Genomic DNA, 284780 nt, shown 5'->3' with positions numbered 1-284780 from the left:
GGAGAAAGGAAGAGAGGCAGGAAGGGAGGGAGAGAGGCAGAGAGGGAAGGGGGAGAAAGGAGGAAGGGAGGGTGGGATGGGGTGGGGGCAGGGAACAAGGGGCGCAGTGAGGAGCAGGCGAGCTGATAGCTGGGCCTGACAGGTGACAAGCAGGATTTCCATGTGTTCCAGGGGGGCTGGTCCTCACCTGGGGGCACACTGAGACTGTGGAGGCCCCCCAGCTGCTCCCTGAGCCCCACCCCTGGCTGGCGAGAGAAGAACATGTAGCCCCCCAACACCCGCATCCTGCACACTCCCGCGATACTGGCTCTTCATTTTTCTGTCTGCCTAACCACTTGTCCTATTAAATGAGTAATTTAATTATCTCCACGAACTGTAATTAATTTTAATTGTTCATGATAATTCATTGTTTAATACTCTATTAATAAGTATAAAAATTCCTAGTGCCCAGTTACTGTCCTGTAATAGGTTAATTAAACACTCGTCCAGCGACACCTCATGCCCAAGTGCTTTCACGGCACTCCAGTCCTCAGAGCACAGCTCCTGCCGCTCACCCCGCGAGGTGCTCGCGCGCGGCTCCACGGGCCCTCGCTTCTGTGATTCTGTCCTGTACTTGGCTTTGGAGAAGGATGCGGTGACCTCTAATCTGGCAGAGTTCATCGCCTGCTCACTGCGAGGTGCGCATAGACCGGGCCCTGCGAACCCACCTGGGCAAGGACGGGCCTCACCTGACCGGCCACACAGCGCCTGTGTGACTGTGGACAGGCAGGTGCATTAGGCAATCGGTAACACACAGGACCGAGTGTTTGCATGATGCCCACGTGCAGCTTAAATTCTAAAAGAGAGTGTTAGATGACGGGCGGATGAATTGGTGAATAGCTGGGTGCACTGATGATAGATCGACAGAGAGATGCATGGTTGGGGGGAGGATGAATGAATGAATGACGGATGGACGGACATACAGACGGATGGCTGGCTGGATGCACGGTTAGAAGGATGCACGACTGATGGGTGGACAAACACGTGACTGCTATGAACTCAAAAGTCAGCCTCTACCAAATTCAGTAAGCTGCGTCTCAGCCACATTCCACTAGGTGGCGCTGCACCTAGCCAGTGGAAGGGAGAACAGAGCTGGGGTGGGGGGCCTGAACCAAGAGGCTTCTGGGGTTGGGGGTTGGGCTGGAGCTGGGCCTCAGAGGACAGAGGAGGCAGAGGAAGAAGGGGAGGGCACCCTGGACACTAGAAGAGGGCCCACAGATTTAACCCCGGGCTTCAGGACTGACTCTCAGAGGAAAGGAGGCAGAAGGTTCTAGAAATCCACCTGGCTCTCTCAAGCCCGACGACATCCCCAGGGATCAAGCATTCCAGAAATGCCTACGGAGACCCTACTGTGCAGACAGGCGAGGTGAAAAAACAGGCAAAAATCCACACTCTTATGCAACTTCAGAGTTCACAATAATGTACTGAGCGCCAACTGTGTCCGGGAGCTGGGTACAGGAGCGTCACGTGGAGCGTCCTTGGTCATGGTCAGCTGCTGAGGCCCTGAGACAGGACCCAGCAAGCGCGAGGGTCTGTGTTCCCAAAAACCACACTGTGTCACATTGGCAGGCTATGGAGTCCGGTCATGTGGTCAGGCACCGGTCTGAATGTTGCTATTGAAGGTCATTTTTTTTCAGCAATGACATCTGGGATCTGTTGAGTTTAGGTAAAGGTGATGATTCCCCAACAATGTGCATGAGCCTCACCCAATCAGCCATGCTGGAGGCTTCTGAGAGAACAATGCAGCGAAACAGCAAGTTAAGGTGCTGCTAGCATCCCGCATGAGCAGCAGTTCAAGTCCTGGCTGCTCCCTGCTCGTGCACCTGGGAAAGCACCCATGGACCCACGGGGGAGACCCAAATGGAGCTTCTGGCTCTGTTTTCAGCCTGGCTCAGCCCTGGCTGGCTGCTGTGGCCTGTCCGGGAAACGAACCAGCAAATGGAGGATCCCCCTGCCCCTCTCTCTGCCACTCTCCAACTCTCTCTACACACAAAACTAACACAATCCCACCGGCTGCCTTCACCAGAGATGAAAACTCTGAGTATACATTTGGTCCATCCGTCCCCTCTCAAGTGTGCAGGTCAAGCCCGGGAGCCCCAGATGCAGCAAAGCAATGCACCAGGGTCCCTCTCAAGTGTGCAGGTCAAGCCCGGGAGCCCCAGATGCAGCAAAGCAATGCACCAGGGTCCCTTTCAAGTGTGCAGGTCAAGCCCGGGAGCCCCAGATGCAGCAAAGCAATGCACCAGGGTCCCAAGCAGAGCCACATACTGAATGCAGATCCGTTGTTGCCATAGATGCCCTCATGCGTCCTTCAGTCAAGGGCACCTACCATTTCCTCCAGGAATCCAGTGGGGGAGATCTGTGAACTCAGAACAATCCATGAGGAAGGCAGCACTGCAGTCTCCACCCCCACCTCCACCCAAAGCCTGCCCAGGCCACGCGAACCTGGGCTCAGCCCCCAAAACAGCCCATCACTTCTCCATAAGCCTTGATTACCCGTGCATCCCTGGCTGGGGAGGAGAGAGCTAGGTGTTCTCCCAGGTCTTTGGGGAAAATCTTTTAAGCACTGGAGAGCACCAAGGTGGAGGAGCCCCTGGAAAAGCTGGTGTTCGGGCCCCGTGATGCCCCCACTTCTCAGATCTGGAACCCAGGGTCAGAAGAGGACAGAGAGACACCTGGGGAAGAAACTGGATGACCTGAATCCTCTCAGTCCAGTCCTGGAGCAAGTGCCACAGGGCCTGCTCAGGCAGGAGCTCAGCAGGAGGAAGGCAGACAGGGAGAGTTGCTAATACAGGTCGCATGGCCCTACTGTGCGCATATGCAGTGCAGTGCGGAACAGCGCTTACAAAGCAGAGGGAGACCAAGCAAGTCCTTAGGCCTAGAGAGCCAAGGAGACCAAAGACAACCCACCTCCCCCCCCCCACACAGGTACATACATACACATGTATGCACAGGCACACACGGGCACCCATTGATGCTGCTGGCTTTCAGGGACCCCTTCTCTGCCCTGCCTAGCCTCCCAGGTTCTGGAAAGGAATGACCTTGCCAGAGGACCCAGAGGAGGTCTGCAGAGTTCATTGCCAACCCCTTTGCTCCTTCCCCTGCTGTGGGCCCCACCTCCTCCACCCTCCACCTACATGTGCAGGTTGACCTGGGGTGGGGTTGGTTGGGAGTGTGGGTGTCATGGATGGAGACTAGCTCAGAACGACTCAACCTCATGGTCCCCAAAGCCCAGGATATGGCCTCCCCAGGCCGATGGCAGGGGTGGTGTGGAGGGAGCAGGGCGTCAGGTTCCCTCCGAAGCCCCGAGCACCTGCTCTGTGCCGCGGGCAGGGCCAGCCAATTCTGGGAGTCCTCTGACAGACCCCAAGGGCAAGCATCGTTCCTTCCCTGTGAAGGAGCTGGGGATCCGAATGCTTCAAAAGGCGGAGGAGCTCCCATTGTATTAAGTTAGCTCACGCTTTGAGCACCTGCTGCATACCTCCTGAGCATGCCACATGCAGCCTCTGTCCTCTTGAAGGTCCATGAATGCTTAAAGACCCAGCTATTCCCTGCCAGACATGGGGGCCAAGAAGAGTGGCCCCAGCTACGAGGGGCACAGTAGGGTGAGGGAATGGAAGACAAGCCTTGGAGCCCTCCATCCTAGCAGTCATGGATGGACCTTTAGCCATCTCTGCTCAGGCAGACCCTGTCATGCCTCCCCCAGACAACAGGGGGCGCACCACCTGCATGCAGCCATGCTCTCCTCCCCTGCCTTTCCCCAGCAGGCACCACAGCTGCAAGGGCACAGCACCACCCTAATTCCCACATGGAGTCAAGCATGGCGGCTGCATCCCCATAGGACACGCTTAAATAGACTCTGTATTGGGAGGAATTATACACGGCCTCCATAGCACGGCTTCCTTTCCTCCCTCGCCCCATGGGGAACACGTTCAAGCCTCCTCCAGCAAGGGCTGTGAGGGGAAGAACCGGATGGGGTGGGAGGAGCTCGCTTTGACTCCCATGGCCCCACCTGCAGGAGCCACCTGCTGATGGGATCCCCTGGACCCTCTGCGCTCAGGATGATTTAACCCCTAAGCAACCTGTGCTGAACTCAAGTCGCGTTCGTCTTTTCTAAGTTCCTCCCTTGAAAAATCTTCTAGAAGCCATGAGGCCCTGAGACCGTCTGCCCTTGAGGGTGCGGACTCGCCCTCTTGGCACTGGCCTATAAATGAGGCCCCGGGAGACTCGGACTCCCCAAATCCAGCTTCTCTTTCCCGTTCTGCACAGCATCAGCACCTGCTTTCATGCCAAAGGCCCAGCAAGCCCAGGTTCTGAGCAGCTTCCTCCCTTCCTGGCTCGGTGACTTGGGAAAAGGCACTTCACCTCCCAGAACTTGTGCTCATCCGTGAGAATGCAACTCCCCCACTTTCTTCGATGTTGTCCTTGGTTTGAGATCCCAGTGCCCTCAGACCACAGCTCCCCCATCCCCAACCCTCCCGGGCACAGCTGAGGGCAGAGCCTCAGGCAGAACACAGAGACAACCCACAGAGGTGCCCACACACCCTGCCCCGTCCCCCTGCAAGGTGGTGGTGAGTGCAGCCCCTGGCACACAGCACACGCTCAGCTGCCCACCCAGGTAAACAACCACCAATAAAATCATGACATCGCTGACACAGGGTCCCAGGGCACAGGCACCAGCTTTAGCTTGCACCAGGCTGTAAGACTCCAGTCCCAGCTTCATCATAATGAGTTCTCCACGGCAGCCACAGGGCTGGACTGGTTTTCCTGGTCAGACCCCTCCATCCCTCCGTCCGCAGCCAGCCAGCCCCACTCACACCTGGGCTTCAGCGAATGAGAGCAGGAAGGCAGCAGCGAACTACCAAACCACCCTGCAAGACATCACCTGCCCCTTCCTGCTATGACAAACACACCCACCTCCCCTGGCCCTCACAGGTCTGCATGGGATGAGTGAGTGAGTGAGTGAGTGAATGAGGGAGGGAGGGACTTGGAATTTTTCACTGATCATGGGGAAAATGGGAATTTTCAGATAACATGGGTAGCAGAAAACGGGCACTGGCCCCCAGCCTCCAGCACCTACAGCTGCCCAGCAAAAACCAGTCAATCCAAGGCGGGAGTGCTCAGGGCAGAGAGGAGTGAGTACAGCAGGTACATCTGAACTGTTGCCAGCCTCGGCCCTGGCTATCCTAGAGCTTAAAGAAAAAAAAATAATCATTTTCTTCTGATGCCCAAAGTTTTAAAATCCACATATAGCTTTTTAAAAAAAGATGTATTTATTCATTTGAAAGATACAGTTACAGATGAGGAAGACAGAGAGGGAGGGAGGGTGGGGAGAGAGAGAGAGAGAGAGAGAGAGAGAGAGAGAGAGAGAGTTATCTATCATCCTTTGGTTCACTCCCCAAGTGGCTGCAACAGCCAGAGCTGAGTCTGAGTGAAGGCAGGAGCTGGGAGCTTCATCCGGGTCTCCCACGTAGCAGCAGGAGCCAAGGCACCTGGGCCATCTTCTGCTACTTTCCCAGGCACATTAGCAGGGAGCTGGACTTGAAGCAGAGTAGCAGGGCTCGAACTGGGATGCCAGCATCACAGGTGGTGGCTTAACCCACTGCACCCCAATCCTGGCCCAACAGTTTTTTCGTAATAGACATTTCCCAGAAACTATTGAACATGTCTCATGAATCATGGGCTCAGCCCAGAATGATGAGAGCTCCAGCACCTTTGAAACGAATCCACACCCTCCACTGGGACTGCCAAGCACCCAGACCCTCCCATTGTCCAGTGACCTCCAGGGACCGGTCTGCTCTTAACAGAACCAGCAGCTCTCCTCTGTGTCTTTGCACAAGTTGTTCCCTCTGTCTGGAATGACTTGTTCAACTTGCACTCATTCTCCAAGGCTGGACCCCAGGGTTCTTCCTCCAGGAAGGCCCCTGAGCCCTGGGCTCCTCTGATGCTGTGGTCCGTTAGCTGTGGTTCCCTCCCTACATTCGCTATTGAGGCTGTGTAGTGCTGAGGCGGCCAGCCTGAGCACCTGGAACTTGGATGAACAGACAACTCATCCCTAACACATGTTCAGTGGGGTGAGCACCTCTGACCGTCAGAGCTGTGGCCGTGAGGGCTTTGGAGAGCACCTGTGTCCTCCATCTCCTGTGCTACCTGTGGAGTAGCCAAAGCCCATGGTCACAGGGGTGACAGGCAGCGCCGTGAGTCCAAGGCCTCCTGTCTTCCAAGCCTGTTACCTTGCATCTGCTGTGGTTCCAGCCAGTCCCAGCAGCCCCTTGACACATGGAAAGTGGTTATTTATGATAATGCTGCCTCAGAGCGGCGTGAGCCCGACAGAGTGTATGCTGTGCAGTGTGAGCCCTCCCGACAGTTTCTGTCGCCCAGTCTCGGCCACACTGCATAAGCACCTTCTTCCCCCATCCCTCTCCTGGGGACTCCCAGGTTTGTGACACCTGGCAGATACAGCACATTTGTTTCTGAGTTGGAGAAATTCATAGGCCTCAAGGGATCACAGCCTAGGTCTCAGGGGAGCAGATTAGAATGGCCTGTTAGCCATAGTCCCCCAGACCCTTCCACAACACCCCTGCTGTCCTCCCACCCTAGGACAGGGCACAGGATTATGGCACTGGCAGGGCAGGACTGTCCCCCCGGCCTCCTGCTCCAGCGAGCACACCCATGAGCTTCCCTGTAGTTCTATGGAGCCAGGCGACAGAACAGGCCCCTAGGTGCTGTTCTGCTGACCCAACAGTCACAATGTGGGTTTTCTCCTCTCCTTCTGTACATGAGAAAGTTGAGGCTCTCAGACTCAGAACTTCATCCTGGGTCTCCCCTCCAACCACACAACTGACATTGGCCCGCTCAGCACTGTACTGCCCCCGGCACACCACACTCCCTGCATTCCAGTAGCTGTGGGTGAGAGGAGAGATACAAAGCTCGGCGGCCTCAAATATCTGAGAAAATACAGATGATGCCTCCAATGCATTGCATGCAAGGGCCAAGGGCATGCTTGAGCCAGGGCATGCCAGGGTTGGGGGCACAGCCTGAGCTAGGCAGTCAATGGCATTTTGAACCAAACTGGAGAGAGAGATGGACCAGTAGACGGTATCAAAGGAGCAAGGTGGTGGGGGAAGCAGGTGGAAGGCGTGCCCATAGCGTTCTGGCGGGAGGCAGCAGCTGACTGACAGGTCCTGCTTATGGACCGGCAGTGGGAAGCTCACCTGGGGAGAGCAGGGCTCTAGAGAGAGTCCCTGGGGGACAGGAGCCACTCATCAGCCACAGCAGTTGTTGTCAAGCAAGATGGCCTGACTGGGACACAGGTTCTGCTACTGGCACAAAGGCCACGTGGCATCACCACTGATGTCCCTGGACTTACTTCCTTATCTCTGTGATCAAATCCACCTGCTCATGCCAGAAAGTTCTATCAGGCAGCTGTCCAAGTAGCCATTCTTGCTGGGATGCAGGGATGCGGAAGACAGCTTCCAAATTCCTAGGACATCAGTCAATGGAAAGCCACACCCAGCTCCAACTCAACACCAAGCCAGTCTACAAGAATCACCTGGGTATGTCCTGCCGCAAACTGGAGTCACATGTTTGCTGGGCCCTCGGGGGGAAGTCAGTCACCCTCTCTGCGAAGGCAGAGCCCATGGTTTGCTCACTCTGCAAGCATTTGTGGAGCAGGCTCTTGTGCTCCAGGCACAGGGAAGAGAGCAGAAACCCCACCCGGAGGCCCCAGTTCATGGAGCTCATGTCCTGCTGAGGGACAAACAAGTCCAAAAAGAAACAAAATACACTGTGGCAGGGAAAGGGGAGGGGATGCGGGGCTGCTCCTTCCTCGTGGGGGTTAGGGGTGTGGTTTCATAGGGTGGATGCAAGCGGTGACCCAACAGGTGTTCCAACAGGTGTTCCAGGCACAGGGAGCAGCTGGGACGGAGGCTTAAGTACCAGGCCACACAGCAGGGTCAGCAGCCATTGGAGACCAGAGAGGAGCTGAGGGGTAGTGAGGGAAGAGAAAGGCGGAGGCATAGCAGGGGGCCAACCTTGCAGGTCCATAGAGAACTCTGGGTTGGGGGGCTTCTGCCCTCGAGGGAGATGTGAATGTCAGGGGCTTTGGGGTAGAGCAGTCACTCCACTGTGGCCTGTGCTTTGAGAATGGGCTGCCTGGAGCAGGGGAGGGTCCCCTGCAGGAAGCCTGCAACAGCAGCTGGGGAGCAGGGAAGGAGCGGGCATTGCTCAAGTTTGAGGCAGCAGGAACATGATTTATTGCCACTCCAGCTCATCCAAGGTGAATTGACTTTCAAGGTCTTGGCCACCAGGTCAACTGTTTTTTGTTTAAAAGAGCCCTGGGCTGACTCTGACCTTCTCTCTTTTGACTCTAATTGCCCAGAAGCGAGACACAGAAGAGCGCCTTTCACACTCAACCTGTTAACCACCTCAGGGCAGCTGCCAGTCGGAGAGGCCAGCTCTGCCAATCCTGGTCCCGGGAGTGCCGCATGGCTAGCTCGGCCGTGAGTCCAGGCTTCCCTCAGGATTACTTTGGCAGCTCAGACATGCCACCCTACTCTGCAGACCCCCATCCACAGCCTCTGAACCACAGGCTGTCCTCATTGCGGAGGATGCCCTGGGGAAAAGCGCAGAGCCAGCCCCCAAGGAAGAGCACCATGCTGAGCACCTGGCTTACGGTAGTTCACTAGATTCATGACACACTGTGGCGCAGACACCACCACTGTCCCCTTCTCAGACGCGTTTGTAACTCAGGGACTTAAATGAACCAGCCCAAGGTCACACAGCCAGAGGCTGGCATGGGACTGGGTCACCACAGCTGCCCCTTCACCCTGGACCTTTCCTGGCTGGGCAACTCTTTGTTTGAACGGTACCCTGGGGCTCACCAGGCATTGAACAAGGTTGTCCTGCCCAATCCCTCTCTTCTGAAACAGGGCTAGCTCTCTACCCACATCCCTCCCTCTACTGCATACTCCACCCCCTGGCCTCCTGGAGTGGTACCACAGGCAGTTTTCAGAGAGCCCAAAGCCAAGAGGGTTGCAAACTGAGTGAGCAGGCCCCCAGGGGGCATCTTAGAGACCACAGAGAGATGACAGACATGGTAACATGTCCATGGGAGATTTCCCTCCAGGGCACGGACTGTCTCCTGATGGGTCGGGCCCTGTATGGAGTGCACACCCTCATCCAGCCCTGTTGGGCATACAGGGAAACACCATTCTATAGAGTTGGAAGCCAAGGCTCAGCACTACTTGGTAACCTGCCCAGGGTGGCGCAGCTACTGTGAGTGAAGTGACAGTATGGCTGGCATCGCCACCTGCACAGCTACCAGCCAGGGAATGCATCCAGAATCATGTTCCTGTCTTGAGGTTCAACATCACACCTGCAATTCTGCTCTGCCGATTTCCAACCAACCCATTCTTTCCTCTATAAACCACGCAGCATCCTAGCCTTGTCAGAATCGGCAAAGGTCCAATTAACCCTGGACACGGTGGCCTTTTCTCTGCAAACTGCCCTGGGACCCACAGTTTTGCAGGCCAAGATATTACAAAGCTGCTAGAAACCAGCCCAGCAGGTGCACCTTTTATCATAGGGAGACCCTGTCGGGGAGGGGAGCTCACGTGACTAAGAAAACCACCTACAGGGGCTGAACTCCCATTGCTGAGCCTTTATTAGCTATGATAAAGAGGCAGTGTAAACAGTGCAGGCCTTTCTCCTCCCTGGTGGGGGCTGCAGTCCCACAAATTAGTCATGTTTTGACGGGTGGAGTTATGGAATTTATAATGGAGGCCCTGGAGAAATTAAACACAGATTACAGTCAGCCCCCTTCCCCAGCCAAATGTCCCCAGTGGGAACCATTCCGCCCAGCTCCCTCTGGTCCCTCCAGGAACCTGCCTGGTTGGCTGAACGCAGCATCACAGAGGCAGAGGCTCCAGGCCACTCCCCACCTCCTGGGAGTCAGGTCTGTCCTCCATGTCCCCAGCAGCACTCCCTGGTGCTGAGAGAGATGGTGCTCAGAGGGCTGCACCATCCTGGGCTCTGCTCACAGTGACGAGAGCACCCCAAAACTGAGGTCATGAGTGAACTGGGCCAATGCAATAACATTGTATGAATTACAGAATGAGACCCAGCTCTCGTGCGCTTATCTCGGGGCCTGAGTGGCCATATCTCAAGATCCTGAGGTTTTTTTGTGGAGACGTTTGTCAAATGAGGAGGATGAAGAGGTGCTCTGGAGAGGCATGAATGGGGGGGCATCAATGGCGCCCAGGGCCCACCCTTCCTGAGGCCTCCTGGCTTTGTGCTACAAGCAAGGACTCAGGGAGGAAAACATGAACGCCTACTATGCACCAGGCTCTTGCTAGGCTGCTATGTAAACTTCTTCCATGTAGAATTTCATGTTCACTTATCCAAGAGGCAGGAAGCAGAGATTCCTGCAGGGGTCTGTCTGCCTCCCACACCTGAGCTCTCTCAAACCTTGAACTCTCAGCCATGGTCAGCTTCCTGGCACAGAAGAGCAATGTGCTGGAGAAGCAGGTGCTCAGCCCGGGGAGCTGTCCAAGCCTTCAGTGCTGAAAAGAGCAAAAGGAACCCTGTAGACAACATAACCCAGGCAGATCCACACAACCGACATGAGTTCACCTCCCTCTGCCACCTTGCAGCTGGCTCTCCAGGAGTCTGGCACTTCAGGGTGTCTCTTCAGCCATCATTCAGACTCCTTAATTACTGGCAGGTAACACTGCAGGTGACAGGAAAAAGGAGCTGCTGGCCCAGACTCAATCACTGTCAAGACCACCTTCCCAACCCGGGGCATCAGAGAGGAGTGATGGCCCAAACACTGCAGGACACTCTGCTCAGGGTCTGTGGGAGGTGTGTCTGCAGGGCTCTTAGTTCACGTGATGGGTCTGCCGCCATCCCACCCTGGGTTCCTCTCCAGGTCTCTAACTATTTAGCAACATCATGGTGGTGCGCCCAGTTCCAACCTACTCCCCAACCACCCTCATGATCAAGTCCTCACTCCCCGAGTGGGACACTTAGTGTCCTTGGAGAGCTGGCCTTGAGACTCTCCACTTGTTCCCACTCCCATTTAGTCTCATTCTCCAGCCATTCTGATTGTTGCTTGTGTTGAACCCGACTAGGATGTCAGTGGTGGCAGGGACAAATGTTGCCCACAAAAGGCACATGACGATGGCCTCTGTCTGCAAGGGTCATCTCAGGAGTCACTTCCTACCCAAGATCCCACCGGCTGACCCCTGACCCCTGTCCCCTGTCCCTGTGGCCATCCTGTGATGCCTCTGTGTACAGAAGATCATTGCACTCATTCCTCAAGCAATGAAATAACTCCTCCCCCTTGAAAATTCATCCTATGCATTTTCAGCCATTCTGTACCACTTGCACCCCCTACCTGTGAGCAACACACAAAAGAGCCAGTTTTCTGCCTGAGAACTTGGTCAGTAAAGAACGGTGGGTTCAGGGAACAGCGTTGTGGTATAGTGCATTAAGATTCTGCCTACAGCACCAGTATCCCATATGGGTGTTGGTTCAAGTCCAATCCACTCCATTTCCAATCCAGCTCCCTGTCAATAACCCGTGAAAGCAGTGGATGATGTGCAAGTGCTTGGGCCCCTGCACCCACATGGGAGACCAGGAAGGCTCTCCTGGCTTCTGACCTCAGACCAGTCCAGCTCTGGCCATTGCAGACATTTGGGGAGTGAGCCAGTGGAAAGATGACTCAAGATTCATTCTCTCTCTCTCTGTAAATTCTGCCTTTCAAACAAAGAAATCATACCAAAAAAATTTTTTTTGTTTGAGTTTACACTCCTGTATGGCTTTGGTGCCAAATCCTACTTAAATCACAGCATGGTGAGAGGCACTAAAACTCTTCTAGAAGCAGGAAGGAAGATATTCAGTGCTGATGTGGTTCCCACCAGGGTGATCTCGGGCAGCAGCGAAACCCCACCCCAGCCCAAATGCAAGGGTGCCAGCTCTCCTTGGCACCGGAAACTGGCAGCCGTATGCAACCCCCCATTAGGGAGGGACCACTTAGGGGACCTTTCCCTTTGTCCTTGCTTCTACCCCTCACCCAGCTGCCAAGACCCTGCCCCCACCCCCTGCACCTGGCTGCCCCTGGCTCACAGCCCCAGGCCCCCGGAGGAGGACAAGCCTCCCCCAGTTCTGAGCAGCTGCCAGGCTATGCCAGAGCCAGCAGGCAGTGTCTGGGCACCGTGTGCCACCCCGCCAGGCCTGGCGTGCCTGCGTTAGCTTGATGGCCCTGCACAGCCCCGTGCCGCTGCTATTTTTAGCTTAATTGGAGAGACGGGAGGAGAGAGATGGTACCCAGTGAGGGGATTTTAAAAGCTTTCTGGATGGGGGAAGGGGAAGAGGAAGCCAAGAAAAGTTCGTAATTATACACCAGGCAGGCAGATTTGATGCTTGAACAGAAAGGTTAAATGTTACATTCAGAATAAAATGAGGAAAAGAATGCTGATGACAGTTGCCCGGGGCTAAACGAGCAGAGAAAACACCCCATTGCCTGTCTCCCCTCCCAGCCCTCCTCCCTCCAATGCCTTCCTGAGTCTCCCCTTCTGCCTTGGAAAGCCCAGGTGTACACAGCACACAAGTTTCTAGTACCAAGATTACAGCTTGGATGTCCGGGCCTGTATGCCACCCATGGGCCACTTCCACTTCCACTCAAACCTGGAAGACAGGCAGCCGCATCTTATGTGCCGAGAGCCGGGAAGGCTGCTGGCCCTGTCAGTGCACGAACCTGACAGACAGGCTCTCTGCTGAGCACAGGACACTGGGCAGCCCCACCAATGCTGAGCTGCCTCGGCAAGATGCAGATGGCTTACTCCCTTCCCTCCTCGTTTCCCTGCAGAGGGGGAACGCGATGTCAGAACAGTGGCAGCCATTCTATGATTGTGACCCAAGACTCCTTAGAGTTGCAAGAATGGAAAGAGTCGCTGATGGTAAACAGCCACTGGCCCCTTGCACCACTTCCCTGTTACCTAAGACCCAATGAGGCACTGTACTCGCAGTCACCTGTAGTCTAATCTGCTAGGAGTGTGGAATTTGTTCCTAATTAATAATTCATAATTAGCTTGAGGTTGGGTATGAACTTGAGTACTGAACACCTCTCACCTTTGGTTTTCTTCTTTGTAGGTGAGGACAAATGCCGCTCATTTCTCAGAGTGCGTGTGAGGATTAAAAAGGACTTTGCTTTCCAGCGCTCATTACAACGCCTGTAAGATGACAGTGGCTGCTGCTAATAATGTTCCTAATGAGTAAGACAGTGACATCAAATTATGAAATTTAAAGTCACCTGTCCCTTTTCTACAGCACTTCGCGCTTCCAGAGGGAGCTCCTATCCCTCATCAGCTACCAGAGACAGGAAGTGCTTATCTTTTTCAAGTTTTATTCATTATTATTGGAAAGTCAGATATACAGAGAACAGAAGAGAGAGAGGAAGATCTTCCATCTGATGATTCATTACCCAAGCGTCCGCAACAAACAGCCAGAGCTGCATCAATCTGAAGCCAGGAGCCAAGAGCCTCTTCTAGGTTTCCCACGTGGGTGCAGAGTCCCAAGGCTTTGGGCCATCCTCCACTGCTTTCCCAGGCCACAAGCAGAGAGCTGGATGGGAAGTGGAGCCACCAGGACACGAGCCAGCACCCATATGGGATCCTGGCACATTCAAGGCAAGAACTTTAGCCACTAGGCTACTGTGCCTAGCCTGAGGAAGTGCTTATTTTTGACACCTGGTAGACCCAGAGAGGTTAAGCAACTAACCCCAAAGCAGCTGGGTCTAAGGCAGGGCCAGCCTGCTGCTCACACTGGCAGAGCCCTGGGTACTCACACCCCGGGTCTCGGCCCTTTTACCTGAGGACTCGTCATGGCTCCAGACTGAGGCACAGCTGTGGCTGCAAAAACACAGCTCATGCATGTGCCTCAATATGTAGTCAGTTGGCCTCGGGACCGCCTTATTACCCCAAGCCCAAGAAGATCAGAGTTCCTGGGCGTCACTCTTTTGTCTGGCATGTCCTCATTTCTCAGCTGTTAACACTAGGGAGCCACAAGCCCCATCAAAAGCTGCAGGATACACCCTGGCTGACAGCCCAGACCAAATTCTAACCCCAGTTTAGCTAGCTGCTTAGTTGAGGGGGGAAAAAAGTGTTTAATAAACAACAAAGACACTGAGGACAACTCTGCCCCGGTCTCCATGGCTGGACACAGCAGGTGGGTCCCAGGCCCAGGGTGGCACAGGTTGCAGGGCTAGGCCAGGGAGCAAGGTTGGCGGGAGAGGGTGTCTGCCTCCAGCACCCAGCCAGGCTCCTCCAGCTGCAGTCTGGCTGCTCTGTGGGCTTCCCAGGCTCTGCCTCCCGTGAGCCAGTTGGAGGGAGGGTGAAGGCCACAGGTGCAAGACTGAGGCAAACACTTGCCATTGGGCAGAAGAGTAAGACAGTGACATCACCTAGAAGCCAGGAACTCAGAAGAGAGCCTCACGGGGTACCAGCAGTGGAGAGGACCCAGGGACCGGCAGCCCCAGGAGATTCTAGCTCTGCCCACCCTAAGAGAAGCTATGTCCCCACCCCCAGGGCACCGACCTGAGCTGTCAGCTCAGTTCCTTCTTAGTGGATGTGGTCCTCTATGCTTCCGTGCTGTGCCTCCCCCAATCTACCAGGGCACCCAGAGTTTAACAAGAAAAGATGAAGAATCCACCTGCATGGGACACGCAGGCTTTCCTTGTCCTTATTCCTGGTCAGTCCAGGGCAGCACTTTCACTGCCCTGTGTCGTGTCTGTCACTACCAGATGCCCCAGAGCCCAGGGGAAGGGGTGGGGAGGCTCTGTGTGGATTTCAGGTCATGGTACAGAGGGGACTGGGTGTCCACAGAGCCTGAGGTCTGTTGGAGACCCTGGAAGCAATGCCCAGTGAATGCCAGGAACACCTGTGTTTGTCCACTCACCATCTGTATCCCCATGACAGCTGGTCTTCCTGAAAACAGAAACCTCTAAGTCCCCAGTGGCCAGCACCTGACCCAGAGCACACCTGACCAGGATGCCTGGGACTGAATGGGAGAATGCAGATGGCAGGGGTGGAGCTGGAGGTTGCTGGCCTTGACCCACCCAGAGCCTCTGCCTGGCTCCACACCCCTACACTCCTCCTGTGACTCCCCAACAGAATGCCCACCCTTCCCTCATCCATCACGGGCACAGGCACTGCTTCCAAACAACAGGTTTATTTGCTTCTATAAAATAAGGCTGCAGGTGGGGAAGGCCCACAGGGACGGCCTCCAGCCACACAGGGGCCTAGAAAACTAGAAAATTCAACTCTACCCATCACCCACCCTCCTCCAGTCCAAACCAATCAGGAATCCTGTTCCTATTCTCTGCTCGCCCCCCTCCCCCCACCCAACTTAAAACCTAGTCAAACCCACGGGAGTGTAACAGCCCCAGGAAGGGATCGGCAAACATTCAGCTGCTACTGAAGTAGCCATCAGTCGCCCCCGCCTAGGACTGACTCTCCGTCCGCCCCAGCTGGGATCCCACCCTGCAACACAGATAAAAGCTCAGAATCTAAAAACAATCAAAACCAACTCATCCCACCCCATCCACTCTAACCATCTCCCTGAAACTAAGAACGAATCATCTCATTGTACTCCTCCCTGGTTATCCACTCGGATTTATAGGAGGACAGATGAGCCACGACGGAGGCCCCAAGCCAGACACTGAAGTTGCGATTGACGTTCTCCCACATGGTGGTCTTAGGAAATAAGAAGTGCTCGAGCAGTTCCTGGTAGAGGCGCTGGATAAAGCCAGGGTACAGCGTGTTGCCACCACAGGTCACCACATGGGAGAGGACCGGCTGCTGCAGTGGGTCCTCGCACGTCTTGACTGACTCTATCACAGCCTTGGAGAAGCTGGGACCTGGTTGGTCGAACAGCTGCGGACTGAAGAACATCTCAGGTGCCATGAGCTGCATGGGGGTCAGCTCCACAGGGCGGCCATTGGGCATGAGACACACGTTGCTCTCACGGATGCCACTGGGCATGCTCTGGCTTAAGTTCAGCTCCTCGGCCAGGTTCTGCGGCACATAGCATTTGCTCATCTGTGTGTTGGTCACCGTCTCCAGCTGGAACATGTTGCAGCTGCTGTAGTCCTCTGTGAAGAGGCCGTTAAAGAGATAGGCAATGAGGTCTTGGCCAGCGAGCTTCAGCGTCTTCCCGCTGGCAGCAAAGGGGCGGCCCTGATGGAAGGACTGCACACGGGTCAGGCCATAGCCCGAATCCAGCACCACACCCGTCATGAGGCCCGAAGAGTACAGGGACATCTCCATCTGGTTGGCCAAGAGCAGCGACGGGACATCCAGTAGCTCAAACATCACCTGCAGCAGAGTGGGAAGACAGGGGTGCTCAGGGGTGTCCTTGGGAGGGCAGTGAGGGCGACACCAAGCTGAGCCAGAACAGATCCATGTCCTGGAGGGGTGGGGGACACTCGGGTCACCCCTCAGGATACTGGTACCAGGGGCTCTGGAGTTCCTGCTGGAGGCAGGAAGACTGGAAGAAGGCCCACATGCCCTCAGGCCCTCGTCTAATTGTGATCTTCCCAGAAACCATTTTCCTTTTTTTTTTTAAAGAGCTGCTTATTTATTTGAAAGGCAGAGTTACAGAGAAAGAAGAGAAGGACAGCAAGAGAGAGACAGAGAAAGATCTTCCATCCACTAGTTCACTCCCCAATTAGCCACAACAGCCAGGTCTGTGCCAAGACAATGCCAGGAGTTTCTTCCAGGCTTCCCCCTCTGCTACTTTCCCAGGCACACTAGCAGGACGCTGGAATGGAAGCAGAGCAACTGACCCCTCTCCAGTTCACAGGCTCCAGCCTCACCAGCCGACATCACCTCCTAAGGGGAAGCCCTCCCTGGTCATCCCCTTCACAGACTCCTCCCCCAATTCCACTACTTCTAGAAGATTCTGTCTCTGGAATTCTTAGTGGTCAGGTTGTCCTCTGGCATGGAAGCTCTTGGAGGGTCCCAATGCGGTCTAGGAATGATGGCAGAACCCATGGATGAATACTCAGAGGCCTCACCTGGGGCATTCCTGCCTCTTAGCACCCCAACTGCTGTGTCTCTGCAGGAGCCTGGCATCATGCACTGGGCACCCAGGATATACCCATGCAGAAACACATCAAGGGAGCAGAGCTCCCCAGGGCCCATGAGAGCCATGCACGAACTGACAGGTGCAGCCCCCCTACACATATACACATGCTGCAAGAGGGCATCCCAGTGGCCTCACCTCCAGGGTGTGGTGTCGGTCTGCTGGCTCCCACAAGGGGCTCTGTGTGACAATCACGGGGGCATCCTCGCGCTTTTCCCGGTACTTCTCCAGGACGAACGACCACAACTGCTCCACGCCCTCCCAGTTGACAATGCGGCCACGCTCGATGGGATAGCTGAAAGATCTGGGATGGTTAAAGTCGAAGCCCAAGCTCACCTTCCGGCGGGCGGAGCTAGGACCAGGGTTCTCCTGGCATGGAATGTAGTTGACCACGCTTGGAAAGACCATCTGGGGCTCATTCCAGCCAGACAGGCCGCTCTTCAGGAAGCCGGAGCCATGGTCAATGATAATGGCTTGCTCGGCCATGTTACAGCAGAGGTGGAACTCAAGGAAGCTTGGCGAATGGGGCTACCTGTAGAGGCAGATGAGGGGATCTCCATCAGCCTGGACAGTCACCCCTGAGTCACTTCCCCTTCCACATCTCTGCAAGGAGTACTGGGCCTGACGCACTCTCTCATCACAAACTCCTCCTCCAACGAATCCTGCCCCAACCTCTTCCGCCTCCACCCCTACCCCTGCTCCTCCCACTGCCAGTGGCCCACAGGCCAGCCCCAGAGCCCAGGCTGGCTGGGAGGACTCCCTAACAGCTTTTCGAGAAGCTGGACCACAAGGGGTGGCCGGGAGTCGCTGGCTGCCTGCTGACAGGGCCCTGACACAGGGACCATTAACAGCAGGGCCACCTACTAGGCCACAGCAGCAGCAGTAGCACTAGCAAGGAGGATGACAGTGACGGCAGGGGTGGCTGGCTTTGCCGGAACACAAAAGCAACATGCTGCATCTGCGGTTGGACTCTGGGAAGCAGCCGTTTGTGCTAAAATACAGCCAGACATCAGCAGGTTCACGTGATTCATCAGACACACAAATGAAGCTCATCTTCCCCACAACCTATAGGGCAGAGCCCAATGTTACACCCATTCTGCAGATGGGAAAATTGAAACACACAGAATCCCAGCCTTGGTAACCAACAAAAGCAGGGCTGGGAGTTAAACTCTAAGCAGAACGTACAGGTGACACACTGCGCAGATGTGGGTTGAGGGTGAGGTTACATTTTTATTTATCTAAAAGTCAAGAAGACAGAGAAAGAGCTTCTATTTGCTGGTTCCCTCCCCAAATGCCTGCAACAGCCAGGGCCAGGTCAGGCCAAAGCCAGGTGCTGGGAAGTCTGTCTTAATCTCTCCCATGTGTGGCCTCCTGGGGCTTGCATTAGCAGGAAGCTGGAACCAGGAAAGGAGCAGGGACTGCTCCAAGCATCCCCAGCAGCAAATACCTGCCCCAAGATGTGGGCTGTGAGTGTGAACCGAGCAGCTAACATAAGGTACAAAAGAGATGACATCAAGACATCTCCTTGGGGTGGCCATCAGCTTCCCCATCAGAACTCAGGGGTGACAGCATCCCCTGCTCAGACAGCAGGCATCTCCACTACCTGACTCTGTGAACTGAAGTCATGATGGGGAGATTCCAGGAAAAGATCCACAGGACCACCACACACAGTCAGGGATCCAGGCAGCTTGGGCCAACCAGAAACAGACCCACAGCAAAAAGGCCAACCGGTCCTTGACACGCTGTGACAACAACTAAATGGAGAAAAGGTGAGCTCAGACAGATGGCACGGCCGCTGGAGCCTGTGAACAGGAGAGGAAGCCAGAACAAGTACGTGGTTCACACTGCACAGAATTCAACTCAACGTGGATCTCACACCTAAATGGGAAGCCCAAAGCTGGAAGGCCTCTCCAGAACACGGGAGGAAGCCACTGTGACTTCAGGCCAGGTAAAATTTCATTCGCTTAGAACTTCAAATGCTTTGGCTGGCACTGAGGCACTGCATGCCACACTGGCATGGCGAATCCAGCACAGCTGGTCCAGGCCTGGCCACTCTGCTTCTGATGCAGCTCACTGCCAGTGCAGACTCTGAGAGGCACCAGGTGACAGCCCACATCCTTGAGAGCCTGCACAAAGCTCCCAGCTCCTGGCTCTGGCCTTGCCCCACCCTGGCTGCTACAGGCATTTGGGGGAGAGAATGGTGTTTTTCAATTTCTCTCTCAATAACCCTGCCTTCCAAAGAAATTGATAAATCTTAAGGCAAATAATAAGCATCTGAAAAGACACTCCACATCACTGGTCATTAGCAAAATGGAATTAGAGTCCCAAAGAGCTGGCTGTGCATGCTGTCCAAGGGGCTGGTCACAGCAAGTACCAGCCAGGAGGAGGAGAGATGGGAGGTCTCCCCCCTGCCGGTGGGAAAGAATAACACTGTGACCACTTGGCATACAGCACAGCACCCTCTATAAACAGGAAACAGCCACACCTTCCTACTCCTGGGAGAGGCTTCCCAGGAAGGGGAAATCATATGTACACGTGTTTATATAGATTTACCCAGAATCCCCCCAACTAGAAACAGCCCACACAGGGACTGAGGAAACAGACCTTGTCCAAACTGCTAGAAGCTGACTCGGCAGCTCAGAGGAATCAACAGCAGAGACATGTCGGATGGGACTAGACCAGCTACCCATGACACAATTCCACTCACCAATAGCAGGGCAGAAAGCAGGCAAGGGGCTGCCAGCAGACAGAGGTGCTAAGAGGGACCTCCACCGTGGTCATGCGAACTTGAGGATATAATAGGAATGCATCTTCTTAAAAAAAAATAACTTATTTAAAAGGCAGAGTGACAGAGAGGCAGGTGGAGAGGAAGGGAGAGAAAGGAGAGAAAGAGGAAGGCAGGGAGCGAGGGAGAGACAGAGGAGAAAGATGGTCCATCTGCTAGTTCACTTCCCAAATACTTCAATGCTGTGGCTGGGCCAGGCTGGATCCAGGAGCTTCTTCTAACCCTCCTAGGTGAGTGCAGGTGCCCAAGCACTTGGTCATTTTCTGCTTCCTTGCCTGGTGCATCAGCACTTCAATTACCGATGCTGTCACTGCAAGTGCTGGCTTACCACACTGTGCCACAGAGTAAGTCCCCATGCTGTTCTAGATTGTGGAGGTGGGACACACAGCACAGCTGTGTGTCAGAACTCACATGACCTCCTTGCTAGAGTGAATTTCCCTCTCAGTAAAAACCACTTCAGGGACAACGCAGTGGGTGTGAGCCATCCAAGGACAGGTGCAGGAGATCCCACTGCAGAAGACAATTCATTAGACAGCAGACTGCACACCCACACTGACTGTGGGCGCTTCCCAGACAAGAGCCTTCCAGGAAGGCTACTCAGCTGAAGCCATGTCCCAGGGCTGCCCCTCCATCAGCCATCTGGCCTGCTTCAAGGCCTGGACAGTGCTGTGTGTGCCTGTAATGACGGAGTGTGACAGCCGCTGCCTAGTCCAGGCCAGAGGTTTCTGGCTGGAACCAGCCCTGTAGCAGAAAGCAGGCTTCCCTACCGTGAACGAGCTCTGACATCAGACTCGCCTGCTGGAAGGCTGAGTGAGGGATCTCTCAGCCTGAATCACCAGGAGTGATGGAGACCTGAGTGCCGGGAAGACATTCCAGGAAGCAGGCCCTGCCTCAGCCTCCCTCCCCCTACACCAGGACAGCAGGGTGATTGATGGATGCTTCCCTGGCCCCAGCACCTGCAGTTGCAGGAGATGCTGGCAGCATAATGGCCACTGTGACTATCAATCAAGATGCTCATGGGAAGGGGTGGGGGCGGGGAGAGGCTGCAGCTGGGGGCTCCACGGACCTGGCCACAGAAGAATGAGGGTGGCAGGTGGGCCCTTTCCTGAATGGCTGAAGATCATCCTACGCATCCCCAAACATCCTTAGCACACACCCCTTCAAGCACCTACTGTGGCCCAAAACGACACAGTTACCACTGTCCCCTCCCGGAGTTTACACTCAGCCCAGAAAGAAGGTCGGGAGGCACGGAATTTAACTGGACACTGCAGCGGAGACTGACGCTGTATGCAGAAGCCCGCCTGGGGAAGGGGCAGGGAACTTAAATAGGGTGGGCTTTCTCCAGAAAGCAGAAGAGCAGGCAACACATCTCAACTCATCTTTAGGCCAACAGGACTTTTTCAAAAGCATAGAGATTAGACAAAAGAAAGCCACAACCAAAAATTCCTCAAGAAGATAAATAACAGAAATTCCTCAATAAAACTCTAACAAATCCAGCAATAAATAAAAAAAATAGTACATATGGACTGGGGAGTTAATCTCAGGAGCGCAAGGCTCAGTCAGCATCTGTAAATCCATGCAGCACAACCTACTAATGGATTAAAGAAGTCATGTGACCATCACAATAGATGCCGGATTAAATGGATAAAATTCAGCATGCATTGGTAGCAAAAACTTGCAACAATCGGGAACAGAGGGAATTTCATTAACCTAATAAAGAGCAACAAGCCTGCAGTTAGGGGTGTAGTCGGCTAAGCTCTGCCTGCAGCACTGGCATCCCATACGGGCACTGGTTCATATCTCAGCTGCTCCACTTCTGACCAGCTCCCTGCTTATGTCCTGGGCACAAGTGGTTGGGCCCCTGAATCCACATGGGAGACCTGGGTTAAACTCACGTCTCTTGGCTTCAGGTCAGCTCAGCTGTGGCCTTTGTGAGCATCTGGAAAGTGAACCAGTGGATGGAAGATATCTCTCTCTCTCTCTCTCTCTCTCTCTCTAATTCTGACTTTTAGGTAAAATAAATTTAAAAAAGAAAGAAAGAAAGAAAACAGAGCTTTCTGCCTAAGACCAGGAATGAGATAAGGAGGTCTGTTTTCCTACTCAACACTGAAGCAGAAGTCCTATTCAGCCCAACGAGGTGGGAACAGGGAAAGAAAGTCAAGGCACAGAAATTAGGAAGAAAGGAAACTGTTTCACTTGCTAAAGACATAATTACCCAGGCAGAAAATTCCTCAGAACTTACAAGAAACCCTAGAATCAGTAAATGATTCTGGCCAAGACACAAGTCACAGACTGATATTTTAAAAACAGTTACAGCCCAGCACAGTGGCCTGGTGGCTAAAGTCCTCGCCTTGAAAGCGCTGGCTGGGATCCCATATGGGCGCCGGTTCTAATCCCGACAGCCTTGCTTCCCATCCAGCTCCCAGGTTGTGGCCTGGGAAAGCAGTCAAGGACAGCCCAAAGCCTTGGGACCCTGAACCCACGTGGGAGTCTTGGAAGAGGCTCCGGCTTCAGACTGGCTCAGTGCCAGCTGTTGAGGCCACTTGGGGAGTGAATCATTGGACAAAGGATCTTCCTCTCTGTCTCTCCTCCTCTCTGTATATCTGACTTTCCAATAAAAATATTTTAAAAATTATCTTTTCTAAATTAACAGTAAGCAGTTAGGAATTAAAACTATTTAAAAGCATCATTTATGGAACCACCCAAAAAAGTAACACTTTGGTTTAAACCTAACAAGATAAAATATGCTAAAAATATGACACTGGTAGAAGAAATGAAAACCCACGGGAGAGGCAATGCCACTGAATTCCTCTCAAAACCAATTTATGTATTCAGTCCCAATCAGAATCCCAACTGGATTGTATTCAGATTTCAACAAACTGATTTAAAAACTTTCAAAGGGGTCCACACCATGGCACAGCTGTGCTGGAATTACATATGGGCGCTGGTTCGAGTTCTGGCTGCTCCACTTCTGATCAAGTTCCCTGCTAATGGCCTAGGAAAGTAGCAGCAAATGGGCCAAGTCCCTGGGTCCCTGAGCCCATGTGGGAGACCAGAAAGAAGGTCCTTGTCCAGCCCTGGCTATCGCACCCATTTGGGAGGTGATAAGCAGATGGGAGATTTTTTTTTCTCTCTATCAACTCTTTCAAATAAATTATTTTTGTTTTGTTTTAAAAATATAACTTGTATAGAAAGGCAAAGGACTTAAAGTAGTAAAAATTATCTCACAGAGGGACAATCTTAGAAGAGTCAGACTACATGGTGTCAAGGCTCACCAATTGTCAATCAAGACCAAACGCATGTCACAGAACAGAGAGCCCAAGAAAGGTGCACACACATCTCAGCGATGGATTGTAAAACCTCGGTGGTTGAAAAGATCATCTTTCAACAAAGATTGGAACAATAATAACCCTGAACACTCCTCACTTTTTCTTTTTCTTTTTTTTTTTTTTTTTTTGTTGCAAACAGATAAGTTTATTTGTGAAGGGACCAGGTGAGCAGGGAAGGAAGAAGGGGAAAGCACCTCCGAAGAGCCGGGAGGTGGGGTGCCTCTCTAAAGAGGAGGGAGAGAGAGACACCCACTCCTCACTTTTTCTGCCAAGAACCCACCCAAAATGAAACATGTTAAGTATAAAAACAAAGTGGAAAACTGTAAAATTTCTGGGCTACAACACCAAGATCCAAGCCATACAGAAAAAAAAAAAAAAACTGATATGCTAGACTTCGTCAAAAACTTTTATCACTTAAAAAATTTGATTAGAGGCATGGTGGTTAAGCCACCCACATGCCATATTAGAGCACCTAGGTTCAAGCCCTGCCTGTGCCTCTCATGGTAGTTTTTGCTAAGGCACACCTAGGAAGACAGCAGACCACAGCTTAAGTAACTGGGTCCCGCACCCATGGGGGACAGGTCTCAGACCTGGCTCTCCCCCAGCCATGCCCTGACTGCTGCAGGCATTTGGGGAGAAAACCAGCACATGGGAGAGGGTTGTCTATCTCTGCTTTTCAAATGAAATGAAAATAAATGAGAAACTGCTAAAGATAATGAGAACAAAAAGTAATATAAACTGGGATCAAATATTTGCACAACATACATCTGATAAAGGACTTGTATCTAGACTGTATTTTTAAAAACTGAAAAATCAAAAACAAGAAAAAAATCAACATTTAATAATAGGCTAACAGGGAGCATGTGTTTAGCTTAGCAGTGACCATGCTTCATCCCACATCAGAGGACCTGAGCTCAGTCCCAGAATCGGCCCCTGGCCAGCTTCCTACCAAGGCGGACCTGGTGGGCAACAGTGACGGCTCACGTACCTGGCTCCCTGCCACGCACGTGGGAGACCTGGACGGAGGTCACAGACCTGGCTGCCACCAGGCCCAGCCCCAGCTGTCACAAGCATTTGAGCAGCGAGCCAGCAGATGAGTCTTCTCCTCTCACTGTCTCCCCCGCCCAACCCCCCGAGTATGTGCTTCTGTATCTATTGAAAACAAACACACTTTTTTAAATGATTAAACCACATTTGGACAGTGTCTCAAAGGAGCTATATAGATGGTAAGTCAGCACATGGAAAGGTGTTAAACATCCTTAGTCATTAGGGAAATGCAAATCAAACCATTATGAGCTCCTACCACAGCCCTATCAGAATAGATTACAAAAAAACTGCTAAAAAAATGAACAAGCAATGACTAACTACACATAGTAGTACACTAATGGGATGAGGGGGCTGGAAAATTTAAAGTTGGAATGGATTTTGGTGCAAAATTTTTGAAATCCATGCACAGCTTTTTCATAATATCCATTTCTCAGTTTATGAAAAAAAATATATCAAAATCAACCCATATCTAATTCCTGTTTCCATGAACTTTCTGAAATGGTCTCACACGACCCAGCAGGACAACACATACAATAACAGCTGTTTTCAGAAACAGGTGTGCCCAGTGGCTGTGAGACCTGTGGTCATGCGACCTTACTCACATGACTTCCCGAGAGAGGCAGGCTGGGGCAGCAGGTGTCAGGGCAGGGCAGGGACGAGGCAAAAGTTGACTGCATAGGGTCAGGGAGAATTTGGGGGTGAAGGAATTATCTATGCAGCATCTTGATTCTTAAAAAGATCTATTTACTTGAAAATCAGAGTTAAACAGAGAGTGGGAGGGAGGGAGGGAGAAGAAAATCTTCCATCAGCTGGTTCACCCCCAGGATGGCCACAACAGCCAGGGCTGGGGCACATGAAAGCCAAAGCCAGGAGCTTCATCTAGGTCTCCCACAAGGGTAGAGAGGCTCAGGTTCTTGGGCCATCTGCTGCTGCTTTCCCAGACACATTAACAGTGAGCTGGAACAGAAATGAAGTAGACAACATTTAAACCAGCGCCCCCCACATGGGATGCCAGCGTCCAGCACAGCGGCTTTGTCCACCACACCACAACTCCTTCTTCATTCTAACACTGGTTAAATGGCTTTGTCAAACTTGGAACTTTCTATTTAAAGAGGGAGTCTTCACAAATGCACGTAATTTTTTAAAGTAAATTTGTTTAAGGAAAGTTTGGGGGACAGTTGGTAAAATTTGAATATGTGTTATATTTTTAAGTACAATTTCCAATACTGGATCACTATACTGAGGTTTCAAAAGGGAATATCCTTGATTTCAAGCAGATACATGAACTATTTGTAAAACAGCATGTGATTAACTTTCAAACAGACCAAAATAAAAGCTCAGCACATACCCACAAGAAAAGAGTCAAAGAAAATTCAGCTACAGACAGACTAGGGGACATGGTGGGTACTGGAGGGGGCATGGAACTTTAATGCACCTTCTCTGACACTAACAGAAAGCTTCTAGAACAAGGACAGGAGGAGAGGAACTGAAGGCCACTGGAAAGCTCCCGTGTGGGCACCTGCATCCCACATGACAGTGCCTGCTTCGAGTCGCGGCCACTGGGGCTTCCGATCTGGCTCCTGGCTAATGCACCTAGAGAGGCAGTGGAAGATGGACACAGTGCTTGGGCTTCTGGCACTCACGTGGGTGATCCACATGGTTCCCGGCTCCTGGCTTCTACCGGACCAACAAAGGCCATCTTCTGTAGCCAATTAGGGAGAGAACCAGTGGATCTCTGTCTCTCTCCTCCCTTCCCCAACCCCTTTCTCTGCCACTCTGCCTTTCAAATAAGTAAATTAATTAACTAACAAAAAAAAAAACCCACAAGAGGGCAAGTGGAACAATACAGGCACCCAGGAAGTTTTGGGCTTCTTCTTATGATGAGAAACAGAAAGAAGTTTGTGGAAATTTGAATCACAAGTTCATTTAGGTGGGAAAAAAAACTTGCATGTGAAATCTACACTTTTTTTTTCATAACATGCATTTTCTATTAACTTTCCTAAAATCCCTCATACACAGGATTTCAAAAATGTTACACCCAAGTATAAATTTATATTTTAATTCAATTTCTCTAAGTTCTCTCCTAACATGGTAAGGTTTTATGCTGACAGGACTAACCTAGTAGAGTTCTGACTTGAATCAGAATCAACTACAGCCAAGTCGAGACTCTCGGGCAGGAGTGTGGCTCAGCGGGTAAGGCAGCTTGGCACACACACTGCCCAAACCCACACATCCAGCTCGAAGTCCCAGGTCAACTTCCTGCTAATTCAGACCCTGGGAGGCAGCGGTGACGGCTCAAGCACTTGGGTCCCTGCCACACCCACATGGGAGATTTATGCTGAACTCCCCCGGTTTCAGCTGCTGTGGACACTGGGAACGAGTGGACAAACACTCTTAGCTCACACTCAACCTGCTAGCTCATACCCACCCTCAATCTTTCAAAATATTCATCAGTTACTTTTTTTAAAGAAAATTAAGGAGTGTCTACTGTGAAGCTTCTGCCTCCCCTCCATGCCCGCCTCTGCCCTCTTCCCCACCCAGGACTGTGCCCATCTCTTGGACCCTGAACACAGCCTACTCCACCTGAACACCTGTCTCCGCTCTGCCTTAAGAACCAGCTGGTGCTCCTTAGTCTCTAGAAAAGCCTTCCTCCCCCGCGTGAACCTCCAAGCCACCACCGAGGCCACGAAGCCGATGGCTTTCACGGCATGTACAATACTGCGTGGTGACGCCACGAGCCTGCCGGCTGCTGCCCGCCTCGCCCACGGGCACCCCCAGAGCGCAGGCTGCAGACGGACACGCTCGCATTTGTATTTTATTTCCATATTTCCAGCACATAACTGGCATATTTTTGTTCAATCAGTTGGTGTTGAATGAATAAATTTTTAAAAATACCTTCATGCGCTGGCAGCACACGAGCACCATATGGAGCTCCCACCCCTGAAACAGTCACTTCTGTCGGCTTTGCTGGTGACTTCCCTGCCCAAGATCCTTCCCTGGTGCTCACCACCGCCGAGAGGAAGCTACCCCCAGCTGCACATGCAGAGCCCCCCAACAGGTGCTCTGGCCACAGGCTCTGCACCTCTCTGCCTGTCCTATCCCAGCGCCTGAGACACAGCAGGTCCATTCCCAAAAACAAACCTGGCCCAAGACTCCCATCCCAGTACCAAACCCCATATGGCGGGGGCATCAGAAAGTTCAGAAAAAAAGCATTCGGGGGGAGAAACGATGTGAATTTTAAAAAAGAAATCTTTGCATCAAAATAAACAAATCTTACCTTAATTTTTACAAGCTTGCAAGATTTACTTATTTATTTAAAGGGCAGAAGACAGAGACTGAGGGACACGTCATGAGGTGGGGTTCCCATCTCCCTGTTCAATCCCCAGTGACCCACAGTGTCCCCTGGCTTGGGCCCAGGAAGGAGGCCCATAGTTCCATGCAGGTCTCCATGTGGGTGATGGGCAAACACATCACGTGAGCCACAGCTGAGTGGCACCGAGAAGCAGATGGAACCTGGGCACCCGGACAAGGCACACCAGCACCTTAATGACAAAGCCACACATTCCCTCCACACACATCGAAGTGTCCTCATAGGCCGTGATTTTTCCTACTGGTACACAGCTCTGACGATGCTTCACTTACAAACTGGGTACAGTAAGAGGCTCACAGTTAATGGTAAAATAGAGCAAATATAACAATGCACTATGGTAAAAAAGTATGTGAATGTGGTCTTCCCATCTGTGATGAGTCAAGACAAATAAGATTTGGGGCTGTGGTTGACCACAAGTAACAAACTGCAAACAGCAAACCTGCAGCCTGGGACATCACTGGGAACACTGGCCTCCCCCCATCTCTTCTCTGCTTCCTGCCACCCCTGGCAGGTCTTCAAGGCCCACGTCACACATTCACTCCACAAACCCAAGCCTCTTCCCAGGGGAGCCCCTTCCTCCATGAGCCACCATAAGCACGGAGCATTTGCTGGGGACCAGCTGCGTGTCTGGCACCAGAGTCCTTTCCACCTCTTTGTTCACGTACCCTGCATGACTGGTGAGGGCATTCGGTGTAAGGCTGCTGCCTGGGATGCCCACACCCCATACCAAAGCCTGGTTCGAGCTCCTCCATTTCAATCCAGTGTCCTGCGATGTGCATCCTAGAAAACAGCTCCAGCACCTGGGTCCCTGCTGCCCACATGGGATAGCCAGACTGAGTTCTAGTCTCTTGGTTTCAGCCTGGCCCAGCTGTGACTATCATGGGCATTTGGGAAGTGAACCAGTGGGCAGAAGAGATCTCTTTGGTCATCTCTCTGTTTTTTAAATGAAATGCAAGTAAAGATATAAAATCTGAGGGCCCAGCGTGGTAGTCTAGTGTTCACGCTGGGATCCCATATGGGTGCCGGCTCTAATCCCAGCAGCTTTACTTCCCATCCAGCTCCCTACTTGTGGCCTGGGAAAGCAGTCGAGGATGGCCCAAAGTCTTGGGACCCTGCACCCGTGTGGGAGATCCGGAAGAGTATCCAGATTCCTGGCTTCAGATCGACTCAGCTCTAGACATTGTGGCCACTTGGGGAGTGAATCATAGGACGGAAGATCTTCCTTTCTGTCTCTCCTCCTCTCTGTATATCTGACTTACCAATAAAATATTTTAAAAATAAATCTTTAAAAGTAAAAAATCTGAACAACCCAATGACTGTGGTATCCTATCCAGTTTAAAACCTAAGGCTTGGAGAAGCGAAGGACTCAGCCCCAGCTCACCCAAAGGAACAGTCAGAATTCACAATGGCCACGGGCCCCAAGTACATCCCCTTAACAACGGCCACAATTCTCTCTGGGCTGGATGCCAGGGGAGAGCACTTCCTCCCGTGCATGCGCCCAGGGAGCACTTCCTCCCACACATGCGCCCAGGGAGCACTTCCTCCCGTGCATGGGCCCAAGGAGCACTTCCTCCCGTGCATGCGCCCAGGGAGCACTTCCTCCCACGCATGCGCCCAGGGAGCACTTCCTCCCACGCATGCGCCCAGGGAGCACTTCCTCCCGTGCATGCGCCCAGGGAGCACTTCCTCCCGTGCATGCGCCCAGGGAGCACTTCCTCCCGTGCATGCGCCCAGGGAGCACTTCCTCCCGTGCATGCGTCCAGGGAGCACTTCCTCCCATGAAGAGGCCCAGCTTCAATGTTGCCTGCCTCCTGCTCCTGCTGTCCTCAGTTCTCCAGCATTTGAGAACTGGACGGGCTTCCCGAAGTCACTGTGGCACACACACATTCCCAAGGGCTGCTGTTTGCCCACACAGGCTCTCTGCTTGCACACGTGAACTCCATGGGTGTTTGCACACACACACACACACACACAACTACCCAGGGTGAGCATTTGAACACCAAAGTGCACCAGGTTTTATCTATCTGTGCTCCAAGACCTCCCTCTAAGACCTCTTGTTGACAAATCAAGAAAACTGGACACAAAAAACCCTCTTCCCCAAACCCCACAGGTACTGAGGGGCTGAGCCCACACGTGAACCCAGAACACGTGGTCACAACAGCACGGACATGCTCATCTACATCCGCATCCGTGCAAGCCCAGACTGTGCCCGACTAGCCAGCCAAAGGGAATGAAGACTCCTAGGGCACAAAAGGGGCCCTGGCAACCCAGGGGGGCAGGTGGCATCACAGGGCCAAAGGGGGAGAAGTGAGGGGCAAGGCTGGGGCTGGCTCTGGGGATGCAGCAATTGCCACCAGCCATGGACTGCAGGTGCCCTCTGGGAGCTGGAGAAGGCCAGGAAACAGACTCTCCCTGGAGTACCCAGATGCCACCCAGCCCCACTGGCACCAGCAAGAATCATTTCAGGCTCTTGCCTCCAGAACTGTGCGACAGGAAATCTGGGCCACTTCAAGCCACCTGTAAGCATAGTCACCTGTCATAGCAGTGAGAAGATACACACAGGGAAGCCAGACCTGCCCGCATTTCTCTCCTGCTCAAGCTCAGCAGGCCCCACCCACTGGCTCTAGGGTAAGGTCATGGGCACAGCACCATCCCCAAGGCTTTGTCTAGCTGCAGGTATAACTAGACACCTCATTCCCAAAGCCAGGCGTGGCCCAGATGCTCTTCAAACAGGAATCAACCTGGAAGGACAGAAGTCAGAGGCTGAGCACCAGGCCTCCAGAGTCCTTTCCCTGCACAGACCCCACCTCCCAACAGGAAATGAACTCCACCTCACTCCAAGGAGCTGGGGGCCTCTAAGGGGACTTGAACCTCCACGGAACAGTTGGGTTCAGGAAGCAGAGAGATCACATTTGCATGGGGAAGACACAGCTTTAATTACTCCTTTCCTTAACCTCATTGTACCTTGAGGTATTTTAACATTACTCTCTCTGGCAGGAAGGACTGATTGATTGTCTCTTGGCATTCAGAAACCCTGATTAATGTAAAACTAACCAGTCGTCCTGAACTCTGGGGAATTAATCACTTAAATGTGGGAATTACTCAATAAACCGTTCAAACATGCAATAAACCAAGCCATCAAAAATTAATCGCTCGACATCCCAGCCGTGTAAACAGGGCTAATAAGATCCTGGAATCCTTGAGGGAGGTGGTGAAGGGAGAGGGTGAAGCTATGCCTTGAACCAGCTGCCCCTAAGGGCCGGGGAGGACACACTAGCAGCCAGGGCACACATCACCATCACCAGGTCGGAGGATGTCTGGTCCCACAGCACCTGCCATCTGGACCCCAGGCAGCCGAGTCAGAGTGAGAACTCCAGCTGAGGGCAGCAATCAAGATGGCAGAATAGGGTAAGGACACGTTTATGTGGATGGAAAAACATTTAATCAGGATGAAGCAGAGAGGACATATTTCAGGAAATAGGAAAGGACAGAACAACAGCAGAGGGGTACCTGGAGACTGACCGACACAGGAAAGCAGCGGACACAGCAGTGTGGTGTTGCAGAGACTGATACTCCAGCACGGCGATCTAAACTCCAACAGCATCCAGAATGCCACCAGCAACCAGGTGGGAAGGGACTTTCACTGGGAGCTTGGGTGGTGAACCCAGACAAAGAACTGTCCGTTTTGCTGGTCCGTTTGATTTGACCAGGAGCAGACACAGAGCAGCAGATCTCAGCCGGGCAGTGCGAGAACAAAGTGGATTTCACAGCCCAGTCAGCTCCTTAGAGCTGAATTGGGCGCCATTTTGCGAAAGGAGGAAAGGGCAAGGGAAATGACTGAGCATGCGCTGAGCTGGGAGTGAGCTCATTTCTGGCTCAGTGAACTGCAGTGAGGTGGCATTCTACGGGTTCCACCCAGGACAGGTCTGGGTAGCCCTTGGATCTGACGGCCAGCAGATCAAGAACTGTAGTGGTTGTATATCAGGCGCCATTTTGGGCACTGTGGCAATAGCTCTGGGACTGCAGGGACAATAGTGAACTGCGCATGTGCTGATCTCGCGAAAACTTGCTGAGGTCCATGATTGCACTGGTCGCACAGGAAAATAATACTGACTCTGGCAGCATACGGGTCAAAATAGGTCCGTGTGGCACCCAGACCTAAAGTCCAACAGGTTCCGGCAAGATCAGCGCCACCAACAACCTAATTATATAGGACACCTGGTGTCTCTCTAATCCTGGGACCCGCTCCAACTGGAAGTGGGAGAAAGGTTGCAGAGACAACAGTGCAGCCTCAGCATGGTATCACAGGTGGAGAGTGGTAAGCCAAGAGCTGGGGCTGTGGAGACCATGGTGGAAATCTGACGTAAGAACCCAGACCTGGAACTCGCTGGAGGTTGTGGTACAAGTGGCTGCAAGAAAAAAGTGTGTACAAACCGCAATAAGTAAAATCGCATTGTAGACCTGTGGGTGACAAAGCTTAGAAACCTGCCCCAAGGAATTCAAGACTCTGCTAACCAGAAGTGCAATGACCAAGAGCAAAAGAAGAGACAAAAGCACAATGAATATTACCGAAGACTCCCCTGCAAAGGAGCAAAACCCTATGCCAACCTCAGAGTTGACTGAGGAAGACATCGAGAAAATGGGGCACACAGAATCCATAAGACTCATTTTAAAGATTCTGATCAACAGGGCCTGGCGGCGTGGCCTAGTGGCTAAAGTCCTCGCCTTGAACGTGCCAGGATCCCATATGGTCGCCGGTTCTAATCCCGGCAGCTCTACTTCCTCTCTGTCTCTCCTCCTCTCTGTATATCTGACTTTGTAATAAAAATAAAATAAATCTAAAAATATATATATATATATATAAAAAGAAAAGACTTATTTTAAAAAAAAGATTCTGATCAACAATGAGAAGCTCATGCAAGAGTTCAAAGAATTTAAGGAAGCAATAAAGCAAATCAAGGCTGATATATCAGAAATTAAGAACACAGTAGAGCAAATTAAGAGTACAGTGGAGAGTCTCCAAAATAGAATGAAGAAAGCAGAAGAAAGAATCTCAGAATTGGAAGGTATTTCCTGTCATCAGGGGGAAGCAAACAAAAAGCTGGAAGCAGAGCTGGATCAGGCCAAAAAAAGTATTCAAGAATTGAAAGACACTATTAAGAGGCCAAATATAAGAGTTATGGGAGTCCCAGAAGGTGCAGAAAGAGAAGCTGAGTTTGCAAATGTATTTAATGAAATAATAAAGGAAAATTTCCCTAATCTGGAGAAAGAATTGGGAAACAACATCCAGGAGGGGCACAGAACTCCCAACAGGCTTAATCAAAAGCGATCTTCACCACGACATATGATAATCAAGGTCTCTTCAATCGAACATAAAAATCCTAAAATGTGCACGTGAAAAAAATCAATTGACATATAAAGGAATGCCAATTAAGCTCACAGGAGATCTCTCACAGGAAACTCTACAGGCAAGAAGAGAATGGAGTGACATATTCCAGATTCTAAAAGAAAAAAATTGTCGGCCTAGGATAACATATCCAGCAAAGCTTTCTTTTGTCTTTGAAAATGAAATAAAATTCTTCCACAGTGAAGAAAAGCTAAAAGAATTTGCCTCTTCCAAACCTGCCCTACAAATGATACTTCAAGAAATTCTCTTGACAGAAAAGAAGAATAGCACCTACCAAAACCAGAGAACTTCAGCTGAGCTGCTCACTTGGAGGTTAGAGCTACAGCCTTCAGTGAGTGACCTACTATGGGCCAGGCACTGTGCTGGACTCTGCAGACATAGCTAGGAACAAATGGAAGACAGCAGCTGCCCTCTGGGTGCTGATCATGGGTGGGTGACAGGGAGGTAGAAAATGTGTCACAAAGCATCAGATAAACAGAAAAATACATTAAAGCACCAAGGTTGAGAACTCTGGGGGAGCAAAGAGCTCTAGTTTTACACAGGTTCAGCTGTTTAAACAGGGCCAGCTGTTTCCACCGAGATCCAAGAGGAGGAAGGCACCAAGCATGCTGGTACCTGAGGTCTCAGCAGGTGCAAAGGCCCTGAGGCCAGCATGCAGCCAGTGTGGCTGGGAGGGAGAGGGCCTGAGGGCCTGTGTGCTTTGTGGGGGTGGGGGCAGCTCTGGGAGCACAGGGGCTTTGTTAGGAAAGTGTGAAATCCCAGCTTCCAGGTGTGGTGGCACAGCAGTCAAGCCACCTGCATCCCAGGTCAGGGTCCCTGGGTTCAAGTTCCTACTCTTCCAGTCCAGCTTCCTGCTAAGGCCTACCCCGGGAGGCGGCAGATGAAGGCTCCAGTACTAGGGCCTCCAGAGACCCAGACAGAGCCCGGCTCCTGCCCTCAGCCTAGCCCAGCCCTCGATGCTACTGGCATTTGAGGAATGACCAGGCAAATGGGAGATTTCTCTCTCTGTCTTTCTAGAGCAGAGTCTGGCTGGGCCCCTAGAGCACAGAGAGGAGGCAGTCATGGCCCTCCTCGCATCAGGAGACCTGCACAGCTGCCAGGCTGAAGGCAAGGATGGAGCCAAGGAAAAGCCCGAGGAGTAGGCAGAGAGTGGCTGCACCAACAGGGTGGCAACCAGCTTCCTCCCCAGGCAACAGTGCAGCTGCGGCCTGCCCTTCCTGCCTGTGACTAGGCCAGAGTGGCAGGGCATCTTGAAGGAAGGGCAGTGATTGGTAAGGGAAGAAACATGTGATCCCATTCAAGCCAATGAGAACAGAGCTAAGCAAGGACTTCCAGAAAGGAGCCTTTCTTTCCCTCATCATGGAAGGGTGCTAAGAAAACACATCCTCTCATTTGCCGATTAAAGTCACCTCAGATCTGCCGCGGCACAGGGAAACAGGGCCAGGACTGCACACCGTGAATGCCCAGGTCCAGCTTCTTGAAGCCAGAACCAGCTCTGAGCTCATAAGGTTTAGTCAGTTATTGTCTTTCCTCCCTCCCTCCCTCCCTCCCTCCCTCCCTTCCTGATTAATTTTTACTTGAGTTACAGAGAGGGGAAGAGACAGATCTTCCGTTCACCGGTTCCTTCCTCAGATGTGCACAGCAGCCAGTGCCTAGGGCCAGCACCTTCATTCAGGTCCCCACATGGCTGACAGGGACCCAAACACTGGAGCAGCCACCTGCTACCTCCCAGCAGATACCCCCAGAGAGCTGGAGTCAAGAGTAGGGCCAGGACTCCAACATGGCGTGCAGGTGTGCGACGCAATGCTTTAATTTCTACAGCCTGGCCTGGACACAGTTCTTCTGCTTCTGTATGATTTCATCTAGGCCTCACGAGCACCCTAGGAAGTAAGGTGTTTCATCTAGCTTTCCAATTTACCGATAAGAAAACTGAAGATCAGAAAAATAAATTGCCCAAAGCCACACAGAGGGTTCTGGTAAAGTTGAAATGTGGAGCCACATCGTGCTGGCTGGGAACCTGCTTTGATCTTTTGGCTGCTCTCTCTCTCCCTCCTCCACTGTCTGATGGTTATCCTGCGAAGTCAGCACCGACCCACCAGCCGAGCCATGCAAGGCCAGAGCAACAGGTGCAGCGCACTCTCCCTGCCCCTGCCTCACACCCTCGGCTGACCCCCTGCCTCAAGGCTCCTGTCTCCAGGTGCCACACAGGTCTCCCTCTCCACATGGACGATCACAGCCAGACACAGCTGCCCTCCTGACCTAGTCCTGCCAGTGCTGAGGGAGGAAAATCCGAGAAGCTACCCCTGGATACCCAGGGAGGGGCCAGGGTCATGGCCAGGGCTCCAACTGCAGCCTGCAACGCTACCAGCTCACACGAGCACAGGTTCTGGATGCACTGTTGGTGAGCCAGCTCGCTTCCTATGCACCTGAGAAAGCAGCGGGTGACGGCCCAAGGGCACAGGCCCCTCAACCCATGTGGGAGATTCAAACCGAGGTCCTGGCTCCTGGCTTCAGCCTGGCCCCAACTGCTGCAGGCTTTTGGGGAGCAGAGCCGCACACGGAAGACTCTCTGTCATGCTACCTTTCAAATACATACATTTATAACAAAAGAAAACTGGGAGAAGCCACAAGAGAGGTGGATGGTGGTGGACCCCACCGCAGGGAGGCAGCTGCCCAAAGACGGCCAGGGCCACTAACAGGAAAGGCAAGCAGTGTCCCTTCTCCCACCCTTGCTGCCCCAGATGGGTCACTCATTCAGATGCCCAGAGACGGAAAAAGGCGTCATTCACAGAAAGCAGACACGTGAGCTGCAGACACTGCAGAGACACGGAACAGCAGGAACCACACACAGCTCCAGGCACAAGTCTGACACACATGTGCTCCTCCAAAGACTTGGGACTTGATGGAGAGATGGCCCAGGTCAGGGAGAGGACAAGGACCAAGGCAGGCAGCTGCAGGGAAAGCCCGAAGCCCAGCAGCTGTGGTCACTGCTCTAGGCCAGCAAGATGGGACCCTGCCACAGGCCTGAGCCCCAGCCACTGTGAAGCCTGAACATACATACTCAGTCATACTTACCCCACTCACAAACACACATGCACACATGCACGTACTCAGATGCACACACACTTGTACACACCCACCCCCACTCACATGCACACAGACACACACACACAACACACGCTCACATGCACACACATTCACAAATACACTCACACTCAGCGACTGGGGATGAGGTGTCAGGGACAGCACACTGCAACCCCTAAACAGACCCCACTTCCCTGGGGCCCCATTCAGGCCCCCATGGAACACTGCACATCCTCAGAACACACAGGCTGGAGCTAAGGGGGAGGTTTTGAGCTGCAAAACTCCTTTGGTGACAGAAAGGACAAGGTGACCAGCCTGTCATAGCCTGTTCCTGCGCGGCAAGCAGCAGAGTGTGCAGAATGAAGTGTCCTGTGCTAGGAGCGGGGATGAGTCCATCCTTGTCTCCTCGCGCTCCACTTGGGGATGAGAAGGTACTTCCAGGTACTTCCCAACAGCTCTCCCTGGCAGCCCGGGGCACGGAAACAGAACCATTCGTGCTTCTGCTGCTCCTTCCTGCCCAGATTCTAATACAGCAAAGACAAAAACAGGACACCTATTACTGACCATGGCATTGGGTGGATGTGAAACTCAAGGATTACATCTTCAAAGGGTGCACGGGCCTCCATTTTCATTACCAGGATATTCCAAAATGCCCATGGAACATGCAATTAGAAGATGGTCTCACTTCAGGGCAAAACATGCCTGGAATCCACACATAGTTCATTTTCCATTAATTCTTAGAAGACTCCCCTATGCATGGATGGCAATATTTTTGTAATAAAATGAACACATTTGTCATTTGAAAAACAAAGATAGAAAAATAAAAACAGCTCTTTCATCCACTGGTTTACCCTCCAAGTGGCCACAACAGCCAGGGCTGAGCCAGACCAAAGCCAGGAGCCTGGAACTCCAGCCATACGAATGGTAAGAACCCCAGGTATTTGGGCCATCTTCTGCTTTCTCAAGGGCATCTGCTGGAAGCTGGATCAAAAACATAGCAACAGGAACTAGAACTGGAGGCAGGGAGAAGAGAAACAGATCTTCTATCCAGTTATTTACACCCCAAATGGATGCAACGCCTGGGCCTGGACCAGGCTGAAGGTAGGAGCCTGCCACTCCATTTGAACCTCTCACAGGGGAGTATGTGGGCCATCTTCCACTGGCTTCTCAGGCAACCAACAGGAAGCTGGATCAGAAGCAGAGCAGCCAGGCCTCAAACCGACATAGCATGCTGACATCACAAACAGCGGCTTAACCCACTTCCCCACAGCACTAGCCACAATCCTGTTACTTGGATGATCATCATATTCAATATTTCATTGCAGTGGAACCAGAAGAAATCCAATGTAAAACAATTGCAAGGAAAAAGCGGGAAAAGCCCACCATTGTTCACATCGAGGAAAATAATGTCATCATTAATAGAAAAAATCCAACAAACCCTAGACATGTTCAGAAAGATCCACTTAAAATTAATGGTATTATTCTACCCTGGCAGCAAGCAACTCGGAAAGACAATAGACAATGAGCCACCATTCAGGTTATCAATTAAAATCATGTCAATGACCCAAATGCCCAAGAGTTGTAAGGAGAAAAGTTTTAAATTAGTTAAATGAGAGAGAGAGAGAGAGAGAGAGAGAGAGAGAGAGAGAGAGAGAGAGAAGTTAAATAGCACATTAGAACCATCCAGCTGTGAAATCCCTCAAGTAATGGAGTCACTTTGATGCAATCACAGAACGATAATGGAGTCATCTCTAGAGTCCGCGGCCAACTTGCTCTCAAACTTCTCGGAAAAAGATCACCAAGTGCTCCACACAGAGAAGGAAAAGCCTCAGGTCTCTGGATGAGGAGCTAGCCAGAGGTGCAGCAAGAAAAATCACCATGGCACCCAGAGAATAGATGGAACGAGGAACTGGAGTGAGGGCCCAAAGCAGATCCGGGGACGGGAGGCCTGGAAGCCCAGGAGAAGCCAGGACTGCAGGTGCCCAGTGCCCAGGGAGAGCAGGAAAACAAGACGCACGCTTCCCACACAGAGAACACAGAACAGAATTGGGCAGATTGAAGTCCTCGATTTACAAAAGCAAAACTACAAAGTAAGAGACAGGTGGCGGGTGAATCTTTTTGGCCTTGGACAGGGAAAGACTTCTGAAAACATGTACACAGAACTGCTAGGGCACAAACAAGCAAGCGAGGGAGAGGCAATGACGTAACAGTGATAGATTTCAGCTGAGTGAAAGCATAGATGTTAGACAGCGATGGAGAAGATACTGGCAATGTTGAAAGTGATGCAAACTTAGAAACCAAGTAGAAAAAGGACAGAAACGGGAGGAAATGGAGCAAGGGTAGGACTCGTCCATGGGGACAAGCGGTCCAAACACCAGCAAGCAGATAAAGGACGGGTGCTCCGCCAAGCCCGGATGAGCAGTATACACTTCACCAAGTTCATGGGGAGGCCACCACCAGGCCAGCAGCTGAGACGTTGGTGAGGGTGTCTGCAGCCACAGAGCATCTGGGTTGACTCCAGGCCTGACTCCAGCCTCCTGCTAACGGCAGGCCCTGGGAAGCAGTGCTGATGGACTCAGGTCACTGAGTCCCCACCACCTATGTGGGAGATTCTAACCAAGTTTCCAGCTTCCAGATCCAGCCAGATCCAGCCAGATCCAGCCAGATCCAGCCCATGGGGGGTGTGGGGGGGATGAAGGAGCACAGGACCCAGGGAGGCTAACAGAACTCCTGGGAAAGTTCCAACCATAAGGAATGGCTCTCTCTCTCTCTCTCTCTCTCTCTCTGGCTGTGGCGCTTCCTTCTAAAGCCAGTACCTCTGAGGTCATCACTTCATGGTGCTGGTTCCCTGCTAATCGGGAAGCTCCTTGGGACACCCCAGGTCTGATTTCAGGCACCTCCTGGATGGTAAATATCTGTGGGTAAAGCGACCGTGTGTGCCCGTCCCCCAGCCCCTCCACTGAGCAGTTCACAGAATCCCGAACCCAGCGTTCATTACGGGATCCACACGCCCATGTAGTGAGGATGTATTTGATCGACATCACCCAAGGTCACAGGCCCCTCCATTCAGGGTCAATGGCACTTCAGTCACTAACTACCTCAGAACCTGCCCCATCTCTCCACAGCTGCATCAGACTTCTTGCCACGGGGCCCTTCCCCCAACCCCACACTTCTGCCAACAGTGACCATTGTCTGTCCACACATACCCCGTCCACTAGCTCACTGGACATCACATAGGCCACCCCTCTGCCACCCTCAGAGCTGGGGACTCCACTCCCCTTCCACTGAGGCCTAAAGAGGCAACACACAGCCAGGAAGCAGATGACGCTGGAAGAGCCAGGCCCACAGCTGCAGCTTTCCAGAACATTCTCTGGGACACACACTGCCTTGCGTCCTGAAGGGAGAAAAAGAAGGAAGTCCCATTGCGGGGCGAGTGTGAACCATACTACATGTGTTGCCATGATGCTCACTACCACCTTGCTTCCCAGCAGGGCCCCTCAACACTGGGTTACAGAGCCGTCATTCCAGGAGTCACCACTGTGTGCGTCGAGCTAGCTCCAGGCACTGCACACTTAGCTCCACAACAATCAGGCTCCTGGGAGAGGCAGAGGGCCCTGAAAGTCACAACCGACATCTGCGCCCTCCGCAGTGCCATCCCAGCACCATCTCAAATCATCATAGCAGTTCTGGCAGGCGGCAGCTGCTCCACTGCCCACAGACGTGCAAACGCTGAGACCCCAAGTAGCCGGAGACCCTCCCCAGGGCCAGCAGACACACAGCAGAGCTCTGCTTCCTGTGGCTGGAAGCCTGTTCCTTCTGCTGCACCATGCCCCTCTCAGCAACAGGTGGACCTGATCTCAAGTATGGGCATGGGACCTAGTACAGATGCCAGGCCACACTGGAGCAGCACAGTTCTGGGGGGGAGGCAGGTCAGGGTCCAGAACTGCCCCGTGAGCCCTCGGGGTTGACCAGCAGCTGCCCGAGTGCCAGCTACCCACAGACTCCAGTGTGAGAGGGATGGGGTTAACACCTTAGAACAAGTCCATGTTCCAGCAGGCTGCCTCCAGACGCTCTCTGTTCCTCATTCTGATCTGTAGCAGCTGCTGGGGAAGAGGAGCCGCCAGAGCACCAGGCTACCTTGCAAGCCAGCAGGCCCTGCCCTGACAGGCAAGAACCCCTGTGGGGGATACTCCCACTCACCCCAGTGAGGTTGAGGGCAAAGGTGAGGGAGCGACAAAGTTGGATCTGAATCTCTCCACCTATGCTCCTGGCTGCACTGACCCTAGGCAAGTGATCCACCAACCCTTGGCCTCAGTCTTTCCTTCTGTTCAGTGGGGAAGCAAGGCTGGCCTCTCAGGAGATGATGGGGGTTAAATGAGACAGTGCATATGGCGATGGGGCTCAAGTGGAAGGTCACCCTCAGCTGCCTACCTGGAAGCTGGAGGGCCCCAGGACTTCAGCACTTCACCCCAGGAGAGCATCACCTCCCCACAGCCACCTGCTGAGCTCCCTCATTGGCCAGCTTGGCTTCTAAAGGCCCCGGAGGGAGTCCTGGGGGCCGGATTGTGGCAGGCAAGGGGACTTGCTGCTCCATGCTGCATTCCCTGGGAGTCAGCCCTGGAACTGCCCAAGCTTGCCGTGGGCAAAAGCAGGTGCAAGTCCATGCCCCACCTGCCTTGCTGGGCATCACCCTGGAAGTGATATCCAGTCTCCACGGGCAGGGAAGGTCCTGCTGTGGCTGCAGGCCCCTAGTCTGTGCACACATCCTTCCCTTGCTGACTTGGGACATGGAGGTCATGGCAGAACTGTGCTCCCCAAGCTTCCGGTGTGGGATACAACCTCGCCACTCCAACAGGTTCCCTTCTCCACTGCTCGCTAACGTTCTCCGGGTGCAGCTAAAGCATCCCTGCAACTCCCAGGAAATGGAGGGAATCGCAGCAAAGTTTACATCTGCCAAAGACCTGTTGTAGTTTACAACATTCCTAACTTAATCCCTTCTCACCATACCTGGCTAGGTAGTTAGAGTGTTGACAGCACAGGAGCTCGACTCTCCCCCACCCCCGGCTTCCCCGGCGGCTGGGCAGAACCCCAGGGAAGAGGGAAGACTGTCGCATCTACAGCTTCCCAGCATCCTCCTCCCTTCTGGCTAGAATGGCTAGAATGCCGACATGATGTTCCAGCAGTGACAGAGCAGAGCACTGGGAGCGCGCCAGGCCGGCCCAGGCTGCGGCAGCCCCTGCTACAACCAGAGCTTCTCACAGGAATTTAGGATGCTACGCAGCTTCACACATCAGGAAACAGGCATGAGCAAGTGGAAAAGTTATGGCAATGAGAAAAGTAGACAAACACGAGATGAAGAGCCCTATGTACTGAGAGCAAGCAGGCCAAGTTTCCTAGCAGCCAAAGCAAAGAGGAAAACACAATCAACTCACAGTGACTTTGGGTCACTCAATATTTTCCATCAAGATCTGAAAGTCATTTCCCCTTTGGGGCCTAAAGAGGACAGGGCAGTTGATGGACCATTCTAGTAACAGTCCTGGTGGCAAATGTCGCATTGACTTTGGCTGTGTAATGTACATATTCTTCAATAGCCCTCATTCCTGGGGCCGGCACAGTGGCATAGCAAGTAAAGCCACTGCCTGTGATGCTGGCACCCCATGTGAGTGCCTGCCTGTGTCCTGGATGCTCCAGCTCCCATGCAGCTTCCTGCCAATGACCTGAGAAAAGCAGAAGATGGCCCCAGTGTCCAGGCTCCTGGTACCCTGTAAGAGACCTGGATGAAGCTTCTAGCTCCTAGTTTCAGCCTGGCCCAGTGTTGGCCACTGTGGCTAACTGGGGAGGGAACCAGTGGATGGAAGATCTCTCTCTCTCTCTCTCCCTCCTTCCTTTCCTTGCACTCTAACGCTTTCTAATAAATAAATCTCTTAAAAAGTCATCATTCCCATTCTACCGATGAGATAACCAAGGCAAAGAAGGTAATTCTGCCAGAGATCACACCACTGGGTGGCTGCCCACAGAATCCAGGCTCCCTCACCTGTCATCAGCAAGCGAAAGGAGCAGGTGATAGGATGGGGGGAGGCTTTTCCTAGCGCTCTGGAATTACAGCTGATGCCAACAGGAAGAACCGCCAAACTACACGAACTACAGACATGAAGCTGCCCCTACCCGGGGTAGAGCCCTGACACCTTCCTGTCTGCTGCCAGGACGGGCCATCCCCCAGCGGAACCAGCCCCTCAACACCTGCTCTCCCCAACATGCCTCCTGCCAGAGGTGGCCAATCTCACCGGGAGAGGGCCCTGGCTGTGACAGGTACTGCAGACAGTCCCAGAGGCTGTGGGAGAACAGGAGGAGCAAGCCACAGCCATCTCAGCACCAGCAGAAACTTTCAGCAGTCTGACCATAACCAGGACAGGTAGGCCCCACCCTCTGCACCTGCCCCACCACCCACAGGAGCCTGGTGAAGCCCAAGGGTCTCAGACTGATGTAGTTATGCTCTGATAACTGGAAATGTGCAGCTGATCGTACAATCTGCCTGAGGACTCTGAGGCCGACAAAGGAGGACTGGAAAGAATCACAAGCAACAGGTAGAAGAGTCTAAGCCATTCGCCAGCCTCGTCCTTTACAAAGCCTGAAGACACCTTGGTTTACCAGCTACACAGACCAAGCCCTCTGCACTGGGCCCACGCACACACAGTAGGTACTCCCAATGCATCAGCTCCACATGCAAGAAGGTGAAAGGGCCCCTCCACCAATGGAGAACCCCGAAGAGTCAGCCTCCTCTGGGGGAGCAGCAGAATTGACTATTACAGGCACCGCCCCCCAGGACCTCACCTGGAGACACAGTTAGAGGATTTGGGTCCCTCTGAGGAATGACCCTTCCTACCCCCACGACAGTCTAACAGCTCTGCCTCGGCCAGAGTCAGAAGGCACACCCAGGTCACAGGGCAGGGAGGACAGAGCATAGGGGGCAAGTTACACACTGCAGTCCCATCTCCTAGGACCAAACGCCACTCTGCCCAGAGAAGGCAGAAGCAGTCCCAATGGGGTTCCTCCCCCAAGTCCCACAGCCCAGTGAGGACCGTCTCAGGGAGCGAAGAGGAGCCTGTCCCAGGAAGCGGGAAGGCAGGTGCCATGCGGGGAGGCGTGTCCTTCCCCAGCCTCTGCCTCTGGGTCCATTTTCTGCCCCTACGCCACCATCCTCCACTGCAGGCTCCTGGATCTTCAGGCTGTGACCTGCCCTGAGACCAGTGATGGCAGGACACACCCTCCCACCTCATCTTCTCTTTGCTGCCCATCTTTGCCTGCAGGGTCTTAGCAGGGTCCCAGGGTTGGCCCAGGAAAGGCCATGGCTACAAGCAGGGTACACATCACTTAGGCAAGAGCCCCCCTGCAAGACTCACAGAGAAAACAAGGAGCCACTGTCCCCCAAGCATCCATGTCAAGAAGGGGACAGGACAAAGCAGGTTCCTGGGGGAGGGGAAAAGGGTATGACAGGAGGAAGTGTAGAGGGGCAGACTGACACCCAGTGCCCATCACCGTGGGAGCAGAGCATGAATGTCAGGACAATTCCCAGAGTCCGTGTGAGCCTCTGCTTCACTGGGAGCAAGACGGAGTGTTGACCTGGGCCAGAGGCAGCTGGAAGCACCTTCTGGATGCTTGCAGGCACTACCATGGCTCACAGGAGGTCCCGCTATCTTAGGTCTATGTGCATTATGTCCAATCAACCACAGGGCTGGGAAAGCTCCCTGAGTCTCAGCTTTCCCATTAGTCAAGAAGGGTTAAAAATTCACAACCAGTGTTGTGGCTTAGTGAGCAAAACCACTAACTGCCAACATCCTACATCAGAGCTGTGGTTCAAGTCAAGTCCCAGCTACTCCACTTTCATCCCGCTCCCTGCTAATGTGCATCCTGGGAAGGCTGTGGATGATAGTCTAAGTAGGTGGACCCCTGCCACTCTCATGGAAGACCCGGATAGAGTTCCTGGCTCCTGGCTTCAGCCTGGCCCAGCCCTAGCTAGTGCAGCCACTTGGGGAATGAACCAGTAGATGGAAGATCTCTCACTTTCTCCCCTCTCTCTCCTGCTCTCTCTCTCAAATAATTAAATATTTCCAAAATGCATAAATGAGAATAACCAGAGAAGCACATGCTCCAGGAAGGTGAGTGCTGAATGGAATTAGACAAGCAAGGCTCTCGCTTGCAGGAATGCCTGCCACCAGGAGAGCCTGGCAAGGATGGGTCCCCGAGCCTGGGGCTTGGCGGAGGCAGCTGTCCTCGCCTGGCCAAGCCACACAGGGCTTTGATTGGGGAGCACAGAGGCGCTGAGCGGGGCCAGCTGGGGTGACAGGCCCTGGCTCCTGCCCAGCTGAGGGGTGCAGGCGAGGCTGACAAGGGCCAGGAGCCCCAAGCCAAAGAAAGCACGAATCACTAGTTTTGCAGATGGCAAAGGCGGGTGCCGGAAAGGCAGGTCCCAGCCCCCCGGGAGCCATCAAGCTGGGGGCGCACTCGTACTTCCCCTCTCTTCCTCCTGTGATAAGTTTCTGACACTAATCAGGGCTATGTCCCCTGAGAGACAACAATAATGATTAATGGTGTTAAATATAGCCAGAGACTGCCGGGGCAGAATTAGGCGCCATGCATAAAACATCATCCTCCTCGCTGGGCAGGCAAGGCAGCCTGGCTCAGGGCCCAGCACCACGGGCCAGCACCCCCATCAGGGGGCCCCATTTCTGCACGCCTCGTCACCTCACTGCCTGACCCCAGGAGGTGCCCCTAACAGACCTCAAAGCACCACTGTGTCCTTATGCTGAATAAAGGAGTAAATAAAGGAGGCACAGCTGAGCTGATGACTGGGAAGATCTGGGTTCAAGGAGATGGCACAATAGCTCGATTGGTTAACATTCCACCTGCAAGTACTGGCATCCCATTTGGGTGCTAGCTTGTATCCTGGCTGTTCTACTTCTGATCCAGCTCCCTGCTTGTGGCCTGGGAAGGCAGGAGAAGATGACTCAAAGCCTTGGGATTCTGCACCCACATGGAAGTCCCAGAAGAAGCTCCAGGCTCCTGACTCTGGACCAGTTCAGCTCCAGCTATTATGGCTATTTGGGGAGTGAACCAGTGGATGAAAGATCTTTGTCTCTATGTTCTCTCTGTAAATCTCTGTTTCCAATAAAAATAAATAAATCTCTTTTAAAAAAAGATGTGGATTCAAATCCCACTCTTCCACCTCCCATCAGCATGGCCATGAGCAAGCCACTTCCATCTCTGAACCTCAGCTTGCTCTTCTGGTCTTTGTAGCCAAGGAAATGGGCCGGACACCCAGCAGGTACCCAGAAAATGTTAACTCTCTCCTATTTTCATTCCCAACAAGCTATGTGACAAAAAAAAAAAAAAAAAAAAAACCACTCACCCTCTCTGAACACAAGTTTCTTGCCTGTGCAATGGATGGTGATGTCTAATTGCTTGGGGCATGGAAAAGACCTACTACAAGCTCAACACTGCCATTCATTATAGGAACCAAGGACCATGCCTGTGACATGTCCCCGATGCCAGGAGCTCCCAGGCTAGAAGGAAAACAGGACAAAGGCAAACAGCTAACCCATGACAACCATAAGGTGTTTCCTGAACGGCCAAAGGCGCTAACATAAAACAGATACAGAGCCGGAGGCAGGCTGTCGGGAGGGGAGGAAGAGCCAGTCCTCTGGGGCCTGGCAGAAGAGACTGCCCACCCCAGACCAACCTCCCAGGCCACCTCTGTCCACAGCATGCCCTCCCTATTATGGCTGTGGGATCCCCTCCTCTCAGGGCACAGGGGGAGGCACTGAGTGCCAGCAGCTCATGTCCCAGGAACCAAGGTCTCCACACCTCAGATTACCCCCATGGCCTGTGTCTATCACTGGCAGCATGCACTGCCTTCCCAATATTATGTACTTCACTCAGCATACACAAAAATACACCTTCCGCGCAGGAGATGAGCCCAGAAATAGAAACGCAGCTCTAATTCCGTCTGCGCATCTTCTCCCACACTCCCGGGACATATGGAGCCTGGCTGGGCCACCATGGACTTGGGGCCAGCAGCCAGGCGAGATGACCCCAGGGAGGCCAAGAGGAAAGGTCATGGGCACGCACAGCCCTCACTCTCTCCTGCACCCCAGTTGCACCAGTGAGGAGGCCAATCTCCCAAGCCTGCTCTCCCCTCTCCTCTGTCCCCTCTCTCAGCAGATGGACTCCACCTGTCCTGCTTTGGCACAGGGGACAGCAGCCCTCAGCCCTTCCGAGGCCCACGCAGAGACCCTCAGGAAGGACAAGCCCTCCTGCCTCTCCTGCTGTGCCTTTCCCCAGGCGCTTCCTCTCTAACCCACTCATTCCACTCTGCCTTTGTCCTGAAGCCTCAGCTCAGAGGGCCATAGACACTGGGAACAGGAGATGACACTCACGTGGCACACTGCCCGTGGCCAGCGCTCATCTTCCTGGTGACCCTGGCCCCTGCGGGGACCACCCAGCTGCCCCAGAGGCTGTGGGGGTCTGAGCTGTGCATCCCCATAGCCAGCCTGGCCAGCTCTGAGTGCATGGAGCAGCACCCCCTGAACTCCGAGCCCTGCCCACCAGCAGTCTGTGCTCCCATTACCCTGGCTGTAGCTGTGTAGGTGACACTGAGCTCCGCAGGGACTGCACAGCAGCCTGCTGACTCTGTATCTGCAGTGTGTTTAGCTTGGGGTCTGGCACAGATGGTACATTTGCAAAAGCTTGTTAGGCTGAACTGTGGATGGAAACTTGAGGCCAAGGAGTCCTTCCTGACCAGCACTGGAGACCCAGAAGTCACAGTCAACCACTGAACCACAGAACGGCGCAGGACATGGGCACAGCAACGGGTACCAGTGACCAAGTCAATGGCCAGCTCAACCTCTCTGGCCCAGCGGCTGCTTTGAGAAGGCAGACAGAGCTGGACACGAAGGCAAGCAGACAAGAGGCCGGTGAGCAGCGCTCCAGAGCGACAGCTAAGGAGCCACCAGCAGCTCACAGCAAGCGCATAGCCCAAAGGGGCAAACAGAGGAGGCACCACTGGCCACGCACTGGCCAGGCAGAGGCTCGGGTCACACCTCTCAGCCCAGCCAGTACACACCAGAACACCGACATGTCCTGCTGGTGGGACCCTGGCGAGACAGAGACCAGCCTCCAGTCCCAAGAGCAGATGGAAAGGTCCCAGGCTCCAGGGAAATCATGCTGGCAACAGCCACCCCAACTACACAAACCCAGGGCTTTGGACCCAGCAGGTCAAGGCCTGGGACTGCACCACAGAGGAGAAGGACAGGGCTGCAGGGCTGTGCATGAGGAGTTGGTGAATCTTGGAGCTGGAGACAAAGGCCCATTGCAAGCTCTGGAACATTCCACTGTCAGCAAGATATACTGGTATGACAGCCATGCATGTGGATGGATGAGGAGGACTCCAGCTGGGGAACATCAGGAAATGTGCAAATACGGAGTTGTGTTTGTGATGATTTTCGTGTGTGGAAAGGGGCCTGCACTGTGGCACAGTGGGTTAAGCTGCTATCTAGAATGCTGGCATTCCAATATGGGCAGCAGGTTCAAGTCCTAGCTTGAAGTCCCAATCCAGCTTCCTGCTAATGTGCGTGGCAAAGTAGCAGAGGATGGTACAAGTGCTTGGGTTCCTGCAACCATCTGGGAGACCCGGAAGAAGCTCCTGGCTCCTGGCTTCAGTCTGATCTAGCTCTGGCTTCTGTAGCCATCTGGGGAATGAACCAGTAAATGGAAGACCTCTCTCTCTCTCCCCCTCCCTCCCTCTCTCCCTCTCTTTCACTCTCCCTCCTTTCCTCCCCCAACCCTTTCAAAATAAATAATATTTTTTGAAAGTGCATGGATGGGCCTGGTGCAATGGCCCAATAGTTAATCCTCATGTTGAAAGCACCAGGATCCCATAGGGGCATGGTTCAATCCCGGCTGCTCCACTTTCCATCCAGCTCCCTGTTTATGGCCTGGGAAAGCAGTAGAGGACAGCCCAAAGCCTTGGGACCCTGCACCCACGTGGGAGATCTGGAAGAAGCTCCTGGCTCCTGGCTTTGGCTTGGCTCAGCTCTGGCCCTGGCTGTTGTGGCCATCTGGGGAGTGAACCAGTGGACAGAACATCCCCCTCTGTCTCTCCTTCTTGCTATAACTGTCTTTCCAATAAAAACAAATCTCTAAAACAAAATGCATGGGCAATTGAAGAAAACCCATATTAGAAAATGTACACAGGGTGGCGTGTCACTGAAGGAAGGAGGAGATAAGCAGATCTTGGGGAACTGGGGAACAAGGACAATGTGCCACTCAGGCACTTCCGTAACCTGTGTGTTGAGACACGGGTGTGCTCACAGGAGGGAGTGCCAGCCCACCCCATTCTCTGCCTCTCCCTGAAGACCCCCCTGGCATTTGGAATACAGAGAGCTCCACAAGGGCCTACATGGCTGATTCTGCCCCCCGCCACCGCTCACTCTTGGCACACATCTGGAACCCCGGGGCTCACGCACACCTGGTAGCCTGAACCTTACAAGGTGCAAAATGCCTGCAGCTCAGAACTCCCTTTTCAAATCACCCAAATAGGCCATCGTTGAATTACACTCCCTGCGGCAGATGAGTCTGAGCGACCCTGGCCACGCAAATCTAATGCCCTTGCCTTGTGTGGGGGTGAGACCGAGTGTCCCTGCCAGCAGTCAGAGAGGGTGAGCAGGTGGAATGTCACCCCCATGTGACTGAGGTGCCTCCCCTGGCCTTGACGAAGGCTCCGCACCAGCACCTGCTCATGGAGATGGCCACGTGACAGGTTCTGCAGGCAGTCCCTGGCAGCAGGCCTGGCCAACAGCCAGACAAGTTGAAGCCCTGAGTCCATGCAGTCACAAGAAGAAATCCTGCCGGCACCTGGGCGCCTTGGGAGGCCAGTCTTCCCTCACGCAGCCTGCCACTGAACACGCAGCCCGGAGAGCACCTTGCTGGGCCTGGGCGCCCTACCCACGGACACAGGGAGATGGCAAACACAGGGCACGAGCAGCCTCTGCACGTGTAGTACAGGTCATGGACACACTCACCAACCAGAAATACCACCACCAATCACGGCATGAGACAGAAGCCACAGGATGAAGAAGAGCAGTTACAAAGCAGCTAAAACTGCTGGGCACCAGTGTGAGCGAGGACAAAGGAGGGCGTGGCCACCCCTGGCAGGGGCTGGGGGCCAGGAAGCAGGCAAGGAGCAGCTGTGGGAGCAGGGACATTTGCACTCTCCAGTCCCCTCCTCTGGCGCCTTTGATCACCACGAGGGTCCAGCCGGGGGAGGGACTCTCATCCTCCAAGCAGAGGCACACAGCCCACGACCACTACTACCAGGCATGCCACAGAACAGAATTTCACAGGGCCCGGAGAGCTTGCCAGCTGTCACATCACAGATACAAGATGGGCACAGTAGGAAAATGGGGCAGCTGCTGCGGCAGGCTAGGCAGCAGTTCAGGGTGCTGCCAGACTGTGTGACAACTGGGATCTACTCCCCATCCTTTGGCGGACTCTCAGTTGTGTCCTGGCTGAACCGCACCAGTGACAGGGAGACACCCCAGCTCCGCCCAGGCTCGCACTGCTCGGACCCTCCACCAGTGCTAAGGTCAAGCTTGGTGACTTTCTGGATCACGAATGCTGGCAGCTTCCCTCCACAAATCCAGGTGAGCATCCCATGCCCAGCCCATGCCAGTCAGACTTGCAGCTCTGGGCTGTGTGTCAATGTGAACTGAAGTCATCACTTGTGGGTTAGGGTTAGGAGTTACGGGCACGGGAAAGGGTGTGGGCCACCTCCGTGTGCTGTCACCCATGAGGGGCCCACACTGCAGGAGTGATGCTGGACTGGGTATGATCGGAAGGTCCCCTGAGGGATCAAGAGTCCTGTGGAACTATGAAGGGGATCTGATGTTTTAAGGCAGGCCTTGGGAGGGATGAGGCCTTGGGACAGGATGAGGCCATTTGGGGGGAACCCCTATGACCGAATCTCAGGAGCTTTATGAGGTGAGGAACAGAGTGCAGGGGACACAGACACAGGTGCACATCTGGTCGTGCACTGCCCGTACGGCCTCGGGATGCTGCGAGCAAGGCAACCACTGGCTGAGGCAGCCCCCCAACCAGATGCCAACATAATACTCTCCCAGCCTCAGGGGTTTCAATGTAGTAACCTGGAGGAAACTAACAGTATGGGGCACAGATCTCAGCAGTCCTGGGTCTCCACACCACCATCTGAAGATGGCTGTAGACATGCAATCCTGACCTCTGGAGAGTTCCAACATTCACTGGAATTCCAAGTAGAGCAGACACTCCTTCCCCATGCAGTCCTGGGGATCCTGTCTTAGCTCTAAGCATTCCCATCTTTCTTTCCCCAAGATTTATTTATTGTTTAAAGAGTTACAGGGAGAAGGACAGAGATCTTCCATGTGCCATTTCACTTCCCCAAGTGTCTGCAACAGTCAGGCAGAGCCAAGAGCATCATCCGGGTTTCCTACAAGAGTGACAGAGACCTAAGCCCTTGGTCCATATCCTGTTTATCCAGCAGGGAGCTGGATAAGTGGAGCAACCTGGACACAAACTGGATCTCAAATGGGATCCAGCATTGCAAGTAGTGATTTTGTCTACTATCCCAAAGTGTTGGCCTCCTAAATACCCCATCTTACACTTCGCTAGCACTGAGCTGTGTACCCCAACAGGTACAAGGTGCTTGGGGCATGTGAATGCCAGGAGGAAGAGGAGAGATGCCTCAAGCAGGTACACAGAGGTGAGAGAGGCAACAGGAGTAGAGGCTTGGAAAAGGTCTCTAAGCCCTGAATGTATTCTCAAGGGGTCCCAGGTAACTTGGACCGGCATCTCTAGGCCCTTGATGTGTGGCCCTGGGCCAGGCCTGCAAGGACTTCCTTTCAGATGTCACCTGTGGCTCAGCTGAGTCCTTTGTGCTGGTAGCACAGCCCTGGATACCTGAACCATTATCATCTTAGGGGTCTCTACCCAGCAGGTCTTCCCCAGCCCCTGAAAAATTAGAATTACAAGTTATCTGCCCAGTATCCACCCATGGCTCCTGCCTCTGCTCTCATTTCTCTGATATTCTTGTGACCATCTGGCACACCAAATTCTATATGAACAGGAATGTCTGACCATTTACTGAGCACCTTCTAGGTGCCAGGCTGGGATGTGGCCTGTGGGACATTGCCCCTGGGACTCTGCCTGCTGCCTAGTAGGCGTGGCTCACAGCTTGCCTGCCCAAGACCTGAGGCACAGCTTCCAGCCATGCATGAGGAACACGACTTGTGACATGACTGGAGGGTCTAGGGGAACAGATGTGCCTTCTAGCCAATTACAATGTCACTGTTGGGTTGGGGGGGACTCCTGCCTCTTCTCTTCCCTAGGCTTTATAAGCTTGTAATTTTTCACAATAAATGGACATCCCTCACCACTTTGTCACCAGTGGTTCTTATGGCCAAAGAACACCATTGCTTCATCCCTCAGTGCCTCGGGGCCTGCTGGTGGGAATAAACCCCAGGACTGGCCCTGGAGATACAAGAACAGGACAAGATGACGCCAACCCTGGGAGTGACCCTGAAGTCAGCGATGCCTGAGAACAGGGGCACCACTGCTGCTCAGGAGCCACAGACTCCTCATTGGCAGAAAGTAGGCAGTGCAGGGCTCGGATGAGAGGCAGGCAGCAACTCAACATCATCTGCCCTCTCAGAACCAAACAAGCCTCAGAGAAACATGGGCTTCAGCTTCAGACCTGCCATCCGCAGTGACACCCCACACTGTCCCTGTCAGAGGGTGCCAGGAGACTGCTTCCACTGCCCACTGTCCCCACCCAGCCCCTGTCCGCAGCAACACCCCACACTGTCCCTGTCAGAGGGTACCAGGAGACTGCTCCCACTGCTCAGTGTCCCCACGCAGCCCCTGTCCACAGCGACACCCCACACTGTCCCTGTCAGAGGATGCGAGGAGATGTGCTCCCACTGCTCACTGTTCCCACCCAGCCCCTGTCCACAGCAACACCCCACACTGTCCCTGTCAGAGGGTGCGAGGAGACTGCTCCCACTGCTCACTGTCCCCACCCAGCCCCTGTCTACAGCGACACCCCACACTGTCCTGTCTTGTCAGAGGGTGCCAGGAGACTGCTCCCACTGCTCACTGTCCCCACCCAATCCCCAGGTGCCGGGCGTGGCAGAAATGTGACCCACTGAACCCTGGTGTACAGAACAAGACATATCACACAGCTAATACGAGAAATAGGACTTGAGCTGTGGGAAGACCCCAGCCACCCAGTGTAACCAAAACAAAGCCTGGTGCTCTAGAAAAACCTCACTCCAGAAGCAAGACAGCCTGATAGCATATGTGTGTGTGTGTGTGTGAGAGAGAGAGAGAGAGAGCGAGCGAGCGAGAGAGAGAGAGCTAGAGAGAGAGAGAGAGAGAGAGAGAGAGAGAAGGGGGGAGGAAGTGTGGCTCAGCTGGCACCTAGACCTTAGTTTGCTTATCTGTGAAGTAGCTAACACTTATTAACACCTATTATAAGCTAAGAAAGAGCTCCCCCTGCCTTCTCATTTGCAATTTTTATTTATTTATTTGAGACAGATTTCCCATCCACCGATTCATTTCCCCAAATGCCCCCCAACAGCCATGCTGAGCCAAACTAAAAACTGGGAGCCAGGAACCCAACCTGTCTCCTACACAGGTAATGGCAGGTGCGCACGCCCTCACCTGCTGCCTCCCAGGACACATGCTGGCAGGAAGCTGGAACCGGAAGCAGAGCAGGACCCAATCCCAGGCACCCTGAACATCCCAAGTGACACCTTAACTGCACCTTAAACATCCACTCCACGTTCTCATCTAGTTGTCATCACTTACATTCTCTCACATCAGACAGCTTGCCTCACACAGCAAGACATGGTGACCAGTGAGCTGGAGCTGGGAGCCCACGACCCTGTTTCCAAGGCCAGGATTCTCTGCTGATTGCCAGAGGGGCAGGGGCGAATACGCAGCTTGCAACCAGGAGCTGCCAGAACAAAGCAAGCCTCCACTCCCCTAAACACATAAAACATATCTTTAATCCTCGTTATTAATGTAAATAATATTCCGGCAAGGAAAGCAAGCTCTGTGCCTCCCCAGCAGCTTCTGGGGATTACGTCCACGGTGTCCAACGCAGCGAGGACAATAACCAATTGACTCTTATTAAAACTCCAATAATGCTGGCGTGATCGCGGCTTTGATAAGCTCGCTGCTGTGCACAGGGGTCAAGGAGCTAGGAAAATGTAATTAGACTAATAAATTCTGGGCAATCCTTCTTTCCCCCTCTTTGCTCCCAAGATCTCATTTCCCACGCGGAGGTCCCACTGCAGGATCTGACGCCAAACAAAGCAGATTCTCAGACTGCCAGGGATTTGTCCAACCAAACCCTGGGCCCCCACCACTCCAGACCACGTGGGACATAGCCACAAATGGCCACTCCAGACCACGTGGGACACAGCCACAAATGGCAGAGGATCTGGGAACTGGGAGGGTGGGGCCACCAGACCAGCCCAGCAAGTGTTCCTGCTCCCCTCTGCTCAGCAGGGATTTCCCCTCCCCCAACCATCATCTCCACCTTCTCCCCCTCCCATCTCAATTCAACCCCTTCTCTGCTCAGGGACCCAAGTGAATGCAAAACTTTGTCAAGCTGTAGGACTACCCTAGCCCTTCCACAGAGATGTCCCCAAATCACGGGGATCCACATTTATTAGAGGGCCATTGTGGTGAGTTTTCCCCAAGATCAGGAGCTAAACTGGACCTTGGGAGAAGGCAGCCTTGAACCTGAGACCACAGGACCTTCCCAGGTGAGGTCAGCCTTAGGGGAAATCTGAGGGAACTTCCAAGAGTTTGTGGGAGGATGGAATCAAAAACTTCAGTTAATTTTGGTGCAAGAAGAAAAAAATTGAGATCCAGGCATGGTTTTTTCATCGTATGCATTTTCCATGAGCTCTTGGAAGCCCCGCATACAACCCCTTCTGCCATCATGCTAATTTTGAAAATGCAAATCTGTTCCAATGCCATCGGCAGATTAGGACCTAATTGCAGCATTATGCAAATTTCTCATTTGCTCCCACAAGATCTGGGCCCGGAATCGCTTGGTGACCACCAAGAGCTGAGCTTGCTCAGAAGACACGCACCATGCCCACAGACACCCATCCTCCCCTGCCACGCCCAGCTCCCTGCCCACTGCTGTGACCTTTTGCAAGAGGTCGTGGTTACTTTCTAATCTCACCAGCCACAGAGGAAAGTTGGCTACCACTGTCTTAAGCATGTATCATTCTGCTTTACTTCTATTTGAGAGACAAGAGAAAAAGAGAAAGGCAGAGACAGAAAAAGCAGACAGAGCTCCCACTGGCTCAATCACTGCCTGAAATGGCCAGGGCTGGGCCAGACCACAGCCGGAAGCTGAGAACTCACGCCAGGAGTGACAGTACTGCCTTCCAAGGTCAGCAGAGGCAGACACCAGAACCAAGAGCAGAGCGGCACTCTGATAGGTGAGTGTCCCCAGCAGCAACTTAACCACCCAGCAGACCAAACACCCTACCTTGTATATCAACAAGAAAGAGTCTTAATGCTTTTCCCATAAAACCTTGGGACAGCCCAGTGATTGCAAGGGAGGCAGATGTGTCCCCTGACTGCTGAGCACACCCCAGGGAGAGGCCAGGGCAGTGTGACGGAGAACCAGTGTCCAGCCCGCACAGAACATGGCTGTGGAGCCCCGCGTGGGTCAAGACACTGCAAACTCCAAAAGCTCCAGCAGGCTCTCGAGTCTTGGGTTTCTGCTTACAACTGCCCCGTTCTATGTCCCAATCAGGGTCCAAACTTCACAGTCAAGTTCAGGGCAAAGGCCAAGTGGCTGAGAGAAAAGGCTTCAGACTTGGAATTCCGGGGCTCCATCCTAGCTCCACAGCTCACCTCTGAGACCTCACCCACAGGAAGGAGCTTTCCGTGCCTCCGTGTTCCCACCGATGCAATGGGTGCAGCTGGAGCAGCACGTGTGCAGATAACTAAGAGCACCTGAGGTAGAACAGCACCCCAACCACGTCAGCCGCCTCATCATCAGGTTTTCCCTTAACCCCTATGGAGCCCAAGGGGCACCCAAAGGTGAGAGGAGAGGATGGAGGGCCAAGCTGGGGAGCGGCTTCAGGCTTTCTTCACCAGAGACGAGTTCCAAGCTCAACGCTCACATTTTTAAATGGTTGCAGGAGGGGAGTTGGGGAGTGGGAAAAAAGACAACTGCTTTGACACAGGCAAAGTCTATGAAATTCAAATCCCAGTGTCTAAATAAAGGCACGCACGGGCACTGTTCCTCTCCATGCTGTCTGTGGCTGTTTGCAAGTTACAGCAGCCCAGCTGAAGAGACCAAAGGAACCATATGGCCCATAAGGCCTGAGAGGGTTGTAACCAGCCCTGGCCAGTCAGCTGATTCTTCATGGAGCAGGCACAGCCACGCCCCTCACCTGTGCAGCGGGCACAGTGCCACCTCTCACCTTACAGGCAGAACTTCTCAAAAGCCCTGAAACATTGCCCACGGCCCATAGAGGTGGTGGCGGTGATGCACACTCAGGCCTCAATCTAACCGTCTCTATCTCACCCACTTTCCTATTCTTCCCGGACAGGGCCTGACACGGACAGCTGTCACACTCTCCCCTGTGTATGTACACCTGGGCCTTGTCTGCCAGGGACAAAGATCAGCTCGGCCCCTGGGACCCCTAGGTCCTCTTCTAGTCCTGCTTTTATAGATTACCCTCAGCCCACCCTCCCAGCCCTACTCTCCAACCCAGAAGCATCCTCTAGGCACCCCGACAGCAGCACTGGTGGCTCCCACCAGAGGCCCCTCCAGACGCGCGAGAGCCAGTGAATCTTGCTGTCAGTCTGCTGGTGTCGAAAAGACCTATCCTGCCCTGACTTTGAGAGGCGGGAGTGCAGGTCCCTGGGACGCTGTCTGGGCCGTGAAAACCTCAACTTGCGGTCCCCGCTCAGGACACATGGGGGGAAGGGGACAGCTTGTTCTGCTACTGTAGAAAAGAGGTCAAGTCTGCAGGAGGAAGGATTATAGCTAGATCACAAGGAGGTGATGTGACCGGCAGGAGACCTAGGGACACACTCAGACCCCAACAGGTGACAAATGTCTCTCAGACACCCCCTCCTCATGATGAGCTCTGAGCTGAGACACTCGCTGTAAACCGCTGACTGCAAACTGCCGGCCTCTTCATTGAGTACAGATCAATACACCCAGAAAGCAAATGCTGGGATTTTACTTAGTGTTAAATGTGCCTGGAAGAAACCCCAAAGGTGCAGACACCATGAGGTGGCCAGGCGCCTTCCTGTGGCGAGGCTCATGGGTCTGTTTCATCCTTCCCAACAGGCTGCTAACAGCACAGATTGCAAAGATGCGAGGGCCTCATTACAACTTCCGACTATTTGGGAAAATAATCCAAAGATCTGGACATAGCAGCCCTGGCCAGTCCTGGACCCGAGCAGGCCGCTGCCCTCCCCGGAACCCTTCCCTCTCCAGCTCTTGGCCCATCTCACACTTTCAGCTCTCCTGGAGGTCCCATAAGCCTGTGAGTCTATGAAACCCCACCCCCACCAGGAGGACCACCATGTCCATTTTACTGGTGGGAAAACTGAGACCTGCGAAGGAGAATCATCTGGCCCAAGCTGCAGTGAAGGATTCACGTCAGAGATGCTCTCCCAGCATCCAGGACAGAACTCGGCTCTGACTTATCTCGAAGGAAAGCCTGGAAGCCGGGTTAGTGTCTGTCAGCTGGAAACGTGTCTAAGGTGAAAATTAGATTTTTCTGCTGACTCCAATTTTGCCAGCTTTTGTTCCAGCTCTTCACAGGGGGCCAAGGGGGGAGGGGAACACATCTTTAGAAGCAAGAGGATCTCATCCTCTCCAACTCCCACCTGCTCTCAGCCACACTCAACCCTGTCTTGGGAAACCACAGAGGAAAAGGGTTAAGACGCATGGGGCCGCAGCCTGGGACACATCAACAGATGCAGCACCCCACCCCGCCCACCTCACAGCTGACAAGTCTGAAACAGGTGAGCAGAGAGTGTTGGCCAGCCCAGGGTTCCAAGCCCTGCTCCGCTGTTTGCGTGCTGGGTGACTGGGGCTGCACAACCTCTCTGGGCCTGACTCTCCCTCCATTTTGGAGGAAGTCTAACCTGACAGAGGGTTGCTGTGCAGAATGAGTAAACCGCCTCACTCCCAACTTCCCTGCCGGTGCACCATCAGCCAGCCACCATACCTTCCGACCGCAGCCTCTGGGCCTTTGGGGCCCCGCTTTAAGACCACCCAGCCCGCAAGATCCAACCAGACCCAGCACTGCCACAACCCTCCTCCGACACACACACACACACACACACACACACATGCACGGGAGGCCCTCTCTCCAGCGCCAGTTCCTGCACCTGCTCCTAGTCACCGTGCTGTCCCAAAGTTCTGGCTGATAGCCTGTCTTTGGCCTCCCAAATGTCCAGGACAGCTCCCAGGCCCCCGAGCCCCTCCAGGGGACACCGAGCACTCAGGGCAGCCAAGCACCCAGTCCTTCTTCTTCTGGTGCCAGAACAGCCCAAATTCTTTTACAGCAGCCACTCCTGTTCCATGACATCATCATTAGAATCACCCACTCTACCAGGCACAGATCCTAGTCCTGCAAGACCTCTGCAGGTCCGCCAGGGTCCCCTGTTCTGGTGGGATTCCCATGGGGCCTCCAGCAGCCCTCACTGGCAGGCCCCATCTTTCCCAAGCTCAGCTATCCAGAGCTTCCTTCCTAGCCAGTCCTTCTCTGCAACTCCTGCTGCTTCTGAAGTAGGAGCCCTGTGTTGTCCCTGCCTCTCTTACACATTCATGCCTGTCCCGTCCTCGGAAGCCACAGGGTCCCATCATGAGCACATGTGTGATGAAGTGCCAGGCCACCTGCAGCCTCCCTGACACAGCTTGGCTCCTCCCATATGGGCAGGAAAAAAATCCATGCCAGCCAGGGAGCCGCATGGGAGTAGCCTGTTGTTGGAAGTCAATCAGTCACTGGGGCAGTGAGGGGCTCAAGCACACAGGAGTTTCTGCAGACGTCACAATTAGAATCAGTGGAGTACACGGGAGGCGGGGAGTGCACACGGATCTCCATCCCAAGAGGCCACGGGCTTCCCAAGGGACGACACTCAGCCACCGAAGAGCAGCTCCCCTGGGACACCCCAGGAGCCACACTGAAGCCCCGGGGTGCAGCAGGATCTCGGCCAGGAAGGACAAAGGCACCCAGAACAGGCCAGGAATGGAAGGGAAGAGGAGGGGCAGCTTCTGAGGAGGCACCCCAGAGTCACCAGCAGCACCGCCAGCCATGGTGCAGCAGAGCCAGGACCTCCCCACCTCCGCCACACAGTGCGGTCTCGGGGAAACCCAGGACCTCGCCCCAAGGCCCAGCCCCCCGGGGCTGCCATGAGGTTCTCCCACATTGGACTGGGGACATGAGCACAACTTGGGGGCCAGGGAAATGAGGTGACGTGTTCCATGGTTGAGCTGTTCATTATTATCTATGCAAAGCAGCCCAGAACGAGGGGCAGGATGCAGAGGGGACGCCCACGGCACACAGAGCTGAGCACCCCATTCCTCTGGAGGCACTGTATACTGTGCTTCCCAAGCCTCAATTACGAGGGCTGGAAGCGTCCCTGCTTCTGCATTCTCAGTCACAATAATACGCAGGAGCATGGCTCGGATGGGGAAATGACAGTAATTACCACGCAGGAGGGCTGGCTGCGTGAACTCTAGAAGATCCAAAAGCAAGGGTGAGATTTCACTCCCGGGGAGGCAGGGAAGGTCTCTGGCAGAACTTCCACCGCACACCCCAGGATCCGGGAGGAAATGCCAGTGTGGATTTAAGAAACTCAGGGCTGTTGGTTATTCAAGTAGGCAGGAAAGCCTGGCAGGTGGGAACGGGACATGGAGGTAGATCAGCTGGCTCGGCCCACCAGGATCCAGATGCTGGGTATTTCATGGAAAATACAAGTGAGCGAATAGGACCCTTACAGCTGGCAGAGTCACCTGTGTCAGGAAGGAGGGGACAAGGACCACATCCCTGGGAGGGGCCAGGGCTGGTGCACACGACTCTGAAACGCAGGAAACTGAGCTGGACCTTGAAGACGGGGAGAAGCCAGCGATACAGGACCTGCCTCTCACTGCCATCATCTGCCAAATTGGTCTCCTCCCCGTGTTTATCTACTGGGGCTGGGGTGTCTGAAGGGCTGTAGTAAAAAGCAGAGGCTGTGGTTTGGAGGCAAGGAGCAGGGGAGGGGTGCACTGTCCCCTTACAGTTCGCTGCCACTCACGTCAGGAACCTGCTCTAGGGCTGGCATGCTATGCCCTTCTGTGTCAGCCCTGGGACACAATAGGTTCAGGTCCTTGCCCACGTGGGGATCACCCTGCAGGTGCCCAGGGCTCTCCACTGCCACCCTCACTGGGCGATCCTGCCAGGTCTGCCCCTGAGGCTTGGGAAGCATGTACGTTGTGAGGGTGGGAGGACAGGAGGCTGGCCGGGTGCTGAGGAACACAGTTCTACGCAGAGGCCACAAGGGTGGTGCAGAGACCAGCACAGGCACACTGAGCCGGGGCGGAGGGGGGATCTGGCCTCAAGACAGCTGGGGAGGCCTCCTACTTCTCTAGTGGAAGGGACAGGCCTCAGGAGGGCTCCCTCCCCCAACCTTGGTGGCTACACCCGAGCAAGGAACAGAGTCTGGCTGCCCCCATGCCCAGAGCTAGCACCATGGACACCACATGTGGCGACTTCTCCCAGGTGGCTGATGCCGTGTTGGACTCCCGGGCAGAGGCACACAGCGGGCAGAGGGGCCATGGCCCCATCCATGGCGGGCTAAGGGGAGAAACAGGGACCACCCCGGGCCCTAGTAGCACATCACCAGTTACTGAGGAGCTCCGGGGGAAGTGAGGGCCTGCGCCAAGTGGAACTGTGTTTTGAAAGAGACGCTTGGCTATGAGAATGCAGACTCTCACCCACACTGGTCGGGGTACGGGATTTGGGGAGACTGGGAGGGCCCTGGGAGCTCACCACGTCCACCCCACACAGGCACACATGACAGGAGCCTGCCCGTACGCATGCATCTTGCAGCCCTCCTGATCACATGTAGCAGCCCTAGGGAGAATGACGTGTTCAGGGGCAACAAAGCAACCTCCACCAGGCCTCCTTGCCTTGCGTTCGCTTCCCATTCATACGGCCTAACCTGGAATCAGCCACGTGTCTAGCATGTGACTCAGCCCTACTGGTGCCTGGGCCCTCCTTATTGGGTACTGACTGGGCTGCCTGGTGCTGGAGTTGAGCAAAATGCCGAGTCCCACCCACTCGCATCCAGGAGCACTCACCCAGTCCATCCCCAAAGCAACCACAAGCCAAATGCCTCGCCCCTGCCCCCAGCTGGACAAAATATGTATAACAAGCCTTGTTCCTCCCGCTCCAAACCTTCCTAGCACCCCAACCCTCACAGACTCTGGGCCCACAGCCTAGTGCTCAGGGCCTACAGGAAAACACCTCCACACTCCCCGTTCCGTGCCCCACGCATGCACCTCCAGCAACAACAAAGGCGGGCCCACTTGCCGTCTGGCCTGCCTGTGTTCAGCCCCCCCTCTGCCTGGCTTCTATTTGTGTTTGAAAACATGACCTCCTCCAGGAAGCCCCAGCTGTAGTCACTAACAAGGCTGGGAAATTCCTCACCAGGCAGAAACTTCATCTGAGTAACCACGGCCACTCTGCTCAGGGCTGGAACTGGCAAACGGAGACTGACAGGGCGCTAGGCAAAGAGCTGACCCCTGTTGACCCCATGAGGTCCCTGTGTCCCGGAGGTCAGCACTCTGGAGACCGATGCCAGAGAAGCCCTGTCCATGGCAAGGACACGGGGCACAGCGGTCACAACAGTCCCCGGCCGGGAGTGTCCGGGTACCAACGAACAAACCGAGACCAGACGATGCCTCCCAGCCTCAGGAAGCATGTGGGCATTTGAGCAAGACAAGTTAGCAGAAGATCAATGTGCTGCAGCGGAGGACGGAGCACAGAAGAGCATTCTAGAACACAGCAATTTAGCAGACACAGAGGTACCTACTGGGAGCACTTAACCCACAAGGAGGACCTGGGCTACAGTTCTGTCTCCAGCTTCCAGTCCCAGCTTCCAGTCCCAGCTTCCAGCGCACGCAGCCCGGGACACCACAGTGATGGCTCCAATCACCGGTGTCCAGCATGCACGTGAGGCCCTTGACTGCGGTCCCTGTCTCAGCTGCAGGCACTTCTGGGTGGGCGCTTCTCTCAAGCTCTCTGCCTCATAAAATTGTTTCAAACCTTCACAATAACAAAAGCAACAGCCAACAATCACACAGGTGCACGGATTAGAGCTGAGTGACCCCCATGGGAAGAGTCCCCCAGCTCCACTGCCAGGACTAACAGGGACGTCCCTGCCGCCACCCTCCGGGCTGATGCAGGACTCCCACTCCAGTCTTCCCAGAACAGCCTAACCACTGGGCTACCCAGGTGCCCCATAAGAGCCTCCAAAAACTGAGGTCGAGACCTCAGGAAGGAGGCAGGGCGGTAACTCCACACACAGCCAAGAAGCTAGACCAGAAAAGCAAAGTTCTCACCAGCCGAGCTTGTCAGAAACCTTGACCAGGGGCTCTTACTCCAAATCTGCCCTGTGGGGGCCACAACAGCTGCCAGGATGCCCACACAGAGCTGGCTAGAGCAGGGGCAGGGGTGCTGGGGCTGCAGGCCCAGCTGTGGCAGGACCCCCTGGCACACACACAACCCCGCGAGGCTGATCTGTGGCTGGTGCTCCCTGGCGCCCTCTGCTGCCTGGAGGGAATTTAAAGGGCCCAGCTGCGTCTGCGAGCCGCAGCGGGGAAGGGAGAGGAGAAGAGACGGATACTCAGCAAGGCCCTCCCCTGCAACACCTGGGCTCCCACAGGAAGGCCCCCGACCCCTGCCCTCCCCCACAACACAGCTCCACTTAAACCCAAGGCATTCTCACCCTTCCACGTGCACCACTGCTCAGAGACAGTTCCACCGTGCTCTCCCCTCAGACTGACCTGCACAGTAGCTTCACCAGCACTGGCACATGACAGACAGAGGGAGACCGGGGCTGTAGCACAGCACCTGAAGTCACAGCCTGCAACGCCAGCACCCCCATATGGGTGCCAGTTCGGGTCCTGGCTGCTCCTCTTCCAATCCACCTCCATGCAATGCGCCTGGGAAAGCAGCAGAGAATGACCCAAGTGCTTGAGGCCCTGCACCCACGGGGTAGACCTGCAGGAAGTTCCTGGCTTCAATTTGGCCCAGTGCCAGCTGTTGCAACCATTTGGGGATTGAACCAGCAGGTGGAAGAGCTCTCCTGTAAATCTGCCTTTCAAACAAACAAAAACAAATTAAAAAAGAAAAAAAAAGACAAATGGGCAGGAGACAAGAAAAGAAGACTATTGGGCACTAAGTGGCTTTTCTAGGCCTCCACTGGTCACTGGGAACACCCTTGGCGTGGGCAGGAACAGCTAGGTCCCCAGAGAGCCAAGTGCGAGCAGGAACTCTCCCAGGGGCTTCTGGGCCCGGTCAGAGACAGGACCACGGCCAGGTACCCCAGGACTGTCTGGCCACTTCCCCACACCCTAGGAAATGGCCCCAGGTCTTGCAGGAAGGGTTTGGGTGACACAGCCAGGGCACCCCGCTTCTCCAGGCATGCAGGGTCTGGGAACTGACTTGGAATTGAACAAGAAGAGCAGTTATGACCGTCTTCTGGGTGCTTTGAGTGCGGCATACAGACCCAGGGCAGTCTGTTCACATACTCACACCCCCAGCCCCAGCTCCCCAAGCCCTAGATTGCCCAGCCTCGCACCCCACAACCCCAGCTTGCCCAGCCCCAGCTCCCCCAGTCACAGCACAAACACATTTGAAACGGAAACTGCACCTGTATGAACACACGAAAGCTTTCTTCTTGTCACATTATTCCCTGAACAGCACAGTGTCACAACTACTGCCATCTGAACTTATATTCTCTTTTTAACAAGATTTATTTGCTTATTGGAAACTCAGAGTTACAGAGGCAGAGATCTGCACCCACTGACTCACTCCCCAGGTGACTGCAAGGGCCAGCACCGGGCCTGACCAACAGCAGGAACCTCCTCTGGGTCCCCAAGTGGGTGCCATCCTCTGCTGCTTCCAGCCTGAGCAGGGAGCTGGACCCAGAGAGCTGGTAGTGATGGCTCAATGAGCTGGTGTCCTGCCACCCGCGGGGGCCGCCTGGAAGCGGGTTGGTCTCGGACCAGCCCCAGCCCACGGCAGGCAGCGAACCAGCCCCAAACGTCTCGGCTGCAGGGGCATCTCTGGGGTCCCTGCACTCTCCCAGCCCACGTCGGTGTGGGTCCCACTAGGAAAAGGAAACCCAGAGAGTCTCGGGGGACCCGTAACTTTCAGCAGGAACCCCAGAAAAGCCAACGGGAGTCCATACGAGGAACGGCCACGGCCCCCCGCCAGGCCGACCCACAGCGGGCTGAAACCCCACTTAGGGGCCCTGGGAACCATGGCAGGGGCCCCCAGAGGTGGAATTCAATCACCAAGGAAGAACCCCAAGGTTGGAGGACCCCAAAGAACACCTGGATAGAGGTCAAGTCCCCCCAAAAGAATCCCCTCCCCCAGCCAGGGTCCCCCTCAAAGAGGCTCCCACCCACACCAGAGACAGCCTCAAAAAGCGCCCCGCGCCCCCATACAGGCGGTGGGGAAGCAGCCCAGCTCCAACATGGCCTCTAGGGAAAGCCGCGGGGGCTGAGGCCGACCCCACGAGGCGACCCCTGGGAAGGGGAAAGCGGGGAGCCCCTCTCCCACAGAAGACCCCTGCCCGCCTCGGGGCCTGGTCTGGATGGAGCAGGACGGCGAGACAGGGCAGGGACTCCACCAACTTCTGGAAAAAGATTTCCCACAACGGCCCAGAAACCCGGCCTAGTCTCTCACCCTCAAAAGAATCTCGAATTTGAGCGGCTGTGCTGGCTGAGGTGGCTTGGTGGGGTGGGACGCCTGCGAGGCTGCGGTGGGTGGCCTTGGGCGACGGTGGGTGGGCGGCCGGCCTCGGACAGCGGTGGGCGGCCTCCGGTGGCCGTGGGCGGCGGTGGACCAACCCAGGCCCCTTCGAGCCTCAGCCGCGCCCGCCCCGTCGCGCCCCGCAGCGCCCCCTGCCGCCTACCAGAGCCTCTGGCAGCATTTAAAAGGCCCTGCTGCCTGGGCTCACAGCAGCCAAGAAGGGTGCACGTCCCTGGAGAGCTTGCACGGGCCAAAGAATAGGAACACAAACGAGACACTACCGGGAACAGCGCAGTCTGCAGGTTTCCAAACTGAAAGATAGACGAGGTGATCTACAAGAACAGAACTCAAAAGGCAGGTGTCTAGAGTAGGCGGTTCCTGTAAGAGTCTATATACATTTCAGAGACTATGGAAATGCTTTTTATAAGTAATTTTATGATGATGTTTTAGTTATACAAGTAGGAGCTGGTGACAGATGTACATGTATTTGTGAAAACTTTTCTGACTGAATATTGAAGATTTATCTCTTTGCACAGAAACTACCTCTCAATGTTGAAGATTTTTATTTATTTATTGAAAAGGCACAGGGAGCCTCAGAGCTAGGCTCCCCCCCATCCACTGCTCCGTTCTCCCAAATGCCCACAGGGAGCCCTGGCTGGGGCTAAACGTGGGAGCTGGAAAGCCAGTTCCGGGGGCAGGAAGGCGACCAGCTGAGCTATCGCCAGTGCCTTTCAGGGTCCACGAAGCAGGAATCTGGGATCAAGAGCCAGAACCAGGAGTCCAGGCAACCCCCAAGGGCAGATGGAGGCTCCCAAACGAGCATCCCAACCGTGAGGCTAATGGTCAGACTTTAAAACATCACTTCCTGAAGTTTTGTTACCACGTCCACAGTGACCGGGTACTACCTGCCCACCATAGGCAGGTGAATCAGATCGGTATATTGGGCTTTCTTCACAGCAAGTTTCTGAGGTGTCCCCACATCCTCAAGCTGTGGGCAGCTTTGAGGGGCTCCCACAACCTTCTCCTGGGTCGGTCATGGCACCCTGAATGCTAATGTTAGCTTGGGGGAGACAGAGTCTCCTGGAACTTCCTGTGTGCCCAGTGTACACTGGGCACCCGGTACTGGGTCATTGTCTCTCACAACTGATCTACCATGCGAGCATCTCTGTGACCCCACTTGACAGGAGAGAACACCAAGGTGCACCTTGTCTGTGCCCACGCCCTCTGCCGCCTTGTGTCTGTAGTCACGTGGTCCTAGCTTCAAACCCAGCTGTTCCACTTAGGAACTGTGGGCCTCCAGCCTGACAAGCAGTCACTCAGAGCCTTGCTGTACCCATCTTCAAAATGGGAGCCCTGATATTTCCTGCTTGGATTGTTCTGGGGGGTGCCACTGAGCTTATATGCCTGGAACGTGGAGCCTGGAGTCGACCCCAGGGCAAACAATCCTGAGGCATGACATTAATTCCAAGTCACACCTGTTCTCACATGCTAACCCCTGTAAAACCAGAATACGTCTTACCATCCGTGGCCGCTCAGTCTCCTGGGACATGACGATTGTGACACGGCTGTCAATATCTGTGCAAAAACAGATCTGGCCCAGACTCTTCCTATTGTTGGAGCCGGTGTTGCACGTTAAGCTGCCACCTACAACGCCAATTCCAGCATCCTATAGGAGTGTAGATTTGAGACCCTGTATAACTCTGCCTTTTTCAAATAATTCAATAAAGCTTAAAACAAAATTCTTCCCATGATCACTTCTATTCCTAAGCAACTCAGACAGCTCTTTCCAACAATAAAATCAGGCGCGGGCTAAGAAGGCATGGTGCTGTCCTGCAGTGCATAGTCACTTTTCTCCGGCAGCATGATGTACATTACTGGTGCATCGTGCAGCCGAGGGCACGACACGCAGACACACCATTTGATGAGCCGTGGGACAGACTGTTGTCAAAGCCCTGGTTCCCCACAGGTGACAGCTGGGCTATTGTTCCCCATCTTGCCACCAGCCCTGCAGAAAGTGAGGTGTGCGCATTTTTGCTTCTTCCCCAAAGAAGACTGAGTAGTTTCCCCACCCTCACTCCCACCCCATGAAGGCTGGGCTTGGCTCTGTAGCTAGCCTGAGAGGCACCAGGTTCAAGGTTAACCCGTAAGCAAACAGTGCATGGTTCTCTGAGCACTTAAAACAGGCCCTGAGTAGCCACCGGAGAAAGAATGAGAGACAGAGCAAGCCTACCTGGACCCAACCTTCAGCCCAGCACAGGGGAAGCAAGGAAGAAGGAAAATGGCTGTGGGACGGGAGCTGTTTGTTACACAGCAGCAACAGACTAACAACAGCCTGCACCCCCTTCTGCCTCACGTCTGGGCAGGGCTGGTGCAGAGGGGCAATGGAGCAGGCACAGGCTTGGTGCAGAGCTCAGCCTGCCACGGAAGAGCTGGGTAGCCTTGGCAAGTCATCTGGAGCTGCCAAATCAGCTCCCTTCACTGCACACTGGGGCTCCCTCATCACAGGAGCAATAAGCTCAGGAAAGGGTATGCAGGGACCTCCCAGAAATCCTTGCAGCAGCAGGTGCTCTGGACACACCCGTTCCCTTTCTTTGAGTGTGTTAGTGATGGAATCCATGACTGAGGTTCCAGAACCCTGGAATGTCCCAGAAAGCTCTCTTCTCATGTTCAGGGCACTTGATGGAAAGTTCTAGAAGGGATATCTGGGACAAAGTGGATCAGGGACCAGCAGTTTCCAAGCTGCTGCTAGCACCTTGTCCCTCCCCACCATTCCCTGCCAGGAATCTGCTTTACCAGCTCTGCTTCCCACTGCGTGGGTTGGTATCAGATTCAAATGTGGCAGACTTTGTGCACATCCAGAATTTTCCACCCCAGTGACTACCTGTTTAAAAAGCGAGGGAAAATGGTCAGTGTAGTGGCATTGCCAGTTCAGTAACCACCTGCAACAGCAGCATCCCATTCGGGCTCTGGTTCACGTCCCAGATGTTCAACTTCCAAACCAGCTCCTTGCTAATGCACCTGGGAAAGCAGCAGAAGATGCTGCAGGTGCCTGAGCCCCACACCCACAGAGGAGACCAGGAAAAGCTTCAGGCTCCTGGTTTCTGCCTGGCCAAGCCCTGGCCATTGAGGTTATCTGGCGAGTGAACCAACAGATGGAAGATTTCTGTGTGTCTGTCTGTCTGTCTCTCTCCCTCCCTTTCTCCTCTCTTTTCATGTCTCTCTATAACTTAAATAAATAAATCTAGAAACAAAGAAAGAAGAAGAGAGAGAGAGGGAGGGAGGGAGGAAAAGAAATGAAAAAAAAGAAAGGAAGGAAGGGAGAGGTTGAGAGATAGTGAAGTGAACAGCTGTTCTCGAGTCCAGACTTGGGGCACAGGGGACCCCACTGCCCTCTCCTTCTGGCAAGCCCATTCCAGCCCACCCACCTACGGTCCTGGCCCAGAGGAGAGAGGCCAGGCCGACTCTGCCACAGCCAACCCTGGGTCCTACGCAGCAGGTCACTGACACCCTCCAGGCCTCCTTTTCCTCGACCTGCACTGCAGCATGCCTAGGAAGCCACACCCCACCTGAGAGCCTGGAGGAAGCTGTGGGCAGTCCTCCTCAACCAGAGCAGTGCCTTCATTCCCACAACTCAGCAGCTGGGGGCACAACTCAGCGACCCCAGCGGAGCCATCTCGAGGCCCAGAGAGCCACGTGTTGCCCAGAATGCCCGGGCTGGAGGTCCAGGGGCTGGTCTCACACCTGGACCCTCGCCCATCTCTCTAGTTTGCGAAGCCTGCTTGGGCCCAGCAGACCTTTCTCCAGAGCTCCTCTCCCAGGGATCTCTGTGGCACTTGACTTCATCCCGGCTCATGAGCTTTCCCTTGGTTGCCATGGTTTTTCTAAGCTTCTGTAGAGAACAGGCCCCGAAAGAAGGACCAAGTTGGCTAATCAGCCAGCTTTGGGCCGGGAGGGTCTTCAGAGGGGACCTGCAGGTAGCAGCATGCACACAGACACACACACACACACACACATGCACACATACAACCATGCACGTGTGAATGCATACATGTATACGTACGTGTACACAGTGTACACACAAACACATACACATTACATGCATGTATGTGTACATACGCATACATGTGCATGTGGTGCATATACCCCAGCCCCACGCCTCCACTCCTTATCCCCAGGACACTATCACAGAGCTTACTGTCACCTCCCTGTCTCATTGCCCACTTCCCTCCGCCCTCTGACCCTGTCACTCCACTTCTGTCAAAGCCATGAGGTCAACAAGGCTTGGGGGATATAGATTGCTACTAAAGCTGGGCAACTGGGGACCCCACTGGTGCTGATCCTGTCATGTGCCCGGACAGTCATCATCTCAGGACATTCTCCCACAGCTTTCCACACGTGTCAGGCGCTATGCAGAGTGCTCAATGAGTCTAATCTTACATTGGACGTACAAGGTCAGTATCCTCGTATGTTATTCATCCACTGCTCCAAAGCATATTACCCCCAAAGTTTAGCAGCATGCAGCCCCCGGGGCTCAGGAAGCTGAGAGCAACCTAGCTGGGCAGCTCCGGGTCTCCCTGGAGGTTGGAATCGCCCGCTGGTCAAAGGAGTGGGCTCAGCTTAAGGCTTGACTGAGGCAGAAGGCTGTAAATCCAAGGTCAGGCACGAGCTGATGAACAGGTCCCAGGTTCCCTGGCTTTGGCTGCCATTCCTTGCCCTATGGGATGCCCCCTGGCTGTCTGGGTGGAATCAAGAACAACCACCACAACCCCCAGAGTGAATACTCGGAGAGAAAGGACCCAAGACGGAGCTGTAGTATCTGGCATGTCCTGTCGGTCATGTAGACCAGCACTGGTGTGACGTAGGAGGGCACCAAGCAGGGGCTACAGAAGGGAGGAGGTGGTCACAGGAGGCTTCAGGAAACTGGCAGCCTCACCTCACTGTAATTTTTTATGTATGTATTTTCTGAATATTTATTTATGTTTATTGAGAACGTAGATTTACAGAGAAGGAGAGACGGAAAGATCTTCCATCCACTGGTTCACTCCCCAAATGGCCTCAACGAGCAGAGCTGAGCCAAGCCAAAGCCAGGAGCCAGGAGCTTCTTCCAGATCTCCCACGTGGGTGCAGGGTCCCAAGGCTTTCGGACATCCTCTGCTGCTTTCCCAGGCCACAAGCAGGGAGCTGGATGGGAAGAGGAGCTGCTGGGGCATGAACCGGGACCTATATGGGTTGCTGGCACTACAAGGCAGAGAATGAGTCATTTGAGCTACCATGCCAGTCTCTATTTTTTTATTTACTTGATAAGCAGAGAAAGCACCCACATCTCCATTCCCCAAATATCCCCCAGGACTAGGGCTGGGCCAGCTTGAAGGCAGGATCCAGGAACTCAATTTGGGTCCCCTGCATGGAGGTGACGGTGGAGGTGAAGAGGGATGCTGAGCACGTGATGATGAGACTGGTAATGAGGAGGAGGATCAGCAATATCTCCTTGGATTACTTCCCATATTACCTGGAGCCAACACTGCCTTTCCCCTCCACAGCCCTGGCCTGCCAGTGTGTAGTCCCTAGGCCAGCCATGCAGGTGTTCCCCGAGCACCCACTCAGAGTGCAGCGGGTACCCCTTCCCCAGCCCATGCCGGGGCGTGTGACCAGGGCCATCCACAGTCACCCAAGAGGGGAGACAACCTTCCTGCACGGCTCTGGTCAGCTCTGGTCCTACCATCCCTGCCCCTGAGTAAGGAGAGTGCAGGCCTGGGTCCCCTGGTCGCCTCCCTCAGGCAGCCTCCTGTGGCTCCCCGCAGTGCTCAGCCTCTGGGGGCTGTCAGCTGATGAGGGAGAGGCAGGAGGCCCGCCTGGGGAAGGGTGACCTTGCTCCAAAGCACTCCAGCAGAAGGACACTCAGGACCGACAGCACACACTTGCGCAGCGCACACAAACACCGCTGAACTGAGCGAGAGGGAGATGAAGTCTTTGAACTCACATTAATCATGATAATGCCTCGTCTGCTTCCTCCCTGGCGCTCGCTCTCCAGGTCGCCTTAACCCTCACTGCCCTGCTCTGGCAGGCCCCCTCCCCCACACCACAGGCTCCCGCCTCGCCAAGCCGCTTGCTGGTAACAAGAGTGCATTTTTTAAAATGATTTACTTATTTTTATTAGAAAGGCAGATTTAAAGAGAAATGGAGGGACAGAAAGATCTTTCATCTACGCTTCACTCCCCAAGTGGTCACAGCAACAGGACTGGGCCCAGGTGAAAGCCAGGAGCCTGGAACTTCATCTGAGTCTCCCACATGGGTGCAGGGGCCCAAGCACTTGGGCCATCTTCTGCTGCTTCCTCAGGCACATTGGTAGGGAGCTGGATCAGAAGTGGAGCATCCAGGACTCAAACCAACACTCGCGTGGGATTCTTGTGTTGCAGGCAGTGGGTTAAACCACTATACAACAACACCAGCACCCTCTAAGGGCACATGTTTTCCCAACTCTTCTTGCCAGACTCTCTGTAGCCAGGGTCACTCCAAGGCATGGGCAAAGCCCAGGGGATAAAAGCCAGGGAGGAGGGTCTGTGGCTCGGATGAGGGCCCCCAACTTCCTGTGCTTTGTCAGCGTCAAAACTGAAAGCCTCACCCCTCAGGAAGCCCTTGGCTCCCAGGCCAGCCTAGTGGTACAGCAAGCCAAGCCCCACACAGCGAAGGCAGCACACGACGGTTCCAGGTTCCTGGTCCAGCCCTGGGTGGATTAACTGACCTAAGGCTCACCATGCCCCTAGGAGGCAGGTAATGCTATAAACCCATTTCACAGGTCAGAAAACTAAGGCCCAAAGACTCACTGTTGGAAAGTGACCGTTTGAGATCTGAACCCATGAGTTCAAAGCAAAGGACACTCCAGCTCTTGGCCACCACGCCAGGAATGGGGTCCCAGGCCACCTAACCTTTCAGTTTCCCTCATTGCTATGTCCTGACTGCTAATTAAGAAAGCAGTGCATTTCAGGGCATCCACAAGAGATCTCCAAATCATAGTCTCTGCCCCCCAGCTCCCTGTGGCTGCTCTGGGACTTCTACAAAAGAGAATAAAAATTCACCCACCCCCCCACCGCCCACACGACCCCCAGGGAAGGCTTTTTCCCCACAAACAGCCAGTGAGAGTAACAGGAGGGTTCACCGGCGACCCCTCCCCAGCCCCACTTCTGCTCCAGTCCCCCAGCCCGAGCCCCTCTTCCGGCCTCTTGCCACCAGCAGCCCGAGAGCCAGCAGCCCAGGTTCCCTCCTCCGAACCACCACCAAGTTAACATCACAAGCTCATTTCATGTTGGCTGGGTCCAATTTGGTTGCTGGGTTTCAAGAACAGGAAGTTTAATTAAAACCCAATAACAAGCATGGAACAGAAACTCGGTGCTCACAGCTGACTTTGCCTGGGAATTGCCAACGGGGAAGCCAGTGCTGCTAGGGTAGGCACTTTGACACAAATCATCTGATGCAACTTGGGCTGTTAATATTATACCCATTTGACAGGTGGGCCGACTGAAGTTGTCATAGGCGGAGAAGTGATGAAGCTGGGACTTGAACTCATTTCCGAATGGTTCCCAAGTCTGTTCTCATAGGCACCAAGTTGTGCCCACCTCCCAGGCATTCACTACCCACGGGGACCTCAGGGAGTGCTAGGGCTCTGACCCCTGTGTGATCCTGGAGTGTGAGAGCCCCGCAGGGACTGGGTGCAGGGGCTGGCCTCTGTGGGAGACAGCGTGTGCCAGGGCAGCCCACCCCCTCTCCTCTCCTCCCAGCCAGGACCCAGTCATAACGTGTGCCTTGTATCTCCCCTGCTGAGCTGAGAAAAGCCAGTCCTAGGCTCCTATTCAGGCACAAGCACATCACTGTCTTTGGGCCCCAGGCCTGGGGGAGGCTAGCGGCGAGGGGCTTCCCTTCCCCTCTAACAGGGACAGGTGACGGTGCCCTAAGGTCCCTACCTGGGACAGCTCCAAAGTCAGACCCTCCTCCAGCTGGGCCGGCCCTGTCCAGTCTGGGTGCCACACGGGGCAGGCTCTCCGTTTCAGCCTCCTCTCCTCTGTGATTGACAAGTAGTAGCTGTCCGTCTTTACGGGGAGTGGGGTGAGCTTTGGGAACTTGGCCCCTGCGCATTGACAGGAAGGCCCAGGCACACCATCACTCAAGCCTCCCTTCGTGATAAACATTCGCCATCCTTTCTTCCCATGGTTTCGGGTTCCAGGGCACAGCAGCAGCAGCCAGAATCCGGCTCGGTGGGGATGAGCCTCCTGGGCGTGACTTCACCCATGAACCCAACTCTCCCCTCTTCACCTGCCCTCCCTGCCCTGGCCCGTGCTCTGCCCCTCCCAACTGCACCTGTGAGTAAAGCCATATAATCGTTGTCTGGCTGGCTGGCTTCACTTGACATTGGATGTCTAGTTCCATCCACACTGCTGCTAGTTCCATCCACACATTTTTATGGCTGAGCAGTGTCCCCTGGCAGCTCCTGGAGGACCACCCTGTCCCCTCCTCCCTGCAGCTTCTCCACACACCTGCTCCCCACCCACCACCCTGCACAGAGCTCCTGCCTGGCATCCACCCCCAGCTCTGCCGTGCGTACTCCAAAGACACCGTGACCACCCTGGGATGAATCTACTTGGTTCCTTTCCTAACACCCAGGGCCTGATTTTCAGGCACCTGTCTCCAGCTTTTGCTTTAGACCAGAGTCGAGGTGGTCCTCCCAGGACCGCAGCCTGGGTGCGAACATTCTGTTCCAGACAGGCTGGAGGAACACGCTGTGCAGGCAGGCAGCTGGGCGTGTGAGGCAGGGAGGGAAAGTTGATTTGCTTTAAGTTGTTTACAAGCCAGACAAGAGCTCTTTGCAGAGGCTTCTGGGAGACTCCTCCCAGGGGCCTGGCTTCACAGGGTCCAGCCCCCGGGTCTTGAGAACCAAATGGGCCATATGAACCCATGCAGCCCACACCCAGGTCCTGAAAGCACCTGCTGAAAACAACTTCATCCATCCCTTGCACCTGACCACAGCTTCTTCAGCATTTCAAGGGAGCGCTTGTGAGAAATTGGTCACCGGCAACTCCAGGCAAGTCCCAGGAAATCTGGGACTCCCACATTGCTAGTCTCCAGTCCCCAGAGACCAGGTCTCTGCTCTGTCCCACCTGCCAGGGGAGCAATGCCACAGCCCCCCCTCAGGCAGGGAAGTCTCTCTCCTGCAGTTTAACTGAAATCCAGCACCCCCTCAGCCTGCTGCACCCCATCTCAGGCCCTGCGCCCAGCCTGACTGCTATGTCAGGTCTCCCACGGTGGCAGACTCGATGTCCTCGCCCCTCCAGAGGCTGGACTGTGGTAGTTATAAGCAGCCTGCCTGTTCCACCTACTGGCAGGGCCTGACCCCAGGGAGGGTCAGGTGGGGTTGATGGGATCACAGATGGGCTATGAAGCCACACATTCTTCCATTATGAAAGAATGACACCCCTCAAATTGCAGAAACACGGCGCAAGCCCTGGTCTGCGGAGGGGTAATGAAGAAAAGGAGGACCCGGGCTGATTTATATCAGCCGGAGGAAGCCGGAGACATTCATTTCCCCTCTAAATGATCTGCTCTGACTCCTAAATATTCAATAATTTCCTAGCTGGAGAATAGATTTCCTTTTCCTTCCCCAGCCAAAGGTTTGCATGAAGGTATTAAGGGGTGTACACCAAAGCCACAGCCCCCTCTCCCTTGCCCAGCCCAGGGACACTTTGCAGCAACCCAGGACCACATATGCCTTCCACTTGGTCAGCAAGCCAGGCCTGGGCCAGAGGCTCCTGCGACGGTGCCCAGTCCACAGCCCCACTAGGAATCTGCAGTCTGTCGGCGTCTCTGTTCTGTTTTCTCCACTAGGGGGCAGCCCTGAGCGCAGGCACTGTCTTAGGTTTCCTCTTGTGTCCCCAACGCCTGGCTCTGTGTATGACATAACAGATGTTCACTATTTATTGAATAAGTGAATAGACGGATGAATGAATGAATGAAGAATGAATGATGAATGCGTAGAAGGATGAGTGGATGGCACCATAACCATTATTCACTCAGCTCCTTAGGGGAAGGACGGGGATTTTTTTCTCCCTCTGTGCTGGAAACACACGATAGGCAGCCAGTAAGTGTCCACAGAATTAATGCATCCGAGAATGAACCAGTTACCGCCCCAACCAGGCTGGAACACTCCCTGTCCCAGGGAGCTCCCTGGCTCAACCAAGGTCAGTGTCTGCCCAGCAGGGGTCCTGATTCTTGAGTCCCATCCAGGCCTGGGGGAGCTGGGAAGGGTGCTGGGCATCCCTTGGCAGAGGGGAGAGTGAATGACACAGGTGGCCATGGGCATCTCAGGGCATGGGGCTCTGACGTAGTCGGGGAAGAGAAACCCAGCTAGGAAAGATCGCATCAATCCCTCCCCCAGCCCTGGGCCTAGGGACTGGAAGAAATTCAAGTGCCCTAAGGGGGCAAGGGGCTCTAACAGCATGCCAGAAGACAGAGACCAACAGACGAAGGAGAAAGAGACAGATGAGGCCCAGTGGGTTAGAAGGCTGACACCAAGCAAAGGCAAAACAGAATGAGGCAGAGCTGTAAAACAGCAGGACTTCCAGACCCACCAGTGCCATGGGACCGACCCTGGAGAGTGGGCCAGGAGAGAAGAGGGCCTGCTGCCATCTTTGTCAGAGGCAGGAGTCTGGACTGAACAACTCTGGGGTGCTGTGACCTTGAAGGCAATTGAGGTCTCCCCCTGCAGAAGCTGACTCCTGTCTGGTTTGGGGGAACCTACCCAGAGGGTGGGCCCCCACATACCCGAGCAGTTACCTATGCCGTTATGTTGTCCGATTGCCATGAGCAGGAGTAAAGGGTCTGTCAGGAGTGCACGCTACTGCGCCAGGCACCACTGTGAACTAAAACTAGAATGTGAGCGTTCTAAGGACAGGGGCTCTGTCTGGCTCACCCAGTGAACTGCTGCCCAGTACATGTCTCTGGAATACAAACACAGGATGGAGAAACAGATTCCCTAGCAGCAGCACCAGGCTCCAGGGGGCCACCTGGACCGCTGCCTGGGCCCAGAGCCTAGGGGTGGCTGACAAACTTGGGCAGTCCTTCAAAATCACTCCAGGGAGAAAACTGCCCACATGATACCAGTGCCGGGCCTGCAATGAGCTCCCGGTGGCTGTGGCAGGCTCATAGGAGGCCAACAGTCTAGAAATTCATCTAGAGACATCCTCGGTGTTCTGCCTACAAGTACAACTTCCAGGGAAGCAAACCCAGTGGCCCCCAAACACCCGTGACGTCACTCACTGGGGTTCCATTCCGTACCATCTTCAGCGGCAGCGTAGATCTTCCAGAAAGGGCTCCTAACCCTCTGTGCCATCAGGGTGGGAGGAGCTTCTCTGATTAACCAGAAGTGCTTCTCTGTTTCTTGGGATCACTTCCCAACCTGTCCCAGGGAGCTGGCGTCTGTGGGTTTTCCTTAAGCCCCCCGGTACTGGAGGGCGAGGACAATGGGACTTGTCACCCTTCTCCCACCACGGTGTTGACAGACCCCTCAAGGGCAGAGGAGTTGAAGGACATGGGCTGGAGAAACTGAAAGTTGGTGCAACCTTGTAAGGACACACCACTCAGAGCACTGATTCATCTGGGGGAGATGGGGGTGACTGCAAGTGAAGGACCAGGTCCTAGAACCCCAGATCCCCTCAAAAGGGGTTCAGTGACTCCTTTAAGCAAGCATGGTAGAGGCAAGAGGCAAGAGGACCCATGGTCCAGCTGTGGGTGGCACAGCCCACAGGCTCCACATAGGGAGGACATCTGACGTCAGCTTTTGGTCCCTGGTCCTGGATGCTGGGAACTTCCAGAGCTGGCTACATCCATGGTGTTGTGTAATTCTGACCCACTCTGTCTTTAGGACAGGATGAGGTTGTTCAACCTCTGGGCCCATGTCCAGTCTGGGCTGTTGCATCTGGTGCAGCTGCCTCCCTCACTGCCCTCTACCCAGTACCAGTCATGCCCCATGCTGAATTTCCAAGCTCCAAAGGCTGAGACTTTTCAAGGGTGACAGCATAATGGTGGAAAATTCCATGCCTGCCTTCATATGGCAGGTCAGTCAAAATGCAGGTGCGCTAAATATATAAATTCACCTTCAAGAGTGGACAATGTGGTACAAGGGGTCAAGCCCCCACTTGGGCGTTCTCTGTCAGAGTGCCTGGGTTGAGTCCCTGCTGCTCTGCTTCTGAGACAGTTCCATGCTAGTGTGCCTAGGAAACAGCAGAGGAGGATGATCCAATGCCTTGGGCCCCTACCACTCATGGGAGACGGATGGAGCGTTGGGCTCCTGGCTTCAACATGGTCCAGCTCCAACTATTTTGCAGTCATTTGAGAAGCAAACAAACTAGCAGATAGAAAATCTCTCTCTGGCCCTCTGCCTTTCAAAAGACTAAATTTTAAAATAACAATAATAATAAAATAGTTATCATAAGTCTTTCTGTGTGTGTGAAGTGTATATGAAAACATAAATCGGTTTTGTATTTAAGATTTGGGTCCTATTCCCCAAGACATCCTGTTACGTACAAATAGTCCCAAATGGAAAAAAAAAATTCCTAAAGACCTAGTCCCAGGCCTTTCAGACACAAGTTGTGTGGTCACTGAGACGTAAAGAGGCAAAGTGAAGGGGTTGAGGGCCTAGGGTCACATGAGGACTCAGAGACAGTGGGTGCTTTGCAGTGCTGTCCATGGTGCTGAAGATTTGAGCTGGACCTCACAGTTCTCCCTTCACAGCTGTGCGACCCCCCTCTGGGTCTCCATTTCCTACTGACCTCACAGAGGCCAGAGGGTTCTTGTGCAAAGATCAGATCAGGCAGGAACCACGAACACTTACCCACTCTGAGCCTGTGCCAAGCGTGCCCTGAACACTGCACAGATTGACTCAATTGCCTTCTCAAATCTGCCTGTGAAGCAGGCACTGCTAGGATCCGCCACTTGCTAGACAGAAATGGACCAACAGTCAAATCGTCCTGCAAAGACTCTGGTTTCCGGCTGCCAGAGCTGGGATCCACGCCGGCAGTGGATTCTCCACGCAATGTGTACTGCACCAAGGTCCGCAGAACAGCTTTAGAGAACGGGCTTAGCTGCCTTCTCTCCCTCTTATACCAGGGCCAGAGCTGCTTCCCTTCACCCCACACCAGCCCCAGAAGGCACCCAGCACCACAGATGAACCAGCCAGACCCAGCCAAGGGGACAGACACTCTGGGTGTGGTATTTCTCATCCATTCCCTACAACCTGCAAGATGAGTGCTCAGGTATTGCCTGGAGCCGGTGTAGTTCTGATTCTTTCACCAAGCCCCTTGGGTGTGGGCAGTGGGGATACGCAAGGCAGTGGGCGGGCTCTAGAAGCAGCAAGTGACAGCTGGGAGGATGGGAAGGACATGGCCACCAGAGGAGACACCTGCCTCATCCAACCCAGGATAGGAAATCTGAGCACTTGGCCAGGGCGTGCATGGGGCATCAGGCAGGCTGGGACAAGAGAAGGGTGTTACTTCCCTCCTCAAGCCTTCTTGGTGGTTTTCATCCTTAACTGCAATCAGTCAAGAGGCTTAGTGAGGGACAGAGAGGGGGTGGGATCTGGGGCTGAAGTGGATCCAACATCACAAGTGGCAAGTTAGGCACTGGGAACTTCAGAGGAGTGCCCTGCCTCTATGTTGAGGCAGGGAGGGACTTCTGGGCAGGACTGGGTCCAGCCCAAGTCAGGTGATGTCCTATCTCACACTTGGAGTCCAACATCACACAGAGAGAACTTCGGGCCTGGCGCTGCCTCTCAGGCACTGCAGCCCTGGCCTCCCCAGCCTCCAGGGCTCTCTCCGAACACCCCATTCCAAACTTTGACTGAGGAACTGTGCCGGGCAGTCCCATGAGCACCATACACCTGCCTGGCCACCTCCCTCACTGCCCGGGTCAGTGACCCAGGATCTCAGTCAAGAATGAATGAAAGTAGCTTTGTTAAAACACCCACCTCAGCAAAACACCCACTGGTCACGCCAAAGGCAGGTCTGCATCTTTATGATAGGAATTGATCCAGCCTCGGCCAGCCAAGCAGGAGCATCAATCCTGGGCACATTCGAAGTAGAGACTGACTACAGCTCAGAGCTGTGAGATGGAGACCTGGGTATCTGACCCAAACCAGGCCTGTGGGTTGCACCTGCAGGACCCTTCAGGGTAGAAGCTGGCCAGGGACCCTACTCCCTAGCATGGGAGATCCTCCCCATGAGCTCTGCCCACATCTGGTGACAAGGACAGCTGTTTTCAGAGCACCTGCACCAGTGCTGGGGACACCGGTGGGAATGGGAGATGAGCCCTGTCAAGGTGCTCACGTCCTGTCTAGGAACCAGACGCGGCATGTGGAATTGCTGCTCATAGTTGAATGCTCCAAGAGCCTGCAGAAGCCCAGAGGAGGGGGCACAAGCCCAGGCTAAAAGCTGAGGAGGACTTCCTGCAGGCAGCAACTACAGTGCTGGGATCTGAACGGGAGGCAAGACCTCATTAGGCAGTGCAGGAAAAGGGGAAGCCACTGGGGTTAGGAGGGACAGCATGAGAAAGGAGCAGAGGCAGGAGCGGGGCCCATGTGCTTGGAACCAAGATCATCTGCGGCCGGGCTAGGGTGCCTGGGAACGAAGGGTCAGGTGTCTGGGAGTGACGATAGGGCCTAGATGGGAGAGCAAATGAGATGGAAGAGAAAGGTGTTGTCCAGGATCCTGGGAGGTGCCGAGAGGCCCCCAGACACTCCTGGGGACCTGGCCTGGGCTTTTGGAAGCTTCATGACCTCTGCTAGGAGACCCACAGAGCAGAGATCCCCAAAGCTGCCCTGCAGCCGACCCTCCAGCCTGGCAGTCAGAGCTGAAGTCCTGGTGTCCTGTGTGAGCTCCCCATGAGCTCAGCTCTCAGAATTCACTTCAGTTCTCTCTCCAGGCCAGGACAGGGCGCCCAAAAGGGAAGGAAACAGCTGGACATCCCAGAATGTGCCAGGTTCAAGTCCAGTGCTACACCCTAGCTTGCTGAGTGACCTTGGCAACTTACATGCACCCTCTGGGCCTCTGCATCCCCACTGTGTCCCTACCAGGGTTGTCACTACTGGCCTTTGAGGACACAGTCTGTGTCAACAAGCTGGGTATGCAGAAAAGCCATTTGGGAACCCACTTTCTGGCTCCTGCAGACTCATTTGGGCTTTGTGAACCCAGGTAATCTGCCCAAGCCTGCTGGACCCCAGCCTGCTTCCCGAGCAGGAGCTGAGCTTCTTGAGCCCCAGCAGCCAGGGGCAGCAGGGTTCGATGCTTGCACACAGGCAGTGAGGGCTGCCTGCTCAGGCGGCCGATCTTTTCGCAGTAGAACCGTCTTCATGGCAGGAGTGAAGTTTCCCGCTCTGGGCCACTCCGTACATCTGAGGCAAGTGTCTGCAGCCACGCGGCCCCCATTTATCTCGAGGCGCTTGATGGAATATTCCTCCTTAAGGAATTGCGCTGGCGGACGCTCCTCCAGCCAGCTGAGGGGCTTTGAAACTTAACAGTGGCTTCTTTAAAGGGACAGGCGCGGCGCGCTGCATCCCAATGCGCACTTTGAGCACGTCAACATTAATAGAGGTCACCGTTCCGGGGAATGCGGGCCCTTCCCAGAAATCAATCAGCAGCTGGTGCCGCCGGCCAAGCCATTCGTTTTACTTGAGTCTTCTCTGCCATCCGACTGCTGGTGCTGGGGGGCTGGGAGGATGTCGACACAGCTACACCTGCTTCGCTGGGCCTTGGAGAGGGAGGGGAGTCCGATCTGAAAGGGGCCCAGGGAGGTCCTCTGTCATGCTGTTCCTTCCATGCAGCTGGCACAGTGAGGGCCACTGTTCAGGACTGGCCTTTGCAAGGTCCACCCAGCACCCAGCACCCACCCTTAGGGTTCTCTGAGAAAACGAAGGCTCAGACATGTCAGGGTCTGTGCCCAAAGCCACACAGCTAAGGGACTTAGTCTCAAACTCCTATGCAAAATCAGACCTTGACCACCCACCAGGCTGCCTGTCCTATGGCTGTGGGCTCCGGAATCCCAAGCACTTCCACCCCACTCCCCAGTCCTTCAGGCTCCACCAGGCCTCTGTGACCTACAGTAACACAGGCACAGTCCCACTCGCCTGTGGACTGCTTTCTGCACCTGTCGTTTCTGGATTACTGATGGTTTGCTCGATAGCGCTGCTCATGTGGGCTCCATGATTTATCAGGGTCTGCCCTCACCTCCCCGTGTGGCCCTGGGCGAGTCGTTCATCCTCCTGGAGCTGCAGGGCAGGGGGCATCAATCCTGCCCTTCCTTGTATTGACATGAATCAGCCACAATTCAGACCACCTCCGATACTGGGGCAGGCCAGTGTCCTCCAATTGCCAGCAGAGTGGGGCAGAGGGACTGTGTCTCCTGTGCCCCTACTCACTTGATCAGCTCAGGATGACCAAGGGGACCTGAGCTGGCAGGGACAACTGGTAATCCCCCAGGCACGCACTCCTTGGGTCTTTAGTTCTTGGAACACTGCGAAGTGCTGCCTTGAAACCATCTCCCACTATTGTCAAGAAGCCCAAGCCATAGGAAAAAAAAGTGCCTGGGAGTCCCAGGAGAGATGCCCAGAGGAGGCCACACCCACAGCCAGCACCTGCTGCCCACCATGGCAGTCATCCTGCAGACCCTGGTCCCCAGGTCTGCAGCAGCTGCATCAGGGAGCCCCCAGGGCAAGGGCAGTCCCAGTGATGTCCTGGACTCAGGACCCAATGGTAGGGCCTTGGGACCCAGGAAAATCAGCCACACCCCAGCCCGCCACCCCACTGACCACAGAAAGAGCAGCAAGTCCACCGTGAACTGACAGTAAGAAAAGATGCAGAGCTCGCAACATGTGGATCGTGGCTGCTTCCTCACAAGGCAAGAGATGACGGTGTGAGAACCCAGGGGCCTGGCCCGAGCCTTGCTCGGAGGATTTCTCATCTGGACACACCGTCCCCAGAGTCAATTTTACTCCCCAACAGGGGGTGACAATGAGGCTCCCACTGGTCAAACCATCACTCATGGAAGAACGTGGCAGAGCCAACCCCAGCATCTGACCCTAGCCCCCCTTTCCCCAGGGGTTCTTTTCCTGCTGTTGAACAAACAGGTGGAGAGGGTGGGACTTTGCCAAGGTGCGGTTCCATCCTGTGGGCATCTACCTCTATGACCTAGTTCCATAAGAATGCCATGCCACGGAACTCATTGGCTTAAGACCACAAGCAAGGGCCATCATGGTGGCTTAACAGGTTAATCATCTCCTTGTAGCAGCAAGATCCCATATGGGCACCAGTTTGAGTCCACGCTGTTCCAGTTCAGATCCAGTCCCCTGCTTATGGGCTGGGAAAGTGGCACAGGATGACTCAAGTCTGTGGACCCATGCACCCACATGACAGACCCAGAAGAATCTCCTGGCTCCTAGCTTTGGAACAGCGCAGCTGTGCCCATTGTGGCTATTTGGAGAGTGAACCAGCTGATGGAAGATCCCTTTCTCTCTCTGTCTCTCCTTCCTGTGTAAATCTGCCTTTCAAATAAAAATAAATCTTAAATAAAAGAAAAACCAGGCGCTGTTCCGTTCAGTTGGATGGGGCCAAGCTGGGCAGCTCTGGGTTGGGCTGGGTTTCTGCGTGTGTCTGAGTTTGCTCCATTGGCTTGAGTCAGGGTGATTCAGGAGACAGGTTCTCTCCTGGGTCACCTGCCATGCAGCAGCCTGACCGCACTCCCTTACCGTGAACAGGTCCCCATGACAAGTGCAGAAAGGCCACAGCAAAGGAGAGGACATGTGCCAGCCGTGAAACTGGCATGTCACTGCTTTTGGCACATTCTACTAGACAAAACACATCACAATGCCGGCCCAGGTGCCAAAATGGGGAGACGGTTTCTGAGTGGAGAATGACAGTCTAGGTACAGGAGAGATGAGAAAATGGGGCTCATGCCACCAGCTTGGCACCGTAGAGTCCTTGCCAGGTGTCTGGCAGGTGCTGGCTGTTTTACGCTTGTCATTGCTGATGTCTGGAACGATTCTACAACTTCGTGATATACTGTGACGCATCCACTCATCTCAGTTAGGGAGGCTGAGCCAGAGACCACTAAGGGACTAGCCCAAGGTCACGCAGCAATAAACGCTAGAACTTGTGTTCAAAACAAGGGCCTACTGTGTCCCAGAATCTGCGATCCTGACCCATGCACCCTCCATCCCACCCCATCCAGTACATGACGCTGACCTGGGTCCTCTGAAGGCCTGGTCTGGGGTCAGCAACCTGCTTCCTCCCCAGCTAGAAGTTTCTGCTGATGTGATGGGGAGTCCTGCTCTTGCTGGCTCACTCCCCGGGAACAGAGCAGGTAGCAGCCACAGGGTGTGGCCGTCCTCAAGCACGCAGGCCGTGGGGTGCACGCATGCATGTCAGTAGCATCATGAGGCAGCGTGGGGAGTATAGGGTGGAAGCAGTCTGCATTGTAAGGCCCTGGAGATCACCCCGGCCAACGGTGCAGGTGGGGAAACTGAGTCACACAGCCAGTAGCTGGCTGAACTCTGGGTCTATGTCCTGGTGACTGGGGGCCTGGCTCAGGCTTGGTTGTTCCTGGGATTGCCTTGGGATCCCACTGGGAAAGGGAGAGGGAATGGGTTTGCCCAGATGCCCTCTCTCCGGGGGAAGCCAGGTCTTCGGGCCTTGGGGGCTGCTGAGCTGTTTCTGTGACTTTTCTTCAAGGAGAGTTGGGAACACTGTGCACCGATCGACAAACACCATTTATTACAGCGGCTCCTGGAGCTCCAGGCCCCGAGACAGATAATGCCCGTTATCTCTGCCCAGGGAGCAAGTAGAGAGGTGGGAATGACAGCGTGAGCTGAGCTGGCGATAAGGCCTCAGAGGCTGAGGGCGGGCACGGGAACTGCCTAGAGATTCTCCCACAGCCCCCTACTCCCCACTCTGCCCGGCCCCAGCCTTGCCTCTGCCCCATGACACCCTCCCCCCAGGAGACCTTGAGTACAAGTCTGGGGACCTCACCAGGCACCCTGCTCTATCTACTCAAGATGGAGCAGTTTTCCAAGTGTATCCCCCCGAGGACATTCACCCACCCCCACAGTACCTAATCCATCCAGGATGACCCCACCCTGGGGCTCCCCCACAGTGACCCCCAATGCTGCTGGAAGGGGAGAGAGAGAAAGTGGCAGCCTGGCCCCAACTCCAGCCACCGAGGCCCAGGCTTGCTTTGGTCTGTGTGCTGTGCCCAGGTTCCATGCCTGACTGGATGCTAACAAAGGATTGAACACCTTGAAACGAGGAAGTCTGGGTGAGTGTGCCACAACAGCTCCCTGGGGAGCTTCGGGGGGCAGAGGCTGAGGCAGGAGGGCTGCCGCACAGGGATGGGCCATCAGGCCCAAGGGAGGCCCCGCCTGGCACACAGGATGGGGCTGAAGCAGGGAGGTGGGTGGGACATTGCACTCAGGGTCCCTTGCACTCTGGATCCCCAAGATGAGAAAGTGCAGAATTCTGAGACACGCTGTTCCCAGAACCGCGGCCCCAGGCCAAGCCATGCGGCCATGGCCAGCTCTAGATGCCACTCAAGTGTCCACGTCTCCCATCAGCTGAACGGGAATTCCTGGAAGGGAAATGGCGGCGAGTCAAAGGCTGAAGTGTTCAAGGCTCTTAATACAATCGCGGAGCACTTTCTTCCAGAAAGCTCCACCGTCAGCCAGGAATCGGCAACCTGCCTGCGCCGTACTTCCCAGCAGCCAGGAGTGCAGTTCCCTGCACCTGTGTCCGCTGGATCAGCACCTCAGGACCACGAGCATCAGGTAGTGATGGGCGTGAGGTGCGTGAGTAGCCACAAGGTGAGTCAGAAGGCAGGGGGCTAGGCCAGCCTTGTCGGGCCCAGGGGTTGGGGACGTAAGAGACCCCGAGTGGGAAGCTGCGTCTCCTCTCCTGGGAGCACTCCCTCCCCCAGCAGACAGCACTACCCTACTGCTTAGCCACTCTGATCCTCAGTTTATTCATCCACTAAATGGGTGAGTATTAGCTGCCTCATAAGTGAAAAGTATTTATTTGCTGTCTACCTTCTTGACCCCTGTTGACCCTCCCTTCTTCCCATTGCCCTAAACTTCCTGCCCACGTGGTTGGCCCTTGGGAGGGCCTGGCTTGGTGGCTTGGACCAGTCTGTCTTCCTTCCTCTCATCCACAGGGCTTGACTCGGGGAGGGGCTGCGGTCCCTCAGCTGACAAGATGCAAGGCCCGGGACTTTGAGCTATTGGGTGACATGGAGGCTGTAAGGGAGGAGGTCGACTCCCTGCCCCCCCTCACACACACACCTGTCCCGGCAAGAGGGCGGGGCCTGCTGTGAATGATGTCACATCAGGAAATGAGATAAGAAATGCGAGGAGGAAATGTTTTTGTTGAGATTTGCATAGGCTGCAGCTCCTGAACCACTCAGATGTTCACTTCCCCAGTTAGGGTGCTAACAGGACGGAACCAGAATCCTATCGTGGCAAGTGGGAGGTGGGTCTTGGGTGGTGCCCTTGGAGGAAGAATGTCTTGAGAGGCCTAGATGTAAAAGCAGGTGTGCTGTCTGGCTCATCGTGGGTTCCTTCCTCACCTCCGTGTTGTTCTGTCTCTTGCTTGCTGTTGTTTGTTTGCTCCATGCTGCCTCAGGACTCTGCCAGCAGGGATGCCACCATCCAATGCCTAAGCAACTGGCCCATGGCACTCCTAAACCAGGAGCTGGAAGACACCATCTCCTGTCGTAACTATTTCCTCTCAGGTGTTTCATTGTTTTAGCAGGAGCTGACTCAGACAGCATTGGCCCTGTTTATCCTAACCCGTGCCCAGAGACAGGATCCACCCCTACCTGAATCACACTCCACCTGTTTCTGGCCGTTTGAGCAGGGGAATTCCCTTTACTGCCTAAGCCCCGGAATCGCCTTTCTGTCATTCCCAGCTCAAGTTGCAACACTGCTGAGCCACAGAGGGAGGGAGAGAGCCGACCACAGCCTCCCCACCTGACAGATCTGAGGGCCATGTCTTAGTTTTATCTCCTGTGCTCTGCTGTATGACTCTGAGCAAGCAACCTCTCTGAGCCGCAGTCTGCCTGTTAGTAACTTGAGGACAGCAAGATCTGTCTCAAACCTTACCATGAAATTAGTGAGATTTAAAATCCAAGTCAGGCACCCAGATTCTCCGCATGCAGTAGTGGCACCGTTATCACAGTCACTTTTTTTTTTTTTTTACAAAAATTTATATATTTTTATTGGGAAGGCAGATTTGCAGAAAGAAGGAAAGACAGAAAGAAAGATCTTCCATCTGCTTTTTCTCATCTGAAGAACCTGGATGTTTTCTGTCTTTTGTGATTCTGCCTTAATGGTTTGGCTGGGGGCTGTGTGAACTCCAGGCCTGATAGTCTACAGGTGACACCCGCAGGACACCTGGCAGGTCACGTAGGCAGACCACTCCTCAGGAAGGAGGTACCTGGTGTTTGATAAGATCCACCGCCCTATAGCTCAGCGATTTGTACTTTTTTTTTAAAAGATTTATTCATTTTTTTTGAACTTTTTTTATTTTATTTTTTTTCTTTTTCTATTCATTTATTCATTAATTACATTGTATTACATGACACAATTTCATAGGTACTGGGATTCCCCCCCCTTCATCCCAAACCCTTCCCCCATGGTGAATTCCTTCACCTTGATGCATAACCACAGCTCAAGTTCCGTTGGGATTCCCTAATTACAAGCTCACACCATTACAGAGTCCAGCATCCCACTTGTCCAGTCAAGTTCAACAGCCTCTTAGGGAGGCCCTCTCAGGTTTGAAGGCAGAGCCAGCAGAGCGTCACCTCGATCAATTAGAAGCTCCAACATATCATCAGCAACAATCCAGGTGCGATGAGGCTGGTGCAGAGTCCACTGATTGATATAGTCCATCTTAGAGTTTCCCCTTGTCCAGTATTTCGCTGCAAACATATAGCTGAGGTGGTTGATTGATCTACTCCATCGTCTATCTTTTCATGGTTAATGTTTTGATTCCTCCATTTTGTTCAGGGGAATCCCCAAAGAAACTCTGAGGCGTTCCCAGTCCAGGCTCCTACATGCACTACTAGTAAGCACAGTGCCCGCCACAGTCCATCACTCCGATCAGCTGGTGGTTGTAACCCCTGGGTTGGTTCCATTCTGAGCCCCGACCTCCATTGGAACCAATGAGTATTGCAGCTCTTCCCGGCTCTGCCCATCACACACTCGTCCCTCACCTAAACCAGTGGGAGGTGTGCTGGTTGGGTGCTGCATTCCCTACTGGCACAGGCTATTTCGCCTTGGCATTTTGTGTTTTGTACTGTTTTTATCGCAACCAAACCTGGCCAGGCCCCCACACAGTTCCAGCGCTCGGATTTGCCAGTGGATGACGTGAACTGACTCAGCCTGGTCTGCCCCCAACCCAAGCCAAATGTATGCCAGTGGGTCACTTTACACAGCCAGATATACACAGAGGAGGAGAGACAGAGAGGAAGATCTTCCGTCCGATGATTCACTCCCCAAGTGAGCCGCAACGGGCCGATGCGCGCCGATCTGAAGCCGGGAACCTGGAACCTCTTCCAGGTCTCCCACGCGGGTGCAGTGTCCCAAAGCATTGGGCCGTCCTCAACTGCTTTCCCAGACCACAAGCAGGGAGCTGGATGGGAAGTGGAGCTGCCAGGATTAGAACCGGCGCCCATATGGGATCCTGGGGCTTTCAAGGCGAGGACTTTAGCCGCTAGGCCACGCCGCCGGGCCCGATTTGTACTTTTTGAAAGTTGCTTGCTTCAAACCCACCAATAGAAGCCTGCTAAATCATGATTGTATAATAGCCTGAAATGTATAAGAACTGGAGGGCACAGGCTCTCCCTCTCTCTCTGGCTCGCGGGCTCCTTTTTGCTCTCCCTGAGGCTGCCCCTCCCCCGCCCAGTCATGCTGGGCTGGGGGAGGTGGCTGGGAGACCTAGGCTAACCTGAATAAACCACCTTTATGCTTTAGCTCTGACTTCAGACTTGATGATTATCTGGGGATTTCAAAATCCGGCACAACACATCCATCCATAGCAGCTGGCATTGAGCCGACCCAAAGCCAAGAACCAGGAGTTGCTTCCTCTGCAACTCCCACGTTTGTGCCATGTTCTAAAGCTTTGGGCCATCCTCCACCACTCTTCCAGATCACACGCAGGGAGTTGGATCTGAAGAGGAGCAGTCAGGACATGAACCAGTGTCCAGATGGGATGCTGACGCTGGAGTAGCTAGGGCGACCGAAGCCAGCATCGCATGGTGCATGTTGCAGAGGGAGGGGCGGCGGGGTGACTCCAGGGACGCCTCGTGTTGACACCTGGCTGGGGTTGGAGAGAAGCAGCTGGCCTGCAGGAGTGTTAAGGCAAGGGCCTGGGCCGGGCACTGAGGCCTTGGGGCTCCAGGCTCAGGGCTAGAAGCAACAGAATCACACAGAACTACTGGCCTTATGAGAAAAATACCCCAGGGAGTGGGCGGGAGGGTGCAGGGTCTAAGATGCCTCTGGGGCTGGGGACTTCCCGTTCCTTCTTCCTGCTGATGGGCACCCCGGTAGGCAGTAGTGATGGCTCCGGTATCGGAGCAATGACTCGGGGTGGTCCCTGTCCCTCACATGGCAGCCCCAGATGGAGTTCCTGGCTCCTGGCTTCAGCCTGGCTCAAGCCTTCTTGCTGCAGGCATTTGGGGAATAAACCAGCAGATGTGTGACCTCTCTCTCTCTCTCCTTTCTACCTCTCCCTCAAATAAAAAATCTTTAAAAAAGAAACAAAGACATACAAGTCACAGAAGATGCGTCCCCCTTCCAACTCTGGAGCGCCCAAATGTGCCTGCTGGGAGTCACTCACTAGTGAGCAAGGAGAGGTGGAGGGCCCCGGCCTGGATTCAGCCGCACAGCATCTCCAGGAACTTGGCCGGAGTAAGTCGCCATCTGTGAGTCTCAATGATGTCAGCTGTAAAATGGGAAGACCCCAAGCGGCAGAAGATGGACGATGTGAGAGTCAGGTCAGCCCAGTTCTGGGGAGAGAGCCTAGTTTTAAGGTCGAGTGACACAGACCGAGGATTCTGAGACTAAACTTCTGGGGGGAGGTCTTTTGAAATGAAAGGCCAATTGATCGGAAAGACAGAGCAATAGACACATATGCACACACAGAGAAAGGGACAGTGAGAATCTTCCGTCCACCAGTTTACTTCCCATGCAGACACAGCAGCTGGGGCTGGACCAGCAGCCTCCAACTCTGTCCTGGCCTCCCATGTGGCTGCAGAGGTTCAAGCACTTGGGCCATCTTCTGCTGCTTTCCCAGGTGCCTTAGCAGGGAGCTGGACCAGAAATAGAGCAGCAGGAGCTTGAATTGGTGGTACACCGGCTTTGCAGGCAGTGGCTTAAGTTACAGTGCCACAACACCTTCCCTTTTCCATGAAAGTGAAGTTCCTCGAAAAATCATGCTACATGAGAACAGATTAGTTTGAGGATCAACACCCTTGGAGGGTGAGTAACGTGTGTGTGTGCGTGCATGTGTGTGTGGCTGTGGTGGGCAGTGACTGAATCAATGGGCAGGGCTTCCTCTTCTATCCAGCTGGCCAGACCAGAAACACGGATGCCGTCTCCAGCTTTCACTCTCCCCACCGCTCTCTCCTCCTAACTGGTAACCCCTCCTACCAACCCTGGCTGTCCCCCCTAGAAATGACCATGTTGGTGGCCTCAGCAGTCCTGCCACAGCCTCCTGCAGAGCCTGCAGGTGCACCCCTCTCATCTCAGAAATCTCATTTTCAGAAGGAAAGGAAGTTCACTAGCTAAATTGGAGATCTCATGCTGTGGGCTGAGCCATGAACAGCAGTCCTACCTGGGTCACTTTCAAGATGACCTTGCGTGAACCTGGAGCCCGGGATCTGCCTCTGCTGGCGGGAAGCACCGCGAGCCCTGCCCACAACACCTTGGCAAGTGCCGCTGCAATGAAGTGGCCACTTGCCAGGGGATGCCAGAAGATGCCAGCAAACTGGCCATGCTGTCACTCATGGTCCAGGAATGGGGGCTCTGCAGGACCCCCAGGCACACTCCCTTCCTCACCCAGGACTCCCTGCCCCTGGCCCCCCACTGCTCTGGCCTCATTAAGCAGCCATCCCAGGGTCCTGGGAAACATCTTAATTAGGCGACTACACTGGCTCCTTTCAATTAATTTGATGAAGGTAAGTTCAGCAGAGTCAAGCCGCAGCCCTGAGGCCCAGCTCTAGGCACGGGGGTAATGGGGTTTGGACGAGGGGGCAGGGCCGGGGCACAGCCCTCCCAGTTCAGGTGCATTTTGCAGGTTGAGAAGGCAGGGACCCGCCTTGTCCTGACAGTCTCTGAATACATGCTGAACTTCAGCCTTGGCTTAGCCATAGCAGAGTCCCCTGACATGCAAGCCTCGGTGGTCCCTGCTGTGCAATGGGTATGACGACCCTACCTCCTGGTGCCAAGGCCATGAGTCCACACAGTATCCCACACAGCATGGAGGCTGGGATGTGAAGTGGGGGCAGTGTGAGCAAACTCCCCAGAATTCATGGAAGAGGAAACAGAAATACGAGCTTGTTCTGACCCAAACACTAATATTGCCTGCCCGGAAAGGGGTCTTCCCCAAGTTCATGACAGGAAACACTGAGGTGTGGGTTTCACAACTGGTGCATTCAAACACACTTCTATGCATCTCATTTTTCATGGATTTTCAAAAAGCCTCCCACAGTTATGTTTATGTGCATATATATTTATGTTTCCATAGCTATAAATGGATCTGTGTATTTCATTTCAGGAGTCCACTTGGCAAGCATCCTTTTTGGGTGAATCACGTCCCCCTGATGTTCACAAGACCTCTTGAGAGAGGGTCCTCACCCTCCTGGGGGCTCAAGGGTTAAGGCCTTCGGACAGGTCACATGCCCCGTAAGATGTCGGGGTGGGGTTGTAGCACAGCCAGTTAAGCCGCCACTTGCGGCACTGGCATCACATATTTAAGTACCCATTGGGTTCTGACTGCTTCGTTTCTGATCCAGCTCCCTGCAAACACACCTGAGAAAGCAGTGGAAGAGGGCCTGAGGGCTTGTAACCCTGCCACCCTCGTGGGACACCTCCACGGAGTTCCTGCTTTCTAGCCCCTGCCTGACCCAGCTTCATCCACATGGGGAATGAAGCAGCAGATGGAAGATGTCTCTCTCTCTCTCTCTCTCTCTCTCTCTCTCTCTCTTTCCTTCCCTCCCTCCCTCTTCTTCTGTCACTGCCTATCACATAAATAAATATGTTGATGTAAGCATATTTTTTTAAGATTGATTTATTTGGAACCCAGAGTGACACAAAGATAGAACTTCCATCCACTGGTTCACTCCCCAGACAGCCACAGTGACCACGAATCAGGTGCTTCTTCAAGCTCTCCCACGTGGGTGCCTGGGACCCACACACCTGGCTCATCGGCTGCTGCTTTTCCAAGGCCTTTAACAGGGAGCTGGAGCAGCAATGGAGCAGCCAGGACATGAACCAGCATCCTATATGGGATGCCAACTCCCTAACATAAATCTTCAGATATAGGATTTGCACATGGCAAAGAATCCCTTCTGGGTGCCAACGAGGGCAACTGTGCAGATGTGTGAGGCTGCCATGCGGAGGTTGGCACTACACACCCCCAGTGACTCGTTTTCCTTCCAATAAGGTAGTGGCTGGGGAGACCCAAGGAAACTTGAGTTCACTCTGCTGCCCAGAGGGAGGGGGAAAGGCTGCTTCCCCATCTGGAGAGGGAAAAAGTTTCTGGCTCTGACCGTCCCTTCCACAGTCTCTCTCCTGGGCCATGTGGCCTTTGGTTTGTGATGGTTACCGTGGTTATAGAAAGTTGGTGGACACCACAGTGACCTCAGCCAGAGATCTGGCATGCCCCAAAGGCAGCCAAGGCCAAGTACAGGCCAATGACAGACAAAGGCCAACATTCCTTGTCCAATCAGGACCAGCAGGGCTGATGCCGGCACCCACGTCAGACGGGGTATAAAACCTTTGTCTCTGCTACCCAGCTTGTCTTTCCCACCTGCGGTCCTTCCCTCTCCTGTTCCTCCACGGCACGGGAAAGGCCCAGGAACAGACTTCTCTGCATTATAAGGGCCTGTTTCTACATGGCTGGTATTTTCTTTCTTGGGTGGCCGGCAGATCTAACAGTTTCCAGCGAGCTGAACTCTGGCCACGCATCCTGCTGCCCAGTGAGGAACTGAGCACACAAGGAGGCCCTGTCTTCTGTGTCCTCGGGAGAAGCAGGAAGAACCAATGGTGGACGCTGGGTGGCCCCTGCGTGAACAACAGGTTGCAATCACCATGGCCAGTGTTGATTTCTCCTGCTGCAAACGGAGAGGTGCATTGGGCATCTAATTAGCACAAATATTCACTAATTGATGTAATCTGGTACAATTCCCCATCTGACAGCATCTGCCAGGGAGCCCCATGAGCAGCGTGAGCTGCAGTGACGACAGACCGGTAACTGACATCCTGAAAATAAATCAAATTGCAGATATCAGAGGTTCCCAATTAATTCATTTAGGACTAGAACAAGGAATGAGATTCCCTCAGCTCCCTGCCCCCGCCAACCCAGGCTCTGCCTTGCTTCGTTCCAGAGCAAAACTCCAGAAGAGGGAGCGTGGCTTTCTGTCCCACGCCCAAGCCACCTTGTAAAGCAGCTGTGCAAGGTCAACAGTGAAAGGTCAGTAAAGACTGGCACCCGAGGGTCGGGACCGCGTTCACAGCGCAGCTCCACGGCTTGCCTCTCTTATGCGAGCCCAGCCACTGAGACAGAGAGAAGGGCATAGCCCGTGCGGCTTCTGAGTCTGACAGGCAAGGGAAACGGGCTGGCACACAGTGATCGCATTAAGCTAAGTGAGAGACGTAACTCCAGCTGAATCCGAGTGTGTGACGGGAAGTCCAGAGGGAGCGCTGGCCCGGGAATGCTAAGGATGTCATGGCTCCCTCTCCCACTCCGTCCCTCCCTTGCGACTCTCTGAAGGATGGAGGCGGCAAACTTGACCATGCTGATACATCATTCTGCTAAACGACCCCAGAAGGAGCAGAGTGTGTCTAAAGTCCAGGGAAGGGCTCTGATTGGTCCAGCTTGGGTCAATCCTATTCTCTGGACCAATCCTAATCCCCAAGGATGAATCATTTAACCTACCCCTGTGACTAACAGGATGGGGTATCTTTTTCTCTTTTTGACTAACAACTCCACAGCAAGTAAGGGAGGAGCCTGAAGAATGCCTTTACTATCCAAAGAGCAGAAGACAGGTGTCGTTCAAAGTTGAGCTTCAGGAATCAGCACCTTGGGCAAGCCGCCCTGACTGTGACTGGGCACAGCAAGGCACTTCCTCTGCTCAGTATGATGTCATCTGGGCACCTGACCAGGCAGCAGTGTCCGAGTGGCTCACCTTTGGGGTGGCACTTGGGTGGAGCCTGCTGGAATGACTCGCCCTCTCTCCCCATCCTCTCCGTGTTCTCCCCCTCAGGGAACCTGGATACGGACAAGGTAACCAGAGCTCCCAAAAGCAGGAAAGCAGAAGCTGCCGGGCCAAGAACTAGCACAGCATGACTGCCTTCATCTGCCACAGAGAAAGCAACAGACTCGGATTCTAGAAGGAAGGAAATGCCCTCCACTTCTCAGGGTGTGTGTGGGGGAGGGCAAGGGGGTGGCGATAGCGTCTCTGACCCTCCTTCACCCCCCATGGCAGCAGGTGTGCCCTAGTGTCCACTAACCAGCCAGTGTCTGGTGGTCTTACCCAGAACTTGTGCCTGGCACTGTTTGAAACTCTTCACTTCAGCTAAGCCACCACTCCTTGCTGGGGGCAGCTTGTGACTGGACCTGGGCTGGGTGTTTGTTGTCATGGAAACTTGGAGGCAGGCGGAAGCACAGGGGTTGCTACTGTCACACCTGCACCCATGGGACATGGGGGGAGTAGGCCTCTCCTTAGCGAAGGAAGGTTCAGGCCCTCCCAGGCGACATACAAGCTGAGTCTCCCATGGCTCTTGGGACTGTGAAAGGTTGCGGTTCTTGCTCCCTTTCTTCTGGAACCGAACTGTCTTGTGTTGTATGGCCTGGGATGACTCGCTCTAACTCCCCGCCCTTCAATCTACTCATCTCTGAGATAGAGTCACAGCACAGTGTTCTAAGGAGGCAAGCAGGAGGTCCCACGCCTGGCACATGATAGGTGCTGAATACCCAGGGCCTGTTGGGAGCAGTTGCCACCACTGCCTGTAGTCTACACCTGCTCTCCCGTCTGTGCTGGGCAGCCAAGGACATTCTGCCCTGTGGTCTGTTCTCTGGCAAGGTGGCTGGCCTCACTGCTCTTACCCACTCCAACCAAGCCCCACCTCTCTCGTGCCCACCTTTGGGGTACAGGCTGCTCAGAAGAGTGGACTCCACATGCTCATTCTCATTTTTACAAACATTGTGTTTGGGCCTCTTGAACCTCACAGTCAAAGAAACATGCAAATGGATGCAAATGAGGCCTTAATTTATGCAAAACGGACACAAACGCGCATCCCTGGGTTTGCAGAACAAAAAGGCCTCACCATCTAATTCAGCAGAAATAACAGAGGGAGGAGCTGGTGAGTGTCCCTCAGGGGTAGGTGCAGGCCACAAAGAACTCACAGAGCCTTCTGGAACAGAGCCCCATAGCCCTAGGCCTGTCTCATGGGGGAATGGGGGGCGTAATCCCCAGCAGTGAGTACCTGGGTCTCCTTGATGCCAGACAGGGTCCTGGGTGGGGCTGGCTGCCCATGTGTCAGTTCAGACCACTGCGCTGAGCCCACCCAGACACAGTCTCCCAGGTCAGGCAACATTGTGATCATCACGCTGAAAAATACAGTGTGGGCAGGGGAGACAGTGGTGACATCACTGGGGGTCAACATCATGGCAAAGTGAATTCAACTGCCCCCTGTAGTGTCAGCATCTCACATGGGTGCTGGTTCAAGTCCTGGCTGCTTGGGTTTCCAGCCAGCTCCAGGCTAGTGCTCCTGGAAAAGCAGCAAAAAGAGTTCAAGGAGTCCCTGTCACTCACGTGGGAGACCTGGGTGGAGTTTCTGGCTCCTGGATTCAGCCTTACCCAGCTTCAACTATTGGGGTCATTTGGAGAATGCTCTGGCAGATGGAAGAGCTCTCTCTCTCTCCATTTGGGACATCTCTGTCCCACACTGCAGTGTCTGGGCTGCCCTGCTCCTAATTCCCATTTCCTGCTAACGCACACCCTGGGAGGTAGCAGATCCAAGTCCCTACCACCCACATGGGAAACTCAAGTTGAGTTCTCGGCTCTCTTGGCTTCAACCCAGCCCAGCCCCGCCCCAGCTATTGTGGACATTTGGGAAGTGAGGCAACAGATGGAAAATCTCTCCCTCTCTGCCTTTCAACTGTCATTAATTAATTTAAAAATGTTTATTTATATGAAAGGGAGAATTACAGAGAGAGGGAGATCGCCTAACTCCAGGTTCACTCCCCCAGATGGCTACAGTCACCAGGGCTGGGCCAGGTTGAAGCCAGGAGCCAGGAGCTTCATCCAGGTCTCCCCTGTGGATGCAACAGCCCAAGTATTTTGGGCCTTCTTCTGCTTTTCCCAGGCCATTAGTGGGGAGCGGGATCAGAAGTGGGGCAGCTGGGACACGAGTGGGTACCCAGGAGGCAGCTTCATCCTCTTCGACACCATGCAGTACCCCAGCACCATGCATTTTAAAAACTGTGAACCCATCCCATCGAGCGCTTCCCTGTGTCAGGCGCTTTGCTAACCACTGTAGACACATGTCTCCTCTGACCTGGGCAGCAGCCAGGGAGAAACTGAGGCCAGAGACACAGAGCAGTTGACCCCACAGTGGTGTGACCTCAGGGCCATCTGCTCTCCCCTACACACCGACCTGGCTCAGGTCCAGGTGGCAGGTGCCATGTCTGCCCCCCACAAGCTCAGTTAGGGGCCTGGCACATGGGGCAGCAGAGCACCTTTGCCAGGTCACTGGAGCCAGGACTCCCAGGTGGTGGTTTGATCTAAACATGGTCCAAACATGGCTGCTTCCTGCCCTTGGCTCCACCCATACCCTGGACCTGCTGAACATCCCACAAGGGGACAGGTGTCCCTGGGATGGCCTCTGCCACCTTTTGTCCTTATTTCCCACAATGCTTCTTGGATGGCCCGAGTGCCTGTGTGTCCTGAGCAAGACAGAATGCGTAGAAGGTTCTACTCAAGTCATCAGCTAGTTCAGGGGGAGCCACATATGCTGCCTGGGCATTTTGTAACAGGACACCTGGCAGACTCCCAGGGGGTGGCAGTGATCAAATTCATGGTCAGAAGCTGCTCTGCATGTCTCCATGCATCAGTCATTTGCTCTCTGCTCAGCAGGCACAAAGGAAAATTAAGTCTGCAAGCATCCTGTGAACTGGCCCATGGACACCTGTTCTCAGACAGGGTTGCTGGGCAGAGATGTGGAGGGGTGAGGTTGAGTATAGGGGTTGGGAGTGCAGGGGTGCAGGGGTACAGGTATGGGCATGAGCCCCAGTCCTGAGGTCTTCTGAGTTACCCAGCCCTGTGCTGGTCCTGTGACTACCTCCTGCCACTTGGCCAGCTCTGTCAAGTGGGACCTGCAGCAGCACTGCCCCCTAGGGGTGGGAAGGGGCAACGTGTCAGTCGCCATGGATACAATGCACTTGCCTGCACCTGCCTGGACCAGAACCCAGCCCACTCCAATCCGTGTTAGACAGGACTGCGGCTCAGAGAGGCACCAGGAATGGCGATCGCACAGCAAATGGTGGCAGAACCAGGATGCAGGGATCCAGGCCCAAGTCTCCCTACAGAAGGCCAGTGCTTCCCCCTCCCCGGCTGCATGGTCCAGCCCACGCTATTAACCCTGGGAGAGAGCCCCTAAGGATCCCACTGTTCCCAGGAAAGTTTGCATGGTTCCTGCTGCCAGGAGAAGGAGGCAGACTCAGGTGAGTCTATGAATGCTCCAGAATTTACTCATGCGAGTGGCTGGCCATTCTCCCCAGGACAGCATCCATGAGGGCTTAGAGGCATTTGGCAACACTGGCTCCGCTGAGATTCCTGCTCTTGCGTCTTTTTATCCTTCACGATTAAGGGTCCTGCCTCTTCCGCCTCAGACTGTAAGCCACCCACTGCAAGGGACTTAGCTCCCCCTTGAGTCCCGCCATCAGACTGGAGAAGCCCTGAAGACAGCGCTCTATCGCCCCCTGCAGGCCACATGCCCCGCCTGGGCAGAAATGCTGCCGCTCCCCAAGGGATAGCGGAACTCCACCTACTAACAACTTCCGCCATCAAGCTAACTGGCAGGACTGAGACCCGCTGCTTCCCAGGCCCCCCACTGACGCTGGGCCATGGAGCACATTCTGTGTAATTTGAGATTGACTCTCTAAGTTCATCTGTTTAAGCTCTTCCCTGCTGTGGGTGCCACCTCCAGGATGGAATGTGATGCCCTAAATGGGAAAGAAAGCAAAGCCAGCGCGTGCCCCTCTCCATTACGTGGGGACCAAGCAGCCACCTGTCTACCGGGAAGTGGCACTTCACCAGGCAGGGACTCTGCCGGCTCCTGGACCTTGGCTTTGCAGCCTGGGAAGAACTTGGAGAACTAAGGGCACCAGGACTGCCAGGCAGGCTGGTGCTAGGACCTGGGGCTGTGGGGTGGGGGAATGCTGGAGCTCCCCTCCATGCACAGGCTGCCCCAGCCCCGTCTCTGAGGCTGCAGCCCCCGGTGCCTGCCCAGTGACCTATGTAGTACAGGACCCCTTCCACCCTTCTTCAGGGTTCCTTGGTCTCATCCCCCCGTTAAAGGACTTGAGTCAAGATCCTGGTACGCGGGTGGGGGGTGGGCTGCTTCAGGGGAGCCGCAACAGTCACTTCCGTTTTCCAGGTGAGGGCAGAGCTGGGATACCTGAGCGAGGAGATGCCCATGGTGCCCAGAGCTGCCCTCTCCAGGGGAATATCCATTTTAAACGGCAAGTCAGGAATAGGTGGCCTGAAGTTCCCACACCCAAGTTCCTGGAGTCAGGGAACAGCTCCCCCAGGCACACCTGGGCCTCACAAGTCCAGGGCAGAGGCGAGGTGAAGGGGACACAGATAGAATCCCCACAGAATTGTCTGGACTCCCCACAGAATTGTCTGGACTCCCGCCAGCCTTATCCAAATGTTTGCCTGCTGACCTGGATGGACCAGGGGCAGCTTCCCACTGGGGACAGGGCAAGGGACAAGGCATGGGGCTAATAGACTCTGGGCTCTCCGAGCTCTGGCCTCCATAGCCGTCCCAGTGACCATGACTGCTTGCTCTGTCCCCATCCCACTCTCACACACCAGCGCCCCAGGAGCACCGCAGCCCCTGCTCCTTGGGTGCTCGCAAACAATCCACCCCTTCTGCAGACTCGAACCCACCACACCAGAGCATTGCTCACAAGATCGCCAACAGCCTCCACTGGGCTCACTCTATGGCCAGCCTCAGGCTGTGCCCTGCTCGCCACAGAACCTGACCCCTGAGCACCCCCTGACCTTCCAGGAAGCCCCACCCACTCAGTTTCTCACCTCCATCCCAGGTCACACTTTCTCACTTCCCTGGCAATCCCTGTCAGTCATCTCCCAGATCTAACCATGGCCACTCATATCTCCTCCATGGGCTCAGCCCCTGGGCAAGCTCTCTGGGTTCCTGGGCTCCAAACCCCAACCTTTCCGTGGAGCTCCACAGCCACAGGTCATTGGGAGTCCTCCAGCAACTTGAACAACACTAGACCCCCAAACCTGATTCCTGCTCCTGCCCCAGACAAGTGCCCCTACCACCACGAACACCTCCTTCTGGAGCCAGCCATTGCACCCTGCTACTACCCAGATGACACACCTGGGGTGGGTGGGGAGAGGAGGCATTCCTGCCAATGCTCTCTCCCAGCTCAGCATCTGCAACCCCGACGGGGCTCAGGCCACCAGAACGCCTCAGGAATCAGCCCCTCTGCCGCCTGTACCACCTCAGCCCTGGCCATGCCACACTCATCCTGTACCTGCAGGCGTGGCAGCTTTTTTATTTTTAAAGATTTATTTACTTTTATTGGAAAGGCAGATTTAAAGAAAGAAGAGACAGAGGGAAAGATCTTTTGTCCACTGGTTCACTCCCCAAATGGCTGCAAGGGCCATAGCTGAGCCGATCCAAAGCCAGGAGCCGGAAGCGTTCTCCGCGTGTATCCCACATGGGTGCAGCGTTCCAAGGCTTTGGGCCATCCTCTGCTGTTTTCCCAGGTCACAAGCAGGGAGCTGGGCAGGAAGTGGAGCAGCCAGGGCAGGAACTGTTGTCCAAATGGGATCCTGGTACTTCAAGGGGTAGAATTAGCCACTGAGCCACTTCACTGGGCTCAGTGACAGCTCTTATGGGTCTCCAGGGTGCAGGCTTCCCCCACTTCCCACCCCACCTCTGTGGATTGGTCTCACCTGTGTGGCCCAAAGCACCTGTTTGCAAGCACTTGATGGTGGTGTCACTTACCTGCCACACTCCCAACGACTACCCACAACACCAGAGGAGGCGAAAGCCCCCACTCTGGCCGCCTCCCTTCACTCCAGCCAAAGTCCTCCCTGCAACTTGGTATTCACTGCGTCGTTGGTCTAAAATGTTCTACCATCTAACGTCTGCTCTTTCTTCAGAATTTTTGCCAAAATGCCACATCCTCAAGTGAGGCCTCCGGACCACCTGGCACTATCCCCAGACACACATCGGAGTGCCCAGGTTCAATCCCCAGTCCCGGGTCTTGACTCCAGCCTCCTGCTAATGTGCTCAAGTGCTTTGGTCCCCTCCCCAACCTGGACTAAATTCTGGTTCCTGGCTCTGGCCTGGCCAAGCTCTGGCAGTTGCAGGAATGTGAGGCAAACAAAGCAAATGGAAGTGCTGTTTGTCTGTCTCTGTCAAGTAAAGATTTTGTTTTATGTGACCAGATTTGAAACCCTGAGTTTGTGGGACAGCTATGATAACCAGCAACAAACACCCCCCCACACACACGCACACATACTTTTTTTTAATGATTTATTTTACTTATTTGAAAGAGTAACAGAGAGAGAGGGAGAGCCTTCCATCTGCTGGTTCTCTCCCCACATGGCCACACTGGCCTGGTTTAGGCCAAAGCCAGGAACTCCAGCTGAGACTCCCACGCGGGTGGCCAAGGCCCAAGGACTTGAGCTCTCATCTGCTGTCTCCCAGGGGTATTAGCAGTGAACTGGATTGCAAAGGGAACAGCCAGGACTCCAACTTGAGCTCCAATACGGGTTGTTGGCCTTGCAAGTGGCAGCTTAATGCACTGCACCACAATCCTGGCTACAACCCCAGAGATCAGTTCTCCCAACTCTGCAGGACTTGCATTGACCCTCCCCGGGATACAGGTGCCACGGGCCAGGTCTGTTGGGTGCAGTGCCTGTCCCCTCCTGCCCACCAGCACAGAATGATGGGTCAGGAGGGTGGGGGTGCTATACTGTTTGCCTTCATTGCACTCTTTCAATGTCTACTCAGACCCAGGTCCTGGCCCACGAGAGGCGCTCGGCAAATACTAAATAAATACTACAGTTCCCAAACCGAGGACTGTGTCACCCCTTCCCTGACACAGACACAGAGAGGTCACAGTGTTTGCTTGAGGTCATACAGCTAGAAAGCAGAGGGCGTGGTAGGGAGATGCTGGAGACAGAGGTACCTGCTGCTTGCTGGAGGGCGGCCCCAGGCTAACAGTCCAGCCCTCACCTGCGAGAGGACACAGCCACTCCTCGGAGAGCAGCCCTGATCTCCAGGTGGCCTCAGGCACCCAAAGCACCTTCAGCGGGGGCCACTTCTGGAAGGCAAGGGTACTGGGTGTGGCCTGGCCTGGCTCCCGCACCCCCAAGCCTGCACCTTGGGCTCCTTGTTGTCAGTTCTGATGGGCATGATCATTTCGCAGAGCAGCACGATTGGTCTGTTCTCGGTGACTCCGTTGCTCAGCTCCAGCACGTGTCCCACTGTTGGTCCGCGGTGGAGCTCTGATGCCAGCTCCTCATCCCAGGGGATGCTGGCTGACAAGAAGCACCTGCAGCAAGGTCAGGGGTGAGGTTCCAGAGCTGTGGGAAGGCGAGGGTTGGGTCTTCTGTGGATGTGGCACTTCCGGGCCTTGGCTCTTCCTCCCAAGGAAGGATGAGGAAACCTGGGGCTACATAGCGTCGGTGGCGCTGGGCAGATGTGGACAGAGGCCCACGCACATCCTGGAATCTGGGCCTACTCCTGGCCCAGGCGAAGTCTCAGCAGACATTTTAAGGGGCTCCCAGCATCCACTGGGAATCCCCTCGACTCAGGGAACCCAGCTGTCAGGGCCGTTGGTAAGCTGGAAATAGGCACTCCATCCCACCTGTACTAGGCCCTCCCAGCCCCTGAGGGGGTGGGCATGGCAGCAGCAAATGCTATTTCCTCTGGTATGTAATGGGGCCCTCAGGCCCACAGAAGCAGGGACACACCTGAGCCATGGTCAGTTTGGGTGCCGGCCCCTCCACACACCTGTTCCTCTGGACACAGTTCCCTACCGCCGGCCAGAGAACCCACACAGGACCACTTGTCCACTCACAGGTCTCTTTCTCCTTCCTTTCTTGTCTCTGCCTCCAATGGGTGCATCAAGAAGCAGTGGCTAGGGGGCCAAGGTGGTGGCTCAGTTAGTTAATCCTCTACTTGTAAGCACCAACATCCCAGCTGCCTATTCGTGTTCTGGCTGCTCCACTTCCCATCCAGTTCCCTGCTTGTGGCCTGAGAAAGCTGTGAAGAATGGCCCAAAGCCGTGGGACCCTGCACTTGCATGGGAGACGCGGAGGAAGTCTTCCTGGCTCCTGGCGGCAAGATGGGGAAACGCCCCCTGCAGGTGGTGGCTTGTGTTTTCGTTGTCTGTCCTGTGAGCAGCCCTGAAAATCTAGAGAGGGACTGAGCCAGAAGAGGGATGCCAGGGCTGCAGGCCACCCTGCCCATCAGCCCCACCCTGTGATGGGGAACTGTGTTACCGCCACTAAAGAACCCCATCTGGAATCTGCCCAACCCTCCCCCACCCCTGGCACTGCCACTGGAGACCCAGGCACAGCCCTCAGATGCGTGCCCTCTATACACCTTGCACTCTGTGAGGAACACCGGTTTCCCTCCCTCCCTGGCTGGTGCCATCAGCAAAGCTGCTTGACCCTACCGTGGGGCTGGCTGGGCCTTCTCTCCTGAGAGCACCTCTGTGGGCAGAGGGAACTCTCCACAGTGGTGATAATGGTCACAGCTCTGCTGCACAACCAGCTCGCACGCATGCTGTACAGTTCTTCCACCCACACCTTACATGACCGTGGGGCTGCATTTTTTATCAATGTAATTTCAATCAATTTGAAAACCAACCAGTGGGCTCGGTGTGATGCCTTAGTACTAATCCTCACCTTGCCTGTACCAAAATCTTTTATAGGTACCAGTTCCTGCCCTGGCTGCTCCACTTCCTGCCCAGCTCCCTGCTTGTGACCTGGGAAAACAGCAGAGGATGGCCCAAAGCCTTGGGAGCCTGCACCACGTGGGAGACCCAGAAGAAGCTCCTGGTTCCTGGTTTTGGATTGGCTCAGCTCTGGTTATTGCAGCCACTTGGGGAGTGAACCAGCGAATGGAAGATCTTCCTCCCTGTTTCGCCTCTCTGTAAATCTGCCTTTCCAGTACAAATAAATAAATCTTGAAAGAAAGACAGAAAGGAAAGAAGGGAAAAAAGAAGGGAGGCAGGTAGGAAGGGAGAGAGCGAGAGAAAGACAAAGCAAGGAAAGGAAGGAAGGAAGAAAAAGAGAAAAAGAAAGAAAGAGAGAGAGAAAGAAAGACAAAAAGAAAACCAACCAACCGGGGAGGCCCCAGGCCACCATCGAGGGTACGGGGAGGAGGCATCTTCCTCCATCTGGGTCTAGTGGCTGTTCTGGCAGCCCAGGTGCCAACGGTGAGGGTGAGCAATGACCTGTGGATTCACGCCTGCTGGGGGACATCCCTGGACAAGGCCACCTACATGTGAGTGGGGAATGACTCCAGAAGGACTCCCAAAGACAAGGCCACTGTACTTGCTGGTAAGCAAGAGAGCTGAGACCTGGTGGTTTGGAGGAGCAAGATCAGAAGACCTTTATGGGTCAAATCGATGCACAAACCCACATGGGAGTTCTGAGCTGGGCTTGCTGGCACAGAACATCGCTGACCACCACACACCAGCCCACATGAAAGCTAGAACTGGGGGCCTATCTGGCTTGGTCAGATCCTAGCACCTGATAGTGAGAGTTGGAACAGTGGATGGGTCACACAAGGCTGGGTCATTACACTAACCAGCAATCAAGAGAACCAGGTCTGGGAGTAGATTCTGTGGGGGATATGTGGACTTAACCCTGTGGGAATATAAACCCTGCTGGTTAGCTCAAGAGTTGGGGTGGTGAGGAGCTGACCTAGGTGTGACAATGGAATCTGACAACACCCACGGGTACTGGGGCTGGGAACAGGCTGGGCAGGTCCAGGCTGTAGCACCCACGTGTGCACCCTAAAACAGTGCGTGGGGCAGGCTGGCTGCAACATCCACCAGCTCATACACAGACTGGAACGGAAGGGTCACCTATGCCCCCTGGAACCTGTGCCCGCGCTGGACAGCCACCTGGCACATGCTGGCATGTGTGAAATCTGGGTCTGGGAGTGGGCCAAGTGGGGAAATGTGGGAAACTCCCCCATTGGGTCATAGCTCCTGCTGGTAAGTGCATGGTCCAGGTCTGGGTTATGGGCAGGCTGGGCAAGGTAGCTCTATCCATTGGCAAGTGTGTGGGTTGGTTGGGTTGGTTTTGGAAGGGGGTAGAACATACAGGACCGAGCTGATCTTAGCCCACTGGCAAATGTAGAAATCAGGCTAGAGTGCAGGTCGTTCTGGGGTAGGCTATCACACCTGCCAGTTTGCATGAGCCAGGGATGGGAGCACATTGAGCAGGGCCAGGTAGCAAGCAGCATCCACCAATGAGAGTTAGAACTAGGGGGCAGCTGGGTCAGGTCAGGCAACAGCATCTAAAGGCAAAGGCCAAAACAGGTGAGGGGCTATGCCAAGCTAGGTCAAAGCCACCACTGGCACAGTGGCTGGGAACAGGCCTGGTTGGGGAGCTAAGGGGACACCCTGGCTGGGTTGTGGTTCCCACCAGTGAGTGCAAGGGCCAGAATGAAGACTGATCTGGTCTGGAAATGGCTGCAGTCTCCCTTGGCATGGATGTGGACTGGGTCTGGGGTGTGCCAGACTGGGCTAGACTCCAGCACCCTTTGGAGCTAATGAGAACCAGGATGGGTGTAAAACAGGCTAGGCTAGGGCTCTGTCCCTGCGGAGCCATGTGTGAGATGTGTCTGGATGTAGACCAGATTTGGCTGCTCATGCGCCTGGGAAAGCAGTGGAAGTGCACTCCTGTACCCACACGGGAGACTGGACCATCCTGGCCACTGTGATAGAAGATGGATGTGTGTGCGTGTGTGTGCATGTGTTCCTCTCTGTTGCTCTTTCAAATAAACAGATTTTTTAAATAAAGATTTATTTATTTTTATTACAAAGTCAGATATACAGAGAGCAGGAGAGACAGAGAGGAAGATCTTCCGTCCGATGATTCACTCCCCAAGTGAGTGCAACGGCCAGTGCTGTGCCGATCCAAAGCCAGGAACCTGGAACCTCTTCCGGGTCTCCCACATAGGTGCAGAATCCCAATGCATTGGGCCGTCCTCGACTGCTTTCCCAGGCCACAAGCAGGGAGCTGGATGGGAAGTGGAGCTGCCGGGATTAGAACAGGTGCCCATATGGGATCCCAGAGCGTTCAAGGCGAGGACGTTAGCTGCTAGGCCACGCCGCTGGGCCCATCAAATAAATAGATTTTTAAAGGAAAACAACCTTTACCAGGCACAGAGGCATCTCTCACTTTTTATTCCAGAACCTCCCAGAGCTCCAATATGTACAGACAGTATTTACACGCATAGAATATACACCGTATGTACGTATTTATAGGTATTCACACACCAGCCCATGCGCTCACGCACTCACACGCATGTGCCCTTCCAGGACGGGCGCATGGCTGTCTCAGGACTTGCCCAGCAGTGTGAGGTTTTGTGTGTTTGGATTTTTTTTTCCTTATTAAAAAGAAGGCCATTTTCTCCTGGTCTGTATTCCCTCTCCCCAAAGGCTAAAACCTCTCCCAGAAACACACTGGGAAATAATAATAATAATAATAAACTGTCCTTAAAAAGGAAGAGACTTTTCCTCCACTCGGCCAAAGTGGTCACTGGAGATTCCAGGTGTCCCCTGACGGTGACCCCACACCAGGCGCTCCCCGGGGACCGGGCATGGCTGTGGGCAGGCCTGCAGCTGGGCCCCCGGGGCACAGGGGCTATAGCGTCAAGGGCACCTGCCAGATAAGAAGGGTGCTGTCCGTCTCCCCACACGGCGCGGGCCGCCCGGCACCCGGCGCGTTGCCGAAGTTGCGGTAGCCCTGCCCGCCGGAGATGATGGCCACGGAGCTGATCTCCTTGCGGTGGGCGTCGCGGGTGCAGGGCCGGCTGCGCACCCAGACGTCGGGGTCATCGGCCATCTCGTAGATGGAGCCATCCTCCTCGCCGTGCTCTGGGGCCGAGCAGTCAGTGGGCGCCGGCTCCCGCATGGACAGCAGCGGACCGGGCAGGTGGGCCGTGGAGCGCAGGCGGTACTGCAGTAAGATGCCCTTCTTACGGGTCAGCTCGCGGCCCACGTGGCTGTCCGGCGCGGGCACAGGTTCCTGGGCCTGCCCATCTGCCTTGTCCTCCTCAGCCTCCTCCTGATCGCTCCGCAGGATGTCAGGGGCCAAGATGCTGGTGGCCACAGCCAGGAAGGCCACGGGTCCACAGTGACCGTTGAGTGAGACCATGCCTTTTCCTGGAGTAATGGGTAGGGGGAGGGAACAGGGAAGGCCTTCAGGGATGCACATGCATGACTCCCCTGCAGAACTTCCTGGGTGGATTCCAGGGGGGCTAGGGCACTGACTGCCTCTGCAGGAGGCCCTGGCTGGCCACTCCCTCTCCAGGTTCTGCCCTTTGGGATGAGTGACCTCACATTGAAGGACCCTCCATGGCAAATCTGAGAATTTCCTCTTAGTGCCCAGCCTTTGCCTAAGCTGTGACCTCTGCCCCAGGAACTCCTTCCCTGATCCTCCGACACATCCTGCTGCTCCAGCTTTGAGCAACGGAGCTGCTCGCTGTGGCATACTTGCGCGCGGGTGGCACCTGCCACACCAGACCCCCAGCTCTATCCCACCCATCCCTGTGGAAAACAAAATATCATCTCTGAAGTTGTGGACACAGGACCCCTGAGATTTCAGAAGAGGGGCTCCTTGGACAGAGGGGCGCCCAGTCTGGTTGGGGCTGGTGTGGGATGTGGGAGGAGGGGCTGTGAGGTATTCATCAGGTGGAGGTGGACAGGCCAGGGCTGCAGTCACCAGGGACCCTCCCGGCCCCTCCCCTGCTTTCCTGGGTCCAGCCAGGCAGGTCAGCACAGACCTACCAGGCACACAGAGCGTGCCTGTACTCGGGGACCCAGGATGCAGGCAGCTCTGTCCCCAGGAGTCCTCAAGGGATTCTATCACTGGCATCTGTTGGCCAGATGAGGGAAAGCAGGGACGATTTCACACCACTGTGTGCAGGGCCAGGGCAGCCCTGAGATGGGAGGAAGATGGAGAGCTGTTCCTTCCACCCCACCCCATCCCCCACAGCTGAGCCTGGGCCCTGCCAGGAGCAGCTCCCGGCACCTCACCTGTGATCTTGGGGATGCCTTCCAGCCGGGGCACGGGCAGCAAGACGAGCACGCCCTGGTCAGTGCCCACCCAGAGCAGACCCTGGCAGATCAGGAGGCTGGTGATGCACAGGTGCTTCTGGCCTGCAGAGAGAAAGGACGGTGTGAGCAGTGTGGTCCTCGGGCAACCACCGTGTGTTGCAGGGAGGCAAACAGCAGGGGCTGGGCACTGCCCTAAGACAAGCCAGATGCTGTCTGGTGCTTCAGTTGGGAGTTGGGCCATGAGGCTGACCAGACTGGCTCCGCTCATCTGAGTGCTCCCCTACTCAGCCTCAGTTTCCCCTGGTGCACATGGGTGAGGTGGTACTGTAGGGCACTATGCAGTGGCTGGGGTATCTGATAAAACAACCAGAGTGTAAAGCCAGGGCAGGCTGTGGAGCAGTGCCGGCCCCCAGTCAGCAAGGATGCAACAGCCACTGTGCACCTCTAGGATGGACGTCCAGGGAGCGGCCAGGACCGTGGGGGATAAGTGGCTGGAGCTGGTCCTCTGTGAAGCACATAGCCACTTCCTCTGCTGGGGACACAGCACCCCTTGCAGGCCATGGTGGTGGCCCCGCCCTGGGCTCTTCGCATGGAGGATGCAGGTGCAGGGAGGGCCCATGAGCAGGTGCCAGTTCAGATCCTGGCCCTGCTGCTGCTTCCCAGCTGCATGACCTGGGGCTGGTTCTCTACTTGTCTGGCTTGTAAAAGGAGAGGTGCGTGACATGACCTCAGAGAGCAGGAAGGGCAAGGAGCCCAGTGCCTGGTATGTGGCCACATGGACAGGTGCTGTCTGCTGACATTGCCTGGGCTATTCACAGTTGGTGGGAACGGAGTGACCAGGAATAAGAGTAGAGGGCGGGAAGCTCACATACATTAGAGGGTCTGAGAAGTGCAGGGCACAGGCCATCGGCTCAGGGACAGAGCTGGGCCCCCTGCATGACACAGGCAGAGTGGACAGCCCCTGCTGTGCTCCCATGGGCTCCCCTGGCTCCTACATTTTTTTATTCCCCCACCTCCTTGTCCAATCCTGCTGCACTTCCCAGAGGGGCAAATTCATGCCATGATACAAATAACATGTGACAGAGAGTAGGGGTCTTCAATCCTGAACTTGCACCAGCATCACTGCGAGTGACTAGAAGATTCTACAAAGTTCCCAGGTCAGAACAAGGCCACCTGTCCAGGGACCGCACTTGGAGAAACAGGGCTTCTCGGCGCCTGCAGCCTGTGCCTTTGCTCTGAACCACAGCAGTGGGCATGGACCCAGGATGTAGGAGCTCTTCCCATTTGGCAGATGAAGACACTGAGGCTGAAAAGGCAGCAGAGACAGTCAAAGCTGCTTCTCTCCACTGAGTGCTTGCAATGCCCATGGCTCTCGGAGAAAGCACTTTAGCTCCACGCATGCAAGTGAGGCAGCCTCCATGTCAGCTCCGATATGGGCAGGAAGGGCCCGCACCCTGGGGCACACAGCACCACCTGGGCCAGCTGGCTGTCCCATCACTCATCCATGCCCCAGGTGTCTCCTGTGGACCAGTCTACTTAGTACATAGCTGACTCCCTAAGTGCAAACACTTCAGAACTTTCTGCGGTGATGGCAATGTTTACTGCCATGCTGCCCAGTTCAGCAGCCATGACCTGCTTGCGGCTACCAAGCGCCGAACTGTGCCTGGGGAGATGGACGGTCTGAATCTCTCGCTGCTTCACGATGATAATGACATGGTCCTGGAGAAGCCAAAACAGGAACAAGGAACATGGATGCTAAGCGTGGAATTAAAGTGAAGCAAAGGGGCAGAGTGGGCATGATGCTGGGGGAGCTGCGTCTGGTTTCCCACTGCTGCATCGACCACACAGCATCCCCAAGGCCAGAGATGGGCTGTCCCAGCCCTCATCCAACTGCCCAGTATGTGAACTGCCACTCCTCACCACCTCCCTCTCCTCTTGGCGCAGGCCAAGGCCTGTAATGACCTTAATCTGCTCTTTGTTGTCTGTCCTTGCCAAGGGACGCTTCATGAAGGTAACTGCTTATTGGGATTCATCCCCCAACTCCTGGCCAAGGAGATGCATGGACATACAGCTGGATGCAAAAGTGCATGGTGGGTGGATGGATGAATGGGTGAGTGGATGGGTGGGTGGATAGATGGATGGGTGGGTGAGTGGATGGGTGGATGGGTGGACGAGTGGGTACATGGACACAGGAGTGGATGGGTAAGTAGATAGGTGGGTGGGTGAACGGATGGATGGATGGATGGATGGATGGGTGGGTGGATGGATGTGTGGGTGGATAGATGGGTGGGTGGGTAGGTGGGCGGATGGATGGGTGGGTGGATGGGTGGGTGGGTGGATGAATGGGTCGGTGGGTGGGGGGATAGATGAATGGATGGATGGGTGGATGGGTGGATGGATGGATTATGTGTGGGTGAAGAGACCAGAGAGGTGAATAGGAACTTACTAGCTATGTGCATTTGGACAAATCACTTTCTTTCATTAGCCAATGAGTATTATCAATCTACCTGTTCAGCTTTGGGGGTCATTACAATTCTCTATAAGGGTACTTCCAGCAATCAGTGGCAGATGGAAGGTGAAGACAAGCTGATGTAAAATGTTTCTGAAACCCACTAGCTTCACCGGGATATGTACAACAAAACCTCCAGACACGGCTCAAAGCTGGCAGCATCCGGTCAACAACAGGCTGTGATGGCGAGAGGGTTCTAGAACACCTCCAGAAGGCCACAAGCCTGCATGGATTGATGCCCGGAGAAGGAGCAGGGCTGGACGTCTCATCCTGCAAGCCCTGCCTGTCCTGCTCTGTGACCCCTGGGAGACCACTTCCTGAGGCCCCTTTTGTCGCTGGGTGACGGAAACCCGACAAACAGAAGGAAGGTGAACAAAAAATCTCAGAGAGCCGCCGGAGCAGAGAAATAACTTCATGGTGGGTTGTTTCTGGGGCCCTTCCTCTTACCGCCTCCTCCTTGAGGAAAAGAGCAAGACACTTCACAAACAGTCCGAAGCAAAAAAAAAAAAAGTCTAATGGTGGATAAATATTTTATCACAGAGACCTAACGCAGCAGCGCTCAGCTCGGCGCGGCCGTCTAGTGGGAGATATACAACTTTAAAAAGCTCCAGCTCCCGGAGAACATTTTATTAATGACCTGTCTAGTTAAGAGGAGGAGGGAGTTTAAGTTAAAAAATGCATTAATACCAGTCGAGGACTCGAGTGGAGGAGAAGGGCTGGGGGAAGGAAGCGTGATCAATTTTTAACATGCCCTAAAAAAAAAAACCCCACACTTTGTGGAAGAACAAATTTATTACTAATTAGACAATTATTTCATTTTGCAGCATGGATGGGGTGAGAAATTCTTAAAAGCCTTTTAAAAATATCTCTAATAAAGAATTTAAGAATCCTGCTTTGGGGTGTAACCTTGCAAGTATCAGGAGCTATGGGTCTGAAGATGCCCTCGACTCCCAGGCCTGCTCTAAGCTTGAGGAGCCCCTGCCTCCCACAGCGGGGAGGGGTCCTGCATGGACCTGACCTGGTCTGGCTCAGAACCACCCTCCACAGCCTGGGGAAACTGAGGCTCGGGAAGGGAAGCACACAGCGAGTCCATGCAAGAGCTCTGCTTAGCGCCCATGTCCGGCCTTTCCAGCCAGGTAGGCCACCGCCTCATCTCCCGGGCCTCTGTCCACCTGTTCTAAGGCAATCCCAGTCAGAACTGGTTCGTGTCCCAGCTGTTCTACTTCCCATCCAGCTCTCTGCTAATGGCCTGGGAAAGGAGCAGAGGATGGCCCAAGTGTTTGGGCCCCTGCCACCTGTGTGGGAGACCCAAAAGAAGCTGCTGGCCCTACCATGCAGAAAGGGAACCAGCAAGTGGAAGATCTTTCTCTGTCTTCTCCATCTTTGCCTGTAACTCTTTCAAAATAAATCTTAAAAAAAAAAAAAAGACCCCCACGGTGAAGTCAGCAGGGCCCCTGTGGGGCTGTTCTGCCCACAGCTGCTGAGGGTGGTCCACAGATGTGGCGCCAATCCTTGTATAAGCTCAGCTCTTTCTTTGTCTCTTCTCTACCCGTACAGGATGAGACTCCACAGACTTCAAAAAGCCCACGAGATTATTATCCATTTTCCAGTTGTTCTGCGATCTTGAAATAATTTCTCTGTCAGCATAAAGATGGAAATATTTTTTGTGAGACAGAGAAATTCTCATTGTAGTAGAAATGGATGGAACTTGTAAAATGACTAAAGATTGTGAAACACAATGAAACAAAAGGGGGGTTTGAGAAAAGAAGAGACGAAACCCCTAACACAGGCTCCCCAGAGCACCTGTCACACCACAGGGAGGGTTGCCTGTCCTGCGGCACCTGGGCCAGCTGCCGCCCAGCCCTGCTGGGTAGCACTGACCATCTCGCAGAGGGACGAGCACTCCAGGATTGCAGAGACTCACCTGAGACTGCCTGGTGATCCTGCTAGGACTCAGGCATACTCTGAGCAGCATGCCACACACAGGGCAACAGCAAGTGGGCCCCAGCTCCTGTGTCTTGGGGTCCTGCCTCTGGCCAAATGCATGACCCAGGGACAGACATGTCACCTGCCAAACACATCTGTTTCAGCACCTGTGGCGCAAGAACAGTCTGCTGCTCCTGGTGCTACGGTGTGAATGAGATTCTGCCCACCACGAACTTGGCCCCCTGCTATTGCCTGTGTCATTACTGGGGTGGGTCTGATTATTAGGAACCACCGGCTGTAAAGACAAGGACAATTGGGACTGGGCAGGAGGACTCGGGAGACCTCGGGAATCTCTGGGTACCCACAGGCAGGCCTCTGGCTTCCATGCCTGCCCCGGCTCAGCTTCCCAATCAGGAAGCTCTGCCCACCTCGGCCATGCACCCTCACAGGCTCCCTATAGCCCGTCTGCCAGATGTCCGTGGCAAACAGCTCCAGGCCCCCACCTGCCACACAAGCTGTTTGTCTGGCCCCCGTCGTGAATGCTGGACCAAGACAGGGCCCCTTCGCCCTCAACACCAGCCAGGGGCCAGTCTGCTGCTGGGCGCTGGGTGGAGGAAAGGGAGACAAGGTGAGCTGATACTTGATACTTGCTGGCTCCAGGGGTGAGGACTGCTCAGAGGCAGGCCCCCTCTTCGCACTGCCCCTGGGGCTCAAGCAACAGGTGGCCAAGGGAAGCTGGGGTCATTTCCTGGGGGCCCTCTGGCAGGGCCTCCCATCAGAGTCCACCATGACTGTAATCTCACAGATGGCCCTGCAGGAGCCACCAACCCCTCCACGTGCTCTCTCCACAGCACGGGCCAGCAGAGCAGGTGGGCCAGTCTTTATTAGCAAGGCCTAAGGGTCCCTGCCTCCAGACCCTCCCTGCACCCCTCCACTGCCGAGTTTTAGTCAAGCCACACAACAGAGAGTATAGACACATTTCAATTCCTACCTGGTTTGATTTTTTTTTTTTTTTTAAGCAGCTCCTGGCCCTGGCAAGTCCCCGGGCTCGCAGCCCACTTCCTGACAGCCCCGATGACCGGGCTGCAGGGGCAGGGAGTTCAGGGAGACAGGAAGAGAGGCCCTGGCAACAACCAGCACTTCTGGGGAACCCCCGACTGAGGCGGGGCTGTCTCGACAGGCGGCACCCTGTGGCCCCCTCACCCGGCAGCAGGAACGTGGTCCTGGTGGCGATGTTGATCTCCTGCAGGTGCTCCAGCGTCTCGGTGTGGAAGAGGCGGATGGAGGAGCCTGAGGAGAAGGCCATCCACACGCCGCTGCCCGCCTTCACCATGTGCGTCACGCTCACCGCCTCGTCCTGGTGTGCCTCGAAGCTTTGCTGTGGCAGAGAGAGAGAGCTGTTGGGGCTCGGCCAGCCGAGGGAGATCCCACGACACGCGCTACCCCAACCTCTGCCAGAAGAGGAGTCGGGATGGCACTAGGCAGGCCGGTGTGTGACCACTGGCAGGAGAAGCCTGGCTCACAGGGTCTGCCGATGCCCACAATGCTGGCCAAGCAGCAGGGAGGGGACACCCTCACGCCCCATGCTCACTCACTCCGGAACCCACACACCGAGTGTGTCACCCTCAGCTCACAGCAGTGTAGAAGGAAAGGAAGGAGCAGGTGACATCCACCATGGTGGCAGAGCCAGCAGGAAGACCCCCAGGGGAGAGGAGGGGAAGCCACACACCCCTTTTCACAGCAGGGAGTCCACAGACCCCATCCCAGACAGGGCAGCGTCAGAGGCAGCAAGATCAACGATGCAGAGGTCAAAGGGGCCACACAGATGAGAGGCGGCACAGGGGTGTCTGTCCAGGATGCAGGGCAGGGAGGTGGGTAGGGAAGGCCTCCCGGGGCAAGAACACCCCTCACAGGTAGTTTCAGCCAAACAAAAACATTCAGGGAGATTTGCATGGCCCGCCTTCCTGAAAAGTCCAAGATCCCCAACTCCATGGGCGAGGACCCAGCTCTGCCCCCACCCCACATCCGTACACCCCACCCTCTGGGTCAACCAACCAAAGCTTGGATCTGGCCATCACTCAGGATGCACCATGGGGCCTCTGCCCCTGTGGTGACCTGTCCATGGGAGCACCACCTGCTGCTCCCCTCCACACACCCACAACACCTGAAGACTCCACTTGCAGTTGCCACCACTGATCCAAACTCGAAGTCTCCCCAAGTACCCACAGCACCCACGTCCTTCCACACAGCACCTGCTGCTGTCCGGGCCATGGACAGCCACTTGAGCTTGTGCCTCTGCTTCGCTGCCTACACTGGAGTCAGCTCCTGGTTATTGGATATCCTGCCACATACACCAAAGGAGACATAGTGGGACCCGAGAATACCACCTACAGCTCAGCTGTCACTCAGAGACCAAGTGGAGAATCCCACCTACAGCCCAGCTGTCACTCAGAGACCAAGTGGTGCACAGTGAATTAGAGACCACCCTGGCGCCTGCCTGTGCGGACAGTCAGGGAACCCCAGTACACACTGCACCCAATCAAGATTAGGGCTGCAGACACTGATATGTGAGTGCTGGAGCAGCAAGCGTAAAACCCACCAACTGATCCCCAAAACCCACATCCGCGTCAGGGAGATGACGGGCAGGAAGGCAAGCCCCATCTCCTTCCCAGAGTTCTGGGTTTTCCACTTTTTTCTAATAAAGAACATATCTTAATTGAAAGCTAAGAACTTTCAGGAAGACATGAAATGGAACAGTGACCTGAGATGAGACCTGTTAGGAAATCTCTGTTTGGCAGCTTCACGGCCTGGGGTCTCAGTTTCCCACCTGACCATGGAAGTCATCATGATGGCTAGGGGGACTTGTGAGCTTGTGTAAGATGCACTGAACCGAAAGGCAAAGCATCCCAGAAAGGAAAGAGAGGGAGAGAAAGAGAATCTTCCACCTGCTGGTTCACTGTCCAAATGGCTACAGCAGCCAGAGCTGGGCCAAGCCACAGCCAGGAGCCAGGAACTTCATCCAGGTCGCCCACATGGATGCTAGGGGCCCAAGAGCTTGAAGCCTCATCTGTTGCCTTCCCAGGCACATTAGCAGAGAGCTGGATCAGAAACAGAGCAGCCAGGACTCTGCTCGGATGTGGGATGGCGGCCCCCAGGTGCTGTGTTTGTGATCTGCCTCCCTGAGCTCACCCAGGAGCTCGGTCCCTGAGCTCTTAGGCTAACGGTGCTAGGCGCATGGAATATTCCTCCCTTGGCTGGTGCTCAGAGATGGAGCCATGAGATGAGGTCGTGGGGCAGAGCCCATCATGAGTGGAAGGAGTGAGAGACCACACAGACAGACAGGTGCTCGTTGTCTCTCGCCACGTGATGCTCCACACTGCCTCGGGGCTCTGTCTGCAAGATGGCCATGGCCAGATGAGGCTCCTGGACCTCGTACCTCTGGAACCATGAGCCTGAATCAATCTCCTGTTAGTCTCCCTGGCCTGCCTCAGTTGTCCCGTCAGAGTAACAGGAAGCTGACTGATGCAATCCAGGGCCAAGCAGGATCTCATTTATTCAACAGATGGCCTCAAGTTCCTGCCCTGTAACTGGCATGGGTCTGAGTGACACGGAAATCCAGGGGGGACCAGAGGATCACAGGGTCCTCTCCTGTGCGGGGAATGTACCCAGTGCAGGAGATGGTGATGGCAAAAATCTCTTCAATCAGTGGCCAGCACCACAGAGAAAACACTGGGAGCCCTTAAGGATGGGCCCTCGGGGACAGCACTCCACTGTGAAGGACATGCAGGAGACAGCCCCGGACGGTTGGGACAGCAGAGGACGCAACAAGTGCAAGGGTCTGAGGCAGGGATGAAAAATGGAGAGTGGACCATGTGGGGATAGCACAGCGGTGCCCGAGAGCTGGGAGAGGTGGGCAGAGGCCACCCACCCTGCAGTCCAGAGAGATGATGGGATTGCGTCTTATTTACCTGAGTGGGACTGAGCTGGTCCAGGATACAATCAGACGTGCTTTTGCCGAAATTCCACCTGACTGCCGAGGCTCAGGAGGGCAGCAGGAGGAACCAGGCTCAGCTACAAGTCCGGAGAGCTGCTCGTGCCCTGGGCTCAGCCTCAGCCCCAACTCTGTGTGGCTCAGTTCACTAAGAGGCTGTCCACCCAGACACAGAAGCTTAGGGTCCTCACTGGGGCCAAGCCCTTGCACTTGGTCAGGAACTGGCAAGACTGTGGAAGGCCCAGTGGGGCTGCTTCTCCATGCCGTCTCCTAGGAGGTGCTGTCTTCCTCTTCCGAACTGCCAGGCAGCCCTGGGGGCAGGGGGCTGGGTCTGCCATGCATCCTTGCTAAGAGACCCCAAGAGCAGAAGTGACAGCTCGTATAGCGCACTCACCAAAGGCCGGACCCGCTCAGCAGGCAGGAACTGCCTCATGCCTCAGCCTGGGGACTCAAGCTAAGCAAGGCCACGGGGTGAGCGTGTCCCTCTTTCCTCACCCCCTGTAAGCAGAAGCCTGGGTGCAGAAGGCTTACAGCCTAGGACATGCGGGAGGAAGAGAGGCATGCTTTATCTCTCCAGCCTCACCCCTTCCCCAAATTTCATCCCTTTCATTTGGAGAGGTAGGAGAGGTTGAACCAGCCTGCAGGAGAGCTCCACCCCTGCCCCAGTTCAAAGAACCCCAGCAAGGCCCTCCTGAGCCACAGAGGACAACACCCGGAGGCCAGACGGGACTCCCTCAGAGGCACCAGCTGGCAGCACAGCAATCAAATGGACAGCATGGGGCTGCAGTGCGGTGGAGACCCCATGTGCTCGATCAACAGACTTGTCCCAGACACAGCGCATGTACCCTTGGGTAAGAAGTTCAGGCCGGCCAACAGGCAGCCAGGACCAGGATGGGATGAGAAAAGGGGTGGGGGAGTTCTTCGCTTCTCCCAGTACCAGTTGCCTCTGGGGTGTGAATGCCAACCTGCCTCCTCTGGGTTTCCAGGCTCCCCACAAGACTAGCCAGGAGGTGGTTACGCCCTTTAAGGGAGCACAGGGCTTGCTCCTGACCAGAGCTGCCCTGGCCAGATCCAAAACTCCGACACTCCTTCCTCCGGGTGTCCGGTCATATCGCGAGGACAGCAAGGAGGTAGTGTTCCCACTCTGGGAGCACACAGCTTCTCCTGAGGACAGCAAGAGGCCACCGCTGCCTCCCTCTGATGGCTTTTTTGCTTTATCCTGGGCAGCCCAGTTGGGACGGCAATGCCTCCCTTTTGTTGGCTTTCATCCCTTCTGCTAATAGCTATTCTATTTTTTTTTTCTTTTCTTCCTCAAAGCTATGCTTAAAAGGCTCTGCTTAGACCAGCTTTTCAGGGCTCACTCTCCTGAAGACTCCCCGCCCCCCACCGCCTGCTGTGGCAGGTGGTTTCTGACTTAGTAAATCTTGCTTCACTCACAGAGACTGTCTTCTTCGCACCGTTTTCCCTTTTACATTTGTACGCCAACACATACGCCTATAGAGGCACCTGCAAGCTCATGTGTGTGCCAGCAGCCAGCCTCCTGCCCCCCTCCTACAGGGAGGTGGGAGGGGCAGGGCACAGTGCTTCTGCCTTCCACAAAGCCACAGGCACTGACCAAGGAGGCCCCGGAGCTGGCAGCTGCGCCTGAGTCTGCAGCCCAGCAGTCCTGCGCACGCGCAGCTGTCAGAATCTAATTATCAGAGACGTCATTAGCAGCAGCAGTGGAAACACTGGCTCATTTCTTCAGGGGCGTCAGGAGTCTGTCTCGGGCCCCAAAGCGCCACGCACAAGGCCCATGCAAACCCGCCAAGCACGCAGGGGTAAGGTGGGCAGGGGAGAAGGTGAGGATGCATGGGGGGACCTGGCTCTCAGTTTCCCCTGGGGTCCCACCAGCTGGGAGGGCCGCCAGGAACCCTCCTCATGCCAGGACCCAGCCCCTGCGTCAGGGAGACCTGGCACACCACACCCCAACAAGGGAGGGACCCACCCTGGCTCCACCTGCAGCTGCAGGTAGGCACAGAGTCCTAGCCTAGAAGCAGATGAAAAGATGGGGAACAAACACAGTGCATGGTCATGGTCCTCACTAGGTCTTGCATGGGGTCCAGGGAGGGCCGGGGTGACAATGAAGAGAGAGAAGAGAGAGAGAGAGAAGGCTGGGCAGACGCCCTGAGGGCCAGCTCCTGGGTGCAGCAGCCAAGGACAACAAGATCTGTGAGCAACTTCTTTTCAAAAGGGTGGGGCGGTATGTGTGGCTAAAGGGGTGGTGACAAGCAACATAATGTTAACCCTTGGCTAGCTAGGTGAGGAACACGTTGGGTTCACAGTATTTCCTTTCAACTTTCCTGCAGTTTGAAATCTTTCACAGTAAGTAGTGGAGCAAAGGGCAAAGTGAACTGCATTTTTAAATAGTTGGCTGGGAGGGCGGGGGACTGTGAGCTCCAGTTCCTCTCTGTCAAGCGGACCCTGTCTCCTGCCTCACCCATCCACAGAGATGGGAGAACCTGCTGAGCACGGGCTGAAAGGCCTGAGCTCCCCAGGCATGCCTGCTGCAGCTGGGCCGCTGGGAGTGAGCTGGGTGTCCGGCCCACCCCCACTGACAGCACCTACCCCCACTGCCTCACGGCCACCCTGCTGCAGACACCCCGCCTCCCAGGGCTGCCGGCTCCAGGTGGGTGATCCAGCTCCCAGCAGTGCTGACACAGCCCAGCCTCCACCTGTACGGTATTCGTGTGCCTCCAGGTAACACTGCCATGCAGGGCTGCCATCAGTTCCCAGGACAAGCAGCTCAGCACTAGGTCATCAGAGCTGGGAGCAGGCCAAGGAGCCAGGCAGCGGGCCTAGGGCACAGAGGGGGCTAGCACGGCTGGCAGGGTATTGCCTGGGTGCTACCCCTTCCCAGGCCCCACTGGGCACTTCACCTCCACAGGCACTCTAAAAGGAGAGGGAATGGACCCAGGGGGCCCAGCTGGGCAAGGGCTGAGTAGGCATGAGCCTCACCCATACGTGCCAGGCTTGTGGGCCCTCCTCCGAAGGTCTCAGCACCCTAGCAGAATGAGAACGTGAAGGGGCTCTTGCCACTTGAACCTGGCCCCACCACCACGCACGAGCTAGCCCTGGCACCACGGCCGTGGGCCCAGGAGTCACCCCTGAGCTCCAGTCAGTGCCACACCAACTCTGCCCACCCACAGCGGCCAGGGAGGTGGGCACCGTACTCCATCCTCATCCAGGGGCAGGACACTGGAGCTTCAAGAACTGACCTGGGCAGGGCCGCGCCACCAGCAAGGGGTTGGGATGGGGAGGGATAGTGAGCAGAGAGTTCTCCCCCTGCTCCAGGCTGCTGCACCGGGGAGGGGTGGAGGTGGAATAAAGGTCACTAGCATAACCACCCCTAACCTTTCTGTTTTACCAACACCTCACAGGCAAGGAAGCTGATTGGTGGCTGAGCCACGTCTGAACTGCTCAGGAACTAGGGCAGTGAGCAACGGGCCCCACTGTGCCCAGTTCTGTCCATAGCACCAAAGTCCTCGGTTAACACGGACAGTCGGTCACCCTGATCAGACACTAGCACACACATCCTGCCTCCAGCCACAGACAGACACCTCTCCGTGGCTCTGGCGGACGCCCCGACACGCCTGCCTACAGGGCTTGGTCAGTCAAGGCCAAGGAATGGTGAATGGAAAACAGTGCCGTAGTCCCCTCTGGCCCATGGGCCGGTCCAGGACTCATTTGTGAGGTGGGAGTGAGGCCAGTCCTGTCCCATAGGAGACTCCCTGCTCCAGGTCTCCCACATGGGCGGCAGGGGCCCCTCCCAGGGTGAGCATCGCAGGAAGCTGGATGGGGAACTGAGTGGCCGGGACTGGAAGCAGGCACTCCGATATAGGATGCGGCATCCCGAGGAACGACCCCATGACAGCACCGAACGCCCACCCCAGTGCCAGCGCTTTGGCCCCGAGCGCCTGTTCCGGAGGAAGTGACACCTGAAGAGCATCTTAGAGCACGGGCTATTGATATTCTCCCCGTAGAGGTCCTTTAATTTCCTTTTGTTTTCCTCAATTAGCAGAGCCAGCCTAGCGTTTCCTCTCCAGCATCCACACCTGTGGAGGGAGGGCTGGGCCGCCTGGGGCTGCCAGACACCTTGACTGTGAGCCGTGCATGTGCTGTCTGAGAGCCGGGGTTGAGTGGCGTGAGGGGGCTGCCAGCTGCCCACCCTTGCCCCTTCCTCCATGGAGGGGATCAGAGGACTCAACAGGCAGGTTAAGAAGGGGGCAGGTGTCTTCCCACACCGGGGGCACAGACACGGGCACAGCAGGGTGGTGACCTGTGTAGGAAGCATCGGGGAATGAGCAGATCCGAGGGACTCCTCTGCCAAGCGGTGTTCACTGGCCCGATTAATCTCATTCATCACCTGGTACTTCAGAGAAGTGCTCTGACGCTGCTACTTCCTGCCTCAGTTTCCTCTCCTTTGAAATGGGGGTAATAATAAGGTTGTCGTGAAGATGGCAAGAGGCACTTCTGGGGCCGGTTCCCACCCAGCCTGCAAAGGGGACGGGTCAATGAATGTGGCGGCCACTCCTGGGGCCCTGTCCCTGGGCCCGAGGGGCTTGGAAAGGCCGGGAAGGAGTAGGATGTGTACAGAGTGGGCAACACCAAGGGAAATCAACTCAGAGACGGGAAGTAAGATCAACCGTAAGAGAATGCCCAAGCCATCCGTGAGAATGGCGAGAGATTCCCCCACCCCCGAAAAAAGCAAGAGAGATAGGCAGATGGACAGAGATCAAACAAGAGGAAAGGGGCCCGGCGCAATAGCCTAGTGGCTAAAGTCCTTGCCTTGCATGTGCCAGGATCTCATATCGGTAGGCACCGGTTCCAATCCCGGCAGCCCCATTTCCCATCCAGCTCCCTGCTTGTGGCCTGGGAAAGCATTCGAGGACGGCCCAATGCTTTGGGACCCTGCACCCACATGGGAGACCTGGAAGAGGTTCCTGGTTCCCGGCTTCGGATCGGCGCAGCTCCTGCCATTGCAGCCGCTTGGGGAGTGAACCATCGAATGGAAGATCTTCCTCTCTGTCTCTCCTCCTTTCTGTATATCTGACTTTCCAATAAAAATTAAATAAATCTTAAAAAAAAAGGAGAGAGCAAAGAATGCATGTGCCTGTGGGTCCGACAGAGCATGCATGCAGGAGCAGGTGGGGTTACTGCTGTGTGTACAGCTAGCATCCACAAAGAAAGCACCACAACAGGGTTCTTGGTGGCAGCCGGCTACACACAGCAGGAGCTCAATGAATACGGACCTGCTGGGCTGCCGCAGGAGGGACTTGCCCCCTCCCCTTCTTCAGTCTCAGTGGGTCTTGGAGCAAACCTCACGGGGCATCGTCCATGCCCACCAGGCCTAGGGGCACAGGGCTGCAGGGACACTGTGCAGTGCCCTGCTCACTGCCTCCCCCTCTTTGGAGAGGTACCCTGATGCCCGACTCAGCTCAGCTGCCCGGCTTACAGGTGACTGGGACAGCACCAAGCCCCAGGCCTGGGCCTAATGCCTCTGCACAGATGGTCTCACACGGGCACCCCGCAAGGTGCTCTGTGGCTCCTCCAAGGGTCCGGCCCTCAGGAGAAGCTCTCAGCTGCCACGTTCAAGCCCCCAGCCCTGGCCTGGCATCAAGCACTTCCACGTCCAGATCTCTGCTTGCTCCTGGTCAAGTTCCCAAAGAGCTGAACAGGTGCCCCTTGGGCATCTGTCTTCTCCCAGACCCCATCAGCAGGGCCCAGAGGAGACAGTAATGGAGGCGGGATGAGCAGGTGCGAAAGGCTCCAGGGACCCTGACAGCAGGACACATGGGGTTCTAGAACACAGTTCTTCCACTCACCTGACCTCAGTCCTCCCTGCTTTGGCGGGCACTGGGACACAGAGGGCTAGGCTGCCACTCGGCACACCAGCAATCTCTAGTGGCTTGCCAGTTTGTGTCTGGCTCCTCTGCTTCCAATCCGGTTCCCTGATAATGCATCAGAGGTGGTTGGAGATGACCAAGTGTTTGAGTCCCTGCCACCCTGAGAGACCTGGCTCAGCCTGGCTGTTAAGTGCTTTTGGGGAATGAACCAGGAGATGGAATCTCTCTCTCTCTCTTTCTTCCTGCTTTTCAAATAGATGAATCTAAAATAGATTTGAACTTTGATTTGATTTGATTTTGACTTTTTAGAAGACTGATGAGTTTTACTTGGCAACTTTTAATTTTAAACGACAGCTGGACAACAACAGGAAGACCACAGCAACCACGCACGCGTATCGGGGGCGGGGACAAAGACAACAGGGCCACAAGGAGCTGACTCTGCAGGACAAGGCCCTCCTGACCCTGCCCCCAACACAGCCCAGAGCTCGCAGACTCTTCGCCACCCTCCTGCCAATTTACATACCATTACCCAGGAAACCCTGCACTGGGACTCTGCTTTTGCAAATTCCCACCCGTTTCATGTCATAAATAAGACAAGAGACAGAAAACTAATACAGCCCTGTGATGCATTATTCATGCCGTGTCACACTGTTATGATAGATTTACAACAGCTAATACATGCAAACTGAGTTTGGGCACTAAATGTGAAAATTGAGGCTGGGGAGGGTGGGTTTGCGTGGGGGTGGGCAGGGGGAAATCGAGGGGCTGTGGGTGCCCAGAAGTTTCTTTCACGTTGTTCTCACTGACAGGAAACACCAGTCCCATCTCGGCAGCCCATGGAAGGCACCGGTGGGCGGCGCTGGAACAGGACCCAGGGCGGGGCTGTCGTCAGCAGGTGCACAGTCAGCATCTTCATGCTCCAAGGTTGCAACCAAGCCTCCAGCCAGGTGCCCCGCAGGGCCCCCTGCCCAACCTCCCTGGCTCCACACGGACAGAAAACAGCACATATGCAGCCCGTTGCCCAGGGGGCTGCCCTTTTGACCTCAGCGACCCCTGCCAGGGCACCTGCTGGGCGTCAGGGCTAGGCTCACATGCGAGATATGCCAGCACAAGGGAAGCCAAGTAGACTCACCCCTGCCCTACCTTACAGAGCTATAGTCTGGCTAATTCTTATCTGTCCCATGAACGGTCCCCAAGGTGCCAGTGAAGCTGCAACATGAGCTACAACCACGGGTCACAGGGGATGGGACGGGGGGGGGTGGGGAGGCAGGGAGGGATGGGACTCAATGAATGGGGGGGAGCCAAGGTGGCCTGGACAGCTTTCTCTGACAATGTGGGAGCCAGGATCTAATGGAAGAGGAGCTGCAGCCAGGAGGGAGCCCCCCACCCCACCACCCCACCCCCAGCTCCACACTTTGCGGCAGGGCTGAGCGCTCCATTCCAGGGGCTGAGCTCCTGCAAGCCCAGCAGGGAGGCTTGACAGGGTCTGGATGGAGGCTGAGCCCTGGAGGAAAGGGCTGCTTCGCAAACGCCTCCAGGTCAGGGTGGACTCTCAGAGGTGGGTCTGGGCCCTGCCTCAATACCCCTGTGCCTTGTAGGGCTCCCCACCTTGAGACAAGACCATCTCTGCTGGCCAAGAGATCCTCACAAGCCCTTCCTCTCTGCTCCTGGTGTGGTCTCCCTGTCCCACATCCTCAAAGACATAAGACTTCCTGGACTTGTCCCCAGTTGGCCCAGAGCTCCCAGGCCTCCCCTAGCCCATATTTTCAACCTTTTGACCCGGGAAGAACTCACATCCACCCCCAGAACTAGCGTGAGGCCGCACCATGCCCAGCCACCTGGGGCACAGAGGCACGTGAGGCAGGACAGGGCACCCACCCCACTCAGGTTTGCCCACGAGTAGTCCAGACGGGCCACCTGCAGAAAGCGGTTAGTGCCTTGATGGTGATACACTGGCCAATGCCGTAAGAGTGGGAGCAATGTTGAAGGGGTTAAGCTCTGGCTTAAGAGGAATGAGGGAGAAGGAACAGACAAGACGCAAGGACAGAGGTAAAGGCCTGGAGGTAGATGGAGCCCGGCGAATCCCAAGGGAGAACTCAGGGCCCAGCACAGCTGCAGACTGCAAGGCTCCTGGCCCACCTCCTCACCTGTGAAATGGGCCCAAGCAGATCTAGCCTGGCACTGCAGGGATCCAATCAGGCAAGGCATGGGCACAGCCTGGCGGGGTCTCCACTGCCCCGCCCTGCTGTACTCCTAACCCTCCCAAACACCAGGGGGTCGGGCAGCAGCTTTGCCTGGCCCCCTGAAATGGGCCGCTCATACCCCGTGCGCAGCGGGCCTCCTGTCAGCCCGCCCCCATCCGTTTTTTCTAAATTAAGATGCAACAATCATCCCGCAGCGGCTTCTCCCTCCAGCGATCGGTGAAAATGAACTCCAGACGACTGGATTAGACTTTGAAGGTGGCGATCTAGATAATGAACACGGAGGATGCCGTGTTGACACAGGCCCTGGTGAGCGACATGATTATTTAACAGCCTTGCTTCTGCCTCCACCGGGATCAAGGAGCTGAGCAAGCAATTGGTGGGCGTGAAAACGCAAGCCAGACCCGGGCACCAGCTCCGCAGGCAATGGGATGAGCAAGGTCGGGGTGCCCGACTGAGCAGGGACCAGCTGGGCAGGGGATGGTATCGGGCCAAGTGGGACCTCTGGGGACCTGCTGTGGGGAGACAGCACCAGCTGAGAGGCCCTGGCCCCAGGAGGAGGTGGTACACACAGCCTGGGCTTGGCCCCTCCTGCTTTCCTCCACCCACTGCCCCTCCTCCTCTCCCTGGGTGCCCCCAGACTCAGGCTTGTCTCACTGCACCGGGTGGAGGCTCCAGACAGGACTCCCATCTCCCGACTCGGGCACTGTACGCTGACCGCCCTGGAGCACGCCCATCCACCTGCCCACCACGATGACTGGCTAAGGGGTACTAGCTTTGTGGTCCCCGTGGTCTACACACAGGGAAACCAAGATGCATGAAGGTCATCCCCAGCCTGGAAGCCATGTGAGTGGGAAAATCGGGTGGTAAGCAACCAGGAACTCTCCAGTCCCCTCCAAGGAGACAGAGGAAACAGAGGCTGCGCCTCCTGCCTGCTGGGGCAGCCAGCCCGGAGCTCCAAACTCGGGCTGCCTCTGTCCAGCTGTGTGACCTCTGGGGAACTTGCTCTCCCTGGACCTTCATTTGTAAAGTGTAAGAACAGTCTTACTCTTCCACAGGGTAACTTGGGCATTAAACAAGTCTACCCAAGTGCAAGGGCTTAAACCCATGCCTCCTCCAATGAAACACTCGATGTGGGTGGATTATTATCACCTCCCAGGGAGGGAGAAATTGGAAAAAGGCTCCTTAGAGTGAACACAATCCCTGGATTAACCCTGGAGGGCTTCCCTGTGGACCACACTAGCCACAGCCACAGCCAACTGCACACCCCCACGTCTCCGGGCCCAGCGCAGTGGATGGCTCTGGGTCCAGAATCCCTGTCCCACCCTGCAGGGAGCTGTTCCCAGCAGGCAGCAGCTCTGTTCCTGGGGAATGCAGGAGGCACAGCCCTGCAGGTGCAGAGTCCGGGGCATGTTCACAATGCCACGGTCAGGGAACAAGTGAGCAACAGTAGCCCCGTGTCCAACAAGCTCCTCTGGGCCTCGCGGGACTGTGTGGGAGCACCAAGGCAAGTGTGGAGCCAGCCAGCCCAGGTGTGGGTCGGACAGTCATTAGCGGCAGCCAACACAGCCACTTCCGGAGCCCCAGCACTACAGCGGGCAGCAGCATGCTCTCTCCCAGAGTAGGAGCAGGAGCGTGACTCCATTAAATATGCATGGCACTCACCTTGTTAGGCGCAGAGTGTGTACTGAGGGCGAGCTACCCGCGCTGTGTTGCACACAGAAACTTTGCCGTTTCCCTGGCAGCGGCTACGGGCATGGGCTTCCTGCCTCCCCCTCCCCCACAAGTGTGCAGAGCCGTATCGGTCCCCGTCCTCGTCTCAAGAGCAGCCTATCCAGAACGCTTCTTAAATCATCAAATACCCACACTGAGACTGGTAGCTGCTGGGGCCCCATGGCTGTGGCCAGGGCTGCACTGTGGCTGGTTGGCAAGGGACAGAAGTGAGTGAGGGCCAGGCAGGCTGATCTAGATTCTGTCCTTCGTTCTGCCCATCTGCCCTGCAGGCCCAGGATCGCTGGGGCGGGAGGAAGTCTGGCTTCTGGTGAAGCTTCTGGGGGCCCGCGAGGAGGGAACCAAGTCCCTGGTACCCTAATCACACCCAAGGCACAACAGCTACACAGCAGCCAGGCACTCCCATGAACGCCTCCTGGGAGCTGTCCACGGTCCCCTCAGCACCCCAATCTACAGGTGCTGTAACCGCGCCCCAGGAAGGTTCAGTCACTTGTCCGAGGTTGTAGCCAAACAGGCTACTCACAAACCTCCAAGGGTACATGGCCAGGATAAGGGTGGGGGCGGCTGCCTTTACCTCCCCTTCTCCCCACCTCTGAAGTTTCCGGGGCTCCTACCAAGGAGCCAGGTGTGTCCAGCTTTCCTGCTGTGTCCCAGGGCCCTGCTGCTCACATCCCCACCCTAAGGGCTCTCTGTGGGTTCTCTGACCTTCAGACCAGTTCCTAGGAAGAACCTCCCTGGGGTCAAGGGCAGGGCTGGGTCTCCTAGCCCCATCCCACAAGTGTGGGGCCTGGGGCTGCAGACCCAATGCCTTTGCTCAGCCTGCCTGGCCCAGATTGAGTCACCCACGTATAACATGCTCTGAGCAGGAGCTGCAGGGGACAGACCAACTGACAGCCTTGTTGGCAAACAGCTTGAGACCCAGGCAGGTCAGGGCCCTGCAGGACCTGGGAAAGCCGCTCTCCTGGTTCAGCCATCCCCCACTGCCCACCCATGAGGCCAAGGTGAGAGGCTCTTAGCGGGAAATACTAGGGAAAGGTTGGGGAAGCATCAGGGAAGCCTCCCAAAGCGAGCCAGGACCTTGGGTGGGAGTCTGGCTCCAACATCTCTAAGGACCCCCTCTTTGCACCAGCTCTTCACAGAAGAAAGAGGACACAGACATGGGGACCCTGGGGTGACTCCCTGCGCTGCCCCTACAGCCTACCCTAGCCGGGCCCCAGGGACGGGGCGGTCACAAGTGCTCACTGCCGGGCCTCAGGACGACTCAGTCAGCTCGGAGGAGGCCACTAGTGCAGGTGTCTGGAGGAGCCAGGCCTTCTGGGGAGGAGCTGACCCTCCTGGTGGGGCTGACTCCGTGCCAGCTGCTGCAGGCCTGAAGAGAGCCAGGCAGCCAGAAGGCAGTACCTGCTCTGTCCGCCCGTCTGCCTGGGGGCGGGGCCAGGAGTAATTCTGGGTCACCAGCTCTTGGTGTCTTGAGACTGCCGACTTTCCAAGCAGACTTCGCACCATAGGCACTCAGACCACATAGCACCCAGGGCTCAGTGCAAAGCGTGGTCCACATTTGGGATTCAGCCCCCTGTGAAGGCCAGCAAGCCAGCATCCATGGCATATGGCGCGAACACCTCCCCACCACGGCACCACGGTGTGTGTGCGGCTGAGCCACGAGGTACAGGAGGCCAGGTTTATTCCAGGACTTTTCAGCTTAGCAGGATGCACCCCACAGGCCATGGAGGAGTCCTACACATCCGTATGCAAACATGCATACACACCCATGCTTGGTCCCGCCCCTCTGTAGAACTCGGAGGGGCACAGCGAGCTCAAGGACCCAGACCGGGGCCTCTTCTTCCTCACATGCAGACAAGGGCCTCTCACAGGCACAGGCCCAAGGCAGGCCACCTGGAAGTGGTGGACCTACAAACAGAGCAGGCTGTGGCTCCCCAAGACTGCACCTCTGGGCTCCAGTGAGACAGAGGCAGGAAGCTGCACAGGCTGGCTGTGGCACACAGCTGCCTGTCCCTTGGTTTCCCCGCTGGTCAGAGGAAGGCCATGCCCTCGGGGCATCTGCCCTGATCAGCTATGGGCGGACAACCGAGGTCTGTCCTTGCAGCTCCCACTTGGTTCCTACGAGACGGGTCCCGGGGGCAAGCGAAGACCACCGCACAGGAAGAAGCACTATTAGGGGGCCAGCTCACCCCGACACAGTCACACACCAGGCAATGCCCTGAGCCTCCAAACTCACAGTCCAGACAAACCGGAGATGGCGGACACCACCTGTGACCATTCAGAGAGCCACGCCCGAGTCTTGAGGTGGCAGGCCAGGACAGACTAGTGGTGGGGTGGGGTATGCAAGGTGGGTGGGTGATGCTGTCAGCCAGGGGCAAACAGGACAAGCTAAGGACTTCCACCCGGGGTGGCAGGACGGTGGGCAGGGGGTGGATATAGTGTTGGAGACACGGGCAGTGTTTGCAAGGTGGCAAGGCAGGACCCTGGAGCGGCCTCTACCTGCATATGGTTTAAACAACCCAGCCTAAGGACTGATGTCATGGCAAAGCAGGTAAAGCCACTGCCTGCAACACTGTATCCCTTATGGCTCCAGCTGCTCCACTTCTGATCCAGCTCCCTGCTATTGCACCTGGGAAGGCAGTGGAAGATGGCCCAAGTGCTTGGGTCCCTGCACCCATGTGGGAGACCCGGATGAAGCTCCTGGCTTTGGACTGACCCATGTTTGGCTGTTGCAGCCATGTGGGGGTTGAACCAGCAGATGGAAGATCCCCCTCTTTTTCTCATTCTGTCTCTCCCTGTTTCTCTGAAACTCTACTTTCAAATAAAATAAATAAACCTTTCAAACAAACAAAAATACCACATCCACACTGGAGTCTCCCGTGGCTGGGCGGAACCATGTGTGTGCAAGTCTAGGGGAACAGTCCCAGGACAAGGATCCCAGGGGTGCTCAGGACCCTCCTCCTCACAGCTGACCTGGGCATGCATGTTAGGTCAGAGGTCAGAGGTCAGAGCCTGATAGAGAGCCTGGGCCCCCTCTGCTTCGCTGCTGCCTGGCCTGAATGTCTCCTCCAAAACACATCTTAATGAAAATGAAAAGCGATGACGTCACAGGGGCACGCCCTCGGGGCATCAACCAGGAGGGGTGTGGCTATCCCGCAAATGGGTTCCAACAGAAAAAGGGAACTCTTTACTCTCCATCCCAGGGATGCTCGTGCCACACGGCGAGGTGGTAGGAATTCCCTCACCGGACACAGTGCCCTAAGCTGACAGTGCCAGCAGTGGACCCCACCTGGGATGCTGAACTCTGCAGCTCCCTAGACACAGCCAGGAGCCAAGAGCAGGCAGGGCTGGGGCAAAGGCACAGAGGGGCCGGCAGGGGGAGTGCGCAGAGGGTCCCGCGGGCCAAGACGGTACCTGAGTCTGTAGGGTGGTGGCATCCAAGACAGTGATCCGAGATCCACAGCTGGCCCACACAGCGTCCTCCAGGCTAAGCAGGGTGCGAATGGGCCCCGGGCCCACAGTCAGGCACATGGGCGGGCTCTCCAGGTCCCACAGCGTCCCTCCTGCGGGCAGAGGAGGACAGATGGTAAGGGGTCCATGAGAGGAGTCAAGGCCAGCAATGGGGACCCCTGCGGGACTCCCCATACATTCCCACCCTCACCTCCCCTCCGCCCCTAGCCTGCCTGCTGTCTCTCCCTCCGCCCTTCACACTCCCCCTCCCCCACCACCGGCCCCTCCCTCCTTCCCGAAGGTCCCCTCCCTGGTCTGCTCTCCTTTCCACTCTTCTTGATTCAGTTCACCCCGACTCCAGGTCAGGCCACGTGCTGTGTCCTGCCCCCGATGCAGCATGACATGGCAGACAGCACCCTGGTGGCAGGGTATGGTCCTGGTCCTGCCGCCATCTCACTAAAGAACCCGACAGTATCTGTCCCCCTCTGGAGCCCGCTGGGGACCTCCCTGGCACCACGGCTCCTCCAGAACGAACCTTTTAGCCACCTTCTCGCCCATTCCAACACTTTACCACAATTTACCCCATCAGGACCACCACCGCTCCCAAGCAGAAGGGACACTGATGCCCGCCTGAGAACCATCCACCCTGGCACCCAGTGTGTGCTGAGTCACACCAGAGGCTGTGCCAGGCGGGAATAGGGGCGGGGATGGACGTGTCAGGCTGACTTGGGGAAGCCTAGGCTGAGGTACAGCCTGAAGGGATAGGACACAGGATCTGGAGCGTGGAGGACCCCTGCCCTGCCCCCGCCTGGATCCCTCCACCAGGTCCCAGAGGGGCTGCCAAGCAGCCCTGACACAGATCCTGCCTTGCCCCTGAGCTGCCACTAGGTGGAGCCAGAGTGGGGGCAGGCAGCTGTGGACCAAGATGGAGAGGTCATCTGGGCAGAGGGCAGGAGCTGCTGGCCACCTGGGGTGCGGTGGGCGGCGCTAGACCAGACTCCGGCCCCCATCCCACTCCTGAGCAAGGTCTGGCTTGGTTTTCCTGTCTTTTCTCTTCCTCTCACCTACACACTAGGGACCCTTTGTGCCCCCTTCTGCCCTAGTCACAATCAGCACACCCCTGGCTCAGCCACCCCCAGCACAGGCGGGTTCCTTCCCACATGGGAAGCAGGCTGGGCCGGGCAGGCCTTGGCTGCATGAACATGGCCAGGGGACTCTCACTTTCCTGAACTCAGCTTTCGTCACCTCTAGGCTAGGTAAGACAAGTACACCTTCAGTTCTCCAGAGGCTGCGGGGTCCCCAGGAGGTCCCAGACAGCCTAGGGCAGGGCCCATCCTCACTAGGGACCACCCTCGAGACTTCTTTTTAATAACTGGAGTGCCCCTTTTTAATAACTGGGGTGGCTGAGATCCGGCGAGTTTCAGCAACCGTCGCCTGCCTACCTGGAATCATGGAGCTTGCGAAGGATGTCTGAGTGCTGGCCGTCAGACCACATAGCTGGCACAGACGGTAAGCCAGGAGGAAATGGACAACACTGGTGCCGTTAGGGCAAGGGGCTCTGGGCAGGGGGAGGCTTCCTTTGCGGCCAGCATTGTGGCGCAGAGAGCTAAGCTGCCACCTGCAACATTGGTCTTCCCACACTGGAGCATCAGTTGGACTCCACTTCCCATCCAGCTCCCTGCTCATGCACCCGGGAGAGCCACGAGAGCTGGTCCGAGTGCTTGAGCCCCCGAACCCATGTACAAGACTTGGATGAAGTTCCAGGCTTCTGGCTTTAGCCTGGTCCAACCCCGACCGCTGCAGCAGCCATTCAGGGAGTGAACCAGAGGCTGGAAGATTTCTGTCTCTTTCCCTTGTTCTTGTTCTGCCCTTCAAATCAATCAATCAACAGATGAATAAATACATAAATTTTCAAGGAGAAAAAATAAAAAGCAGCTTCCTCTTGGTGGACCTGGGTTTTCCCCGGACCATCACCTGGAGGACGGATGACTGTCCCCCACGGTTGCTGTCAGTTCTCTGGCACTGTAACTGAGATCATGAACACAGACACCATCAGGCACCATGGCGTCGTAGACTAAGCCTCTGCCTACGGGTGCCAGCATCCCATGTGGGTGCCAGTTCGAGTCCCTTCTGCTCCAATTCTGACCCAGCTCCCTCTTATGACCTGGGAAAGCAGCAGAAAATGGCTCTAGTCCTTGGGCCCTGTAGCCACAGAGAAGACCCAGCAGAAGCTCCTAGCTTCAGATTAGCCCAGCACTAGCTGTTGTAGCCATTTGGGGAGGGAATCTAGCAGACAGAAGATCTCTCTCTTTTTCTCCTTCTCTTTGTAACTCTGCCTCTCAAATAAAAACAAAGTAAATCTTTTAAAAGAAAAAAAAAAGCGCAGCTGCAATGAGCCAGGCTGGGGGCGGAGCCTCCCAGGGCAGTTCCACCTTCCGCCTCCTCCTCCAGGGGCTGTGACAGGCGTGCACGTGCCAGGACGCACCAGGACACACGTGCATACGTGCAGCTCTGCCCCTGTGTGACAGCCCATCTATCTGGGCTTGGGCCAGGCCCAGCTCTCAGCGGACAAAGGGCACCTTTGGGAGGCCATGGGCCCTTCTCCAGCCCGCAAGGGACAAAGCCCTATGCATACCCCTCCCAGGAGGCAGGGCACAAAGTGAAAGTTGCAGAGGAGGGGAGGGGCCCAAGGGGAAACCGCTGCCTGGGGAGGTTACTGGGGAGTCACTGCAGCCCAGGAGGAGTGCGTGTGGCTGCTCCAGAACTGGAGGAGCTGAGGCTGCCTGCATGCCCATTTCACAGATGATGGAATAGAGGTTCGGAGAGGCAAAGCACCCGGCCCCAGGAACTCTCACCCAGCTGATACGTGACCCCAGCCCAGGTCCTTGCCCATGATATCACCTGCCATCTGACCCTGATCCACACCCCCTGTCCCAGCCCAGACCCTGGCAATGCCCGTAGGCCAGCCAGGGACAGTGGAAGAGTTGGACTGGCTTTGCTCACACACAGGACTGGGCAGCACAGGGGCAGGGCCACCTGGCTCAGCGCCTGGCGATCAGAGGCACTTTTTACGCCCTTGCCAAGTGAATGAATGAACAAACAAATGAATGAATGCAGATAAGCAGAGACTCCTTTCCCTCTCTGTTGGCTGCAGGCCGGACCCCGTCCCCCTGGCTCTGGCAGTCGGGGGCTCCCCGGGGCTGGTCACCTGGGGAATTTGCACACCAACTTTCAGGGGTTGTACATGCAGGTCCTTCAGGGTACAGATGAGTCCCTGGGTGGGCTCCTGTTCTGATCTGGTCCTGCCATCACACGCAGCCTCTGCCAGGCCAAGAAGGCCAGTCTCATCTGGGTGTGGCCTCCGTCAAACCCTATTCCTTGTAACAGCTGTGGAGACACCTGCTCCACCATAGTCTGGCTTAGTCACAAGCCCCTGGTTCTGCATGGGTGCCACCAGGGGGCATCAGAGCCAGCTGCTGAGGGGCACTGGAGCCTGGAGGTGACCCAGGTCAGCTCTGAGCTCCAGCTGTGAGGCTGGGATGGGCAGGTCACGAGGAGGTCATAGGCAGGTCATGGGCAGGTCACGGGCCGGTCAGGGGCAGCTCACAGACACACATAACCCAGCCACATGGCCCAGGTTAAAAGTGGTGGGGACAGTCCCACCCCCTCATCCCATGTGGCAGGTCCTGTAGCCTCACTTCCTGCCCAGGCCTCCTCTGAAGGACACCATGGAGATGGGGAGAGGAGGGCTATCCCAGAGGCTCCCCTGGCCACCGTCAACCTAACGGTCAGGGAGTGGGCTCCTGGGGAGAGTGTGGCCACCAGACCCACCTCCTGCCTGGCTCTTGGGGGCCCATCCCTGGAGCACCATGCCCTCACAGCTAGTCAGAGGGCCTTCCTCCACTTCCTGTCACACTCACTCATACAAGACCAAAGCCCCGACAAGCAACCCTTGCCTGGGTGACACTGGCCTTCGTGTCTGCTGCTGGGGCTGCTCAGGAGGGCAAGACCGTACTAAAATAGGAGTTGTCCTGGTGACTTAGCTCACTCGGAAGAACCTGAGTATACAACACCTGTTGGTTGACCAGTCGGTCCCCAGCCCGTCTGGGTGCCCACCCCTCTCTGCCCAGCACAGCAGCCTCCTCTCTGGGGTCCCCACTGGAGCAACCCTCTTGTGCCCCCTGGTCTTTGCACATGTCGTGCCCTTTGCAAATACTCTGTCCCCCCGCCCTTCACATGCCTAGCCCCACTGCGCCTCCTCTTCTTGGCTCCTGGATCGCCCTGCCGGGGCAGGCCCTAATCATGTACCTGGAGCCAGGCCCCCACATGCACCCAGTCCTTGCCTCTTGGACCTAGCACAGCCAAGGACCTGCAGCTGTCTGCTGGTCCCATGACCGAGTCTGGCTCCCTCCGTCACCCCCCTGGGGGCAGCAGCCCCTCTGCTTCACTGGCCACTGCATGCAGGTGCATAGAAGGTTCTCAGGACACATACAGTGGCAGACGGGAAGGCAGGGATGCTGGTGGGAACACCTCCTGCCCCTGCATGTCTGATGACTTCAGCTCTGCAGGACAAGCCCAGGCCCCTCCTATGTGGACAGGGTTCTGGACCATACCAGGCCCAGCTCAGTCCCCTTCCAGCAGCTCTCCGCAGTGGGTGGCACTATGTCCCAACCCCCAAGGCCTCAACACTTGGCCTCACTTGGAACAGGCCACTGTGGAGGCCTTTAGTTGGGAGGAAGTCATACATGTGACCCCCAATCCTAAGCAGCTGACACCCTTCAGAACCGGAAGTGGGGCGCCAAACCCAGAGAGATTCCTGGGCAGGGTGGGAGTCACTGCCAACAGCCCAGAGATGTGCCTGAAGGCCCCAACCAGGCACTGCCCAAGGTGGGGTGAAGAGCCTAGGCACCCCTTCCTCCCAACCCAGCACCCTACATGATAAGTCAGGAGCTAGGGGGCGGGGCCTTGGAGGCTGGGAAGGCCGCGCCGTGCACCTGAGCCCATGTTGACATCCACACACACGTTCAGTCTGATGGCAAGAGTGACTTTTTCCCCTCCTTCTTCCTCCTTTAATTAAAAATTATAAATGTCTTATCAAAAGCTAATTAAAAATACCAACACAGTGCCAAGTGGCAAAAAAAAAAAAAAAAAAAAACCCACTCAGTACAAACATTCATTTATAACTGCAGCTTGTGGTACGATGACTGGGGGATAGCAGCCGCGCCCACCAGCAGGGCCTGCAGGCTCACCTGGCTCCCGGAAGGCCAGAGGTAGAGGAGAGGGGCACTTCGTCCCCCACCTGGGGGCTGCAAGAGCCGTCAGCAGCCAGGGACCACAGCGTCTGGGGAGCTGTGCGCGAGCTGCGCCCCACCCTTAACCTCAGCAGCAGGCCCAGAAAGCAGCTATAAGCCTGCAAGGCCGAGCGGAGGATGATGCTAACGCAGGCTCGTTAGGTGCCTCGTTCACCCCAGGAGCACAGTGCCCCTCCAGACACAGCCCCCAGGCCCCGAAAGCTCAGCAAACATACAGGGCATGGGACAAGCGTGCCCACCAAGGACACGATGCCCAGCCTTGCACTCGGCCGCCTTCCACAGGGCTGTAGAAGCTGCCGGGACCTGGAGGGGCGGGTGCTACAGTGATTCCCACTTTACAGAATACAAGCCCAAGACTCCAAGACAAGAAGCTGTTTGCTGAAGGATGCAAGCCGTGCCCAGGGCACAACCTGAACCCAAATACAGGCCTCACCCTGGCCCACTGTGCGAGGAGGCCCTCCGGTGGTCTCTGAGCAGCTCCTGGGGCTGCCTCCTTCAGCCAGGACTGCCCCCCAGTACCCATTCCCTGCCCATGTCCTCACCACTGGTCCGAGGGTAGGCAGCAAGGGTCCCATCCTGCAGGCCAGCCAGCAAGTGGAGGGGGCTGTGCCGCAGGCAGAGCACGGGCTGCAGGCCGGGGCTCCGGCACGTCGCCAGGCACTGTGTACCGGTGTCCACACTGCCATAGAGCAGGATGCTGTGGGCATAGAAAGGTGGGGGCAGTTGTCACTCACAGAGCATCTTCTACGGCTTCCCCAGCCCTCCTGCCCCACAGGGGGTGGGGGTGGGGAGACCAGGACCCAGCTCCACCTTACAGGAACTGGTCCTTGTCACAAGGAGGCCTCAGGGAGAGAGCACTTATCAGAGCCACACAGGCCAAGTTCGAGTCCAGCTGTACCTTCTTCCACAGAAGGGCCCTGAAGTGAGGCCAAGAACTGGCCAACGTGAAGTGGATGAACACTAAATGTGTGGGGGCCTGGTGCAATAGCCTAGCAGCTTGAATGCCCCGGGATCCCATATGAGCACCGGTTCGAATCCCGGCAGCTCCACTTCCCACCCAGCTCCCTGCTTGTGGCCTGGGAAAGCAGTCGAGGACGGCCCAAGACTTTGGGACCCTGCACCCATGTGGGAGACCCAGAAGAGGTTCCTGGTTCCCGGCTTCGCATCGGCACGGCACCGGCCATTGTGCTCACTTGGGGAGTGAATCATCGGACGGAAGATCTTCCTCTCTGTCTCTCCTCTCTGTATATCTGACTTTGTAATAAAAATAAATAAATCTTTAAAAAAAAAACACTAAACGTGTGCTGCTGTGTGCTAGGAAGCCAGGCCCGGGTGTGGGAAACATCCAGGACCGCTCCAGAGGCAGAAGGCTCAGGTGGATGGCTTCCGAGGGCAGGGGAAGAGAGCAGGACTGCCCAATAGCTATGGGACTTTTTTTCTGGAGTTAAAAGAATGTTCTAGAATTACACAGCGGTTACATAATTGTAACTTGAAAATGGTTTGGGGCTGGCATCCTGGCATAGCCAGTAAAATGGCCACCTATAGCACTGGTTTGTGTCCCAGCTGCTCCAACTCCCACCCAGCTCCCTGCTTGTGGTCTGGGAGAGCAGCAGAGATGGCCTAAAGCCTTGGGTCCTATACCCATGTGGGAGACCTGGGAGAAGCTCCTGGCTCCTGGTTTCGGACTGGCCCAGCTCTGGCCTTGTAGCCATTTGGGGAGTGGACAAGCGGATAGAAGGTTCTGTCTCTGTCTCCTTCTCTCTCCAGGCATTCATGTCATGGGGCTCATGGTGGCTTCTACTGGTTCTGCTTGCAGTGTTGGCTTCTGCTCCTCCCTCGGTCCCTTGGGAGAGAGTGGGGGCCGCTGTCTCAGGGTGCAGGAATGGCCGAGAAGCTCCTGGTCCAGGCATGTAGTAGGTACTCAGGAAACACAGTGTGTCCCAGCCTCCCCTCCCAGGGCAGGCAAGAAGCATGCAGAGATACAGAGAGCACAGGGCCCCGCCTGGCCAGGGCTGTGAGCTCTCAGGAACGGGGGGTGGGAGCATCTCTGGGTCTTTAGAAACTGTCCCTTCCACTACACTTCCGCGGACCCCAGGGACTGCCACTCTGGCTGCGTGCCTCCACACTGCTGGTGAGGTCACCTCCCTGGGCACATCTTGCTATGAGGGGGACCCTCTGCTTGGCAGATACCTACTGGCCTAGGATACCCCAGCTAGCAGGGGAACAAGAGCCAGTAGCAGCTACGTGGACTGAACACTCTGAATGCCCACGTCTTGTGTACTCTCCCTTGGCCCCACTCTGCAGATGACACTGAGGTTCAGACAGGTAAAACGCAGTGTCTGAGGACACACAGCAAGGAAGTTGGGGTGGAGGAGAGCGAACACTGAGACTTGAACCAACACCAAAGCCAGCAGTTCACCCACCCAGCTCACTGACTGGCCCACTGCAGCACAAGCAGCCCCCGTGGCTCTGGCGCCCACCCTGGCTGGCTCCGGTGCCCGCCCTCCAACCTGGAAAGCTCCAAAACAAGGCAATGGGGATGGCCCCGCCTCCTGGCCCCACCCCATTCTGTCCCACCCTCTCCCCTCCTCCCCCACCACCCCCGGCCTGCACCTGCCATCCTGGAGCCCGAGGCAGATAGTGGGACGCACTGCAGCCGAGGGGTCAGTGGCCGGCCCACTCTCCTCTCCACTCTCCGCCTCCTCTTCCTCTGGCTCAGGAATATACTCCATGCAGAGCACAGGGGCCGCCAGCGGAAAGGACTTGACCGTGCGGGGTGAGGGCCGGTTCAGGGAGAAGATCTCCACCTGACCCCCAGCGCCCTCCTGCCCACCTCCAACCTGGGAACAGGGACAGACAGACCATCAGGTGTGACACACAAAAGCAGAGGCAGGGTCCAGTCCCCCCTTCCTGGGACCTCATCCCGACCTCCTACCAGCCCCAAGGGTTAGAGAGCAAGGGGTCATTCCCTCTCCTGCCCACCCACAACCTGCGGTCACAAGGTGGCTTATACCCAGCTGCCATGGCAACCAGCTAGCCTCAGGGTCTAGATGAAATCAGACAAGCAGCTGATGAAAACTAAACACACACCAGCTTCCTATTTCCTCCTCTGTAGGGTGCCTTTCGATCTTATAGTGAATGTCTCCTTTGTCCCTTTAAAATGTCCTTCTCTGTATTGGCCACTCCTTTCTCCGGTGTCTAGCACATGGGACACACTCAACATATGGCAGGTGGATGGATGGATGGAAGGATGGATAGGTGGGTGGGTGGGTGGGGGGATGGATGGATGGATGGATAGGTGGGTGGGTGGGTGGATATATGGATGGATGGATGGATGGATGGATGGATGGATGGATGGATGGATAGGTGGATGGAGGGATGGATGGATAGATGGAAGGATGGAAGGATGGATAGGTGGGTGGGTGGGTGGGTGGATGGATGGATAGGTGGGTGGATGCATAGGTGGGTGGATGGATGGATGGATGGATGGAAGGATGGATGGATGGAAGGATGGAAGGATGGATGGGTGGGTGGGTGGATGGATAGGTGGGTGGGTGGGTGGATAGGTGGATGGATGGATAGGTGGGTGGATGGATGGATGGATGGATGGATGGAAGGATGGATGGAAGGATGGAAGGATGGATAGGTGGGTGGGTGGGTGGGTGGGTGGATGGATGGATAGGTGGGCGCGTGGATGGATAGATGGATGGACAGATAGGTGGATGGGTGGGTGGGTATATGTATGGATAGATGGTGGATGGAAAGAAGAAAGGAAAGATAGCAGGTAGGTGGATGAGCGAGTAGAGGAATGGATAGACCACATGCTAGGTACGGGGGGAGCTAGAAGGACACAGCACTCAGAGGGACACATGAACTGATCTCTGAAGGGGAAGCCAGTATCTGGAGATGGGATTGAGCAGGGACAGAGGATGGCCGAGGCATAATGATGCTGGAGCTTCAGGGCCTGGAGGCCGCCACCACCTACACCACAGCGACATGAGGAGCAGGGGCTGGTTGGGAAGGGGCTCATTCGAACCAAGTGAGCCTTGTAGGAACCCTCCCCTCACCTCAGCGGGGCATAAAGTGGTAGAATCTCCACAGGAAGTGGGCAAGAGCTTTCCACCCTGGGACCCAGGCAAGTCACCGCCCCACTCATTACCCTCATAGCACCCTAACTAAGGGGCACGGCCTCCTGCCAACACCCTGGCTTTCTGCTGCCTGGGGGAGGCTGTGGCTTCCCACTCCGAGCACAGTGTCCAGCACAAAGCTTGCCAGGGAGACGCTGCAGGCTGGGCCTGGGGCAGGAAGGGTTACTCACCCAGAGGTAGCCCTGTGGCAGGGAGGTGCTGACCGCAGAGAAGCCAAGCAGGGGGCAGTTGACAGGACTGTGGACCAGGGCGCCCAGCTGTGGAGACAGAGACAGGGACTGTGCAGTTAATCAAGCTGGTGCCAAGATGCTAACGTTCAGCCCCAGAATGAAAATCCCAGAGTGTGGACGCCTGGCAAGCGACCTTCACCCAGAGTCCCTGCCACATCCCACACCCTCCTATGCGACCATCGCCTCAGCCTGGGGTCTTGGAGCCTAGCCACTTCCAGGTTTGCTGCCAGCCTGGTGCCCAGCTTCTTGCCTTTGCAGCAAATGAGGACAACAGAGGACAGGGTACTGCCTTGGGCCACAGAGAGCTAAGCAGTACCACCCAGCCTGCACCTGGCTCCCTCAGCACCAGGCCCACCCTACACAGGTCAGCAGGGGTTGGCAGGGCTGTGCACCAATAGCCACCAGCTGCTGTCCACAACTCTAGGCAGGAGGTCTTCTCTGCGGCCTAGTTCCTCGGCCAGGCCTAGGTAGCTGCGACAGCCATGTCCAAGGGCAGGAGACGGAGGGTGATGGTGCAGGAGGAAGGCAGAGAGCTTACGCCCTTTCCCAGGCCCGTGCTGCCCTCTGCTGGCACTGATGGCCTAAGCCGGCCTGGCCCTGCTGGAATATTCTAACCACCCTGGCAAGGGGGCCCAGGGAAGGTGCCCCACACCCACCGTCATAGCCTCTTTCTGGAGTTGCCGGTGAACTTGAGGCTTGGGCAGATGGGACAGGCCCAGGGTCACAGAGCAAGTCAGTGACAGGGTAGGGGCTAAATCCTGGACTTGCAAGCCCTAGCCTGGGGCTTTTTGCTCCAGAAGATTCCCCAGGCCCCTACTCCTGCCCTCCTGAGGCCCTGGTGTGCCACACCCTGGGCAAGAGGCCTCCTGGGCTCTCTAGTCATGGCACTTCCAGGTGGCCATGCTGCCACTCCTAACCTGTCTCTCAGAGGAGGGGCCTGTCGTAGGCAGCCCTGGCTCAGGCATTTCCATGGCAACCCCAACGAGCCCCAATTTGGCCAGGATGACGGCAAGAACCCAAACGGCTCCTTCTCAAGCGAGGCTCAGGAGTGCCAAGTCTCACCCACCCCAAGCCAACTTCCAGAAAATCTTGGTGTCCCATGCAGGGCGGGAAGGAAACACGAGGCCAGGGAAAAGTCACAGACCCTGGAGGCAGGTCAGCCGGGCACCAAGCCCAGTCGGTGACCACCAGTCGCAGCATCTGCACAAACCAGCAGTTCCTTGACACAGCTGGGGCCCTGGCATCTCGTCAGGTCAGGCATGGGCACGGCAGTGGGCAGGTGTGAGGCACTTAGCATGGGGCTGGGCAGCTGGGTCACGACAGCAGCCATGGCAGGGGCCTCTGGGGCACCTCACAAGCCTCCACCCCCAGGGCCAGCAGCCACACCACAAGGGCAAGACCAACAATAATTCCCACTAGCAGAGGCCAAGGTCAGGCCGGAGTCCCCCTACTATAGGCCTAGCCACTGTCCTCCTGCAGGCCAGGATAACTAGCACATCAGAGGTGACCGTGCCCCTGCCTTGTCCCCAGGCAGGCTTGGCTGGGATTGGGTTGTGCCAAACCCTCCTCTTTCCCTCTGGCCACCTTCCCAGGGGCCAGCATCTCCCCTCCTCCCCAAATGGCTCCACTATGGGGTCGGGCATCCAAACTGACTCCTCTGACACTGAGCAGCCAGGCCCCCGAGGCCCGTGTCCTGAGGTCTGAAGTGCCCGTGGTTGCCTGTGCCCTGTCCTTGGATCTGACACACGTGCTCTGCAGTGAGCTGAGCACCGGATGACGCGGCCGGGACCTGTCTGGGACACCATAAGCCCAAGTTGCGTTCCCAGTGTCACACGGGGACCGGCGGGCTGGGGTTCCATCATGGCAGGCGGCTTCCTCCCAATGCTTTCTCATGCTCTCAACAATGTCCTCTGTGAGTCACGGGGCCTTGGGAGGCCCAGAGTGGGGAGGAAGAAGACAGCCACCCCTGCCTCCCACCCGTGGCCTCTGCAGTCCCCTGTTCTCTGGAAGAGCTGAACCACACTCCCCTGGGTGAGCCAGGCAGAGTGCCCATCCCATCGCTGCTGGGCAAGAGGCGAGAGCTAGCAGCTCCCCAGCCAGCCTCAGCCCTCCCTGGAGGAACAGCTGGGCTTCAGCTGCCCAGGAGATTGCAGGGGTTGGGGGAGGCGGGGTGGCAGCCCACGCACTCGCATCTGTCCCTACAGTGATTGGACAAGGAGGCCCTGGCACTGCAAGGCCCTCACTGCTCTGGCAGCCAGCCCAGAGTTGATTGGGTGCATTTGTTGGGGCTGGGTAGGAAGCAGGCGTGGGCGCAGCGGGATTGGCGCCTTAGGGCCTGGTAAGTGGGGCTGCACAGGCCTACTTCCCACAGATACATTCATGCAGGTCGTGGCCTGCCCAGGGGCTCCCAGCAGACTGAGCAGGATGCCTACCATGGGTTGTGGTACCCCCCAGCCTGTGTGCCCCTGGACCCTGACAGCTCCAAATGGGGGACATTCGGACCCCACCTCCCATGTGCAAAGTGGCAAATGGCTCCCCACTCATCCTTGCTTGGGGAGACTCAGGCAGCAGTCAGCCCGCGACCCTACCCCCAGGGCCACCTGACTCCACCTGCCTGTGACCCCACCCCTGGATCCCACCTGCCTGTGACCCCAACCCCAGGCTCATCTGTCAGGGTTTGGTCTTATATGCCCAGGAGACCCAAGTCCCTGGGAACACACAGACCCCTAATCCCCACTACAGAATCACGCAGGGGTCAGCCTCCCCAAGGCAGTACGTAAAGACCAGGCGAGCTACAGGCCCGCGAGGACCCCAGTGATCCTCTGCACCGACTCCAGCCTCTACCCCAAGGTTTTGGGGATCCCAATCTTGGGCACCCCACCTGTCACCAGCTCAGCCAGTGTTGCCCTGACACACATCCCCCATGGACCCCCACGTGCCCCTTCCCACAGGGCCGGGGCTAAGGCAATGACAGGACACTCGGGTGCATACCTCAGTCACCCTGAAGAAGATTCTAAGGCAACTCTCCAAGTCTGGACTAATGCAAACGCATCCGTGGTAAGTTTTGCCTAAGACTTGAATGAAGACTGATCCCAGCCCTGCATGACACTGACTCACGGGCCTTGCCCGAGCCCAACTTGAATTTACCACACAGGGCAGTTAAACTGCAGGCAGCCATTTGTCACTCTGGTTTTGTTCAGTCCTTGCACTGCTGTAGCTTTGATCCCGACTTCCGGCATCTCTGCTGCCTGCTCATACTCCAGACCCGAGGTAAGGCTCCGGGGTCCCAGCCCTGACATCAGCTGTCACAGCAGGACCCACAGCTGAGCTCTCATGGCGCCTCAGTATCTATCCCCACCCCATTTTGTAGAAAGTGCCCTCTCTAGAACAGCCCAAAGGATCCAAAAGCGCAATCAGACCTGCTCTGCTTGGAGTGGAATCAGATGGCAAGCCAGCCTGCAGCGTCCCCCTCCTGCCATGGCTGGACCATCTCCTCCCAAAGCCACGTGGAAATTTCCGTGCCACTGCTACAGTACTAGCAGGCGGTGAGTGCGGTCACCAGGGCTCTGGCCTTCCACGTGGATCACCATGGCTACCGCAGCAGCAGCAAGCTGGTGATCGCAGGGGTGGCTTCCTGACGTCGCACACCTGCTCCCAGAGGTGATCACGCAGGAGGGCCGGCCTGGGGTCCGGTGTCCCAGCGGCAGAAGATCCCTTCTCCTTCAGTTCGATGACTTGTTGCTTAGCATCCCTGTCGCTTTGTCTCAGTGGAACAAACAGCCTTCCCCTGGGCCCTCACACGGACGACGCGTCCTGTCAAGCACCACCTGCTCCGAGAGGCCCTCACCTCTGCCTGCATGGTTGTATCACTGAGCCATGATCTTCTTCACACCTACCTACCACCCTCTCCGTTTCTTTAGTTTGTTCTACTTTGATTGCAACAAGAGGACCAGGACACAGGAGGGGGCCAGACAGGTGACAAAGGGCACTGCATGGTTCCATTTTGCAGCCCAATTGTCATCTCTTGGGACCTATGTCTCTGGCCCAGGGTCCCAGGCTGGCTCTCCCGTCCCTCAGGGAGGGGATGGACATGGTTGCTCCAGGCGTAGGGACAAGCTCAGCCAGGATGTCAGGGGCAGGTGAGGGATAGAGGGGACAGGGAGGGGCTGGGCAGCCTGGTGGTTACCACATGGGTAGGCTGTGATCAGGCAGGGACACCCCTTGGAAATTCAGGTCTCTCACGGGAGCCTCAGTTTACTAATCTGTGAAATGGTTCTGAAAACATCTCTGCACGAGGTCTCAGGAATATTATGAATGTGAGGGGAAGTACCGGGATGCTGGCCGGGTGCTTAACAGCCAGGAGATGCCAGGGCCACAGGGTCCCAGGTGGTGAAGGCAGCCTCACACCACAGCAGGCTCCCATCAGGCAGCACCACCAACAGCCCAACCCAAGACGCCTGGCCCAGCTGCTTTGGCGCATTCTCAAGTCAGGCTGTCACCCAATGAGGTCACTGCTGTTTGTTATCTAGAGTGGAATTTTCCATTCCTTGCCCCATCCACATTGGTTATTTACCCACTGCCCTGTTTCAGCGGGAAAACTAACTCCCCGAGCAAGAACAAGGCTGGAACTGGAGCAAGGAAAGGGCTGGAACTGGGATCTTGGCCGGCCCTGCTGCGAGCGCCACCTGTGGGTCCCAACTGTCGCCAGCGCCCACTGAGGCCTACTCACCTGCAGGTTCTGGGCCCGAGAGGAGAAGGCGGGCACGCAGCAGGCCAGGATCGGGCACCAGAAGGGAGCTTTGCTCTTCTTGTCCTCATCCGGGCACAGCCAGCCTGGCTGGTTCTCCTCCCCTGTGGTGAGAGACCGGTGGCGGGGAGGTAAGGAGTGGTCAGAGCCCAGGACCAGCAGGGCAGTGGCGGGGAGCCCTCAGGCCCGGGGAGCAGGCCGTCAGTGTAGGCCGGGAGGCCTGGCCAACCAGTCATTTCACAGCCCCTGTCCCCAGCCGGCTGGAAAGCAGACTTCATTCCAAGGACGAGGCCCTGCGCATCCTGCCCCGCCCCTTACACATCACCCCAACTCTGTGAGCCTCAATCTCCTCACTTAGAAACGGGAAAGATCAAAATGCTTTGGCTATGAGGATGAAGGGAAGCGACAGGTGTGACAGGATTAACACAGCCCAGCCCCCGGAAAGGAGCTGAGCTACATCCTAGAGTGGGAGACAGACTCTCCACCCCGGCACCCTGCCTGGCACAGAGCAGCTGCCCAGCACACACACACGAACGGAGAGGAGGGAGGCAGCCAGTCGGCCACCGCCACTGCCACCCCGAAGAACTGTCCCTGCTGGGCACCCTTCCTCCATCACACAGCGCTACCACATCGGGGATCCACGCACACAGAGGTGGAGCAAAAGCGGTTTTCAAAAAGTGCACCTGAGCCAAACACAAACACAGCTTAAGGCAGCATGACAGCTGCTGGCGGGCTCTCTCTCGTGCTAGGGAACCTAGACTACCCAGACGGGGTCAAGGACGGAGACTGTGCCAACACCACCACGTCCTACACAGGATGTGGGCATCTATACACACACACGGAGGGACATCTGTGAGCCTCACATGAGGACCTCCTGCAAGGACGACGGTGCCAGGGCAGGGCGTGGCAGAGCCACCCCCCACACTGCGTGTCCACGCCCCGGGACAGTGCTGCAGGCTGCAGGTGCCCTGTTTGGACACTGCATCAAACTCAAATTCAGTGAGACGCCTTTCCCTTCACATCCTGTGAGGTTGCCGCTCGCAGCTTATGAACGTGACCATGTCACAGTCACAGCAGGTGCCGTAGCCCAGACGGAGACCCAGGCCTGGCTGCCAAGATGGGTTCTTTGTATTAAACCTTCCAGTGTCATTGTCATAGTGGGTAAGGCGACACTGGACAACCAAGGGCCTAGCTTCACTTAAAATAACCAAAAGTGCTTGGACAAGTACCCCAAGAACAACATCCATCGAGCTGGAAGAGGGGACAGGTAGGGAGGAGGTCGTCAGCTGGCCCACTGGCAGCAAGCACTGCCAGCCACATGTGGCAGAGCAGGGAACCAGGCCTGCGCTGGCCCTGCCTGAGAAGCGTCAGCCTCCTGCCCATTCCTGCATGCTAACTACTGCCCCCTTCAGTCCATCCAGTGCTTAGCACGCAGAGCTGCCTTGAAACTCCCACCGGACCTTGGAGTCCCCTGCCCAAAAGCGCTGATGGAGCTGGCTGCACCCGGACTCAGGCATCCCAAGGCACCCTGTCCCTCCTCAGCAGCAGCCCTGGGACACCAGGCTTCCCCACACTCGCTCCTTCTGGACACTGCCCCTGCCCAGGTCAGCCCCATGGTCCCAAGGGCAGCCCATGCCACGCTGTGCTGGCCTGTGGTGCGTCATGTCTTCACATCCCACTGGGTGTGGCCTTGCTGTCCCCTGCTCTTGCCTGGCCGGTGTCGCAACACAGCCAAAGCGTGTGACAGGCCGACTGTGTAAACGCGTTCCCAGTTTCCCAGGGAAGCGACTCCATCGCAGGCCGGGGAGCGTCTGGCTCCCCACTCTGCCAGGGGCATGCCTCTTCCTGTGCAGAGGGGTGGTGGGACAGGTGCAGGCCCACCCACCAGTGCACAGATGCACTGGCCAGCCACGTTCTCAACAGCATCCGTGGGTACCTCACCTGACCGCCTCCTGGACAAGCCTCCAGGCTGCTAACACAGAGGGGCACAATTTGAGAATTTGTTGCCCTCAAGGTAATACTAGCGACCAAATAGACCCTGCCGCCTCGGCCAGTCTCCAAGGCGGCCTCCAGCAGCAGGTGCAGGGTCTGTACCCCCAGCTCAGGAAGCCCCGGCAGCAGATGAGTGGGCCCCACTATAGGGGCTCGACCTTCCCTCCAGACGGGGCCTCCGACTTGCCCTGGGGAACGTGAAAGAAACTGGGGCGGCAGCTCCTCACTGCCACTGCTTCGTCCCCTATGTATAACCAGGGCGGCTGAGAGCGAAGGAGAAAGCTGCCGCCTCGGAGCGGGAGAGCCGCCCAGGCTGAGCAACATCAGGACCTGGTGGCGGCTGCTGAGCCGGGATTCCCCGCTGATGTTAACTGTAGCCAACAGCACCCACTGAGCACAAGAGCGCCCTGTAGGGTGGAACGGGCAGTGCCAGGACTCAAAATCCCCAACCCTACCCTCAGGATTCCCACTCCCAATCCACTAGAAAGGTCACAGACAAACCCAGCTCAGCTGACCATTGGCTGTGTGACCCTGAGCCAGCTGCTGAACCTCTCTGAGGCTGCTGCCTCATCTAGAGCTAGGCAGACAGACACAGGTATAGAACGCCCAGCACATGCCAGGCGCTCAGCAACAACGGTTACCGTGATCACGGCCTTTGATGTTAGCACCGCACCTGTTACACTCATGGGGCAAGGGGTGGGGGCAGGGCTGAGCCACTTTCACCCCAGCCTTGGCGCTCAGCTCAGCCCCAGCACCCTGTCTCTATGGTCACTGTTGCCCCAATGGAGGATCCCCTCAGTCTTCTCTGGCTCCCAAATCCAAGGCCACCTTCAAGCACCGCTCATGCCTCCCCAGTGCCGCGGAGATGCTGCTGGTCACAGCTGTCATGGAGGCCAGACGAATGGCCAAGGTCCCCCACTCCTGGAGAGCAGAGCCAACCGTGTCCAGTGGCAGGGCTGAGAGAGTCATGAGGCTCAGAGGAGGGGAGGCCAGGGACGCACTCAGCACAGTTCCCAGGCCTCTCAGGCGCTAGGAGCTTATCTCATCACCTGCATGGGCAACGCTGGGGTTACCACGGAGACCACACTAGAAGCAGCAGGTAATTCAGGCTTGGCCATGTGGATGAGCATTTGTGAATGCAAGACTGGCCCAGACCCAGTCCCTCATTAGAGGCCAGGAATGGGAGAGGCCACAGCGGCCTGAGGAGGGAGGGTAGGAGGCTGGGATGCAAAGCTTTGAGCACTGGAGCAAGGGGATCCCAGGGAGCCCCAATCTCAGCTCTCTTTCCTAGGGCCTGCAGCTCTTTCAGGAGACTCCAGAGAGCTGGGAAACTGCCCACGGCACCCTGTGCACCTGCTTATGTGTGACTTGGGGCTGCCAGTCATACTTCCCACCTCCCTTGAGATCTGACCCACCTGGTCCCCCAGAGTTGGGCCAGCTGGCCCAGGCACCTTGCCTGTTGGAAAATCCTGGGCAGGGAGGGGTTAAACAGTGCCGGGATCACAATGACAGTGCTGGCAACTGAAGATGGGCAGAGCCAGGGTCAGCCCCCATCACCCTCTTGGATCCTCCTGTGTGGACCTGGAGCCCAAATGCCAGGAACATCTCGTCCAGCTGGGGTCCCATGCCCTTCCCAAGGACCATGCAGCTCAACGAGGGTCATGCTGGCCCTCCTCAGGGCACCCTCTCCTCAATACGCACCCCAAACTCCCACACCCCATCCTGCTCCTTTCCAGTCTTCAGTGAATTGTGATCCAGGCACGTGGGAGCCAGGGAGGGAGGAAGGCATGGGGAGAAAGGGAAAACTTCCTTGGTAAAGAAAAGCATATTCCACTTCTAACAGGTCCCTAGTATACTGTTCCCATCACCATCACCACCAGGTACTGCAATTTAAAAAGAATTTAAGGGCCCGGAGGCGTGGCCTAGCAGCTAAAGTCCTCGCCTTGAATGCCCCGGGATCCCATATGGGCACTGGTTCTAATCCCAGCAGCTCCACTTCCCACCCAGCTCCCTGCCTGTGGCCTGGGAAAGCAGTCGAGGACGGCCCAATGCTTTGGGATCCTGCCCCCATGTGGGAGACCCGGAAGAGGTTCCAGGTTCCAGGCTTCGGATCAGCACAGCACCAGCCGTTGCGCTCACTTCGGGAGTGAATCATCGGACGGAAGATCTTCCTCTCTGTCTCTCCTCCTTCTGTATATCTGACTTTGTAATAAAAATAAATAAATCTTTTTAAAAAAGAATTTAAAATAAATAAATAAAAGCAATAAAATATCCATGCCCCAAGGGTCCTGGGCATTTGAACAGGCCTCCATTGGGACCCAGGCTGCAGTGAGACTGCGCTGCCATAGGGTGGCGCCACAGGGTCAACAAAGCAACTGCGGTTCACAGGGCATTGCAACAGCCTTTGCAAGTGCACAAATCCACCTCCTGCATCTGCCCAGCACAGATCTGTGCCCAGGGTGGGAGCACAGGCCGGCCAGCTGGCCAGCAGAGATGGGGGCAGCTTCTTCTTAGACGTCTCCCCCATACCCTCCAAAGGCCCCCTGGTCCCCGAGACCTGCAGCAGAAGTTCTAGTGACACCAGATCCTAAAAGGGACGCACTGGGTGGAGACCTCTGGTCTCAGCTCCCCAAGAGCCACAGCCTTGTCCCCATGCCTCCTTGCTCCACTCCTGTCCCTCCCACATCCTCCCCGCACAGCAACCAGAGTGACCACTGAAGCGGAAACTGGTGGTGACCTTGTCCTCACTGTGCTGCCCACCGCGCGTCCGCCGTCCGCCACAACTGCCACGTGTTCCACCCCGGCCTTCAGGAAACCTTGCACCCCAACCCACCCCCGCCGCCTTCTCACCCCTTCGTTCAGCAGCTCCAGCCACTCTGGTTTTCTCTTCCCACCGTGGGCCCTTTGCACCTGCCTGTGTCTCTGCCTGGTTTCATGGGGCACCTTCTCCAAGGCCATTCCCATAGACACCTCCCCAGGTTAAGCTCCTTAGGAACAGCGACCATCTTGGCTGTTGCCACTTCCCCCTTCCTGGATCCTAAATTTACAGGCTCACTAAATAGTGTGTGTGTGTGTGTGTGTGTGTGTGTGTGTGTGTGTTTAATCAAGGAAAGTCCTGACTAATTTCCAGAAATGCTTTTAAACTCTCCTGGGGTGGTGTGGGGAATGTACTTATCCATAAAGACATCACAACGGAGAATAAGGCAAGAAGCCAACCAGCCCTGACGGGCCAGCAGCTCAAAGCAGGAACAAGCAAGGCCATCGGGACGTGTGTGGTGGGCACACGGACCCTCAGCATCCCTTCCCGCTGTGTGACCTCAGGCCAGTCACTGCACCTGTCTAGCCCCTGAGGGCTCCCGCGGCTGCACAGTGTGAAAGGCGTGTGCAGACCCCTGAGAGTAGGGCTTGCCACACACGGAATCTCTGACTACTGTTATGGGGTACCCGGGAGAAGCAGTCAAAGGGTCTTTGGCTGAGAACCAGCTTGGTGGGACCCACGTCGCTTCCCAGGAGGTGTGGCCAGTGTGTTAGGATGCAAACCATCCTTGGCAAGCCAGCGGCAGCTTTCTCCTTGCCAGCTGCCCACTAGCACTATCACATCACCAGTCCATTGCCCTCTGCCCCACGGCCCTGGCAATCACTGGTTTATTTTCACGGCTGGGGAGGCCTGCACAGAGGAAGTGACTTACGCAAGGGGGCAACTCGGAACTCTGCCGTCACTCCCCGCCTCCACGCCCGTCCCCACCCAAACACACCCCGCCCCCAGTGCCCCAGACCCCTACCCCAAGGCACTCTCTCTCCGAAGCCATACTCATACTCACGGAGTCCAATCTTGGCCAGGTGCAGCCTGTTGACCCAGGAGATCTTGCTCAGTGGATTGGGGGTGATGAAGACCACCATGAAGCTGATGGGCCGGCCAGACCTGCAGCAACAGGGTGATGGGAGCCAGGGTGAGTGTCCGGCATGGGGGGCCCAGCTCCCCTAGCTGTCCCCCAGCTGTTCCCTGACAGTCCTCTGACAGTCCCCTGGCTCCCCTCCAGCTCCAACTTGGACCTATGTGCTCAGGGATACGGAGAGTGGTCTGCTCGGAGGCTCCACAGAGCACAGCCAGCGAAACTCAGGCTTCAGGAGAGTCCCCTCTGCCTACTGTGGTCTTGCTCTGTGCCCAGCGGGCAGGTCTGCAGGCTCTGACTCCCCTGGGGCCATCTTGTCACCAGCCTTGGCAGGTGCCTACATGTCCAACCCAAGCCTCCCGAATGAGAAGGGGGTCCCGCCCCAGCACCTGGCTCAAGGCAGCTGCCCAGTAAAAGTTCACTGAGTGGATTTGTGAGTGAATCAAGAAACAAATGAGGGACTGGCATGGTGGCATAGCGGATAAGGTCACCACCGGCAATGCCACTTCCCATCCAGCTCCATGCTAATGACCTGGAAAAAGCAACAGAGGATGGCCCAAGTGCTTGGGCCACCGCACCCAAGTGGGAGGCCAGGAGGAAGCTCCTGACTCTTGACTCGGCTCTGAGCACTGTGGCTATATGGGAAGCAAACCAGCAGATAAAACATCTGTCTCTCCCTTTCTCTCTCTTTCTCCCTCTCACCTTTCAAATAAATAAATAAATCCTTAAAAACAAGCAAAAGAAAAAGAGTGGGTCCAGCACAGGCGCAGGGCAGCCAGAGGTCGCTGCGGTCACCACGCTGTCCCCGCTCGTTGGCACAGGGGCCCTGGCAGTACTTTGGGGGCCTGTTCTCTGCCGTGGGTCATCCCAGCTCCCTGGGAAGTGGGCAGGGGAGCATCCCTGATCCTCGATTTGCACAGGGAGAAGGGGTACATGGTGGAGGGTGGGGGGACAGGGAGTGGAAGACATGGATGGCAGCCCCCACTACTAACACCCCCGCCAAGTCTCCAACACTGCTTTGAGCTCCTCTTCCTCACGACTGTCACCCTGGCAATGCTGGGTCCCCATTCTAGAGGCCAACACCTGGGCTGTGACCCCCCCCCCCAACACATACACACACTGCCCAGCTTATCAGAACCCAGCTCTACCCCTTATGAGGCCCTTGGGCCTGATGTGGAACTCTGAGCCTCAAATTTTTAATCTGTAAAATGGCCAGAATGGGGCCCAGCCCACAGGTACCTTCCTGGCCAAGAAGCAGGTGTGACCCCAAGGGCACAGGAGGAGGGGCCCCAGAGCCACACACAGGCCCATGTGGGGAAGAGAATGATTACACGGACGGAACTAAGCCACGGCCGTGTCAGGGCATCCTGGGACCGGCCCCACCAGGCAGTGAAGCAGTGCCTTATCCACTGGTACACTCACAATCTGTGTGCAGCACCTGCTATGTGCCAGCTGTGTGCACAGCCCCTCCCACACTGCTGGATGGGAAGGCCTCCCCGGCCCCACCCTGACCCCCAGCCCTGTCCCTCACTTGTCGGGCTTTCCCGGGAGCAGCAGCCGGAGGCGGCACTTGTTGGCCGAGTGGATCTCCTCCTCTTTCACCCTCATCAGCCTCTGCAGCGCCAGGCACCAGTCTTGAGCCACGGTCATGTTCAGGTTCTAGGATTGGGGAGGTCAGGAAGGTGGTCATCACCCCATGCTGGCTCCCCAGGGCCGCAGTAGATGTGCCAGCAGTCACAGTGGGTGGCCAGCGGGAGAGGAACCAACCAGAAGGGCATCCGAACCCCTCAACAGGATGGCTCACTTAGCCATGCACGGGGGAGCAGCGTCCCATGCCCAGACTTCCCAACCCCAGCTGCCAGCCCCCAGGGCAGCTGTCCTCTTAGGGTCTCCACTCCAGTCCAGGCCCAGCAGGGCAGCAAGTCAGAGGGGACTACTGTTCAGAGAGCACGACCATGCTCTGCAGTGGAGACCCGTCACCTGGCACTGGGGCAGGCCACAGTGGCCTGTATGAGCTCAGAGCCAGAGGCATATGGGGGCTTGCAGGAGGCAAGAGCGACGCCCTCCCTGACTGCCCATAGGAGCAGCTCGGGGCCCGGGCATGTACCTGATAGGTGCCGTGCAGCGTGCTGACGAGTAGCGTAATCTGCTCCACCACGGCCAGGTCCTTCTGCAGGTCCTGCAGCTCCTGGAAGAGGCGTGGGGGGCCGAGGTACACCTTGTCTGGGCAGAGGAGAGACCCAGCTCAGTCTCGGGGGACAGAGTAGGCACACCCCAGGGACCAAATAAACACTCGTGGCAAAGTGCATGTGTCCTGGAGGGAAACATCTCAGGGTTCTTGCCCTGGTTGAGTCTGGGAGACCTACGCATCCTCAGGCACCGCCTTACGGCCTGTGTTAGGGGTCGAAGAAGACTGTAAAACTGAGTCCCAGCTGCACCAGGAAGAGGAACACGTGCAAAGGCACTGTGGCTCAAGAAAGCCTACAACCAGCAAGGTGCTCAGAGACACACCAAGGGCCTACTTGGCCCCAGGTTCTATGCTTGGCGTTAGAGAGGCAGCGGCCACAAAGTAGGCAGGGGCCCTACTCTCCTGAGACAGTGACCTGAACAGAGTGGGAGGAAGCAGATGGCAGAAGGCACTGGCAAGAAGGTTCCAAGGTGGAGAGACATTGGTAGGATGGAGGATAAGGGGCTGGTGCAAGAGGGACCTGGGACCCGGCACACCAAGCCAGGAAGCTGGGCTGTGTTCCCTGAGCTGTGGTTCCCCAGAGGTCTTAGGGGAGCCCGGGAAAGCAGAGGGGAGGCCTCCCTGGGGTCTCTGTTGAGATGAGCAGCTCAAACACGCATGCACGCCCTGAGTCACTTTATTGTCGTGACTATAAAGCCACCTCCTACCGCACGCTGCCAGTGGTGGCCAGTGAATGCGCAAGGAGCAAGGCGGGCTTGGGGTGTGAATGTGGCCCTCACAGCCCTCCAGGGTGACTCACATGTAGGAGCGGCTGGTAAAGGCACCCCTCCCGTGGGGGACCCCAGGGCCCCAGCACCCAGGGAGAAGGCGTACCACCAGGGAGCACCAGTGAGCAATTGGACTCCAGCTGAATGTCACCAACCATCATGTTAAACTAACGCTGTTCATCTGAATTTCCTGGTTTTACAGCCTGCTTTTTATAGAGTTGTGATTCTGTGCTGCCTTTACGGTTGTTCAAAGGCCGTAGGCATAAGGCATTGAGGACAGCGGGCTGTGTGTCCGTACAAATGATACAGTGATGACAAAAGCACTTCCGGGCCACCTGCGGTGGAATCTCCCTCCCGCCCCTTCAATGGGCGTCTGGCAGGGGCTAGCACTGAGGCACAGCGGGCTGAGCTGCCACCTGCGGTGCCGATACCCCATACTGGAGGGCGAGTGTGAGTCCCAGTTGCTCTCCTTCCGATTCACCCCCCAAAGCAGGAGAGTATGGCCCAGGTAATTGGATCTCTGCCACCCATATGTGAGACAGAGATGGATTTCTGGGCTCCTGGCTTCAGCCTGACCCCAGCTCCTGCAACCACTTGGGGAACAAACTAGAAGACAGAAGTGCTCTCTCTCTGTCTTCCAAATTAATAAAGAATTTTAAAAGAACATTTAAATTAAGGGGGGCTAGCAGGAGTGACTCCACTTTTGGGGATGCAGCTTTACAGAGGAGGGGGTCCCAGGGCAATGGGCTCAGCTTAGGGCTGCTGGTGCCTCCCGCAGAAGCCAGCGGGCACTGCGGCCTCTGCATCTCCCTGCCTCGCTGGCCAGAGGACAGAGTCGGCACCTGGAAGTGGGCACAGCTGCCCTGGCCCAGTCCCCATGGACGAGGACAGGTGGTGCAATCGCTGCCTTGGAATTGTCAGAGCTGTGGGCTGCCCATGCAACAACTCCCGGGTCAAGAGGTGGATAGGGCAACACGGGGAAGGGGAAGTGAAACCCGAGGGCCTTCCCTAATGGCAGGTGCTCCTGGGCACAGGGGCACTTTGTGCCAGCTCTGCAATTCAGCACGCTTCCTGCACGGATGGGACGTGCGTGAGCGTCTGCCCCGCCCCAGGCTCTAGGCAGCACCACAGCAGAGCAGGATTGGCACGAGAAGGAAGTGCCGAAGAAGTATGGGCTATGGGGAGGCCATGGAGGAAGAGCACATGGCTCAGGCAGGAGCCCAGGGAAGCCGGCACGGCCGGAACTGATGGAGGTGGGAGGCGCGCTGGGTGATCTTGATCCTGAAAGGCCTGGGGAACAGCTGGGGTGGCAGGCGACACCCAGCTCCAGACCTGGGTCGGGCAGCATGGTGGGGAAACAGCCAAGAAGGGACCACGAGAGACACAGAGGACAAGGCCACCCTGACTTAACCACTGTTCCCCTCACTGCCCCACAAACTCAGTGAGAACTGGGCAACAGGGCCCAGGCGGCAGAGCAACCTGATGTCCCCTCTGGGTGTGTGGGGGGCAGGCTAGGCGTCACCTGGGCCCCCGACTATACAGGGAGAGACAGAGAAAAGACACCTCTCTGAGGTCCCATAAGGAAGTGGACAGTGGCTAGGCAGGAGCTGGAGGCCATGCGTGTGTCTGCAGGAAGGCATCCCGGGACCAACCTTGCACAAACCTTGTACCAACCTTGTGTGGCCCAGGTGAGACTAACAGGTGCATGGGCACACACACTTGAGACCACCACCCAAGGGGCATGGGGGGTGTGGCGGGCACTCACTCTGGGTCTGCCCCGCGGCAGAGGCCTTCTTGGCGCCGGCATGCTGGATGAGGACATTGTCCTTGTCATAGGCGCTGCCCTCCTGGCCCACCTCCACCACCTGCACCTGTGGCAGCGCCGTGTTCCACTTCACCACGTACTTGGGCCCCAGTGGCACCAGGCTGCTGATCTCCAGCTGGCCCCTGCATGGACAGAGAGGAGGACGTGTCTTGCCAAGCCCACTGCTGTCACATCCCCTTCGGGCCAGCCCAGGGCGCATGCTCTGCATGGCACGCCACGCCACACACCAGCTCAGCCAGGCTGACCTGCACAGCCTAAGCACGAGACCTCAGGCCCACACCAAGCCGAGTGGAGCAGAGCGGCAGCCCTCACTGCGGCAGAAGCACCCTCATGCCCAGGCCCAGCACCAGAACCAGGATTGCGCAGCCCACACTCAACAACCACCTACCTGTGATGGGCAGGCCTGAAGGAAAGACAGAAGACAAGGTTGTCACTGTGACAGAGCCATGACCTCTGGGGACCCCTGGGCAGGGCATCGGGGGTGAAGGAGGGGCAGGGAGCGCCTCCCTGGGTTGGGCCTGCGTCATCCCTGATGTCACAGCCCCGTTGCCAGGCAGCTTGTGGGGGACCCAGGCAAGGAGACTGAGGCTCAGCTGGGCTGTGTGGCTCAGCCCCTATCAGCCACACTGAGCTCCCCCGAACAGGACTACTAGCATCCCACTCTAGCCTCTGAGCCCCGGGAGGCTCACAGGGCCTCCTCCACACCCACAGCACCTGCACGGGGGCCCTGGACACAGATGACGCTTAAGAACAATAGGGCCTTGGGTTTGTGTTGTGGCGCATCAGGTTAAGCTTGCCATGCCAGCATCCCACGGGAGCGCAGGTTCAAGCCCCTGCTGCTCCACTTCTGACTTAGCTGGGACTAACTCCTCTGGCTGTGGTGTGCGGGAGTGGAGGGTCTGCTGTGGACCTGGCTGCACAGGTCACAGCGAGGGAGAGGACCAGAGATCCCTGATACCCTACAGGGGACACTGAGGGGCTGCAGCTGTGGAGGCCTGACTCCTGGCCTGTGTGGTCCCTGGTGTGTGAATCCTAAGATTCAATACCCACATTTCCCTGAGGAGTTCAGTGCCTCAGCTCCTGGGCCACCCTTGGGGCAGGGCAGGCTGGAGTCCAGAGAGTGGGTCTCCCAGCTCTGGGGCTCCCCATTCTCCCAGGTGCAGCCTGGCATCTAGGCTCTGGAACTAGGACAGCATGTTGGGCAGACCTAAGAGTGCCTCCAGGGGACGGGGGGTGGGGGTGGGCAGGAAAAGGGCCAAGTAACAGAGCAGGGGTCTGGGTGGACCCAAGCAGAAATCCTTGTATTTCAAAGTGGTCAAGGCCCAAGAGGCTGCTGGGTCCCTCTTCAATGCCCAGCCACAGCTGGGGACTGCCCGGAAACATCTGCACAGTGCTGGGGACAGTGCCAGAGCAGGTAGAGGAGGGTGGAGGGAAAGGCAAAACATGGGAGACCTAAGCAGGGCTCGTGTGGAGCCCCAGCATGGAGAGGCCGGCCATGAGATGGGGGTACACCTGGACAGCGTCTGCCCACAGCCCCCACCCCCGCAGGTGTGCTCACTTGAAGTTGATGTTGGCACAGACCAGCATATCGTTGAGCAGGAAGACCCTTCGCTCCTTGGACTTGATGAGCTGCCCGCGGTCCCCGTACACCGTCTCCGTCAGCGTCTCGCACAGCAGCAGCTGCCGCTGGCCTGAGGTCAGCAGCTGGGGAGGAAGAGGAACAGGTCAACCACGCAGCCCAGGTGGCCCCACACACACACACACTGCCGTGCCCCGGGCCTTGACCAACCTGCCCGTGCAGGAGCCCAACCCAGCAACCAGCACTCCCTTCTCGGGTGAGCCAGCCACACCGGCTCCTCTTCACAAGGGTCCTGCACTGAACGGCCATGAGCACAGGCTCCCCAACCCTTGCCACTTGACCTTGTCCGTGACACCTGCGTGAGGCTCAGCATCTGCAGGCGTGGCAGGGAGTCAACCACAACCGCTCAGATCCCACAAGGTCTCCCCTGGGGTGCAGGTCCAGCTACTGCATCCACAGAGCCCAGTGCAACATGAAAACACGGGCCCCTGATCCCATGTTGGTGTGGAGGTCAGGAGCTTAGGGCCGCAGGTGACACTACCACGTGTGACCCAGCATCTCACAGGGGATTGAGTTCCAGTGCCAACTTCTCTGTGTCCGGCTCCCTGCACCCATGTGGGAGACCACTATGGAGTTCCTGGCTCCCAGTTTCAGCCCAGCCCAGTCCTGGCTGTTGAAGCTATCTGGGAGAGTGAACCACCAGATGGAAGATCTCTCTCTCCTCTCTCTCTCTCTCTTCTTTGTCATTCTGCCTTTCAAATAAACAAATAGATTTTTAAAAAAAACTATATGAATTTCAAGATGGCACCAGCAGAGCGTTAGGCCGGGTGCAAGGCTCCTCCCAAGGGCAAGCCTGTGATGACACAGCTTGCGGGCCCTGGGTGTGGTGACTCCACGGCCACCCGCAAGCCTGCTGCAGCCATCCCTACGGCCTTCCCCTGGGGGTGGGGCGCGGCCTCTGCCAGGCCATTCTCCAGGAAGTGATCCCTGACGTGCAGAGCAACCCTGCCCCTCTCCCCACCCCCACGGCCTCAGGACTGGCTCAGATCAGACCCACTGGTCAGTCCCGCCTCAGCCCACCCAAGGGATCCCCAGGAAATCTCTGTTTTCCTACCCGGGAGCGCAGACTGTCCAATAAAACCTGTTCCCATGATCATGACTCTGACAAGGTCCGTTAGGCTCCCCTTCTGTTCCCATCTTGCTGGAAAAGATCAGGTCACTCCAGAGTACCCCCCCAAAATCCTGTTGTTCACCAAAGCTCTGTGCCCCTTCAAGTGATCACCCACGAGTCCATGTGGCACCCAGAGCCCAGTGTATGCCAGTCCCTGCAAGGGCACCTGACATGGCCCAGCACAAATCATACAATCAGCTCAGTAGCCCACTGCCCACCCCCAAGATGACGAAAGCAAGACGCAGGGGTAAAGCCAGGAGCTACTGGTTGAACACCAGGGCAGGCCCCTGCACCATGGCAACCTTTCTGACTCCTGGGAGCAATCGGGGTCTCTCTGGGGTCCCCCATGGGAGCATGACAGGAGTACTCGGCCTCCAAGGACAGCAGGGACACCGCGGGCAGGTGGGCCACAGTGCTAAGACCCAGGCCTGGGAGGAGGGAGGCCCCTGGGCTGCTGGCAGCCACTCCCTGCCCCAAGACAGTGTCAAGAAGGAAAGGAAAATGCCGACGTGGCACAAAATCCCCGCGGAGACTCCTGAGTCGGCGGTTTTAAAAGAGCCGGCCTGGTTCCCTCTCGGCCACACCCAGTTTCGTTTCTGCTTCTTCCCGGGTGATGGCAAGAGGGAACTGGCTGAACGGGTCTTGATGTGGGCCAAGAGGCCCAGGGAGGACCCTGGAGGGGCAGGTATGGCTGGCGGCCACCACTGAACACTTCCTATCACATGTGGCCAGCTCAACCCATACTAGATCAGATGGGGAAACTGAGGCTTGGGGCATCCTGTCTCTCACTGGACATCCAAAGGGTCCACTTGACCTCCAGCCAGTGGGGCCAGCACATACGTGTGCCCAGGTCACCATGAGAACATGGTGGAAGAGAAAGCAGCAGCTCTTCCTGCTGCACCTGCACAGGTGCGCAAGCCGAGGGAAAGAGATGCCTTGGTCACAGAAAAGAGCTGAAGCTGGAGACAGAGGAGGAGCTACCCAAGAGCTAGGGCTGGTGTGGTGGTCATGGCTTGCCTGGAGCCTCTTCCTCCAGACACAGCCTCCCAAAACCTAGGCTATGTGGACAGGCAGGTAGAGCTGTGGGGGATGACCCCTGCCCCCATGCCCACTGAGTGACCCTGGACTGGGGCCTCCCTACTGGAAAACACTCCACCCCAGCTGGTCTTTTCTTCCCTGTTTTATCCCCCTGGGGCAGCAGGTCCCCTCAGCAGGAAGCAGCAGGAGTAGCAATGAACATGGTGGGGTCCGGGAGAGAGAATCCTTACAGCTCCAAGTGAGGTCTGAGAGCTTGGCAAAGACAGCCGGGCCTGGCATCCCTCAGAGTGCTGCCACCTAGTGGGCGGCCAGGAGCCACAGGTGGGGCACCTGCCCCAACCCCCGAGCTCACCTTGTTGAGGCTGCTACGGTCGCTCACGCTCTTTGTCAGCTGCTGGATCTCAGCCACCTGGTCGGCCAGCCGCTTCTGCTCATTCAGCTTCTCGGCCAGGGTTTCCAGCTCTGTGAGGGCCAGCTGCAGCGAGAGCCTGTCAGGGTGGCCCCTGGGGGTGTTCTTCAGCATGTCCTGCGAAGGCCAGGCAGAGGCATGGCTGAGGACACCCCATGCCCAGGGCACAAAGCGTCAGGATGATGAGCGGTTCAGTTTGCAGCGGGGACAGAGGAAATCGTACAGAGGAAGGCTCAAGCATCCGCTGAGTGAGACACCGACATCCCATATGGGAGTCCAGGCTGGTGCACCTGGGAAAGCAGGCGAGCGTGGCCCGAGGGTTTGGCCCCTTCACCCACATGGAAAAGCCAGATGGAGTTCTGGGCTCCTGGCCTAGCTCCAGCTGTTGCAGCCATTTGGGGAGTAAACCAGCAGGTGAAAGATCTACTTTCTCTGTCTCTCTCTACCTCCACCTTCCAAATAAATTTTTTAAAATGGCTATGAGGGTAACATATAAACAAATATGCTGATCGATACTAACTGGTCAATGGCTTCCATCAGAACCCATCCATCGCCTGGACGTCTGAGGATGGAGAGAGCATCACCACTGGGACCCCAGCCTGGCGTCTACGCCCTCAGCTTCCAGGGGACAGGGGCCCTGACTGAGGAGGACACTCAGTGCCCTGGGCTTCCGGAGCCTGTCCTGCAGCTGAGGCCTGAATGAGCCTGGCTCAGTACAGTCCCCAGGCCCCTCCCCGCTGCCTGCAGCCCACAGGTCCTGGACCCTGAGCCTTCACTCCTTTCCCAGGCCTGGATTCAGGGCACCGGATGCAGTAGGCACAAAGTATACCACAGGGTATGATCAGTTTCACCAGGGGTACACAGAAGAGGTCAGAGCCCCAGGACAGGTGGCGAGGGGCGGGGAGAGGGGGTTGTGGGTCAGAGATGAAAGCAGCCGCCCCCACTCCACCAGGCCTGCACTCCATGGGTGAGGATGGCTGGCATCATGGATGGTACCTGCAGCAGGAGGATGAACTGTGGAAACCTCTGGATGGGCTTCACCATGAGCCCATAGAGGGTGACACGGTCCGGGCTGCACACCTGCCGCCGCTGTTGGAGACAAAGCTCACATCACTCGCTGACCATCTGTACTGAGCGACCGACACGCCAGGGTACACAAAGTCCTGGTCCTAATCAGTCCCAGGCAGGAAAGCCCAGGCCAGTCCCCCCAGTCCACAGCCAAGGATACCTTCCACCCCAACCCTCAGGACGCCCAGCCTGGCCCCACCCTCACGCTCTTGACCTCTGACCTGTGTCCTGCTCTCCCAGCCTCTCTCTGCCTCTATTGGTTTCAATCCCCAACCTCCCACCCTGGCTCCCTGCCAGGACCATGTCAGCTCGCAGCTCCTTGAGAAAGCCCCTCCCAATCCCATGTCCTCCAACTGGAGCTCATTGCACAACTTTTGAGTGACAGGGGCTCCCCACAGTTGGGGGCTCTGCCTGACTTCCTGGGCCAGGCCCACACATCAGCCCCTGACCCCCAGGCTTGACCACGGCAGATCCCCCTGCACACACAGGTGCCAGAGCCAAGAACTCCCCTCATACCCCAGGAGGCTCTAGGATCCCAGCTCCTACCTAAGACACGACCCCATCCCCACCTTCTCCCAGGGGGTGAGGTGTTCCAGCACAGGCTGCGACAGGCTCTGCCAAGCATCCCCAGCCCCCGCTCGAGGCGAGGCTCCCCATAGCCAGTACGCAGGTGACGGGTGGCCCTGGGCTGTCCCACACGCACCTTGAGGAACTCGAGAAAGGCAGGCTTGGTGAGACAGGCCTTCTTGATGATGGACATGGCATTGGTGAAGTTGTTCACGTAGTCACTGTACACATCCAGCACCATGGACTTGGAGAACTGAAACGAGGCAGGTGCGGGCCAAGCGGAGAGACTGAGTGGCCCCACACCCACTCATGTGTGCCACCTGTGGGTCTTTCAGGAGAAGGACCTCATCACCTGGATTCAGGTGAGGTGACCAGCTCAGGGAGGCAGAGACCCAGGAAGTCTCTGCCTGCCCATGTTGGCTTCCCAGGCAGCAGCTGGAGTGGAGCCCCAGGGTGGCAGGGGAGGGCCGGGACGTGCCTTTCTGCTGTATTCATTTCCTCTCCATGGCCAGGACCCAAAATGTCCCTGGCCGAGGTGGCGCTCTGGGGGCCACAGACTTGGCATGCCCTCTTATTCCACACATGGTACCCCCAAGCCCTGCCCGAGGCAGAGCAATGGGGCTGGGACCAGACCTGGGCTGTGACCCAACGCTTCTGCCCCAGCACAAAGGGGCCTCTCCCTTGGGGTTGAGGGCAGAGTCTGCGCCCACGTGTCACAGTGGCGGGTCACTCCACAATGGGAAGAAGTTTGCAACCTGCCAGGTGGCTGCCTGCAGTGGCCTGTGCCACTGGCACCAGTGGGACATGTGAGAACTGCGAGTTGTCACACCCACCCCCAGCTTTGGTCCTGCCAACACTCCGGCCCTGCCTCCCTCAGCTCCCACCAGCTTCAACAGGCCAGCAGGTGGGGATAGAGGCAGGGGGCCTGGCTGGAGGACCCCCAGGGTCGGAGGACTGGAGAAGGAGACTTGAAGACACCTACTGAGGCCACAAAGAGGTCCCCAATCTTCTCGGTGGAGTCCCACTCAGCCACACGGGAGGACAGGGCGATCTGGAACATGGAGTGGCAGTGCAGGATCTCCTTCACGCGGAAGAACACAGTCTGGCACTTGCGCGCGCTCAGCGCCTTCGGCTCCATCTCCATCAGTGGATTGCGGTAATCCTGCCAGGGCAGGCGTGGGAAGCAGGTGTGAGAGACTACGCCCCCCCCTCCAACCCGGCCTTCAGGACATCCCAACGGGGCTGAGCCCAAAGCTGAGCCAACTCCAAGCAGCAGGTCTCCCGGTTACGGGGGCGAAGGGAAGGAGGTGGGAACAGGTGTCCCTCACTCTTCCCAAGTCCTTCGGGAAGGACCTTTGTGAATGTGGCACTCCTGACTGACTCTCTAACCACCTGTACTGTGTGACCCTAGGGCTTGGGAAGAAGTGGGTCTCGCACATTCAGGAGCTCCATGGATGGTCCCCGGTGTGGCCGGCCCTCCTTGGTCCTGACAGGTTGATCAAGCCCTAAGGTCTCTGCCAAGCATCCCCAGCCCCCAGACCTGGCCCCCCGCACTGTCCCACCAGCTGGGTCAGAAACAAGGAGTACTTCCATCTCTGCCTGCCTGACTGCTCCCCTCTCTGTGGCTCTGACCTCGGGAAGCGGGGCAGTCACACCCCCTATCCCTACACATCCCTCCGCAGTGACCTCACTCCAACAGCCACTCCCGCCTTGCAAATAAATGTATAAATATTTTTTTAAATTAAAACTTGAAATAAAGTGTCCATTTTTGGCCTCTTCCCTTAAGTGGCCCACAGGCCCCAGGCCCTGTCGAGTGTGCTGCCAGGGTCTCCCCGTCCCTGCCCACCCCCCACCACCCACCCCTGATAGTCTCAGAGGTCACACCTGCAGTATCCGCTTCAGGGAGTCCACGTAGCTGCCTTCGCTTTGCACGATGGAGCCCAGGATGTGTCTCCGGACCACCTGTGCAGGGCACAGCGTCAGTGCCCCAACACCTGCTACAAGCCAGCACCCACCACACATGAGGCCTTCGGAGGCAGAAGGGAGCTGACACCGCCACACCAGGGCCCGAAGGATGGCACCACCTTCCCTAGCCCTGGCAGACTCAGAACTGCAGCACTGCCCACCCTGCTGAGCTGGGCAGAGGGCAGTGCCCCAGGGCCAGCCTTGCCCAGCCTCTGCTCACTGCTCCATGGTGTTGGCAGCTCCTGGCCTTTGGAGGACTCTAACAGAAAACTTATAGACTGAACTGAAACCCCAGCCCCCTAGCATTGGCTGTAGTCAGAAGCCCCAAGCAATTGTCTCCACAAAATGGTCCTGGCATCTGTCACCTCTCTGGGGTCTCCACATCAGAACACACTTGGCTAGTCCCTCTCTGTGCCCCTCTGGCCACCCAGGCCTCAGCAGGGGTGGGGTAGAGGAGACCCCTCAAATGCTGGCATTCCCACCCTCCACACACCAACAACATGGAGCACATAGGGTTCCACCAGGAAAGCCTGCAGATGTAGCTGAGAAGACAGGCCTGGGGAACCCCCTCCCACCCCCCGGCCCACACAAACCCTGAATCCTCTCTTCCCCTACATGAACCAGACCAAAGTGGGTCCAGAGAGCAGGCTGGAATCCTGGCAGTCCCCCCAACACACACACATACACACACACACACACACACACACACACACACACCTGCTGAGGGCTCAGGCCATCCGGCATAGGGCCCAGCTCTGGGGCCGGGGGCTTGATGTCCGTCACGGCGACCTCCAGGAGTCCCATGTCCTCCTCCTCCGAGTCACCTGGGGAGTCAGACAGGGGTGATGACACGGCGAGGTGGGGGCAGCTCACACTGGCCTGTTAATGACCCACTCTAACAGGGACCCAGGGTCACCCCAGACCAGCCTAGGGTTGGGGTCCCAGGGGAGGATCAGTGCCTGGGGCCAAATGGGATTAGAGCTGAACTGCTGGCTGGTTCAAGGGCTCAGAGCTCCATACCAGAGCCTGGGAGCGCCAACAGTAAAGCCAGGTGCACGTGAGTGAGTGAGTGAGTGAGTGAGTGAACGGGGAGGGAGGAGAAGGCAGCATCCGGCTGGGCCTGGGCTCTCAGAATTCACCCAGCCAGGAATCACTGGCCCTGCTCAGACCCGCTGTCCTGGCCGGGAGATGGCCAGCCATCACAGCTCCATCCCTAGCCACTAAAAATAGTTAGCTTTGGGACGCCGAAGCAGCGGATCAACAAAAGTAAGCCCCGAGAAAAATGGGGCACTTCGGTTTTGGAATTTCATTTTTTATTTAAGACAAGGAATGCAAAGACCCAAAAGAAGAAATAGTTCAAGTGGAGTGGGACAGGGATCCCCAGCCAAGAGTGGGGGTAGGACTGGCAGAGTGGAGGAGGGCAAATGCAGGGCCTGTCTCAGACCCTGGGACGTCCCGACCCCCACGAGACAGATGTGGGTGTCACGGGATGGGACCCCAGCTGCTCAGCAGCAGCCGCAGCAGGAAATGGGCTCTGCTGCCAGGACACTGGGGTGGGGGTGGGGAAAAGCAACAGTAATGCCAGGGGCAGAAGGAGCTGGGACAGCAGGGTGGTGGGGGTGGGGAGGCTTACCTGAACAGGAGATGGAGGAGGAAGAGGAAGAGGGACAGCGGACAACTGCGTGGGCACGGGGGTGGTGGAGGCTCTCCTGCCTGGCCCACATGACGCCCCGGGCATCACTGCGCACCCACCCCAGCCGCCAGGCCCGCGGCTTCCTCTTCCCCCACGCACCACCACTGGGCAGCATTCTTGGCCGGTGATTTGAGCCTGGCCGCAGCTATTAATAACGCCCCAGGGGGGTTGGGTCACTTCAGGAAAGGCTCCGGGTTCACGGGCTGGGTGGGGAGGGTGACCCAGACACTGTCCCCAGCCAGCTGACCTGTTGTCGAGGGGGCCAATGTGCTCCAAAAAGGGTGGAGCAGCCTGAAGAGCACTCTGGGGCACCACACACAGTGGTACACAGAGAGGGGGGATTTCGACCCAGTTTGTGGGTGAGGGACTGGCCGTTCCCAGGGGCAAGAGCCGTGTAGGATCTTCAGAAGGTTGCAGAGCCGGAACAATGCTGTTTTGACCACACAGGACTCTCCGTGTCCTGTCACAGCACCCCTCACCAGCCAAGGGGCACAGGTGACCCTCGCTGAAGGCTCACACTGTCTCTCCTACACCAGGCTGGGCACTGGGCATCCCCCTACCCTCCAATGAGGCACTGAGGTCTCCTGCCTGCCCTAGAGAAGTGGCCCGCCCCCTGCCCCGCCCCCAAGCAGTGCCTCACCCAGGACATCTTTCCGATGGAGGAAGGAGACTTTGCGCATGACGGCCATCCTCGTCTTTTCCAGCCCATCCTTCGTCCCGCTCTTGGCGGCCTTCATGAGCTGGGTCATCTGAGAAAGGCACACAGGAGCTCATCAGAGACCAGGGGCCACCAGCGGCCATCAGCCTCACCCGCCTTGGCCTGGCTGCAGGCCCAGCAACCACCACAGCCCATTTCCCATTCCATACCATGAGCCACAGTGGGAGGTGAGCAGGCTCCGGGGGACTTCTGGGGGGCTCCCTGGGGGCAAAGGGAGGTCCAAACCTGATTTTGCTTCCTTCGGGATAAACTACATGATTGGATGTCCAGTGAAGGGGATGGTGGGACAGGGGACAGGCTAGAGCAGGCTGGAAATTCTGGACCTGGGTTCAAATCTCAGCTCTGCCACTTGCTAGCAAGAAGACGAGTCACCTAACCTTCCTGGGACAGCTTCCCCGGGCCACAGCGACAGCGTCCAGGCCTAGGAAGGCTCTCTGACCAGCAAACACAATCGCTGTGGGATCTTCCAGGGGTAAGGAAGAGGAAGCGAGTGTGTGCCCCCATGTCCTCCACTGAGCCCACACAGGCACCCCTCCAGTGCCCCCCGACAGCCAGCTTCTTCCTGAGTCCACTACCTGGGGGGGGGCGCGGGGGGCGGAGGGGGAATCCAGAGAGAAGGCTGCACCTACCAGCAAGCTAAGCAGGTGAGGCACAAGGCACACCAGAAGGGGGACGGGGAGCCAGCCACAGCACAGAGAACAGGGCTGCTGTCCCCCACGTCACTCCTCACCCCCAGCCCTAGCCCCAGCCCCAGGACTTTCTCCAATACTGCCCCACAGGCTGCCCAGGGAACCTTCCACAGCGGTGGGGTGCTGGGGAGCGCTCCAGGTCTGCACAGCCCCATGCGGGAATCACAGCTGCAGACGGATGGCAACATCTGAAGCAGGGCCCAGACTCCCAGTGAGAGTTCAGCTTAGTTCATTTCCACGAGTGGCTACATGACACAGCCACACAGCCACAGACGGTATGGCTCTAGAAAGATACCCTCCTTCCCGAAACCTGCTGATTTCGGGGAGCTCTCCAGTCTCCTCCATTCTATCACCTCCCACCACCCTTTAGGCGCCCACACTTCTCAGGGGTCTGGGCCACGAAGGCTCTAAAGCCCCCACGGCTGAGGCTGTGGCCGGGAGGCAGGGCTGGTGGCTTTTCAGGAACCAGGGCTGACTTTCTGGAACCAGCCTCAGGGAGAGGGGAAGTGAGGCCTCATCTCTGTGGCTTGGGGCTGGGTGGGGAGGGTAGAAGTATATTCGATAATCTGCCAAGGCGGACGGGTGTCACCCCAGAAGCCACATTCAGGGTGCTATCCCTCTTGGGAGGGAAGGACTGGGACCCTCCTCCTCCCAGCAGCACAGCCCAGCACCCACCCTAGCTGCAGTGGGGCTGCCTGACACATCCCCAAACTGGACTCGAGGTGGAGGGCATTTGAGCCCCTTCTCTGGGCCAACCTGCTACATCCTGGTCCCCACAAGCCCAGTCCTAGGCTCCACCCCTTGCTGACACCACCCCACCCCCACCTTGCCCAGTCCTGGACCTCAGGGAACTGCATGGCTTGGGTGCAAACTGACTCTTCCCTTTGGGGTGGCCCCAGCTATGATACAGCAGGCAGCGCAACAGGGCAGAGAGCACAGGGGCTGCTTCTGATCCAGCTCCCTAGGAAAGCAGAGCAAGACGGTCCAGGTGTTTGGGCTCATGCACCCACATGGGAGACCTGGATGAAATCCCTGGCTCCTGGCTTAGGCCTGGACCAGCACTTGCCATTGCGGCCATTTGAGGAATGAACCAGTAAATGGAAGATATCTCTTTCTCTTTTCCCCATCTTCCCACCCCAACACTCTTTCAAATAAAGAAAAATAAAGCTTAAGGAAAAAAAGAAAAGAAAACCCTACTTCTCAGGCCCTGAAGCCAAGGCCTGAGGCACTGGGAACGTGGCCAGGATCACACAGTGAGGAAGCAGTGAGCATGGGGTGCAGGCTCAGAGCTGCAGTCCTGCAAGGCCCTTGCTTTTGGCCGTGACACCCAGGTGCACAGGGAGCAGAGCCTCCACAATTGACACTATCAGCACCGGAAGGCTGGGCACACGGAGGCAACACTATGAGTTCTCCCACAGACACCCTTTCCTCACATCTCTGGGAACACATCTCTGAGGGACACGCATGTCAACCAGTGCTCACGCTTCTCAAAGTGAGACCCAAACCACCCCCAGGGCTGGTCAGGAGGCAGCCTCCCCCCCACCCCCCAGGGCTTGCCCAGGACCTACACGAGCAGCCCTGGAGGAGGAGTTCTGGAATTTGCATGTTCATGGAGCACCCTAGGTGGCTGTGAGCATCCCAAAGGTTGAGCCCCCACTGCCGGGGAATCCTTGGAGACCGTGAAAGTTTCTCTCAAGGGTACGGAGAAAGATGTCACCGAGAGCACGGGGTGGGACACACTGGCTGACAGCAGAGACATGGAGAATGGCCACGCACCAGCTCCCAGGGCAACGCAGGAGGTGGCACCCCGCCCTCCTTGGTCCCCAGGCCAAGGAAAGGCTGAGGCAGCTGCAGAGTGGCCAGCCCCCCTCCAGGATGCGGGAAGGACGTGGGGACAATACCTTACAATCGCACTTGTGCTTCAGCTCCTGCATGTCTCTCCCCCCAACTCTTAAAGCCAAGATGTCTTTCTTAGTCCTGGAGTATCTTTCCTTTAGCCTAGTCAGGTCTGGAGAAAGCTGGAGCCCCCAAGCGGCCAGGCAGAAGGAGAGCAGGTGAGAGGAGCAGGCAGGGCAGGGAGGAGACAAAACACAGACAACAAAGGAAAAAGGAGACTCAGGTCAAGTGGCAGCTGGACGACCCGGGTGGGCAGGTAGGCAGGCAGATGGGCGGGCCCCAAGCAGCAGTCTGGCCAGCGAGTGTGTTCCAACAGCTTCCAACCCAGCATGCCTGGCAGCTGGGAACTGGTCTGCAGCAGGGAATCCTGGATGCTGGGGAGGAGAAAGAGGGGAACAAGCCCAGTCTCCCACCTTGGGGACAGGGACAACGCTCTGAGGATAAGGACTGTGTCTTCTCCCCACCTCTGGGGTGCAGCACAGGGCCTGGAACACAGGAAGTTCTCAGCGAGTCTGTGAGATGATGAGCGGGTGGACAGATGGGTAGGTGGGTGGATAGATGGGTGGGTGGGTGTGTGGATATGTGGGTAGACAGGCTGGTGGATAGATGGGTGGGTGAATGGGTGGCTAGGCTAGTGGGCGGATGGGTGGGTGGGTAGGCAGATTGGTGAGTGGGTGGGTAGATGAACGGGTGGATGGGTGAGTGAATGGGTGAGTGGATGGGTGGGTGGATGGGTGGGTGAATGGGTGAGTGGATGGGTGGGTGGATGGGTGGGTGAATGGGTGAGTGGATGGGTGGGTGAATGCATGAATGGGTCACACATTCATCAATGGGCAGGACTGAGAGGCACAGAGGGATAAATGGGCAATTGCACAGAAAGATGGCTGAACAGATAGAGCAAGGGTTTGACAGATGGACGGATAACAGACAATTGGGGCAGGTTCACAGCTGCCTGGATGCATAGAAAGGACATATAGATGAACAAATAAATAAATAGATGGGTGAAGAGAAATCAGATGAAGGGATAAAAAGGATGGCTACCTACGTGCATGGATAAGGGGAATGGGTGCAGAGAGCAGCAACAATCATTTTCCAGAACAAAGAGCCTCACTTCGTTGCATTTCTACAGTGTGAATACCCTCACCGTGGTCAAATTCAAACTAGCAAAGTGACATCACTGAGTGTGGATACTTAACAAGCACACAGCTGATTCTTGAGTTCTTATGAGCTAGCACAAGCCAGCTGTGGCACACCACGAAAGGAAGGAGGGGATTCGTGGAGGGCAGGATGAAAGAAAAGGCTGAATGGATGGATGGACGAGAGTGAATGCATGGATGGGGGGAAGACGGATGTGACTAGAAGGACAGACACTTGCATGCATGGCTTACATGAGCAACACTGCTGTGTGGTAAGATGCACAGAGGACCAAGACAGGCAAGCGCTCTGGAGACTCAGGTGAGGGGGCTAAGAGCCTAAGCCGGCAGGCAGGCACACCTCTGTTGCACACTGGCACCCTGCCTACCAGCCGGAAGTCTCCTTACCTCTGGTCAAGTGGCCACAGTCAGGGCCACTTCAAAGGGTTGTTGACAACATTAAGTGGACGTGACATGTAAAGCACAGAGCCTCAGGAGGACTCCAAAACGGAAAGTCATTGTTAGTTCCCCTTTAAGTTGCCAGCACTCAGGGTCCATAGGGTGGGCAGATGGACGGCTGGTCAGATGAGATATTTGTACCCTTATGCAGCCCTAACTTCCAGCTCAACCACACACTGGCTGGGTGTCCATCTAACCTTACAGATATGTCTTCTGATCCGTCAGGGGGATCTTGCTGCCCGTAACCCTGACCATTTTAGGCTATTGGGAAAATCATGTGAAACCGCTTTGGGAGCAGTGCCTCACTGGACAGATGTCCCCTGTCCCCTGGTGCTAAGCAGAGTGCGCGGGGCAAGGGTCCTTGTGAGAGTGACCCAGAGGCCTGGGAACGGGGAGCCAGCTGGGGTTCCTGCTGACTCCTGTCTGTCTAGAAGCAGCTTCACCCAACCCAAGACATCGAGTGTCTGGGTCTCAGGCACCCCGCTGCCTCTCTCGGGGGGGGCATGCAGAACTAGGAAACATTAGGGTCAGGGGCCAATGGCTGAGCTGGCCCCATCAGAGCAGGGGCAGAAACAAGGCCGAGGTCGGCTCTGGCATTTCGGTAAAGAAGCTACAGCTCCTGCTCAGTCCCCTACCCAACCAGATCTCAGTGACCCTGACCATGAGGAGGCCACAGAGAGGGACCTCTTCCCACATGGGAAAGAAACCTCCCGCAGACCACTGGAAGCAACCAGCAGGATAGCTTGTGAGCCAAGCAGGACGAGGTAGCCAAGAGGGACAAGGCAGCTGCTTACATCTGGGTCAAACACTTCTAAGGTGGTCCCTCTGCAGCCCCCTTAGTCACTTTCTTTGGCAACAGTCTAGCTCCCTAGCCCGGCCTCTCTAGACATCAGAAGGAAGAACTCCATTCACTGTCCAGCCTCTGGGTGGGGTGTCAAAGCCATGGTCAGAGTCCAAGGATAGGACACAACCTCCGCAGACCGCTGCTGCCTGGTGCACGCAGCACACACAGCCCAGCCAGGAAGCTACTGCAATACCAGCAGGCCTAGGAGCAGGTGCACCCCAAGCAGCCCAGAAGGGAGAAGCCCTAAAGGCAGGGTTCAGCAGGGGTCCCCAGGACAGACATGGGCACCAAAGGCGAGGCTCCTCTCTGGCCAGGAAGCAGGCAGGTGTTGGCCCAGGACCAGAGGAGATGTGCTTGTTCATGCTTAGAAATTCCAAGAACTGTGCTACATGGTGGGTCTGCTGAGGAAGAGGCCCAAGTTGCCAGCTTGAGGGCGTAGAAGTCAAGAACCCACAGGTAGCCCCAGAGATCACAAACCAGACCAGGCCCTGTGGATGTGGGAGGAAAGGTCCAGTCTGCCACTTCTCAGCATACTGGGCAGGTCACCTGTACCATGGGAGGCCAATAGCAGCTTCAAGGCAGACTGCTGGACACAACCCACACTCCGAGGCCCTGGCATCTGTGATCGCAAGCCCTCTCCAAGGATGCTAATGCCCTGCATAGCTGTGGGCGGCCTCCAGCGGCTCTCTCCCTTGTTTCCAGGGCCGGCAGGAAGGTGGGGGGAGGTGTGTGTGGAAATGACCAAGGGACAGGGGACAGGACAGCCTGAGGCTGAGAAATAACAAAGGCTGGCATGGGATGCCAGAGCCCATCTGGGTCACTGCATCCAGAGCAGGGCTGAGACGTGTGGGTCCTGCCCTCACACAGAGGAGCAATCCATGGGTGCTAGGGAGCTTCACCTCCCTGACTCAGCAGCATGCCTTGCCCCTGCCGAAGTTCACAGCAGACACGAACCACTGCCAGGCTCTGCCTGGGCTACTCTCCATCCTAGAACAGCTCTGCCACCTTCTCTGGCATCTCGGCTCAGCCCAGACTCACCTCCTCTAGAAGCCACTTCAGGTCAGCCCTGTGAGGACCCCACCCGCGACTGGCTACGCTGGCATCTCTGCCTTGCTTTTGGACAAAACTGTCTCACATGCAGATCTTCACATGTGGATCTCCTGCTGGACCTTAACGGTTCACAGGGCCTGGGCCACATGACTACAGCCATGCGCTAAGATATAGACTGGAAAACACAGTGTGTCAAAGATGCTTTGCTTGCCGGCTTCTAAGACATCCAGCCCAATTTCTTCCCCCGAGCCTGGACGCCCACCCTAGGGAAACCTGGGGCTTAGAGCCCCCTGCTCTCAACTCCGGGCCAGCTGGGGATAGGCTGCCTGAAAATGGGTGGGTACGGCCAGCATCCCTCTCTCAGGAATTCTCCAACTCCTAAAGGGACAGGAGGCACTGGGAAAGACCTGGAAGGCTGCCCCACCAGCCCAGCCCAGTCCAGCCCATCCCAGCCTGGCCTCTGCTCCTACCCCCACTTGGCCATCACAGGGTTGGCCTTCTTATCCACCTGTCATTTGAGGAGGAGCTCAAGAGGGACTCTGGTTTGGGCAGAACTTGTAAGGCTCAGCATGGCCAGGTGGCTGCCTTCTAGAAGCTTCCAGAAAGGACAATGTGAGAGGAGCAAGGCTACCACCGGACAATCTGTCCACCTCTGGGATTCAGGGACACCTACACCTGCACATAGCGGTGGAGGAGCCCTGGCTCAGGCAGGAGCACCAGGAAAGCCAAGTGTGCCGCTGGCCCTCTGGGAAGGCAGCCAGTAGGGCCAGGGAGATGAGCCGACTGGTTCAAGCATCAACTCCAATCAGTACATTGGGATACTTGGAGCACAGTGTGGAGAAGGATCCTGAAGCCCAAGCCAGGCCCAGGAAGTCGCAATCCCTTGACCCCCTTGGATAGGGTCTGCCATAGGGCTGGGGCAGGGGGTAGCACCTATGCCTGGTGCAGACCACGCCCACCCTGGGGCTCAGGGCTCTCGCTCCACAGCCCACATGAAAGTTCCTCTATTGGGACAACCCGGGTCTTCCGTCCATCTCACCACGCCTTCCTGGGAACCACTGATGGCCATATGGGTCAGGCCTGGTTCTCACCACCCCATGTACCTCCCTCCTCCCCGAGGGGCCTCAGTGCCCTGACCACGGCAACAGACCCCCAGCCTCCTCACCTTGGGCTGGAAGGACACACGGTGTTTGGTGGGTTCTGCCTCAGGCTTGGTCTCCTCCCCTGAGTCCTCACTGTAGCTCTCAAACTCGCTGGAGCTCCAGCCTAGGTCCTCGGCCTCCCGGGGCGCCCCGTCCCGCTGCACGTCCTCATACAACAGGCCCCTGTCCGCCCCTGCCGGCCAAGGGACAGGGCAGGTAAGCCAGAGCCCCAGGGCCAGGCCAGACCACAGGCCCAACTTCCGACCCCCAGGGGAGAAGGGGAAGGGAGGGCTGGTGATGCCCCTAACCCCCGTTGGCCCTGGGGTCCTGCTCTGCTTTCTCAGCTGTCAACAGAAGCAACAGCCAGACCTCAACCCCGCCATGGAGTGGGAAAAAGCCTAAGAGCAGTGTCAGAACCACAATGGCTCAGAAATCCCTTCGGATCCTTGCCCTGCGGCCCAGCGGTCTCAGGGCTCCGCCCAGGCCTCCTCAGGGATGAAGAGCTGGGGGCAAACTGGCAGAGATGGGGCTATGGCTCCACGGAGGGCTCTGTGCGAGTCCACCACGGTCCAGTAGGGGGCGTACTGGACCCAGAATCCAAGAGCCTGCCCCTTCCCTCCAGAGCCTCCAAGAAACGCCCCGCCCACCCCGGAAGTGTCCCAGACTAAAACTCTGGGGACAGAGAGCTGGGCAGGAAGGGCATGGCCCACAGAGGGCAGGGGACTCAGGAGGCCCTGCTCAAGGTGGACGTGACCTGCCCGCTGGCCCAAGGCTGGAGAGTCACTGTCCAGGGGTGGGCAGGAACCCGATCCCCAGGGATGGTGCTTTCCTCTTTCATTACTTGGCAAGGAACCACAGCCCTCATGCAGAGTGGGTCAGACAGCAGCCAGATGGTGGAGATGACCAGGCTGCTGTCATCAGGGGAGAGCCTGGGCTTGGGTGAGGCCAGAGACTAGGGGCTCGGAGATCCCACATAGCCAGGTAGTCACAGCTGACGGCCAAGTCAGCAAAACAAATGGCAGGAGGGGACCAGGCTGGTGGGGGGCAGGGTGTGCTCAGCAGGAGGCCCAGGCTCCAAGACCAGGAATGAACGTGAGGTTATTTTTAAGCAAAAATAATAGAGCCCAATGTCCCCAGAGATGGGGCAGCTGGCACATAGGCTGTGACCATAGAAGGCTGTGCTGGTCATCCTGTGGCTGTAGTGGATGGCCCATGGCCAGGGAGCAGAGTGTTCTTGTGGGTACCAGAGGAGGAGCCATGAGCACCTGGGAGGCCCTGCAGGTGGGACCGAACCCCAGCCACGCCTCCCCATCAGCGTGTGAAGTCTCCCAGCAGCCCTGCCGTGGATGGGGTGCAAGCTGTCACCCCCTCCTGTTAGATGACAAAATGGGGTCCAGAGAAGAGACTGGGCAGACAGCAGGCAGTGTGGGGCTGTGTGTCATGCTACCTTCTGCTGGGGACACGGTTGTCCTAGGGTCACCCTGCAGCTCTCTGAGAAATGCCCTCCGCAGGGGAGATGAGTCACAAGCTGCCTGGGCCCCCAAGGGTGTCCCTGCTGCCATGGGCACGGGGACTCTGGGTGGCTGCCACCTACTCAGTTATGTCACGGAACCCACACGGCTCCCTGAGGGTGGGGCTGTCATTGCCCTCACGGCCCAGCTGAGGCCCAGCAAGGTGATGCAGTTCTCTGGGTGGCCCTCCACAAGGACCTGTGGGCTTGGGATGATGTTTTAATTGGATGCCCAGAAGCCCAGGCCCAAAAGCAAAGGGAGGGTGTGAGCACAGGCCTGCCCATGTCAGCTCACCCCTCACTGACAGCTTGTCCCCTTGGCACTCCCACCAAGAGCCATCAGGCCCAGACAGAGCCACTGCAGAGACCCTGGAGAGATGTGACAGTACAGCTGTGCCTCCTGCACCTGCCAAGGGCCTGAGCCCAGCCCAACCAGTGAGGGCCAAGAGAGGCTGGGGACCATGCTGGTAAATTTGCATACCAGGCCACCTACTCTTAACCACCTTGAGACAGGACTGCAAAGACCAGCCAAATCCTTCCAGGTGCGGGGGACCTATGTCAGGGCTCCCCTGACCTCTGGGGGCCCTGGGACCTTGTCATGTGTCTGTGCGCCTCTCCCACGGGACTGTGCACAGCTCGCCAATGGTCAGAGTCAGCCACATCAGCCTAGCAGCACCTCAAAGGCAGGGGATGCTCCCCGGGAGGTGGGCAGGGATGCACTGATGCTCCTCATATCCAACTGTGTGACCTGTGGCTGGGGAGTCCCCTCTCAGATGCAACTGACTCTGCCAACCTCAGAGGGCAACTGGACTCCAGGTACTTCACCTGTCACAAACGCCACTCACAGCCTCTGGGGCCAGGGACAGGGTGTGGAGGATGTGACTGCACAGAGTGAGCGGGGCCAGCCCAGCACTGCCCCTAGTTCATGTCTGCAGTTAGAACCCAATCCATTCATCACACTGAGAGTCACTGGCTTGGGCTGACCCTGACCCAGCACCCAGCTCCCTCCCATCAGGGTGGCTGGCAGCAGGACCGGGCCCTCACTTTCTTCCCCCAACCCATCCCCTACCTGCCTGTCCCCCTGGAGTCCTCAACCCCAGGGCAGGACGTCAGGCTCTTACACTGTGGCTGCTTTATCCCTCAGCTATAACAACCCACCGTCTTTCCCAGCAGCCTGGGAAGCCCCACATCCATGGGAGACAAGCCAAGGCCAGGCCTGGCAGAGTGAAACGGCCTGCCTGGGGACCCACAGCTGGAAGTTGCCCCAGCCCAGGCACCCCAAGCCAGCCCAGCTGGGGCTGGCCACACCCTCGGCCCAGCTCCAGGCTCCTCTTCCCGGAAGATTGCAGTGGCTTTCAAACACAAGACAGACAGGCAAGCTGGGCTGGGCGGGAAGGGGGGAGGAACCGGAAGGAGAGACGTCCCCAGTCCCTGCCCTACCAACCCTCCCCTGTCCCTCACCCCCACCCCAGAGAAGCAGAGATGTGTGGGAAGAGGCCATACCGGGCTGATGGGCATCTGGGCTCTCGCAGGGCACGTCGTCGTAAATCACATCTTCCTCCAAGGCAGGGAAAGTGAACCGATCGACTGGGGCTGGAGAGAGCGAGCGCCCGTGGGCTGTGGCGGCCCAGCGGGGACTGCAGCAGCTGGCCGCCCGCCGCGTCCTGGCCACTCCACCGCCCCGGGCTCTCAGGGGATGCCGGTTCCCAGCTTCTCCCCGCCCCCGGCGCCTGCCAGTGACCACAGACCCCCACCCGCCTGCCTGCCCATCTGGCTGCCACAGCAGCTGGTTGGGCACCTGCAGGGAGCACTTCAGCAGCCCTAGCATCTGCACCCCGGCCCCAGGGCAATCACAGCCACCCGGGCCCAAGGACTGGTCCCTCCCAGTCTGGACAGAGCTTAGATCAGAGAAGGCAGCCCAGCCCTTTCTGTACCCCCCTCCTGGACACCCAGGACAGCACCCCTCCCCACCCTGTGCTCTAATCCCCTCCCAGGAGCAAAGAGACCCAAAGCCCAACATCTCTCATCCTGCATGGCTCCTGGCTGCCCTGGCGATCCTGGCTGTGCCCCCTTTACCCCGCAGGGGCAGATCACAGCCTCCCCTGGCCCAGCCAGTCCCTAACAACCCTCTCACCCACACTGAGTCCCTGCTGCTCACACAGGTGCACAGCGCTCCACCCCTCCGCCTGGGACCTCTCTCCCCAGCCTGTTGCCTCTTTCTCTGCCCTTAGGGCTGCTCCTGGCACCTGCCCACATACAGAAGTTGCCTGCCCCTGTGTGGTTCTATGCCCAGATAGACCAGCCCAGGGTTACCAGGGTAGCCCCCCACACCTCCCCAGCCTCCCCAGCCTTTCACACACATGGCTTGCTGGACCCCAACACTCCTGACCCATCCACCCAGGAGTCTATAGCAGCCCTGGCTGGAAGGATATTCTGAGACACCATGGCACCTCCCCGGGTGTGTGCAACAGCCAAGGTGGGGGCACTTACTGCGACGAGAGCTCTTCCGCTTCCAACTGGAACGCCGGGCCCCAGCGAGAGCTGCATCCACCGCCTCCCCATTGCTCAACACAGCTGAAACCCTGTGGGCCGAGAGATGATGCCATGAGCCAAGGGGTGAGGGCAAGGTGAGGGCAGGTGCGAAGCCATGCCAGCGGGGAGGCCTATGGTTCAGTTGATCGTGGGCAAGGCCTGGCTGAATACTTGACGGAAGCAGAACCATCAGGTGCGTCCACGGTGACAAGCCCCGCGCACCCTCTGCAGCAGAGCCACAGGGGAGCTGCACCTCTCTCCCTCCCACATGTATGGGATGGCCAAGATTCCAAGATCCATGCCAGGTGAGAGAGAGAGAGATCTTACCTCCCTACACACACACACACACACATACACACACACAAGAGCTTGGAACATGAATGGGAAACAACAGAGACCTGGTCCACGCCGCCCAACACCATGGGCCCCTGATGTGACAACACAAGGACACCACATCCCTGTATTGCTTCCATGTAAAACCCATCCAAAACGCATCAGTCCCCACCTGAGCAGGAGAAGACCACCACCCCGCTGTGAGGCACCCACCCAGGGCTCCCCAACACCCTCCAGGCCACAGAAGCCAAAGAGAAAGCAAGCAGAGGTCACGGGCCGAGGAGCTGCTGATGCTGCTGCCATGATGGCCACCCGTCACACATGATGGCTGGCGTGACAAAGAAACCAATCTCTAGTGTGATTTCACCTTAAGTCAGTTCATCCTCAATAGCCACCTGTCCTGGGCGCTGCCAGTCTCAGTCCCAGCTCACACTAGATGGCTGGAAGCCAGCAGAGTCACCTGGGGCCAAGAACATGCCCATTTCAGCACCAGGGGAAGGCTTTCCAGTCGTGGGCAGTGAAGGTTAAGAGGACAAGCAGCGGGAGAGGGAACCGCCCAGTTCCTCTCTCCAGCAGCTGCTTCCTTGAGCCAAAGCCTCCTCAATGCGGAAACACCATGAAGTTGCCACAAGCCACTGCTCCAGCCAGGAGTCACACACACCCAGAGGCGCCTTGCTGAACCCACAGGCCCTAGTGGCAGGCATAGATCACTCCCCATCTCAGCTTCCTGCTCATGCGCACCCTGAAAAGCAGCATGTGATGGCGCAAATACTCGGATCCCTGCTCCCCCCCACCCCGTGTGGAGTGGAGGGTTCCTGGCTCTCAGCTTTGGCTAGCCCAGTCCATAGCAGTAGTAAGTATTTGGGGAGTGAACCAGAAGATAAGTTATTTCTCATTTTCTCTTTGCCTCTCAAATTAATAAGACAATATTCAAATATTTACCTCATGGTCTCAAGAGGTCACTCACCTAGCCTCTTGCCTGCTCAGGCCTCTATGTTCAACAAAGAAAGGAGCAGTTAAGCCTCGCGGTAAAGGTGTCCATGTCCCCCCGCCGGGAGGCTCTGGCTTCCCTGCTAGTGCACAGTCTGCAGCGGTCTGAAAGTCTGTGTCTCCCAGAAGATCCAATTCCCAGGGTGGTGTCAGGAGGCAGGACCCATGAGCGTGGGACTCTCGTAAAAGACACCCCCAGAGAGCTCACTTATCCCTCCCAAGACACAGCAGACAGGGTCCTCGCCAGACACTGCTGGTGGCATCTCTACCCTAGATGTCGCCACCTCCGGCCCTATGAGCGATCCACCTGCATCACTGAGATGCCCACATCGCACGGCAGCCCTGGCAACCCTGTCCCACAGCCAGCTCCCAGGCGTTGGCTCACGTGAGCCAGAGAGTGCCCGGCAGGCCCGTGTAAACTCCGAGGTGACAGGAAGGAGGGGCTGGGCTGGGCAAAGTGAAGCAGCTTTCAGAGGGGTTTGAAAACCCTTCATGAGCATCCTTAAGCTCAGGGAGGCTGCCATTTAAGCCCCCGGAATCTGGACCCCCAAGGCAGGGCGAGCAGCCAGCCTGGCTTCCTGTCCTGACCTCCCAGTCCGCAGGGCGGCGAGCAGGGTGCATGCGGCACACAGAAGGCACTTCACCCACCACTTCTGCCCAAGCCACCTGGCCAGCAAGAGGCAGAGCTGCAGTTTGAAGGAAAATATCATCTGGCCGCACAGCCTCGTTCTCAATGCCAGCTCTGCTGCACCCAAACCGGAGCAGGCACTGCCCAGGAGAGCTGGAGGGGAGAGGAGTGAAGCTGGGGCAGGAGCCGTGAGCCAATGCCCAGCTCTAGGTAGGACCCCATGTCCACCTGCTCCCAGCTACTGTCAGCAGAAGCCACGTTCCCCACTCAGCTGGGAAGCCTAACTCCCTCACTGTGAGCAAACACTCCTTCTGGGTCCTCCTCCAAGGCTCCAGATAATGAAAGAGCCATAAATTCACTAAGAGGCCAATTATCTCAACCTTATCTGGGCTGCCGGCTGCCACTGCCTCTCAGCTTACACCCAGCTAAGATTACACCCAGGCCTACCAGGTGAGGTGGAGCAGAGACAGAGGTAAAGAGGCCTTCTCCATGTCTCCAACCTCCCCACCCCAGCTCACCCCCATGCTCGCTCGCTGGGGGCCAGTCAGGGTCAAGTTCACCTGCTCTGTATCTGTGCCCTCCCCCACCCTCCCGCAAGAGCTCCCCATGCCCCCAGGCCCCACCTCCTCTCTCAGCCAGGAGAAGCCAGGGGAAAGGACAGCAGGGACCCGCTTCCTCCTGCGCCCTCCCCCCCACACACACACAGCTGGCACTCAGTGATGGCCATGGCCATGCAGCCCATTTTAAAGACTGGTAGCTTCAAAGTGCCTCGTCCTGCTTCTTATGGCTGCTGATGAGCCCCGGGGTCTCAGGGAACCCCTGTGGCCACAGAAGCCACTGTGGCCACTGGTCCCTTCCAGTGTGAGGGGCGGTTCAGAAAGACCCCAAATCCAGAAAGATCTGAGGATACCACACATAGTGCATGCTAAGACAAGGCATGACAAGTGTGAAAAAAAAAAAGGATCCCGTCTTCCTGGGTGGAAAGGACCAGCACCTGCCTTGTGCAGCCTCAAATGAAACCTACAGGGTGGCCTCTGGAGGCTGGGGGTAGCAAGCACACTCAATGGGGCATCCGTGCCCCACCACACAAACCTGAGTGTCCCAAAAGAAACATGAGAGCACCAAGCTCCAGGCGAGCCTGCTGCCAGGTTTCCTGATGGCCCTGGCTGCATTCTGGCTGGCATGACATGGCAAAGCCAGGAGGGCCATACAGGTGCCCTGGTCTGAAGATTGGCAGCCAGCAGCACATCACTCACCCAGCAACTCCACTCCCTGGGTCTGGAGAAGGGCACACACAAGGGTGCTGCCAAAGCTCCCAGAAGCTCCAATGTGTGGCTACAGAGCCAAGCCTGCAGGCTTGAGGGGTGAATAAGCTGGCCCCCAGAAATCCCCTAGCTGTGTGTTAGGACAAGCCACTTTCCAGAGCCTGAGTGAACTGCGTTCATTCAGAATCTGGTAAGTTATCACTTCTATTTCCTGCTGTGAGGACTGAATGGAAAACACAAGTAAATCACTTGGCATACCCTGTGCCTCGGTTTCCACATCTGTAAAAGGGGCACAATAACCACCCCTGAGGGTGACAGGAACAGACCAAAGGTGACAGTGAGGCTGGCACCAAGTCAATCCTCACCTGCTCAGCTTCCCTTCCCCGCTCCTCCTCCAAGAGCAGGGTCCCCCAATGGCTGACACCCAAGACACTGTCCCCACTGGGCAGCCAGTGCCAAGGCCACCAAGGAAGCCTTTCACAACTGCTGGTGCATGGCGTGTGCGTCTCCTCTCCCTGGCAGCCTGGGTGCCCTGGGCAGCGCTCAGACTGTGAGGGGCTCTGCATCCCCAGCAGTAACTGACGGAGGGCCCTGGGGAACGCTCAGGTAGGATGCAGGCCCCTGTGAGAGAATGCTATTAGCTAAAAATAGCATTAATTAGTACACCACACAGCAGCCTGTGGGTTAAAGCCAGGACTCCATCAATAACCTAAGGATGCTTGTATCTGTGTATAGCAAAGAGGCTGAAATGCAAATCTCCTGGACTGTCTAACTATTTTACACTGAACACACATGACTTCCATCATCGAAGGCAAGCAGCCAGCAGGAAGGGAGAGGGAAGAACGTCTTCAGCCAGGTTGAGCGGTGTTGGGGTGCCTTCGTGCCCCACAGGCTGCCCTGGGCAGGTTCATGAGCTATGGGGACGACAACTACAGGTGGCAGCAGTTCCCCGACCAGGCCACGTCTCACACCTGTGCCAGGAGGCAGCTCCCAGCACGATGTCTCCTCTAGGCAGGGCCCCAGGGGCAGAGATGAACAAGGTTGAATCCTGTTGCCATGGGGACTCAGGGACTGCACCCCAGATCCTTCCAGAGGGCCTAGATGTACCAGGACAGGTGCACCACAGTGCCCACAGGAGCCCGTGGGGAAGAGGTTTGCAAGGCTTTTAGACCAGGGCCTCCAAGGACCTGAGGTCCCAAGGCCACGGCTGTGATACAGACCCTGAGAACGCTCTAACAGGGGAGAGATGGATTTTTCTAACTAGGGGCCAGCAAGGGGCTGGAGGTCTGTTTGTTTAAAGATTCATTTATTCACCTGAAAGAGAGAGAGAGCTTCCATCTATTGGTTCACTCTCTAATGGTCTCAACATTAGAGATTGCTCTGGTGGAAGACAGGAGCCTGGAACTCCAGCTGGATCTCCCACGTGGGTACAAGGACTTGGACCGTCTTCCACTGCCTTCCCAGTGCATTAGCAGGGAGGTGGTTCGTAAGTGAAGTGGCCAGGTGACTAACTGACGCTCCAACATGGGATGCTGGCGCGGCAGGCAGCAGCAGGGCTCACTGCACCAGGTCAGCCCTGGAGAGGACTTTAACAGAAAGAGGGGTTTGGCCCCCACAAACCCTGCATGAGGGGCTGGATGCACCAACAGAGGGCCAACTTTTGCTAGGCCTTGGCCCCCACGTGGACACGGACCCTGCAGGATGGGACACAGGAAACTCAAAGGTTCCAGGTTTGTGAACCAGCAGGTATGAGAAGTCCAGGCTCCCAAGCAAATTCAGATGAGACCTGCAGCCATCTGGAAACCTGGAGAATTTTCTCCAAGAGCTGGGGGTACTGCAAGCCTGTTAACCTACACCCCGCACAACCACAGCAGCAGCCTCCCTGTGGGGCACACCTAGACACCACCAAACCACGGCCACACTGCAGGTAGGCTGTCCAGTGCCCGCTTTAAACCCCACTTCACTCAGCCCGGCCTCCTCTCGGCCTGACCCATGCAGCTCTTGTCTGCCCTGTCCCAGGAGACAGGGAGGTCTGCCAGGAATCCAACCGCCCCCTCCTTTACCATTCTCCAGCTCCAGGCCCAGGTGAGCACCCCCAGCCAGAGCACAGGCAGCACCATCTTGGTAATCTCCAGAAGGGGACATCAGGAACCCACAGGGAGGCCATCAGAGTCCCCAAAGCTGGGGTCAAAAGCCACAAGCCTGCCCCACTGGCCAATACTGATACCCCTGGATCTAGGGAGACCACAGAGGCAAAACCAGACAAGGAAAAGCCACGACGACCACAGAGGCTGCCAAATCTGTGGGGCTGCTGCTGCACTCAGATGGGAGAGCTGTGGGCCGGAACCCACAAACAAGCCAGGAAGCCAGGGACTGGCACTGCTCAGGGGGCAGGGCCCCACAGGGTACTGCGCTTCTAACCTTGGGTCTCCCGGCCAGAGCTCAGATCATCCCGAGTGCCGAGGCTGTGATGTCCAGACTGAAGGCAAAGCCCACAGGCTTCCAGGGCAGCATTGGGAGGAGCCACACCTGATCCTGAGGCCCTGGGACACCTTAGTCACCCATCTGTGACATCGCCAGGACTCCTAAAGGTTCAAGCACTGCAGTGACCGACAGGTCCACCCTGGTTCACACTGCCAGACCTCCACTGGGAGGGGTGGTTAGGGGCGCTGCCCTTTACCCATCTTCAAGGAGTTTCATTGAGTTGTACACTTGGCAGTGCCCAGGCATCCCAGCTGGGAGTTCTGGGACATTCCTCCACCTGCTTGGAGACCACTCTTCCAAGAACATGGAGATGCTCCCTTAGCAGGCACAGTTCTAACCCCAATAAGCACAGGAACACAAGGACGGCGCCCATGGAGCCAGCTATACACCTCCCTCCATGAACCAAAGGAGTCAGGGAGCGCCAAGGCCAACTCCTGGCCTCCAGGTTCGAGGGCCTTGATTCTGATCCATGCTCTGAATGTCCTGTAGCATCTCCATGTATCATCGGGCACCCCTTACTTTCCTGAGCCTCCACTGCCCCATCTTTATAAAGGGCAACAACAGGGTCTACTTCCCAGCTACGGCTGGAGTAAAGGGGCCTGGACATTTAGCTATAGGTCCAGGAAACAGTGAGCACAACTGACATTGTTACTGTTCCTGTTGGATGCTGTCATGATCATCTGCCTCCAGGTTTGACCCATTGGGGAAGAATGTGTCACCAGTTAGTCAAGCTCCTGGGATTGCCAAACAGGGTAGTGCAACACACAGAACTACGCTGGTACTCACCCAGTGACACGGGCAGCCCTGTTTACCCCCAGAGCAGCCTGGCTGCCTCCCCTACGCCACCCAGCCAAGCACAGCAGGAAACAACGAGGTACATACGCCTGCCTCCCAGCCTGAGCTCCTTCCTTAGCTGTGGCCACCTGCTCAGTCATCCTCAGAATACCTGGGGAAGTTGGGATGCCGACTCAGAGGTAGGCAGACAGGTTGGCCCTGTCCCACGGTCAGGAGGGTGTGCCCCCAGCTCCAGAACAGCCGTGGTAGATATCCGAGAGCAGCTTGCAGGTGTCAGCCACACACCAGCCACACACAGCTCAGGGTCTGTGTCCATGCACCTGTTCTTCACAATGCCTGGCAAAACACGTTGCCTGTTGTGTGGATTAAGAAAGCAAAGGTTGAGGGCTGAAAGCGACAAGCCGTGATAGCAGTTCCACGGAGCCCTGAGCTCCCAGGCCCTGAAAGAGCCTCACTCACGCAGGACTTGCTTCCGCATGCAGCTGTGAAGCAAGGATCAGAGCCCAGCCCTGCCTCCTTTCCTCTGCAGCTGTGTGTGTGTGTGTGTGTGTGTGTGTATGGGGAGGGGGTCTCGGGGGATTGAGTGACCAGAAGGGAGGGAGGGAAGGAGGTCATCTTCAGCTCTGCCAACCTGAGCAGTTACCCTGTGCTACAGGACAGCAGGTGGACAGTGCCCAGGCCTCTTGGGATCTCCAGAGGCTGAGGGGGAAACGCAGGAGGTAGAATTGCCACCATTTTGAGCCTTGTGTTCACCAAGCAGTATGTGCTGAGTAACCACTGTTCTGGAAATTTAAAAAAATTTTTCATTATTTTCCCCCTTTGGATAACAAGCAGGAGGAAAGTAATCTGGATGACTCTTCACCCAGAGACCCCGAAGCACAAACCCACCATCCAGGGAAGCTCCCAGAACTTTGATGCACAGAGAGCCAGAAAGGAAGCTGGGCGTAGCGCGGACAGCACTGGACAGGAAGTCAGTAGGCGGCCGGCAACTCACTGACCGACTTGGGACAAGTACCCCCCACTGCCACATTCCCAGCCTTCTAGGCCTCTCTCAGGTCAGCGCTCAATAGGGGACAAGTCTCCCAGAAACAGCGTCCAGTATGACAGGGAAAGTGATGGCTGGCCCCCAGCAAGCCAAGTCCAACTGAGCACCCAAGACACTGGGCACAGACACGCTGGCCGCCCCAGTCCACTGAGCAGCTGGAAGCAGCAGACCAGGAGGAGTGGTAGACATGCCCAGGTGCTCTCTCCCTCAGCCAACCAGCCTCATCTATGCCTCCCACCTCCCAGGTGGGGACCCCGAGGCTCAGAGAGGCTCCAGGGGATTAGCATCCTGGGGCGAAAGCCATGCTGGGAGATGGTGTTCACAGGAACCTGGGTGGTTTCAGGCTGAGCTGAGAACAGGTGGTGGCGGTTAAAGCCGAGAAGCAGGCAGAGCGCTGCCTGGAAAGCCCAGCCCAGCCTGCACTATACTAACCGGCCCATCTACATGATGAAAAGACACCGCAACACACACCAGCGTCAGTGGGCCGGCGGGTCACTGGGGCTCAGCGTGGCGCCAGCCTGACTTGTAATCTGGCTGCAGACTCACTCTGGAGGACTCAGCAGCCAGGTCCCCAAGTCAGAGCTGGTAGCTGGGCCACAGGGCGTGGAGACAGAGCCAGCAGGGAGGAGCCCCACTGCAGTGTTCCCACTCCAAGCTCAGGGGACCTGAAACCTCCAAGGGTACACCTGCTCATGGCCCCCACCCCCAGCTTTCTCTCTCTCTCTCTCTCTCCCTCCCTCCCTCCCTCCCGCCCTGGCCCTGTGCCTTTAAAATAGATCAGTTAAAAACAAATATATAAACGCGTCTCTTCAAGGAAGGAACTGCTTGACCCTCCCAGCCATCACTGTCCTGGAGCCCCAGGGACTACCTGACCTCCAGCTGCGGAGGCACCCAGCTCCCAAGGGGAGGCTGGCCCCTAATTCTGACCTTAATTAGTAATTACCTGGTGGCTGCAGGGCCTGCAATTTGCATCTCTGAGGCTTCCTGTCAGGTGACTGTTGCTCAGCTTAGCCCAGGAAGACCCCGGGAGGCTCAGACACCCCTGTCCACCCCTGCCCCCACCAGGAACCTGGCCATCAACTTGGGAACTAAACCTACCGCTTAGACAAGGAGGCTGTGAGCACCCAGGCCCTTCCCTTGGTGAAGGACACGGAGGAAGTGTGATCAAAAGTAATTGCCTTGAAGTGGGAATGCTGGTTCAAGTCCAGGTTCCCCAGCTTCCAACAGGACTTCCTGCTAACAGACACCCAGGGAAGTAGCAGGAAGTTCAAGTTCCCTGCACGGTAAATCCGGCTCAGCCCTGACTGTTTAGGCAGTTGGGGAGTGAGCCAATGGATGAAAAATCTCTTTGCACCTGTGGTGGGATTAGGCTACCGCGTTGCTGACTCCAGAGAAAGGATGAACAGCATTCCCAGATGTACGTGAAAGACAGCTGGCTCCTCTAACCCGGCACAAGGCCTCCAGTGCCTCTTCATTGGGTAGGAAGGAAAGCGAGGGGCACAACACTCAGACCAAGTTCTAGGGAAAGCACGCGGGCCTGCGGACACTGTGAGGTGGACATGGACACCCAAGAGGCCTCAGAACTTACACAGAGAGACAAGGCTGAGCCCCTGGGAGGACAGACAGAATACGTCACCTCCTACACAGTGACCACTCAAGCAACACCCCCAGGACATTCTCCCCACTCCAGTCCTCCACCCCCACCACAGACACATCGCTCTCACCCCTCCTCCCCTCCTGACGCTCTCCATCCCTACCAAGAGGCCCACGTGGGTCTGTAATCCCCATCCCCTCACCTCTGTAATGAACATTTAAACATTAATGGTTTTGTTATAATAAATACATAAATAATAGTTGCCTTGGTGAGTTGTTTAGCAAGAAGCTACATATCCTTCCAGTGACCCATTTTCCAGATGGGAAAACCAGAGCACGGATGCAGGCTGACGCATAAGAGACCCAGACTGAGTGTGAAGGCCGGGTGAAGACATGCACAGCTGCCCCAGCACCCAGCCCCTTACCCATCAGCTGCCCTGTCCCTGCCAGGCTCCCTGAGGGCCTGACAACATCAGTCACAGGAGTGGCAGGGGCCTCGGCAGAGACCGTGGCAACCCCAGACAGGATTCAGCTCAGGGCAGCCCAGCCGTGGTGGTACCTGCACCTGCTGAGTCATGTCCAAGGCCACAGGGACAGGCAGGTAGCTAGGGGCAGGGCTTAGGCAAAGCAAGGCAGGAATACCAGGGTCACAGGAGGGGGGCGGGGGGCAGGCTGAGGAGGCAGGGGTTCAGGACTGGCCTGTTCCCCCTGGCCAACAGGTCCTCTTGGAATGCCTTCCTCCTTAGCTCCAGACCCGTCTTCGGGTTACTTCCACCAGGTCCCAACACCCACTGCCTTGTGGGGCACTCATAGCCTCAGAGCAGGAATGCAGTTTACTTACTGTGTCTGGGACGGTACAGCAGCTAGGACTGGCTCTGTGGGAGAAGCACAGAGGAAGGCCCTGTGAGGCAGGAGGCTGGCCTGGGGTGTCCCCTCCTGGGAGAGCCCCTAGCCAGCTGGGTACCTGCGGCGTCCCCGCCTCCCTGCCCCCAGCCAGGGTTCTGTGATGAAGCTCCAGCAACCTGTCCTACCAGTGCAGCCTGCCCCCACCCCCACGGTCCTGGTCCCAACCAGAATCAGGGCCCCACCTGCTTTGCTCCCCGGGGAAGCTGCTGGCCCAGAGCCTGCAGGAAGTTCCAGCTGATCGCGTCCCCAGGCTTTCCTGGGAGCAGCTAAGAGCCCAGCAGCCAGCAGCTTTCCAGGGCCCAGGCTCCCCAGCAGCAGACTCGAGGGAGGCCCTTGGGGATTCGCTCTGGAGCCTCGGCTGCCACCGCTGCTCCCAGGAAAGGTGTCAGCAGCAGCAGCTCAGGGCAGCCACTGCCTTCCCTAGCACAGCCCAGGAAGCAGGCAGCCAGAGGGCCCCAGATGTCCCAGGAATGCTAGGAATCCCCACTTCCCAAGGGAAGTCTGGAATGCCGCCACTGCTTCCCAACTGCCACTTCCCAACCAGCTTCATTTCTGGCTTCCTGGGGACAGTGGGAAGCCACCAGGCATCCCTGGGAGCCCAAGCTTCCACCTCTCCGCCAGTCCCAGGGCGGTTAGAGAGGCAAAGGGTCCCTTACCAGTGACGGGGGCGGAATCAAAGTGAATCAGCGGCTGGTCCACATCTTCCTGGGCAGCAAGGCTGGCGACGCCTGGGCCTGTGCCAGGGCCCTCTTCCTCATCACTGTCATCGAACTCAAAGGCCTCTCCTGGGTCGTCCTCCGCCTCAGAGGAGGGGCCAGGGGCTCCAGGAAGTGGCGGTTCTCCTGCAAGAGAGGAGGAGTCAGCCACGGTCTCTGCAGGTGGGTATGCCGAGGGTGGGCACAGGGTGGGGGGCACTGAGTCCCCAGATACTCACTCAAACCAGTGTGGGCAAAGGCCAGGTGGCCCTGCAGCATCCTTGAGGTATCCTGGGGGAGAGGGGCGTGGCTGACCTGTGGCAAAGGGGTTAAGCCCAGCAGAGGAGCCAGCCAGGTGACAGGGATCCTATATTGGAGGGTAGGTCTCATCTTCCCAGCTCCCTGCTGATGGGCCTGGGAAGGCAGTGGAAGAAGGCCCAAGTACTTGGGCCCCTCCCTGCATCCACGTGGGAGACCTAGAGGAAGATTTGGCCTGGCCCAGACCTGGCTGTTGTGGCCATTTGGAGACAGAACCAGCAGAAAGAGAATTCTCAGGCCTTGAACGCACCAAGATTTCATGTGGGCGCTGGTCTAATCCCAGCAGCCCCGCTTCCCATCTAGCTCTCTGCTTGTGGCCTGGGAAAGCAGAAGAGGACGGCACAAAGCCTTGGGACCCTGCACCCGTGTGGGAGACCCAGAAGAAGTTCCTGGCTCCTGGCTTCAGATAGGTGTAGCACTGGCCGTTGCAGTCACTTGGGGAGTGAATCATTGGACAGAAGACATTTCTCTCTGTCTCTCCTCCTCTCTATATAAATCTGACTTTGCAATAAAAATAAATCTTAAAAAAAAGAAAGAAAATTCTCTCTCTCTCCTCTGTCACTCTGCTTTTCAAATAAATACATAAATAACAGTTTTAATTTAATTATTTCTATTGGAAAGACAGATAAACAGAGAGGAGAGACCAAGATCTTCTGTCCACTGGTTCACTCCCCAAATGGCCACAATGGCCAGAGCTGAGCCGATCTGAAGCCAGGAGACAGGCGCTTCTACCGGGTCTCCCACCCGGGTACAGGGTCCCAAGTGTAGGGTCATCCCCAACTGCTTTCCTAGCCCACAGGCAGGGAGCTGGATGGGAAGTGGAGCATCCGGGACATGAACAGACACCAGTGTGAGATCCCAGTGCTTGAAGGCTGAGCCATCATGCCAGGCCCAATCTTTTTTTTCTTTTTCTTTTCAAGTAGGCTCAGGGTTGAGTAGGGCTTTAAGCAGTTGGCAGCCAAAGGGGCAGAGGACATAAGCTCATATGGGGAGAACCCAAGTCTTTCCTCTGCTTTTCAAAGGTACCTTTATTTTTTTATTTGAAACGCAGAGCATGGGGGTGGAGAAAGACAGAGAGAGACAGCAAGGTGGAGATGGATTTTCCAAACACCCACAACAACCAAGCACCCCATCGAGGTCTCCCACGTGGGTGACAGGCCCCCAGCCCAGGAGCCACCACCTGCTGCTTTCCTAGGCGCAGTTACAGGGAGCTGAATGGGAAGCAGTCTAGAATGAAGTGGCACTCAGATATGGGATGTGGCACTCAGATATGGGATGTGGGCAATGAAGGCGGCAGCTTAACCTGTGGTGCCACACGCTGGCCATAAGAGGGCTTTCTAAAGATGGCCCCTTCTTGGGGGTCCATGTCCTCCTGCCCCCCTCCCGCTCCTTCCAGCCCAGGGGGCCTCCCTGACCACTTTGTACAGTAGATCATATCTCCCCATCTCTGTCCTCTGCCCTCGTCATCACCCGAGCTGTGCTGGTGTACTCCCCACTACCCCCAATCCCGGGCTCCCTAAGAGCCACAGATCTGTCCCCAACACACACTCAGCTCCTGGCCTGGCCCCAACTTCCTGCACACCCACCCCAAAGCACAGGGCAGGCTGCCTTACATGTTCCTTTCTCAGAGCCTATGCCCTGGGCTCGTGTGGCCCAGCAGGGCCCCTTCACTAGCTGCTGGCTGGGAGCAAGTCACCTCTCCCAGCTGCACCTTGGTTTCCTCCTCTAGACAATTTCTCACATGCGCACTCCGCCCCTCGGGACCCTGGCCAGAGGAGCTGCCCTGTGCATTTGGGATGCTGAGCAGCAGTCCCAGGCTGCCCCCCACTGCAGGCCAGGAGCTCCTGCAGCTGTGACCACCACAAAGGTCTCCAGTCAGTGCCATGTGTCCTCCTGGATGGCAAGATCACCTCTAGCCAAGAAGCACGGGTCGGGTGTCACCTCAGCACAACGCCCAGAGACCAGCTGTAACAACGACACTGGTTCCTTCCAGTCTCACCCGCGCTGTGACAATGACAGACAATGACATCTGCTCTCCTCCACCCTCACCCACCTTCACACTCCAGAGGCCCAAAGTCCACACCTGCAGCCCCAGCTCTGGCCACAGCAGGTGCTTCAGACACTCTAGACAATGGACAGGAATGGGTGGACAGAGGGATGGAAAGAATGGAGGGAGGGGCCAGCAAACGGACAGAACCACATCTGACTCCGACCATCTCGCTGACCAGCAAAACCCGTCACCCCACACAAGGGCCAGGAGGCCCCCAGAGCAGCACAGTGACAATGAGGTGACATGGTGCACCTGCGGCCACACAGGCAAGATAGGGGCTCGAGCCCTAGGACATTCTGCCCCATGCTGACAAAGTCATATCAATTGGTTGTGTTTTTAAAAGTCTGGAAAGTACTGGAATGAATGATTGCCAAAGTCCCAGTCTGGCGTTTTCAGGGTAGGAGATACAAGCCTAGCCTGACTTACAGGGTCTGTAAGTGCCTTTGGGCCTTGCCTAGTTGAATCTGCTAGGCAGAGGGTGAGTTCCCCTTTAACACATGGGGTCAGCCACCTGGGCTCAACTCAGACCCGGCTCTCCCATGCGCTCACTGTGCAAGTGACAAGGGATTGGGCCCCTCTAAGCTGGGGTTCCCTGACTTCCAGGGCTGCTGGGAAGGTGTTGGGAGGGAACCACAGGCAGCACGCACTGGCTCAGGCATGTGCACACTCAGTGCTGGGTGTTCCTAAGGTGACGAGGCTATGCACGGTCACTGTCCCTGTTACAGCATCATTATCAGGATTCCATCGCTAGTCTTATTATCATCATAATAACATAATGCTAATTGCTGTGATTACTACAGCCTTGTCACAGCCCAGTCCCTGCCCCAGGTGACACGGGCAGTCCTGCTCACTGGCCACCCTGGGCTGTGTGCAGGAACTAGAGTCACCTTCATACCTGTACCTCCCACCTTTCAGAGCACTAACAGTGTCGGCAACCACATCAACAATCACCCACACGCCCAGGGCACAGCTCCCCACACGCCCAGGGCACAGCTCGCCACAGCCCCTGGGCCCCTCACTGCTGCACGAGGGACACACTGCTTGGAGGGGAAGCCCCTGGCTCACCAGGACTCCAAAGGGCTCTGACAAGAAGTTGCTTTAGAACAGCCTGGGAGAATGAGAAAAGGCCCGGCAGGTGCGGCAGGAGCGGCAGGTGCCGCTGGGGCTGCAAGTTCCAGGCTGGGCAGCTGCAAGGGTGGGGAATGAGCAGCGGGGGGGGGGGGGGGGTGCAGCAGGCATGAAGGTCAAAGGATAGTGGACAAGGTGTTCGGTGTGCTTCAGGGTAGGGGAGTGGTTCTCTTTTGGGAGTTGCAATTTTTATTTGTAAGGTAACAGGGACTTCTCAAAGCATCAGAACAAGACAAAGAGCCAGGTCTGGGTGCAAGCAGGTGACAGTGGTCAACAACATTACTTAGGGCTGAAAGACAGGTTCCAGACATCCGTTGGTGTCTCTCTTGGTGAGTAGGAAAAGGACAGGGTGGCCCTGGCAGCAGAGGCCCCAGGAGATACACTTGTCCCCTCTCTCCAAGTCATGAAGCACAGTCCCTCATCCAAGGACAAATCAGGCCACCCAATGTGGGATAATTGGGAGTTGAACTGAGCCTTTCCCAACACTGGGCCAAGTGGCTTAACAGGAGCTGGTCACGTTCCTTAGGAACATGCCCAGTCCTCAGGCGAGCCAATCCAAGAAGGCCCTAGAGGTGGGGACCCAGTCGGGTGTGCCCCCATCCCTCTCCCCTTCTTCTGCCACTGCCCCCCGGCCCCACACTCAAAGCAGGTGTGACTGCTACACTGAGCCCCACCCTGCTTTGAGAAAGCTCAGATTCAGGGAGGAGGGTCTGTCATCCAGCCCTACCCAGGAGTTGTCCAGGGCCCTGCCCAGGGGCTGAGGCACAGCGTACAGTCTGTCCCACGCTGCAGAGCTGACAGCTCCCATCCCTGAGTGATCAATGGCCACACACCCAGGCCTTGCACCAGCACGGCCCAGGGAGGCATCACCACCCCCACGCTTATCAATCACGAAACCGAGTCATCGAACCACGCTAGTGGAGTAAGCAGCAGGATCGTGGCGTAGGCTCAGATGGGGCCAGAGACAAAAGCCCTGACTCGTGACGATGCCACCCTCCTGCCTTTCCCACAACAGCAGAACAGGAAGCAAGGGCCTGGCAGGTGAACGGGCCTCAGGCCCAGCCCAGTCCCTGTGGGGCGGGGCCTGGGTTTCACCCGCAGTGTCCTGGGCACCACCACTGGGGCTGCCAAACAAAATACAGGACCCTGCATTGAATTTCACATAAACTGCCAGGCAATGGGAGAAGTGTGTGCTTTGTCCTTAGTTTTGGGCCTGACTCTGACAACCCCACCACCACCAGATGAGCTCGGCTTGCCCCAGTGTTCTGCAGGGGACCAGAGGCAGGTCAAGAATTAACTCCGCCCCATGGAAGAGCCTACCCCAGCCAGCTGGTCAGGGGGAAGTCATTTCCATTTTGTGGACTCTGAACCTAAGGTCAAGGGGTAGGCACAGGCCTAGTCCCCAGCACAGATGGACCCACACCCAGGGCAGCCAACTCTGCCACCTGTGCCAACCCCCCAGCACCCATGATGCCCCTGGTGAGGAGGGCCGGGCGCCCAGTACATACCTACAGCAGGCTGTGGAGGAGGGGTGAAGGAAGCCATCAGACGCAGTCCAGCTCAGCCCAGCACCGTCCCGGCCGCTGGCCTGCAAAATGAAGGCCAGAGAGCCATTAGCTGGGGGCTTGAAGCTGCAGTCTCAAGGAGGGAGTGGGGTGCAGAGGGGGACCCCCAGGCTCACAACCTGTATGCTCCAGCCCAAGCACCTTCCTGCCAGCTCCAGCTCCAGGGGCCGGGGCAGCCCCAGAAATGGCCCAGCCTTCACCCAGAGTAATCATTAACCCAGAGGGAGGCCAGCAGGTGCAGGCCCGAACCCTGTCTTCCCAGAAACCCCTGCTGTCACGGATCTACCTTCTGCCCAGAGCTACCGTCTCGCCTTTCCCACCTGGGCTCCCCAGTGAATCTGCAGGCCTGGAGCCGGGATCCCACCCCAACTGTCACGGATGGGGCTGGACACTCCCTCCTCTGGCTGCCCAGTTGCCGCAGCCTCCCTCTCGGGTCTGGCCAGCCGGCCACTCTCCCCGCTCCATTCCCTGGCTCCTCTGAAGGCCATTCTCCTTTTGGCTCTCCCTGTCCTGCCCGAGGGGACTGGCCAGCTGGCAACAGGCCACCCTGGCCTTGGCACATGACTATAACGAAGGAAAGGGCTGGAAGAGGCAGGCAGGCAGCCGGGGCTCAGGGCATAATCCCACCACCCATGGCTGTAGTGGCTTCCTCCTGGGCCCCAGGCCTGGCACTATCCAGCAGGGCACATGTGACCAGAAGCCCTCAGAGGGCCCTGGACTTTACCATGCCTGATGTCCTCAGCCAAGCAGTAAGACAAATCCCCCAGGCTCCCAGTGCTCTGAGCAGGGGCTCTGCGCCGTTTCCCAGTGGTTGGAACGTCTGAGGTCTCCCATGTGATCACTCCTGGGCTCCCGGGCCGAGCAGACCACGTGGGGCGCCTGGGACGTTCCAGACCTTATTCCAGGCTTGTAACAAATGAGAGTACATGATTCCAAATTGCACTCGAGAAACACCCAATGCGGAGTGGGTAAGCAACTTGCGGGCACGTTCACACCCTAGGAAGTGTCAGGGCTGCAAGGGAAGCCTTGTGGCTCCAGGGAGTGTGCGCCCCAAGCAGCCACCAAGCTCCAGGGCCCCCCAAGTATAAACAGCGAGAGGATCCAGTCTGGTGGCTAAGATGCTCGCATCCCAGGTTAGAGAATTCTCGTCCACCGGCCTGGGGCCATCATTTGACACATGAGGCCTCTATTCAGAGGGCTATGAGCAAGGCAGGGAAGCTGGCCACCTCAACAGACCCTCACAGGCATAACACAGCAAGGAAGCCAGGGCTGCCTGGATCCATCTACAACCCACACAAGAGCCGGGAGGCCTTGGTTGAGTTGCCTGATTTCATCTCTGGACCTCAGCTTACTCATCTGGAAAATGGGTACATCTCACAGGGGGATTAAGAAAATTCAAGAGTGAATTCCTGCAAGATTCTCAGGAGGGAGGGCCCCTGGGGTACTCTGATCTACAACTGTCATTAGCGGTCATCTCACTCAGCCAGCACAGCACAGCTATTAACGCCCATGTCCCCACTGGTAGGTAAGCTGAACTTCCTTGTGTCCTGACACCGTTGCCACTGTTACCACCAAACCCAGGGTTGGGGAGAAGGAGAGGGCTGTTCCAGGACTCCACGCTGTGAGGACCTATGGCAGTGCTGAAGGTGGTGGGACCACCTGGCCTCTCTGGGCCTTGGCTCTGTTCAGTGGGCAGGTGGGCATCTGCCTGGACACCCCTCAGGCTGCAGCAAGCAGGTAGCCAACCAGACCAGGAGTCAGAGGAGCTGTCATCTGCTCCCATGTTGCGGCTGCTCCCGCCCTCCTCCAGCTCTGTGGCCTGGGGATGTTACAAGGTTTGGGGGCAGGACTGCTGTACTGAAACCTTCCTGCTGTCACCAGGCTCGGGCAGGTGTCGGGCAGGAGGCTCCCAAGACAGCAATGGCATCTCACACCACACACACCTTCCTCCGCTCTGTCTCGGCTTCCAGGGGACACCCCAAATGAGGGGGACCAGACCCAAGCCACAGCCTGGGGGAGCCCCAAGCCTCCAGGCCTGGCTGCACAAAGACAGACCTGAGAGCCAAGGAGGGGCTGTGCCAGGGAAGGCCATGGCTGAAACAAAGGGAGTTGTGGTCATGCTGACCTGAGTTCAAATCCCAGCTCTGCCGCTTGCTGGCAGCAACAGGGAATCCCTGCCCACCTGCCTTGATAGTGTCCTGTGAGGAGGAAACTTTGGGATGGCATGGCAGGGTGATGGTGGGTACAACACGCTCACGGAGCCAGCACCGAGTGCACTCAGGCAAGCACTGGCCACTGTGATGACCAGGACCCAAGCAGGGCTCCAGTGAGTGGAGCTACAGCAGATGTCCTCTTGAGGAGGTCACCTTTTCCCAAAGCTCACTGCCCACCCAGAGCGGGCAGGGAGACCCCTGAACAGAGAGCTCTCTTTCAGCTACCGTGCATGGATTGGTAGAGGAGGCTGCTCTTTGGTGTGTTGCTCGGCCAGGGGAGACATGAGGGAGGGAAAGAAGAGAATCAGAAGCAGAGGCACTGGGACTCAACCTGGTGGTTTAACTCATTATGCCACGTCCTGGCTCTGTAACCAGAGTGTTTATCAGTTCCTCTAGGGATTCCCCCTCCCTCCAGGGTTTAAAGTACCCTCCCCCTGGCACAGCAGCCCCAACGCCCATCAGAAACCACCTCTGGCTACACCTGCCCTCCCTCTATAAGCCCGAGTGCCATTTCCTCTCCTCAACATCAAGGGAACACCTCTCCCAGGTGCTGCCTGGACAAACACCCCCAGAGGACCTGGAACTCAAGGGGGCTACATAAGTCCTGCTGGACACTGGGGGACAGGAAAGAGGATCCCTGGGCAGAGGGGACAATGGAGGAAGGGCAGATGAGGGGGGGACCTAGATAGGCAAGGGGTCAGCCTGGCACCTGCTGCCACATCCAAGCATGGCTCCCACCCAGGCTGGCACAGCAAGGGATGAGGACTAAGATAGGATCCAGGCATCCATTTCACATGCATCCCGGCAAGCAGCAAATAAAAAAAAGGAGGATATGGGAGCTACTTGGGCTGGCTAGGACCAGGGCCACTCCCTGTACCTGGGTCCTCTGAGAAGTCTCCCTGGCACTTGGCCAACCCACTGCCACCTCCCCTACCACTGTAACAGCTGCAGGGCACTCACTGGATCACCTCACACCTGCCCTGCCCAGCCCTATTACACCCATCCTCACACTTCCAGGGTGGAGCTGGGCCCTGTGGGAGGACTTCCTGGATCTACCCGCACCTCATCCTTCAGCCTCAGTAGCTCCGCTCCAGCACCAGACCCCTGCTGGCCTGTTCCCCAGCTCTGGGCCTTTGCTCAGCCTGTGTGCGCCTCCCGATAGAGTTCTTTGCCATAACTGGCCAACAAACTCCTACTCAGCCTTCAAAACCCAGACCCCAGAAGCTCTCCCTGACCCATCTCCTGTGGTGGTTCCTAATGTACTCGTGTTCCAGACTACCCTCCCTACCCTGCCACCAGCAGTGTGCACAGCACTGACCCAGGCAGCAGCACAGGGCACACGTGAGAGAGGACAGCAGCTGGACTGTCCGTGACAGCCCTGCCCTGCTGGGCAGGACCTGGGGAGGCAGCAGGGTGTGAAGCTTGGGCCTGGAGGACGGAGCAAGTGCAAGCTGGGGGGACAGGGGCCCTGCTGGGAACCCACCCAGGAGGATTAGAAGGGACCGCAAACTGGACAGTGGTTGGGACAGGAAGTGAGGAAGATCACAGCTACCATGCACTGGGCAATAGCAGTCCATCCAGGACAGGGGAACACCCTGGGGCTGTGGCAAAGGATGAGTTGCCTTGCCCAGGACAATGGCAGCAGAGGAGGGTGTGGGGGCTGAAAAGGAGCTCAGGCTGCGCTCCTCCTGTCCCCCAGCAGCGTCGCACCTTCTGTTCTGTGCTTCTCACTCACTGATGCAAGAAGAGGCTTCAAAAACCTCAGCGAGGCAGCCCACTGAGCCGCCACCTGTGACCCCAGCCTCCCCCATCAAAGTGTCAGTTTAAGTCCCAGCCGCTCTGTTTCTGTTTCAGCTTCCTGCCAATGCACCCGGAAAGGTGACACAGGACGGTCTAGTCGTCGCTGGGGCCTCTGTCAGTCCTGGACAGAGTTCTTGGCTCCTGGCTTCCAGGGCTGGGGGGATGGGGAGCTTTTCAACTTCAAAAGCAGTTTAGGGAGAATGTGTATTATGAAGAGAACTGCCCATGTCCAATGCAACGGCTCAATTGGCTAATCCTCCCCTTTCAAGCACCAGGATCCCATACGGGTGCTGGTTCATGTCCCAGTTGCTATACTCCTCGTCCAGCTTCCTACTATGGCCTGGGAAAGCGGCGGAAGACGGCCCAAAAGCCTTGGAACCCTGAACCCGTGTGGGAGACCTGGAAGAAGCTCCTGGCTTCAGTTCAGCTCAGCTCCAGGGAGACAGAGAGCTCTCTGTCTTTCCTCTCTGTAAATCTAGCTTTCCAATAAAAATAATTCTTAAGTATTTTGCACTGAGATAATCTTATCTTATAATTTCATTTTTCCTTGGGCTTTCGAGAGTTCCGTGGGACATTAGATGCCACCAGGAACTGTCGGATGGGTTCTGGATGCCAGACCCGGCCAGAGTTCCCACCACTCATTGAGCAGGGACAGTGCGAGGTCCCACGTCACAGCTGTCTCACAATAGGCCAGCCTGACTCCACCAGAAGCCCTGCGTGGCCTGAAGTCGCAACATGGACATGTCTGCAAAATGGATAACAGCCCCAAGCTCCACCTATCCAGTGTTACCACCCCACACTCAGGGTTTGTACCTAACTGAATCCCCATAGTGTCTTAGGGATGGCTCCAAGGCCACAGAACCACTGCCTCTGGGGTCCTGGGAAGAGGCTTGGGGCAGTAGGGAGCCCTGGGAGGAAGAGAGGACCAGGATGGGAGCTCCCTGCAGGGGGTACAGCATTGAATCAGCCCCTGAAAGAGCAGGGCCCAGCTCTGCTCCTCGCCCACCAGGGGTGGGGCCCCTAGGGTGGGGGATGGAGACAGCGCTAACTTCCTTTCCCCTCTGCAAGCCAGAAGTGCTACAGGGCTGGCCGAGACTCAATGGACAGGCCTGGGACAATGGAGGCTTTGTCCCAGGCCCACAGCAATGCCGGCCCTGCCAGCTCCCTGACCTCCCAGACGGGGTGGGCTAGTCCTGGTCAATGATCCCGGAGTGAGGAGCAGCCTGGCCCCAGGAGGCCTCTGTGGGAAGGAACTGCCCCTGGCCAACGAGCCAGGACCTCTGGGGCTGTTGCCTGGGAGACCAGAGTCAGCCAGCAGAAGCTGCCTGACCCAGCAGGCAGCAACTCCCTTCCAGTCCCCTGAGCCCTTTAACCCTTTATTCACACTGATCCAGGCAGGACAAAGAAATTAAGTGAAGTGCAGGCAAAACTGTCCCACCCCACTTCCCCAAGGGGCTCTAGACCTTGGCCACAGCCTACGTGGTCTGTGCACTGCACCTGGCAGGAGGCCTAGACTTTGCTGGCCTTCCAGCCACTCTAGCATCGCCTCAGAGTCCCGGCCTGTAACCAACGCGGGAAACAGAGGCAGCAGGTGCAAAGCCGAGGAGGAGCAGGTGTCCGCACCTGCCCCTCTACAGTCAGCAAAGCCAAGGCTCGGACCCAGGTCACCAGAAGGACAGGTGGAAACAGGGAGACAAGGTCTGAACCTGACAGCTCTGCGGGTAAAGGAAGGGCAGGGAGGCAGGGAGAGTGCTGCGTGCTTGGGACCCCAGCACCAAGGGGTCCCAAGTCACACTGGCAATAGGGTGGGGCCAAGGGAGGAGCCAGAATCTCTCCTCCTCCGGGAACTTAGCCAAAGCCCAGAGCAACGCCTCCCCCAACAGCCAGGAGCAGGAAGGTCCTGAGCCAGACCAAGTCACATCTGTGGCTTCCGTGGGTCATGGTGATCTCATGGCCGGCTGGCCAGCCTCTGCCTGATGCTGGAAACAGAGAGGGTCCCATGGTCCTGACCTCAGGCAGCTGACACCAGGAGGGCAGCAGGTGCAGTTCCTATCCATGGTGGGGATGCCTTATCCTGCATTGCAGGGCCAGCACCCTGGGCCAGGGAAGTCATGGACGCAGGAGCCTGCTTCCAGGTCAGAACTTGATCCGGGGCTCCAGGACAGTCTCTACAGAGTCCAGTGCCACTGCATGATTTGCTCAACTGTGCAAAGCAAAACATGTGCCAGGGCAAGAGAGGAGGGAAGGCACTCAAGCTACAAATGGAAACTTGGAGCCCAGAGACCCTGCTGCTGCGCCACTCACACACAGCCTGGGCGGCCCGGGGTGGAGCAGGTGGAACCTACTGCTTATCGAGTCCCAGACAGGAGCAAAGCTACACTCAGGCTCTTGTCCACACCTGCACCCCTTCTCCCAGCACCCTTCCCAGGCCCCTGCTCAGCAAGAGATCAGGGCAGTCCCTTCTTCTCTTGTGGTCTCTGCCCCCTGCCCAGCCCTGTGGAGGGTGTGTACTGACACTGGGTGGGTCAGGACGACAGTCTCACCAGGCTGGATTTCACAGCCTGCCGCCCATTGCTCTGTGCAGGTGCACCTGTGCCGGTTACCCTATCTGGGACCAGCACGGCGCTGCCCAGCACAGGCCCTATCTTATTTTTTTTTATTAATTATTTTGCATTTTGTGACAGTTTCATAGGCTCTGGGATTCCCCCTCCCCTCCCCATGCTCCTCCCCCAAACAGGCCCTATCTTGATGGGGCAGCTGCAAATGCCTCCTCCTCACCTGGCTGTGACAGATGAGCTGGGACTGGGGGGGGGGGTGTGGAAGGAGGGGAGGAGTGTGCCTCGTGTGGTGTGAGCACGTCTCTCTAGGGTGGAAATGGGAACACAGGAGCGCTGCTTGACTCCTCTGTCCTGGATCGTACTTGGCAAATATCAAGATGCTGGCTGCTCAGCTGGACACAGAGCAGCACAGACGGTGGCTCCTTGGTCGACCCCAGGCATGCCCTACCCCAGGGCCTTCACACTCGCTATTCCCACAGACGTCTGCACAGCTGGCTCCCTCGCGTTGGGGCTCTGCTCTGAGGTCACCCACATGCATCCACTCAGCCTCTGCCTGACCCCTGGCCCCTGACCTCGTGGTACGCAACACCTCCCAAAATGCACTCAACTCAGTCCCTGCCTCCTCCTGCTGGGACACTGCCTGCTGCACCTGCAACAGTGCCTGGTCTGCAATCGGCCTCAAGCCACACTGGCAACTAGCCCCCACACCATTCCAGTCGGAGCCCCTCCCAGTGGGGAGCGGGGGCAAGCAAACATCATAAACACCCACACCCAGCCGCTCAAAAGGCAGCCCCCCAAAATCAGTGTGGAAAGAGGTCTGGGGCCAGCGCCAGATGGTGATCAGAAAAGGGGTGGGGCTGGATGGACAAAATACTTAGGCTATTTTTATAAACCTCACTCCCCCTAAGACCACATTCTTCCTCAGCTGAGTCAGGAGCATGTGGCCAGGCGAGGGTCACAGGATCCTGTAGATGCCTTCAGCCCCCATGGTCAGGCAGGTAAGTGGGCTGGCAGCCCAGCCACATGCAGCTTCCCAGGTACCAGGAAAGCTGAGCACCTTGGGCTGCCCAGCCACCAAGAACGAAGAAGCCTTCATTTAAAACGCACAGGGCCTCTGGTGACAATCTCTGTCTGCAGGCCAAGCTCTGCCTGTCCACTCCGTTCCACAAGAGTGCTCTGAGCATGAAAGAAATAGCCCTTGCAAAACTCAGAGCTAAAAGCAGCTAAAATGACCCAACCACACAGGGCAGACTGACCAGTGGCTACAGCCACCTCTGGAGGCGCGACCTGACCCAGCTCAGAGCCCCAGGACATCCAGAGCCACCCCATCCCCAAATCCCATCAGGTCAGCAAGGGCCCTGGCTGAACTCAAAGCAGCTAGTGGGGCCCAGTGTGGTAGCCTAGTGGCTGGGATCCTCACCTTGCATGCACCGGGATCCCATATGGGCACTGGCTCGTATCCCAGCGGCCCCACTTCCCATCCAGCTCCCTGCCTGTGGCCTGGAAAAGCAGGAGAGGATGACTTAAGGCCTTGGGACCCTGAACCCATGTGGGAGATTCAGAGGAGGCTTCCGGCTCCTGGCTTTGGATCAGCTCAGCTCTGGCCACTGTGGCCACTTGGGGAGTGAATCAGCAATAGTGGATCTTCCTCTCTGTCTCTCCTCCTCTCTGTATATCTGACTTCCCAATAAAAATAAATAAATAAATCTTTATTTTAAAAAAATTAAAAAGCAGCCAGTACATCAGACTCAGCACACCCCTTCGGGGACACGCTTACCCTAGAGCATCCCAGGAGGTGATGCAAACCCTCAGGTGCTGACTTCCGCTGTCCAGCCCTGGGCTCCTCCCGAGGCCTCCTTTAGCACTCCAGCAGGCCCACTCTGAGTAACAGACACTCATCCAAAGGAAAGAAGCCCAGCTGAGGCCTGCATTGTGGTGCTTGCAACACCATTCCAGCTCCCTGCCGATGGACCTGAGGAAGTGGGGAAAGGCCCCCGGGTGGGAGATCCAGAGGAAGCTCCTGGCTCTGGCCAGGTCCAGCCCCGGCTGCTGCGGCCACAGAACACCCCAGGTTGCCCCCTTGCCATCCATGGCACCATCTGCGTGGGAGATACTGCGAGGAGGGGAAGCGGGACAGGAAAAGGGCTCAACCGGAATCCCGCTGCAGACCACGGCCCACACAGGGGCCTGGGCCCAGACACCGGTGCTTTCGCCACCAACCTCAACAGGACTCGAACTGGAGTTGACTGACACTATGGTGTGGCTCACAGGAACCCAAGAACAGCGAGGCTGCCCACACTCTGAACCCCCACTCCCTTCCTTCTGCCCTTGGCCTTTAATCTGCCCAGGAGCCATAGCTGCAAGCCCACTGCAGCCTGCGACCTGCCAGTTGGTGGAAAACAGGGGTCACTGGGCTCAAGATTCCTCCTGCTCTCAGTCTCCAGCCTTCCCGGGAAGCCCCTGGAGTGCTCCCATTTAGCCAGCATCGTAGCCTGACCCAGACTCTGGGTCCCCCGACTCTGACCCCTCGATTCTTCTTCCACAGGACAGCTTCAGGAATCCCCATCACAAAGCGCGGCTGTAAGGACGGAATGCGGCAATGGTTCCCACTCAGTGCCTTGCCCAATGCCGAGAACACAGCAGGTGCTCAGTCACGTTTGGTGAATGAATAAGCAACTCCCTCCTCCCAACCAGACAACAGCAAGGGCCTACAGGAAAGGGCAGCGTCCCAGCATACAGCCGAGGGGTTCCAGAGCCCCCACAACTGCCCTCGAGAGCTTTCCTGGCACAGTGAAGGCCAAGGGAGGGACAGCCCCTCCTGCAGAATCAGATCCACGCTGCTCCCTCTCCCACCGCGCTGTAAGAAAGCACTGGCCACTGAAGCGCTAGGCCTGACCCCCGAGCTAACTGCCAGCAAGGTCCGCGCCCCAAAGCCCCACCAACATCTGCTCCCCAAAGCTGTACCAGCCTCCAGCCCCTTTAAAGTCAGGATCTCAGGGAAGCAGAAAAGGACAGGATTGGGGAAGCTCTGTGAAGGGGCCAGCAGTGCCAGTACATCCTAACTGGAGGGACAGCACCGTGGTGACCAAGGCTCTGTGCCCAGAGCCAAGGACACAGTCCAGTCCCCGATGTCCATGCAGCCAGCACTGGCCGCACACGCAGCTCCCTGGGCCCAGCACCTTGGCTGGACCATCGGCCCGGGAGAGCAGCAAGCAGCGAAGGCTTTGGTTTCCACACTAGACCTGAGAGAAGCTCTCTGCTGTGTGCAGCAACAGGGGCAAGGCCCTTCCTGCAAACTTAGAGTGACTCGCTCTGGCTGCCACAGCTGGCCCCCAACACAGGAGTACCCCCAGTCATGTGTGGGAAGGGACCAGGAACCTGGGAAGGTGGGCTGAAGAGCGCCCTTTCCTGAGGGCTGCTGGCACTCAGAACAGATGTCCAAAAACACTGAGAGGGTGGTGCATGGGAGACCACCTGGACACTCCCTGCCCACCTGGGCCTCCACCAGGTCCACGCCAAGTCTGTGCTACACTCAGAGGCAGTGGGGCTAGCTCCTTCATTCCAGATCAGGGCACAACCAGGGAGTGTGTGACAGTAGTCACATCTTCCACACAAGCCGTCTGCACTGGATGGAGTGGGGTTCTCTACACACCACCCCCTCACTCTGGGGACCTCAAGAGGAAGACAGGAAAGCCAGCTGTCACTCCACCACCACCTCCCAGGCCCTGTGCGTCCCCACAACACCCTCCCTCAGTTTTCCCAGACATTTCTGGAGCACTCCTGTGCACTAGGCACCAGGCAGGGCTTCAGGGACTTAGAGGAGAGCAAGACAAGCTTGATCCCTTTGGAACAGGTGTGCCGGTGCTACAAGAGAGTACCAGGACCCTGGCAAGTCTGGGTGGGCAGCTGATCTCAACTCCCCCATCTCTGGTGCTAGTCCCCAGGACTCCACGTGACCACCTGGGGACCTGCTGCCATGGTCTGACTGTTCAACATCCCCCAAAGCTCTTGAATTAAAGGCTGGGAACTCAGAGTGGTGACATCAGGTGACTGAACGCTCAGGAGGCAGAGCCTGGGAGGTGGCTCTCCTGTGAGTGCCTGTACTCTGGTGTAAAAGCCTACACCACAGGGTCCCATCTGCTCTCCCTGCCTCCTGTTCAAGCTCCACCTGCTCAGCCAGGGGCCTCTTGCCAAAGTGCCTTGCTGGCTGGGCTTTGAACCTGAAGGACCATCAGTCCAAACACACCTCTTTTCTCTGTAAAGTACCCTACTCGGGCATTTTGTAGTAGGAACACAAAGCTGACCAGCAGATGTGCTTGGCACAGCAGTTAAGCCACCACTTGAGATACCCTCGACCCGCACTAAAGTGCTCACGTTTGAGTCCCAGCTCTGCCCTCCATCTCAGCTTCCTGCTGATGCACACTCTGGCAGAGAACAGGGATGGCTCAGTGGTTGGGTCCCTGCCTCCCACGGAGAAGACCTGGATCGAGTCCCAGGCTCCTGACTTTGGCCTGGTTCAGCTCCAGCTCTTGCAGGCGTTTGGGAGGTAGACTGGAAGACTGGAGATCTGTGTATGTGTGTGCATGCACACATGTGTCTTTCTGGCACCTTTCAAATAATAATAAATAAGTAAAAATGGAGGAAAACAAAACAACTACTACATCAGAGCAAGGGCACAGCCAGGACAGGCCAGGATCTGGTTGTTTCTGCTGGCCGTTCTGCCACCGGCCTGGGTGAGACACACCGCCTCACCAGCCTCCTCCCTCTGTCTCCCACCTGCTCCACCCAGCCACGTGTGCACCCAAGGATAACAGGGTGCTGTCTCTCTCTCCCTCTCTTTCCTTTTTTATTTTTGGACAGGGAAACAACAGTGGATTGCAAACGTCCCATGCCGCCTAGACGTGCCCAGAGTTCTACAGATACAACGAGGCACTGCCTCCCAGCTAGGGGCTGGCTCTGTCCAGGAGGACATCTGGCGATGCCTGGAGACACGCTGGTGGCAGTCCCTGGGTGGGGGGTTGGGGTGCTTCCAGCATCCGACAGGCAGAGGCAGGGCATGGCGAAGCAGCCCGTAATAGCCCTGTGACAAAGAGCTTCCCAGATGTCCCGAAACCCTGGCGTGACAGCCGCTGGTCATGTCCTCCGGGACCTGGACAGACACCACGTGGTCCTGCAGGGTAGTGTTAGCATCATTCATCATGGCACACAAAGACCAGAGTCACGGCCACTGGTCTCCATGGAGGGTAAACACGGGGACACCAGTGTCTACAGCGAGCACGTCAGGCTCTGTAACTTGTTCCCAGATTTTTGCAAGTGGAAACCACCGCTGACTTCTATCTGTACCTGAGCCATGTGGCTGCAGCCTGTCATGCATAAGCAGGGACCCCGGCTGTGCCTCTCCATGAATCCACAGCCAGACTCTGAGCTCGGTGGCTGTGCTCCACACGCCGCTGTGCCCCCGGCCTAACCCAGCACACAGCTCAAGCACGCCCACCCACACACATCCAAGGGACCAGGCGAGGCCCTGTGGCTAACAGTGCGCGGGGCGGCAGAACAAGAATCAGCAGGGCAGGAGGCAGCCAGTGCTTCCTGGGGGCCTCGGGCAGGGCCACCCCTGACAGCGCTGAGCCCAGGTGCAGGGCCCAGTCCACCAGGCAGTGGGTTTTTTCTTTTTAAGATTCACTTATTTTGGGCCCAGCACAGTGGCCTAGCGGCTAAAGTCCTCGCCTTAAATGCACCGGGAATCCATATGGGCGCCAGTTCTAATCCCGGCAGCTCCACTTCCCATCCAGTTCCCTGCTTGTGGCCTGGGAAAGCAGTCGAGGACGACCCAATGCTTTGGGATCCTGCACCAGCATGGGAGACCTGGAAGAGGTTCCTGGCTCCTGGCTCCGGATCAATGCAGCACCAGCTGTTGCGGTCACTTGGGGAGTGAATCAGCGGATGGAAGATCTTCCTCTCTGTCTCTCCTCCTCTATATATATATCTGGCATTCCAATGAAAATGAAGAAAAAGGAGGAGGAGGAGGGGGAGGAAGAGGAGGAGGGGGAGGGGGAAGAGAAGGGGGAGGGGGAAGAGGAGGAAGAAGAAGAAGAAGAGGAAGAAGAGGAGGAAGAAGAAGGAGGAGAAGGGCAGCAGCAGCAGCAGGGACACAGGCCAGCAGCAGGGACACAGGCCAGCAGCAGGGACACAGGCCAGCACCCATATGGGATGCCACTGCCACAGGTGGAAGATCAGTCCGCTAGGCCACCACGCCTGCCCCAGTCAGGGCTCTTTAAAGGATGAAAGAAAGCACCCATAGCTGTCTCCACAACACCTGGGGCACGGCAGTAAAGAGCAGAGGTGGGCACAGGTGAAGGGGCCATCACTGTAGCTGAGTCCTCAGGTGGTGGTGTCAAGGGTCAGGTGCTTGGGGAGAAGACCAGTACATGAGGGTGGAGCCCCTGGATGGGAGCAGGGCTTCCCAGGGGGCCCCAGAGGGCCATGGGAGATACAGCCATGGGGTGCACGCTGGACTGTCCAACTTCCAAAGTGTGGAAAATCAGTGTGTGCTGTTGGCAGGCACCCCAGCCTCTGGCACGGCATGGGTATATAGCAGCCTCACGGATTCAGATGGGGCCAACATCCACACCGGGCTCCTCTCCTCCCCCTGGCCACCTCCCTGAGTCACCCTCAAGAATTCAGGGTCCCCGTGCCAGCATCTCTGAGGTGGATCTCTGTCACCAAGAGTGAGTACTGGCAACATCACTAAAGTTGCCATATTCACCGTGTGCAGGTGCCTCCCACTACCCACACCCCATGCTCCTAAAGCGACCTTAGCCCTCTCCAGGCCTCACCTTCATCAGAAGCAAGAGAGGTCCACACAAACAATAGCTCCAGGTCACACGATGGACAGGGCAGAGCTATTAAGGCCGCACAGCGTGTACCTTGAGCCACTAATGTTTTTTGTTTGTTTGTTTGTTTGTTTGTTTTTTTTAAGATTTATTTTATTTTTATTACAAAGTCAGATATACTGAGAGGAGGAGAGAGGAGGAGAGACAGAGAGGAAGTGGAGCTGCCGGGATTAGAACCAGCGGCCATATGGGATCAAGGCGAGGACCTTAGCCACTAGGCCACGCTGCCAAGCCCGAGCCACTAATGTTTAACCTTAAAACCTCCCGCACTGGCCACCTCCAGTCAGCCAAGATCCTGGGCTGCTGGCAACACCCGGTGTGAGACCATGAGGGCCACACCCATGGGAACAGCAGGGACAGGACAGCCTGCGGGGCAGCACATCAGGAGGAAAAAGTGAAGACCAAAAGGCAAAGTGCTCCAGCCCAGTGGTTGCCGGGGAGTGTCCCAGCTGCACTGTCCCCCACCCCAGGGCCTCCACAAGCAGCCCCCCACCTGGGCCTCGGGAGCAGCCACATGCAAATGAGACTGTGCCACCTGACACTGAGGCCAGACACCTGCCATGCCAGCCACCGCCCAGAGACGCACTGGGAGGGAGCAGCTTGATGCTCGGGTCCCCTGAGCCAGTAAAAGTGAGCTGCAGGTGCCAGTCGTGGCTGAGCCAGTGCCCATCCTGTTGTGACAGATGGGGACATCAGACCTGGACCTGGTGGGATCCCCTGGGGCTGGCAGTCCCCAATCCCCTCCTAACCACCTCTGGCATGAGCTCTGCAAGGTCTGCATAGCACCAACATAGCCACTGCTTCTATGCCATGTTGTTTGTACTCTCCAGCCACAGAACAGAGGCTGAGCGATCCATCAATCAAGGCAAGGATTCCCCCTTGACACCCTCACAGGCTCCGGGATCAGGAGGTGCAAGCTCTAAATGTGGCCCCATGACCCAGCAACGGTGTAGCTTTACCTCGGTGAGTCCCTCTGTGAAATGGGTGCATGTGTGAGTCCATTCTGCCCATATTCCATGAGCCCCGGCTTGTCCCAGTGCTTGGAATTCCTCAGCAAGCAGAAAAGGAAAAGACTCCCAGCCTCACGCCCGGCTGTGTGACGCAGCCCAGGCCACATCTGAGCCGTGGGGCTGCATCACCCTTTAGGCCTGGACTTCCTCCTCTGGCAGAAGCCTCACCATCCAGAGAAGAATCCAAAGCTGCCTCCTCTCGGGCTGCTCAAAACCAAACACCTGCTCCTTCTGCACCAGAGGCCCCCATTGCCCTGCTTCCCTGGGTCCCCTGCCCAGCCAATGTCCCAGTGTCCTCCTCACTTCCTGCAAGCAGCTTCCCCCTGCTGGCTACTCTGGGACAGGGTACCACTATCATTGCACGTTTTTCTTGCAAAGGTTGGCACACACACAAGCACATGGCAGCCTCAACTCACAGCCAGGCATTCATTCACATGGCCAATTACCATGGAAAACCAACCACATGGCTCCCAGAGCAGCCTCCACCCTGCTGGTGCTAACACACAGGAGTCCTGAGTGGCAGTAACTGGCCTGGCACCCAGCTATCGCATCCACAGCAGGGAATCAAACAGAGGCAGGCCATGATCTCTGTGGTACCTGACCCTCACCACCTCACAGGCCAGAGACCAGAGCCCCTCATGGCTTCAGCAGGGTGTATCTGCTGCTCTGCCCCCAATGTCTGACATGTGGCACCTAACAGGTCTTCAAACAATGTTGGTTGGATTGAATGAAATTGAACAACTGAGGCTCAGAAAGGCAAAGTGACCTGCCCAGGGTCTCACAGCAAGGAAGTGAGGCAGCCAAACCATGGTCCCAGGTCCATGCCACTCTGATACCCAAGCTCAGCCTCCCTGGGAGGAGCACCTGCCAGGGGCTTTCAAGCGCAAGGTACCTGAGCGGGGAGAACAGCAGGGAACCACAGCAGACCACACTAGAAAAAAGTTGGAGACTAAACGCTTCCTGGCAGACCCTGTGTCCCAGAACACCCTTCTCAGAGCTGGCAGCAGGGCAGGCTGAGGGGTCAGAAGACCCCCAGGACCTAGCCTCAGTCAAGTGTCAGCAGAGCAGGTGGTATTCAGGCTAGGGGTCAGCCTGGGCCTGCCACCAGCTCCCACCAATGCTGGGCAAGTCACTAGTGCCCCTGGGTTCTGGTGTTTCCTCCCCGGGACACAGGAAGAAGAGACCCTGAGAGCGGCAGGGCCCCCTTGGGTTACCTGTGACTGTAAGCTGGACGTGGCACATCAAGCCAGCATCTTCCCCAGCTCCCTCCTGTCCCATCTCCAGCTGCCAGCATCACGGTGGGTGGGGGCGCCTTTCAGACTACAGGTGGTGCTCGGCCATAGAAGACAATTTCCAAGGGCCTATCCAGGGGACGCTGACCTATTGAGCACCTACTGTGTGCAAGGAGCTCACTGTGTACCCCAAGGTGGCACACCTTGCAAAGGCAGGGAGCCCCTGAGGCTGGGTGGGGCAAAGGCATCTGCCAGAAATCACACAGTTAATAAGATGCAGGATTCAAACCCAGGTCCTGAAGGCTGTGGGTCTGCAGTTCCATTCTTGCTTATGGGTCAGCTCCCATGGGACAGGAAATGTGGCAGGGCCCTAGGGTCCACACGGCATCCCATACAGTCCTCCAGCATTGATGCCTGAGTGGCTGCGTGCTGGGGAGCTACAGCATCACACACTCAGGTGTCACAGTCCAACCCCACCCCCCCAATCAGCCAGGGCCACCTCCATAAAAGGGACCCTGAAGTCCAGAAAACAATACTCGTGCCCACAGGACAGCCTGCGGCAACCCCAACAAGGCAAGAGATGGCCGGGGCGCAGATGGAGGCATCTGCGACTAGGCAGGGACTCCAGCCTCAGGCCACACAGGCCTCTGCCCTCTCTCAGTCTCTGTTCCCTTCTCGGCTGTCAACCAGAAACAGCAACCCCAAGCTCCAGGTGCCAGTGGGAGCCACATACCATCCTCCGGCATGCTATGGCCTGGTGCAGGTGCCTGTCTTCCCACATGGCTCCTGCTTATCTGGTCATCAGCTGGGGGCAGTGGGGTGAGACTGCAGTGTGGGGGGACCTGGGAACCCGCAGCCAGCCCAAACAGGTTTGTGTTCAGAGCTCCATTTATGAGGCTAATATTTACCTACCTATGACCTAAATCCTATCTGGGCATTCAGGCATGCCCTCAGCACGCAAACCAAGCAGGAACAGGAGGCGAGAAGGGGCCAGGTAAGGAGCCCAGAGCGGGAGTCAGACCCCAAGCTAGCATCCTCCTCCTGGCCTCTGCAGACAAAGCGGTATCGGCCTAACCCTCCGCCCTGATGCACCTGCCTCCAGGTCCCCAAGTCCCCTGTCACCTAAAGGTATATCACAAGGAAGAAGGCAGTCAGATGGACCCCAGACTCTGCAGGCTGTGGCGACTGAGAGAGAGGGCTGTCCATGCCTCCCTCTCCTGAGGAAACTTCTGGGCTACAAGCTCAGAGTTGGCCGACCTCACCAAGAAGCCCAGGGCAGCAAACGTCACAGACGAGAAATCTGAGTCCAGAGTGCAGAGGCAGCTTGCCAAGGTCTCCGGCATTAGTCAGAGGAAATGGCGGGGTCGCACCAAAGGCTTTAGACCCGAGGGCTAACAAGTACCCTCTCCACTTGCCCCACAACAGCACTCTGCCTCCCCAGAGCTGCGGGTTCCAGTGATGGGGGCAGGGGGGCTGCCAAATGGCATCTCTCTCCATCAACCAACAAGCACCTGAGGTTGGGGAGGGCGCTGCTACCCTCTCCAAGCAGAGAAACTGACCTGAGACCCGGAGCAGTGAAGATTCTGGCCCCAGAACACACAGCTGAGGACTGGCAGGAGTCCGATTCCAGAGCTCAAGGCTCTGAGCCATGCCCCACCCAGTGCTCTGCTGCTCTCACCCCAGACACCGGACCCTGCACGCTGCATGCCAGAGCCAGCTTGGAAATGGGTCTCACAAGGCTGGTCAGGCACCTCATTCCTGCACAGAAGAGAACTGGAGGCCAGGGAGGGGTGAGAGGTGGTGGGTGTCCCCCCAGACTGATCGTCCCTCGCCTGCCCATCCACTGGCAACCAACATCCATTGGGCACCTACAGAGACTCAAGCAGGACACTCAGGGAACACAGGGGAGACCAAACGAAGCCTGAGCAGCAGGAGGGGACCCAACTGTGACAGGGCTCAGGGGACTGGGGTCTCCCCCACTACCCACAATGGGCCTAGGAGCTATTCCCCATCCCACTGCCTGGGACACTCCCCTCCTCTTAGAGTCTCAGTATTAAGGGACCCAGGGATGATCTCCATGACAACCATCGGGATATGCAGCCTCTGGCTCATCAAGCACCCAACACCCCAGGCTGTATCACCGCTCTGCTCCCAGACTCCCCACTAGACTGTGAGCTTCCCAAGGGCAGGCAACAAGGCCACTCCCCTCTCCCTCCACAGTGTCCAGAACACTAGGAAACTCCTAAGAGATTCAAGACATGACGGCAGCCTAAACCTCTGCCTGCAGTGCCAGCATCCCATATGGGTGCCAGTTGGAGTCCTGGCTGCACCATTTCCGATCCAGCTCTCCGCCTATGGCCTGGGAAAGCAGTGAAGGATGGCTCAAGTCCTTGGCTCCCTGTATTCATGTTAGATTCGCCAACCACCAAGGAAGGAATACATTAGCCAAGTATGGAAAAGAATTTAGATGGCCTTTATTCCAGAGTACCGCGGTCACAGGCCTTGCTTCCCAGTGCAGTGGGAAGGCAGACATGAAGGAGGGAGCTGCAAAAGGAAGAAAAAAGCCAGGAAGACACGTGCAAGGGAATTTTGAACTCCCCTTAACACGAAAGCTGAAGCAGGGGTCGTTCTGACCTGCAGTTGGTGGGGAATCACTGGCGCAGCAGTGACCTCACTGCCCGAGAGGCGCGCCAGAATTCCATGTCCCTTCCAGGTTGTAACCTGACACCAGGCTCAAAGCGGGCTCCACCCTCCTATAGTCACCAAGGAAACCATCTGCAGCCCCCAAAGAAGCTCCTGGCTCTTGGTTCCTGGCTTCAGTTTGGCTCAGTTCTGGCCTTTGTGGCCATCTGAGGAGTGAACCGGTGGAAGCAAGATCTCTCCTTCCAAAAATGGATGGCTGATGGAGAAATGGGGAGAGATGGAGAGGGAGGAGGGAAAAGAGAAGCACAGAGGGAGGATGTGCGAAGGGAAGGAGGATAAATGAACGGATGAGTAATGGGCAGATGAGAGGACAAGTGAACATATGAATGAACAAAAAACAGACCTGGGCCTGGCACATTGACTCAGTGGCTAAATCTTCGACCTGCAACTGCTGGGATCCCATATGCCACCAGTTCATGTCCCAGCAGCTCCACTTCCCGTCCAGCTCCCTGCTTGTGGCCTGGGAAAGCAGGAGAGGACGGCCCAAAGCCTTGGGACCCTGCACCCACATGGGAGACCTGGAAGAAGCTCCTGGCTTTTGGATTTAGATCGGCTCAGCTTCAGTTAGTACAGCCACCTGAGGAGTCAATCAGTGGATCAAAGATCTTTCTGTCTCTCCTTCTCTCTGTAAATCTGCCTTTCTAACAAAAATAAAGAAATCTCTTTTTTAAAAATGACAGACCTGGGCCCAGCGGTGTGGCCTAGCGGCTAAAGTCCTCGCCTTGAACACCCCGGGATCCCATATGGGCGCTGGTTCTAGTCCCGGCAGCTCCACTTCCCATACAGCTCCCTGCTTGTGGCCTGGGAAAGCAGTCGAGGACGGCCCAAAGCTTTGGGACCCTGCACCCGCGTGGGAGACCTGGAAGAGGTTCCTGGTTTCCGGCATCAGATCAGCGCGTACTGGCCCGTTGCGGCTCACTTGGGGAGTGAAACATCGGATGGAATATCTTCCTCTCTGTCTCTCCTCCTCTCTGTATATCTGGCTTTCCAATAATAATAAATCTTAAAAAAAAAAAAATGACAGACCTGGGCCCAACACAGTAGCCTAGTGGCTAAAGTCCTCACTGTGCACACACCAGGATCCCATAGCGGCACCGGTTCGTGTCCCGGCAGCCCTGCTCCACTTCCCATCCAGCTCCCTGTCTGTGGCCTAGGAAAGCAGTTCACAATGGCCCAAAGACTTGGGACCCTGCATCCGTGTGGGAGACCCAGAAGCAGCTCCTGGTTCCTGGCTTTGGATTGGCTCAGCTTTGGCCATTGTGGCCACTTGGAGCGTGAACCAGTGGATGGAAGATCTTTCTCTCTATCTCTCCTCTTCTCTATATCTGACTTGCCAATAAAAATATGTAAGTTCTTTAAAAAAAAAAAGACAAACCTGTGGTCCCTGTACTCACGACTTGATCTTGCTAAAATAGGATATTCATGCAGACTTTTAAAACCCAAAGCCTTAAGTTAATGATACTCAGAAAGTAGAAACTGAATCCAGGTGTGACACTGAGTTACAGGTCTGGTGAGGGGTCCTCAGGACACCAGGAATAGAAATGTCACTCAGTACCTGCCACAGCACTGCTTCCTGGTTCACCCCGTGATCTCACAAGCTCCACCCCATCAGCCTCCAGCCTCACCTGACAGGTGGATCAGGGCGGCCTGCAACTTCCTGACTTCACTGGAAGCTTGCTTCAGCAGCTTTGCCACAGGGCTGGATAGGCAAGGGCACACAGGGTTGCCCTTGGGATGCTCTGGGATCAGCTTCCCAGGACTCCAGCCTGGGACAAGGCTGGCAGGGCACAACACACGCCCCCCCACCTGACAGTCATTGTCCATCTCCTCTGCCAGGCTGTGGAGCCCAGGGGCCGAGACCCTGAGACTGTGCCTGGTTCAGGGCCCTGTCCTAGCCCCCTGCCCATGGCCAAGGCCATTCCACCTGCTAACACCTGCTGAAGGAGGGACCAACAAGAGAATAAACAACCAAGGGAGCGTTTCAAACATACAGACTCCTGGCTTTCCTGGCCAGTTCAGGAGGCCTAAAGTGAGGCTCTAGGGTCTGCATTTTGTTCATAAGCTCCAGACAATGCCAGGATCCAGCCAGCTTGGGCCACGCAGGCTTGCAGAGCGGGGGATGGAGGTTGCAGAGAGGAGGAGCTGCAGGTTCCTGCAGACTGCTGTGCAGATGGGGCAGCCCCTCCCCCATGCCACAGGGCAGCCCCTCCCCCATGCCACATTTCCACCTCTGAACTTTTCCCAGCCCTAAAGGAGTCCAGCAAGCAGTCCTTTCTCCCACGTGGTCCTCAAACGACTGATTTAAGAAGAATGAGAAGGTGGTTTAAAATGCAGATTCCAAGGTCCTGGTGCCAGTCTGCAAAATCTGAGCCTCTTGGGGGTGAGGCCCAAGAAACTGCATTCTCAGTGAGCTGTTCTGGCATGTGCAAAAAGGTGGGAGTCTCTGGCCCTCAAACTAGCCCCAAATGTAACACCGACTTACCCCATCCCCGCACCTTCACACACAGCTGGCCTTCCTCCAGACAGGCTCCTGACAGGGGTGACCTGAGGGCCTCAGAGAAACCCAGCCAATGTGCCCATCCCCCCACCGCTTGGGGCACCGAAGGCCAGCCTCTCATGTCACAGGTGAGGAAACAGAGGGCAAAGGGATCCTACCCTGTCCAGGGTTACTAAAGCCTGAGCCACACCAGAAGCAGTATCCTTGCCAGGCTCCCCACCCCAGCCTGGAGCCCTGTGCTTCCCCAGCATCCTCCTGGTTGCCAAACCTGCCCCTAGAGAGCCCCGGGAGCAGAGAATTCCCACCCTGCTCCCGGGAAGGCACGGGACACTGACCTTCCCAGCAAGGGCCCAGCTACTGCCACCAGAACACAGGTGGGAGGGCAGGCTGTTCTGGCCCTGCTGGAGGGAGGAGTGACTGTCACAGCTCAGGAGGGATGTCCCTGAATCATCACTGTCAGGCTAGTGTCTGATTGTAAAACGTTGTACAGAGGCAGGCATTTAGTGCAGCAATTAAAATATTTGACGGGAGGCCCCTACTGGTATAATGGCATACAGGGTAAAGCCGCCAACTACAGTGCCCACATCCCACATAGAAGGGCCTGGGTTCAACTCCCATATGTGGCCACCGTGTGTGACACTCGGAGAACACACCCTCACTGTTAGGGCTCCCGTACCTGTTCCTCGGATGGGAGGCACAGTGGGAAGCCCAAGAGGGGCCTGGACAGTGGTGCCCCCCATGAAAACGGCCAGCTGGTCCCGAGGTGTCAGTGGTGTGACCTAGGGCAAGTCCCAGCCCTTCTGCAGGCTCAGGCTCAGGACACCCCAAAGATAAAGTGGGGGTCTTGGGTGACCCCAGAAGACCCTTACACCCACCATCCTACCCTCAGCTCCTCCTCTCTCCATCTGCCAGTCTCAGATCCACCCTAATCCCCTGCTCTATCAGCAGCCGAGGCCTGACGGGGCTGCCAAGCCAGGCAGAGCTCTGGCAGCTGCCGGGCCAGGTGGAGCTCTGGACGCTGGTGGGCCATGCACTGGCCCTGCCTTCCCCACTGGCCTCACTGTGACTCACTCCCGTGTGTCCAGATCTGACTCATGTCACCATTTCTCAAAGAGGGATGAACTGGGTGGATTTTTCCATAGGAGACTCCGGAGAACTGGTTTCATTGAGAGTTTCATGCAGGGGTGGGGAGGAGGGCAGAGAGGTTCGAGTACTCCTGGCACCCTCCACGGTGCCTCCTCTGCACCCGACTCCCCTGCTGGGGCCAGTTCTCTTGTAACTAAGCCACTCATGCCTCCGCCTCAAGCAGGGCTAATAAAACCCCTCCTTGGTTAGCACACAACATGAGAGCACCCGCAGTGCCCGGCATGGTCACGGTCACAGCCATCATGGTCACGGCACGGGGCTCTCCAGGCCGCCCCACCCCACCCCACCCCAGTCTTCCCTCTACCCCCGCCCTGCCCCCCAGAGCCAATAGAGGCAGAAAGCAGACAAAGGTGTCGCTGTCAGCCGCTGCACACTCCTGCAGGGCTGAACTCGCCCCCTCCCGGATTACAGGTGATTCTCCCCGAGGTACCACGGTCTACTTCTTGAGTGTTCCACTGGACTAGAACACTACAGTGCACCTGCACTATCCTCCTGCTTTTTATCCTCAATACAGCATCCCACAAGCCACAGGCAACGCTCAACCCTTTAATCGGCTGTGTGGGTTGCCTTGCACCCAGCTGCAGGCTAATAAAAGTGTTCTGGGCACACTGATTGGGGCCGAGGTAGAGCCCGCACAGTGTCCAAAATGTATGGTCAGCTTACAGTGGGCTCGCAGAGATGTGGTTCACAGTAAAGCAAGGAAAAATCAGACAGGCAGAAAGCCCAGACTATCCACATACCCATCTTACAGAACAGGAAACTGAGACTTGGGGTGAAGCTGGGGATGGGGTATAAGGTTTTTCAACCCCCCCACACCCGACTGGCTGGGGTAGGAAGGAGCATAAGAGCCCAGGCCCTCGGCTCCTGGTCCAGTGCCCTCCACGAGTAGCAAAGGAGGAAGGCGGCCAGGAAGCTCGAGTGCGGGTCCCAGATCAGGAACAGGGGACATGGGCCCCCTGGAGTGCCACGGCTTTGTGATGGGGCAGATCAGGAAGTCCCAAAGTGGGGAAGGCAGGGTGCTGGAGTCCCCACGGGATCCTACCAGGTGACTTGGTCAAAGCTCAGCCCAACTCAGTGACAGGGACCACCAGGCGGGCTGGGGAAGGGCTTCAGAGTCAGGTTCTGCCATGCACTGGCTGTGTGGCCCTGGACAAATGGCTCAGCCTCTCTGTTCCAGGGGTACCTCATCTGTAAACAGAGGACCACAGCCATACAGGTCTCAGAGGCGGCCACAAAGGACTGACACCAGTAACGCATGGTGTGTGGCTCGCTCAGGACCGTTAGCAGACACTAGTTGTGACCCCAGTCCTGGCAGATGGGGAGTTCCCGCTTATCTCACCAGCTGCCTGCCTGCATGGTCACTGCTCGCTCGGGAAGGGCAGGAATTGGTGGTTCATTCTCCCTTCCCCCAGCCCCCAGGAACAAGGCTCGTGTTTGGCACCTGTCAAAACATGGCCACCTCCTGCCAGTGCCCACCTCCCCCACTGGTCCAGTGTGACCTCTGCTGATGGAATCCTGGACCAGCCCCACAGGGTTTTCCCGTCCCTCACGGCAGAGGAAGCAGCTGCCCAGGAAACTGCTTGAACCACCCCATGGCTCCTGGAAGCCCCAGCTCCTCCCATCCAATGCCACAGACTTTCTTTAATGACTATAAGAGGCCAAGACTGCAACCCCTGGGGGCCTGCAACAGGAGCCTCCAGTGGCCCTCACCTGCTCCCACCCAAGGACCGTGGTATCCTTAGGAAATCAGTCCCAACCTGGACATCTCCAATGCTGTGTGACCTCAGGCAAGCTGCTTTGCCTCTCTGAGTCTCAGAAATATTGGGAGGTATAGGTGGGAAGAGCAGGCCTTGTGGCACAGCGGGTAAAGCAGCCACCTCTAGTGCTAACATCCCATATGGGCCCCGGTTCAAGACCTGGCTGCTCCACTTCCCATCCAGCTCCCTGCTAACACTACTGGGAAGAACAGCAGGGAATGACCCAGGGACCTGGGCTCCTGCACCCATGTGGGAGATACAGATGGAGGTCCAGGCTCTCAGCTATTTGGGGGAGTGAACCAGTGGATGGAAGATCTCCCTTTGTTTCTCTGTCTCTTTGTAATTCTGCCTTTCAAGCCAAAAAATAAATAAATCTTGAAATTTTGTTGAAAAGGAAAAAAAAGTGGGCAGACTTTGTGAAGCCCCCACCCCCCGCAAGCAGCAGCATTCAGAGAACGACCCAGGAACCGGAGAGCCTGTGAGCACCACAGAGAGAGACCCTGGCCTGGGACGTCCATTCCAACACCACCTCCACCCAGGACAGAATGTTCTGATGGAGCCACTCCCTGGCTTGCAACACTCGAATGGCTCCCGGTTGGCCTCGAGACGCCACGCAAGCTCCTAGCGAGGTGCATGGAGCACTCCAGGGCGTCACCATCGCCCCCTCCCCGGCTGCGGGGGACCCTGGCATTCGTTCACCCCGGCTTGTACACATCCCCTGAAGTCTCCCTCTCTCTGATCTAACGGTGCCTGAGTGCTGCTTGGGGACAGAAGCTACCTTCCCCGACCCCTCCCCTCCTTCATTCTTCCCCCAAGCCCAAGGAGAACCACAGGGCACCCATCTCCGGACCCTGGCTCCTGGCCCCACATCTGTAGGATAACAGGTACCCAGGAGGTACGTGTTAGGGGTCAGGAGTGCCAGTACAGACCAATGAAGACACAACTACTCCACCATGAGCTCGGGTACCCTCCTCAGCAGCACAGGAGCATCCCAGCCCAGGTAACCGCTATGGCTCCTTTGCTCCCATGTGGCTGTGTGCACACCAGCTGGGCCATCTGTCCGACCACCTCTCGGGACATCACCCTACTTCACAGACCGAGGTGGGGACCCCGAACTGGATCCTCCCAAAGGGGCTTGGTCAAGTGCCCCTACACAGCTGAGCCCTTACATTCTGCCTCCTTCAGGTCCCAGAGGGTGTCTTCCTGGCAGCAAGAGGAGCCTCTCCTCTCCTGCCTCCTCCTCCTGCAGACCGCTCCCACCGCCCTCTGGGTGGCGCCCACCTGGCCCATCACCTGCTAATGATGCCCACATATGCATCTCCTCCTACAGGCTCATGTCACACACAGCTGTCAAGGCTAGGTCAGCGCGCAGCAGGCCTTGGCCTCTGTGGTAATCCAGAGATCGAAGGCAGGTAAAGCATGGAGCAGCGGTGACGCAGGTGTGGGTGTGCAGGAGGATCTGTGCCCAGCTGAATTGGGCCCACCATCCTAACTACATCATGGGTGTGGCTACCCCAGGGTAAGGCCTCACGGGACTCATCGGAGGACCCCTTGTCCCCCTCAATGGGGCAGCAAGAGCAACCCCAGAAACACGCCATAAATTACTTCTAAGTCATCTGGAGAAAAGCAAACTCCTCAGCGGTGACAGGTGGAATCCTAGAAGTGGATCTCATTGGCAGAAGTAGTTCACGTGCCATGGAAAGGAAACAAGCCACTCTGTACCACCCCAGCGATCCTCCCCCTGCCCTCTGAAGTCTTCCCTGTCCCCACGTCCCCACTGCAGGAGCCGGACCCTCTGCAGCTTCAACAAGTCAAGTTCATCAGCCCAGAGTCCCAGGATTTGTTGTGCCTCTGCCAGGAATGTTTTTCAATTTATTTCATGGGAGTTTTTTTTTTCTTCTGTTTATCTGAAAGACAAAGATAACAGACAGAGCTCTTCCATCCACTAATTCCCTCCTCCAAATACCCACAACAGCCAGGGCCGGTCCAGGCTGAAGACAGAAGCCAAGAATTCCATGTGAGTCACACTTGTGGGTGACAGGAACCCAAGTGCTTCGGCCATCACCTGCTCTTTCACAGGCTGCACAGGAGCAGGAAGCTGCAGGTGGCTCTGGAACTGGGACTCCAACTCAGGCTTCCGCGAGATTTAAGATTTAGTTATTTTTATTGGAAAAGCAGATTTACAGAGAGAAGGAGAGACAGAAAGATCTTTTGTACGCTGGTTCACTCCCCAAGTGGCTGCAATGGCCACAGCTGAACCAATCCAAAGACAGGAGCCAGGAGCTTCTTCTGGGTCGGGTCTCCCACGTGGGTGCAGGGTCCCAAGCTTTGGGCCGTCCTCGACTGCTCTCCCAGGGAGCTGGATGGGAAGTGAAGCAGTCAGGACACAAACAACGCCCACATGGGATTCTGGCACTTGCAAGGTAAGGATTTAGCCACCAAGCTTCACACAGGGCTCCCAAACAGTGTCTTAATCCCAGCACCAAAACCACGCCCTGTGTCCTTAGACCTACGCAGGGTGACCCCTCCTTGTCATACAAGCCTCAACCCAGTTGCTTTTTGGAGCTAGGACTCTGACCACACCCAGCGGCGTCTCCAGCCTACTGCCTGTCTGTGACCCCTCACCCTCACCCTCACCAGTGACTCCCACACCAGGCAGTTTCCCCTGGCTTTCCACCTGACAATTCCAGTTCTCCCTGACACATATACTCCTGCCATTGTGATGCTGCCCACCGTGAAGCCTGCACCAGGACACACTGAGGCAGGAGCTGTGTCCACTAGCTCCCAGGACTGCGAGCAATGCAGAACCCTTGTGCTTATGGTCCCCAGCCTCCACTGCTCCACTAGAGCAGCAGAAACGTGGTTCAGGCATGCGCCACCACAGACAGTCAACAGGCCGAGGTGGCCCGCTGCCACTGAAAGGGATGAGAACCTGCCACCCTGGCAGAAGGATTCAGTGCAAGACTAACTCTAATCTGTCACTCTGCCTCAAAGCAAGACATAAAACATTCCTTTTAGTTACTGGTGTGGTAGCACAGCACATTATGCTGCCTGATAAACTGGCATTCCACTTCACAGTGCCAGGTTCGAGTTCCAGTTGCTCTGCCTCCAATCCAGGGCCCTGCTACTGCACCTGGGAGAGCAGCAGAAGGTGGCACAGTGCTTGGGCCCCTGCCACTCTTGTGAGAGATCTGGATGGAGGTCCTGGCTCCTGCTTTGGGCCTGGCCTAGCCCTAGTAGTTGCAGCCATTTATGGAGTGAACCAGACAGATGAGTCTCTCTCTTGCTTATCAACCCAGTCCCCACCCCAGTCCCTATACCAAATAAATAAGTAAATCTTTTTGGTAAACACACACACACACACACACACACATATATATATACATGGGACCTGGCACGGTAGCCTATTAGACAAAATCCTTGCTTTGCACACGCAGGGATCCCATATAGACACCAGTTTGTATTCTGGCTGCTCCACTTCCATCCAGCTCCCTGCTAATGGCCTAGAAAAGCAGTAGAGGATGGCCCAAAGCCTTGGGTCCCTGCACCCACATGGGAACTCAACCCAGAAGAAGCTCCTAGCTCTTAGCTTTGGATCAGCTCAGCTCCAGCCCTTGCGGCCGCTTGGGGAGTAAACCAGCAGATTGACTATCTTTCTCTCTCTCTCTCTGTCTCCGTAAATCTGATCTGCCTTTCCAGTAAAAATAAATATTTTTTTTAAAAAAGTACTTATTTGAATGCCAGAGTTAGAGCGGGATCTTTCATCTGCTGGTTCACTCCCCAAATAGCTGTACCTGGCCAACTCCCCACACCAGTAGCTAAGAAGTTCCCACATGGGTGACAAGCACCCAAACATTCTGGCCATCTTCTGCTGCTTTCCCAGGTGCATAAACAGGAAGCTGGATCAGAAGTGGAGCAGCTGACTCAAGCCAGCACCTATATGCAATGCCAGCATGGCAGGTTGCACCTTTACCCACAAATCAGGCCCTTCCTTTTGTAATAGATTTTATAGAATTATTTTATTTTAATCGACAGGTAGATTTATAGAGAGATAAGATCTTACATTTGCTGGTTCACTTTCCAAATGGCCCCAATGGCCAGAACTAAGCTAATCCAAAGTCAGGATCCAGGAACCAACTCTGGGTCTCCCATTTTGGTGCAAGGTCCAAGAACTTGGCCCATTCTCTGCTGCTTTCCGAGGCCACAAGCAGGGAGCTGGATCAGCCAGGGCATGAAACAGTGCCCGAATGGGATGCCAGCACCACAGGAAGAAAGATTAGCCTGTTGAGCCACTGGGATAGCCCCCAGCCCCTTCATTTTTTTTTTAACTTATTTTATTTATTTGAAAGGGAGAGGGCTCAGTGCAATGGATTGATTGACTAATCCTTCCTCTTCAAGTGCCAGTATCCCATATGGACACCAATTTGTGCCCCAGCTGCTCCACTTCCCATCCAGCTCCCTGCTTGTGGCCTGGAAAAGCAGTAGAGGATGGCCCAAAGCCTTGGGACCCTGTGCCCAGAGGAAGACCCAAAGGAAAGTCCTTGGCCTACTGGCTTCAGATCAGCTCAGCCCTCCCACTGGAGAACATGAGTTGGGATGGGGGCAGACCAGACCAAGCAGGGCTACTACACCTGTGGGCCTCATGTCAGCTAGATTAAGGGAGGGCCAGATTTGACTGACTGTTTCGACTGGTGCAAGCAAAAATTAGAGTGGGTGAGGATTGGCTGGGCTTTGCCGCAGCATCAGATGGCAGAGGCTGGCACTGGGGGCTATTTCTGTCAAGTTAAATGCCAGAACCACCTGGAGAGTGCATAATCCGGAAGTTGGAGTGGCCTAGTAGGGAGAGAGTGGACAACTCCCTCATGAGTCACCACTCCCATTGGACAGCACAAAAATCAGGAAAGGGTGGCTAGACAGAAAGGCACCTGCCAGTATGTGTGTGGGCTGGATAGTAGATTGGTTGGGTTGAACTAGGCTTCAATGCCCATTGACAAGTATGAGAGCTAAATGGGGTGTGGGACAGACTGAACAAGCCTACAGTACATACTTGCATGCATGGGAACCAGGGCAGGGAGCAGACCTGGTGGGGGTTATGGGGAGTCGCCCCAACTAGACTGCAGCTCCCACTGGTTTGCGTGAGGACCGAGTATGAAGTGGATAGGATCGAGCTGGACTACAACACCCATTGGTTCAAATGGAAGACAGGGCTGGAAACAGAACTGACCAGCAATCGCAATGACCAGCATCAGCATAAGCTGATTGCAGCGACGGCGCTATTGGACCCTGTACTGGCTAACACACAAGAATCAGGTTTGGGACCATCTCAGATGAAGTTTCTTTGGAGATCCCTCCAACTGAACTACTGATCTCAGAACCCCAACCATGAAAAGACTGTGTCAGCCAGTGGAGTCTGAATAGGTTTCATCACGATTGGAACGGCAAGACTGGTAGCAATTCAGACCTGTTGAACTATCAAAACTGCTTGAGCAGGACCCTCAGAGCGTGCCTCAAATTGGGGACCTGGGATGGGTGGGAGGCTGGGTGGGGCTTTTCCCTTTGTTTCTCCCCTGATCCCAGATACAGGGAAAAAATGATGATATTAGTATGGAAGGAATGGTATTACCCACTTTCCTGTAACCCTTGACACTTTGTACCCTAATCAACTAATGTAAGATTATTAAAAAAATAATAATACAGATCAGCTCAGCCCTGTTGCGACCACTTAGAGAATGAACCAACAGATGGAAGATATTTGTCTCTCCTCTCCTTTCCAATAAAAATAAATAAATCTAAAGAAAGAGAGAAAGAGAGAACGGGAGGAAGGAAGGAAAGAAGAAAGGAAGGAAGAGAGAGAGGCAGGGAGGGAGGGAGGGAGGAAGACAGAGCTTCGTCTACCGACTGACTCCCCAAATGCCTGCCAAAGCCGAGGTCGGGACGGTTTGGGTGAGGAGCCAGGAACTCTATCTGCATCTCTCATGTGGGTGGCAGGGACCCAACTGCCTGAGCCACCAGCATTGCCTCCAGCAGGCAGGACTCAAACCCGGGCCCTCCGAAACAGAACGCTGCCATCCCAGGTGGCATCTTCACGACTGTGTCAGCACTGCCAGCCCCCCCCAGGCATCATCCCTTGGCAGACTGGCATGCAAGCACCCCACCCCGCCCCATGCCTCTAAGTGTTCAACTCCCAGAGAGGCCCCAAAGCAATCACACCCAATACAATTTGTGAGTCTCTTCTCCTGTCGCCTGCTTTTCCTCAGCAAATTCACAGGCCCCAAGAGGAAGCATGCCCTCTCCCACACCATCACCAATGTCGCTCAGTTACTTTTATAACATTTTTATTGGTTTCCATTATATTTGAAGGGCAGCAAGAAGAGCAGAGATCGTCCATCTACTGGTTTATTCCCCAAATGTCCACAGCCAACGAGGGACCCATCCGGGTCTCCACATGGTAACAATGTGGGCAAGGCAGAGAGCTGGCTCCTGAGCAAAGAGCAGAGAAACATCCAGCAATCTCCCATCTGGAGTCACGGCACTGCTAAACGGTCCCTTCCATGCCAACGCCACGTGGCTGCAGGCTCAGCACAGCTGTGTTCAGGCACCGGAGACCAACTTCTTCATGGCACACACAACTGCAGGCTGAGCCACTACACCTCCCCAGAAATCATCAGTCGCACTGAAGCCCTGCCTAAGCTCTGCCCTAGTTGCACATTTTGCACACTCACTTAGGGCACGCTCCACTACACAATAAAGCTGAGGCTGCCTGCATTCTCACCTGAACGGGTACTGTTCCTTTAAATCAACCCTGCTCTCTTTGCCTCTCATCTACAGCTCTGTTTTGCATTCCTTGCTCACACAAACACAAGAACTTGGAGCAAATCCAGCTAACAACCTTGTTTTCCACAACAGGTGCCAGAGACCTGCCTTCACCTGCTGCACCAGGAAGATGGAGGAGCCGCGACTCCCATCTTGCACTGGGACACAAGATGCAGTGTCTGAAGCAATGCTTTAACCACTGTATCAAACGCTGTCCCCCGCCTCTCCACTTTCTCATTCCTAGGATGCAGTGGTGAACATTATCCCCATCTTACACACGAGGCAACTGAGGCACAGGTGGAGCTCAGGGGTTGCCACAGGGCACCCTCAGTCCCTAAGGTCCCACACAGACCTGGCCCTCTGGGCACCAGCGGAGGAGCGAAGGGGTGGCTCAACAGACCAATGACACCCTCTTCCCCTGCTTGTGCCCAAAGGCGGTGGGATGAAGCCAGTTTTCATTGCTTCTTTCTGTGGCTTCTGCAAGGGTCACACAGTCCACGGGTGGTTTAGGGTCAAAGGAATCCAAAGGTCCTGGGTAACCTCGAGGTGCGCGGGAATGTTTTTCTTCCCTTTCTAGAAGCCGCTGGTCCCCTACTTCGCGTAACCATTGTTTTTCTAGGGAAATTGAATAAAGAGCCAGTTTTTCAAGCTCTCTCCAAGTCTGCCCACTTCAAACAATGAAGAGAGGGAAGTAATGAGGCTGGCTCCTGCGGGGCTGCTGATGGCTGGGACCCAGGGCCGCATACTAATCAGCAGCCCCTGGAAGGCAACCCAGGCTGGGCCTAGCTCCCCAGGGGAAAAAGGACACCCAGGCCCAGCACTGCCATCATGGGCAGGGCATCCACACCAGCCACCTGTGCCACCCTGAACTGGGGACCCCAGGGTGGGGAGCTGGAACCAAGAGATGGGCACCAACCACACATGGGCCAAGTGGCTTACTAGCCTTCCCTGCTTTCCACTGTGCATGTGCACAGCCTGGGGAAGTCCACAGTACAGCCAGGCCAGGCCCTGGGAAGGCTGCCACCACTCTAGTATGCAAGCCTGAGAACCGGGACTCTGAGCACACAAAGTAAGGTGCCCAAGCTGCTGCAGGACCCTGGACAAGTGAGATAATGTGCCCAGGACCCAGCCTCGATGTGGGGCATAAAGCAGGTAACCATGTCTCCCGCGCCCTTTGCAATGGCAGAGGGTTGAACAAGCTCCCGCAGGCCACACACTGCCTCTCTGGGAACATGATCATTCTGATTGGCTCAGGCCTGGGGAACCCTTGGGGGCACTGGGGTTCTACCCTCAGCCTGACCCGCAGCCACCAGGTGAGCCACGCAGCTATGGCCAGACAGGGACAGAGTGTACCAACTGCTGGATGGACCAAGTCCACCTGAGCTGTTCTTTCCACAAACACACTGCGACCTAATGAAGGGGGCAGGGAGCAGAAGGGGCAGGGAGCAGAGCTTTCCTGGTGCTGTTGATGAAGAGCGAGGCAGATCTTCCTTCCCAGCTAGGCTTGGCAACTGAATCACACATTGAGATGCCACCAGCAGGTGCAGCAGTGTGAGAAGAACAACTTGCTTGGGCCAGTGTTGCAGCACAGCAAGGAAAGCCACGACCTACGACACCAGCGTCCCACATGGTCACTGGTTCCCGTCCCAGCTGCTCCGCTTCCCATCCAGCTCCCTACTAAAGGCCTGAGCCTCAGAAGATGGCCCAAGTGCCTGGGCCCCTGCGCTCCTGGCTTTGGTCTGGCCCAGTCCCAAGCTGCTGTCATCATCTGGGGAGTGAACCAGCGGACGGAAGATCTCTCTCCATCTCCCTGCAACTCTGACTTTCTAAGACAGGCAGAGATCGTGCAGCTCCTGATTCACCCTCCAAATGCCAGCAACAGCCAGGTCTGGGTCAAGGCAAAGCCAGGAGGCAGGAACTCAATCCAAGGTCCCTCTCCTGGATGGCAGGCATGACCCAGTACTTGAGCCAACACCCGCTGCCTGCCAGGGTGAGCATTAGCAGGCAGCTAGAACACAAATAAGAGCCGTGACTCGGTCAGGAGGCTTCTGAGATCCGGGCATCCCAAGCAGTGACTACAACTGACTGCCGGCCTCTGTCTGTCTGTCTTGCAAATAAATTAAGTAAGTAACAATTGCCCCCCCAAAAATGTGCAGAAAGGAATTGACCCTCAGGAAAGGAATAACGCTTTGCTTCGGTTGAGGGCACCCATGTGCTGCTGCACCCCTGAATCACAGAGGCCCAGCGCTTGTCCCGCTCTGCCACAAGCACCACAGGTGTCCAGAGAACAACCGACACACACCGTGGATCTTCACACCTGCCACTCCTCTCACTCACACATTACCCTGTGCCCTCCACCTCCAAGGCCCACGATCTCCCACACATCCACACTTCTTTCACGGCTCTCTTTAACAGCCAGCTCTTACACAAAGCATCAGTACAAGTTGCCACCAGCACACCACTGCCTGGGGCCCAGGGTGGCAGCCAGAGCTGCCAGGAACTCCCCAGAAGCACAGCGCAAGCACATGGGGCTGGGGAGGAGAAAACACACTCCACTGTCCCTCCTCCTCCCTCCCCACCCTCCCCCCTCTGATTCTTGCCCCAGGACTTCAGATCCCTCAGAGGCCAGAGCAGCATCTCCTTCCCCCACATTGCTGAGCCAGGAGGGGAAGACAGAAGCCAAGCTTGCAGAAGTCAGCAGGCCCTGGGCAGTCAGGAAGACACAGTCGGGGTTCCCGGCTCCTTGGCAGACTCACTGCAACCTTAGGGGTCATGTACACGCCACCTGCTCATTTCCCACCCCTTTCCTGCCTGCTCATTGAGCTGCAGGGAAGTGCAAAATAACTCTCAATCACTCACCTACGTCCCACTGTGTCCTTCCAAAGCTCATTGCAGGAGTCTATTCCAGCCATGCACTCTCACGTGCTGGACGCACCTGGCACAGCACCAGGCCCTCAGCAGCCCCTCTATACATCTGGGACGCAGTGCCTAGTTTCTTAATTAGCAGCAGGCCTTCCTCTCAGACTGACCTGATACATGGGCCCCCAGGAGTCCTCCAGCTGGCCCTGTCCCCAGACCCCTCCAATATCACAACTGGAAAATGCAGAACTTAGGAAGTCTGTGTCAGGGGTCATCCACTCACAATAAAGCAACCATTTACTGCACACCTACTATGTGCCAGGCACCGTCCAGGGCTAGTGTCCAACAGCGGACACCAGTCCCTGCTCTCAAGGGTGCAGTGTCAAGCAGCCACCCTGACCTGGGCCGGAGCTCCAACACTCCTTGGAGAGGAAGTGACGACCCTGAGAAGAGGTGGGGGAGTGGCCCACTTTCCTTGGCAGGGAGAGGGAGAAGTGAGGCTCTGAAGGGAGTGGTAGGAGGAGGGGACCCCAGCAGCAGTGCAGCAGAGCAGAGTCTGGGACACCAGAAGGCCCCACACACCAGCTGCCACCTAAGAACCCTGGGTATGCTACCGTAAGGACAAGGGCAGTCCCTGGGAGCCAGGAGAGATCCATGCTGTCTCCTCCTTTAGTCTGTGTGTCAGGGGTCTGGACTCTGTGGGGGCACAGCTGGGCAGATGGTGGGATGGAGAGATGGACAGGTGGATGCTGCTGCACATTAATATGCACATTAATATACACAGGGCTGCAGGGAAGAGCTGTGCATATTAATGAGCCCGCACAACCAGTCCACACTCCCCAGCATCCCAGAAGCAGCAGATGGGACTTGGGGCAGGGGAGGCGGGGCTTCTCCCGGCTTGAGCCTAGGGGAAGCCAAGGACTTGCAGGCGGCCAAGCCAGTGCTCAGTGCACCCCCATCCCTACCCGGCTGAGCAGCCTGGCAGGGCCCCCATGAGCTCAGGGACACTGGATGCCTGAAGACTCTCAGGGAGGGTGAGCAGTCCTCACACTGTCCCACATCAGGCAAGGGCTCACTCTCAGAAGCCGCCCCCCCACCCCACCCTACCCCCCCGTAAGCCCCACCCCAATACACACCCCTGCCCCAGGGAGCACCCAGGACTGGGCTCTCCCCTCCCACGGCTCTTCCTTCGGCGGGTTCCACCTCGGGGCGAAAGCACGGGGTAGGAGAGGCTGGCCAGGAAGGGAGGGGTGAGAGGTGCAAGGCAGGGACCCCCACCAAGGTCAACGGAAGGGGAGGGAGACCACCGGGCACCCGTGGGGAAACCGGGAAACCGGGAAGCGCAGGTGGGGGCGGGTGAGGATTCCCAAACTGCCCCACCCCAACCAGCTCGAGGTACCACACACACACACACACACACACACACACACGCAGACAGACGCACAAAGGCCGGTCCGGAGGCACCCAGGGGCCACGGAGGCTGGCGCTGAGGGGGCACTCACACCAGTGACACAATCGCTCAAGTAGCACCCAGGCAAGCTCGGAGCCTCCCACGGCCAGGAGGACACGCCTGGGGACCCCGTGGAGATGCCCCCGCCCCCTGCAGAAGCGGACACACAAAGAACGCGTGGCAGCGGGCACCGGAGTCGGCATCGGGAGCTGGGGCCTCCGGGCCGCTTGCAGCCCAAGGATCCAGCGCCCGGAGCTCGGGCCGCGCTCACTCACCGGCCTGGCCGCCGCGGGCCGCGCTCCACGTCCGCGCCGCTCACAAAGGCGCCCGGGGGCCGCCGCGCCTGCTGCTCCCCCGGCCGCCGCGGGCGCCCATGGCCGGGCCGGCCCGCCGCCGCCGCCGCCGCCGAGCCAATGGCCGCGCCGCCCGCGCGCGAGGTCGCGGCCGCCGGGAGTGCGCCCGCCAGCGTCCTGGTCCCGCCGCCGCGCACGGCGCCGCCCCCGCCCGCCCGTCAGGGCCCGGGGCGCCGCGGCTGAGGTCACCGCTTAACCCCTGGTGGCCGGGGCTGCGACCGCCGGGAAGGGAGAGAGACCCCCCACCCCTCACTCCCGCTCCAAACTGCCTCAAACTGTGAGGGAACCCTCGCCCTGCCGCTAACCCTGTCCAAACGCACGGAGCTTGGCACGCCCACCCACTACCCACGGGGAGACTGAGGCCTGCAGGGATTGGGCTCAGGACTGGGGTCCCCAGGGTCCATGCGCCGTTCAAGTCCCCCGCCCCCATTTGGCTTCTTCCTTGACCGTTGGAAAGCTGTCCTGGACATTCTAGCTTCTGCCCCCTCCCTTCCAACAAGGGAATCTAGACCTATGCCCCCGCAGCCTCCCCATTAGATCCTTCAGGGTGGTTCCCTGCCCTGGCCTCCCACGGAGCCACCATCAGAGCTATCCTGGCCTTGAGCGCATCCCACGCTGCGGCAGGAACAGCCAGCTCTGCGCCCTGGCCCCATTTTCCCCATGAGAAGAGTGAGGCTCAGAGCTGCTGCAATTCACAGACCCTCACCGAGCAGCTAGGAGGAACACCCAGTTCCTAGCATGCGAGCTGACAAATGCTCCCCAACTCCCTCCTAGAATTCCAAAGAGGCCTCCGGATATGATGCAATGAAGTACAGTTATCAGGTCATTAATTCAGACCTGCCTGCTGTTATTAAACACTCTCCTGCTCCCTCTCTGTGAGAAGGCAGATTGGCACTCAGGCTTATCAGCAATTACTCCTGGGTTGATAATGGTGGCAGGAGCTGCCCAGAGCACAGGTGCCTCTATGGGCTGGAATCACAGCCAGCTGTCTTCATTGAGGCAACACAGCCAGTAAGATTTCAGTCTGAACTGCTCCCTATTCATTGGGCACTGTGAGGCTTCAGGGCTGCCCAAGAAACAGGGAACCAGACAAGACCCTAGCCCTGCCCCCTCGGTTCTCCTAGGCTGGGCAGAGACACAGACCACTGCAGTGCTGGGGGCCACACATAAGCCCTGCAATAATCCTATCCATTGATCACTTTGCTTGTTTATTGTCCATCTGCACACAAGAACATAAGTGCCATACAACTGGCCGTGGCACTGTCCACAGCACTGCCTGAGCCCCGGGCCCTCGGGGGAACCAGTGCATGGTAGACAGGCTCCACCAAGCACTGGCCCAGAACATACCTTGTGCCACACACAGTTCTAAGGGAGAAAGGGTGAACACACAGACACGGCCCCTGCCCTGGTGGAGCTTCCAGTCCAGAGGGGCAGGAATGCTGGCCACAGCAGGGGAAGTTGCTGGAAAGCCTCTTAAGCAAGAGGAATACTGCAGGTTGCCCACAGAGTGACCTCAGGGCTCATGGGAGTAAGGCTGGGGCCAGATGGGCATTGATGGGTCCAGCTGTCACGGTCAGAGCCAAGTACAACATCCCAGACTTGCCTTCATGGGCCTTTCAGAACCCATTGCAAGCCTCCTCCTGGGTCTGAGTCCAGGCTGCCCTGCCCCTCCTGGACCTGTCACAAAGCCCCGAGTCCCCAGGATGCCACTAAGCAATGTGGCACTCACTGCCCAGTCACAGGTTGGCTGTGCAGTGTCCTGCCTCCAGTCTGAGGTTAGCTATGACCCAGTTTTGAAGGCAGGGGCCATGCCACAGACCTTGCCCTGTACCCACAGAGCCCAGAGCAGGTGGGGGATACTCAACACCAGCTTGTCTCAGAGCCTCTCTAGGGCTGGGTCGCACCCTGCCAGCTCCTCACCACGTGGAGCCGGCACAAGCACTGCGATTTGTCCACAGCAGTTTTGTTGTTCTTACTGTTGGTCAGTTGCCAACTTTGAATCATGGAAAGATTTCCCGTAGATCTGCCGGCTTCTCTGAACCAAGATGCAGATCTGGTAACGCTGGGTTCGTGTTCCTGCCACGGCCACTCTCGGCAGGCCGCAGGAGCGCTGTCCTCCCCTTTGCCACCGCCCCTCCTGGCCCTATGTCACCCACAGAGGCTGGAGCCTCTTCTCAAATGGCTTACTATTTTGCTCTCGCTTTTCTCTCTGGTCTCTTTCCTTGCAAGGACGAATCACATCACAAAACACATCTCCAAAGGAGCATTTGTTTGGCACAGGGGTTAAGATGTTGCTTGGGACACTCACATGCCACATCCACGTGTCTGGGTTCGAGTCCTCGCTCTGCCTCTAGTTCCAGCTTCCTGCTAAGGGACACCCTGGCAGGCAGAGGCTGACGGCTAAGTGACTGGGTTCCCTGCCACCCACATGGAGGCCTGGATGGAGTTCTGAGTGCCTCCTTCAGCCCAGCCTGTGGCTCTTACAGGCATTTGGGAGATGAACCCATCGACAGACACATTCTCTCTATCTCGTCCTCTTTCTCTTTCTGCCTTCCAAATGAATAAAAAGGATATCTTAAAGAATAATAAAAGACTAGCATCACAGCGTATTTGGTTAAGCTGCCACTGGCTACGCTGACATGCCACATGGGGACCGATTTGTGTCCTAGCTGCTCCACTTCCAATCCAGCTCCCTGTTCGTGTGCCTGGGAAAACAATGGAAGACAGCCCAAGCACTTGGGCCCCTGCACCCATGTGAAAGACCTGGATGAACCTCCTGGCTCCTGGCTTCAGCCTGCCCCAGCCCTGGCTGCAACCGCCATTTGGGGAGTGACCCAGTGTATGGAAGAACTCTCTCTCTCTCCCTCTTTCTGTAACCTTGCCTTTGAAATACACAAATCTTAAAAAGAAGTGAGTCTGCAATCCAGGTACATCCTCCTCTTATCCCCTCACCATCTTGCTCTGCCAACACACCCACCACTGCCCTGCCTCCTCTGCACACAGGAGGTTCTCTGAGCCTTTGCCTGCACTGTTCCCTGTACCTAAACCAGCCTCTAGACTCCACGGGCAAGCGTTTTCCAGTGCCCAGGCCTGAACCAGGGGCTCCCCAGCTCCCCCAGTCCCTCCTGGCTGAGCTCAACCCCCTAGGGTGTTCCTACACTGAGAGGACGCAGAGACAGGACTCCTGGCTCAGGGCGGGACCCCCAGCACCTGTCACAGATGCTGGCCCAGCAGGGACAAACAGTGATGAACAGATGTGTGCTCAGGTTTCAATAGGCACAACAGAAACAAAAAGCACTTTCTGGGAATGTTTCTATGTTCCAGAACATTCAATGAAGCAGGTCACCCGCTCCCTGAGTGTTCCAGTGTCCTGCAAGCACAGTTACGGACTATGCACTCATTACCTCTTGGGGATTTGGCCCTCCGCTCTCCCTGACTGTTGCTGACCTGCAAAGGAGGAGGGAGGGGAACAAGGATGAGCCAGAGAGGCTCAGTGACTTGCCCAAGGTCACCCAGCAAAGTGGTGGCAAAGCAAAGTGGTGGCAAAGCCAAGTGGGGACCCCCGAGGTCTTGCCTCTCCCTCTGGCCCAGCCCCCTTTTGGCAGCCCAGTCCGCACAGTGGGTAGGTGAGAGAGGGGATCTGCTAGGCCCGGAGGCCACGGTCACTCAGGCAGCACAGTCAGGATGCAGTCCCTCCTAACTCTTCCCTGAGTTACACAGTCCGCCAGGAGCGGCTGATACCTGTCAGGGCCAGGCCAGGTTTCTGTCACCCATGAGGGTAGCGGGGCAATCTCACATTCTTCATGGCATCCCTGCCTCTCCTCAAAAAGTCAAGTATTTTGAGGGGAACCAGGATATACTGATATATATTGTCTCCCCAGCCCAAGAGCTGCCTTTGGGGGAAGCAAGCTGAAGTCACAGGCAGAGATGTCCCAGGGTCCCGGGCTGGGGAGGTTTGACTTCGAGAGTGTCCCCTTTCATGGCCTTGTCTGAGAAGTCCCCTGCCTGGTGGGTAAAGGGTCAAGTCCTCTCCAGGAGGGAGATGGGAACTCCTATCTCAGGAGACTCAGGTGCACACAGTGTCAGGCACTGGGCTGGACTCACCCCAAGCTCTCCCTGAGACGCTGAGAACCACTCTTGGCCCAGTGGTTGCAAAGTGGGAAGAGTAATCCATTTACCCTTTCCATCTCATAAGACTGACATTTTTATCTATTTATCTGAGAGGCAAAGAGAAATGAGAGGTGGTTGCAGGCAGAGGGAGGAGGGGGCTCCAACTGCTGACTTACTCGTCTAATTCCCAACAGCCAGGAACCAAGAACACAGTCTGGGTCTCCCACAAAGGTGACAGCGACCCAGCTCCAGCCTTCATCTGCTGCCTCCCAGTGTGTGTCGACAGTACACCAGCAAAGATCGGGAGCTGGAGCCAGGAACCAGACCTGGGCACCCTGTCCAGACCAACATGTTGGCATCCCAGGCCAGCCTCCTGTTATGGGGTGCAGCCTGTGATAGCCAGCACCCATTGACAAGTGGACAAATAAAATTTGGCTGGGTCCCCCAACCTCTTTCCTGAAGGTGGATCCGAACAGCAATGGAATAGTGACTGCATCCTCAACCACTTCCCCCACATCCTAAATGAGCCAGGATACTGGAAGTCCAATTAGTCTAGGTATTTTTAGCTACCAGCCCTGTTCCTGTTCCTGTCCATCCTAAGGAGCACTAATCAACTCCTTAGCCCACAACACTTAGGTATTCGCTCCTGCCCACCTGTGACTCACCTATTAACTGAGAGGGGATGGTATTGTGTTGTGTGTAACCACTCCCCTCACAAGCCCCTTTAAAAAGGCCCATGAAGCAGGGGCTCTCTCTCTTTCTGGCCGGATGCTTCCATTACTCTGGCACCCCGACTCTTGGCTGACCCAGGACAGGTAATTCCCTGAGCATGGTCCCTGTGTGCTGCTTAGATGGGACAATGGTTATTACAATGTTGTTTCTGGTCTGTGTGCTATCTGGAGTTCCAGGAGAGGTGAAACCAAGCAGTTGTGTAATGTGGACAGAGAAGCCAGGGAAAGGTGAATGTCTGCAGCTTTGTAAGTGTGTCCAGGTTCTTTGTGAGTATGTCCAGGTTATTTGTTGCATGTCTCTTAGGATAACATATATTGTTGGGGAAGCTGGAACATAGGTTTTCAGCTTAATGGATGGACTTAAGGATGATGACCATCTGTTTGGTTTGGGATTATGATTGGTTGGATTATGATTGGTTGGATTGCTGTATGGACTTGTGATTTACTACTGTGCTCTATTACCACCAAGCTTGGTTAATAAAGACTCCTTAATAAGCCTTAGACATGTCTGGTGTGATCTTGCTCGCACCCTGCAACACCTCCCACCCCCGTCTCACAGAATGGTGGAGGATCAGTCATGCTTAATAATTCTCCAAGCTCCAGTTTCATCATTTCATGCTCATAGTGAAAATGATTTTACCTAGCTCATTGGGGTTGTTCGCAGAACTCAACGAGCTACTATTTGTGGGCTAGTTAGCATAGCACTTGTACCTAAGTTCTGAGATGTCTCAGCTACTCACTGGCAAAATCCGGTAGACTACTCGCTGTTATCAGTATATTAATGTAAATAATCATCATCATGATTTATGAGCGGAAGCCTGTCAATGTGGTCCGGAAGTCAAGCTCCTAGGGTCCTCCCCGTTGGTCCAGGGAGAGCCAAACACAACAAGGGTGAAGGCAGGAATGAACCGGGCAGTGCTGAACTAGCTTGGACACGCAGGGTGAGCTCAGAGCTCTGGCCTGCAGACAGAACCACAGCTAAGTGTAACTGTGGTTGTGCATTCCCTCCTGGTGCTAGAGCGGATGCTGTTGAGATAATTAGAAAAACTTGGGATCGGGCATGAGGTGGCAGACAATAGCAACACATCGTGTGGACGCCCTGACTTGATGGCTGGGTCTTGGGCACTGTGGGAGTGTGTCCGTGCATACAGGAGGTAGTACCCAAAGTGAAGGGACACCAACCCACAGCTTCCTTTCACATGACTCAAGGGAAGGGAAAGTAGGATGCATCACACCTGCCACTCTTAAAGTCAGTGGCCAGCAGGTGAGTAGAACAAAGTCCCTGAGCCTTGCTGTCATCATCTGTAGAATGAAATATGATGATGGGGCCAGCGCTATGGATCAATAGGCTAATCCTCCACCCTGTGGTGCCAGCATCCTATATTGGTGCCAGTTGGTGTCCTGGCTGCTTCACTTCTGATCCAGCTCCCTGCCGGTGGTCTGGGAAAGTGGTGGAGGATGGCCCAAGTCCTTGGGTCCCTGCACCCACATGGGCGACCCGGAAGAAGCTCCAGGCTCCTAGTTTCAGATTAGCTGAGCTCTAGCTGTTGCGAACATTTGGGGAGTGAACCAGCAAGTAGATTCTCTCTTCTTCTTCTTTATGCAAGTCTGCCTTTCAAATAAAAATAAATAAACCCTTTAAAAAAAAAAGAAAGTGAAGGTAACTTTACCTGCCTGGTGGGTTTGTTTGGGGCATTTAATGAGCCAGGGCTTGAGGCTCAGGCAACACAGACCTCAACACGCTGATGCAGTATAGGGTCTCTTTGTTTTCCTGCGACTTCTATTCCCTGGAAAAATGCCAGGATATGGAGGAAGGTGGTGAACCCCAGTGCCTGGCACATCAGGTTGGGGATGAAAATGGGAGAAGCAGGTACAGTGCAACTGACACTAGGCCTCATGTTGGAGGCAGCATGGGGACAGGGCTCTGGGTCTCACGGCGAGGAGAGCCCCCTTCTCCAGTTCCAATGGGTCCCCACATCCAGCATGCCTTTCTTCTCTTTCCTAAGAGAGGCTGTAGCAAATCCCTTGGCTTTTCATACTATCACTGCCTCACCTTGCAAGTGGGCCACAGGTGAGCCTCACTGGCTCCAAGTGCCAATGGCAGAAGTTCTAGAAGCTTGTCCACTAGCACCCTTAGAATGCGTGGCCGCTCCTTGGGGGCACAGACAGGAACAGGGCCAGATTCCTGGACACTCCAACTGTGATTCATCTCTATGTCACCGCACTGCTCCACCAATAAATACACATTTTTTTAAAGATTTATTTATTTTTATTACAAAGTCAGATAAACAGAGAGGAGAGACAGAGAGGAAGATCTTCCATCTGATGTTTCACTCCCCAAGTGAGCACAACGGCCGGTGCTATGCCGATCAGGAACCTGGAACCTCTTCCGGGTCTCCCACGCGGGTGCAGAGTCCCAGAGCTTTGGGCCGTCCTCGACTGCTTTCCCAGGCCACAAGCAGGGAGTTGGATGGGAAGTGGAGCTGCCGGGATCAGAACCGGCGCCCATATGGGATCTCGGCGCATTCAAGGCGAGGACTTTAGCCGCTAGGCCACGCTGCCGGGCCCAATAAATACACATTTTAAATAGAAAAATAAAACTTGATTTTCTCCCAGTTCACTTTTTAAAAAATTAAAGGGGCAGATGTTGTGGCATAGTTGGGAAGTTGCCACTCAGGACACTCACAACCCCATATTAGATTATCTGGTTTGAGTCCCAGGCACTCCACTTAAGCTTCATTTTGCTGCTAATGTGCCTGGGAGGCAACAGATGATGGTGGTTCAAATGCTGGGGCCGCTACCATCTACATGGATGACCTGGATAGAGTTCTTGACTCCCAGCTATGATCTGGCACAACCCCAGTCCTTGCGGGGAATTTGAGAATTTGGAAAGTGAACATCTCTTTCTTTCTCTCTCTCTTTCTCTTCCTCTTTCCATCTCTTTGTAAGTCTACCTTAAAAAAAAAAAAAGAAGAAAAAGAAAGAAAGAAACTAAAACTTTAAAAGAGTAGCAGGGCCCAGCAGCATGGCCTAGCGGCTAAAGTCCTCGCCTGAACACGCCAGGATCCCATATGGACACCGGTTCTAATCCCAACAGCTCCACTTCCCATCCGGCTCCCTGCTTGTGGCCTGGGAAAGCAGTCGAGGACGGTCCAAAGCCTTGGGATTCTGTACCCATGTGGGAGACCTGGAAGAAATTCCTGGATCCTGGCTTCGAATCAGCATAGCACCAGCTTTCATCAGATGGAAGATCTTTCTCTCTGTGTCTCCTTCTCTCTGTATATCTGACTTTCCAACAAAAATAAAATAAATCTTTGAAAAAAAAATTTTAAAAAGAGTAGCAATAAGAACAGCAAATACTTCCCAGGGACTTGTAGGCTCTGCCTGTACATTTCCCACGTATTAATTCATTTCAGGCCCGTAAAGCCAGAAGTGAGTACATCTCTCCCTGTTTTACAGATGAGGGAGATGAGGCACAGAGACACTCTGTCCCAGCCTTGGGTGTCCATCAGAATGACCTGCTGTGCCCCTGTCTTCTAGGGGTCACTAGTGGACTTCTTGTCCTGGAAAGCAAAGAAGCCTGTGATAAAAAGGAGGCTTTAGTTACTATCCTGGTAGTACCCCCTTCCTGGCCTCAAGGTGCATCCTAGCATCCTTGACTCCCTGTATCTCTCTTCCCAGACGAAACAGGTGCAGGCCAAGGTCATTCGCAGAGATGTGGGCCAGGAGCATCAGGGCTGCAGTACGCACGCTCACGCGCGCACACACACACTCCTGCCTCTGCACCCAGACTTCACAGACCTGGTGTATCGACTGCCTCTGCCCCAGGAGCCCGCCCCACCCACATCTAAGGGTCTCTCAGCCTTCTCTGCCCACGAGCAGGCAGAGCGCTGGGGATGCCAAAGGAAGCTGCAGTTCTCAGCCTGGGGCCCAGCCAAGCAGCCAGAAAGGACAAGGACACAAGGTCTTTGCTTCCTGGCATCAGGTTACGGCCCAGCCTCCGGGCTCAGAGCACTGGGCCAGGTTCCTGGGGAGTGAGGGCTGCTGGTCAGCTGACAGCCAGCAGGGCTCAAAGCCTGCTCTAGAAGTTGCCAGAAGGATGGAAGGGAGGTGGCCCTGGCAGCAGAGGAGGGGGAGCAGAGAGGACAGAGTGAGCTTCCAGCCCGGCCCAGCTGCTCTGGCCCTGAACTGCAGGCCAGCAGGCCATGAGATCTACAAGAGGGAAGGGCCTGGCCTGGACAGAGAGCAGTACTGCGATTGCCAGCCAGAGCGGGGGTGGGGGAGAGGGACTCCGCTCCCATGGGCAGCCATGACAGGAGGGCCTGGCGGTGACTGCAGCCTGGCACCAGCCCCAGAAACCTTCCCTGTCCCCCGGTTTCACCGCCCAAGGCTGGGAGGTCCCTGGTCTCCTGGATGAAAGACGCTTTCTGAGAGTCGTAAAACCGTCCCCGCTGGGAACAATGGGCCCTTATCCGGTGGTGGCCTACCCATGCACGCCCATCAGCAGCTCCAGAAGCTGCAGGCGGGGGTTATAGACTGGCTGTTGGAGCAGTTCCAACACTCATCAGCCTCTTGCGCTGGGCCTCTGTGCGGGCAGCGCCGCAGTAGCGCCAACTGCCAGACCCACTGGACACCAGGCCTCTGGCAATCCTGCCACTCTGTAAAGAAGAAAATGGGGCCCAGAGAGGTTAGGAGGGCTGCCCAAGGTCACACAGTGAGAGCGCTATGATGTAAGTGGAGGCCCACTCTGCCCATCCATCATACAGCCTCCAGGCAAGGTCACCAACTCCTGCTCAGTGGAAGACAAGCTCATAAGCTCCAGGAAAGGAGGTCCCAAAACCATGGGGTTGATATCATGGTACAGTAGGCTGAACTTCTGTATGTGGTGCTAGCATCCCGTGTGGACACTGATTCGAGTCCTGACTGTACCACTTCTCACCCAGCTCCCTGTTTGTGAACTGGGAAAGCAGTGGAGTATAACCCCAAGGCCTGGGACCCTGTAGCCATGTCAGAGGCGCAGAAGAAGCTCCTGCCTCCAGGAGTCACACTGGCCCAACTCTGGTTGTTGCAACCATTTGGGGATGGACCAGTTATGGAAGATCTTTCTCTCTCCTTCTCTCTGTATGTTGCCTTTCCAACTATATACATACACACACACACACACACACACACACACACACACACACACACACACACACACGGTCCTGCAAACCCAACAGACCATGAGGCACGGAGCTGCGGTCGCTGCAGAGGGACACCCAGCACAGCAGAGCCAGGACATGGAGGGAGCACCTGAGTTCTTCCCTTCCCAGGAGCCCCCACCAGATCAACACACAGCACGTCCTGTCATCCCCTTCCTCCTGAAAGAGCACGGATAACAATCCCGGTTCCCTCACCATATATTCCTACCATGGACCATGCCCCAGGCCCTGCAGTCCCCACACAAACCTCTTCACCCCCACAAGGAAGCAGCAGCTCTCAAGACCCTCCTTGCATACAAGACAGAGAGGTGTGGAGAGCTCACCTGAGTCACACAGCAAGTAAGCAATGGACCCCAGGTCTTCTGACAACATCCTTGCCACAGCTCCACAGTGGGGGTCTCCGCAGACACGTCACCCTCCTGCTCAGCCAGGAGCTTCACCTAGGTTTCCTATGTGAGTGGCTGAGGTCTGAAAACTTGGGCCATCTTCTGCTGCTTTTCTCAAGCTATTAGTAGGGAGTTGGATCAGAAGTGGTGCAGCCAGGACATGAGCTGGTATGAGGCACAACTGTTCTGCTTCTAATCCAGCTCCTTACATGGCTGGGCACCATGCCAAGAGCTGAAGTAGGGCAGCCATAAACAAAACCGAGGTGTCCCAGCCTCCATCAGCACTTTGAGGCTGCTCCCCCAGACCTCCATGGAGAGCAGCCATATCCCCAGGGCCACTCACCTCTGCCCCGCTTCCAGAGTTTTCCAAGCCTGCAGCCTCTTGTCCATGAGCCGTTGTTCCTAAGCCATGCAGTTGGGCCAAGCAGGCAAGCAACAGATGGTGCAGACCCACATGGCCACCACCAGAGGCATGGCCAGAAATCACAGCCCTATTGTTGAGGTGATTTGCTCATGGGCTGCCCCACCCTGAGAAGCTGGTTTGAACCTTTCTCGTGTACCACTCCCTTGCTGCCCTCTGTTGCTGCCAGGTCCTGGGTGATGTGATCAAAGTCCTCGGCTTCACCATCATCATCATCACTATCATCATCACCATAGTTAACCTCTCTGCCGAGCTACCCACCGCGTCCTGAGGAGGCCTTGGGCTTGAATGGTCTCCTCACCTCATAGTAGCCCCATGAGGCAGCAGATGCCCGCTGCAGCTAATTGCTTGTACCTTCCACCCTGATTCAGAAGTGTGGTCCTGAAGTCTGAAGCCAATGGTGCCAAGATGGGAGAGCCTCAAGCCAATGCCACTGTTTAGATGGGGGACCTTAGGGAACTGATGGGGTCGTTGGCAGGGGGAGGGGAGGTGTGGCTGAATCCCGCGTTTTATTAGGATAAGATGGACCAGGACACACACTTCCTGTCTCTTGCCATGTGATGTTCTGGAATAGGAACGCTGTCCCCAAAGGCCACATCAGTGGGGCTTGCCCACTCTTGGACTGTGTGCCTCCGGAACGGGGAGGCTGTTTTCTTTGTAAAATTAAACTGCCTCTGATGCTGCATTACATCAGGGGTGGAGAGTCCTTTTATCTGCCAAAGGCCAGCTAGATAGTTGTAACATCATTCACGGGTCATGCAAGATGATCAACTTAAAAATTAGCCTGCAGCAGATTGATTGGATTTGAGCCCTGTTTGTGACTGCCTTGACAGGGCCAGACCACATGATTTCATGGGCCTTACATAGCCCGTAGGCTGGCCAGATGTCCTCCAGCCCTGTGTTATGGTCAGGAAAGTTAACACGGCAAAGTTATAATTCCTAGCTACAGGTAGACAAGTGTTTTCCTTGTAATGCTTGATAAATTGTCTGTCTCTTCTGTTATTCTACAATCCCCTGAGGACAAGATCATGTCTGTTTTACACAGAGTTGGCTCTCCAGATACAGTGCCAGGTACAGAATGGGCACCCAGGAAGTAGTGCTTGGATGGACAGATGGCAGGTGGGTGGGTGGGTAGATGATGAGTGGGTGAGTGGTTGAATGGATGGATGGAAGAATGGTAGGTGGGTGGGTGGGTGGATAGGTAGATGGATGATGGTTGATGATGGCTGAATGGGTGGATGGATGAAGCATGGATGGTGAGTGGTTGAACAGATGGATGGTGGGTAAGTGGGTGGGTAGATGGATGGTAAGTGTATAGATGAATAATAGATGTGTGATGGGTAGGTAGATGTATCAATGGATAGATGGGTGGGTGGGTGAGTAGGTGGGTGATCAGCTGGGTGGGTGGATGGATGGTGGGTGGGGGTGGATGATGGGTGTTATGCATGTGGGGGAGCTATTGGTGACGGTGTGAGCTGGTGATCGGCTGGGTGGATGAACAGATGAGTGAAAGGAAGAGGCACAACAAGATGAAAACAGTTGATTTCCTGTGCTCCCAGCCAGTTCCCCTTGGTGGAACAGGGAATGGGGAGTGGCTGGATGGATTTTCTCGGCTAATTGAAGAGTGCTCTGGTGAGGACCCCAGGGAAAGCAGAGAAGAATGTGCTGAAGAGGGGAAGGGCTGGGCTCTGAGATGCTCCATGAAGCACAGTATGCAGAGCGGGATGCCACCGCTGTGCCAGGGCATCTAATGTGCAGGCTTCCTGAGGGGAAGGCAAGATTGGTGACAAAAAGAAAAAAAAAAGACCCAAAAGGCAAGCACCCTGAGGCTTCGTTTCAAAGTTTCCAGAACAATCTTAGGAAATAAGAGAAAGAGGAGCAGGCTCTTTCCTGTGTCACAGGTTAAGTCACTGCTTGGGCTACTCCCACCCCCGTAAGGGTGCCTATTATCAAGAACTAACTCGGCTTCTGATCCAGCTGCCTGCTAATGGGCCTGGGAGGCAGCAGGGGATGGCCCGTGTCCTTGGGCCCCTGCCAATTAGCGCCCAGAATGTCTGTCCTGTGAATACAGCATATGATCTTGGGGGCAGTGAGCTTCCTTTTTTTTTTTTTTTTTTTTTTTTAAAGATTTATTTGTTTAACTTAAAAGGAAGACTGATACAAGGGGAGAAAAAGAAAGAGATATTCCATCCACTGGTTCACTCCTCAAATTCCACCGTTGCCAGGGTTGGGCTGGGCTAAGCTGAACCTTGAAACCAGAAACTCATCCCCCATCTCCACGTGTCCCACATGAGTCAGAGGCACCCACTTAGATGAGCCACTCTGATGCCTCCCAGGATGGGCATTACCGGGAAACTGACATTGGGGACAGACGTGGAACCCAAACCCAGGCATGCCAATATAGGAGAGAGGAGGAGGAGAGAGTGAGCTTCCATCGGCTGGTTCTCTCCACGGCTGGCTGCAGCAGCTGAGGCTGCGCCAGGCGAAAGTCAGGCGGAAGATCTGCCCCTGCACCTTCTCTTAGTTGTGTGAGCTCAGGCTGCTCACCTACCCTCTCTGAAACAGTCATCGCAGGAAAGCCAGCTCCTGCCCTGCCCAGCTCCCCAGGCTGTTGGAAGCGTCGCAATGATGGCCGTGAACTTGACCTGTAAACTGCTGAAGTCAAGGCCCTGCCCTTGAGGATCACCAGGATCCCCTGAACATCAGGGCCAGGTGGGGCGGAGCCCAGGAGACAAGGAAGCTCCGCCTCTGGATCCAACTGTGTCTCCTTGCCCACACTGACACCCTTGGGAGCAGCAGCCACACCTCCTGACTGGCGGGGGGCGGGGAGGGAGGCTGCTGAGATAGACAATGGTGCTCCACAGAGATGACGCAGGTGAAGGGGGAAAACTTGGACAGAGATATTTGCAGTGGCCCGGGTGCCTGGCAAGCCAGGGGGTCACACAGTCATCTAAATGTCCCCCTTACACCAGCCTCAAAGCACACCCTGTCCAGCAGGACACCCCTCCCTGGCAAGTCTCACCGTCACTTGGCAGCAGTGAGGTGGGTAGCTGGGAGCAACCCAAGGGCCTGGGTTCAAATCTCCAGTTCCCCCTCTTTCAGCTGTAAAGTCCTGAGTAAGTTACTTCACCTCTCTGCTTATTCCCTCAGTTCAGAGAACACGGATGCCCACTCCCCACAGGTGAGTAGCAGGGTTCAGTTCTGAGCCTGGCTCCTGGCTCCAGCATCTTGCCTCTGGGAAGTAGCCAATGGTGATTCAAGTCATTGGGTTCCTGCCACTAACACGGCAGGATTCAGACTGCAAACCCAGCTCCTGGACCTAACTGTGGCCACTGAGGGCATCCCCAGAGTGCACCAGAGAGTGGGAGCCTTCTCTCTCTCTCTCTCTGTCTCTGCTTCTCAAATAAATAAAAAAAATTTTTGAAAATGCGTGAGAAGAGAAATACTAACCTCACTGGTTGGAGAATTAACTGAGTTATTACATATGCTGTGCTTGTCTGACAAAGTACTCGGCACCCATAAAGTGCCCAGTAAGTGTTACATCACTGTCCACCAGACACCGGCCTCGTGGGTGACAGAGGCTGCCTGTGGAGGCAGTGAGCTCCCCGTCATGGGAGACATGCAAGCTGGAGTTTTAAACAACCACCTGTTCGGACTCAGAGCCAGGTCTGCCGGGTAACCTTTTAAACACCTTCTCAGTGTGAGCCCATGAAATCCCTGCCCATGAAATTGTGTGGCTGTGTCCCTCCTGGGCTGGAGTGGGAGAGGGCTCTGGGGGTGAGGAAGACAGGAGCAGGGAAAAGAGCTTCCCACCCAGCTCCTGTCCTGCTCAAGTTCACTGCGTGACCTTGAGTTATTCTGGCTCCTTGGCGCTTCCACTCTCCCAGCTGTCAGAAGATGTGGTTCATGGAGTGCTCCATGGCCATACCACACTGCAAACTTCAAACTCGGTGACCCTAGGGAGGGAGTGGGAAGGACTCCCACCACACACATCCTCGCCCTCACAGCCTCTGCATTCCTTGGCCCACGTTGCCCTGACCTGCCCCGCTGTGGAAGCCTCAGGGTCACAGCCAGCCCGAAGGTTCACAGAACGGTTATCTCCACACCCAGCCCCATGCATCCCCGAACCCCACCACCACCACCAACAGGGAAGGAGCAGGGTGTCCCTGGGTCTGGATAGCAAGGGTGCCCATAATGGCACAGGCAGATCTGTTCCCCAAATCCACTACATCCAAAGATCTCGATGAAAAGACAAAGATGATTAAACAGAAAAACACCGACCTGGAAATTGCAGTCCTTGGGGCGAGAAGGGTAGATGACGGGGCAGCTCCCAGGCCGGGAAATGTGCTGTCTGTAGTCGCAGCTGGCAGAGCAGGCAGGAGTAGCCCAGGCATCTACACTCACACTCCCAGGCAGGTGTGTTGCACAGTCCAGGTTTGTGACTCATTCCCCTGCCAGACCTGCCAAGCAGGTGGGCAGGAGGCCAGCAAGCAGCCACAGGGAAGGGCTAGACTGAGTCAGGTCCAGCCTGAAAGACCCAGGAAGTGAGACGGGGAGGAGTGGAAGGGAAGGGAGGGCCTGCACAGTAGGCACAGAGCACCAGGAGGCCACACTCCTGGCCAGGAAAGGGGTCCTGGGGTAGGGCTGCAGGGTCCCGGTTGCATACACCAAGAAGACCCAGTTAGAAATCCCTGCCCTTCCTGGGGTGTGGCCTTGTCTCCCAGAACCTCAATTTCCTTCTCGCTCTTCTGGGGTTAACAGCAAGCCAGCCAGCAGCCTTCTGGGGAGAATTAAATGAGAGCTGGATAGGGAAGGGACAGCGCCAACAGCGGGAGGACCCAACCTGCACCCTAGGAGCCTCCCAGAGCTGCATCCTTGCTATGGATGTTCCCGGAGTCCACACTCTCCTTCTTCCTGGCTGATTCGGAGCCCAGCACAAGGGTCTGGACCCTGGGGAAAGTCACCTAACCACAGACATGGATTCTGTCTCACCAACTCCAGGGCACCACAGCACGGAGCCCTGCCCTCTAGACGCGGTCTGCAGGTGGACGCCAGGGCTCCACGCCCTGCTGGGAAGCTGGCCATGGAAGCTAACAACCTGGGGTTAGTCCGGTGTGACTCGCAGGCCAATCCGCCCACCACGGGGAGCTATAAATAAAATTTTCGGGAAAGAGCCTCAAGCCCCGTTGCTAATTGATTTTGCACAGCTGTTCTGGGGCTACGGAGCAGGAATGGGCATTGACAGGGATCACAGGCCCCCGAGTCAAAATGTTGACCATCTGGGGCCTGTGTTGTACAGTGGATTAAGCTGTTGCCTGTGAGGCCAGCACCCGGTGTCTGAACACCAGTTCAAGTCCTAGCTGTTCTGCTTCCCATGAGCTCCCTACTGATGCACCTAGGAAAGTAGACGATGGTCCAATCCTTGGGTCCCCACACCCACATGGGAGACCTGGATGGAATTCCAGGCTCCTGGCTTCTGCCTGGTCCAGCCCTGGCCATTGTGGATATCTGGGGCGTGAATCAATCAATGAGAGATACATCTTTTTTTTTTTTTTTTTTTACAATGTATTGGCTTACTTGAAAGAGTGACTAAAAGAGACAGAAAGACAGAGAATTCACTCCCGAGATGGCCACAGTGACCAGGGCTGGCCCAGACCAAAGCCAGGAGCATGAAACTTCATCTAGATCTCACACATGAGTGGCAGGACCCCAAACATTTGTGACATCTGCTGCTTTCTCCAGGCCATTAGCAAGGAGCTGGATTGGAAATGCAGCAACTGGGACACAAATAAGCATTCATATGGGATGCTGGCATCATAGACAGTGGCCTAACCTGCTGTGCTGGCCCCAATAAAATCCATTTTTAAAGACAGATTTATTTATTTAAAAGGCATATTTACAGAGAGAAGGAGATACAGAGAGAAATATCTTCCATCTGTTGGCTCACTCCCCAAGTAGCTGCAATGGCCAGAGCTGAGCTAATCTGAAGCCAGGAGCCAGGAGCTTCTTCTGGGTCTCCCACACGGGTGCAGGTTCCCAAGGCTTTGGGCCATCCTCAACTGCTTTCCCAGGCCACAAGCAGGGAGCTGGACAGGAATTGGAGCATCCAGGACCTGGACCAGCACCCATATGGGACCCTGGCACATGCAAGATGAGGATTTAATCATTGAGCCATCAAGCCAAGCTCAATAAAACACATCTTAAGAAAATAAAAAATGTTGATTAGGCCCAGTACAATGGCTCAATGTTGAAATCCTCACCTTGGTTCCCAGCTTTGGATCAACTCAGCTCTGGCTATTGTGGCCCTCAAGGGAGTGAGGCAAGAGATGAAAGATCTTTCTGTCTCTTCTTCTCTCTTTAGATTTGATCGGCTTTTCCAATAAACACAAATAAATTTTTTTTAAAAGTTGCCATCGGTCACTTTATAGGGAAATTTCTGTGTCCCCTGTCCTCTCCCTAAATTCAATGATAACTTGTGTGGACGGGCTCATACATGTTGTACACAGTAAAATCCTCTCCACACATCATTTCTAGTTCTTTTTTAACATTTTCTTATGTGTTTACTTTTTTTTTTTTTTTTTGGAAAGGCAGAGCTAGAGAGAGAGATCTTCCATTCCCTGCTTTACTCGCCAAAGGGCTACAACAGCTGGAGTCGACAGGCTCTGGTTCCTGGTTCCTGGTGTCCCTTCCCCATGGTGTGGGATGGCTGAACCTTGACCTCCAGCCCCACCCCAGAGGTATCACTCCTCCCACCCCTACCCCACCGGAAGGGCTGCCCTGGGCATTTCACCCCGAAAGCGGCAGTGCCGAGGTCAGGATGTGAGGAACAGCCTGCAGGAGGGGACGTCTGCCTTCTCTACCCACCTCCTTACCCCATCCCAGCCCCAGGTGGGAAGGGAGGGGCTGAATACTGCCTGAGACAGAGCCCTAAGTTCAGAAAATGAAAAATGCTATAAATCCACCTCCACTTCCTGTCTTAGAGTGCAGGCCATCGGCAGGGGAGGGGGACCAGCCGTCCTCCCACAGGTGCGGCACCTGTCCCAATGCTTCCCGCAGTGCAACTGTGTGTGTGGGAGCGAAGGTCCACAGAACATTCTGGAAGCCCCACTTAACAACCCTGCCATGTGCACCCAAAGTCATTTCTTGAGAACACTGCTTCCTTGTCGCAGCTTCATTTGCAAGGCTGCTAGGCCTAAAGCAGGGCCACACCAGGTCTTCCATAGCTCCTGCCTTTATTTCCAAGTCAGAGTTACACAGAGAGAGGTCTTGAGGGTCAGCCTTGATGCAGAAAGGGTAGAGTGCCCACCTGGTGCCAGACCCTCTGAGCCCCCTCCGCCTTCTAGGGGAGGGACCAGGTCCTGCCCCATTCCCAAAGTCTTCAGCCCCTCCCACATCTCTCCAAGCACCGAGATATTCAGTGAGCACCTACTTTACTCAGGCATCCTCTAGACGGCTTGAGATCAGTGCTGTGGCCCTCTGCACCAAGGACGCCTTGGTTTGGATAATTCAGTGTTATTGGCTGTTCTCCATATTGTAAGGTTGCTTGGGGTTTTTGTGTTTTTATTTATTTATTTTTAAAATATTGGACGTGGTATGGTAGTTCAATTGGCTAAATCCTTACCTTGCATGCAGCTAAAATGCTTGCCTTGCATGTACCAGGATCCCATATGGGTGCCGGTGTTAATCCCAGCAACTCTGTGACCTGGGGAAGCAGTCAAGAAAGGCCCAAAGCCTTGGGACCCCATACCCACGCGGGAGACCCAGAAGATGCTCCTGGCTTCAGATCAGTGCAGCTCTGGCTGTTGTGGCTGCTTGGGGAGTGAACCAGTGGATGGAAGATCTTCCTCTCTGTCTCTCCTTCTCTCTGTATATCTGACTTTCCAATTAAAAATAAAATAAATCATTTTTTAAAAAAATCCTCACCTTGCAAGCACTGGGATCCCATATGGGTGCCAATCTGTGTCCCAGCTGCTTCCCATCAGCTCCCTGCTTGCAGCCAGCCTAGGAAAGCAGCAGAGAATGGCCCAAGTGCTTGAGCCCCTGTACCCATGTGGGAGACCCATGGCCTCCTGGCTTCAGACTGACCTGGCTCTGGTCATGGCATTCACATGGGGAATGAACCAGCGTGTGGAAGACCTTTCTCTGCTTTCAAATAAATGAGTAAATCCTTTTGAAAAAAGATCACACACCAGAGAGTGCCTGGGTTCAGCAGGTGGTTCCAGTCTTGACTCTAGCACAGATCCTGGCGGCCTGCGGTGGCAGTTCGGGCTCTCTACCACCCGTAAGTAAGATCTCCACTGAGTTCTCAGCTCTCTCCGTTGGCCCTGGCCCAGCCTCCGCCAAGGTGGGCACTCAAGAAGTAAACCAACAGGTATGATCTCCCAATCTCTCCCCTCCTCTCTGCCTCTTGGATACTCAAATAATGAGCTAAGCCGTGTGTGTTTTACTGCAACCTGGAAGGGGGTGAGACAGACAGGTGTAGCCTGGCTCCCAGCCCCGCCCAGCCCTGGGTTTACCAAGGCCCTGGTCTCCAAGACCAGGCAGAGCTCTGGGTTCCCAGACACTCTGACTCTTCCAGCACATCCAGGTTCTGCACCCACACCTGCCAATAGAAGACCCTTGTGTGACCTCCGGGGAACCCCTCCAGCCCCTCACGCTCTGCCCAGGGCCAGCCTACTGGAAAGGCTCATGACATCCCACCTTCCTTTCCATGAGCTTGACGGGCCCTTCCTCCCCACATTCAGCTGCTCACAGCAGCCCCCCAACTCAGCCCTGCAAAGGAAAACCCTTTGTCCCCTCTGGCCTGCCTGCACCTCACTCCCCCGTTTCCTGGTCAGCATCACCTACTCAGACCCAAAGTCAGCTGCCCAGGGAGGGAGGGGTCCCACAGATGTTTTGCCCATTCTAAACATGAGACTCACCCTCCCAGGAGGAGGGTGTGCCCCACCAGGCATTTCCAGAGCCAGGGCCTGGGAGGTAGCACAGCCCAGCCGCGCCCCTGGCTGAAGCCAAGCCTGTCGGCTGTGGAGTGAAGAACAGCCACACGAAATACATGCCTGTCACTCAGAGAAGTGTTCTGTGGTTGAGACAAAGTAGGAGATGGATATTTGTGGGTCACACCCTGCTTCACAGACTCTGTGGGAGATTGGGCTGCTGCCACCAGGCCCATGGTGACGGACACTGTGGGATGACTCAGGAACTGGACAAAGTGCTGAATCGTAATCCCATGGTCCAACGTCCCAGCAACCCACGTGCAGACCTTCTGCCCATTTGAAAGAGAGAACCCAAAGTCAAGAGATGACGTCACCGCCGCAGATGGAAGAGCCAGTATTTAAAAGCCAGGCTCTTGGGTCTCTAGGACTCAGGATCTTAACCAACACTAGCAGATCATCTGTGGTGGAAGGTACTGGAAGCAGGGAGCCTGGATGGCCCCCTCCACCTCTGGCCTGAGCCTTGAGGATGCAAAAGTCAAGACTGCGAGCTGTGTCGGGCTGTGTGGGTGTAGAATGGGGCGTCCCACCTCATCACCTTCATATAGCGCTTTTTTTTAAAAATTGAGGGCTCAGGACAGTAGCCTACTGGCTGAAGTCCTTGCGTTGCATGTGCCAGGATCCCATATGGGTTCCAGTTCTATTCCCAGCTGCTCTACTTCCCATCCAGCTCCCTGCCTGTGGCCTGGAAAGCAGCTGAGGATGGTCCAAAGCCTTGGGAGACCTAGAAGAAGCTCCTGGCTTCTGGCTTTGGATCAACTCAACTCTGGCTATTGTGGCCACCTGGGGAGTAAACCAGCCGATAGAAGATCTTTCATATTGTCTCTCCTTCTCTCTGTAAATCTGATTTTCCAATTAAAAATAAATAAATAAATAAATAAATCTTTTAAAATTTTGACTAATTTAGGGGGTCAGCGCTGTGGCATAGTGCATCATGCCTCTGCCTGCAGCACCAGCATTCCATATGAGCACAGTTTGGAGTTGTGGCTTTTCCACGGCTTTCCCAGGCACATTAGCAGGGAGCTGGATTACAGACTGAGCAGCCAGGGCTCAGACTGGCACTCCGACATGGGATGCCAGCCTCGCTGTGGGGCAGCTTCACCCACTGCTCATGACATCAGCACCTTGTCCAGCGTTAGCCCCCAGGGTTGGCGCAGAGGCCCTCACGCCTGTCAGCCTGGGGTGTGCCTCAGACACAGACGCCGTCTGCTCCCATGGGCTGCACTCCAGCTGCTGGATGGGGCTTTGATTTAACAACCTTCAGCCCAGCCCCACTGGGGCTCTCTCAGAGGAGGGGATGTGCCCCATGGGTGAACTCTCCACTGCTCTTCAGGATGGACGCCTAACCACACACGCGGACTGCAGCCCGGGCCTCCCTGACACGGCCTGTAATTACAGGAGGGACGGATCAAACAAGACTGGGTTTGCATCCAGCTTTATTAACATGCCAGGGGACTTCAGGCAAGTCCCTTGACCCCTGCATGCCCATCTGTAAAATGGAAGAAAAGACTCTATACTATTGAAGATTGTTGTGGGACAGTGAGTTCATTCCTACAAAAGTTCACAATGCGGGCATGCAGAAAGTTGATTAGCTCTATTGTGTTCTAGTTTATTCTTTATTCTAGAACTCTGAGAGGCCAGTGTCGTGGTGCAGTAGGACAAGCCACTGCTTGCAGCTCTGACACCCCTGTAGACTGATGGTTTGAGTCCTGCATGCTCCACTTCCCATCCAGCTCGCTGCTAGTGCAGTTAGAAAAGCAGGCAAAGATTACGCGAGTCCTTGAGTCTCTGCCATTCATGTGGGAGACCCGGATGGAGATGCAGGCTCCTGTCCCAGCCATAGCTATTGGGGCCATTTCAAGAGTGAACTAGTGGATGGAAGATCTCTACTTCTCTGTCTCTCTCTCTCTGTCGCTCTGCCTTTCAAATAAATAAATAAATCTTTCAAAGCAAAAAGAACTCTGATGGTCCATGAGATAAGGTGAAACTTGGATTGGACCGTTTAGTAGTGACGTCAGCTCGTTTCCTCCCAAGTTTTGGCTGCACTGTGCCGTTATGAGCACATCTGCCTGTCTGTATGGACTAACCTGACCCCCAGCCTGGGCCTCCGCTGCATTGCAAACTCCAGGAAGGTAGGAGCTGGCCAGTATGCGGCAGCTGTGTTCCCAGGACCCAACCCAGTGCTAGGGTTGTAGGAAGTTAATAAGTACTTATTGGACAAAGGAACTAAGAAATTTAAGACAGCCCAAGTTTTCGTGAGCATTTCGCCTAGTAGCTACGATGCTTCTTGATGTGGCTGATAGAGCCACCACCTGCAGCGCCAGCATCCAATCTAGGTTGGTTTGAGTCCCGGCCGCTCCACTCCTGATCCAGCTCCCTGCAAATGCACCTGGAGAAGCAGCAGAGGCTGGCCCAAGGATTCTGACCTTGCCACCCACATGGAAGACCTGGGTTGAATTCTAGGATCTTGGCTTAAATCCAGCCTAGCTCTGGTTGTTGTGATCCTGGGGAGTGAACCGGTGGATGGAAGATCTTACCCTCTGTCTCTCCTCTCTGTAAATCTGCTTTTCCAATAAAATAAATCTTAAAAAAAAATAGTGCTGGGCTAGGTTGATTGTGGTACAACAGCTTATGCCACTGCCTGCAATGCTGGCATCCCATATGGGTGTTGGTTCCAGTCCAGGGTGCTCCACTTCCAATCCAGTTCATAGCTATTGTGCCTGAGAAAGCAGCAAAGGGTGGTCCAGATGTTTGGAACTCTGCCATAAGGATGGGAGACCTGGATGGAATTCCTGGCTCCTGGTTTCGGCCTGGGCCAGTCCCAACTGTTGTGAGTGAACCAGTGGACAGAGGATTCCTCTCTGTCACTGTGCATTTGTGGGCATTTTCTGGAGCCTGCTGCATCCGCATCACCATACCATTAACATTCACCCCAATATGTTCATTATAGGCTTATTGTTATGCCCATTTTGCAGATGACAAAATTAAGGATCAGAGATTTGGGAAAAAAAATACTTATTTTTTTATTTTTAATTCATTAATTGCATTGTATTATGTGACACAGTTTCATAGGTACTTGGGTTCTCCCCACCCCTCCCCAAACCCTCCCACCATGGTGGATTCCTCCACCTTGTTGCATAACCACAGTTCAAGTTCAGTTGAGATTCCCCCATTGCAAGCATATACCAAACATAGAGTCCAGCATCTTATTGTCCAGTCAAGTTCAACGGCTTCTTAGGTATACCCTTTCTGGTCCGAAGACAGAGCCAGCAGAGTATCATCCCGCTCAATTAAAAGCTCCAACATACCATCAGCAAAACTTATTTATTTTTTTAAAGATTTATTTATTTTTATTACAAAGTCAGATATACAGAGAGGAGAGACAGAGAGGAAGATCTTCCATCTGATGTTTCACTCCCCAAGTTACCACAAAGGTCGGTGCTGCGCCAATCCGAAGCCAGGAACCTGGAACCTCTCCGGGTCTCCCACGCGGGTGCAGGATCCCAAAGCTTTGGGCCGTCCTCGACTGCTTTCCCAGGCCACAAGCAGGGAGTTGGATGGGAAGCAGGGCCGCCGGGATTAGAACAGCGCCCATATGGGATCCTGGCATATTCAAGGCGAGGACTTTAGCCACTAGGCCACACCCGGACCCAAGACTTATTTATTTTTATAGGAAAAGCAGATTAAGGAAGATAAGGAGAGACAGAGAGAAAGATCTTCCATCTGCTGGTTCACTCTCCAAGAGGCTGCAATGATTGGAGCTGAGCTGATCGAAGCCAGGATCCAGGAACTTCTGGGTCTCCCATGTGGGTGCAGGGTCCCAAGGCTTTGGGCTGTCCTCAGCTGCTTCCCCAGGCCACAGGCAGGAAGCTAGAAGGGAAGTAGAGCAGCCAGGGCACGAATGGGCACCCATATGGGATGCTTGCAAGGGGAAGATTAGCCAATAGAGCCGTTGGGCCAGGCCCAAGATTTGAAAATCTTGCCCATGATAATCATATAGAAAGAAGCCCAAGTTGGGATTTGAAGTTTCTCTGTTTCTAGTTTGGGCCCAACTGAGCAACTGTCAGGCCGTATGCAATCCAGACTAGGTCGGGGGTCTCAACAGTAGCATGTGGAGGGGGGGGGGACTCAGTGTCAGGGGTCCATGCTGGGGACCCCAGCCATCCAGATCCCTAGGTCCTCCTACTACAAGAGATGAGTGTGGAATCAGGGCCCAGGTCAGGAGCACAATGTCGGTGCAGGGATGCCCCGCAGACAAGGTGCAGTGAGGGTCATGGAGGGTTTTCCCCACTCCTCACTGGTGAGCAGAGCCTGCTCACCTACTCCAGGCCCAGTTTGGGCTCCGCACAGTCACACCATGCTCAGCCCCCCAGGTCTGTGAGTGGTACCCCTGACACTAGGTGCCCTAGTACCTCCACACCCTGAGGCTGCCCAATGGCTGGGGAGCTGGGTACCTGATTCAGGGTCCTGGGGACAGGCCCACCCCTCCCCCGTGCTCTCCTGGTTCCTAGGCAGGGATGGAAGGAAGCGGAGGGGGCAGCAGGGTGTCTGAGCACTCAGAGTCCAGGGCAAGGTGCTGGCATGTGGCACCATCTGTTCCCAAAAGGAGCTGCTGTCCTGTCCTTCCCTCCCCTGTTGCGGGCCTCAGCACCTCCTGTGGGCCCCAGCCTCACGCCCAATCCAACGTGGACCCGAGGGCGGGGCAGAGGCCCTGAACAACCAATTATTAATTGGTGGCTTAGATAATGGCCACTTTCAGAGCCACCCCAGCCCCCTTCGTAGCCCCAGGAGCTTCCAGCCCCAGAACTGCACCCAGGGAGAGGAACAGACTCACCATCCACACCCTTTCTGGGAGACCCCCCGGCCATGTGACTAGGGAGTCTACTCTTGGGGTAGCAGAAGCAGCCTCCGACAGCCCAGTAAGCGCTCAAGGTGGGGGCTGGCTCTTCTGGGACACCAGCATCCCATATGGGTGCTGGTCTGAGTTCTGCTCTGCTTCCAGTCTAGCTCATGCTAATACACTTGGGAAGGCAGCAGAAGATGGTCCAGGTGCCTGTACCAACGTGGAAGACCTGAAAGAATCTCCTGGCTGCTGGCTTCAGCCTGGGCCACCTCTGGCTATTGTGACCACTTGGGGAGTGAGCCAGCAAATGGAAGATTCTCTATCTTCATTTCTTCTCCTCTCTGTAACTCTGCCTTTCAAATACCTAAAGCAAGGAAATCTTTGTAGGGCCCAGCATGGTAATCACCTTGTAATCACTTCATCCCATATGGGTACTGGTTCTAATCCCAGCAGCTCCACTTCCCATCCAGCTCCCTGCTTGTGGCCTGGGAAAGCAGTAGAGCATGGCCCAAAGCCTTGGGATCCTGCACCCGCATGAGAAACCCGGAAGAAGCTCCTGGTTCCTGACTCCTAGCTCCTGGCTCCTGGCTTCAGCTCAGCTCAGCTCTGGCTGGCCATTATGGCCAGTTGGGGAGTGAATCAGCAGGTGAAAGGTCTTTCTTTCTATCTCTCCTTCTCTCTGCATATCTACCTTTCCATAAAAAAAAAAAAAAAGTAAATCTTTAAACAGAACTACCTGGAGGGCCTGGTGTGGGATCTTTGGGGACACCGCTGCCAGGCCACAGCACCCACCAGCACACGCGAAAGCCGAGGCTGGGGGCAGACCAGGCTGGGCTGGGCCACAGTACCCAGCAATGCGCATCATGCCTGGGCTGGGCAGAGCTGGGTTAGGCGGCAGTAACTGCAGGCATGTAGAACTAGGGATGGGGGCAGGCATGGGAGGGGTTATTGAGGGTCACCCCAACTCGGCCACAGCACTTGCCTGTTCACATGAGAGCTGGGGGTCAGGAGCAAGAACTGACCAGGCGACCACGCCCACAGGGATGTGTGTCGGCTTATACGGGGGGACAGGTTGACCCTGGTCCTGCTCCAGCTGACATAGCTGAGAGCAAGGTCTCAGGACCTTCCAGGTGAGGTTTCTCACCTGGGGTGGGAGGGATCCCCAACTGGAGTGCTGCGCTTTATCCCACCCTCAGGAAAACCACGTGGACGTGAGGGCCAATCCCCGAGCACATGTCGCAAGCCTGGGCCACCTCAGCTGACAATGGAGAGCAGCATGCCCAGAAACACACGGGAGACAAGGCAGGCAGCTCATCCACCTAACAGAACAAGTACCTCATCGAAAGACAGAAAGCAGGACCGGTGTGCAGCACCCCAGGCCAGGCTCTAGAACACACACGTAGGTCAGCGGGCACACTGAGGTAAACACTGACAGCCAGCAGACCTTAGAAAGAATTGTCCGAGGGCCAGTATGGTAGCATACAGGCTAATCCTCCTCTGGAGGTGCCAGCATCCCATAGGGGCCCTGATTCATGTCTCAGCGGCTCTACTTCTGACCCAGCCCTCTGTTCTTATGGCCCAGGAAAGCAGCAGTGATGGCCCTGGTTCTGGGAACCTTCCATCCATGTGGGAGACCCAGAAGAAGTTCCTGGCTCCTGGCTTCAGCTCAGCTCAACTCTGGCCATTGGAGCTATTTGGGGAGTGAGCCAGCAGATGGAAGATCTTTCTCTTGTCTCTCCTCTCTCTGTAAAATCTTTTTTCAAATAAAAATCTTAAAGGAAAAAAATAATTTTCTTTTACCTCTGGTGTAATGAAACCAACAACTTGGCAGAACAATCAAGACCACTTGAACAACCCCCTTGGAACATTCTTTTTATCAGGGTCTCCAAGACCACATCAAAGGACTGTCTCCACCCCTGGACACTGATGTAGTCTGACAGCAGGGGGCAGTGTGCCCCTGCTTCCCCACCGTGAACACAGGAGGAAAACCAAAACATTTATCTCACACACCCACCCCCCACCCCTGTCTCCTGCTACCCCGGCCCGGCTCTCTTCACCCAGTGGGAGACCCACACAGATCTACAAGCCCATCACCTTTGTAATTATTAAAATAAAATTTAAAAGAAGGGAATCCCTGAGGTAGATGTCACCAGCACCCCCCATTTCTCAGATGGGGACATTGAGGCCCAAAGTGGGGCCGCGCCTTGCCCAGAATCGAGAAGACGCAGTCTGGGGCAGGCACTGTGGAACCCCAGATTAAGCTGCCATGCTGCCCCACAGTGCTGGCGTGAGACATGGGTGCTCTACTTCTGGTCCAGCTCCCAGCTAACACTCCTGGAAAAGCTATACAAAACGCTCCAGATCTTCGGGCCCCTCATCCCATGTAGGAGACTCTCTGCAATCCTTCCAAATAAATAGAAATAAAACCAAAAAGAAGAGAAATATGCCATCTGCCCTAAGAGTTGTTATCAGCCTGGGGATGACGAACTTGAGGAATCAGAATATTCTGGAAATGCAAGACCCTTCTAGGCAGGCTGCCTCCAGGAATTCACTGCCGGAGGAGACCCTGGCTGTAGGCAGAGGGCAGGGACCCCTGGGCTCCCCTCTGGCCCAGGCCATGCGGCAGCTCTCCGAAGGCAGTGGACCGAACAGTGCTGGGTGGGGCGGTGCAGGAAAAACACACAAGCAGATATGTTGACTGCAGAGTATATTGCGACAGCCTGCTCTGGCTCTTGGCCTAAACCCCAAAGCACTGTCCTCAAACCCTTCCGGGTCAGTCCCTAGGGGTGCTAAGCAGGTCCCCAAAGTTCCTTGGGCCTTGCCTCTGTCCAGCGAGGGGAAGAAGATTGTTTGTGAGGTCTCCCACACAGGATGGAGGTGTAGCAGGTGCCCAACCGGCCAGGGCTCCTATCAGCATGTGGCACTGATATGGGCTCTGCTTCCTGTCTGCAGAAACCTTGGTTGGCCCAGGTCCCAGCCGTGGGAGGCGTGGAGCCTTTCCAGTCACTGACCAGGTCCTCTAGCGCAACCAAGATACACATGAGGGCCAGCACTGTGGCCGCAGACACCAGCACCCCATCTGAGCCCGGGCTCAAATCCCAGCTGCTCTATTTCAATCCAGCTCCCTACTAATGTGCCTGAGAAATCGGTGGAGGATGGCTTAACAGCTTGGGCCCCTGGAGCCACATGGGAGACCCTGGATGGGGTTCTAGGCTGTTCGCTTTGGTTTTGTCCAGCCCTGGCCATCGTAATCACGTGGAGAATGAACCAGCAGGTGGGCGATTTCTCTCTGTTCCTCTCTTTCTCTGTCACTCTGCATTTATAAATTAAATCTTTTATTTTAAATAAATTAAAATAAATCTTTTATTTTAAACACGCAATAAGTGCTGAGTGGGCATTATGGAGCAGCACATGTATCTGCCACTTAGGACCCCACATCTCATATCAGAATCCTGGTTTAAGCCCAGGCTACGACTCCTCTTCTTTTCTTTCATTCCTTCCTTTTATTATTATTTTTTCAGATAGATTATGGCCACAACAGCCAGAGCTGGGTTGGTCCGAAGCCAGGAGCCTCGTCCAGGTCTCCCATCTGGGTGCAAGGCCCCAAGCACTTGGGCCGTCTTCTGCTGCCTTCCCAGGTACATCAACAGGAGACAGGATCAGAAGTGGAGCCTCTGGGACTCAAACCAGCACTGAGATTTGGGAGGTCAGTGTTGCAAGATGCAACTTACACATTGGCTCCAGTGCAGTGGGGTTCAGTGCTAAATCCTCACCTTGCGAGTGCCAGGATCCCATGTGGATGCCAGTTCTTGTCCCAGCTGCTCCACTTCCCATCCAGCTCTCTGCTTGTGGCCTGGGAAAGCAATGGAGAATGGCCCAAAACCTTGGAACCCTGCACCTGCCTAGGAGATGCTTAGAAAGCTCCTGGCTCTTGGCTTTGGATCAGCTCAGCTCTGGTCATTGCAGCCATTTGGGGAGTGAACCTGCAGATGGAAGATCTTTCTCTCTGTCTCTCCTTCTCTCCATAAATCTGATCTGCCTTTCCAAGAAAATACATAAATCTTTTAAAAATCGAAAGTAGAAAGCTGGCTGCATGGCAGAAGCAGTTGGGTCAGTTTGTAAGACAGTGACCAACTGCTTGTGATCATCATGAGGATGCTCCAGTGACCATGGCAACACGAGCTCTGCCCTATAGGCCGCCGGTGGGATCACTAGTTGGCCACATCATGTACTCTCACAGTTGACTATGCGTACCCAGATCTCACAGCTTATTGAGCAGTAAGCATCCACTAGGCTCACAGATCTAACGGTTCACAGGTCTCTGGGCTGGCTGTGTGATTTTTCCAGCATGGACTAGGACTTGGTGAGTCTACGGTCGGTTGGCAGGTGGTTGGGGTGGGACTTGGTCCCTCTTGGGAGCTGTCCTCTGTCCCCCAGCACTCCAACCTGGACCCTCATGCTACAGTGGTCACAAAGAGACAACAAGGAAGCTTCTACGGCCCAGGCCTGTGTCTCCTGGCAGTCCCAGGTCTAGACCTTCAAGTCTCCCGGTGGTGAGGCCAGTCTCAGGCAGGTGGGGAACCGTGTTCTGGTTCACTGGCCGCTCCTGACACAGATGAGGCCATGGCATGTGGGAGATTGCCCCTGGAGCTCCACCTGCCTGTACCCTTGGCTCACTGAGTCTCCAGCACGGCCTGTCCACTGGGCATGCAGCAAGAGCAAGGGGCTACACCCCAGTCTCTCTTCTCTGCTCTTGAATGAACTGTGCTAGGACTTCCTTTGTAAACAACTGTGGGAAGTCAAATGTTACATTCATCCTGCTTTTCAGCAGCTAAGAGTCTGCCCTGAGACACAGCTTCCTGTGTTTCCTGAACTTTAACTTCACTGGAGGGTCCAGAGAGATAGACATATCTGTTAGCCAGTCACAATGTTGTTGTTGGGTGCAAGTACTGTTGGGACCACCTTCTGCCTGCCCCCTTCTCCTAACCTATATAAGCTTGTGGCTTCTCTAAAATAAATGGACATCCTTCACCACCAGTTTGTCTCCAGTGTTTCTGCTGCAGAACAGCCCTGTCGCCCCATCCCTGACTGATCTCAGGGCCTGCTGGACAGAAGAATCCCAAAAATTGCAGGCCTGGCCACCTGCTGCACCTGAACAGGCCAAGCCACACAAGCCCAGGGGAACCTGGACATGGGGCTGATCCCCCACACACTAAGGGCTTCTTTTCTGGGTCTCCACAACAATCTCTGTCTTCTCCCCAGGAACCCTGGGAGGAAACAGCTTCAAGGAGTTCAGGTCACTTGCCCCGCATCACACAGCTAGCAGGAGTTAGAGTCAGCAGGAAACCAAGTCAACGTATCTGGCCTCCAATGCCAGCTTAAAAAGAAAGATTTATTGCATTAGAAAGGTAGATTTACAAAGAGAGAGAGAAAGGTCTTCCATCCATTGGTTCACTCTCCAAGTGGCTGCAAAGGCCAGAGCTGAGCCGATCTGAAACCAGGAGACAGAAGCTTCTTCCAGGTCTCCCAGGTCCCAAAGCTTTGGGCCATCCTCTAATACTTTCCCAGGCCACAGGCAGGAGGAGCTAGAAGGGAATTGGAGCAGCCGGGATATGAATCGGCCTCCATATGGGATCCCATTGGTTACAAGGTGAGGATTTAGCCACTGTGCCATAGATCCAGGCCTCCAATGCCAGCTTTTTCCCTGGCATGGAATTCTTCAGCACTAGCAGCCCACCCCAAGGGGGACAATGGAGCTGTCTTAGCGCCCACGCCACCTCCCTCATACTTTCCTACAGGATACCTGTTGGGCTGTCAAGCTGGCCATTCCCCATCAGCAGGCAAAATCTTGCGAGGAGCGGGACCTTCTGCTGGTTCCAGCTAGCCCTGGACACACCGTGCACTCCCGCAGCAACCCACAAGTTCTCAGCTAAGCCCCAAGGAGCCACCAGATGGCACTGCCATGTGGAGGTCTCACATCCCTGTCCAGAAACTTGAAGATGGAGTGGCCCTGACTTGAAACCTGAAAGCAGCTGCAAGGTAACAGCGAAGCCAGAGAAATGTCACCGTCACCAAATAAGAACGGTTTTAAGGGGGTGGGTGTCTGGTGCAGTCCTGAAGCCCAGCTTAGGATGCTGCACACCCGCATCAAGTGCTGGGTTCTGGTCCTGACTGCGTGCCAGCTTTCTGCTGAAGTGCACCCTGAGAGGCAGCAGGTGACCCTGGCAGGCTCAAGCACGTGGGTCCCTGCCACCTGTGTGGGACTCTTGGATGGCGTTCCAGGCTCCTGGCTCTTGCAGGTGTTAGGGGCAATGAACCAGCAGACAGAGCTCAGTCTCTCTCCCACTTTCAAATAAACAAATCTTAAAATAGAATTGATCCCCACTTTTCAGATGGGGAAACCAAGGCACGAAGAGGTGAAGTTGTGAGTCTACAGGCATCTGATGGGTATGTGGTGGTTGTGCCACTCCTGGGCCCATCCTTGCACAAAGCACATGGCGCCATCAGCTCATTAAATATTCACAAATGGCCTGGCGTGGTAGCCTAGTGGCTAAATCCTTGCCTTGCATCTGCTGGGATGGGTGCTGGTTCCCAGTTAGTATCCCAGCTGCTCCACTTCCTATCCAGCTCCCTGCTTGTGGCCTGGGAAAGCAGTAGAGAATGGCCCAAAGCCTTGGGACCCTATACTTGTGTGGCAGACCCAGAAGAAGCTCCTGGCTTCAGATCGGCTCAGCTCTGGCCATTGCAGCCAATTGGGGAGTGAACAAGCAGATGGAAGATCTTTCTCTGTAGATCTGACTTTCCAATAAAAATAAATAAATAAATCTTTAAAAATTTTTTTTTTCACAAACTGTCCCAAGATGGAGTGGCAGCCCAATCCTATAGCACCTTCACAAAGCCCAAGACCACAAGGCTAGGAGAGCTTGGGCCACGGCCCTGGGCCATTTTACCCTGAGGTTATCTGGGTCTCAGAGAACCAGGGAAGCCTGCCCCACCAGCCTCAAGGCTCCTGAGAACAAGCATTCATTACCTGTTCCCCACCACTCAGCCGCCCGGGGTTGCAGGACCCGGGTAGAATCATGGTGTTGTGGCGCCCTCTGCTGGCTGAAGTCCCTTGGTCCAGTTTACTTCTGGCCTAGAACTTCAGTGGGTCCTGATGGTATGCCAGCTGGAGGAGATGCCAACTCCTGCCAGGCTGGGCTCTCACTCCCCAAAGAGGAAATGCACTATTCATTGACTGAAACCCTTGACCAAGCTTGGATGGAGCCCTTCTGGAGGAACTGATTTGTGTTGAGTCTAATCTTAAAGGGCCCCAACAATTTAGGTTCACGCTGGCCACCTGCTAGGAAGCAGGTTGCCTGGGCTTGTCTTAAAGAAGAGCCACTCGTGTTTGGTGCACGTGGACAGGAGAGGGAGCCCTGGTTCCCTGGGGGCGGGGCTGTGCTTCCCAGGAGCTCACAAGGAGATGTGGGGGCGGGGAGGACGGGAAGAGACTCTGGAGCTGCAGTCGGGGCACCTGGTGGGCCTCCTGGTCACTGGTGGGACGCTGGGGAACAAGTGGGTACTGGGGAGGCCTGGCGAGCAACAGAAAAGCGAGAGCCCGCCCCCCGCCCCCCGCCCCCCGCCATGGGCTTTCTGGGAGTTTGTGTGGGCAGTGGTAAGGCAAAAAACGCAGTTCTGCGCCCCTCTTGGCTTGCGGATGATGGTAGGTGAGCAGAAAGGACCACGTAGGTGGGGGAGGCGTGGCTTCCGAGCTTGTCACCCTGAACCAGCTGCCTCAGAGTCACAGTGGGTTGTCACTGTATCGCTGTGCTCCACGGACACTGGCACTCCCATCCCACAGATGAAGACAATGAGGTTTTGCAAGGGCAGGAAGTCTCCCATCACACAGCACAGGCTTTAGGACCCAGGTGCTACCCCCTGCACCCTACTGCTTGTAGTCTGCACTTGTCAAATGCATGGTGCCAACCAGATCTTTCTTCCCTCGCTCTTGGTTTTTCTGAATCACTGAGGCAGTAAGATTGTAAACTCACTTTCCTCTATTTTTTTTTTAAAGATTTATTTATTTTATTACAAAGTCAGATATACAGAGAGAAGGAGAGACAGAGAGGAAGATCTTCCGTCCGATGATTCACTCCCCAAGTGACTGCGACGGGCCGGTGCGCGCCAATCCGAAGCCTGGAACCAGGAACCTCTTACAGGTCTCCCAAGCGGGTGCAGGGTCCCAATGCATTGGGCCGTCCTCAACTGCTTTCCCAGGCCACAAGCAGGGAGCTGGATGGGAAGTGGAGCTGCCGGGATTAGAACCGGTGCCCAAATGGGATCCCGGGGCGTTCAAGGCGAGGAACTTTAGCCGCTAGGCCACGCCGCCAGGCCCACTTTCCTGTATTTTTTTTTTAACATTTTTTTTTTTTTTATTGGAAAGTCAAATATACGGAGGAGAAGGAAAGATAGAGAGGAAGATCTTCGTCCATTAATTCACTCCCCAAGTGACCGCAACGGCCAGAGCTGACCACGCGGGTGCAGGGTCCAAGACCGTCCTTGACTGCTTTCCCAGGAAACAAGCAGGGAGCTGGATGGGAACTGGAGCTGCTGGGATTAGAACCGGCGCCCATATGGGATCCCGGCACATGCAAGGCGAATTACCGCTCCAGGCCCAACTCATTCCTTTAACAATAAAAAGAACCCTACTGCCTGGGCCCTGGGAACTAGTCCAATCTTCCATGAAACACAGGGCCCTGGGTGTTAGGAAACTAAGATAATTCACAGGCAAATCGGATTTTATTAGCAAAGCAGAGAGTAAATCCATGGAGGGTGCTGTCTGGTAGATAAGTGAGCCTGTGGCAGAGGCCTGTCCCTCAGCAGGTTGGCCTTTGTGGAGCGGGGGTCTTGGTGGGCGTTGCTGGGGCTGGGAGAATTCCAACAAAATGGAGAAGTGGATGGGGCCCAGGACCAGCCCCACCCTCACCCCCGGGCAGTTCAACCTCCTTAGGCCTTGCTCCCTGGGGGCAAGAAAATGCAGAGACTGGGATGGGGGCTGGTTGGACTGGTCTTTAGAACCGCCCATCCCACGTGGGAGAGATGCTCTGAGGCCCAAACTTGTGTTCCTGCCCCCTTAACTTCACCAGGGAGGCGGGATGAAGGGGCCGGATCTGGGGTGGTGTCAGAGGGGACAAGCCGCGGGGGCCCGAGCAGAGACCTGAGGGAGATGAGGACTCCTGTGAGGGACGGGCACGGCTCTGAGGCCCGCGGGCAGTCCTCTGCAAGGCCAGCAGGAGACGGGCGTGAGTGGAACCCAGCGCAGGAGACGGCAGCCGACCACGGAGAAGGCCTGGCGAGATCCACCTGCACACTCCACCTGGCCTTGTCTGCCAGGGAAACTGACACGCCCGGCCAAGGATAAAAAGCTGATAGCCAAGTGAGTGATTTTTACATAAAAATGGAAATTGTCTCCCCAGAAGGCAATCGCTATGCAGATTCCTCCACTCACAGCAGGTTCTTCTGCGTACGAATGGTCAGGAAGTGGGAAGACCAGGTGAGAGGGGCAGGAAGGAGCTGGCTAAGGGGCCACTTCCACACCCAGGACTTTGGCGAACAAAGCCCACCCCGGGAGCCCTAGCTGGGCTGAGATGAGATGGAGCGGAAGTGACACAACCCCCCTTCTGTCCTCTGCTGCCATCATTGTCCCTGGCTGCGGCCCACGGCTGGTGTTGCTTCAGTGGCCCACGGGGAGAGCTAAGCAGCAGCTTATTGAGACCCGGTGAAGCCTGCACGCCTGTTTGCTCTCAAGGTTTATTTATACACTCTAAGGGCAGAGTGACCAGAGGAGAGAGATCGTCCATTCACTGGCTCCCAGCTCCATCAGAGCCCTCAGGCTGTCATCTGCCCCCTCCCAGGGGCATTCACAGGAACCCGGGGACTCGCCGTGCGAGCCCTGCTGCGGGCTGACAGCTTTCTAAGTAGTGATTTAACCCCCTGAGCCACTACTGCCCGGAAGCCTTCTATCTTGAAAAGTGCTTAATGTCCCCCAGACGTTTTAAGAAAACATCAACTTACCCCTGAACCTTTTTACCGTAATTAACTATGTAAAGATTGTCAACAATAGAATTAAAATAAAAAAATTACACACACAAAAAAAAATATTTGAGTTTGAACCTATCCCAGAATGTCTCCATGAAACTGAATAAAAAATAAAATTTTCACCAAGTTAAAAAAAAAAAAAAAAACATCAACTTTGTAAGAGCATCTGGGCCAGCTCTGGATACAGTTTCCCAGCCTGCCTGGAGCCCTTGATTCTTGCCCTTTCTGGAAGGCAGATGCCGTCCTGGCTCCAGGTGCGTCCAGGACCTCCCGTCCACCACTGGATGGAGGCCTTCCCCTTGGGTCCAGCAGTGTAGGCACTTTGTGCTGTGATACAGCCAGCAGTGAGGGTGCCTTTCCCGGCCAGGCCAGCTGCAGCCCACACTTCTTTCTGGGCTCCCAGGGAAGGTGAGTGAGTCACTTGAAGATACTCAGCTACCCAGGGGAGCCAGGACTCCACCTCACATCAACCTAACCCTAATCCGACTGCACATCAGCCTGCTCCATACTCCTTCCTAAGTGAACTTTGCTCATGACCCACATATTGCTCAGGTCTTGTCACTTCTCTCTGACAGGAGAGTGTTAGTTATTTAAAAAGATGGCAGAGTTCTAGTTCATACGATATTACAATATTATTACGATATTATTACGCGCAGCTAATTCCCACAACCTGGTTCTTTACCGTGAGCTGAAACACACCAGACGCAACGAGGTATCTTAGGAGGTTTATTCCAACAAGGTAGGAACAGGGTGGAGGGGAGGGGGGAAGGGAGGTCGGAGGAAGACGGGAGAGCAAAGAAAAGCAAGAGAGAGAAGAGAGAGAGAGCTGCACCTGGGGGTGGGCTTTTTGTCAGCCAGGTGTAGGGGGTGGGGATTGGGAGGGATTGAGGCCAGGCCCCCAGGGGATTGGCGCCTGCAGGTGAATGCCTAGGGATGATTGGCAAGTGGGCGGAGTTGGGGAGGGGGCTGGAAGATGGAGGGTGGGATTCAGGTGGAAAGCCAGGTTACATCTGATTGGTGGATAGCTAGGCCGGCGCGAACTTCATGAGCTGTGAGGAAGAAGGAATGGCGCCGTCCAGGGAAGGGTATTGGAATAACTCCTTACAGAGAGAGGCCAGACAGCAGCCTTCACAACACTGTGTGGCCGTAAAGCACGCGTAGCCATATCACCTGCTCCTCGCATCTGGGCAAATGTTCCAAATCCCTGCCAAGGCAGACCTTGGAGGTAGCTGTGACGGCAGCACAAGTGCTTGGTCCCTGCCCCCAGTGTGGGCGACCCGGATGGAGGCCCTGGCTCCTGGCTGCTACAAACATGCAGAGTAAGCCAGCAAATGTAAGTCTCTCTGCCTCTCAAATATAATTTTCTTTTTTTTTTCCTGAAAGATTGATTTTTATGTATTTAAAAAGGCAATGTGACAGACAGAGGAGACAGGGAGAGATCTTCCATTGACAAGGTCACGCCCCAGCTGCCATAGCTAGGACTGGGGTCAGACCAGGCCAAAGCCAGGAGCCCTGGTTGCGTCTCCCCTATGGGTGATGGGTCCCAACCGCTTGGGCCATCCTCCGGTGCCTTTCCCAGGCCATTGTAACAGGGAGCAGGGTGAGGAATGGAAAAGCCAGGACACAAACCAGTACTCAGAAGGAACACCAGAGTTGCTATGCTACGAGGCTGGCCCCGGCTTGCCATTTTAGATAGTGCAGTTTTTTCCCTTTTTAAGTATGAACTCTTGGGGCTGGATTCTACACACACATACACTCCTGAATCAGCCGGACTCCAGGTCTCTGCTGGGCTGGCAGAGCCTCATACCAGCCTCATACCAGTCTCATACCAGCCTCTATCACTACCTGGGGCTCCTGTGAGGTTACCTGTCCTCGCTCTGCCCATGCCTTTGTGGAAATTCCATGTGGGCTAAGAGCCAGTACCTTTGAACCACAGGCCCCGTGTCTGGCTTTACCCAGGGCCCAGCAGTGATAGACTGGGCTGCCAGGCCAGAGGCTCGGGTTGGGAGTCTGAGAATGCTGGAGCAGGAGTGGGTAGTATTGAATGATGACTGCCGACCACCTGCCCACTGGTGGAATATCAGCAAGTTGTTCATACTTGTAACAGAAGCTTTATTGGAAAATCCACTCCTGGACCCCCTTCGTGCAGAGCGAAAAGAAGATGGAGGCGAAAAGGGCCTCTGAGAGGCGTGTTGAGGAGTTTTATACTCCTCTAGACACGTGGGCTGGCAAAGGGGCTGTCTGTGCCCCAACGAAGTAAGGAACGTCCATTCAGGTGTGCCATTGGTTGGCTGGAATCCTGCCAGGCCGGTGATGTAACTGGCTCCTGTGTCCCCTCCTGTTCCGGGCTGAAGCCTGGGAGACATGCGGGCTTGACCAGCCCCTGGTCTCCAATGCCCTGAGCAGCCATCAGGTAGAGGCCTAGGGAAGTTTGCTTTTCTCGATAGGGTGTGGCTTGCATGCTTAGATGTGTGTTACAGCTGATGGAATTGTGCCTTAAAACCTGGCACCATGTGAGATTCTAAGAGGGATGGGCATTGTGGCCCAGCAGGTGGCCCTACTGCTTGTGGTGCCCCACATCCCATACCCTGGTGCCCAGATTCAGTCTTGCCCGTCTTACCCTGGCAGGCACCAGTGACAGCTCCAGCTCCTGAGTCTTTGCCACTCCTGTAGGAGACTCAGGCTGAATTCCCCGCTCCTAGCTTTGAATTGGCCAAGTTCTAGCTACTGCAGGCATTTGGGGAGTGAACCAATGGATAAGAGATTCTCTCTCTCCCCTCTGTCACGCTGCTTTCAAATAATTAAAAATAAATGAACTTGGACCCTGCACGGTAGCCTAGCAGTTAAGTCCTTGCCTTGATCCCATATGGGCACCAGTTCTAATCCCAGCAGCTTCCCATCCAGCTCCCTGCTTGTGGCTTGGGCAAGCTGTTAGTTATTTAAAAAGATTGTAGAGTTCTGGTTCATAGGATATTATGATATTATTACACGCACCAAATGTTAGTTATTTAAAAAGGTGTTAGAGTTCTAGTCCATAGGATATTACGATATTATTACGCGCAGCTAATTCCCACAACCTGGTTCTTTACCGTGAGCTGAAACACACCAGACGCAACGAGGTATCTTAGGAGGTTTATTCCAACGGGGCAGGAACAGGGTAGAGATGGTGAAGATCAGGAAAGGAAGAAGGGGAGAGCAAAGAAGAGCGGGCAAAGGAGAGAAGAGAGAGGGAGAGAGAAGCTAAATCTTTTAATTTTGATTTGAATAATTCCTTGAGATTAGGGCCACAGAGTAATCCTCCAGCTTCCTAAAATGCTTGAGGAATGACTTTGAGTATATTCCATTAGATTCTATGTAGAGAATAGGTGATGTATAGATAGCAGATTCTTAACTGCCCTGACATTAGGAGTTTTAGAAACTTACAAATGGGACCTGAAAGTACCCTGATAGCCTCTTAAAGGGGTCACCATGGTCTTTTACCTCAGAGACCAGGAGGGGATCCCATGGCAGAGCAGGATGAGAGAGGTGTGTGCTCCTGGTTCTAGTGAGACCCCCCGGAGGCCTCCCAAGTGCTCTTCATTGCAGAAGCAACGGACACTTCGCCAAGGATCATCAGAATGGACATCCAGGGCCATGTCCCAACTGCCAAGGAAGTCATTAGAGATATGACTGCCCCTGAAGGCCAAGTACTTCAGGTCAGCCATTTCCCATTGGATCTCCCACGTGGGACAGGAAGCAGCCCGGGAACCTGCACAGGCTCAAGGCCATCCACAGACTTCGGTGACAGCTCAGAACAGCACCCAAGAGCCCCGGGTGGTTCTCACAGTGGAAGGGAAACTGTAAGTTTCCATCTGGACACTGCCTTCTCTGTCCTAGCTAGCTTTGGCTTCTTCCCTCTCTTACAGTGACCATCAGGGTCTCTCAGGAGCCCCAGATTAGCTTAGGTGACAGTCTAATATAGAAGCTCAGAAAAGCAGCTTTCTTAGGGAAAACTTAGTTAACCTGTAACTGTTCAGCCTGCCTCAATGACCAGGCTCCTGATAGACATGTTTGTCATCTCCCTCTTCAGTTTTTACTAGACTTCACTGAGGTAGGATACCCTCACTGCCCTAAGGCAGAATTCATGCCTTGCTCATCATTTGCCAAGTTATTTGGGATTTCTCAGCTCGTCTACTTAAGATTCTTGTGTTCTTCAATTGCCAGTACATGACTTGTTAGCCTATAAGTTAGTAGATTGATTGCCTCTGCCTTAAAGTATATAAACTTCTATAAAATCTTGTTGGAATATTATGAACTGCTGGATTATTGTAAATGAAAACTAGTTTAAATCTTGTGCCATCTACAATGTGACTAGTAGTCTTGTAACAGAATATTTTAAGTACTGTGCTTTATGTTCCAGGCTATGTCTTCCTGAAACTCTTAGGGCTTGCAACGATTGGTAAAGTATAATTGCTAAATCTAGCACTTGCCTGCTTCCTAGCTAGATTCAAAGTTACTATAGTATTTTCAAACATCAAATGCAATAATTGTTAAGGTTACTCAAGGAGTCAGCTTGCATTTACCTGTCCTGTGATGGGTTTGTATTCTGATGCCACACAGATAACAATTCCATACAACCCAAAAGGTTTAATGTGTTCCATTGCACTCATTGGGTATGTTTCAAAATTTTGGATTTGAAGTAGTTATAAATCTAGTCCATCATTTTAAACTAATGCTTACTCTGACAAGGTTTAAAACCTGACAATTCTTTTATATCTAAGCTTGAAAAGCCCAAGTATTTCAACTGGGTTTCTAACTGAACTCATGACCTGCTAGGTTGGGAAAGATTATAATTATGATGTGTTTTCTTATCTAGACTTCAACAAAGAAAAACCTTCAAGTGCCAGACAGTACTTAAGACATCTGATGACTTCTACTTCTACCAGGAACCTCTAGAACCCCCTACTCCTGCAGTTACTCAACAACGCCCCCTTTCAGCTCGAAGAAGTTAGAGCGGTCGTCGTCCCTTTATCCCTGTTCACTCCTCTGTTTGGAAATGTGAAGAGTTAGATAGGATGATAGGTAATCAGGGTCTCTGGTTCCTGGTGAAGCTACCCTGTTAATGCTGACCATTCAGGAGTAATGAAGAATCGAGTACAAGAAGGCCTGGCTAAAAGAAAATCAACTCAAGCCAGCTCTTCAATAAGGACTCTTAATAACCCTTCCCTCCATTCCCATCCACTTAAATGTAAATTTTTTTTTAATCAAACCATTAGCCAGTTTCTTTTGCAGGACTAGAAGCGTCCCTCCATCTCCCATTTCTCCCGCCAGGCTGCAACCACTGCCAAGAGAAAACAGCTCCTAGAAGCTATAGAGAACAATGCCCCTCTTCCTTTATATATAACAAAAGGGAGGAATGTAAGGAGTTATTCCAATATCCTTCTCTGGACCCGGCGCCATTCCTTCTTCCTCACAGCTCATGAAGTTCGCGCTGGTCCAGCTGTCCACCAATCAGATGTAACCTGGCATTCCACCTGAGAATCCCACCCCAATCTTCCAGCCCCCTCCCCAACTCTGCCCACTCACCAATCATCCCTAGGCATTCACCTGCAGGCACCAATCCCCTGGGGGCCTGGCCTCAATCCCTCCCAATCCCCACCCCCTACACCTGGCTGACAAAAAGCCCACCCCCCCCCCCAGGTGCGGCTCTCTCTCTTATCCCTCCTTCTCTGGTCTCTGTCTCTCTGCTCTCTCTCTCTGGTCTCTCTGATCTCTCTCCCTCTGGTCTCTCTTATCTCTCCCTCTCTGGTCTCTCTGGCCTCTCCTCTCTCTCTCTTCTCTCCCCTTCTTTCCTGATCATCACCACCTCTACCCTGTTCCTGCCCCGTTGGAATAAACCTAAGATACCTTGTTGCGTCTTGTAATTTCAGCTCACGGTAAAGAACCAGGTTGTGGGAATTAGCTGCGCGTAACAATATAATAATATCGTAATATCCTATGAACTAAAACTCTGTCAATCTTTTTAAATAACACAAGCAGTACAGGATGCCCCAAAGCCTTGGCACCCTGCACTCTGCACGTGGGAGATCCGGAAGAGGTTCCTGGCTCCTGGTTTCGGATTGGCTCAGTCTGGGGAGTGAATCAGCGGGCACAATATCTTTCTGTCTCTCCTCCTCTCTGTATATCTGCCTTTGCAATAAAAATAAATTTTAAAATCTTTTTAAAAAGAAATAAAATAAAAATAAATTAGCTTTAAAAAGAAAAACAGAGAGCCACGTGAGACACAAAATAGCCACATTTTGTGTGAACTGCATGTCAACGCTACAGTGCTTCCCCTCACACGTGTTACATTTCAGAGAGTAACGGGGGAGACTGGGGCCCCAGCACCCTGGATGGGAGTGCAAGGTGGTACCTCCATTGTGGACCACAACATGAAGGTTTCCATAACATCACAAACAGAACCACCAAATGGCGCAGCAATCCCACTTCTGGGTACCTACCCAGACCTAGAAATCAGGATCTCGGAGACCAGCCATGTGGTGCGGCGGGTGAGGCTGCCACCCGTGACATAGCAGCCCATACGGGTACCACGTCATGTCCCAGGTGCTCCACTTCCAATCCACCTCCCTGCTAACATACCTGGGAAAGCAGCGGCCAAGTGCTTGGCCCTTTGCCGCCTGCGTGGGAGACATGGAAGAAACTCCTGTCCCATCTTCTGGCTCTAGCCTCTGGCCACTGCAGTCATCTGGGGAATGAAGCAGCAGATGGAAGAACTCTCTCTCTGTGTCTCTGATGTTCTCTCTCTCTGTAACTCTGATGTTCAAATAAATCTTAGAAAGAAAAGAATCAGTCCCGGCGGTGTGGCCTAGCGGCTAAAGTCCTCGCCTTGAAAGCCCTGGGATCCCATATGGGTGCCGGTTCTAATCCCAGCAGCTCCACTTCCCATCCAGCTCCCTGCCTGTGGCCTGGGAAAACAGTCGAGGATGGCCCAAAGCATTGGGACCCTGCACCCACGTGGAAGACCCGGAAGAGGTTCCAGGTTCCCAGCATCGGATCGGCGCGCACCGGCCCGTTGCGGCTCACTTGGGGAGTGAATCATCGGATGGAAGATCTTCCTCTCTGTCTCTCCTCCTCTCTGTATATCCGGCTTTCCAATAATAATAAAATCTTTAAAAAAAAAAAAGAAGAAGAAGAAAGAAAAGAATCTAGGAGTCCAGAGAACCTTCAGCCATTCACTGTCCCTCACATCTGGCAGGTGGAGATGACCGAAGATGGGTGAATCAAGAGAAGTGGTCCTACTATTTAGCCGTCAAATACAAAGAAGTGGTCTACCATTGTGGTGCAGTGAGTTAAGCCCCTGCCAGCAACACCAGCACCCATATCAAGTCCTGGCTACTCCACGTCCGAGCCAGCTTACTAGTGCACCTGGGAGAGCAACAGGAGATGGCCCAAACACTTGCTGTCTGTGAGGGAGAACAGGATGGCGTTCCTGGCTTCTGACTTCAGGCTGGACCCGTCCTGCCACAAGTGCAACCCTCATGCTCCATGTTCTTACCATAATTTTTTTCTTAAGATTTATTATTATTATTATTATTATTTTTACTAGACGGGTAGATTTTACAGAGAGGAGAGACAGAGAGAAAACTCCTCCATCCGCTGGTTCATTCCCCAAGTGGCTGCAACTCGACTGCTTTCCCAGACCAGAAGCAGGGAGCTGGAAGGGAACTGGAGCAGTTGGCACAAACCGGCACTCGTATAGGATCACAGCGCATGCAAGGTGAAGACGTTAGCCGCTAGGCTACCGTGCTGGGCCCCTCATTTTTTTTTTAAAGGACAAACATCCCGCTTTGAGAGAAAAATGGGAGACCAAAGGGTTAATTTTGCCAGCTGCCTGAAGTAACTCAAAAGGGAGAAATTTGGGGATTGGAACAATTTTTTTCCTCCAACCTGCTTGTGGCCAAACTTGAAGTACTTGTGGATGGCATGCATTCTAGCAGGTGAGGCTGGGCCTGGGCCCTTCTCCTTAGGGACTGTGTGGTCTGCAGGGTGGAGGAGAAACTCACAGTGCCCCTGCCCTGGCTGCTGCCTGCCAAGAGAGGGATGGTTTCAACCCAGAACCCCACGCCCACACCTAATGAAGCCGCCTGTGTCATCCCGGAACTGGGGGAGGGAGGGTTTGAGGTCAAAGATCAGGGTTCACCACCATCATGAGCATCCAAGAAAACCAGCCCCACCTGTCCCAGGAACTAGCAGGGCAAGTCTGAGAGGGTCAGCTTAGTTATCTGGGAATGATGTGTGAAGGGAGTGTTGATGCCACGGTGCCAAATTGAGCTACTTCTGGTTAGCGGCACAGGCAAAGTTTTGCCAGGCCCCACTGAGTGCTCAACCAAGTCGACCCAGTGGGCTGGCATCATGGTACAGGGGGTTAAGCCACTGCCTGCAGCACAGGCCTTCCCTATGAGAGCAGTTGTTCACATCTGGGCTACTCTCCTTCCAATCCAGCTCCCTGCTCATGCGGCTGGCAGGTGGCAGATGGTGGCCCACCTCCTGGAGCCCCCACCCCGCGTGTGGGAGACCCAGCTGGAGCTCTGGGCTTCGGATTTTTGCCCAGTCTGGGGAGGGAAACAGGGATGGAAGAGGTTTCTCTCTGTGTTACTCTGCCTTTCAAATAAGTAAAACAAATCTTCCAAAAATAAATAGTATATAACAGTAATGCAGCTACTACCATGATCCAGGTCAAACTGTGTGGGTTCCAGCTACCCAGGCCTCTCTGAGCTGCCCTCTGCCAGAGGCGACCGTGCAACGGGATGTCAAGTTCCCAACTGTCTCTAGAACAAAGGTCACTCCAGTGCAGAGGCTTCTGGTCAGGCCCCGCTCCTGGACCCATACTTAGCATTTTGATTCCTAGAGAACAGAAACCACACGCTACATTCTTTTTTTGTTGTTGTTAAGATTTATTTATTATTTTTTTAATTGCAAAGTCAGATATACAGGGAGGAAGAGAGACAGAGAGGAAGAGCTTCCGTCACATGATTCACTCCCCAAGCGGCTGCAATGGCCAGGGGCCTCTTCTGGGTCTCCCCCATGGGTGCAGGGTCCCAAGGCTTTGGGCCGTCCTCGACTGCTTTCCCAGGCCACAAGCAGGGAGCTGGATGGGAAGCAGGGCTGCTAGGATTAGAACCAGTGTCCATATGGGATCCCAGGATTTAAGGCAAGGACTTTAGCTGCTAGGTTATCACGCCAGGCCCCACACACAACATTCTAAGGGCTCTCCTCCCAACATGGAAACCATCAGGGCAGTAGAGTACAGGTTGTAAGAATTAAGGCCGCTGGGGCCAGAGCAATGACTCAATCGGCTAATCCTCCCCTTGCAAGTGCTGACATCCCATTTCCGCACTGGTTCATATCCTGGCTGCTTCACTTCCCATCCAGGCCCCTGCTTATGACCTGGGAAAGCAGTAGATGATGGTCCAAAGCCTTGGGACCCTGCACCCACTTAGGAGACTCGAAAGAGGCTCCTGGTTCCTGCCTCTGGCTCCAGCTCTGGACACTGCGGCCGTCTAGGGAGTGAGCCAGTGATGGACATTTTTCTCTGCCTCTCCTTTTCTTCATAACTCTGCCTTTCCAATAAAAATAAATAAATCTTACAGAAAAAAAAAAAAAAAAACAGGGAGTTAAGGCCACCAGAGGGAGAGCAGTTACCAAGCTGGTTCCACTGGCCAGTCAGGTGGGCGGGTGCCCGAGGGGAGGGGAGGGGAGGGGGGGGAGGGGAGGGTCTGGGCTTCAACACCCTGGAGGCCACCAGCTCTGACTGCTCCTGGTAGGGCCCCTAGGGCCTGAGAGAAGCATTTTGTGGAGTGAGGGGCTGCTGTGGCCTCAGGTAGCCAGGGCCACAGGAGAGGACTTTGCTCAAGTAGAGAGAAAACAAACATGTTCTCAGTGTGGGGCTTGCTCCAAACTCAGCGTTAGGCGGGGTGGTTAATGAAAGGGGCGGTGCATTCTAATATAAGGAAGGAATATCCTTTTTTTTTTTTTTCAAGATTTATTTTATCTCAGGTCTGGTGCAGTAGCCTAGCGCCTTGCACATGCCGAGATCCCATATGAGCGCCAATTCTAATCCTGGCACACCCCGCTTCCCATCCAGCTCCCTGCCTGTGGCCTGGGAAAGCAGTCGAGGGTGGCCCAAAGCCTTGAGACCCTGCACCCTCGTGGGAGACCTGGAAGAAGCTCCTGGCTCCTGGCATTGGATTGGCTCAGCTCTGGCAATTGCAGCTACTTGGGGAGTGAATCAGCGGACAGAAGATCTTCCTTTCTGTCTCTCCTCCTCTCTGAATATCTGACTTTCCAATAAAAAATACATAAATTAAAGCAAATAAATAAACTGTGCAATTTTTTTTATTTTTTAAAAGATTTTAGGCCACTGTAGCAGGTGGCGGCTTAACCCACTATCTCATGATGCAAGACCCAAATTTCTGCTATTCCAAAGATACCGTTTAGAAATTTTAGAGGTGAGCATTTGACTTGGAGATGAAGCCGCCACTCGGGGTGCCTGTGTCCTACAGCTGTGTGCCTTGGCTATACTCTTCGTTTCTGCTTCCTGCTGATGTTCACCTGGGAAGCAGCAGATAAAGGTTCCCATGACTGGGTCCCCACCACCCGCATGAGGATGCCGGATGAGTTCTTGGCGTTTGTCTCCAGCTTCCTGCCCAAGCCGTCCTTTGGGGGGCAGTCATGATGGCTCAAGGGATTGAACTCCTGACACTGGATTGAGTTCCCAGCTCCTGGCTTCGGCAGTAGCCCTGACCACTGAGAGCGTTTGGAAAGTAAACCCAGGGATGGGTGCTCTCCCTTCTGCTGTCATTCATACACATCTATCTATCTATCTATCTATCTATCTATCTTTCTTTCTTTCTTTCTTTCTTTCTTTCCCTCTCTCTCTCTCTTTCTTTCTTTTAATGAAGAAAGGTCTTCTCTGTGTGTGTCCCATAGAAGTATTTGTGGGTTTCTTTTGTCTTTTTTTAAAGATTGCTTTATTTTTATTGGAAAATCAGATCTACAGGCTGGAAGACAGAGAAAGGGAAGGGGGCCATTGTCCACCTGCTTCACAGATAGACCCTCATAAGAAGCCTGGGAGGTTGGGGACCCATTTTCCATGGTCCAGGAGAGGGATGGAGAATGTCCACAGCTCAGGGGTGTCGTGGGTTAAGTCACCACCTGTGATGCCGGGCATTGGTTTGCTTTCCAGATGCTGCACTGCCGATTTGGGCTCCCTGCCAATACACCTGGGTAAGCAGCAGAAGCTGTCCAAGTGCCCGGGTTCCTGCCAACCATGTGGGAGACCTGGGTGAAGCTCTGGGGTCCTGGCTTTGGTCTGGCCCAGCCCTGGCCATTTGGGGAGTGAACCAGAGGATAGAAGACCTCCTCCTCTCTCTCTCTGTAACTGCCTTTCAAATAAAATATTTTTCAAAGATTCATTTATTTTTATTGGAAACTCAGATTTACAGAAAGAAGGGAAGACATAGAGAAAGATCTTCTGTCCTCTGGTTCACTCCCCAAGTAGCTGCAATGGCTGCAGCCGAGCCGAGCTGATCCAAAGCCAGGAGCCAGGAACTTCCCCTTGGTCTCCCACATGTGTTGTGCCGGTTTCTGAAATCCCCAGATAATCATCAAGCCTGAAGCCGGTGCTAAGGCATAAAAGTGGTTTATTCAGATCAGCCCAGGTCTCCCAGCCCCCTGCCCCAGCCCAGCATGGCCGGGCAGGGGAGGGGCAGCCGCTGCAGGATCTGCAGGGCTAGCAGACAGCAAGCCCGCGAGCCAGAGAGAGAGCGAGAGACCCCCGAGAGCCCAAGCTCCCCGTTTTTATACATTTCAGGCTATTAATTATACAGTCATGATCTAGCAAGCTTCTATTGGTGGGTTTGAAACTAGCAACTTTCAAACAGTACAAATCGATGAGCTATAGGGCAGTGGATCTTATCAAACACCAGGTACCTCCTTCCTGAGGAGTGGTCTGCCTACTGTGACCTGCCAGGTGTCCTGCTGGGTGTCAGGCCTAGAATCCACACAGCCCCCAGCCAAGCCATCAAGGCGGGATCACAAAGGGCAGAAAACTTCCAGGCTCTTCACATGGATGCAAGGTTCCAAGGCTTTGAGTCATCCTCGACTGCTTTCCCAGGCCACAAGCTGGAAAGGTAGTGGAGCAGCCAGGGAATGAACTGGTACCCATATGGGATCCCATGCATGGCAAGGATTTAGCCACCGAGTATCACACCAGGCCCCGAAGCGATTTCTAAGTTTGCAGTTTTCTGGGGGTACAGGGAGTCCCAAGGGCCCTTGAGTGACCCCAGTTGTTTATGGCTGGAGGAGAAGCAGGATGCCGTGGTGGCAGACAGTAGGTGCACAGTAGATGACTCTATCATTATAATGTGTGGCAATGATTTTTCCACTCAAGGAGAGGTCTGGGAGTGACTTCCCAGCTGGGCAGAACATGGGATCCTGGCACTGGGCACTCCTCCCTGAAGCTCTACCCTGAATCCCCCTCCGCCTTCCCAGTCCCACCTACCTGCTCCTCCCGGCCCAGCCAGTCAGACTCCCAACTTCATCTGAAGGGACTAGGATGAGCTCGTGGGATCGCCACACCTGACATCATTGAGAAGAAGCAGGTGTCATCACAACTCTTTTTTTCTCTTGCTCTGTCAACCTCTTGCTGAGGAACATCGCACAGAAATCACACAGGTGCCCCTCCACCCCCCGCCCCAGGCTGGAAACAGACAGCAGGGAATCTCCCAGAGACAACTCAGTCCAGGGAGACCCCAGAGGAGCCTTCATGGCCAGCTCCACGAAGCAGCTCTGGTCTTGACATCACTTTCCCCAAATCTGTGTTATCTACCACCTGCAGCCCTGGGCACCTGCATCTTCCTGAGTTGGAGAGCTCTTTTTGCTGGTCTGGGTTATTGGGACATTACCCTCCCCCTTGGGCACCTAAGACAGCACACCTGACACTCTTCCTTCCCCCACCCCCAGCCTCTGAATCTCCCCACCAGGATCCCCACTGGGTCCTGCCCTTCTGCTGTGACCAGGGGTTTTCATTCCCTGGGGTGTTTGTGAGTCACAAAGAAAAAGAAGTTAAAATATACAAAAGGATTCACCTCTCTAAATAAATATGTTTTATTTATTTGAAAAGTGGAGGGAGAGAGGGAAAGGTGTAGTGGGCTGTATTTTCTCTTCATGTGTCCAATGCTGATGTGTTTAGTTTTCTGCAGGTTGTTTGTCACTGGGATTTTAGTCTCCACCTGCCAACACCACATGGGCACCAGTTCATGTCCCAGCTGCTCCATTTCTAATCCAGCTCCCTGCTTATGGCCTGGGAAAGTAGCAGAGGATGGCCCAAAGTCTTGGGACCCTGCATCTGCATGGGAGACCCAGAAGAAGCTTCTGGCTCCTGGTTTCAAATCGGATGAGCTCTGGCCATTGCGACAAGAGTGAAATAGTAGATGGAAGGCCCGGCACGGTGGCCTAGCAGCTAAAGTCCTCACTTTGAACACGCCAGGATCCCATGTGGGCGCCAGTTCTAATTCCGGCAGCCCCGCTTCCCCTCCAGCTCCCTGCTTGTGGCCTGGGAAAGCAGTCAAGGACAGCCCAAAGCATTGGTACCCTGCACCTACATGAGAGACCCAGAAGAGGATGTGGGCTCTTGACTTCGAACTGGTTCAGCTGTGGCCACTCGGGGAATGAATCATTGGACAGAAGATATTTCTCTCTGTCTCTCCTCTCTGTATATATCTGACTTTGCAATAAAAATAAAAAAAATAGTAGATGGAAAACCTCTCTTTCTTTCCTTCTGTTTATGGATTGGCTTTTCAAACAAACAAACAAACAAACAAACAAAATTATATGAAAGCAAAGAGACACTTGCTATCCACTGGTTCACTCCCAGAATGCATGAACCAGGCTGGGTTGGGCTTGTCTGAAGCCAGGAGCCCAGAATTCTAGGCAGATAGGTCTCCCGTGGTGTGGCTGGGTGGGGGTGGCATGTCTGCTGAAGCCTTCACCTGTAGCTTCTGAAGCCATACATTAGCAGAAAGCTGGACCTGGGAGTAGAGCCAGGAGCAAAACCCAGACACCCTCAAATGGGGTGCAGGTGTCCCAGGCAGCATCTCTGAGTGCTTGTCAAATGCCTGCTCCTGGGTTAGGTCTTTGAATGCTGAGAGCAGGAACCCAGAGTGTTCCATCGTGCAGTGTAAGCACCAGGTTCTTTGGGTATGCAATTTGCATCAAGTGCCTTAAAAATAGTCATGCCCTTGACCTCAGAAATTCTACTTCTGGGAATTGAGCCTTAAAAAAAAAAAAAAAAAAAAAAAGATTCTCAAATGCAGTGAAGTGGAGAGATGTGTCCAGCCCTTGAATCAGAAACTGCTTTCAACACACGCATGAAACGATGCTGAAGGTTTATGTGGGGGGATTCCCAGTCAGGCAAGTGAGTTCACGTTCGTTTTTCAAGGTGGTCTCTGGGAGTAGGGGCTTTCCAAGCTTGTCCCAGTGGACCCGCATGCCTCAAGAGCTCTGTCCCCACCCTCTGGGACATGCCTGTTACCTGCCACCCACAGGAGCCCTGCAAGGCCAGCCTCCTGCTTGCAAAGGCTTTGCCTGAAACAGTGAGACTGGGCTGGTGACTTGCTGAGGTCATGCCAGGCAAAGCAGGTTTGAACTTGGTGCATCTTCAAAGGCCCTGCCAGGCTCTCTCACACCAATGCCCACGCAACCCTTGGCTGCCAGAGCCCGGGGCACTGCTGCTGAACTGGAGGAGGGGTTGCCTGAGATGGGGTTGTGAGGTGATAGCCCTTGAGGGAGGGAAGACCCTAGGGCGGGAGAGGACTCCAGGGAGCTGGCGCAGGAGCCAGGGGAGGGGGAGCGCTGGGCAACCGAGAGAAGATGATGTGTTGGGACCCCCAGGCCTGGCTTTTCAGTCTGGCCCTGTCATTTCCTTTCTTTTTTTTTTTAAAGATTTTATATTATTATTAGAAAGCCGGATATACAGAGAGAGGAGAGACAGAGAGGAAGATCTTCCATCCGATGTTTTACTCCCCAAGTGAGCCGCAACGGTCCGGTGCGCGCCAATCCGAAGCCAGGAACCAGGAACCTCTTCCAGGTCTCCCACGCGGGTGCAGGGTCCCAAAGCATTGGGCTGTCCTCGACTGCTTTCCCAGGCCACAAGCAGGGAGCTGGATGGGAAGTGGAGCTGCCGGGATTAGAACCAGTGCCCATATGGGATCCCGGGGCTTTCAAGGCGAGGACTTTAGCCGCTAGGTCACGCCGCTGGGCCCCATTTCCTTTCATTTTTAAAGAAAGATTGATTAGTTTATGACTTTGGAAGGAGTGTAGACAGACACAGAAACAGAGATCTTCCATCCTCAGGATCACTTCCCAAATGGCCGCACCGGCTGGGACTCAGCCAGGAGCCAGGAACTCCATCCGGGTCTTCCAGGTGGATGGCAATGGGCCATCTTCCACTGCTTGGCCAGACACATTAGCAGGAACTGGGTTGGAAGTGGAGCAGCTGGGACAGCAACTGATGCTCCAACACAGGGTGCCAGTATCCCTGCAGATGGTGGCTTAACCAGCCGTGCCACAGCGCCAGCTCCTCCTCTGCCACCTGCTTGGCATGTGACTTCTGGGGCTTCAGCTCACCTCTCTGACCTCAGGTCGTGGTGAGAATGACTGACAGGTGGCTGGGAAGCACCTGGTAGGGCAGGTAGCGTTTGGACACAGTTGGATGTGCGACATCTTTCTTAGACTGAAAGCGGTAGAGTGTGCGATGGAGATGCCTGACGCTGTCACCCGCTGGCTCTGTGTCGTTCACTTCAGACGAGCGGCCTCCCTTCTCTGGGCCTCAGTTTCCCTGTCTAGGAGCCGAGGATGGTAATGGTAGCTGCTCATCAGAAGGGCTTGTGGTGAGCCTTAACTGCAAACATACAGGACGATCCCAGGATTCTGGGAATCCAGGAATGCGCTTTGAAGGGTGAAGAGGAGTTGGATGGATCACAGACACAGGTTGTAGAGGCAGGTGGAGTTTAGGTGCATGTTTGGCATAGGGACTAATGATGTTTTAGACGCTAAGCATGGAGCAACAGGAGTCCCATGCACAGGTACACGCCCAACATGCCCGGGACAGCCTGGGCTGGACAGAAACCGAAGTTGGGAGTCTGGAACTCAGTCCAGGTGCCCCTGTTTGGGGGGCAGAAACCCAGTTGCCTGAGTTGTCCCTGCTGCCTGCCAGAACCCCCCAGCGGCAGGAAGCTGGGGTCGGGTGTACCACAGGGTACCAAGCACGCAGGCACCCCCACAGGGGCATCCTAACCCTTGACTTAACTATTAGTCCTAATGCCCACCCTGACCCTTATTTTTTTTCCTGAAGTTTGAGCCCGCTGATTACAAGTGCCCGCCTCACATTCACCGGGTCTTAGCCCACCAAGAGACTGCCAGAGGTGTGGGCCTGAGCCTGAAGCCTCTGCACTTACCCTGCGTTCACCTGCACTGTCTCTCTGAGCAGCTCCTGTCCCCTGTAAGCTGCCTGGGCCTCACCTGTGTACCCAGCAGGCCGCAAGGCCACTCCCACCTGCAGCTCTCACACCTCCCACAGCAGAACCAGCAAGTCACGGGGCCTTTTGGTGCCTTGGTTTCCCCTGCTGGTCAGTGGGCTTGTCAGGTGGGCTCCAAGAGAGAAGAAAGCAGGCATTGGGAGGGAGTGTAAGGGCATCTCACCAAAGTGAGCCAGGAAGGCCCTGCTGCGGCCCTTTCAGCTGCCTTTTCTTGGAATTTGAGCAGGGACCTTGGGGACACACTGCTGCTGGTAGGGACAGTGTGGATTCAACACCCCAGTGTCAGGAGACAGGTATCTCTTCCTTACCCACAGACCTCTGAAGCCAACTGGGACCTCCTCTCGCCAGCTCACGCCCAGTTCCTCCCCAACACAGTTCTCTCTGTCAGAGCTCGCAGTGGAGGCAGCTGGTGCAACCCACCTTTGGAAGCTTCCCTTCCAAGTTTTCCAGGTCGTGATCCTCATGCCCTTGATCTGCACGCACACGCACGCACACACACCACCACTATGCCCCCGCTCCCACCCCGACTTCCTCCAAGTTGCCACAGGTTCCTAATTGTTCCTCACCACGGGGCTGCCTGCCCTACATCAGGCACAGGCCCAGTGGCCTGGGCTGGAACTGTTCTGGTCCCTCCCCCGAGCCTCAGTGGGAGGCTGGAACAGGTCCTTCCCCTGTGGAGTTTCTGGCAGAGACAGTGGGGCTGGACTCTGGCTCCCTATGGGAAAGCACGGCTGAACTGGGACCTTACCCGGAGTGGAGCAGTGGCTTTCATGCTGTTTTAGCAGGAGAATGTTTCTTATTTATTTGTTTGCTGGTTTATTTTTTCTTCCAAGAAAGAAGTCCTCCTGGGGTGGGGGCAGCTGGCCTAGGACTACAGGTAACGCCGCAGCTTGCATTCCGTAAGCCTCAGGCCCCACTCGCTCTGCTTCCGGTCCAGCTCCCTGCTAATGCAACAGAGGGAAGCTTCAGAAGACAGTCCATGTGCCCCGGTCCTGCCTCCCACCTGGGAGGCCAGCGGGGTTCCAGGCCCGCGAGGCCATGTGAGGAGCAAACCAGGTTCCAGAAGACCCTTCTCCCAACACTTTACCTTTCAAATAAGTAAATAAATAAATCTTTAAGCCAGGAGCCTGGAGCCTCTTCTGGGTTTCCCACGTGGGTGTAGGTTACCAAAGCTTTGGGCCGTCCTCAGCTGCCCTCCCAGGCCACAAGCAGAGAGCTGGATGGGAAGCAGGGCTGCTGGGATTAGAACTGGCACCCATATGGGATCTTGGCACATTCAAGGTGAGGACTTAAGTCGTTGAGCTACCACACTGGGCCCATAAATAAATAAATCTTAACAAATAAAGGAAAAAGATAATTTCAGCATCAGAGTACTCGGGCTCCATTTCAGCTAAATGGACTTCCCGCGCTGAAGCCGACCCTGGAAGGCAGCTGGGAAGGCTCACCAGGGGCTTCCTGCCACCCACTGGGAGACCCAGGCTGATCTCCAGCCTCTCGCTTTTGGCTTGGGCCCGGCCATTGCTGTTGCAAGCATTTGGTGAGTGAGCCATTGGACAGGAGCGGCCTGCCTCTCCCCTCTCTCTATCTGTGTCTCTGTCTCTCTGCCAATAAAAAGATAAGGCAGATGCTCAGAGGGCGGTACCAACACATGCTGGCAAAGAGGTGTAGAAACTGGTTCTCTTGGCTTCTGCTGCTGGGAACCAAAGATGGGACAGTCCTCTGGAAAGCACTTGGGTGGCCTTATCTTTTTATTTCTCTTTTATTTTTCAGTTTTCAAAACTTCATCTTCATTTGAAAGAGAGAGAAACTTTCCACCTGTTGATTCACTCCCCAGATACCCGAAACAGCTGGGGCTGGGGTGGGGCCACTGAAATCAGGAATCCAGAACTCAATCCAAGTCTATCGTCTGGCCAGCAGGGACCTAAACACTTGAGCCATTATGGCAGCCCCCAGGATGTGCTGTGGTAGGAAGCTGGAATTGGGGGCAGAGCTGGATTCAAACCCAGCCCCGCTGGTGTGGGGTGAAGGTCTCCCAAGAGACAGGTTTACCCCTTGCATCAAATGGCCAACCCAAGTTTGTTTGTATTTCTTTCTTTCTTTCTTTCTTTCTTTCTTTCTTTCTTTCTTTCTTTCTTTCTTTCTTTCTTTCTTTCTTTCTTTCTTTCTTTCTTTCTCTTCTCCTCCTCCTGCTTCTCTTGTATCGTTCCTCCTCCTCCTCCCCCCTCCTCCTTCTCCTTTTTTTAATTAAACACATACTTAACAAGCCAGCAGGCACACTGCTGAGTCATCATCCCAGCGTCCCAGACACGGAAAGCCACACAAAGCCACAGTAGCCGAGTACCAACCACAGGCAGAATGCGCTTAAGCAGATGAAGGCATCAGTGAGCCCTGGTCCAGGCACATGCAGAATATGACACTGCAATGAAAAAGATGAAGGCCCTGAAACGCAGGACAGGGAGGCTGGATCTCCAGTCACTGTGCTGAAGAGGGAGAAGGCAGCCTGGAGCTCACTTGCTTCCCTTTACAGCATTCTGGAGGACAGAGCAGGGGCTGCCAGGACTCAGGCATGGTGGGTGGGGAGTCGTGGACCTTAGTGATGACCCTCACGTGATCTCCAACGGCACGGACCAGCACTTGGTGCCGAAGGTAAGGCCCAGCATCCCACACTGCAGGGCCTGGTTCAAGTCCCAGCTCTGCCTCCAGCTTTCTGCTAACTCACACCCTGGTAGGCAGCAGGTGATGGCTCAAGTTCTTGGTTCCTGTCACACACATGGAAGACTGGGATGGAATACCCGGCTCCTCACTCTGGTCTGACTCAGCCCTGGCTATTACAAAGCATTTGGGGAAGAGTACCAGTTGATGGAAGATCTTTATGTCTCTTTGTCTTTCCAATAAAATGAAAATAACTAATAAATAGGAAATTAAAATGACGTAGAATGCATATGATACACGGAACCAACATCTACATCCTGACTTTGGTGCTGAATTCCAATCATATGAGACATAGCCATTGGGGCTGCTGTTGTAGCATAACAGGTTAGGCTGCTGTCGCAGGCAGTAGCATCCTATACAGGCACCAGTTCAGGTCCCTGCTCCTCTACTATTTTTTTTTTTTAAAGATTTGTCTATTTACTTATCTATCTATTTAAAGATTTATTTATTTTTATTGCAAAGTCGGATTTACAGAGAGGAGGAAATACAGTGAGAAAGATCTTCTATTCATTGATTCACTCCTCAAGTGGCTGCAACAGCCGGAGCTGAGCCAATCCAAAACCTGGAGCTAGGTCCTTCTGGGTCTCCCATGCAGGTGCAGGGTTCCAAGGCTTTCCCAGGTTCTACTGCTTTCCCAGGTTCTACTGCTTTCCCAGGCCACAAGCAGGGATCTGGTTAGGAAATAGAGCAGCTGGGATATGAAACAGCACCTATATAGAATCCCAATGCATGCAAGGCGAGGATTTTAGCCATTAGGCTACTATGTCAGGCCCTATTTATTTATTTATTTATTAAGATTTATTTATGTTTATTGGAAAGGCAGATCAAATTTACAGAGAGAAAAAGAGACGGAGAAAAAGATTTTCCATCCTCTGGTTCACTCCAAAAGCAGCTGTAATGGCCAGAGTTGAACTGATCTGAAGCCAGCAGCCAGGAGCTGCACCTACGTGGGTGCAGGGTTCCAAGACTTTAAGCCATCCTCTTCTGCTTTCCCGAGCCACAAGTAGGGAGCTGGATGGAAGTGAAGCCACCGGAATACAAAAAAATAGCTCCCATATGGGGTCCTGGCACATGCAGGGCAAGGATTTAGCCACTAAGTTACTACACTAAGCCTAAAGATTTATCTATTTACATAAAGAACAAAGATTTACCTGTTTATTTGAAAGCCAGAGAGGGAGAGGCAGAGAGACAGGGAGGAAGGGAGATCTTCTAGCCACTAGTTCATTCTCCAAGTGGTTCCAAGGCCAGGGCTGGGCCAGACCAAAGCCAGGAGCCAGGTCTTTATCCAGGTCTTCCAAGTACCCGGGGTACTTGAGCCATCATCTGTTGCTTTTCCCAGGCACACACATTAGCATGGAGCTAGATCGAAACGGATTAGCTAGGACTCATACTGGCACCTATACCGGACACGGTATTTCCTATGCCATAGCCCTGGCCTGGCTGCTCCCTTTCTGAGTCTCTGATAACCAGCCAGGGAAAAGCAACAAAAAACAGCCTAAGAAGTTGTGACTGAAGATGTTGCGATTGGTTCTGCTATCCACATGGAGACCAGGATGGAGTGCCAGACTTCCACCCCGAGCTGCTTCCGGCTTTTGGAGAGTGATCCAACAGAGGCTAAACCTTTTTTCTCCCCCCACATCTCGAAGTGTGCTTTTCAAACAAACAAAATACATCTCGGGGTGTTGTGTTAGGCTAAACTTCCAACTCTGTTGCTGGCATCCCATGTGGGGACTGTCCGGTTGGGTCCCAGCTGCTCCACTTTCTCATCCAGCTCCCTCTTTGTGGCCTGGGAAAGGAGTGAAGGGTGGTTCAAGTCCTTAGGGCTCTGCATTTATGTGGGTGACCCCAAAGGGGCCCCTTGCTCTTGGCTCTGGATCAGCTCAGCTCTGGCCGTTGCAGCCATTTGGGGAGTGAACCAGCAGTTGTGAGATCTCATTCTCTCTGTAATTCTGCCTTTCAAAAATAAATAAATCTGAAAAACAAAATGTCCTCGATGAGGGAAACTGGATGGGATAGGACCTCTCTTCACTCCCCTGAATCTGTGACTCTACAATGAATTCTAATTTGAAAGGGAAAATGAAAAGAAAAGCCCTTGAACAGAATCAAGGTCACCCGGAGTCAAGTTCAGGTTCCAGCTCCACATTACTGTGCTGTGTGACCTCAGGTAGATTGCATCACCTCTCTGGACTTCACCTTCCCCTCCATAATGCAGAACGACCTCCGGGGCTTGTAAGGCGGGTGGGACCAGGTGCACTGCTAAGGCCCTAATACATGCTCCCTGTGTTTACAAGGAACAGGTTCTGACTAAGTCACGTGGCTGTGGGAGGGAACAAAGGCACAGGTGCCTCCATGGAGCCTCACCAGGAGGCCAGGAAATAAGGTTGTGTGCCTGGCTGACTACCGCTCCTTTGGCCAGGGTTGTTCAGACCCCTGGCACGTGGGGAGATTTGAACTCAGTTCTCCTGGTTCCTTTCTGCTTCTTTTCTCAGTGCTCCTGCCCCTCGTCCTCCTGGTGCGCCCTGGGCATGTTCTGCTGGGGCTGACTTAGCTAATACAAGTTGCTCTCTGTCCAGTGCTCTATCCATGCCAGGTGCTGGGCTGGAGTCCTTGACTCCACCTAGCAACCCCATCAGCTAAGGCTCATCATCCGTCTACCCCAACCTCATCCATGAGACCAGGAGCTGGGAGTTGGGAGCTGCATCTGGGTCTCCCACATGAGTGGCCAGACCCGCTGCCCCTCAGATTGTGTTTTATCGGGAACCTGGTAACAGGAGCAGAGCCGGGACTCAAACTTGGCCCTGTCTCCACGGTAGAATTGTCATCAGTAGAAAAGGAAGGCACAGAAAAGCCATTTAACTAGCTTAAGGTCACACAGCAAGCAGAGAGGTGGGATCTGAACCCCAGTGATCCCAGAGTAGGTGTTCTTTTTGTCCCCAGTACGCTGCCCCTTGGCCAGGCCACCCACCTGTGGCTGTGTGTGAGGTCTCAGGGTCATCCCCTGTACCCATCCCTCTCAGTAATTCACCCCTGGAAGCCCTTGACCCTGGCTGGCTGCCTGGTATCCCTGCTCCCTGTTTCGGATACAAAGCTTCAGGTGGGGGCAGCGTGGGAGGAGCAGGCCATATCCAGCCAAATTCCTTCCTGCTCTCCCAGTCAGAGAGAGGGGCCCGACCAGGCTCCAGTGATGTTATGAGGCTTGATAATAAAGGTACTCTTGCAAAATGTGTGCATAATAACAGTTATTTAAACTGCCCCAGAAGATAAAATATAATGAGTGGTTTAGATGGCAGAGTGGCTCCTGCAGAGTGGCAAGGCCCCAGCTGTGGACCCGAGGGAGTCACCATACCGCCCCCTTCACTGCTGCAGCCTGGGAAACGGCTCAGCTGCTCTGGGTCTTAGCTTACTCAAAGCAGGGGATCGAAGGTTAGCTAGGACAGGACACCAGAACGGCCACAAAGACGACCACACAGTTGGCCCTCTGTGTCCACAGGGTAGCGTTCCCAACATTTACCTGGCAACGGATGGAAAACATTCAGAAAATAAATCACAACTATACTAAACACACACAGACTTTTCCCTGGTCATCACTTGCTACTCAAGGAAGGACAGGCTGCAGTTACCAGCATCGACATCATATTAGGTAGGACCATAATGCAGGGGTGCATGTGACATGCCAGGAGGAGGAGGGTAATGCCATGCAAATGTACAGGGCCAGCACAGTGGCTTAGGAAGCTAATCCTCCACCTGCAGCGTCAGCATCCCATAGAGACACCAACTGTAGTTCCGGCTGCTCCACTTCTGATTCGGCTCCCTGCTTATGGCCTGGGAAAGGAGCAGAGGATGCCACAAGGTCTGGGGCCCTCTGTACCCATATGGGAAACCCATAAGAAGCTCTGGGCTCCCAGCTTTGGACCAGCTCAGCTTAGGCCATTGCAGCCATTTGGGGAAGATACCAGCAAATGAAAAATCCATCTTTCTATATAAATAACTCTGACTTTCCAGTAAAAAAACAGATCTTTCAAAATAAATGGTTCACATCATTTGTACAGGGAGTTTGCATCCATGCACCCCAGGGTCTGTCAGGGGTCTTGACGCAGGGGCCTGGCATGCATGCAGATACCACAAGACAGCTGTGCTCTACATGCCTACCCTACTGACCGGCCAGTCCACAGGAACATGCTGATGACCCAGCGGTCCCTATGTACACACTGCAGACTGCTGGTCACGCTCAGACTGCCACCATGAGCCGGTTCCTCCGGGGGTGCTAACCTCCCGCCTCTGGCCGCTTAATCACATGGCGTCTAATGAAGGACGGCACTCCTGACCAGTTGATCCCAGCCAAGCGGTTGTGCCTGGATCAGGTGCAGATCTGCACGATTCCCTGCGCCCCCTGAAGCTTGCTCACTTGTCCACTCCCCAGATGTCTTTCGTGGATGCTTCTAGATAGTCAGAAGCCATGGGGCCTCATAGACTGGGGAGTTAACAGAGCTGGGAGAGGAGACAGACCACAGTGGGTCCACATAGCCCAGAAGTCGAGGCTCTGGGACACACCTTCCCTACATCACAGGAACCACACAGCAACTTATTAATTTATTTTTAAAGATTTTTTTTTTTAAATTGGAAAGGTAGATTTACAGAGAGAAGGAGAGATAGAGAGCCTCCAGCTGTTGGTTCAATCCCCAAAGGGCTGCAATGGCCAGAGCTGAGTGGACCTGAATCCAGAAGCTTCTTCTGGGTCTCCCACGTAGGTACAGGAGTCCAAGCCCTTGTGTTATCTTCTGCTCCTTTCCCAGGCCAGACACAGGGAGCCTGACGGGAAATGAAGCAGCCAGGACACAAATGCACCCATATGGGACTGACACTTGCAGGTTGTATCATTGGACAGTTGTATCATTGTGCTACATCAACAAACAAGCTGCTCATGGCAGCAGGAGCCAGAGCTCAGATCTGCTGTCCTCTGCTCTGCTGCTATTTTTATTTTTCAAGACTTATTTATTTTTATGAAAGACAATGAGAAAAGATAAAGACCTTTCACCTGCTTCTGCTGGTTCACCTCCCAAATATTCAACTGGGGGTGGGCCAGACCAGGCCAAAGTCAGGAACCGAATCCAGGGGCCCAAGCACTTGGGCCATCTTCTACTGCTTTCCCAGGTGCATTAGCAGGGAGCTGGATCAGAAGTGGAGCAGCCTGGACTCGACAA

The 284780-nt window shown here is 55.6% G+C and overlaps 2 protein-coding genes across 4 annotated transcripts; both read right to left on the bottom strand.

Annotated features, from left to right (window-relative positions):
- Positions 1-15468: 15468 nt before the first annotated feature.
- ACTL8 (actin like 8) lies at positions 15469-64324 on the bottom strand. The gene is made up of 3 exons (XM_004592425.2): positions 64253-64324; positions 17320-17713; positions 15469-16412 (listed from the first exon to the last, which is right to left on the bottom strand). Exons 2-3 carry the CDS (start codon positions 17665-17667, stop codon positions 15663-15665), a joined length of 1098 nt encoding a protein of 365 aa, XP_004592482.2. The 5' UTR covers positions 17668-17713; positions 64253-64324; the 3' UTR covers positions 15469-15662.
- Positions 64325-104300: 39976 nt separating this feature from the next.
- Positions 104301-225634, bottom strand: ARHGEF10L (Rho guanine nucleotide exchange factor 10 like). 3 transcript variants are annotated; one of them, XM_058675883.1, is made up of 28 exons: positions 225451-225634; positions 190188-190267; positions 185145-185330; positions 184424-184457; positions 174408-174499; positions 173421-173510; positions 170431-170600; positions 165785-165901; positions 163117-163225; positions 161501-161607; positions 160703-160780; positions 159801-159980; positions 158955-159071; positions 158180-158272; positions 157127-157300; positions 154545-154690; positions 152927-153108; positions 150314-150429; positions 149738-149865; positions 148135-148235; positions 142304-142425; positions 137515-137601; positions 135810-136036; positions 133739-133893; positions 127849-127997; positions 111830-112004; positions 106171-106293; positions 104301-105297 (listed from the first exon to the last, which is right to left on the bottom strand). In XM_058675883.1, the coding sequence occupies exons 2-28, from the start codon at positions 190222-190224 to the stop codon at positions 104777-104779; spliced, it is 3816 nt and encodes a 1271-aa protein (XP_058531866.1). In that variant the 5' UTR covers positions 190225-190267; positions 225451-225634; the 3' UTR covers positions 104301-104776. The 3 variants fall into 3 exon arrangements, with proteins under 3 accessions (XP_058531866.1, XP_058531873.1, XP_058531875.1); XM_058675890.1 differs by lacking the exon at positions 165785-165901 and having other exon boundaries at positions 225451-225633; XM_058675892.1 differs by lacking the exons at positions 163117-163225; positions 165785-165901; positions 170431-170600; ... (4 more) ...; positions 190188-190267; positions 225451-225634 and adding an exon at positions 162417-162606.
- Between the last annotated feature and the right edge of the window lie 59146 nt (positions 225635-284780).

This window comes from Ochotona princeps, chromosome 2 (assembly GCF_030435755.1).
Source record: "Ochotona princeps isolate mOchPri1 chromosome 2, mOchPri1.hap1, whole genome shotgun sequence".
In the NCBI taxonomy this organism is placed as follows: Eukaryota; Metazoa; Chordata; class Mammalia; order Lagomorpha; family Ochotonidae; genus Ochotona; species Ochotona princeps.
This window is presented reverse-complemented; position numbering and strand designations above follow the sequence as displayed.

Bases quoted from the DNA above. Each gene is read 5' to 3' on its own strand.
- ARHGEF10L (XM_058675883.1), bottom strand. From the start codon at position 190,224: ATGGCTTCCTTCACCCCTCCTCCACAGCCTGCTGTAG. The intron at 173,511-174,407 runs GTAAGTGCCCCC...CGCTCTCTCCAG, and splicing joins GCGGAAGAGCTCTCGTCGCA to CCCCAGTCGATCGGTTCACT. The intron at 127,998-133,738 runs GTGAGGACATGG...CTCTGCCCGCAG, and splicing joins TGCCTACCCTCGGACCAGTG to GAGGGACGCTGTGGGACCTG.
- ACTL8 (XM_004592425.2), bottom strand. From the start codon at position 17,667: ATGGCCGAGCAAGCCATTATCATTGACCATGGCTCCGGCTTCCTGAAG. The intron at 16,413-17,319 runs GTGAGGCCACTG...ACTCTGCTGCAG, and splicing joins ACCGACACCACACCCTGGAG to GTGATGTTTGAGCTACTGGA.